Genomic DNA, 243,793 nt, shown 5'->3' on the forward strand with positions numbered 1-243,793 from the left:
CCGGGTCGTCACTAGAGAAGGAACCCCCGTCGATCGAAAGGTCAACCTTTTGGAGTAACGGGAAAGTCTCAGCTGGTGGAGAGACAGCAGTTGAAATTAGCCTGTTAATTAGGGATCGGAGACAAGGGATGCAACAACATCCACACAAGGTCAAAATGGCAGAGAAAACGGCAATGGAGACCAGGGCAGGGTGCGGTACTTTCCGAACATGTTCAACCAGTCGGTCCAAACCTCCGTGTTCACCCCACTGTGCTCCTTCATCTTCCCGTTCAAGGTCCGCAGGCCCTCAAGGGCCTGGGTCAGGCTTCCGCCGGCTGCAGTATTATTTGGAATAAACGTGCAACATTGCTCACCGAACATGGCGCAGACACCGCCCTCTTTTGAGAGGAGCATGTCAAGGGCCATTCGATTCTGGAAAGCCATGAGGGAAGTAGCGGCCAGTTGGGAGTGGACCGCCTTGAAACCCGCCTCGGACCAGTTTCCAAGCCTCTGCACGTTGTAATGGACGTAGTTAATCCTGTCAACATTTTTGTTAAGAGTACACCACCAACACAGGGCGGATTCAAAACCAGCTGCTATCTGATTCACCAGCTTATACTCATCCGGTACTCCTCTAGGAACACCAATGGCGTCTATGTAAATTGGATTAGCAACGCCCCGCCATTCGGCGTTTCGTTTTGTTCTCGGCCAGAACCCGGGCACCACGAACCTACTAAAAGATGTTAGATCATAAGATGACATTGGTATCAAACGAACAGGTAGCAACAGGGGTACCAAAGCGCAAATTCCAGAGCTGTTGAAAGGCAACCTATCATAAAGTTTGTTACTATTACACCAAAACCAAATATCACTACGAGCAATGGGCAAAAAAGGGGCAGTGACATTGGTCACGGACCCACACCATGGAGCAGGTAGGGCGCCGAGCTTCTCACCGTTACCAGGTAACCTAATGCATGTAAAATTACCCTTAGCTACATCAGACGAAAAAAGGGGTTTATATTTTGTCATAGAGGCAACAGGGTAAACCGTATCCCATTTAAAACAATCATGAGTGGGTGAAATGGATGAATGTAACATTAAAACAACAGCACACTTAGGAACTATATTTGCAGGTATGATTTTCAGAAGAGGTCTGGGACCCATGCATGCAATGCAACTGGTGTTAGCCATCTTCGCGGCCTGCTCAGCCATAAGAAGCCAGTTGTTGGTTTGACCGCTTATTCCTGTGGAGGCTACAAAATAGCTGTCTACATCAGTGAGGAGCACACTTGTGATTTTTGCTCCTGCTGACAGGGTGTGATTATTCGTGACGGGACGGTCTGCGATCGACATTGTTTTATTAATGCAAATAGCAATAGGAAAGTGAGGATCGATTCCAGAGGACCAGGCCCACAGTTGAAAACCCCAACAAGAAGTGTTAAACAAGGTGGCATTTGGAGGACGAATTCGACCATCAGGGAGTGTAAGAGTTAAAAGGAGGCTTGTGCCCTGATTCTTTAAAGTCACTCGTTTAGCAAAGAACACAGCCTCTTCACTGGAACCAGAGGGCCAATATTCTCGCATTTGTGTGGTGACAAGGGTGCCCCAGTCGGTGCTAACCGGGTGGCCAGTTAAATACCACCAATATCCGAGCTATTTATCCCCAGTAGTGGGGTGACCATTATGAAAACCTTTCAAACTCTTCATAGGTAAAATAATAGAAGAAGACGTATTAGGAGCCACAGTAAACATTAATGAGTTATTGTACGTCCAAGACAAAACCCATGGTACGCAAGTTGGAACGCGGACGGTTTCTGGATTACAAACAACATGATCAAAAGGGGACTTAGTGTTGCGCTTATATCTAGCAAGTTTTCCCCAAGAGCCATACTGATTAGAATTAGCGTTGGTAGTTGCCTGAGAGAAGAATGTTCGAGGCTCATGGTACTCTATCCATACAAATAAAATAACCCCCGAAAAAAATATAATGGTAACACAAACCAGCAAAAGCAACCAAAAGCACATGGTAGACTTTGCGCAGGCTACAGCCCGATTAAAGCACTCACCAAATGACTCTCTAATGCTCATGTTTTGGATCTCCTCAGAGTCAACACCCTGAGCTTCGGGTTGGTGTCTTGGAAATTGGCTTCTGCTAGCTTTCGTGTCAACCCTGGATCTTGGCACCAGGATCAGGCACTATTACCAGACTTTGCTCACCTTCCGTACTTAGGTTGGGTCTGCGGAGATCACCTTTTTACAATGAGATAAATGAATCCACGTGTTGCGTTCGGCTATTTTCAAAGCATTAGGTGTCGTGAGTAGCACCAAAAAGGGACCTTCCCACTTGGGTGAATGCCAATTCTTCCTCTTGATACTCTTGATCAAAACCCAGTCTCCCGGTACCACTTTGGGGTCTTCCTGCGGAGAAATGGGTTCATCATCAGTGTTATTGGTTAGATTCTTTTGACGTTCCAACATTTTTCTCATGTAATCAGCTAACGTGGCTTCCTCGGGGATCTCCCATATGTTCTTGAACTGAGGAAGCCTGTAAGGTCTTCCAAACATAGTTTCATAGGGAGTTAGCCCTGTTGTACTTGTAATATTTATGTACATTTTGACCAGGTCTAAACACTGAGTCCACGGTCGTTTCGTTTCTTCCATACCTTTCTTTAATCTGTTTTTTATCGTCTCGTTAGCTCTTTCAACGAGGCCAGCTGACTGCGGTCTGTACGAACAATGGTTCTTTACATTTATGTGGAACATTCTCCCAATGTTATGCACTATTTGATTTACAAAATGTGGACCATTGTCGCTGTAAATTGTTTCTGGAATACCGTACCTTGGAATGATGTCTTTGCATAAGGCCTTTGCCACTGTGAGTGCATCTGCATGTTTGGTAGGAAATATTTCTACCCATTTAGAAAATGCGTCTATTATGACCAATCAATATTCTTTCCCTTCACATTTATGTAATTGGATATAATCCATATGTATTGTCTGAAACGGGTACAATGGAGTCGGGAATTTCCCTCTCTGAGGCCTTAAATTGCCTTGTGGGTTATGTTTAGCACAGATCAAACACGCTCTGCAAAATCGTTGTGAAAAAGCTGCAAAGCCGTATGTCGTATAAATAGCCTCAACTTGTTTCACCATACCCCCCGCCGAGACATGGGTGACCCCATGACTCGAAATAGCAGCCCATTTGAACAAGTTACGAGACAAGACAGGTTTGCCCAAAGGTCACACAAAAAGACCATCGGTGTTTTTAGTTGCACCCCGCTTTTCCCAAGAGAGTCGTTCCTGGGAGGGGCTCTGAGACTGCATGTCAAGCAACACATCAGGGGAGATGTGTGACATCGAATCATGATCCGCGAGAGACGAGAGGACATGGAGCAGGCCTTCCGCAGCGGCCTTAGCGGATTTGTCAGCAAAAGCATTACCGAGAGAAACAGGATCAGAGCTCGCAGTGTAAGCAGCACACTTGCAAACCGCTACCTTTAAAGGTAGCTGGACAGCTGTTGGGTTGACAACATTTATCTGAAATCAATCTCGGAGACGGTAGGTCTTTCTTGGCTTAGCGTTTTCTCCTGCGCAGAAGGGCGCACCCCGGACACACGCAGCAAGTGTGGCTGAGATTCGCACTTTGCTCTGAGTTTAGCCGTGCCTTTATTGAGAGAGAAACAAAGGGGCAAGTGTACATGATCGAATAGGTTTCCAAACAGGAAGGACATTCCATAGTTATATCCCATTACCACAGAACAAAGGGGATACTCTTATGGACAGGGCAGTATGGACGTCTCATGACCATTAGCTTAACAAAGACGTAGGGAATACATCGCTAGGGAATACATCGCTGTGCCGTACTCATGACTTCATCTTAAATAAGACCTTTGTCTGCTTCAGCCATCCCATGACAATCTCATGATCTGTACATGTCTAGCTAACTGTGGGGCTTATTGTATAGCGCGGCTAATGACTCCAGTCATTAGCCGGCCATATGCCCCCAAGTCATTTTCACGAGGCCAGATGGTCACATACTGCGGAGAATCTTGCACACAAAAGTAGTTACATAGAATCCAATGATAAAAAGTATATCATTTCCAACATTCCCTCCTGTTTTTAACATTGGAATTCATGGGAAAACAAAACATAAACTAATAACTACATATGTGTATAAATGAGTATATGCTTACACAATATAGTATAGTACCATCAAAAAACATGAAAGTTTACATTCCAGAGTTTATCAGAACTACAGCTCTCCATTCGGCTTTGGCTGAGTTCGTCATAATGGAATGTTTTTTCCCTTTTTTTCTTTTGGATCATCAATAGGAAGAAAAATAGACAGGTAGGTGATTTGCGCAAGGTGGTCCCACTCATCTTGTTCACGCTGGACCAACATGATATTCTGGACAGCAAACGCTGATGTCAACATTTTAGTCATCATGTGACGAATACAAGGTATGATGCACGATGTAAAAATACAGAGAAATAACAGTATGGCAACTAAAACAATTGCAACCTTCAGGAGAAGTTGCCTCCAATCACCGTAAAACAGCCACCAAAAGGGATGGGCATCCTTGGCTGGAGCTTCATCTTGGGACATAGCCTTACGGAGGTTCCGCAGTCCTTGTAGCGCATATTCGATGTGGGTGTCATTTTCTCCTGGGATGTAGGTACAACAGGAAGTACCAACTATTTCACACACACCTCCTTTTTCGGCAGTCAGGAGGTCCAAAACCATTCGGGACTGTAGTGCCATTAGTCTCAGAGCCTGCAGCTCTGTCTGGTAACCTGTAAGGGCTTCAAGAGTAAAATTGGCAAAGCTCTTCAACGTGTAGTCCATGGTTTCTATTCTGAGAATAGTTTTAGCCACACCCGCCTGTGGAAAGAGTGTGAGCGCCACCTTTTGTCCTGTGCTCCAAAGCTTGTATTCATCTGGTACGTCTGAGCCCCAGACACTGTCGTAGGGACGGAAGGTGGGAGCCACAGCTGCACAGGTCTTTCGTTGATGATGTTCCTGAAAATGTGTCAGACTGAGGAACACAGTGTGATCTGACACATATACGGGGGCACATGTGCCATCCCATTGTCCGGGAAGGACTGCGTAGCCTCGGCGACCACAGAGCCACCATCCCCCTTCGATGATAGAATGGGGATTTTCGCCTCCTGCTAGGATTTGTCTGATTGCTACTGTGGTATTCATCGAGGTCTCGCCGGTACCTTCTAGAAGTGCGGTGGTGATGCAGCGCTTTGTATCTCCCACCTTTATTCCATCAACACGTCTTCGTCGGAAGCACAAGGGATGTGAGATGGCTTTACTCACTTCGAGAGTCACTGGAGCGGGTGTGACAACAGAACTTTTTGCCACTATTGTGAATGGCCTGGAGATGTTGTAACAGGGATGGGTGGCCAGTTGTGCATCGGTAATTCCTGACCGTTTCAGTCCTTCGAGGGGATTAAACCCAAAAGCCCTTAGTAATGCGAAACACCATCCATTTTTCTCTGGCATCGGTCGGGCATGTAGGACGGGCTGTTGACTTGATCGTGGCATTATGGAACATACGTAACATTCAGTTTGGTTGGATGCTTTGGCCAACATTGACACATACTGGTACCACATGTTGTCTGCATGTGGTATATCTGGGTTTATCGTTATATACTTTGTCAACAGTTCGGTCGTCATTCTCTTGATTCGGGTGGGAGTTCCCCTTTCCCCTTGGGGACCCTGGACACTCCATGTCATCGGCAAGCATGCTACAGCCACAGCACAGACAAGCACTCCTCTGAGTGCCATTTTCCGTTCAGTTCCGCAGAGCCACCTGAACCCCCAGGGAGCTAAATGGTCAGGATTCTTAGATCTTCACCGGTTTGAGACTGATGCCAAACTATAATTGACACCCCCTTTGTAGCCAGACTTCGTCCTGACCGGGGCCTAGGGGTCAAGCACTCTCTGCAGCTTACAGTGGCTGAGATGTATCCAGGTGGGTCTTTCTGCAATCTTGACAGCGGTGGGTGTGGCGAGTAGGACTTGGAATGGTCCCTCCCACCGGGGTGAAGACCACGTCTTTCTCTTGATTACTTTGATGAAAACCTAGTCGCCTGGTTTCGCTGAGTCATCCTGTGGGGATAAAGGAGTGGAGGGCAGTAAATTTGGATTTGAGACTTCTTTCATTTGCATGGTTTTGATCATGTAGTCAGCTAAAGTTAGCTCTTCTGTGGCTATGTCTAGATCGTGTGAGAACAGAGGGAGCCTGTATGCTCTGCCATGAATGATCTCATAAGGGGTTAAACCCTTGCTACAGGGCGTAATCCTCATATAGAGTTTTACCAAATCTAGACATTCGGGCCATGGTCTTCCTGTTTCTGCCATGCATTTGGTTAGTCTATTTTTAATTGTTCCATTGGTCCTTTCAACAAGGCCAGCGCTCGATGGATGATAGGAACAATGATTTTTTAATGTAATCTGCAAATGTTCAGCCATTTTGTTAATGACTGAATTGACAAAATGTGGCCCATTGTCGCTGTAAATGGTCTCTGGGATGCCATAGTTGGGAATGATGGTTTTGCAGATAGCCTTTGCTACTGTTATAGCATCTGCATTTTTTGCTGGGACTATTTCTGTCCACCTTGAAAAGGAATCGATTAGGACTAAACAGTATTTGTACAGTCCACACCTGTTTAGTTCTATGAAGTCCATATGCAACATTTGAAACGGGTATGTTGGTTCCGGGAATTTTCCTCTTTTTGGCCTTACGTTCCCTTGTGGATTATTTCTTATGCATACTTCACATGCTCTACAAAAAGGTTTTGAATACAAATTGAAACCATATGTTGTAAAGTGTTGTGATATTAGCTCCTGCATCCCCCCTGTCGACACATGAGTACTTCCATGTGTCGAAATCGCAGCTGCTTTAAAAAGGGATTTAGGGAGAACAGGCTTATCATTTACAACGTATATGTCTTTGTCTGTCAGTTGTGCACCTTTAGCTATCCACATTTTCTGTTCCTGTTTAGGGGCTAAATGTTGCATATCATGCAGAATCTGTGTATTTATTAGTTCCTCCTTATCTGACGGCAAGCTCAGAAATAGATCTGAGGTTCCATATTTGCCTGTAGCGGCTTCCTTTGCTATTTTATCTGCTAGGGCATTGCCCAGTGATACCAAGTCTTTCCTCCGTGTGTGTGCCTCGCATTTGCAAATTGCAAGCTTTGTGGGCAACATTACTGCCTGGAGGAGCTGGATTAGAAGTTGTGCATGTGTTATTTGTTTTCCTGTTGAAGTTATCATTCCACGCCTTTCCCATTGTTTTGCAAAATAAAAAACTGTTGAAAATGCATACTGGCTGTCTGTGTATACAGTCAGGTCTTGTCCATCTGCTAGAGTGCATGCTCTGGTCAGTGCAATGATTTCAGCTGCTTGAGCTGAGAAATACGAAGGAAGCGTTGCCGCTTCTATCACTGTATCTGGGTTTTCCACTACAGCATAACCTGTCTGCGTTTTTCCTATTGGTGTTCTTGAGCAAGATCCATCTACAAACCACATTTTACCTGAGGTGAGTGGTGTGTCTGACAGATCTGCTCTGGGCAGCTGCAGTTGTTCAGTTTCCTCTACACAATTATGAGGTATACCATCATTTGGTGTAGGGAGTAAAGTAGCTGGATTTAATATAGTGCAGCGTTTAATGGTTATGTGTGGCTGTGACAGCAACAGAGCTGTGTAGGACAAATGCCTGGCTGGAGACAGCATATTCATTTTACTTTGAAGGAGCAACACATCAACAGCATGTGGTACAAACAGGTCTGTGGGATGGAACAAGATAACATCTGCTGACGATTCTACTGCCATTGCGGCGGCACATATAGCCTGAACACATGGTGGCAAAGCTCTAGCTACAGGGTCAAGTCTTTTGGAATAGAAAGCTATTGGTAGCCATTTCATACCGTGTTGTTGAGTTAGCACTGATGTCATAAACCCATCTTTACAGTCCACTGTTTGCATAAACCTTTTGCTATAATCAGGTAGGATCAAATTTGTTGTTTGAACCAATGCCATTTTCAATTTTGTGAATGCTTCTTCTGCTTCTGGTGTCCATGTGATTTTATCTTTGAGTGCTAATAGCTGTCCATGAGCTACCTCTATCAGTGGTTGAGCCATTTCAGCATAGAATGGAACCCATGCTCTGCAGTAATTACATAGTCCTAAGAAAGACATAAGTTGTTTCTTTGTGACAGGTCGTGGTGTGTCTAATATAGCGTGTTTCCTGCCCTGTTGTACCGCTCTTCCCTTTGCTGAGAGTGTATGACCAAGATAATTTACTTCTGGTTTTACCCATTGTAACTTCTGTTTGCTGACTTTATTTCCTGTCTGGCCTAGGTGTTGCAGAAGGCGGAGGGAATCCTGTCTGCATGGTTCCTTTGTTTCTGAAGCAATTAAAATATCATCAACGTAGACCAGTACTTGGCTCTCAGATGAAGGTGTGAAACCAGCCATACAGTTCATGATAGCCTGTGTGAAAATGGTTGGGCTATCGGTAAAACCTTGTGGTAATCTGGTATAGGTGTACCCCTGACCCTTATAGGTGAATGCGAACCAATATTGAGAATCATCAGCAACAGGAATAGAGAAAAATGCATTACTTAAATCAATCACTGTAAAATGAGTCCTATTTGGCTGTAATGAATTTAGTAATGTGTGCGGATCAGGAACATTTGGTGCTCTGGTCTGCACTGCATCATTTACAGCTCTCAAATCCTGGATCATTCTCCACTTTGATGCCTCTGCTTTTTGAACTGGGAATATAGGTGTATTACATGGAGAGTCATTACATTTCCTAATTATTCCTGCTTTTAATAGGTCTTTAATGACTGGTTCAATGCCTATAGAAGCTTCAGGCTTCAGAGGATACTGTTTTACTCTGGGTCTGTAAGAAGATATCGGTTTAATTTCCACAGGTGGAATGGCTGTAATCAGACCAACATCTGTCGGGCCCATGGCCCACACAACAGGATCTACATTCTTCAAATCTTTTTCATCCTCTTCTGAAAATGCAATTGTTGCTGTCTGTCATTCTAGGGCATGGATTTTTGGGGTAGCTGTGAATAACATGCAAAATTTATGTCTATACATGTCACAGCTTGGGCTGTATTCGCAACTTGGAGCTTCCCATCCCATTTCACAAGGCTTATAATCAGTTGCTGTGACAGCTATTTTTAGCTTCGGACCAGTGTCTTTCCACTGAATATGTTCTGGTTTCAAAAGTGACACGTGGGGCATTGACCCTCCTCTATACATGGTTTTTAGATTTGTAGGTAAGATTACTGTGGCACCTGCGAATGATCTGTGATCAGAATATATATAGTCAATGGACACTGGAACGGAGGGCTGGTTTAGGAACTCCTCACTATATTCACTATCTGTACATGGTGAAACTTTCATTGTGACATGTAATTTGGTGTACTGCATTTCATCTTGTAAATCAGAAATAGTGGATTTTGCAAATTTGATCAGATCTGCAGTTTCTCGGTCACAGAGGGAGTGTGGGAAATCAAGTGAATAGTAAACGGCTTCATTATCCTCTGTGAGTAAGAGGTGTGGCACTCTGGCTGCTGTCATCCCATCTTTTAGTGGGAACACAGCTATGCCCAGGGCTGACATTAAGTCTCTTCCCAGGAGATTTACAGGACAGTGTGGTGAATAGACAACTGGTGCTGAAATCACGCTGCCTGTTTCTGGATCTTTAACCTTTAGTGGTAGGGTCATGTGTTCCAAGTATGTCTGACCATTAGCTGTTTTGACCCAAATTGACTGTTTTCCAGTGGTCAGGCCCTTAACTTTGTGTCTTAAAACTGATGTACAGGCGCCAGAATCACACAAAAAGGTTACTTTTTGTTCATTAACAATTAAATCTATTAATGGTTTTTCTTTTAAGTGACTCAATGATTCGACTGCTGTAAAAACATCCAAGAGATCATGCCTGTCTTCAACATTTAGTCATGCGCTCTGTTCTGGCCTCGGTCCTTTTTTCTTTTTAGGACATTCTTTGGCCCAGTGGCCTTTTTCTCCACAATACCAGCAGGCATTGGGGTCGCCAGACCAGCGGGGAGGATTTTTGGATGCTGATCCTCTACCTCTCCCCCTGAAATTTCCTCTGCGTCCACCTCGGCCTCGATAGGGCAGGTGGTTCTGATAGAAGAATTCTGATTCTTCCACGCAGTCCGAGTCTGCCCAGAAAACTCCAGCTGACCCTGTTGGAGTTTTAGGTTTCTTTACAATTTTAGCAGCATGTCTAGCCCATTGCATTACAGTGGAAACACTAGCTGTGTCTACCTCTACATTGTGTTTCCGAATCCATTCACTGATTTTGGATTCCATTCCATTTAAAAGGGCATTTTTTAATTGTTGTTGGTAGGGGCCTGCGTCTTGGTCGTCTGCGGGAATTCCACTGTGAACTCTAAATTCTTTTTCAAATCTCACCCTAAAGTCATCAACACAATCCTCACCCAATTTTTGTTTTATCCCTGCCAAACGTCCATAATCAGCTCTTCTCCTAAATGTTGTTCTACATCGGTCCCATAAAGCGTTTAATTGAGCCAAATATGGACCTCTTAATTCTCCATCATTTGGGTATTGGAATACTTCCCCTTGATTAGTTCTACCTGTGTAATCTCCCCTCACTCTTCCCCATAAACGAGGGATGGAGCACTGGAAAGCTTCTCCTGCCTCCCTACCATTTAATCTATATGAGTGTATTACTCCTTCCATGTCTCTGATCCAGGATTCTACATCCTCTTGTGGATCAGGGATTCCCTCAACAGCTTCTCTGCACTCTCTGTTTGACCAAGGTCGAAACACGTACATGTGTTGATTATTTGGTCCGTCGGCATTTGGATTAGGGACCTGAATCATGGGATAATTGCCCATTATCGGGTCGTCACCTTCCTCGTCTGAGTATTTGTCGCGTGTTAGTTCAGTCATTTTGTCTGGGACAGCCTGCGGCTGGACTGTCATTCGTCTTGTCTTTTGTCTAGTGTGCTGAGAAACCGGAGAATAGGGTGGGGGCACACTGGCTTCAGCTCTAGCTGCGGCCTGTAATTCCCTCGTGGGATATAGACTGGAATGCTCAGGTTGTGCTTGAACTGCTTCTCCATTCACTCCGTCAAGTCCTTGTGGTGCCACGTCATTTTGTCTCTGTCTTTGTCGTCCTTGTCCTTCATTGTCCTCTGGTTTGATAAAACAAATTGTACCAGTCATTTTATTTTGCTGTGCTTTTCGGTCCTCTCTAGCTTTTAGTCCAGCTATGCGTCGTTTTTCAGCCTCTTTTAACCATAACTTTGCACATCCCAATTCTTTTTCCTTTTCTTCTTTTTTCTTTCCTTTTTTCATAATCACACTAGCCTCAAGTTTGGCAACTACATTTTTCCACTGATCTACTTTAAGGTGACCAGTCACACCATACTTTTTGTTCCATTTTGTCAACCATTCGATACTGTCTGGAAAGTTATTTAACATATACTTTTCATCTCCTGATACCTTGTCAGTAACACTTTGACGGCCCCCCATTTTAATCAATTTGGTCCAACTGTCAAATCCTAGGGATTTCTAAAGTTGGAATGTTTCTTTAGTGGGATAACGACTTTCTGTGGTAATTCCTGCTTCGACCAGTTTACTGGTGAGGAATTCTTGCCTGTGCTTCCACAGAAATTCGTTATTTCTTCCCACTATGTTACATGCAGCACAATACCGAGTGATACGTGCTACCATTCACACCACGGAATTTTCTTAACACAACGAGGTGTATTTACGTCTACAAGTACATCTGTAGACCGAATTCCTATTATTTGGAATTCACAACAAGGACTCCGCCGCCCTTACCCGGGTACCCTTTTTCTGGGGACTGAAATACCCCAACCACGCGGCCAACGAAGAGATCTCACCAAGTCTCCGAGAGATTCCTCTTGAAGATTCCGTCAATCGTCACCGCCGAGAGGTGCTGAACTGGACTTCGCCGGCCTGGTGGATGAACGTCGCTCCCCAGGACTTTCTTCAGGCGTCCTTTGACCCCTGCCGTGCATGGATTCGGCGTCTTCAACACTCCTCGGATCAGCGAGCAGATTTTCAGGAAATCCCGGACGAGCCCCCAAAAATGTTCGGTTGACAACATTTATCTGAAATCAATCTCGGAGACGGTAGGTCTTTCTTGGCTTAGCGTTTTCTCCTGCGCAGAAGGGCGCACCCCAGACACACGCAGCAAGTGTGGCTGAGATTCGCACTTTGCTCTGAGTTTAGCCGTGCCTTTATTGAGAGAGAAACAAAGGGGCAAGTGTACATGATCGAATAGGTTTCCAAACAGGAAGGACATTCCATAGTTATATCCCATTACCACAGAACAAAGGGGATACTCTTATGGATGGGGCAGTATGGACGTCTCATGACCATTAGCTTAACAAAGACGTAGGGAATACATCGCTAGGGAATACATCGCTGTGCCGTACTCGTGACTTCATCTTAAATAAGACCTTTGTCTGCTTCAGCCATCCCATGACAATCTCATGATCTGTACATGTCTAGCTAACTGTGGGGCTTATTGTATAGCGCGGCTAATGACTCCAGTCATTAGCCGGCCATATGCCCCCAAGTCATTTTCACGAGGCCAGATGGTCACATACTGCAGAGAATCTTGCACACAAAAGTAGTTACATAGAATCCAATGATAAAAAGTATATCATTTCCAACAACAGCATCCAAAAGTTGAGTTAGTATTGCGGAATGGGAGACGGGCTTTCCTGTAGAAGTTATCATGCCACGGTTGCTCCACTGCTGAGCAAAAACATGCACTGTAGCAAAAGCATACTGACTATCAGTCCAGATAGTGACGGACTTGTTTGCAAACAATTTGCAGGCCCCAGTCAAAGCAATGAGCTCAGCGGCCTGTGCCGACATACTGGATGGCAGTTTGGCAGCCTACAAAACCTCGTCGGCAGTAACAATGGCATACCCAGTAAGGGTCACACCAGATTCATTTTTCTTAGAAGACCCATCAACAAAAACCACATGACCATCTGGCAGAGGCGTATCTTCCAAATCAGGCCGAGCCTTTGCAATCTGTTGGGCGGCCTCGACACAATCATGGAATTCGCCGTCGTCAGGAAGGGGAATGAGAGTGGCAGGATTGAGTGTCGTGCATCGTTCAACGATCAGATGCGGCTGAGACAGCAACGTAGCCATGCAAGAAAGATGACGCGCAGGCGACAGAAAGGTCATATTACCGTAATTGCCGGACTATAAGCCGCGACTTTTTTCCAAAATTTTGGACCCTGCGGCTTATAGTCAGGTGCGGCTTATATAAGATTTTTTTCGTGATTTTTGTGATGACTTGATCACTTTTACTCTTAACACTATTATATACAGTAAAAGCTACAAAACAAACTGACAAATAACTCGTTTTCAAATCAGACGAGTAAAAACTGGTCAAATATTTCTAAAAAAAGCTATTATTAAAAGTGAAGACAATTTGCAATTCTAGTAATGACACACGAATTTGATGCACAATTTGTCTTCGCGGGCCACATAGAATGATGTGGTGGGCCGTATCTGGCCCCCGGGCCTTGAGTTTGACACCTGTGCTCTAAACCCTTTCTCTTACTCTGCCATATCACTCAGAGATTACACAAAGCAGTGGCGCTGTTTGGACAATCTGCATTGTAATTGTACTAAGTTCATCTTGTTTTTCCTTTTTTTAATCACTTCACTGGTTTCTTTTAAATCAAACAAGTTGTTTGATAATAACTTGTTTGATATAAAAGAAACCAGTGAAGTAATCTGCATTGTATTAAAACCCAATCAATCAGCATTTAAATTCAATTCTTCTGACATTTTGCTCACCAAAAACAGGTTGTAATGAATGTGAACTTTTAATGCATTTTATTCAGAAGGTTACTTTGAACCTTAAACGGCGGCGCGGCGTACTTATGGATTTTTACGGCCTCCGGCCTCCAGGAGGCGCTCTAGCAAGAAGCAAGAGCGAGACAGGCGAAGAAGAGATAATGCGCCGAAGAAGACGCGCTAGTTTTTGTTTACATTTCGCGCATCACGCGATCAAGACGGACATTACTGAAAGGAAGCCTTTATACACAAACCGTCATCATGGGGGACAAAATAAATGCATATGATGCAGCTTTTAAGCCAAAGGCAGTCGATGTTGATGACATTATCTTGTGTCTACTCTGGAGCGTACTTATGGATTTTTACGGCCTCCGCTCTCCAGGGGGCGCTCTAGCAGAAAGCAAGAGCGAGACAGACGAAGAAGAGATAATGCGCCGAAGAAGACGCGATCGTCTCGCGCATCACGCACACACCCACATAAACACAAAGACAGGAAGCTTTTATACATAAACCGTCATTATGGGGGATAAAATAAATGAATATGATGCCGCTTTTAAGCTATACGTGTCGCTCGCTAGTTTAATATAATGTAGCACTTCGTGCATGAATAAGATTAGCATGAACAGAACCTCTTCACACTCGAAGAATTGCATAAAACCGACGACGAAAGAGACTGAGAAAGTGTGAGGCGAAGGATATCTAACGCCATTCCAATCGGACACTAAGGAGGAAGACTTGGTTTCAGTGCACAGGAGGAAGATGAAGACGGCTCTTTTTGTACTTTTACTGGTATGTTTTTTTTAACCAGCCCTGTTCGTGCTGTGCTACCGTGTTGCTGCTCTGTAACCGCCGCCATTACCGCCGCGTCTCAGTGACTTTGCTGTGTTAATTCCGTGTTGTTGTGGTATTACTGCCGCGTCACAGGCAGTGTTTGGAAAGAAATGTTAAGGTATGTTATTAAAGCTTTAAAAAAAACTTTCTGTGTCCAGTCTTTCTTTGCTAATAACTCGCGTGCACACTTCCGCGTTGCTGCGGTACTACTGCTGCGTCACAGGCAATGTTTAGAAAGACATGTTCAAGTATGTTATTAAAACGTTAAAAAGGCTTTCTATGTACTGTCTTTCTTTGTAAAAAACTCGTGTGCAAGTGCGGCTTATAGTCCGGTGCGGCTTATGTAAGAAAAAAAAAGAAATATCCCTGAATTTTAGCTAGTGCGGCTTATAATCCGGTGCGCCTTATAGTCCGGCAATTACGGTAGTTTGTAGCAGAAGAGCCGAGAGAGCATGAGGAACTTTCAGTGTTAAAGGATGAAACAACACAACACCAGCACTGCTCTCCACAGCCATGGAGGCTGCCACCACGGCCCTCACGCATGGTGGGAGAGCGCATGCAACACTGTCCAGTTTAGAGGAATAAAAAGCAATAGGACGCAATTTTGAGCCATGTGATTGGAGCAAAACAGAGGTCATGTAATGACCTTTGCAGTCAACAGTTTGGACAAATACCTTATCATAGTTGGGTAAGGCTAGAGTGGAGCTGGAGACCAAAGCCTGTTTGATCAAAACAAAAGCATCCTCAGCTTCAGGAGTCCATTTTAAGTGAGTGGACATTGAGATGTCTTCCACATACATCAATTTGGACAGTGGAGCAACAATTTGGGCATAATCAAGTATCCAGCTTCTACAATAACCTGTGAGACCCAAAAAAGACATCATTTGCTTCTTTGTTAGTGGCTTAGGAGCTTGTAAAATAGAGGCTTTTCTGCTGTCAATTATGGATCGACCTTGGGAACTTAGATTGTGGCCTAGATACTTAATTTCAGTGGACCACAGTTGAAGCTTGTTCTTGCTGATCTTGTGGCCTTCACTTGCCAAGTGATGCAGCACTGCAAGCGTGTCTTTCTGGCAAGAGGCAAAATCAGGAGATGCCATTAAAATGTCATCAACATAGAGCAAGATTTGACTTCCCATTGGCGGGACAAATTTAGCCATGCTGGCTGCCATCACCTGTGAGTAAATTGTCGGGCTTTCACAGTACCCTTGTGGTAACCTTGTAAAGGTGTACCTTGAGCCAGCATATGTAAATGCAAACCAAAACTGACTCTCTTTTGCAATAGGGACAGAGAAAAAAGCATTGCTAATGTCAATCACTGTGAAGATTTTCGCATCAGGTGTCATTGAATTCAACAAGGTATGCGGGTCAGGGACACAAGGTGCTCTCTGAATAACAGCATTGTTTACAGCTCGCCATTCTCCACCCCACTCACTCACTCACTCACTCACTCACTCACTCACTCACTCACTCACTCACTCACTCACTCACTCACTCACTCACTCACTCACTCACTCACTCACTCACTCAATCAACCAACCAACCAATTAATCAATCAATCAATCAACCAATCAATTTCACAGGTGTTAACTAATTTGTAATTATATTGCAAGCAATTCCTAATCCTACTTTACCTTTGTATAAGGCACAGGTGTCAAATTGTGCTTCATATCCATGTGTCAATACTCAAATTGCAAATTATCTTCCCTTTTAGTAATGTTGTAAGTTTAAATATTAGACCAGTTTGTATCCGTCTGATTTGAAAGCGAGTTACTCGTCAGCTTGTTTTGCAGCTCCCACAATATGAGGCGCTCACACATCTACTCGGGTATGACAGTCATACCGGCCCTCCAAAAGAAGCCATGACTACACCGCGGCCTGCGAACAAATGAGTTTGACACCCCTGGCACAAGGGATAGCCTTCTCATTGATCAATCGCGTATCTTAAATCATGCTTTTCCTCTTTTGAAGCGACTATGTACTTCAAACCCAAACGGCACTATTTTATAGGGAAAAAATTTGTCGAATGTATTCGTTGTCGACATAATACTGGTCGCAAATTTGCATGTAGAGCATTTTTAAGTTGTTGATCATAGACATCAGTTGAAGACCCTTTTAGGTCTGTGTCTAAAGTCTTCAAACAACTCATCTTGTTTTTGTTTAGTTCGGCCAATGTCTGTGTAATTTGCTCTACGTTGGAATTTTATTTTTATCCTGCCCAATAGTTGGTCAATTTGTATTTGTAATGGCACCTCATTATATTCCAATGGACGGCCCTGGAGATCAAAAGGACTCCAGGTGCCTTTAACGCTTGCCCAATGTTTGGTTAAGGATGCCATGAAAACCTGTTGTACTTCATCACCTCTAAAATTATAGGAAGCAATGAGTTGTTTAATTTGGGTACAAAGACGGAAAGGATGGTTCGCTTTGCCATGCCACAACATCTGTCTTTGTAATTTGATCATTTTTCTCATCTTCATTCATCACATTCTTAGCTGCGATTCCTAAGCGAGCTCGTGCTGACACTGTGTCATCATCTTCCTGTCTGTGCAACAGCAAGTTCTTTTTTATCTTTTCTTCGTCTTCCTTATCTTTCAACTTTCCTCTCATCTGGGAAAATGAGAATGTAATTTTGCTTTTTAATTTTTAATTTTAAGCCTTGCAAAATTGCTATGTCCTTACTGCACCGAGATAAACTGTTAAATATATCTTCAAAAACAAACAAAAACAATCTATGCTCCTGCAGAGACTCTTCAAAATGGGACCCAAATGTCAGATTACAAATCAAACCTCCTCCTTCTCTCTCACATTTTTCGATAGAACAGTCTACTTAGCTAGACACTGTCATATCATACTAAATAATGGCCTGCAAATTAAATATAATGTTGTTGCTGTGGTCCCTCAAAACATGTGACTAGAATTGGGACAATTACTAACCCCCATCAAGTGAGGAATTATCTCACTAAAGTCCTAGTCTGTTAACCTATCTGCATCAAGAAGACATTTGCAATGCAGGGGATTAGAAAATAATAATAACACCATTGATTTCCAATCATTAACCTAATTTTATCCAGTTCTACAATGTATGTTTTCTTATTTTTACATTCAACAATGCAAATCTGATAAACCATTGTCTAGCACACCGGTTTCGTGCACCAACTTAACGCAATTCCAACCTGTATAACGAACTGACACACAAAGACAAACATACATAGAAACAAACACACGGGCCCACAACATAGACATGACAATCTTCCCAGCTGGTAACAAGGGTGGGGGGAGCAACTGAAGTGCGGAGAGCCTCGCCGCCGCCACGTCACATAATGCAACCTCCCACCTCTGTCCAAAATATGCATTTGTCAAGATATTTTATATTTTCGGTGTCGACCCCTTCCATTAAATTCCAATCTTTGCATTTGAATTCATGTTGGGGTAGTGACCTTTGTTTGCTATTTTGATTCTCCCATGGTTCATTTGTTTAATTTTCGGAGTTGGCAATTTGAATGGCACCTACAGTGTCCTAAAGCCAATTTAATTCACAGGACAGTGGTAAAATATTCAATGAGTGGTAAGTCTCCTTTCCTCTGCTCTCACAAAATCACTGTTTACATAAAGGAGAGCTCAAATGAGATCACTCTCAGTCAAACCATACACACACACACACAATGCGCATTTTTATCGTCTCACAGGCAAGCAGGGGAGCCCGCCCTCCCGTGGATTTTAACAAACTCTTTAACCTTCCTATTGTGTAAGGAAAACTTATTTTTACCTTTTTCTAAAAGTAGATATAAAACCTATCTTTTCATGGATAAAGAAGCCAAACCAGCTAAACAAGGGTTAAGGAAAAACCACCACATATGGCAGCAAAAAACTAACACATTAGGAAGGTTAATTAGGAGGCCCCACGACACCTCAGCGGGATTGAACTGCTCCAAATACCTGTACTTCTTTAGAAAACAGAGGAGTCCGCCCTCCCGTGGAATTTAACTGACGTTTACGTCAGGGGACCCCACCATCCCATGCAGAATTTAACTGTTTCTAATTGCACTTGATAGGGTCTAGAATTGTCAAGGTTTTAGGCGGCCTCTTGCCACCGCACTTTCATTCCTTTTAACAGAATCAACATTCGTACTCACAGTCTGCTGGGCCTTTCCCTCGGATGTTCTCGTCAACCACTCCGGCGTCCAACCGACTGATCGAGACAGCCCCGTGAAAAGGGTTTCTCTATATGCCTTGGCCAAGGACTTGTCCTGCGTCGAAAAGTAAGCCGGAACCCGAAGTAGGTCTATTGAGATCCCGGACGAGCCCCCAAAAATCTGTCAGGTTCAAAATCAGCAAAAGGATCAGCAGACAAAACCAGTGAGGCAGAATGTTGAGTCTTTTCTCGCGAGGAGTGCATCCAGACTTACAGCAGTCCGACTACACTAAAGATCTGTCACACCCCTCGCTCTTTTTATTTGGAATGCCCTACCCACAATGTGAGACTTAGCCCCTGACAGGTGGGGGGGAAAGCATGGCTTAGTCTCATGAGAAACAAAAAAGAGCGCAAGGACAAAATGCTATGTGAAACAAGTACTCACAAGACGTCATGAGAAACAAAAGAGTGCAAGGACAAAATGCTATGTGAAACAAGTAGTCACAGACAAGACGTCGTGAGAAAATGCTATGTGAAACAAGTAGTCACAGACAGGACGCCATGAGAAAGGAGTGCAACGACAAAATGCCATGTGCAGACATCAACAAAATGGATTGAGCTATCAGCAACTTTCTTGGATTCCCAGAGGTGTAGAAGGTCAGGAAGCTCCAGACAGCATCGTTTGACTTGTTGTGGACTGGTGGACGTCTGCAAGGCGAAACAGCAAGCATTCTGCGCAATAATTTTATTAATAAGTACTCATTAGGGAACGCATGATAACATATATATACAATTTATCTAACACTTTGTTGGGATCTTCTCATGTTTCCATGTTTTCTGTAACAGTTGGTGTAATTTCATTGCTGAAAACTCTACATCTGCTTTTAATAATTAGGCTGTGATGGAGTCAATTCCTGCTGCCTTGCCATTCTGCAGTCTTTTCATTGCTTCTTTGATTTCACTTAGTGTTGGTTCATTTACCGTGATCTCTTCAGCTCTGTTGCTGAATTCACATTCGTCTTCTTCAATTATTGGGTTTTCCGGCTCTGTTCTATTCAACACTTCTTTGAAGTGTTCCGTCCATCTCATCTTTATCGCATCCCTTCCACTAACAAGGTTGCCATCCTTGTCTAGTAATGCTGTGCTCTGCCTGGGTCTCTTGTTGCACGGTGTCTTTGTTAGTCCATAATGTGTCTTCATTTGTTGTTTTCTTTCAGCAGCTTCAGCTTCACTTGCAATGTCCTCCATCCATTTCCTTTTGTCTGCTTTTATACTTCTCTTCACCTTTTTGTTCTTCTCCGCATACTTCCCTTTTAACTGGTTCTTGATTCTTTCGGAATGTGTTCCCAGGATCTTCTTATTTATTTCATCTCTTTGCTCTACGAGGCTCCATGATTCCTTGCTGATCCATGGTTTCTTCTTTTTCCGTGGTGTACCCAATACTGCCTCCGCTACTTCTGTGTATGCCCTCTCCATTACTTGGAAGTCACGCTCTACCTCTTCATCTCCTGTTCCTCCTCACTCTTCCTCTCCCAGTACTTGGTACCTGTTTCTTAGACTGATAGTGAAGGTCTTTAACATGTTTTCGTTCTTCAGTTTTGCAATGTCATACTTGATTCTGGTGTTTTTCCTTTCTTTTTGTCATCTCTTCAGTCTTAGCTTGATTGTTGTCCATACAGGATAGTGGTCACTTCCAATGTCTGCAGACCTGTGTACTCTTGTATCATTCACTGAGTTCCTAAATCGTTTATTGATGAGTGTCTGATCAATCTGATTCCTGCTCTTTCCATCTGGACATACCCATGTTGCTTTGTGTATGTCTTTATGTGGAAACAGCGTACCTGTTATGACTAGTTCATTCATGTCACACATTTGACACAGCCTTTCTCCGTTGTTATTCAGCCTTCCGAGTCCGTGCTTGCCCATGACCCTGCCGTAATCTTGGTGTCCATCTCCTACTTTGGCATTCATGTCTCCTGTTACAATCAACATGTCATGCTATCGAGTACATCTTCCAGTCTTGTGTAGAATTCGTCCGTTTCTTGCTCTTCTGCATCTTCTGTGGGTGCGTAAATATGTACAATCGTTAACTTAATGTGTTGGGAGTGGTACCTGGCTTGAATGATTCTTTCCTTCACTGGTTTCTCCTTTTGCCAGTTCCACTCTTCCTTGTCCTGTCCAGTGTGTTTCGCTGATACCCATTGAAGGAATGGGGTCAAAATACAAAAAGTCCTGCCTAGCTACAAAAACAGATGTGCTCAAACCTCATTGAATAAAGTACATAAGCAGAGAAGTATATTCACATATTAAATCAATAAAAGAAACATTTTAAGCATATAATTATACCTACACACCAAATCAATAAATAAGACATAACTAGACATTTTTGATAAGTGATAATGAGGAAGGTTTTTATAAACTTTATGATCTGATAGATATTTCTGAGCACTTTGAAATAACAAATGTCTTTTGATATATGGCCTAAATAGCTTAATGACCCTTAAGGAACTGTGTAATGCATGCCTGATGTTTTTCTCTAAATCACGGACACGGCCAGAGTCGTCTTGACCGTTCAGTACTTGATTGTATCTTATGTTTTGACTAATGCTAGATGCCAGTTTTTGATTACTACTGAACGCTCTGCACAGAGGGAAATATTTAGCCTAACAAAGAAAGAATGAGGTACGACAGTGTATGTCCAAGATTGGAGAAGAATGTCCACAGGAAGGTCACGTGGAGATAAAACCAGCAGGTGCCAGAGGGAGCCAGCCAAGGACTCGGCCAAAGATGATTGCCAAGGCCGAAAGACGGGATGGAAGACAACAGCCCCCACACACACCGAATCGCCCATAACCAGCACCCACTCCCATGGCGAACTTGTCCCACCCCAAAGACTCATCACCCATCAAACTCGGCCCACACTGGCATGTGCAGCTGATATAAGCTAACCAAAGAACCTTGAATGTTGCCTTTTCTGAATGGAGACTTTCCGCTCTTGAAGGGCCCACCGCTGTATTGTACTTTCCTGAAAACAGAGCTTTTTGAACAAGAATTGTGATTGAACTCAACCAACCTGTGTAAGTCTAATTTCTGGTTCAGTGTCTTAGCATTTTCCTAAATCTGAAGAAATCAAACGAGCACGCAGTAAGTAAATTGGATAACAGGCAATGAATGGCTTTTGCCGTTTGGCGCAGATAGCACGCTCCCTAAATTGTGGACAAAATCCAACACCATGATGTTCATTCCTCTGTTGGTCATTTCTCTTGCTGCTAGTGTGATGTTGCCGCTTACGAATCGTGTTCGTACATTCCAGTTTCCAATCTTCATAGTGTTTTTCGGGTGCAGCAGTGGTCTATTTGGCCCAAGGGCGTCCTGTTGGCTTTGGCCCCTGTGCGTCATCGTGTCTCTGGTTACAGGACTGGCTACAGCGTTCCCCTGATTTCGTGTGTGCGCTCTGCTTCTGGTTTCTGTTCCTAATAACAGGCCGCTTCATTAGGGAAAAATCATGGTCAAAGCTTAAATGAAAGGTGCCACACCCGCCCTCACTCCCACTTTCTGATTGGCTGTTTGATCTGTGACGTCATTCGGAGACTCAATTAGGTACACCGCCATTTTCAGGTGGACCTAATCACAGGCCACTTCATTAGAGAAAAATCAGGGTCAAAGCTTAAGTGAAGGTGAAAAGTGCCACACCCGCCTTCACCCCCACTTTTTGATTGGCTGTTTGATCTATGACGTCACTCGGACACTCAATTAGGTACACCGCCATTTTCAGGTGTTCCTAATAACAGGCCACTTACTTCGGGAAAAATCATGGTCAAAGCTTAAATGAAAGTGAAAAGTGCCACACCCGCTCTCACCCCCACTTTCTGATTGGCTGTTTGATTTGTAACGTCATTCAGACACTCTATTAGGGACACCCCCATTTTCGGGTTCGTTCGCGAAGATTCACGAGTGAGTGACAGACAGCCTTGCTGCTATGTCAGCCGACACACGTTATACCGACATTGAGGGTTTAATTTTGTATTTGTTGGATTGTAGTTGATGGTATTATTATACCGAATGTGTTTGAATAAAAGGTTGAAAAAAAAATCTGTTATGCCGACATTTGTAATTTTAGGGGACACCAACTCATATAACGTAAAACACATACATATTGTCATATGTTCTCTTGGAAGATTACCACCCACTTCAAGGACAGCGGGGACGCACGGAGCCTTTGGCAGGGTATTCAGACCATCAAGCCCGCGCCGCAGAGCTGTGAGGGTGACGTCCGTCTGCTCAACGATCTTAACCGCTTCTTTGCTCGCTTCGACGCTCAGAACAGCACTTGCCTGCTGAAGACCACACCCCCTCCACACGAGCAGCCCCTGTGCCTCTCTGCCGAAAGCGTGAGGAGGGCGCTTGCCGCTATTAACACCCGTAAGGCGGCGGGCCCTGACATCATCCCAGGTCGAGCGCTGCAGGACTGCGCTGGGGAGCTGACGGGTGTCTTCACGGACATCTTTAACATTTCCCTGCAGCAGGCTATCGTCCCTTCGTGTTTCAAGGCTGCCACCATCGTACCTGTGCCGAAGAAGCCTGCTCCGTTCTGCTTCAATGACTACCGCCCTGTGGCACTGACGCCCATCATCATGAAGTACTTTGAGCGGCTTGTCATGGAGCACATCAGATCCATTCTCCCCCCCACCATAGACCCCTTCCAGTTTGCGCACCGAGCCAAACGGTCCTCTGAGGATGCCATCTGCTCTGCCCTCCACTCGGCCCTCTCCCACCTGGAGAATTTTCAGAATTTGTGGCTGATCTAGTGACAAATGCAGATAATATAGTTATCATGGGTGATTTCAACATCCACATGAATTCACCGTCAGAACCACTGACTTCGGCATTTCAAACTTTAATCGATACGTGTGGTTTTACGCAAGCTGTACAAGCAGCAACGCATAAGAATGGAAATACCTTAGATCTGGTATTATCCCGGGGACTAGCAACCTCAAATATAGCAGTACTGCCATACACTACTGTTCTGTCTGATCATTTCTTAATAAAATTTGAAATTTTAGTTCCTTGTCAAAGACAAGAGAGCAATCGGAATTATAGCAGCCGTAATCTTAACTCCATGACTGCAACTGCGCTGTCTGAGTTACTGTCGCCGGCAACCGCCATGTTTCCCGCATACAGCGGCTCTATCGATAATCTTACAAATGAATTCAATGCGACATTATTAAAAGCCATCGACTCTGTGGCACCGCTACGTCTGAAAACTTGCCGTAGATGGCCAACTCCATGGTTCACAGATGAAACACGTACGTTTAAACAATTATGTAGAAAGCATGAGCGCAGATGGCGTTTAACCAAACTTGAGGTTTTCCATCAGGCATGGAAGGACAGCCTCCTGAAATATAAAGATGCGCTAATTTTAGCAAAAACTCGTTATTTTTCGCAAGTCATTAATCTTAATAAAAACAATCCTAAATACCTATTTGATACAGTGGCAAAGCTAACTGTGCGCCAGCCGACCCCCGATAGCTCCTTCCACTCAGCTGACGAGTTTATGAAATTTTTTGCTCAAAAGATTGAGTCCATTTGGGACGAGATCAAGAATACCATGCCAATCGCTCCGCTGGTTACTAGCGCTGGGGATCATGCAATAACCCTCTCAAATTTTGATAGCGTGTCCCTTGAAATGCTTACAAAATTGGTTAGTACGGCTAAACAAACAACATGTTTACTCGACCCGCTTCCAGCCAAACTACTTAAAGAATTATTTCCAATTTTAGGACCGTCCGTCTTAAATATAATCAATCTGTCTGTTTCCTCTGGGATAGTGCCAATAGCCTTTAAAACCGCTATTATTAAACCACTACTTAAGCGAGCAAATCTTGACCCGGACTGTCTCAGTAATTATAGGCCAGTTTCAAACCTCCCATTCATAGCAAAACTTCTCGAAAATGTAGTAGCGCAGCAGCTTATTGATTACATGGTCGCTAATAATCGATATGACTCCTTTCAGTCTGGTTTTAGAGCTAATCATTCTACAGAGACAGCACTTGCTAAAATGATCTCCTCATAGCTATGGATTCAAATACGTCGTCTGTATTGTTACTACTCGATCTTAGTGCTGCCTTTGACACTGTAGACTTTGATATTTTATTAGGGCGTCTTAAAAGTTGTGTTGGTATCTCAGGGTCAGCACTCAGCTGGTTCAATTCCTATCTATCAGGCAGGACGCACCGAGTGGTCCATGGTAATACGTCCTCTGAGCTTTATAATGTTACGTGTGGTGTTCCACAGGGATCGGTACTCGGACCGATTTTATTTAATATTTATATGATTCCGCTTGGGGACATAATACGTAAAGATAATATTAGCTTTCAATGCTACGCGGATGACACCCAATTATATATGCCGTTATCGATGACAGATCCACGGGACTGTTGTAATCTCGAGGCGTGCCTTGTGGAGATCAAGCAATGGATGTCTCTCAACTTCCTTCGTCTTAACCCAGATAAAACTGAGATGTTGATAATTGGTCCTACTCGTTATCAACACTTATTTAAGGAAACCACTATAACTATAGATAACCGGACTATCACTCAGAGTGATACGGTAACTAATCTCGGGGTAATATTTGACCAAACGCTCTCCTTTCAAAAACACATTAAGAATATAACCAGGATTGCGTTTTTTCACCTTCGTAATATTGCTAAGATTCGTCCTATCCTCTCGACCGGGGATGCGGAAACCATTATACATGCGTTCGTTACGTCGCGCCTGGACTACTGTAATGTATTATTCTCTGGTCTTCCTAAGTCCAGTATCAAAAGTCTACAGTTAGTGCAAAATGCCGCTGCGAGGATGCTCTCACGGTCAAGAAAATTTGATCACATTACCCCAATATTAGCCAAATTACATTGGCTCCCGGTCCATTTAAGATGTGACTTCAAGGTTCTTCTACTAACCTATAAATCACTGCATGGCTTAGCGCCTTCATATCTCGTCGACCTAGTCGTTCCTTATGTTCCGTCTCGTAACCTTCGTTCGCAAAACGCTAGTCTTTTAGTTATACCGGGGGCCAAGAAAATGTCTGCAGGGTCTAGAGCATTCTCTATTCGGGCTCCAGAGCTTTGGAATGCCCTACCAATGGATATTAGAACTACTACCTCAGTAGAAACATTTAAGACACGTTTAAAGACACATTTCTATGAGATGGCCTTTAACTAACTTGTGATGGCCGATTTGGCCGGAGTTTGTTTTGTTCTCTCTGCCCACCCCCTCCCCGGCTGGGGAGGGGGTTAGGTGGCTCAAAAGCTGATCGCGGCTAGCTGGATTCTCGGGGACCAATTCAAGATGAAGGAACTGCAGCTCAACCCCCTTGAAGACACGGCCAGGACAACCGAGGGCACCTCCGACATCCATTTTTTCATTGATTTTCATATTATGTATTACTTGTGCACTCTCTGCATCCATTATAACCTGGTGATCCTGAAAGGGGGATCCTTCCATCTGTGGTCCCTTCTCAAGGTTTCTCATTTTCCCCTGGCAGGGGTTTTTTGAGTTTTTCCTTGCCCTTTTGGGAGCTTATGATCAGGGGATGCTTTGAGAATAATTGTCAATTTTTGGCTATGTGAAGCCCTTTGAGACTGTTTGTGATTTAGGGCTATACAAATAAACTTGACTTGACTTGACTTGAAAAAAAGCTTGGGAAGAAGGCAGAATAGTCAACCTCTGTTGTGTAACTGATAGGAGGAAATTGCTGTGGTTTGAATATGTTGTGTTGGGATGCAAACATTTTTTCATAATGTGAATTGTACACAAAAGACAATTATGAGGAATTACATTTTCAACAAACAAATGCACTACTTGACAAGTGCACTTTAAACCTGTCTTCTTGGAAAATAACTCATTAGTTTTACCATCCAAATCGAGTGACTAAAGCAGCGAAGCATGTTCATTGATTGAAAATCACCAATGCTGTACAGTAAAACTGAGTTGTGCCACAAAATATCCAAGCTTTTTGGAGACTTACAGTGATGTGGCAGAATAGTGTGAAGGTGGTGGTTCCAACGGAGGACGTGGTTGTGATGCAGTCAGAATAACGGCGCACAGAACCGCTCTGCCACTCGCAGTGGCCATCCTGTCCCGCGGAGAGCACCTGACCTTCTCGGTTTTTCAGGTACGCGGGCCCCTTCATGCCATACCTACAGCACAGCATTTATTAAAAAGTAAAAAATAACTTTTATGTACGGTATTTAGGGTTTTTAAAGTGTTTTGCAAGGATTAACTGAATAATTAAAATATTTTACTGTTTAACCAGTGGCCATGATACTGAGCAGCATAGCATCTGTTTATTTTCTAATGTTGGACTACAGAAATCAGTAAGAATGATTAGAAATGTTTTCTTAAAGTGTATGAATACATTGTGCCAGGCAAACTTAATTTCTTACATATTGTATGGTATGGCCAACCCAGTAGCTGTATCAAACAGTACATTGGCGATTTGAGCCAAACTGTTCTGCTTGGTAAATGTGACAACAAAACAACCAAGTTGAAAACTTACAGTGCTTAAGTGTTATAAAATAAAGATTACCCAAAGCGAAACATACTCTCCCCGATTTTGCATAACGGCGCATCCCTTCATGCATTAGTTAGCCCTTAGATTGGAGAAAACGTGCATAAAAGAAGTGGTGTTTCAGTGAGTGGTTCTTTCTTTCCTTGGCAAATCGTAAATCTACATTCTGGTTTACATAGTTTACGCTAGGAAGGAGACGCAACACGTTCACTGACTGATCCGTTGATGCACGGGAAGGAAGGCAGTTCACCCATTGAATCTTTCGCAAACGGGAAAGTCAGGATTCGTTCCCTCACTGCTCAATTCTCGCAATGAACTGGATATGCAAATCACTCACTGACTCGTTTACCCACTGATCCGTTGGTAACGGGAAGTTACTGTTAACATAGTCATCTTAGGGCAGGATAACCGGTAAACTTGACGTTTGTTACGGAGGAAGAATCACACACGTCTTCGTCTTTGCTCAACTTTCCCTGGAAGAGGACGAGTTTTATTCAGAACACGCCCACATAGAAAATCGGCAGGGACCCTGTGATTCCCAAAACAAACAGCAGGAAACATAACACAATTATGAGAGCACAACAATTTCTATAACCTTAACAGTTACGTCATTTTCTTCTTCGTTATGTTTTATGGCGAGGTGGCACCAGCTTCAATGCGCATTACCGACACTTACTGGTTGAAGTCATATGAACTGAAAAAAGAACGAATCACTTTAGGAAGTTATTCGTTCACAGTCGTTCACTGAAAAGATTCGTTCTTTTGAACGAATCCTTCACTCACGAGACAGCACTATACCCACAGAATTCAGTGGACTGGCTGATTGGTAAGGAATATCTTGACCTAATTTGCGCTGAGTATGAGTGATGTAAGTGTATATTATGATGAATGCTTGTAGTTTCAGTGAATGCATGCCAAAATGCTATATTTGGTTTCCTCAACATGCGTTTAACTCGAACGTAACGGTGTTTGGCAAATTTAGCGCGTTGTCTCTCAAGAGTCGTATTGTGATAGCAAAGTAAGTTTAAAGAGTAGAGTAGCACAAACTGACAGATGGAAGTCATAGTGTCATATAAACAGCAATATCGTTTCAGTCTTTTGCCTCATATTCTGGGTTGGTTCCTGCCATAATGCTGGGGCGGAAGTGGCGTCAAATCATCGTCCAACTGCTAATGCGCATCCGTTATGAAAGGGTATATGTTTTACTTTTTGTTCATTTAGTTATTTTTTCCTTTAGAATTGAGTAATATTGTACTGTTCGAACATTTAAAAATAGTACAATACATGTCAATGTTACCTCTATTTCAATTTCATCTCGTCACTTCACAAGTGCTACAATTTGATTTGATATCTTACTATTATATTTACTTTGTCGCTACATACTTTTAAAACAGATGAAATGACCCACATTACCACAATTAAAATGAACTGAAGATGGTATTATGTCCGTCATGTATTATAAAAGAAAGTAAGAATATAACATTTGTCATCACGTTTCTCTAGGGGACAAAACATGTGCTCATCAGACCACAGGACATGGTTTTAGTAACCCATATCCATATCCTGAAGACAAGCAGACTAAGAATATGGGTTACTGAATGAATGCCAACATGTACTGTGGAATACTAAAGCAGAGCATGATCCCTTCCCTCCGTAAACTGGGCCACGGAGCAGTATTCCAACATGATAACGACCCCAAACACACCTCCAAGACGACCACTGCCTTCCGAAAGAAGCTGAGGGTGAAGGTGATAGACTGGCCGAGCATGTCCCCAGACCTAAACCCTATTGAACATCTGTGGGGCATCCTCAAAAGGGAGGTGGAGGAGCGCAAGGTCTCCAGCACCCACCAGTTCCGTGATGTCATCATGGAAGAGTGGAAGAGGATTCCAGCGGTGACCTGTAAAGCTCTAGTGAACTCCATGCCTATAAAGGTTACGGCTATGCTGGAAAAAAATGGTGGCCACAAAAAATATTGATATTTGGGTCCAATTTCGACATTTTAAAAGTGTACTCACTTTTGTTGCCAGCATTTTACACATTCATTGATGTATTTTGAGTTACTTTGATGTAACAATACATTTACTTTGCTATCCACGCTCTACAGCAGTGGTTCTTAACATTTTTCCCTGTTCGCACCCCATTCAATTCACCAACCAGTTCTCGCACCCCTAACCCTAAATAATTATTATAATATTAATTGGTTTACTTTGCAGCTATAAGGCTTAATTAGCATTATCCCTAATGCCAATTAACACAGTGACTTCTTGATTTCCAGAATTTTTTACTTTTTTCGGTTACCCGACCATTATCCCCGAAAAATTTTACATTTCCCCCAGGGTATCCTCGCACCCTCTGGGAAAAATTCTCGCACCCCTAGGGGCACCCCCGGTTAAGAACCACTGCTCTACAGTGAATAGGGATCAGAATCTTCCGCGGATCTGCGGATTTCCGTGTTTTTTTCCGTCAGGAGTATCATTTTCGTGAATTGTGTAGAACCGTTGACAATTTTCTTTTATATGGGGGGGGGGGGAGTTGAGCGACAACAGCCGCCTTATTTTCGGCAGCATTTTGGCGCTATTTTTGTCACATCATTTGCCTACTCATTTGCCTAATTAACAAAAGTTGCCAGGGAAATAGACAAGTTGAACGGGATCGGGAACTGCTTCAGATGGGCATGGCTTGAGAGCAGCGTCATCTTACAACTCGGAACACAGTCCGTAACCACCTGCCTGACGGAACATATCCGCAAATTAGATGTCCCGTTTTGTGCATTCTTTATCAAGATGTGATAAGCTATGGAGGTCACGGCGCTTCGAACATTAAGGAGCACATCAAAACCAAAAAACTCAAAGGTACGTTTTTACTTTTACAAGCATGTGGGTAACATGGTGTTACATGTAAGCTAATGTTAGGCTATTGTCATGACATCGTTAAAGAATAAATCTTCAATGATAGATAGATAGATAGATAGATAGATAGATAGATAGATAGATAGATAGATAGATAGATAGATAGATAGATAGATAGGTGCAAAAAATTAACAGTTTACATCAAAAGGAAAAACTTCAGAATTTATTGTGCCATTTTGATGTAACATATTCACCTTGGTAGCCCACCAAGTGTGAATATTTTTTTAACAAAACTGTTGAAATTGAGTGATGGAAGTAATGGTTTTGGGGTTGCTATACTGACAAAATCCAGGAATTTCCAGGGAGCTTTGCCCCCTGAGCCCCCTGCGGCCCCCAATGGGGGCCTGTCGGTCCTGTGGCCCCCAATAGGGGCCTGTGGCCCCTGGCCCCCTGCGGCCCCCAATGGGAGCCTGTGGCCCCTGGCCCACTGAGGCCCCCATTGAGGGGGCCTGCGACCCCAGGCCCACTGCAGCCCCCATTGAAGTCTCTTTTCTCCAGGATGTAATGAGTCCCTCTGTAGTTTGGCTCCTGATGCACAACCCACCTACAGTACAGACACAGAAGGTAAAATAAAATATAATACATGTTAACAAACAACCCCTTGAATCCAAAGTTGATATTTTGTCGCGGGTTGTCATACAGTATTGTCAAAAGGCAAGCGATGTCCTCTGCAAATTGCTATTCTTGAGGCCTTGCCACAGCATCTCTATCAGAACTCAGTAATTTTTCCCCCTTTTTGTTTAAATAAATCGCTGCCTGAGTCCTCCGTGAGGCGACATGGTGGCGCGATCAGTTAGCACGTCCACCTCACAGTGCAGAGGTTGCTGGTTTGATTCCGGCACCAGCCTTCCTGTGTGGAGTTAGCGTGTTCTCTACGTGCCCGGGTACTCTGGTTTCCTCCCAAATCACCAAAACATGCATGGATGGATGGATGGATGGAAAGATAAATGGAAAATAGAATAAAATACATCTTTGTTTGTACACATCACATTAAACACTCACACTTGCCTTTAGGTTTTGTCACAAAATTTAATATTTGTGCCTCTAATGTAGAAACTGTTAATGTCGTAATAAAATAAAAAATTAGGCTCAATTTTAAATTTTACTAGGTATCACAGAATTACAACCATTCAACACATGTTTGTTTGAAACATCTTCTAAATCAATGCAATGAATATTACAGGACTCTTTGAGTGGGCTGGATTGTACACATTACAAAATGTGTGTAAACAAGTGGGCTGGATTTTACACATTACAAAATGTGTGTAAACAAGTGGCTGAACTTTGATACGTTTATACTCACTCGATTGAGATTTAAGCAGGTGGAGTGATCATTCTGAATAGAGCAGCTGCAAGATCCCCACGCAAATCAACGTGTTGATTGTGGCGCAATGTTGTTGATAATTCTCACCGCCGTGCTTCTGCTCGCGGGCCTCTCGGCTCCTCTGACTGACTGTGACATGTTGACCCACCAGGTTCAAATCCAAAGTCGTGAACAGGTAATACGCTTCCCTGGTTGAGTCATATGATAAATTGCGTGCAACTAATGCTTCTGCTGTGTGCTACAGTTCTTTGGCACGTGGACGTTTGGTGCGGAAAGTAGTGACATTCCAGGACCGCAAATCCTTGGGAAGATGTTTGTGAGGAAGCTGTGGGGGAGAATCTACCCATCCAATCAGAGTGACCACTTCCATGCCTTTCAAGTCTTCAGAATGTACAATAATTATACAACTGGTGTTTGGGTTCTCATCTTGAATGACCTACATCAAATGTCAATCCGTTCTGTTGTGTTTTTGTAAAGGGGCGGCAGACATTGCTACAGTGTCACTTCTAAGTTGACCTTGGTCAACAACACTATCCACATGGGTGAGCGGTAAACGTTCACATCAGTCATTTTTTGGACTTTGCGCTAACAAAAAAGGACAAATGAATGTTGTTTCCTTTGTTTGTTTGCAACAGAGCGTCCCTTCTCTGCTACAGAGGTTCTCTTGAATACCAGCTGCCCTGACTGCATCCTATTTCTGTCCAACATTACCATTGGAGAACACACATACCGTTTCTTGCAGATTCTGAGTAAGACTTACAACATCTCTTGATGGACTGTTACATATACTCAAGAGCGACTTATGTGAAACTATTCACAAATTTCCAAAATTCAAAAATCCACGATGTAGTGAAACCGCGATAAACGAACCGCGATGTAGCAAGGAATTAGTGGAAATTGAACTGCAAATGATGACGTCAGTAGCATGACGCACACGCGGCGTTGTTAACATAAAGGACAAAGGATTCGATCACGGGAGTTAATGACTTGGAGTGACAGAGATTGTTTGATAAAATTGTTGTTTATAATTCTATGGGCCTGTGGAATAATTTGAACTGCAAATGACGACGTCAGCGGCGTGGCGCACACGCGGCGTTGTTTACATAAAGGACAAAGATTTTGATCGATGGATCTAATGATTTGGAGTGACACAGATAGTTTGATAATATTGTTGTTTACCGTATTTTTGGGACTATAAGTCGCATTTTTTTCATAGTTTGGGGGGGGGCGACATACTGAGAAGCGACATCTGTGAATTTTTTCACAAATTTTCAAAATTCAAAAAAAAAAAGTGAAACCGCGATGTAGCAAGGGATTATTGTAATTTGAATTTCAAGTGACGCCAGCGGCGCGGCGGTTGTTTATATAAAGGACAAAGATTCGATCACGGGATGACGAAGATGACGAAGGGCCCCACGTATGTACTACCGGCATTATTAGAAGGTTTGTTTGTAATTGACACGGAGGACGAAGAGTTTGAAGGATTTAACGATTTGGAGTGACACAGAAGGTTTGAAAAACTATTATGGCTTTTATGCACGCCCGGTCCTACTCTACGGAGCTCTCTTTCACCTCCGTGGATGGAAGTCGGGGGCCGGCGCTCGGCCGGGTGGCTGTCCGGGGACGGTGGATGGGGCTCGGACAGGGCTTTTACGCATGCCCGGTCCTACTCTACGAAGCTCTCTTTCACCTCCGTGGATGGAAGTTGGGGGCCGGCGCTCGGCCCGGTGGCTGTCCGGGGACGGTGGATGGGGTTCGCACATGGCTTTTACGCACGCCCGGTCCTATTCTATGGAGCTCTCCTCCACCTTCGTGGCTGTAAGTGCCACCTCCGGGGATGGAAGTCCACGCCGCCACACGCCTGGAAGTTTGTTTTGTTACATTAAGAGCCATTTACCAAACCTACGTCTTTCCTTGTACTTTGTTAACGCTACAATATATAGTTACATACTAGATCTGTGGAATAACGACGATGCTGACGTCAGGGCGCACGCGCGGGATTGTTGACAAAGGACGAGGAATTTGATCGATGGATTTAATGATTTGGAGTGACACAGATGGTTTGATAATATTATTGTTTATATAATAGTTATTTGATATCTAATTTATATATCGTTATATGGGCCTGTGGAATATTTTAAAGTGTAAGCGCCGTCAGCTGCGCGCACCCGGCCAGCATTGTTGACATAAAGGACGATCGATGGATTTAATGATTAAGAGTGACACAGATGGTTTGATAACATTATTGCTTGTATAATAGTTATTTGATATATAATTTATATATCGTTATATGGGCCTGTGGAATATTTTGAAGCGCAACCGCCGTCAGCGGCGCGCATTTATGTTGACTTAAAGGACGATCGATGGATTTAATGAATTGGAGTGACACAGATGGTTTTATAAACGTGTTATTTATGCAATAGTTATTTGAATAACTCTGAATGTTACGTCAGGCCCATTCTCAGCTCTTCGTTTGTGTTTATGTCACGTTAGCATACCTATCGTTTAGCCTGTTGTTGCTCGTTCATGTCTGTTATTGGTGTTGGATTTTGTTGAATAAATTTCCCTCAAAATGCGACTTTTACTCCAGAGCGACTTATATATGTTTTTTTTCACGTTATTGTGCATTTTATGGCTAATGCGATATTCCGGAGCGACTTTTAGTCTGAAAAATACGGTATTCCTGCCTAATTTGCATACCTTGATTCTACTGTGGCGTTTTCACATTTACACAGCAACTTGGTCAACGATACATTCCACAAATATGGCTGACATGCATGTTTATCTCGCTTAATCTGTAAAGAAAAATACTTATTTCCCTGTTTAAAGCTGTCAAAAGTACACCTCGTGGAGGAAATCTATTTAGTAACATGTATGAAAAGTGGTGAAAGTTCATGATGACTGCAGGCTTGTGTTTTTCCAGCCAAGAGACCAAGTTTGACGAGTGATGAGCTTGAAGAGTTTAAGCAGCAGGCGGCATGTTTGAACTTAAACGTACCCACCATCCTAGGCACACCCGGAAGTAAGAACATTTGACTTTTTCAGTCATATGATGTGGTTTTTCAAAAACAGACTGTGGAGGCATAGGACAGTGGTTTAACACTGACTCTTCAATTCATGATACAATAAAAAAAACAAAAACATTTTCTTTGTCAATATTTTGATCTTGAGGCCTGTAGTCACTATCTATGTGGCTAGCAATCTTAGCCATCTAGAAAAACAAAGCTTTAGCTTTCAAGAAGTCAGATATTACTAAAGTTTCAAATCATCACTATTAGTATGCACTTATCCCCTCTCTTTTAATTTGCCAGGTTGTTCAGATTCTCCAGACACAAAGATCATTAATTTCAACACGGGGCTCCTTCACGGCTTCCAAAGATTCAAGGAACTATTTCTTCTCATTTGATTGTTCTTTACCCTATATAATCTCAGCTCGGCCCAAGTGAGCCAATCAATCAGGAGGACGTGTTTTCCTGGTAATGTATTACTGTAGAGAGAATATTGTGAGTATTGAAATTTCCAACTGATCAAGCGTCACCCAAGATAGCATTTTACTGCGAATGCAACCACTGTCGGTCACCAGATTGAATGGCAATATGTAAACCTTTTTGACGGAGAAGTGCTCTGTGTCTTGTTTGCTTGAAGCAAATTGAAGGCACTCCGTCATCCACCCCCAAACAATCTATCCTTTTTGAAAAACTTCTCATCCTTCGTCCACAAATATACGGGTGGAAGATATACGATAAAAGTAAAGGGTGAATTAAAAATCGACATGCGTCCATAAAGGAAGATTGTGTGGCTTTTTTTTACAGATTTTTTTTTTTTTTTAAATGTTTTTGTCACACACGCACACACACACACACACACACACATACATACATACGCCGTCAATGCGGGAATCGAATTCATGGTGACAGGCGAGTGTTCCACTACACCAGGGGAGTCAAACTCAATTTTGTCACGGGCCGCATCGTAGTCATAGTTTCCTGCAGAGGGCCATGACTGTCAAAGCCTTGACTTATCTACAGTAAGAGTAAAAGCAGTAAAAACTTTTTTTAAAATATTTTAAAAAGATGAATGGTACTAATAATTCCCAGCAATTTTTTAAACGTGAAAACAATTTATAATTTTAGTATTGACACATGAAGTCGTTGCGCAATTTGTCTTTGCGGGCCACATGAAATGATGTGGCGGGCAGCATCTGGTCCCCGGGCCTTGAGTTTGGCACCTATGCACTACACCATAAGCAATCCCCAGGCTTTTTTTATTGTTTAAAGAAACATTCAAAACATGACGTCAGAACCCGTAGAATTTGATTGGGCAAAAAAAAAAAAAAACCTAGAAGGCATTTACTTATTTATTTATTTATTTATTTAATAAAAGTGAAGTGTACTAAACAGATGCATTCTGCTTTTTTTCTACTATTTTTTCACAGTTGGAATCAACACTAAACTTTAAGCTGGCAATGACCCTGATCTGTTTTGCAGTTTAATCAAGAATCAAGACTTTGCTTGCAGTGGCAAAATACTTGCCCCCAAAACATATGTTTGCCACAGCAAATGTTCACACTTCATTGATTTTAAATGGAAGTGTGCGTTTGTGGACTTGCTGTATGTGAGCTGATGAAAGCAGTAAATGCTTCCCGTGCTTTGTCACTGCTCGCCAGTGACAGTGGTACCCATTCAACCAGCCCAGAAGACGTTTCCTTTGCTTTGGAGCACTTTCCAGCAGTGTCCAATGCGAGACCAGCAGCAGGTCAGACACGTATATGTGCTTGTGAATGTAGGCGGACCAGTAATGCGGTTGTTCTCTACTATAGGTTTGATCAAAGACAAAAGGCTCTGATCCAACCATCACAATGCGGTGGTGTTTCGTCAGGTTGTACCATGCGTTTGCCATGATGCTGTGTATGTCGGCAGGGGAGGACTTTGACTGGATAAAAACTGAAAGAACATCTTTCTATTTTGGGACCTTTCCGACAGGTATGAGTCCAAAAAGATCGACCAAACTGTACTGCAGTAATCACTTCACTGGTTTCTTTTATATCAAACAAATTGTTTTAGGTTCTTTACCTGACGTGTTTCGGCGGTTTCTTCCGCCTTCATCAGAGTGTACTGCAGTAAATTGTATTTATTTATTGTGTTGTTTTGTGGTATTTCAATTGTTCACAAAACAACACAAAAACATCCTTTTAATTTTTCAGCCCCACCTTTGCAATCTAAGTTTGAGGTTGCATCATATCAAATCTGCTTTAACTTCATAGCATGTATGTGCAACAATGATTCGAGTCACTATTACTCAATCTTTCATTAGGGGCGCAAATAAAAGTGGTCAAATCCTGTGGAGTTGGCTAAATACAACAAACAAAAATATTGAAAGCACCACTGCAAGCCACAACAATACAATAAAACAGCATAATACATTGACAATTATTCCCTTTGATGAAAAATGATGCAAAAGAGTAATTCGAGTGACATTGATTTTCTCTTCAGGTTTCACCTGGGGAGCTGGTAGTTCTGCTTATCAGACTGAGGGAGCCTGGAATGTTGATGGCAAAGGAATGAGCATCTGGGATGCTTTTTCCCATAAAAAGGGAAAAATATTCCAAAATCAAACAGGAGATTCCTCATGTAATGGTATTTACAAATTTAAGGTGAGAAAACCCAAAGAGTTACACTGTTGCTCACCCTATGTTTACGTACGTCTATAGCAGTACAATTTTGTTCCTTCTTTGTGCTGATTGTAAATGTCGGAACAATGCCGTGTCATACAAGGAACAATGAAGCATCTAAATCAGGGGTGTCAAACTCATTTTTTTCGCGGGCCGCATTGTAGTCATAGGTTCTTTCCGAGGGCCATTATGACTGTCAACCCAAATAAATGTACGAGTACCTAATATTATATACAGTAAAAGCTACAAAACAAACTGACAAATGACTCATTTTCAAATCAGACGAGTAAAAACTGGTCAAATATTTGAAAAAAAAAGAATTATTAAAAGTGAAGACAATTTGCAATTCTAGTAATGACACACAAAATTGATAAACAATTTGTCTTCGCGGGCCACATAAAATGATGTGGCGGTCCGTATCTGGCCCCCGGGCCTTGAGTTTGACACCTGTGATCTATACGCTTCTAAATAGCGAGAAAATCTGAAAATAATTTCATCTCCAAAAAGGGGAGCATGCAAAAAAGTTTGTGGTCAGAGACAAATCGCCACAGTTTGATACACTTTGGAGCCCTTAAATCATTCCTTATTAAAACCCATACTCAAGTACAGAACATTACTTCTAATCTAAATTTGTATAATGGAGTATTTTTTAAATTTATTTTAGAGATCAGCATTTGACACCCATCTAACAAATGAATAAATAAATCAAAGTCAAAGTCAGCTTTATTGTCAATTTCTTCACATGCCAAAGACACACAAAGAAACTGAAATTTCGTTTCCCGCTATCCCACGGTGACAAGACATGGCACACAATAGACACTCAAGTAAACAACAGCGTGCTGAATAAATAATGAATAAATAACAACAAATAAATAAGAGGAGCAAAAAGGAGCAAGTGAGCGTACAGCAGACATTCCAGAAAATAGCGCAACAGTGCCGCACGCTACGCAGAAGGGGGTAGCGAGATCAGGGTCCTAACAGCCTGGAGAATGAAGCTGTTGGCGAGTCTGGTGGTGCGGGAGCGCAGGCTCCTGTACCTCTTCCCAAAGAGTGAGCCGGGTGACTCACATCACTCGCAATCAAGGTTGCCTTGCGGGCGAGATGGGAGGTGTAAATGTCCTTCAGGGAGGGGAGCGAAGCACCAATAATCTTACCAGCCGTATTCACTATGCGCTGCAGGGCCTTCAAGTTCTATTCAGTGCAGTTACCACCCCAGACAGCAATGCAACTGGTGAGGACGCTCTCAATGGTGCCACGGTAGAACGTAGACAGGACTGCCTGAGGAGCACATGCACGCCTGAGCTTCCGCAGGAAGTACAGGCGGCGCTGAGCTTTCTTCGCCAGTGACGCGGTGTTTGCAGACCAGGAGAGGTCCTCACTGATGTGCACCCCCAGGAACTTGGTGCAGCTCACCCTCTCCACCACAGCACCGTTGATGATCAGCGGCAGGTGTTTTGTGTGACCCTTCCGGAAGTCAACAACGATTTCCTTGGTCTTGTTTACGTTCAGCAGGAGGTTGTTGTCCCTGCACCACGTGGTCAGAAGGTCAATTTCCACCCTGTAGCGAGTCTCGTCGCCCTTCGTGATGAGACCCACCAGAGTCGTGTCGTCAGTAAACTTCACCATGCGGTTGTCGCTGTAGGTCGCAGTGCAGTCATGCGTCAGCAGGGTGAAGAGCAATGGACTGAGCACGCAGCCCTGGGGGGCCCCCGTGCTCAGCGTGATGCTGGCGGAGATTTTGTCGCCAACACGCACCACCTGAGGCCTCTGACAGAGGAAGTCCAGTAGCCAGTTGCAGAGGGAGGTACTGAGGCCCAGCTCGTCGAGTTTGCAGATGAGTCGCTGCGGCATAATGGTGTTGAAGGCAGAGCTGAAGTCCACAAACAGCAACCTCACATATGAGTCCTTTCTCTCCAGGTGGGTGAGGGCCGAGTGGAGGGCAGAGCAGATGGCATCCTCAGAGGACCGTTTGGCACGGTACGCAAACTGGAAAGGGTCAATGTTGGGGGGGAGAATGGATTTGATGTGCTCCATGACAAGCCTCTCAAAGCACTTCATGATGATGGGCGTGCCACGGGGCGGTAGTCATTGAAGCAGGACGGTGCAAGTTTCTTCGGCACAGGAACGATGGTGGCAGCCTTGAAACACGAGGGGACGATGGCCTGCGTTAAACGTTAAAGATGTCCGTGAAGACACCCGACAGCTCCCCAGCGCAGTCCTTCAGCGCTCGACCCGGGATGTTGTCAGGGCCCGCCGCCTTACGGGTGTCAATAGCGGCAAGCGCCCTCCTCACTCCGTCGGCAGAGAGGCGCAGGGGCTGCTCGTGTGGGGGGGGAGTGGTCTTCAGCGGGCAAGTGCTGTTCTGGGCGTCGAAGCGAGCAAAGAAGCGGTTAAGATCGTTCAGCAGACGGACGTTGCCCTCACAGCTCCTCGGCGCGGGTTTGTAATCCGTGATGGTCTGAATGCCCTGCCAAAGGCTACGTGCGTCCTTGCTGTCCTTGAAGTGGGTGGAGACCTTGCACGAGAACGCCTTTTTCGCTTCTTTGACGCCCCGGGACAGGTCGGCCCTCGCTGTCCTCAAGCCAGCCTCATCCCCCGCTCTGAAAGCCTTGTCCCTGGCCCTCAGCAGTCTGAGGACAGCCCCTGTCAGCCACGGCTTCCAGTTCGCGCGAGTGACGACGGATTTTGAGCAAGTCACATCATCGACGCACTTCGTGATGTAAGAGGAAACAGAGTCAGTATACTCCTCTATGTCCGTCCGATCGTTGTAGGTGGCCGCCTGCTTAAACAACTCCCAGTCAGTGGTGTCGAAGCAGTCACGAAGTGCATCGGAGGCACCCTCAGGCCACACCCGAACCCGCCTATTTTTAGGGTGTATGACTTAATTGTTGGACACGGGATCTGAACATCATTTCTATTTGTTTTACCACAGGCACATGCTAAGGTTTGGCACACATACGACAAGGGATGGAGGAGCAAACAGAAAGGTATGAAGGAAAGGAAAACAGATTCATGATGGTCAGATCATTGTCACTGCAAGGCATAAACAACCCATGGTCAATTAATTTTTTCACAAATTGATACTAAATACTTACTCTGTGAGTGTGTTCATTTATAAATTACAATAATAATTATAATTAAAGCATTGAAAATGGATTCCTCTCTTTGACAATGCAATGTTAATGGCTCAGCAAAACACTTTTCTGGTTTGCTGGAAAGTGATGGTTTGGGAGATAGATGGATTCCACCTGACAATATGTGCATTCAGGTTTAGTTGGCATCTCGCTGACAGCTGACTGGGGTGAACCAGTTGACACCAGCAACCAGGAAGACATTGAAGCGGCAGAGCGATACATCCAATTCTACCTGGGATGGTTTGCCACACCCATCTTCAATAGAGACTACCCTCAGATTATGAAAGAATACATTGGTTTGTCTTAATCACATATTACAATCTATTTACTGATACTACTACTACTACCACTACTACTACTAATAATAATAACTAATAATAATAATAATAATAATAATAATATTTTAAGTATTTATTTGACCTTTATACAATTAGGTTAAGTGTTTGGTCAGCGACAGACATTATTTACTTTCTTTCTTAGATAGTGTCAAGTGGCATGGTGGTACAAGATGGTGTAAAATTAGGTATTGAATTTGGCCCAGGCACATTGGCTATCCCAAAACATGTAGTAGTTCCAAAATTTCACCAGGAGGTGGTGTTAAAGCTTGACATGGGGTGACCTGATGGAAATTAACAAATCTAATAAATTAAATTGTTAGCAATTGGGAGGACACGACCTGTTCAAACACGTAGCAACGCACAATTTTGGAATATGAGTTTGCTATGCCGTAGTTTTAAGATGTAACAGCTTGGGCAATATCAATATTTCTGTTTAAGTTGGAGGAACCCATTATTATGTTAAGTACTATTATGGGTTGAGATTGATCTTTATTAGACAAGATATATGTGATTAATGTTGCAATGTTTTGTCCAACCTGTATTTAACATTGGTGTTCCATCCATACCTGAATATATTAAGTTGAGAGGAGACATTAAGGGCTAGTAGGGAAAGAACGAGCAAAACAGGAAACACCTGCATCCGGTGGCTGTAGGGCGCAGTGGTTACTGCTTGAAGCAGGGTTGCCAAGACAACCAAAGGTGCAGGGATTCTGACTTTTCATCTACATATTCCAATGAGGTAATGCCAGAAGCCTATAAATATGATGCCCGAATGCAGAGCGGGCGCTTCTTCCTGGTCAGGGCGTTAGCCGTGACGCTGCCCGGAGTAAAAGAACGAAGATGGATTTTTCATTCTTTTTGAGATTGAACCAAAATCTACTAAAATGAATTTTCAGAGTCTTTGAATTAGACTTGGTCAAATTTTAAGCTTCGAGGAAGGGCAGAGGAGACAGCCGCTCCGAGGGAAGAAAGGGGAAGTCGCCAATTTTACTTTTTAGGCTACGCTCCTCACGGCCGGAACCTTTCCTATTTTTTTAAACAGAATTTGGCTTTTGGAACAAAGGAGAGCTGATCACTCGACTTGTTCAACCAAATAGGTTTTTAGACCTTTAGTCTCCTCTTCTGTTTTGAGTGGGTGAGTCCTATTTTCTTTGTTTTTTCGACTTGTAATTCTTTTGCTTGCTTATTCATTAAATCTCTTCTTAAGCCTTAATTCGGTTATCGATTATTTCGTAGTAACTATGTTGAGCATGGTTTTATATGCAGTAATTACAACTTTAAAATGTTTTTATTCCCCTATCGTAGTCATTCTTTAAATCCGTTCAATTCTTTTTAAAGTGAAGACAGCTTTAATCCTTAACATCAGGAATTGTCAGATCTGGTTCGAAGTAGTTATCTTGAGCTCAGCTAGGGCGAGGGGGAGGGCGCTCTAGTAAATTAACGAATCCTTGAGGTCTTAACAAAGACATCTAAAAATATCCGTAACATAATAGCTTCAAACAGAAAAAAGGGGAGCCATCAATATGATGCGGTCACTTCGAAGTCTTGCCTCGAATTGAGTTACTCGGCTCGAGCTTCGGCTGACTTGAGAGGGATTGGCGTCGTAAAGAAATTAGATTGATTCTGGTAGAGTCAATTTAACTCGGGTGGTTAGATTACGGACAAATCCCCTTACCCCGACTGGTCCAAACCCATTACCGGGAAGCCGGTGCCACTTTGATAAAAAGTGCGCGTTTGACAATAGTGTTAAAAAAAAAAAAAGTTCCTCAGTCTTAAATCAGATGATTACTATTTATTTATGATAGATAGATGGCTAGATAGATAGATAGATAGATAGATAGATAGATAGATAGATAGATAGATAGATAGATAGATAGATAGATAGATAGATAGATAGATAGATAGATAGATAGAACCCGTGCAACACAACCCGCAAAATGGCCCCAAATATGCTAAATGGTCTCCAGTCTACCAAAATAGTTCCCTACATATTTATAGTATTCAGTTGAAAATAGGTTGACCATATCATTGTATTCTGTTTACACAAAGTCTCAATTTAATTGGTATTAGGGTTTGTATTTGAGAGTCTATTATTTAATTCCTTTTATTCAATCACTGTGGTGGGGTAAAGAGTAAAAAAACAAGCAAACATAAAAAGCTTTCTGTCCCTGTCCAAATACTATTGGAACTAAGTCCATATATCTTCCCACCATTAGGCAGGAAGATGTCAGGATCGGCTGGAAATGGAGCAGGACGACCAAGTGCAGCTTGGACCAGGGTTTATTGAAGAACGCAAACTAACAGACTCGGCAACTGACATGACTTAACAAAACCTAACAACGTGACTGACCAAAAAGACGTGAAACAAAAAGACAGTGTGACATTACCAATGACAGGAACACACAACAATGATCCGACGGGGAGTGAGGGGCAGACAGGACTTATATACACGACAGGTAACAAGCGGCAGGTGGGAATAATCAAACTAATCATGGGCACACAGGAGGGGAGGGGGGAGCACACAGACAGAAACCAAGACAACCGACACTTAGTGGAACAGCTGGGGATAAGGCGTGACAGAAGAGTGGCCAACAGGGCCTTGGAGCTTTGCGGCTGCCGGTATTCTCAGCACAGGAAAAGAGTTACATCAAGGGTACCTGTGACTTCCTGGGCCTCGGCCACTTCACAACTCGTTATGTCACCCAAAAAAGTTATCCATCAAGCATTGGAGCTACTTTGCAGATTGAGACCTGGCGGAGTTGGTTGACCCACAGTGGCCTGACCCTGGCTCTGAATGGCTCTATTCTGTGCCCTGGGGCTTCAGACGCTTGTTGAACTTTGTCAAGGTACACAAAATTTGCATTGAGCTGCATTGTAGATGCTTTAATGAATGTACGGCATTTTAACTCATTTTACTCAAATTTTAACAGTCTTTACAATTACACTGAATAAAGTAAGCCACTGTATCATTAGACAAAAACATTACCCAAAAAACGAAAAGTGAAATACTAAAGCCATGTTAAGGACACATGCTTCATACAGTTACATGAATACAAAAGGGTTGATCAATGTTTGCCATATTTGAAAATATTTCCTATAGACTCAGTACAGGAACCCAATGATCTACGTGACAGAAAACGGTGTATCAGAGAAGACACTGTGCACTGACCTCTGTGATGACTGGAGGATGCAGTACTACAAAGACTACATCAATGAGATGCTCAAAGGTGAGTCCACTATACCGAAGCAATTTAAAGTTACACAATATTTCTGTCAACTTTTTCTACTGATTTGTATTATAGCTGTCAAGGACGGGGTAAAGGGCTACACTGCCTGGTCCCTCCTGGATAACTTTGAGTAGAATGAAGGCTACTCCGAGAGATTTGGCCTCTACTAGTATGTAGACTTCAGGAACAAAAACAAACCACGGTACCCAAAGGCTTCAGTCCATTACTATAAACGCATTATCAGCTCTAATGGCTTTCCCAATCAGAGAGAGGTAAACTGCAATAGCACACTTAAGCACATTTAAGATCATTTCCGCTGGAGATCATGCAGCATTAAGTGAGATTTTGTGGTTCATACAGGTGGAGGGTTGGAAGAGGAAAGCAATAGAGACATGTTCTTCTAGTAACCAGCTCCTGGCAGCAGGTAAGCACAATACAGCACTTTTACAGCAGGGACTGATAAGCCAAATGGAACCAAACACAAGCTTGTTTCTTCACTATCTTATGGGGATTTTCTTTGCTTTGCCCCCCCAGCTAGAAGAAAATCCCAGGGAGGTTAGGCACATTCAGGAAAGCAAAAGACTTGGCCAGTTCATGATGAAGTTTCGGTACAAGTGTTGAAATCTCAGATCCACTCGATTCTCGCAGCAGAATTATTTGATTTGCTCACCACTCCATATAAAATATCATATTATATTTCAATATTAACATGAAACATGGATAGGAATGAGGATGAGGGCCAATGAAGAAAAAAAGGGAAGTGGGATCCTGATTTTATTCTCAGAACGTGAGAATTGTGACTTTAATCTCAGAATTCTGGCTTTAAAGTAAGAATTGTGACTTTAATGTAGAATCCTCACTTTCTTGCTTTCTGACATTAAAGTCGGAATTTTTCACTGGCCCTAATCCTCTTCCATAGAGTCATAATGATATTCAAAAAGCATTTGATAAATATACATATTTATTCCTGTTGAATGACTTTGTCTTTAAACATATTAAATACTAGTACATGCAATACAAAATCATACATTTTATAAACCAAAATATAAGATGTAAACAACGAATGGACCTTGAATTTTTCCAGTACTCCCAATGCTTAACTATACGCAGTACCAGTCAAATGTTTTGACATACTGTACCTTCTCATTCAATATCATGAGCAATTGTCAACGCTTTTTAATTAGCGAGTCAAAAGATTACAGATACTTAAGGTACATCTGCACCTGTTATGCAATTGAGTGTTATCAAAAAAGCTCATGTTCAGTTATGATTGACTCTCTGACAGAGGTATTGAAGAAAATTATATTCATTACTATGGTTGTAATTTGCTGTATTGCCACATCACTAAAGAGATCTTTCTCGTGTGAAGTCCACCTGATATAACCACATGTGCAGGTAATATGATTTAGTGAAATACAAAGAGCAACAATTAATTAAATTAAATTAAGTTAAATAGGAATCATGTTTGTTCATCTCATCCAATCTTTTTTAGTTAAGATGATAATTAAGAGGATTACATCAACTCGTACAAATTTCGCAGATGTTTCAGTCCCTCTCCTATGTGTTTCAGATCCACTGATAGGCCACATGGAGATGGTGACAGAGATTGTGGTTCCCACTGTGTGTACACTATGCATCCTCCTCAGTGCAGTCTTCCTCATGTTCTTGTTGCAAAGACGCTTGTGAGATAACCAGAACCTAATCATACCTCAGTGGTCATCTACAAATTAATCAGGTCAATCTGAGAGTGACAAGCTTCATTTACACGTACAAAGTCAATGGAATTTTTGAAATGGTGTTTCATGATATTTTAAATAAATGCTTCAGACTGTAAGGGGAATATCAAAATAGCCTCTACTTGTCATACTTTGGAAGAATGGATTACAGTTTGGTATTTGACTTTGATTTCCCCCCTTTGTCAAATTTCAAACCATGGGAAATAAAAGGCCGGCTCGGTGGCGCACTGGGTAGCAAATTTCACAGATGTTTCAGTCCCTCTCCTATGTGTTTCAGATCCACTGATAGGCCACATGGAGATGGTGACAGAGATTGTGGTTCCCACTGTGTGTACACTGTGCATCCTCCTCAGTGCATTCTTCCTCATGTTCTTGCTGCAAAGACGATTGTGAGATAATCAGACACCTAAACATACCTCAGTGGTCAGCTACAAATTAATCAAGTCAATCTGAGAGTGACAAGCTTCATTTACACGTACAAAGTCAATAGAATTTATTGAAATGGTGTTTCATGATATTTTAAATAAATGCTTCAGATTGTAAGCAGAATATCAGAAAAGCCTCTACTTGTCATACTTTGGAAGAATGGATTACGGTTTGGTATTTGACTTTGATTTTCTCCATTTGTCAAATTTCAAACCATGGGAAATAAAAGTGGTGAGATGTTGACGCCTGTGAATTATTGTGCCAAATCAATTTTAAAACATTTTGGCTATATGGTCACACAAGTTAAGCAAACCAAACAACTTGTTCAATGAATATCACAAATAAAGAGAGATGGATTAAAATAATGATACAACTACAAAGATAGTGAAAACAGTTAATTAAAACACACGATGTGACGTGATGATGTGATGAAATGTGCTTGATGTGGTGTGATATGATTGCTGTGGTGTGTTGTGATATGATATCATATAATTAATATAAATATAATTTGATGACACTATAGTTTGATTGTTTTTATTTGTCATGACCTGAAAGAACTGCCATCACTTATACAAAGCCTATAACGAATACCCGTACTGAACAAAACTATAAACACAGTACCTCTGTTTCTGCTTCATTCATGAGCAGAACTCGATGATCTACTTTTTCAATGGACACAAAATGCCTGCTTTTCCTCAAATATTAACAAAACTGTCTCGGGCCTAAATGTATGCTAGTAAGCTATTTTTCTTTGCCCAAAAAAACATTCACCTCAGAGGTATGGCATATAATGCTGAAGTTGCACACAGACCCCACTAAATAACTAAATTGTGCAGTTTAAAGTGGCCTTTTATTCTGGAGCACCTAAGGCACACGTGCAATGAACATGTAGTCAAATCAGCATCGTTTGCTGAAGCTTCTTGGGTTTAATATATATGTACAGTTTAGTTACAGACTTACAGTATAATGATAATCACGTGTGCAAAAAAATCCTATTAACACAAAGTCAGCAAATATTATTTGTAAATTAATGGCATAAAGGAGCGGGGGACTTTGACTGTGAAACTACATTTCCAAGTTAGCAAATGAACGAGGTATGTTAACATTCGTGCCGCTTTTTCCACATCCAACATGGCGGTGATGTCTACGTACGATTCCGCTTCTATACATATCTATGAAAAATATGTTTGTACCAGAAGTCGTTACCCGCAGTGTCCGTGTGTTCCTTTGCGTTACTCGCTGAATTCAGTGGACTGGCTGATTGGTAAGGAATTTCTTGACCTAATTTGCGCTGTGAATATGAGTGATGTAAGTGTATATTATGATGAATGCTTTTAGTTTCAGTGAATGCTTGCCAAAACGCTATATTTGGTTTCCTCAACATGCGTTTAACTCGAACGTAACGGTGTTTGACAAATTTAGCGTGTTGACTCTCAAGAGTCGTATTGTGATAACAAAGTAAGTTTGAACAGTAGAGCAGAACAAACTGACAGATGGAAGTCATAGTGTCTTATAAACAGCAATATAGTTTCAGTCTTTTGATTCGTATTCTGGGTTGGTTCCCGCCATAATGCTGGGGCGGAAGTGGTGTCAAATCATCGTCCAGCTACTACTGCGCATCCGTTATGAAAGGGTTTTTGTTTTATTTTTTGTTCATTTAGTAAAATTTTCATTAGAATTGAGTAATATTGTACTGTTCGAACATTGTTATCAATGTTATCTCTATTTCAATTTCATCTCTCGTCACTTCACAAGTGCTACAATTTAATGTGATATCTTACTATTATATTTACTTTGTAGCTACGTACTTCTTTTAAAACAGATGGAATGACCCACATTCCCATAATTAAATTAAACTGAAACTATTATGTCCGTCATGTATTACAAAAGGAAGCAAGAATATAACATTTGTCATCACGTTTCTCTGCATTGCAAAGAGCAACTAGGGGACAAAACATGTGCTCATTAATAATTTTTCCCGTGATGTCACGCACATCTGGAGACCACAATGTGGGAGGATCACGATTATTTTTTTGTCCATTGCATTTTGATTTTGAAGAGTTCCATAACTTGATTACACTTCCAAACCTAGAAACCTGCCAATTGTCCATTACAAATAAATACAGTATTAAAAATTTAACTCAAGGTTATTCGCTATATTCTTTGAACAATATTCAAACTAAAAATAAAATAGCTATTCAACTGTCTTTAGTGAGTCAATGACTTGAAATTACGTCTCATAGTGAATGCTGTATTAGTAAAACACTGCTGGTGTAAACCCAGACTCCAGTCATCATTGTGTGATTTTTTTTTTTTTTTTTCAACATTGGAAAACAGATGCAAATTACATTGCCTTTTTATCAGTTATTTTGTCAGCAAAAGTATCATTAAGCTAGTGTTCAGGTTTTTGGCCCTGCAGTGTGTAACAACTGGTCTTATTTAAATAAAACCACCCTCATACCAAGTTTCTCCACCCATGACTTGGCAGCTACCTTAGTGAAGATCCACCATTTTCCCTCGCAGGCGAGTGACTGACTACATAGAATCACTATTTATTTTGAAGTAAAAAGCTAAACAGACCTGCCATGTTGTTAGATGCTTAGATCGTCACACATCATTACAGTGCCTCCCAGCCAAAGAGGACTTCAGGAAAAAGTGGATTCATTTTATTTACAATGGAAACATCCGGCCTTTTGTCAGCAAAAATCTTGTCTGTGCCAGCCACTTTGCGTTTGACTGCTTTAGCAACCTCGATCAGTATAAAGCTGGACTGGCGATGAGACCGTTCATAAATGGATCAATAGCAACTGTCCGTGGGAAAGACACAGATGAGGGAACTGTAAGTATTTAAACAAATGTTTCTCTACTTCAGACATTTACCTTAGCTAAGACTTGACGTAAGGATTCATTTGTCAATGGTACCATATCATTTGTTCATGTTAATGCAGGTACAGTAGTTTGTAATGTGTGAGTGTAATTTCATCAATCTTGTGGTACTTTATATAATTAAATTGAGAAAATAGGTTTAATGTTATATAGACTCAATGGAGGAGAGTTCAGTTTAATGGAACACATGATTTGTATAGCCTAACAATACGTAGGACAAATTTCATCTTTTGTGGGGGAAAAAAAATTAGCTATATTTTTGTTTTGAATTTGTAGGTAGGATGTCGTGATTCCTACTATCTGATAATTATAGGGCCGATATTTATTGTGCATACCTAATACTAGTCATTTTTGGTTGACAAGCTTGGAACAAATCAATAAAATGCTTTGTGTGAATGAGTTCTGGAGATTGATAATTAGAGCCATGTTGACATGGAAAAAAGATTCAAAAATAGTTACTGTCGTTGTGTAGACTACCAAGTCTGCACTGGCGGCTGTGGTACGTCATGTGGCCTGCTAGACGGACGGTCACACGCAGAGTTGGCACGCAGCTGTCTATGCAAACACTCCAACGGAACTTCAAAAGTACAGGTTTGTTGACATGATGTTTGTGTGCTGAGATTGTTTATGTCTACGATCTACAATTTACTCTTTTTGTGAATTTGTCCAGACTAATGGAAACGTCAACAATCATTATAATCACCTGCATAACTACAAAGATAATCATGACCACAGAGGCAGCGTAAACTGCCAAGTTGCCAACAAGCCATAAAGTTGTGGTCTGCCATCACTCAAATGATTCCTTCTCAAAATGCATGAAGGCATACATAAAAAGAGCATATACACAAATATTGAATATCTAATGTGCTGTGAGAGCTCATCAGCGCTGCCGCAGGAAATTACCTAATGAGGAAAAGTAATGATTACAAATGTATCTTTGTTAATCCATGCCAGTGATATATTATTGACAGAAATAACAATTCCGAGCTCGTCTCAAACACAGAAGGTATAATAAACCTGTGGAATACGTTTATTGACAAAATCAGAACTTCACTTTATTGCACCATATGATATAGCCTAGATGTGCAAAATGTCCACATTGGTAACTGACCCAATCTCAGTCTCAGGGATAAGAAGAAATCCTTCACCTCTACCCTCTTTCAGCCACTCACGCGCACAGCCACAGACGGGTCAAAATTCCCACAAAATGCCGCACACCGTTACAAAATAAAATAATTCTTTAATGTCGAGGACGAAAGTATGCTCTTCGAACCATTAGAATAAATTAATCTATTCTTCCCTTTTTTTAGGCACCCTTCAACAGCTCACTTGAATCACCGTCCTGCATAGAAGCTAGAAGTAAACTACCTCGCTTAAAACTAGAGGAAGATGCGGAGCACGTATCAGAGGGCAGCTCTTCTATGGACATGAAAGACCCACTGGATCCCACCAATGAGGACCCTGGCATAGTTTTGAGTAAGCCAATCCAACGTGGGTTTACTATAATGTCACTATTTTGTTTCTTGATTCAAGCTCTAGCAGTTACTCTTTTTTTTATTATTGTTATTATTTTTTCACATTTCAAAACTTTGTTTTCATAGGCTTGTATCTTCTGGTCCTGTTCATAAGATAGCATCATATATTGTCCATGAAAGTTGCCTACTGGAGCTGTTTGAGGTGTGCCCTGTGTGTCGGCGGGTTGCTGATGTGAAGACAAGAAGCAGAGGCACATTCCTTTCTGTAAAACAGCAGTGCCCTCACTGTCAATATTCCTGACGATGGAACAGTCAATCAATAATTGGAGACACACCTGTGGGAAACCTCCAGCTTTCAGCTGCCGTGTATACTACAGGTTCATCTTTCTTCAAATTTAAAAAGGTAACGGATAAAGACTTTGACTGTGTTTGCAATCACTCCTTGAGTGATTTGTGAGTTTACCATTTTGTATTGCAGTTTTAAAATGCCGTGAGACATCACTATAAAGTACCGTAATTTTCGGACTATAAGTCGCTCCGGAGTATAAGTCGCACCAGCCATAAAATGCCCCAAAAAGTGAAAAAAAACATATATAAGTCGCTCCGGAGTATAAGTCGCATTTTGGGGGGCAATTTATTCGACAAAATCCCACACCAAAAACAGTCATGAATGAGCAACAACAGGCTAAACGATAGCAATAACAGGCTAAATGATAGGTATGCTAACATGACAAACACAAACAAAGAGCTGAGAACGGGCCTGACGTAACATATAGTTATTAAAGAGAACTATTACATAAATAACACGTTTATAAAACCATCGGTGTCACTTCAATTCATTAAATCCATCGATCGTTCTTTGTCAACAATGGGTGCGCGCGGCTGACGGTGCTTGCACTTCAAAATATTCCACAGGCCCTTATAACGATATATAAATTATATTTCAAATAACTATTATATAAGCAATATTATCAAACCATCTGTGCACTTTAAATCATTAAATTCACCGATCAAATTCCTCGTCCTTTGTCAACAACGCTGCGCGTGCGTCCTGACGTCAGCCTCGTCGTTATTCCACAGATCTACTATATAACTATATTGTAGCGTTAACAAAGTACAAGGAAAGACGTGGGTTTGGTAAACGGCTCTTTATTTAACAAAACAAACTTCCAAGCGTGTGGCGGCGTGGACTTCCAGCCACCAATGTGGAAGAGAGCTCCATACAATAGGACCGGACGTGCGTAAAAGCCATGTCCGAGCCCCATGCACCGTCCGCGGACAGCTACCCGGCTGAGCGCCGGCCCCCGACTTCGATCAACTGAAGTGAAAGAGAGCTCAGTAGAGTAGGACCGGGCGTCCGTAAAAACCATAATAGTTTTTCAAACCTTCTATGTCACTCCAAATCCTTAATTCCTTCAATCTCTGCGTCCTCCGTGTCACTTAGAAACAAAGCCGCTAATGATGCCGGTACGTTTGTCCTTTATGTAAACAACCGCTGCGCCGTGCCACTGACGTCACTTGAAATTCAAATTACAGTAATTCTTTGGTACATCACGGTTCTCCAAACGTTCTTTCTGCTGCTCGATTACTGTTTTCGGCTGCATATTTTACAACTTGAAGTTTGTTACCTGCAAAATATGAGTTTCTTTTTGGTGCCATTTTTCCTAAGCCCTTCCCATTTAGAGCGCCCTCATCCAGTTTCGTCTGAAAATGGGTTTTTTTCCAGATGTAGTTTTTTGTTTTGTTTATTTGGTTGTTTTACCAAAGTCAAAGTCTGCTTTATTGTCGATTTCTTCATATGCCAAGACACACAAAGAGATCGAAATTACGTTCCCACTATCCCACGGTGACAAGACATAGTACACAATATGCATACAAGTAAACAACACAAAAAAAACCCCAAGAAGGCACAAACAATGAATAAATAAGAGTGATGAATAAATAATAAATAAACAAATAACATAATAAACATAAGAGGAGCAAAAATGAAGCAAGTGTGCATACAGCAGACAGTGGAGTTGGATATGGCGCTTTAAAGTGTTAATTGCTTTATTTGATTTTTTTCTCTATTTTTTATGTTTTGAATATGTTCAAGATAAAGATATAAAAGCATGTGAAGTGATCAACTATACTAAAAATAACATGTTGAGTGGTCAACTATACTTGTAAGTGATGTGTTAATGATCAAGTAAAAATTTGTGAAAAAAAACATATATTTCACAAATTTTTACTTGATCATTAACACATCACTTAATATATATGTTTTTTTTCACAAATTTTTACTTGATCATTAACACATCACTTACTAGTATAGTATATGTATATATATATGTCGCTCTGAGTATAAGTCGCCCTCCCACCCAAACTATGAAAAAAAATGCGACTTATAGTCCGAAAATTACGGTAGTGAACAAACACTAGCGGTCTTTTTTTTTTTTTTTTACTTTTATTTATGCAAATAAGGCAGTTGAAAACTGATTCTCATTTGCAATGCCAACCTGGCTGCAGACATCTGAGTAACAAAAATAAAGCAAATACGTACAAGTAGGTTACATATTTAAATAATAAATCATATGCCAAATAAAGGTTTCATCAAAGCTAAAAACAGGATTATGCACAGTATCCCTCATTAAACTTTTAACGCACTTTGGAAGGAATGAGTTTTATTTAATACTTTACTAAGTGTTCCAGTCTTTAGTGGCAAAGAAATTGAAGACAATTAACTAAATGTTGTGTGGATTTTTGGAGGGAAGGGGTTATTAAAACTGCTGGAATGGACAGTGTGGGTGATGGTATGCATGGCGAGCAGAGATTGGAGATGCAGGATGATGGTTCCTTGAGTATTTTACAGCTAAACCTAAACAAATGAATGTGTTTTGAGTGAAAAGATTACCCGTTAACCAGGAAGTACAGTTAATGGTGCAAAGTGTTGTGAACCTTACAAAAGCAAATGGTGTTGTGGTATACTGCATGGTGTCTAGTTTTTGGAGAACGGTTTTGAAGCTGATCTACTGTGTATAGTACATCTTTGTAATCTAGGAATGGAAGGATGGTTTTATGTGCAATTTAGCAGAATGTGTTAGTGAGGATTTATTTTGGTAGAGAGCCTAATTTGCTTTTAACTTCCAAGAGAAGAGACCGTTTTTCTCAAAGGCAAGCCAACTGTCACACCAGATTCCTCAGTTTGTAGTATGTGACCAATTGAACAGCAGAGCCATCAAGAGGGGGGGAAAAATCTATGTATCTGTTTGTGGGAGGGTTCTGTTGAAGGTTATACATTTAGTTTTGCATAAGTGTGGACTGCAAAGAGATTTTTGAGTGTTAGTACAACTTGCCAGGAGCGCAGGCAGGGCAGTCTCGAGCAGTGGTTCTCAACCTGAGTTCGATCAAACCCTAGGGGTTTGGTGAGTCGGGCTCAGGGGTTCGGTAGAGCCTCCACTGCGGAGGGCGAAACACACCTGATTTATCGTGTAAATTCGTGATGACGTATATCTGAACTGGTCTCGCAAAGGCAATAGCAGAAGTCACACTGATTCGCAGGTGTGTAATTTGTTGTGAGTTCATGCATTGTGTTTGTTTTGTTCTTTGAACAAGGTGATCATGCACGGCTCATTTTGTGCACCAGTAAAAAACATCTACGTCTTGAATTTGAAAAAAAAAAGGTTTTTGTCTTCTAAAGAGGGGTTTGTTGAATGCATATATGAAACTGGTGGTGTTCGGTACCTCCAACAAGGTTAAGAACCACTGACATAGAGTAAACTGTTTAGTTTCTATTATTATTTTGAAAATACATTTGAAATCCCCAATTTCACTATGTCAAGAAAGTTTAAGATTACAAAATAAACATTCAAAATGATTTTTATAACAGAAATTGGTTAGCATATAGTCTTCTGAAAAACATTTTGGATTCCACTCAAATTTAAACATTGAAATGAATACTTTTCTACAACCTTGTAAATTGAGATTCACTTGCACATATAGTATACAGTATACGCAGATGTGTTGTATTTTCCGGGGTTAGTTTTTGTCATAGTTTGGCCGGGGGTGTAACTTATACTCTGGAGCAATTTATGTGTGAAATTATTAACACATTATTATATCATTTCACATGTTATTTTCACACTAAACCGCAAGAGGCTGCTCAAGGTCTGTGTTGATAATTGTGTTGATGTCTGACGTAAGCAACGTAGAAGAGGAAGCGCCGCATCTTCTTCCTCTGGAGTTAGCAGAGTTGTTCAAAAGTGACACAGAGGATGCACGTTCTCAGTTCGTTGTTTGTGTCAGGTAATGTTAGCATACCGTACAATTATTCAGCCTGTTGTTGCCTCTTCTATTTTTATTTTAAATTGCCTTTCAAGATGACATACCTATTCTTGCTGCTGGATTTTATCAAATAAATTTCCCCCAAAAGCGACTTATACTCCAGTGCGACATATGTATTTTCCTACTTTATGTATTTTATGGTTGGTGTGACTTGTACTCCGGAATTTATCGACTTGTAAACACGGTATTTATCGCCACAAAGACATTTGTGATCACAATTTTCATCTTGTCTAATGATGTTTTTGTTGTCTTCCTAAGACTCTATTTGGCAGCATTGCACTTCAATGAAAAGGCTGGTTTCTCCCAAGCAACTTCAGCTTTTAAGGAAGGTCAATGCACACCTGAATCAGGTAAAACAGAGCCAACCTTACCCAAGTTCAAGCTGTTTACATTTGGTGTGTGGGTCACTCCTTAAAAAATATCGAACTGCTGTCATAAAAATAAAATAAAGAATTATTAATGATTGTGTTCAAGTAGCCTTCATAGCACAGAGACAAATTGTCTATTTATACAATTCTTGTCAATAATTCAAACAATGAGTGAGAAATCTGCAGAACTGTGACACTACTGGGTTAATACATTTTCAAAACTGTTCAACTTTTCTGCTTTTCAGATAATGTTGAGAAACTGTTCGATCTCATTTTTAATATGGTGTGCCATGATCCTGCTCCATACTTGAATGAGATCCTACAGATCCGCATTCCAGAGGACTAGTCAGCCCTGTTTGATTGACCCGATGCACGGGAAGTAACCTAAGTCTCGTGGTTCAACCACGGACTGGTCTGAATCCCACATATTGTCCAAGGGCATTGGAGAATTCTGTAGCATCTGCAGAACCACACATGCAGGGATTACCAGCCTGATCTGCCAAACCAACAACAGCTTGCAAACCTCCTATAAGCAAGATATCTGGAACAGCTGTGATTAAAAAACTACAACTCAAAATGATAGTCATGTATGTATGTTTTCGTAGTGTGGCTTCCGTGAGAGCTTGGTTAATGTTTTGTATTGTAATTACCATAGTTGCGATGATAGTGTTTTGTGTTCTTCTACATTGGATTTGTACAATGTACGCATATATTTTACATGTGACCAAGTCCCAAGCTTTATATCCAGTCATTCTCTAAGTGTGGAACCAGTACTAGAAAGAACGGTACGCAGTAAAGGTGTCAAAATGAATCGATTAATCATTCTTCAAATTAATGAACGATTTTGATCAATGAGTCACCGTTGGACTTAAAATAGTAAAAATGTTCAGCCTCTCAACAGTAAATATTCTCTCCTTGCTGTAGAAAGCAGGATTGTGTTAATCGCGACACTTGCAAACATCTGCTTTTATGTTGGAAAAAACATTCGTCTAAATTTTATCTTATTTTCTGAAATGTTACAAACCACTCCAATAACTTAACGGGATTCAGGATATTTTATTTATACTATACATATACGTGTGTGTGTGTGACACACTGAAATACATACAGATACTGAAATACATACAGATAACACTGTGTATGCATCATTTCCACTCTTATCGCCCACCCCTAAATCCACAAACACATTACATGGATACTGTACCATTCTTATTGCCCGCCCCAACTCTTCCCACCCATACAGTATACAACACAAACACATAACATGGATGCTGTACCATTACCGTAATTTCCGGACTATAAGTCGCGTTTTTTTTCCAAAGTTTGGGTGGGGGGGGGGCGACTTATACTCAGGAGCGACTTATGTTTTTTTTTCACAAATTTTTACTTGATCATTAAGACATCACTTAAAAGTATAGTTGACCACTTCCCATGTTATTTTTAGTATAGTTGATCACTTAACATGCTTTTATATCTTTATCTTGAACATATTCAAAACATAAAAAATAGAGAAAACATCAAATAAAGCAATTAACACTTTAAAGCACCATATCCAAGTCCACTGTCTGTTTGCTCCTCTTATATTTATTATTATTATTTATTATTATTTGTTTATTTATCATTTATTCAACACTCTTATTTATTCATTGTTTATGCCTTCTTGGGTTTTTTTGTGTGGCTTGTATGCATATGTGTACTATCTCACCGAGGGATAGTGGGAACGTAATTTCAATCTCTTTGTGTGTCTTGGTATATGAAAAAAAAATTGACAATAAAGCAGACTTTGTCTTTGATAAAACAACCAAATAAACAAAACAAAAAACTACATCTGAAAAAACATTATATTTTCAGACGAAACTGGATGAGGGCGCTTAAAATTTCACCGTTGGCCGTGACTCATCAACTGGGTGGGCTTACGAAAAATGGCACCAAAAAGAAAGTCATATTTTGCAAGTTACAAACTTCAAATTGTAAAATATGCAGCTGAAAACAGTAATCGAGCAGCAGAAAGAAAGTTTGGAGAACCGTGATGTACCGATGGATTACTATTTCAAGTGACGTTAGTGGCACCGCGCGGCGCGACCCACGTAAGGACTACCGGCATCATTAGCGGTGATCATTTCTAAGTGACACGGAGGACAAAGAGTTTAAAGGAATTAAGGATTTGGAGTGACATAGAAGGTTTGAAAAACTATTATGGCTTTTACGCACGCCCGGTCCTACTCTACTGAGTCGGGGGCCGGCGCTCGGCCGAGTGGCTGTCCGCGAACGGTGCATGGGGCTCGGACACGGCCATTACGCACGCCCGGTCCTCTGCCATGGAGCTCTCGTGTCTGGAAGTCCACGCCGCCACACGCTTGGAAGTTTGTTTTGTGGAATAAAGAGCCGTTTACCAAACCCACGTCTATCCTTGTACTTTGTTAACGCTACAATATAGTTATATACTAGATCTGTGGAATAAAGACAAGGCTGACGTCAGGGCGCACGCGCGGCGATGTTGACAAAGGACGAGGAATTTGATCGATGGATTTAATGGATTTAAAGTGCACGGATGGTTTGATAATATTATTGCTCATATTATAGTTATTTGAAATATAGTTTATCTATCGTTATATGAGCCTGTGGAATATTTTGAAGTGCAAGCGCCCTCAGCCGCGCGCAGCCATTGTTGACAAAGAACGATCGATGGATTTAATGAATTGGAGTGACACCGATGGTTTTATAAACATGTTATTTATGTAATGGTTGTCCTAAATCACTCTATATGTTACGTCAGGCCCGTTCTCAGCTCCTCATTTGTGTTTGTCACGTTAGCATACCTATCATTTAACCTGTTGCTATCATATCGAATGAATGATGGATTTAATGAATTGGAGTGACACCGATGGTTTTATAAACATGTTATTCATGTAATAGTTGTCCTTAATCACTCTATATGTTACATCAGGCCCGTTCTCAGCTCTTTGTTTGTGTTTCTCACGTTAGTATACCTATTGTTTAGCCTGTTGTTGTTATCGTTTAGCCTGTTGTTGCTCGTTCATGACTGTTTTTGGTGTGAGGATTTGGCGAATAAATTACCCCCCAAAATGCGACTTATACTCCGGAGCGACTTATACATGTTTTTTTTTTTTCACTTTTTGGGGCATTTTATGACTGGTGCGACTTATACTCCGGAGCGACTTATAGTCCGGAAAATACGGTAAATCTTACATTGATAAATCTAAGAAAAACTAAAATTAGTTAATAAATAGTACATAAATAATAATAAATATAAGAGGAGCAAACAGACAGTGAACTTGGATACGGTGCTTTAAAGTGTCAATTGCTTTATTTGATGTTTTCTCTATTTGTTATGTTTTGAATATGTTCAAGATAAAGATATAAAAGCATATTAAGTGATCAACTATACTAAAAATAACATGGGAAGTGGTCAACTATACTTTTAAGTGATGTCTTAATGATCGAGTAAAAATTTGTGAAAAAAAACATATATAAGTCGCTCCTGAGTATAAATCGCCCCCCCACCCAAACTATGGAAAAAAACGCAACTTATAGTCCGGAAATTACGGTACTTTTTTAAAGCAATTTCATTTTAATTTTCTGATTTTATTCATTTATTTTTCAGTTATTTAGTTTTTAATGCTAACATCCTTGCTTGAAGAGCCATGAGAACTGCTCACTTTGTTGTATGTGTAATCTTAAAGAGAGTGCCATTTACAATAAGGTTTTTGTGGGGGTGGAAAATATTACTTTGACTAGAAAAAAAAATGTAGCTCACACACACTTTTCTACAGGGGGTAGACATCATGGTGAAAACACTTGGAAACGATAGCTTCGAGACTTTCTCTCCCCTCCCTCCGCCTCTGTCCCCGGGCCAGCCAGGAGACGCTTTTGGGAATGGTGAGAAGTAACATGCAAGCTCCCTTTCATGTGTATTCAATTTGTGACAATTATACAAAGAATAGATGCACCCTTGCCTAAGTGATAAATCCTCAATTTCTGTGTTGCTGTTGCAGATGAGGAAGCTGCCGAGGTGTCCAAGCTTGCTGAGGTTCCTGCGGCCAAAAGGAGAGTAGTTAGGAGACCACAGCCCAAGCTGGACTCCCAGAGGTTGTTGTTTCCCCTCATGTACTTGAAAGAACTTTAAAGTATAGCGTGTGCCAATGGCTGTGATAAGCCTGTGGCCATACCCCCCTTGCACGGCCCCGATACAGATCATGTTGAAGATTCCCCACAGTGATCATCAACGGTGATTTAACGAGGTCAGGAGCAAATATTAATATGAAAAGATATATCAAGAAGCAGCATTTGCCTTTTCAAATGACTTTTTTTTTAACAGTTCTAAGAAATCACAATGTCCCATCACTTGTGAGTTATTTTTAGAACTAGCCCACAGACTACCTATGTGGTCCTTGGGGGCACCGTGTTTGGAGCTTGATCTACAGTATTTCCAGTGGTTTGTGGTGTGAGGCCCACTAATTATCAAGTTAAAATAAATGAATAGATCGGTACGCCTATGCAACTGCCCAGTTGTTCTTTGACACGTTTTAAGGATCTTCGGAAAAGTAATGCAATAATTACGTTCTCTGGTAGTTTACTACTAGTTTACTAATTACATTTTTGAAAGACCACTTAAGTTGCCAAATACTTTTGTCTTTCAAATGATACGTTTTCGGCACGGTGTAACAGTGGTGAGCACGTCCACCTCACAGTAAGGAGGGTGTGGGTTCGATTCCACCTCTGACCCTCCCTCTGTGGAGTTTGCATGTTCTCCCCGTGCCCACATGGTTTTTCTCCAGGCACTCTGGGCTTCTCCCACAACCCAAAAACAAGCTTGGTAGGCCGATTGAGCACTCCAAATTGCCCGTGAGTTCAAGTGCGGATGGTTGTGTCGCATTTTGACTGCTGGGATAGGCTCCAGCACGCCCGCAACCCCTGTGGAGACAAGCAGTATAAAAAAAAAATAAAATTGATGGATGGATGGATGAAGTTATCTTTTTATAATAAATGTTTTTATAAAAAAGTTTTTTGTAGGACTTTTTTCTTCGGGCTCGAGATATTCCTACTACATAATTATGACATACTGCTTGGTCACAAAGGATTCATTGTTAAATGTTTTCTCATCAGGCTGATATCTGAAAAAGGACTTCCAGCTCTGCGTACACTTTTTGACAATGTCCATTTTAAAGGAAAAGGCCATGAGGTAAGACTAGACATAGCAGCTCTGAACAGAAAGGTTGTGAGCTTCATGATGCATGTGGTATTCCTCTATCCAGGTGGAGGATCTGCGACTGCTGATGCAGAAGATGGAGAACTGGGCTCACAGGTTGTACCCCAAACTTCAGTTTGAAGATTTCATGGACAGAGTGGAGAAGCTGGGCGCCAAGAAGGAGGTGCAGGTAGGACAGGTGGAGGAATGCTTGAACCATCTTGTTTCCTACACTTGCAGCATTTGTAGTTGGCTGATAAGTTGGTTCTCTGCAGACATGTCTCAAAAGGATACGGTTGGACATGCCACTGACACACAAAGATTTTACCGGTAAGCGCCTATAAGGATGCCCCTGTGTGAAACAGTCTTGGTTTCAGATAGCATTTTTCTGTTTTCAGGTGAAGATGATGCTCCGCTTGAACACGACATCTTGGAAGATTCCGATCCATTTAGCAGTCAGAGGTTCCCCAGCGATCCGCAGGGGCCAATCCACTCTACCCCAGGGCCTGCTGGTCCGCCTGCCCCCTCTCTCACAGAAGATCAGCGCCAACACATGGAGCTAAACAGACAGCGGGCCCTGGAGAGGAAGATGGCTCGCCAGCAGCAACTAATGGGTAAATATGTCTTGTACATTGATCCTAAAACAAATCAAGAAAAGATTAAAAAATAACAACCGTATTTTCAGCACCATAAGGCGTTTCGGGTTAAAAGGCGCAGACTCAATTGTGGGGTCTATTTTGTATTTAATCCACACATAGGGTGCACCGCATTATAGGGCGCATGCATGCCATGACTCAAGGTAAACAAAAAAAACGTCACGAGAGCAAGACAGTGAGTTCGGTTGTACTTTATTCTACTGTTTAACCATGTACTCTTCTGTACTCACATTATTATTAATTGATATTCATACGCAAATCGTCCAAGTTCTCATCTTCTGTATCCAAATTAAACAGTTGGGCAAGTTCACCATTAAACATGCTAAGTTTCTTCTCGTCGTCGTCACATATCTCTTCTGCAATGATCCTGGCTTTCCAGAAAGCTCTAATTGTGCCTTGTAAGCATGTCTCGTTGTCTATGGCATTTTAGACGTTCCTAATGCTGTTTGCTTTGCACAAACGATAGTATTAATTTATCAATAGCGGCGGAGGTATGTAATCTACGTGTTACGTACATCCTCTGATTGGTTTACCGCCCCGAGTTACGTTAAAAATAATATCCTCTGATTGGTTCATCGGGACTACATATTACGCCTGTATATTAGCTATCTGTGTAGTGGAAGCCACACAAAACAACTTTACAGATTTGCAAAAATGAGAGTATTTATTTATCAATGGCGGCGGAGGTACTCTACATGTTACGTACAGTCCTTATTGGTTTACCGCCACAATCTATGTAAAATGTAATGTCCTCTGATTGGTTCCTCGGGTCTTCATATTACACCTGTATATTACGGAAGTCACACAAAACAACTTTACAGATTTTAAAATTTGGACCACACAAAAGTCGCACCTTATTAAAAGGCACACCTTCGTTTTTTGAGAAAATTAAAGGCTTTTAAGTGCACCTTATGGTGTGGAAAATAGAGTAAGCCTAGCCTACATATGGTAAGTGTTAGAAGTCTACCAGTTTTAGGTCACAATTCTAAGTTGTTAAATTGTTTTCATATCTGAAAATTCTGGCATTCGAACAAGGTTGAAAATGAGACTACAGATTAAACAAATGTGAATAATGTGTCATGATGTTTATATGTGATCCTTCAGACTCTCAACCACTTGACTCATCATTGCAAGCAGGCGAGCCCTCGGTGAACACCGCAGAACATGCTGTCAACTATTCCCAAGGACAAGATTGTAACGAGGATGAGCCAGGAAGAAGCAGCCCCCCTCAGCTGTCAATCAAGGCCTCTGAGTCATTCTCTTTGTGCAAGAACGTTGTGACAGAGCCAACACCTCCAGCCAGCAACAGTAGTGAGGATGCAGATAAATGCTGAATAATGCTCAGTACTTTACTCAATTTAGCACATATATATATATATATATATATATATATATATAGATAGGTAGATTTTTTTTATATAACACTCATGACACTTTCAATCTATGCAGACAGACCATACATGTTGTAATTAAAAGTGATGTTTCATTATGTAAATCAGTTGTAATTACTTTAAAGATAACAATAAAAGCAAATATCTAGTTTCTATATTCAGAAGCGTGTAACTGAATTGTTAGATAAATTGTACATATATGTTATCATGCGTTCCCTAATGAGTACTTATTAATAAGATTACTGCGCAGAATGCTTGCTGTTTCGCCTTGCAGACGTCCACCAGTTCACAACAAGTCAAACGATGCTGTCTGGAGCTTCCTGACCTTCTACACCTCTGGGAATCCAAGAAAGCTGCTGATAGCTCAATCCATTTTGTTGATGTCTGGACATGGCATTTTGTCCTTGCACTCCTTTCTCATGGCGTCCTGTCTGTGACTACTTGTTTCACATAACATTTTGTCATGACGTCTTGTCTGTGACTACTTGTTTCACATAGCATTTTGTCCTTGCGCTCTTTTGTTTCTCATAACGTCTTGTGAGTACTTGTTTCACATAGCATTTTGTCCTTGCGCTCTTTTTTGTTTCTCATGAGACTAGGCCATGCTTTCCCCCCCACCTGTTAGGGGCTAGTCTCACATTGTGGGTAGGGCATCCCAAAATAAAAAGAGCGGGGGGTGTGACAGATCTTTAGTGTAGTCGGACTGCTGTAAGTCTGGATGCACTCCTCGCGAGAAAAGACTCAACATTCTGCCTCACTGGTTTTGTCTGCTGATCCTTTTGCTGATTTTGAACCTGACATGAATAAAATTAATTAATTAGTTGCAATATTGCACATAGTGCCACTGGTTAGCAATTTCAAATGACCAACTTTTTTTTTTTTATCCTGTCAAGTTTGTTTAGCTCAGTGATCTCAACCAGTGTCCTGTGGGAGCTCTTAAAGTGAGCCACAGGAAATGATCACTAAACAGTTAAAAAATATATATATGTACAACAAATAATGCATCTTTGCCTATCCAGCTATGCCAGCGACTTAGTGACAAAAAGAATAAACAATCTATTGGATGTTAGAAAGTATATAATTGACATGTGTACACACTTTTTGTGACCTTTTTATTTGGTAGTATCATGAGATTTTTCGCACTTAAAATATGTGCCTTGGTTCATTTAGGGTGAGAATCACTTAGCTAATCAAAGTCAAAAGTCAAAGTCTGCTTAATTGTCAACTTCTTCACATGCCAAGACACACAAAGAGATCGAAATTACGTTCCCACTATCCAGTAAACAACACAAGCAATGAATAAATAAGAGTGATGAATAATAAATAACAATAAATAAGTACAGGACGCTACGTAGAAGGGAGAAGAGAGTTCTTCTACTAACCTATAAATCACTGCATGGCTTAGCGCCTTCATATCTCGTCGACCTAGTCGTTCCTTATGTTCCATCTCGTAACCTTCGTTCGCAAAACACTAGTCTTTTAGTTACACCGAGGGCCAAGAAAATGTCTGCAGGGTCTAGAGCATTCTCTATTCGGGCTCCAGAGCTTTGGAATGCCCTACCAATGGATATTAGAACTACTACCTCAGTAGAAACATTTAAGACACGTTTAAAGACACATTTCTATGAGATGGCCTTTAACTAACTTGTAGTGGCCGATTTGGCCGGAGTTTGTTTTGTTCTCTCTGCTCTGTTTTGTTAGGTGGCTCAAAAGCTGATAGCGGCTAGCTGGATTCTCGGGGACCAATTCAAGATGAAGAAACTGCAGCTCAACCCCCTTGAAGACACTGCCAGGACAGTCGCGGGCACCTCCGACATCCATTTTTTCATTGATTTTCATATTATGTATTACTTGTGCCCTCTCTGCATCCATTACAACCTGGTGATCCTGAAAGGGGGATCCTACCATCTGTGGTCCCTTCTCAAGGTTTCTCATTTTCCCCTGGCAGGGTTTTTTTAAGTTTTTCCTTGCCCTTTTGGGAGCTTAAGATCAGGGGATGCTTTGAGAATAATTGTCAATTTTGGCTATGTGAAGCCCTTTGAGACTGTTTGTGATTTAGAGCTATACAAATAAACTTGACTTGACTTGACTTGACAAGAGAGTTCAGGATCCTAACAGCCTGGAGAATAAAGCTGCTGGTGAGTCTGGCGGTGCGGGAGCGCAGGCTCCTGTAACTCTTCCCAGAGTGCATAAGATCAAACAAAGAGTGAGCGGGGTGACTCACATCACTCACAATCGTGGTCACCTTGCGGGCGAGATGGGAGGCGTAAATGCCCTTCAGGGAGGGGAGTGAAGCACCAATAATCTTACCAGCCGTGTTCACTATGCGCTGCAGGGCCTTCATGTTGTATTCAGTGCAGCTATCACCCCAGACAGCGATACAACTGGAGAGGACACTCTCAATGGTGCCACGGTAGAATGTAGTCATGACGGCCGGCGGAGCACTTGCTCGCCTGAGTGTCCGCGGGAAGTACAGGCGGCGCTGAGCTTTCTTCGCCAGTGACGTGGCGTTGGCGAACCAGGAGAGGTCCTCACTGATGTGCACCCCCAGGAATTTGGTGGCGCTCACCCTGTCCACCACAGCACCGTCGATGGTCAGCGGCAGGTGTTGGATGTGACCCTTCCGGAAGTCAACAACAATTTCCTTGGTCTTGTTGACGTTCAGCAGGAGGTTGTTGTCCCTGCACCACGCGGTCATAAGGTCAACCTCCAACCTGTACTGAGTCTCGTCGCCCTTGGTGATGAGACCTACCAGAGTCATGTCGTCAGCAAACTTCACTATGCGGTTGTCGCTGTAGGACGCAGTGCAGTCATGCGTCAGCAGGGTGAAGAGCAGAGGACTGAGCACACAGCCTTGGGGGGCCCCCGTGCTCAGCGTGATGGTGGCGGAGATTTTGACGCCAACACGTACCACCTGAAGCCTCTGACAGAGGAAGTCCAGTAGCCAGTTGCAGAGGTAGGTACTGAGGCCCAGCTTGTCGAGTTTGCAGATGAGTTTTTGTGGCACAATGGTGTTGAAGGCAGAACTGAAGTCCACAAACAGCAATCTCACATACGAGTCCCTACTCTCTAGGTGGTAGAGGGCAGAGTGGAGGGCAGAGCAGATGGCATCCTCAGAGGACCGTTTGGCCCGGTACGCAAACTGGAAGGGGTCTATGGTGGGGGGGAGAATGGATCTGATGTGCTCCAAGACAAGCCGCTCAAAGCGCTTCATGATGATGGGCGTCAGTGCCACGGAGCGGTAGTCATTGAAGCAGGACAGAGCAGGCTTCTTCGGCACAGGTTCGTACCTGTGCCTTGAAACACGAAGGGACGATGGCCTGCTGCAGGGAAATGTTAAAGATGTCCGTGAAGACACCTGTCAGCTCCCCAGCGCAGTCCTCCAGCGCTCGACCTGGGATGTTGTCAGGGCCCGTCGCCTTACGGGTGTTGATAGCGGCAAGCGCCCTCCTCACGCTGTCGGCAGAGAGGCACAGGGGCTGCTCGTGTGGAGGGGGAGTGGTCTTCAGCGGGCAAGTGCTGTTCTGAGCGTCGAAGCGAGCATAGAAGCGGTTAAGATCGTTGAGCAAACGGACGTCGCCCTCACAGCTCTGCGGCGCGGGCTTGTAGTCCGTGATGGTCTGAATGCCCTGCCAAAGGCTCCGTGCATCCCTGCTGTCCTTGAAGTGGGCGGTAATCTTGGAAGAGAACGCCCTTTTCGCTTCCTTGATGCCCCGGGACAGGTCGGCCCTCACTGCCCTCAAGCCAGCCTCATACCCCGCTCTGAAGGCTTCGTACCTGGCCCTCAGCAGCCTGAGGACAGCCAGCGTCAGCCATGGCTTCCAGTTAGCCCGAGTGACAATGGACTTCGAGTGAGTCACATCATCAATGCACTTTGTGATGTAAGAGGAAACAGAGTCAGTATACTCCTCTATGTCTGTCCGATCGTTGCAAGTGGCCGCCCGCTTAAACATGTCCCAGTCAGTAGTGCCAAAGCAGTCGCGAAGCGCATCAGAGGCACCCTCAGGCCACACCCGTACCCGCTTGCGAACCGGCCTAGATGCCTTCACCCTTTGTCTGTATGCAGGCAAAAGCATAACAGTGAGATGGTCAGAAAGTCCAAGATGGGGGAGGGGGGCGGCCTTGAAAACTCCTTTATGTGTAGAGTAGACCAGGTCCAGGAAGCTGTCACCACGTGTTGGAAAATTAACATGCTGGTGAAGCCTTGGAAAAACAGACTTCAGGTTAGCATGATTAAAGTCCCCAGCGAAGATGGTGAAACCGTCAGGGTGCGCCGTCTGTTGTTCACTGACAGCCTGGTACAGTTCACTAAGAGCCGCGATCCTGTCGCCTTCGATGTTGGAAGGTATACTGCGACTAGCAGAATCGCAGTAAATTCCCTCGGCAGGTAAAAAGGACGGCACTTAATGACCACAAACTGGGTAGCAAGCATTATGCTGCATACTACTTGTACCCTAAAGAAAATTACCCAATTGACATATTTGAGCTGAGGTTAGGTGTACATACTTGTTTCCACACTAAAATATCACACATTAAGTAGTAAATATTTTCATTATTGTACATTCTTTTACCTTATTAATAAAAACACCTCAATGGTTAATTTATCTGTATCTAATACATATTGTACTACAAAACCTGGTCAATGTATCACGTATGTATAGGGTGACCACATTTTGATTTTCCAAAAAAGAGGACACTTGGCTTGGCCTCGAGATGACAGACATTCTTCTCCATCATGTGGTCATGGCTCTTACAACTAAGGAACTCAGTCAACGTTGTAGATTAACTTTGCAGATTTTTTGGTGTTTATGTCTCCATATAAGCTTTTGAGATCTCCGACCAGCACCTTTAATAGACGTTGAAATATGTTCGTGTGTCATCGCTGTCCTCAACTCTGACATAGTCAGGGGCAAACCAACTGCAGTTTTGGCTTGTTTAACCGATGATCGTAACGCACCTCTCTGTCCACTCAACAATAACAGTAAAACACAGACGAATGAATGGAATGTGATGTCGAATTGCTTGCTTATTCGACTCGTGTTTCATTCCCACCAGTTTGACACATCTCGGTAATGGAGCACCTCAACCCACATTAAATAATAGGAAAAAACACTATGCCTCTCATTTGTCGCGCAAAACTTCAGTCATATAAACGCAAGTGTAAACTACTAATTAAAGAAGGATATTCTCATCAATTTATCGAACCCTCCTGGACAGGATGTTAAAAAGTGGACATGTCCGACCGAGCAAAAGAGGTTTGGTCATTGACATGTGCATACTATAACTAAAAGTGGAGATATATTTAAAAAAACAAAAAAAAATGTAGGTTTTTTTTTTGTAAATCTAAAAAAAAAAAAAAAAAGTCTGAAAACAGTATTTATTTAGAGCCCATTACTATCTCGAGGCTATGGTTACACATTGCTGGGTCTATCAGTGAAAGCTCTCGAATCTCCTCCAAGAGTAAGTAGAGGTTTGGGCTTTTGCTTTGGCAAAACTCTTGCTCCTCTTTGGATAGTTTGGACTGCCGTGACGCCTTCCCTTGAGCCTGCTGGGACGCCTCTTCGGCTAAGCGCACCACTTCCTGAACCAGCTGGCTCCGGCTATGTGACTCTGTCTGGTGGAGTGTCACACTCCGGTGCGGCCTGTTGCTGACAACTTCAAGGTTGACACTGTCAGCGTGACAACGCGATGACTGTACAGAAATACGAACCTGAAAGAAAAAGAAAACTCAAGTTGGATTACGTCACATCTCACTTATTCCACTGGAAAACTAATCTCTAATTAGTAACTAATCTCGGAGTAATATTTGACCAACGCATTAAGAATATAACCAGGATTGCGTTTTTTCACCTTCGTAATATTGCTAAGATTCGTCCTATCCTCTCGACCGGGGATGCGGAAACCATTATACATGCGTTCGTTACGTCGCGCCTGGACTACTGTAATGTATTATTCTCTGGTCTTCCTAAGTCCAGTATCAAAAGTCTACAGTTAGTGCAAAATGCCGCTGCGAGGATGCTCTCACGGTCAAGAAAATTTGATCACATTACCCCAATATTAGCCAAATTACATTGGCTCCCGGTCCATTTAAGATGTGACTTCAAGGTTCTTCTACTAACCTATAAATCACTGCATGGCTTAGCGCCTTCATATCTCGTCGACCTAGTCGTTCCTTATGTTCCGTCTCGTAACCTTCGTTCGCAAAACGCTAGTCTTTTAGTTATACCGGGGGCCAAGAAAATGTCTGCAGGGTCTAGAGCATTCTCTATTCGGGCTCCAGAGCTTTGGAATGCCCTACCAATGGATATTAGAACTACTACCTCAGTAGAAACATTTAAGACACGTTTAAAGACACATTTCTATGAGATGGCCTTTAACTAACTTGTGATGGCCGATTTGGCCGGAGTTTGTTTTGTTCTCTCTGCCCACCCCCTCCCCGGCTGGGGAGGGGGTTAGGTGGCTCAAAAGCTGATCGCGGCTAGCTGGATTCTCGGGGACCAATTCAAGATGAAGGAACTGCAGCTCAACCCCCTTGAAGACACGGCCAGGACAACCGAGGGCACCTCCGACATCCATTTTTTCATTGATTTTCATATTATGTATTACTTGTGCACTCTCTGCATCCATTATAACCTGGTGATCCTGAAAGGGGGATCCTTCCATCTGTGGTCCCTTCTCAAGGTTTCTCATTTTCCCCTGGCAGGGGTTTTTTGAGTTTTTCCTTGCCCTTTTGGGAGCTTATGATCAGGGGATGCTTTGAGAATAATTGTCAATTTTTGGCTATGTGAAGCCCTTTGAGACTGTTTGTGATTTAGGGCTATACAAATAAACTTGACTTGACTTGACTTGAAAAAAAGCTTGGGAAGAAGGCAGAATAGTCAACCTCTGTTGTGTAACTGATAGGAGGAAATTGCTGTGGTTTGAATATGTTGTGTTGGGATGCAAACATTTTTTCATAATGTGAATTGTACACAAAAGACAATTATGAGGAATTACATTTTCAACAAACAAATGCACTACTTGACAAGTGCACTTTAAACCTGTCTTCTTGGAAAATAACTCATTAGTTTTACCATCCAAATCGAGTGACTAAAGCAGCGAAGCATGTTCATTGATTGAAAATCACCAATGCTGTACAGTAAAACTGAGTTGTGCCACAAAATATCCAAGCTTTTTGGAGACTTACAGTGATGTGGCAGAATAGTGTGAAGGTGGTGGTTCCAACGGAGGACGTGGTTGTGATGCAGTCAGAATAACGGCGCACAGAACCGCTCTGCCACTCGCAGTGGCCATCCTGTCCCGCGGAGAGCACCTGACCTTCTCGGTTTTTCAGGTACGCGGGCCCCTTCATGCCATACCTACAGCACAGCATTTATTAAAAAGTAAAAAATAACTTTTATGTACGGTATTTAGGGTTTTTAAAGTGTTTTGCAAGGATTAACTGAATAATTAAAATATTTTACTGTTTAACCAGTGGCCATGATACTGAGCAGCATAGCATCTGTTTATTTTCTAATGTTGGACTACAGAAATCAGTAAGAATGATTAGAAATGTTTTCTTAAAGTGTATGAATACATTGTGCCAGGCAAACTTAATTTCTTACATATTGTATGGTATGGCCAACCCAGTAGCTGTATCAAACAGTACATTGGCGATTTGAGCCAAACTGTTCTGCTTGGTAAATGTGACAACAAAACAACCAAGTTGAAAACTTACAGTGGCACAAACGCCAACACGCCATTGTCTCGGATGGCGTAAATGACAGCATTGGCCACACAGCACTGATCCTTGTGAGGGTCCCTTTCTTTGAAATACAGGCACTGAAATAACTCAGTGGAGACCTTCTGCACCTGTTGGGCTGCCTGCAAATGTCACGTGGCAATCAGTTCCCAGAGGTATACAACTAAATAGATTTAAGTACTATCTCATGAGGTAAATACCAATCATAGAAGCAAAACAAAAAAGAACTGACCCTAATTTTCTTGTTGATATGATGCGCCAACTCGTCTAGTTCCTTGCTACTTGCTAGCGCTTTAGCAGGACTCCGCCCACTCTCCACCTCAATGGCTGTTGCCAGAAGGCGGTGCACCACAATGTCGGCATAGCGACGAATGGGTGATGTGAAATGTGTGTAGCGATCCAGAGCCAAACCTGAAAAGTGTCATTTCGTCACAGGCAGTATGTTAGAATGACTAACTTAATGTGTCATTGCATTTCAAAAGGCAATGGTTACTTCAAATATACAGGACTGTCTCAGAAAATTTTAATATTGTGATAAAGTTCTTTATTTTCTGTAATGCAATTAAAAAAACAAAAATGTCATACATTCTGGATTCATTACAAATCAACTGAAATATTGCAAGCCTTTTATTATTTTAATATTGCTGATTATGTCTTAAACCTTAAGAAAACTCAAATATCCTATCTCAAAATATTAGAATATTTCCTCAGACCAAGTAAAAAAAAAAAAGATTTATAACAGCAAAACAAAATCAAACATTTGAAAATGTCCATTGATGCACTCAAGTATTTGGTTGGGAATCCTTTTGCATGGATTACTATATCAATGCGGCGTGGCATGGAAGCAATGGTATTGTGGTATTGCTGAGGTGTTATGGATGCCACGGATGCTTCAATAGCGGCCTTTAGCTCATTTGCATTGTTGGGTCTGGTGTCTTTCAGCTTCTTCTTCACAATACCCCACAAATTCTCTATGGGGTTCAGGTCAGGGGAATTGGCAGGCCAATCGAGGACAGTAATGCTATGGTCAGTACACCATTTACTGGTGGTTTTGGCACTGTGGGCAGGTGCCAGATCATGCTGGAAAATGAAATCATCATCTCCATAGAGCTTTTCAGCAGACGGAAGCATGTAGTGCTCTAAAATCTGCATTTACTCTGGACTTGATGAAACAGTGGACCAACACCAGCAGCTGACATGGCTCCCCAAACCATCGCTGACTGTGGGAACTTCACACTGGATTTCAAGCAACTTGGATTTTGCTCCTCTCCAGCTTTTCTTCAGACTCTGGCGCCTTGACTTCCAAATGAAATACAAAACTTGCTTTCATCTGAAAAGAGGACTTTGGACCACTCTGCAACTGTCCAGTGCTTCTTTTCCATAACCCAAGTGAGACGCTTCTTCCGTTGTCTTGAGTTCAGAAGTGGCTTGACCATGGGAATACGGCTATTGTAGCCCATTTCCCGGACACGTCTGTGAACAGTGGCATTTGATACATGCACTCCAGCTTCAGTCCACTGTCTTTGAAGCTCCCTCAAATTCTGGAAGCATCTCTTCTTCACAATGCTGTTAAGGCTGCGGTCTTCTCTCTTGGTTGTGCAGCGTTTCGTGCCACATTTCCCCCTTCCAACAGACTTTTTGTGGATGTGCTTTTAAAATGCACTCTGTGAACAGCTTGCTCTTTGAGAAATTTCTTTTTGTGTCTTACCCTCCTGATGGAGGGTGTCACTGATGGTCCTCTGGACAGCAGTCAGATCAGCAGTCTTCCCCATACTTGTGATTTAGTTTACTGAACCAAGCTGAGTGTTTTTCAAGGCTCAGGAAGCCCTTGCAGGTGTTTCGAGTTAAACGATTCAAGTGATTCGTTGAATACCCTACTAGTGTACTTATTCATGATATTCTAATATTTTGAGATAGGATATTTGAGTTTTCTTAAGCTGTATGCCATAATCAGCAATATTAAAATAATAAAAGGCTTGCAATATTTCAGTTGATTTGTAATGAATCCAGAATGTATGACATTTTTGTTTTTTTAATTGCATTACAGAAAATAAAGAATTTTATCACAATATTCTAATTTTCTGAGACAGTCCTGTAGTGTATTCTTTTGCATACCATAATGGTAGTACTGGTCTTGCGGAATGGCACCAGTCGAGAAATACATTGCCTGAGACATGGCTTGGGTGGCCATCATTCTGAGCAGCCTGTTAAGCAGTGAGTCCTGTGGATCCACAGCCTTGTCCAGAGAGTCAGCTAAAGCCTTATTGGACCTTCACAGAATAGGAGGGAAATATCAAAGAGCTACAATAAATAGCTCTGGACGTTGACGTCATGGAAATTTAAAATTTATGAATATTCTCATCATAACACCCACAACTGACACATGATAAGAAACACTATTGTATATGAGAAATTGTTTGACAAACCTGGTATTGATGGTGAAACCCTTGGACTTGGCACTTTCCACCAGTTGGCTGAAGAACTCCTGTCGTGGTGGCGGGTGATGGCGAAGTAGAGCCTGATGAGGAAAGACCTCCTGGATCATGCGCGCCACCCAGTGGTTGGCGTAGATCATGCACTCGGCTACTGTCTCATGGATCTCCAGGGGTTGGCGTGGGACCAGAGCTGTGATGTTTTTTTCATTGTCTAGCTGTGCGCGTACCTAGGACCAAAACATTGACATGAGAAAGTAATCAGACAAGGAAGTTCTCTATGTGCTTGTGGAGTGACTATTTATGTGTACTGCTTTCAAGTACCGTATTTGCCGGTGTATAAGTAGACTCGGTGTATAAGTCGACCCCCTAAAATTCGACGGAAATTTCCGATTTTATGATACATCCTTTGTATAAGTCGAGCTCAATTGTTGCATTATATTAAACTTCAAAATTCAATCTGAAATATGCGAAATTTATTGACGAAATGTGTTCACATTCGCGAGTTTGTAGCGAGCGATCTATACGCCATTTTAAATATTATTTACTTCATGACCCTGTGATATTACGCGCCGAGAGAGACTAACAACAATGAACACTCTTAGAAACTGGTTTATTTTTAGTTAAGAAACAACAAATTATAATTATAAAGTGATTGCCGGTACATAGAGTTCAAAATTTGTCTTCATCGTCGCTATTTCCGAAAAGCGTTTGGCGAATATTTTCTAAGTGCCAACGGCTCTTGCACCATAAAGAGTCCGCCTCGGCTGGTTCCCCATGTCGGCCAGAACAAGTGAAAATTCGGCCTCTTCCCCTGGAAGTCTGGCCAAGTTTGGCGAATATTTTCTAAGTGCCAACGACTCAACCGCCGTAAAGTGTCCGCCTCGGCTGGTTCCCCAGGTCGGCCACCACAAGTGAAAATTCGGCCTCTTCCCCTGGAAGTCTGGCCAAGTTTGGCAAATATTTTCAAAGTGCGAACGACTCAACCGCCGTAAAGTGTCCGCCTCGGCTGGTTCCCCGTGTCGGCCACCACAAGTGAAAATTCGGCCTCTTCCCCTGGAAGTCCGGCCAAGTTTGGCGAATATTTTCTAAGTGCCAACGACTCAACCGCCGTAAAGTGTCCGCCTCGGCTGGTTCCTACGGTCGGCCAGAACAAGTGAAAATTCGGCCTCTTCCCCTGGAAGTCCGGCCAAGTTTGGCGAATATTTTCTAAGTGCCAACGACTCAACCGCCGTAAAGTGTCCGCCTCGGCTGGTTCCTCCGGTCGGCCAGAACAAGTGAAAATTCGGCCTCTTCCCCTGGAAGTCTGGCCAAGTTTGGCGAATATTTTCTAAGTGCCAACGACATTCATTTAGACATGGCGATTGAATGTTTACGTACCGGTAGTTATTGTCGTTGCTTGACGCGCGATGACTCGCACATTCGCTCAATACCCAGTACTTCCCCCTAGCAGTCATCGTCGCTGCCTGGCTTTCGATGTCCGTTATTGAGGTGAGAATATTTGAAATTGTTGCTGAGGATGCGTGTTAATGCGACGAACGCTTTATAATGATTCAGTTTCTCGCTGTTTGATGAGCCTGACGGACGCACACCCACGCACAATGAGATGCATGAGAAACGGCCTTGGTTACCATCACATTTGAAGCGATGAATCGAAGTTAAATTTTATGACTCGGTGTATAAGTCGAGGTTGATTTTTTTTCGGTCGATTTTGGATCGAAAAAGGTCGACTAATACACCGGCAAATACGGTAAGTAGTAGTGAAAACTTTGCTCCTAAGTGCTTCACATTCAAAAATCATACCTCGACACCTTCCAGTTCCAACGCACCGCCTTGATCTCGCTGTGCCCGAAGATGTCGTGCGACATGGGTGAGCATCTCCAGAGCCTGCTTGAGCTGAGCTAATTTGGCGTCCTTCTCCGAGGAGATAAGTTGGGTCAGCTCTGGTACCTCGGCCTGTTCGCCATTGAGAAGGGCCTGCGCGAGCTCATAGTGGAGCTGGTAGGAAGAGCGGATGACGGTGCGACCGTACCACACTTTGTTGACGGCGAGGGTGTGCGCGTCCAGCTCCCACAGCACGCTCATTGCATACCTAGATTGTAAGATTGTAGAAGCATGTATTATCAAAGTCAAAGTCAAAGTCAGCTTTATTGTCAATTTCTCCACATGCCAAAGACACACAAAGAAACCGAAATTTCGTTCCCCCCTATCCCACGGTGACAAGACATGGCTCACAACAGACAAACAAGTAAACAAGTACAATAAAAGTGTGCTGAATAAATAATGAATAAATAACACAACAAATAAATAAATAAACAAGAGGAGCAAAAAAAAAAAAGGAGCAAGTGCGCGTACAGCAGACATTCCCGAAAATAGCGCAACAGTATTATATACATTATACTTCAAATTTGTGCAGTGAACTCTGGCTAAAATGCAAATTTTTAACTAATTGGTTTTGTTGGTGTTCAAAGTATTGAGGAAAGTCTGAATATGTAAGACTGTATCTCATCCACTCCCCCTCTCTCTGTCTCTTGAAATGTAATCTAACAACAAAAATGGAGCTTCACTGTAAATCAAGGTCAATTAAAAAAATCTTCACCAACCTGTCGACTCCTCCCAGCAGAGAGCAGAGATCTGCACTGAGAATTGCTGGTAACATGTCATACCTGCGGTCTGCAAGGTAGTAAGTTGTAGCCCTGAAACAAATATGAGGGATGTACATTTTGAGTTTTTATATATTTTTTTCTATATTGCCGTGGTCAGAGGCGGGTGGGGGTTTGTCATAGACTGCAGCTCAATAATAATAAATGTTATATTAGTTTTTCTTCTCGTGTACTATCGCCATCCTTCTGCTATCCACAGCCCACGGAGCAGCATTGCCATAATAGCGCTCTCTCGCAGATTGTAAGAAAACACAATGCGCAGGATTGCACCAGGCCCGTTAATTGCCACACATGGTGATTGAACACGACGCAACGACTGTTATAAACCCTGGCTTGCTGTGAGACCCGTGGCAAAACGGGACACAACTCAATAGAATCATGAGATGCCAGGCATAACGTGCTTCACTTCTCACCACAGAATGCCTTCCTCCGAGTTTTGATACCTCCTACGATGTGCTTTCAGGTTGTGATACATTCACCACGTTTCACTACAGCCAATTAGATTTCTCATTCCCATTGTGACTGCCATGGCAATTGTTTTGACAGTTTAACAATCTGTTAGGGTGCGAATCTCTAAGTGTCTGGCGATTTGATTCGATTCCGACTTTCAAGGTCACGATACGATTCAGAAACGATTTTTGATTCTGAAATTATTGTTGCATTTCAATGGTCTAAAATTTTTTTGTCAGAATTATGCCAGTGAAATGATGAAAATAAAATGCATGGAACAGACTTTTTATTTTTAAACAAGTCTTTCAGGTTCTGTAAATACAAATTGAGTAACAATCATAGCTGTGTGGAAGAATAAAGAACAAAGTGCATTCTGCTCATCCATCCATTTTTTATACCACGCTGGAGCCTATCCCAGCAGTCAAATAACCTTAATATCCTTAAATGCACAAAGTCAAACTTCACCTTCCAAAAGCAAGAAAGAACATCAGGCACTGCCTTAAGTAAAATAATCTTAACAATGTAAACTATTCAATAACAATTCAATACTGTGTCATTTTAAATACCATTGATATATTTTGAAGATTTCTGAACCATTAATGTAGCACCCAAATTATGGCTTTTAATGATGCTGGGGCGGGTTGAATGACGCGTTCCTTCTGTTTTGTGCTCGCGGACTGCATTCTGTCAGCGAGCAGGCTCCACGCTAGCGCCAGTAGCTCCGACTGCCTTGTCTATGGTGGGCGAGCGGGCAAGCTACAGTGGATGAGCGGGTGTGTATGCGGTAGTGAGCATAAATATAAGCATTTTAGAATCGATTTTATGGAATATAGAATCGATTCAGAATCGCCAGGACTAGAAATAGTCATTTTTTGTAGAATCGATTTTTTTGTCTGCTCCCCTACTGTCCGGGAATCCATGGCAAATTATGGCCTGTTTTGTTTGAAAAATGGTCTTACAACCGTATTATTTGGTCCACGGTAGCCTGAAATGAGGGTGCCATGTAGACCGGAAATATTGTTAGTTGTTGGTTAGCTTTAGTTAGGCCACTCAAGGAGATTGCTCTCCTTTTTTAGACTGATGCACCAGTAAATCAATAGGCACGGCACTCAGTGAAGTGAGGACTGTAATCAATCTTTGGATTAGCACCAAATTCATACAAACATTTCTTACAAACAATAATCAAGAAAAGAAAAAGGTCAAAGTAACATTATGATGAAAGCATATAGTATTTCCATGGATATACTAGTATAAGACTGTAATGAAGTATAACAACAAGTCCAGAGCTAAATGAGAATAGTGCACATAAGTAGTGCTCAGGCGTACATACATATGCAGTCAAAAAAGTGACACCTTTGCGGTTTGTCAAACTACTTCAAATTAAAATTTGTAATCTTATTCACATTTCAGTGCTTAAAGAGCAGCAATTTAAATGGAAAGGTACATACTACTATGTTTAGATTTACTCATTGCATTCTTTTTCGACTAGAGATGGGCACTTTACTAAATTTTGCTGATTTGTCATTCGTCCTTTGTCTGCAACGTGGGCACCCTTCCGTCATCGTCAGTCCGTCCCGCTGTCTTCATTATTTCAAAAGTGCTTCCACCATCGCTTCCCTCCATCTGTCAATCGTCACCCGGCCCGATCACCCCAAAAAAAATTCCCGACCCGGCAATTGTACCCATTTCTTGGGCTGTCTTAGAGCATAGCGCCAACCATCGTACTAAACGACATCAGAGAACATCAAGATTAATAGCCTCGTAGTGCTGCAAGTCATTCACACCAAAAGGGTGCCGGATTCACAAGCAGCTTTGTGCTTGTTGATGGTCCCGCAGCGAGCAGGACTTGGAGGATAACAAAAAGAAATATCAGTTGCGGTTGCTATGTCCTTTAAAGTTGCTTAGGAAACGAAGGTAGTAGTTTATTTCCCTCTGGTGCAGTGGTTCTTAACCTGGGTTCGATCGAGCCCGAGGGGTTCGGTGAGTCGGTCTCAGGGTTTCGGCAGAGCCTCCACTGCGGAGGTCTGAACACACCTGATTTATTGTGTAAATTCGTGATGATGCATATCTGAACTGGTCTTGCAAAGGCAACAGCAGAAATCACACTGATTTGCAGGTGTGTAATTTGTTGTGAGTTCATGCATTGTGTTGGTTTTGTTCTTTGAACAAGGTGATCATGCACGGCTCATTTTGTGCACCAGTAAAAAACATCTACGTCTTAAATTTGAAAAAAATAATTTCATTTTTCACTTAAAAGGACTTCGGTGAATGCGCATATGAAACTGGTGGGGTTCGGTAAATCCAACAAGGTTCAGAACCACTGCTCTGGTGGCTGGAGTGACACTCGCATAAACAAGGGAATCAAACTTGCGTGAGTAACGCCAGAGTTCATTTTGTGTCCCGGGTGAATGTAGCATAACAAACCCATGAGAGACAGGCTGGGCTTATTTTGTCAGTCATCAGTGAAATGGGCATCTGTCAGTGAGAGGTCTGTCGGCCCTTGACCTGGTTAAAGACGATTACACCCACTTCAGTCAGTTCTCAGTCCATCCTTTTTTAACTTTCTTGCCCCTAGGCCTTTGGCTGCAAAATGGGCGTCCGTCGGTGATGCATCGGGCCACCTCTGGCTGACACAAACATGAATTATTTGATTACTCTGTAGGAACAACTCAATCTCTTACCTTGCATGTGCCTCTAAGTCAGTTAGGGAGCCTTCAGCAACAAAGTGTGTAACATCAGCTATGTGGACACCGAGCTCCAGTAGCTTTCCTCCAGCAAGGCTGCGCACAGACAGCGTGTCATCGACATCCTCACAGCCCGCGGGGTCGATGCTAAACACCAGATGACTCTCTCTGAGGTCCCACCGTTCAGCCACCTGAGACGGATCCACCTTCCAGGGCTTCTCAGGAGAATTCACAGGCATTTCTCTTAGCTGGGGAGAAACAAACATTACATTGAAAAAAAAATCTAATAAAATAGAAATTAATTGTATTCTTCACCTCATAATTTGAACAAAATAATCTCTGACCTGTGCATCGGAAAAGGGAGGAACGTGGATGCAGTTTTCTATGAGGATGGTCTGTACTTCGGTCTCAAGCTCGCCAGCCCGACCCAGAACCCTCACACTATGTCCATTAGGATACAGTGATGTGCTTTCCCATGAGTCAATGCGTACCACCACTCTGTGGTCCTGGACAGAAGGGGACAGGAAGGTTATGTTTTGCTGATAAGCGCTTGAGGGTACAAAGTGACGACTGGAAGTTCATCTGCATGAATCTCTACTAGACTTAAGAACTAATTCTTTTTTGAATCACAGCAAGTTGTCCATTTCCTGAAGTGCCATCAAATTGCCACCATCATATTGGCAGCATGATGTTCTTTTTTCCCCATACTTAGCTATTTTTATGCCACAGGTAGGCACACCTTCCAAAACGTTTGTCAGAATGTTTTTTTCCAAATGTCATGGGGAGGATCTTGGCAAACGGGGAAGCTGTTCTTTTTTTTGTCAGCAGTGGTTTTTGCCTCGGAACTCTCCCATGGATGCCATTTTTGCCCGCTGTCTTTCTTAAGATTGTGTTGTGACCTTTAGTGATTCAATGAGACCAGCTGCGCTTTTGATGTCATTCTGGGTTATTTTGTAACCTCCTGGGTGAGTTGTCAATGCACACAAAGAGCAATTTTTGTTAGCTGACTACTCCCTGGAAAGTTTGTCACTGCTTTCTGTATTTGTGCTTTGACCGTGGCTTGCTAAACGCACCAAAAAAAAAGAGTGACCAGCAACACTGCTATCTTCTAAACTGTTCAGAGGTAAGGAAATCGGCAATCTGAAAAACACTGATCATCAACTGGCTGGTTAAATCCGGCCCATCTAACTGTTCAAGTCGGCCCGCGACTGGAGTTCAGAATTATGAGGATTAAAGAAAAGATATCTGTTTAAAGAAAAGCCTCACATATAAAGGCCTTCAGTTTTGTAATGAAATGGGAAAAATGTATACATCTTTATTTATATAGCGCTTACAACGGCTGCCAAACAAACATCAAACAACAATGTCATGCCAAAGTGTGATTTTTAACTTTTGAGGGTCTGACCCCCAAGGTTTGGTTAAACTCTGGCCCTCTGACAAATACAGTTGGTGACCCCCGTCATAAAATCTGGATTAATATTGCCCTCAGCATTTTGAGGTGGATCACAACCAGGGGTGTTGAAATAAATTATCTATCTATCTATCATGATAATTGTCCTTAATAAGCGCGACTACAATACTGATAAAAAATGGCCATAATTGCCGATCGATCGATCGACCTATCGATCAATCAATCTATCTATCTATCTATCTATCTATCTATCTATCTATCTATCTATCTATCTATCTATCTATCTATCTATCTATCTATCTATCTATCTATCTATCTACCGTAATTTCCGGACTATAAGTCGCGTTTTTTTTCATAGTTTGGGTGGGGGGGCGACTTATACTCAGGAGCGACTTATATATGTGTTTTTTTCACAAATTTTTACTTCATCATTAAGACATCACTTAAAAGTATAGTTGACCACTTCCCATGTTATTTTTAGTATAGTTGATCACTTAACATGCTTTTATATCTTTATCTTGAACATATTCAAAACATAAAAAATAGAGAAAACATCAAATAAAGCAATTAACACTTTAAAGCACCATATCCAAGTCCACTGTCTGTTTGCTCCTCTTATATTTATTATTATTATTTATTATTATTTGTTTATTTATCATTTATTCAACACTCTTATTTATTCATTGTTTATGCCTTCTTGGGTTTTTTTGTGTTGCTTGTATGGATATGTGTACTATCTCACCGAGGGATAGTGGGAACGTAATTTCAATCTCTTTGTGTGTCTTGGTATATGAAAAAAAAAAAATCGACAATAAAGCAGACTTTGTCTTTGATAAAACAACCAAATAAACAAAACAAAAAACTACATTTAAAAAAATATATATTTTCAGACGAAACTGGATGAGGGCGCTTTAAATTTCACCGTTGGCCGTGACTCATCAACTGGGTGGGCTTAAGAAAAATGGCACCAAAAAGAAAGTCATATTTTGCAAGTTACAAACTTCAAGTTGTAAAATATGCAGCTGAAAACAGTAATCGAGCAGCAGAAAGAAAGTTTGGAGAACCGTAATGTACCAATGGATTACTATTTCAAGTGACGTCAGTGGCACCGCGCGGCGCGACCCACGTAAGGACAACTCCGGCATCATTAGCGGTGATCATTTCTAAGTGACACGGAGGACAAAGAGTTTAAAGGAATTAAGGATTTGGAGTGACATAGAAGGTTTGAAAAACTATTATGGCTTTTACGCACGCCCGGTCCTACTCTACTGAGTCGGGGGCCGGCGCTCGGTCGAGTGGCTGTCCGCGAACGGTGCATGGGGCTCGGACATGACCATTACGCACGCCCGGTCCTCTGCCATGGAGCTATCGTCTCTGGAAGTCCACGCCGCCACACGCTTGGAAGTTTGTTTTGTGGAATAAAGAGCCGTTTACCAAACCTACGTCTATCCTTGTACTTTGTTAACGCTACAATATAGTTATATACTAGATCTGTGGAATAAAGACGAGGCTGACGTCAGGGCGCACGCGCGGCGATGTTGACAAAGGACGAGGAATTTGATCGATGGATTTAATGGATTTAAAGTGCACGGATGGTTTGATAATATTATTGCTTATATTATAGTTATTTAAAATATAGTTTATCTATCGTTATATGAGCCTGTGGAATATTGTGCAAGCGCCCTCAGCCACGCGCAGCCATTGTTGACAAAGAACGATTGATGGATTTAATGAATTGGGGTGACACCGATGGTTTTATAAACATGTTATTTATGTAATGGTTGTCCTAAATCACTCTATATGTTACGTCAGGCCCGTTCTCAGCTCCTCATTTGTGTTTGTCACGTTAGCATACCTATCGTTTAGCCTGTTGCTATCGTATCGAATGATCGATGGATTTAATGAATTGGAGTGACACCAATGGTTTTATAAACATGTTATTCATGTAATAGTTGTCCTTAATCACTCTATATGTTACATCAGGCCCGTTCTCAGCTCTTTGTTTGTGTTTGTCACGTTAGCATACCTATCGTTTAGCCTGTTGTTGCTATCGTTTAGCCTGTTGTTGCTCGTTCATGACTGTTTTTGGTGTGGGATTTTGTCGAATAAATTGCCCCCCAAAATGCGACTTATACTCCGGAGCGACTTATATATGTTTTTTTTCACTTTTGGGGCATTTTATGGGTGGTGCGACTTATACTCCGGAGCGACTTATAGTCCGGAAAATACGGTATCTATCCATCTATCTATCTATCTATCTATCTATCTATCTATCTATCTATCTATCCATCTATCCATCCATCCATCCATCCATCCATCCATCCATCCATCCATCCATCCATCCATCCATCCATCCATCCATCCATCCATCCATCCATCACAAAAAATAAGGATATCGGGAAAAGCAGCAATGTAAGGAATTGAATTAGCTGTTTAGGCTGAGTTTCTGACTACACCAGCATAAAAAATTTGAAGATTCACACCTCTCATCACAACTGACCTGTGTGTTACTGTCAGAAGTGAACTTTTGGAGGAATAAGCCATTTAATCGACAACAATAGCCGGAAGTTTTGCAAACACTATTAAAGGTTGCCTTTTGCTGCCTCTTCCGACAGCTATGTTTGAAGAATTGAATCAAACAAACAGATTTTGGGTTTTTAGTAACAAATCATTATTCTGGTATGTTCTGTTACTGTATAAAGTAAACCAGACCTGCAAGGCGTCAGCCTGTTGTGTGCTGATGCGGATCTTCGGGATGCGATGGTCCCAAGGCACAGTTAGGATGCGCTGAGAATTCCTGCTTTGGGACTGCGGGCTCTCCCTTGGAGGGAATGTTACAACATAGTCTCTCCAATTCCTCTGCAGGATCCCCACAACACTTCCTGCAAGTTTGATTATTCACACATCAGAATGAAAAGAGAAATAGAAGAAAAACTTGGTTGACTGTTTTCAAACTAAACAAAACGTGCAGTTTCAGATGAGAGGCCCTACCTGTAGGCATAGGTTTACTTTGGATGTCCTCTCCATTCTTCTCCTCCAATTGTCCTTCTGCCAGGGCACTAACCTTCCCTCTCCATTGGCTCTTTGGCAACAACTGCACCACAACCAAGTCGCCATGCACAGCCCTGTTACGATTCTTATTTCCATACACCAAAACCTCACTGCTGAGTTCTACAGCAGATGAAGGATGGGTGGGTCATAGGAGAGTAAATTACAAAGACAGTCAAGAAAATGTCTCACAAAAAAGAGAAAAAAAAATACAATGTTTCTCTATCTATCTTAGAATCAATCGTAAAACAAGGACAACTCTTTATTGCTGCAATACTGCACCTGTATTTTTATTGGTGAGACCTTCTGTTCTGACAGAAGCTTCTGTCTGTGCTCTGTGTTTGTTGACACTCAGAGTTCCCTGAAAACAATGAGGGGAATGTGTGATTGATGTTGATCTAAGAGAGATTTCTGTTAACAAAATGTCAAGTCAAGTCAAGTCAAGTTTATTTGTATAGCCCTAAATCACAAACAGTCTCAAAGGGCTTCACATAGCCAAAAATTGACAATTATTCTCAAAGCATCCCCTGATCTTAAGCTCCCAAAAGGGCAAGGAAAAATTCAAAACCCCTGCCAGGGGAAAATGAGAAACCTTGAGAAGGGACCACAGATGGAAGGATCCCCCTTTTAGGATCACCAGGTTGTAATGGGCAGAGAGAACAAAACAAACTCCGGCCGAATCGGCCACTACAAGTTAGTTAAAGGCCATCTCATAGAAATGTGTCTTTAGTCAAAGTCAAAGTCTCCTTTATTGTCAATTCCTCCGCATGTCAAGACACACAAAGAGATCGAAATTACGTTTCTCACTATCCCAGGGTGACAAAACAGAGTTCACAACGCACATACAAGTAAACAACACAGGAAAAATAAAACAAGAAGATGAACATATAAGAGTGATAGCACGCTAGCCGCTCCCGATGCACAGCAGAGTCCGGAAAGATGACAGTCAACCAGGCCACTGTGAACACGAGCACACAGCAGGCACGCACTGTCCGGTTCGTGGATCCTATCAGGCGAACGCAATCCATCTTGTCGTCCCGCGAACGAACGTACGCCAGGAGAATGGAAGGCACGGCTGGGCGAGCTGGGTTGGCCGCAAGCCTGGCCCGACGTCTTTGCGTTCGCCCCTCTTCCGCTGCCTCGCAGACCCGCTGCCGACGCATCCCAACAATGCTCCAGGACGGAGCAGTCCGAGCTCACGACGCAGTCCAACCGGGGGAGGAAGAGCAGGCCAGTCCGGCGTCGCTCCATGACGAAGCAGTCTGAGCGCCCTTAATCTCTCCGCACTAAAGTCCAGAACGCCATAAAACTCACTTCCGCCGATGTTGAGCAGAACATGCCCGCCGCACTAGTAGCACGACGTATCACACGAGACGAACACACACAAAAGTGCCGGACAAACACTCAGTAAACACTCACAAAACACCGAACGGGACAGAGAGTGGCCGCTGCGTGTGCACGCGCCGCCATCTTGAACCGTTAAACGTGTCTTAAATGTTTCTACTGAGGTAGTAGTTCTAATATCCACTGGTAGGGCATTCCAAAGCTCTGGAGCCCGAATAGAGAATGCTCTAGAACCTGCAGACATTTTCTTGGCCCTCTGTGTAACTAAAAGACTAGCGTTTTGCGAACGAAGGTTACGAGATGGAACATAAGGAACGACTAGATCGACGAGATATGAAGGTGCTAAGCCATGCAGTGATTTATAGGTTAGTAGAAGAACCTTGAAGTCACATCTTAAATGGACCGGGAGCCAATGTAAGTTGGCTAATATTGGGGTAATGTGATCAAATTTTCTTGACCGTGAGAGCAGCCTCGCAGCGGCATTTTGTACTAACTGTAGACTTTTGATACTGGACTTAGGAAGACCAGAGAATAATACATTAGAGTAGTCCAGGCGCGACGTGACGAACGCATGTATAATAGTTTCCGCATCCCGGTCGAGAGGATCGGACGAATCTTAGCAATATTACGAAGGTGAAAAAACGCAATCCTGGTTATATTCTTAATGTGTTTTTGAAAGGAGAGCGTTTGGTCAAATATTACCCCGAGATTAGTTACAGTATCACTCTGAGTGATAATACGGTTATCTATAGTTATAGTGGTTTCCTCAAATAAGTGTTGATAACGAGTAGGACCAATTATCAACATCTCAGTTTTATCTGGGTTAAGACGAAGGAAGTTGAGAGACATCCATTGCTTGATCTCCGCAAGGCACGCTTCGAGATTACAACAGTCCCGCGGATCTGTCATCGATAACGGCATATAGCAGCTTAGTGCTGACCCTGAGATACCAACACAACTTTTAAGACGCCCTAATAAAATATCGAAGTCTACAGTGTCAAAGGCAGCGCTAAGATCGAGTAGTAACAATACAGACGACGTATTTGAATCCATAGCTATGAGGAGATCATTAGTCACTTTAGCAAGTGCTGTCTCTGTGGAATGATTAGCTCTAAAACCAGACTGAAAAGAGTCATATCGATTATTAGCGACCATGTAATCAATAAGCTGCTGCGCTACTACTTTTTCAAGAAGTTTTGCTATGAATGGGAGGTTTGAAACTGGCCTATAATTACTGAGACAGTCCGGGTCAAGATTTGCTCACTTAAGTAGCGGTTTAATAATAGCGGTTTTAAAGGATTGATTATATTTAAGACGGCCAATCCAAAAATTGGAAATAATTCTTTAAGTAGTTTGGCTGGAAGTGGGTCGAGTAAACAAGTTGTTTGTTCAGCCGCACTAACCAATTTTGTAAGCATTTCAAGGGACACGCTTTTAAAATTTGAGAGGGTTATTGCATGGTCCCCAGCGCGAGTAACCGGCGGAGCGATTGGAATGATATTCTTGATCTTGTCCCTAATGGACTCAATCTTTTGAGCAAAACATTTCATAAACTCGTCAGCTGAGTGGAAGGAGCTATCGGGGGTCGGCTGGCGCAGAGTTAGCTTTGCCTCTGTATCAAATAGGTATTTAGGATTGTTTTTATTGAGATTAATGACTTGCGAAAAATAACGAGTTTTTGCTAAAATAAGCGCATCTTTATATTTCAGGAGGCTGTCCTTCCATGCCTGATGGAAAACCTCAAGTTTGGTTAAACGCCATCTGCGCTCATGCTTTCTACATAATTGTTTAAGCGTACGTGTTTCATCTGTGAACCACCAAGTCGATGGTTTTTAATAATGTCGCATTAAATTCATTTGTAAGATTATCAATAGAGCCGCTGTATGCGGGAAACATGGCGGTTGCCGGCGACAGTAACTCAGATAGCGCAGTTGCAGTCATGGAGTTAAAATTACGGCTGCTATAATTCTGACTGCTCTCTTGTCTTTGACAAGGAACTAAAATTTCAAATTTTATTAAGAAATGATCAGACAAAACATTAGTGTATGGCAGTACTGCTATATTTGAGGTTGCTAGTCCCCGGGATAATACCAGATCTAAGGTATTTCCATTCTTATGCGTTGCTGCCTGTACGGCTTGCGTAAAACCAAACGTATCGATTAAAGTCTGAAATGCCGAAGTCAGTGGTTCTGACGGTGAATTCATGTGGATGTTGAAATCACCCATGATAACTATATTATCTGCATTTGTCACTAGATCAGCCACAAATTCTGAAAATTCATCCAGGAAGCCAGAGTAAGCCCCGGGTGGACGGTAAATAACAGCAAGATAGAATGACGGTAAAGCAGTGGATCGCACAATGAGAACTTCAAATGTTTTAAATACGTGAATTGAGCGAGGCCTAAATCTAAGCTCAGAATTTGAGATGAGGGCGACACCCCCGCCCTTTTTTCGAGGGTGTATGGCTCGGATATGCAGAACCTGGATGGAGCTTGAAATAAAGGCACACCTAAATTTTGAAAAATGCACCAACACTCTTAATCTGTATTATAAATGGCCACAAGATTGTCAGACACAGGATATATTATCGAGATCGGGCTGTGACCGTGGCCAAGTAAATCATGAAATTTCAATCATTGGAGATTATACATCACTGTGTCAATGGAGTGAATATATTTACATTTTTGTGTTCAGTGCCACTGCCAAAATAAAAACAACCATTTTAAAAACAATCATATTCAAATTCCGGCAAATAGGGAGAAATAATGGGTAAGAACCATGGAGCCCTAAGTAGGACAACTTTGAGAACAGATTCATTCCTTCAAAACCATTTATAGGGCTTATAAGATCTATATATGCTCTATATAAGTCTTATATGGAGCATATATCAGTATACTCAACCCAATAAGATAAAAAAATATTTTGAAATATTACAATGTCTATTTTTAGATGACCTGTCTACGTTTAATGAGAACAAAACTTGTTATTCATCTCTTGTCTTGTTTATTGTGGAGGCACAAATCTCAGCCCGTTGAATCTTATCAAAATGTTCATGAGCTCAGTAACTCCCCTTCAACATAACACATAGGACAACGGTGGGGTGCAATTTTTCAACGCCCCAAGCTGATGACGTCAGACTCCACGGAGATAAGCTTGAAGGGGAAAACTTGTCATTTGGATTTAAAATATGCTGTCTCTTTTGGGACACCAAACTTGTACTTTTCACAGACCTTGTAAGTATAAAGTTGCTTAATCATTTTGAATTTAATTCTCAATATTACGGGGAGACAGTGCTTGAACCGAGCACTTGAGAAATTGCTCCTCCTTGTTCCAGCCACATGGGTGACAGCATTTCGGGAAAAACTGAGAGATATGTTGTATCAGCCAGCTAAGAGAATTACAATAATCCTTCTTAGAGCTCACAAAAAATGTTATTCGTGCATCAACTACCAGAGATATCATTTGTTTTGTTTTAAATTCCAACAAGTGAAGAGGCATTCTCCCTGACCCCTTGTAGAATAGGAAGATTAGATATTGGTCCATAATTGGCTGACAAATAGTCTGTCAATAAAGACACTAATCATGTTAATTACTGCAGTCATAAGTTTCTCCAAGGACACACTACTTGACTAAACTGACAGCAGGGGGTGATTCATTTTTGTCGCTTAACATTGAAATTTATGGTAATGTAAAATTGTCTTTCGTGAGCGCGGCACACGGATTGATAGCACTGTGATATTTTGTTGTCTTCGCTACTGTGCTGAAGATAAATTGATGGTTGTTTTATGGAAGTTGAGTAAATGAGTATTCTGTCTTTAAAGAGGGCCTTTCAGTAGGTTGTAAGACTGGCTGAGTAATTTTCAAACAAATAAGTAGAACGTTACTTCATTCCTAATTAATTATTTCTGACAAGAGTTTGGACATTGGGTAAATCAATAGCTGCTACAGGAAAGTTAGCTGTGGTGTCCACAACATCATTCTGTCTTTCATTCAATTTCTGAACTGCTTTTTCTCACGAGGGTTGCCTATTTCGGGCTGTTGGCGGAGTATACCCTGAACTGGTTGACAGACAATCGCAAGGCACAGAGACGAACAAAATTGAATGTGTTTCTAAAGCATCCATCAACTATCTGAGAAAACGTAACTGCAACCAAAAATGAAATAGTGCATTTACGACTACACTTTTTTTGTTTTTGTCTTACTAGACTTGATAACAATATTGACAATTCAAATTAAAAACTAAAGTGTAAAAAACAGGACGATAAAATAGAATAGTGAATTTGCATATGTAGACTGGATCTGTAGACTAATAATTGAATTTTTCAATGCTTTTATACAGATACCGTAATTTCCGGACTATAAGCCGTGACTTTTTTCCAAAATTTTGGACCCTGCGGCTTATAGTCAGGTGCGGATTATATAAGATTTTTTTCGTGATTTTTGTGATGACTTGATCACTTTTACTCTTAACACTATTATATACAGTAAAAGCTACAAAACAAACTGACAAATAACTCGTTTTCAAATCAGACGAGTAAAAACTGGTCAAATATTTTAAAAAAAGATATTAAAAGTGAAGACAATTTGCAATTCTAGTAATGACACACGAATTCGATGCACAATTTGTCTTCGCGGGCCACATAGAATGATGTGGCGGGCCGTATCTGGCCCCCGGGCCTTGAGTTTGACACCTGTGCTCCAAACCCTTTCTCTTACTCTGCCATATCACTCAGAGATTACACAAAGCAGTGGCGCTGTTTGGACCATCTGCATTGTATTAAAACCCAATCAATCAGCATTTAAATTCAATTCTTCTGACATTTTGCTCACCAAAAACAAGTTGTAATGAATGTGAACTTTTAATGCATTTTATTCAGAAGGTTACTTTGAACCTTAAACGGCGGCGCGGCGTACTTATGGATTTTTACGGCCTCTGGCCTCCAGGGGGCGCTCTAGCAGGAAGCAAGAGCGAGACAGGCGAATAAGAGATAATGCGCCGAAGAAGACGTGCTAGTTTGTGTTTACATTTCGCGCATCACGCGATCAAGACGGACATTACTGAAAGGAAGCCTTTATACACAAGCCGTCATCATGGGGGACAAAAGAAATGCATATGATGCCGCTTTTAAGACAAAGGCAGTCGATGTTGATGACATTATCTTGTGTCTACTCTGGAGCGTACTTATGGATTTTTACGGCCTCCGGTCTCCAGGGGGCGCTCTAGCAGGAAGCAAGAGCGAGACAGACGAAGAAGAGATAATGCGCCGAAGAAGACGTGATCGTCTCGCGCATCACGCACACAACCGCATTCACACAAAGACAGGAAGCTTTTATACACAAACCGTCATTATGGGGGATAAAAGAAATGCATATGATGCCGCTTTTAAGCTATACGTGTCGCTCGCTAGTTTAATGTAATTTAGAGCTTCGTGCATGAATAAGATTAGCCTCTTCACACTCGAAGAAATGCATAAAACCGACGACGAAAGAGAGAATGAGAAAGTGTGAGGTGAAGGATATCTAACGCTATTCCAATTGGACACCGTGTTGCTGCTGTGTTGCTGCTGTGTTACCGCCACGTCTCAGTGATTTTGCTGTGTTCCTTCCGTGTTGCTGCGGTAATACTGCCGCGTCACAGGCAGTGTTTGGAAAGAAATGTTAAGGTATGTTATTAAAGCTTTAAAAAAACTTTCTGTGTCCAGTCTTTCTTTGCTAATAACTCGCGTGCACACTTCCGCGTTGCTGCGGTACTACTGCTGCGTCACAGGCAATGTTTAGAAAGACATGTTCAAGTATGTTATTAAAACGTTAAAAAGGCTTTCTATGTACTGTCTTTCTTTGTAAAAAACTCAAGTGCACGTGCGACTTATAGTCCGGTGCGGCTTATATAAGAAAAAAAATGAAATATCCCTGAATTTTAGCTCGTGCGGCTTATAATCTGGTGCGGTTTATAGTCCGGCAATTATGGTAATTGGACCTTTAGAATGTCAATCCACCCATCAAGTGTGAAATTACACCATTAAATAATTATAGCTGGCTATAGCCAAAACCTTGTCTGTAAGCAAGCTAATCCTGTATTTTGTGATGTGATAATTGAAAGGATACCACCCTGCTTTCTCTGCCCATTACTTGGCAGCTGCCTGAAGACTCCAGATGTCCCTTGACAACAGGGAAGCGCTCTCACATCAAAGCCAAAATATAAAACAAATTCATTGTGAGCAAACCATTAGCTAACAGCAGCTAGGCTGGGAAGAGATTAAATGTTGTAAATTTTTAATGTGGGTGTGGAGGGATTGATTTTTGATGATTTGGCTGCTGCATGTGCCAAATGAACACATCTAAACACTCCTTTATTGACCAGTGTAATTTGTGTAAAGCATAATTTAAGGGTGTATTCAGACCGGAAAAGTTCTTTAGTCTGCTTGTTTGGTCCGGATCAAAAGCGAATTTAATTTTTTTCATTTGGTGCGGTTCCTATTCAGACTGTACATTTTGCAAGCGAAGTATATTTTGTAAACACACCCACGCTGGTGACGATCTGTGCTCCCATTGGACAGCAATGATAAGGGTGGTACACAGAGCAAAGAGCCGGAAATGGAGGAAAACATGGGAGTCCGACGCGCTGCATTCCTGCTCTGCATATTTGTGCTGTTGGTTCGGATCTACGCTGTTTGTATTCACACCTGAAGCGAACTGCACCAGAGTTCGTTTGGAAGCGAACCGAGACCACTTGAAAAAGTGGATCTTGGTCTGTTTCTTGAATCCGCACCAGGATTCGTTTGCGTGTATTCACACCTGCACAAAAGGTCCGGACCAGCCTTCCAATCAAACCCTGGTCCGTTTAAAGCTGACCAAACAGTCAAGTCTGAATACACTTAAAGAGGTCTGAGTTCGGTTCTTTTAAAAGGGTCCAGGTGTGAAAACACCCTAAGTTTCACTGATGAGGTGCTACCTCCCAGAATGAAAATACAAATTTGGCTTTTACTTCATCTTCTTTCTAGAATTGATTATAATGCTATCGATTACTCCATTGACTACTCGGGTAACCTAACAGTCCCCTGTTGGAACCAAGGGCCATGACTGCGACGTAGACGACTACTCAACTAGAATGTGGACTGTAAATGTCTGTGTCACTAGCATACAATGAAGACCATAAATGCCTCAGGGAAAAAAATATGTTTCAAGCATCCTTTGAAGGTCGACTTTTTGTCCTCAGCCCTAAACCCCTTTCTCGATCCCTGGGCACCAGGGAAACATTAACAACTACAACAACTATTCTACGTGACAATTTTTTTTTTCTGCTAACCTTATACTGCTCTTTGGATGATTTGGTTTAAAAAAAAAAAAAAAAAGGTTAAACTAGAGAAATTATGGTATGTCAAGATCAGAAATCAGAACGTTTGCGAGGATTCCTTTACTTGAAATCAATTTGATTCAATTAATTGCATTGATAGTGGCATTGGTGTTCCATTTCTATGAGTATATAATTGAAACAAATCAAATATGAAGATGCCAAAAAGCTTTAAAAAAAAAAAAAAAAAAAGACACTGCAGTTACCCAATTGCATCTCATTTATGTTCTGGACCAAACAAAGAGAAATAAATTAGTTTGGCACAATAATCTCAAGAGAAGATATGCCTTTAAAAACTCTTCTCCACCCATTTATAAGCCATAAAATATCATATACCGTATTTTTCGGACTAAAAGTCGCTCCGGATTATACATCGCATTAGCCATAAAATCCACAATAAAGTGAAAAAAAACATATATAAATCGCTCCGGAGTATAAATCGCATTTTGGGGGAAATTTATTCGACAAAATCCAACACCAAGAACAGACATGAACGAGCAACAACAGGCTAAACGATACGGTATGCTAACGTGACATAAACACAAACGAAGAGCTGAGAACGGGCCTGACGTAACATTGACAGTTATCCAAATAACTATAACATAAATAACACCTTTATCAAACCATCTGTGTCACTTCAAATCATTAAATCCATCGATCGTCCTTTATGACAACAATGCCGGCCGGGTGCGCGCCACTGACGGCGGTTGCACTTCAAAATATTCCACAGGCCCATATAATTATGAACAACAATTTTATCAAACAATCTCTGTCACTCCAAGTCATTAAATCCTGTGACCGAATCCTTTGTCCTTTATGTAAAACACTGCCGCGTATGCGCCGCAGTTCAGTAATCCCTTGCTACATCGCGGTTCATTTATCGCGTTTTCACTACATCGCGGATTTTTGAATTTTGAAAATTTGTGAAAAAATTCACACATAAATCGCTCCTGAGTATAAGTTGCCCCCCCACCCGAACTATGGAAAAATCCGCGACTTATGGTCCGAAAAATACGGTAGTAAATTAAAATGTTTTTTCATTAAAAAAAAAAAAAAAAAGCATCATCAAACTCCTGATACTTTAAGACGCACCAGGTAGGATCAAACACAAACAGAGAGGTTATACCTGAATATAGCGCCCAGACTTGATGCCAGCCTCCAGGACTTCAGCTGGTAGGTGGTCAGTAAACTCTTTTTCTGTGCACTCACTCTCCTTCTCTTGTAGAGCCTGGCGAATGGACCTGTACAATTCATGAGCTGTCCGCAGCTCTAACCAGAAGTTTTGTAAATATTCCTACAAAATAATGACAAAAATTGAAGAGGTCTGTTAGAGCAATACATTGATGCAAACGATGATAGTGTCTTTATAATGTTAATAAATTCAGTGGAACAGACTATAATTTTCTTTCATTGTAGTGTCTACATTCATAGTTTAAACTTTAAATATACCACAATGACCCCCCCTTAAACATTAATAATACTGTATGGCAAACCTACCTTGGAACATTATGCATAAAAACGGCTTGCATAGAATATCACTTAAAAAATGCACTAAACTGTGCATGTACATGCAAATACGGCGAATACCCTCATAACTTTCGCTAACAATACATGTTAAGATACTCCTTGACACACAAAGCTTGTCCCGCAGCCAAGGTGCATCACTTCAAGATACTTCCTCAACACCAATGTGGTCTACATTTTTATTAGACAAGGTTTTGGCATCACCTTATGGAATTTCAGGGTGTTTCAAAGAGCACGGAAAAGGCAAATAGGTGAGGTTTTCTACAAATAGTGGGTGGAAAAAGAATAGGTACATTTGCAAAAAGTTAGCAAATCATAAATGAAGAGGATTTCAGTCAAAGAAAATGTGTGTTTTGCAAAATACTGTATACAACATGAAACGTGGCAAACGCATTTTATTTATGTTGGCAATTTGCTTGGCTTATTGAAAGATGCAGTGGAAGAATTCCAATGACTCAGCATCAGCTATTGTCAATTGTCATCTACATAAAGGTTGCAATGTGATACTCAAAGGCTTCTGTGCATACTGTACACCGTACATGAGCTAGTCTACCTGTTAAAGTTAAAGCATGTCTACCATTCTCTGGGTGGTTGAATGTAGATTAGTTGTAGTTTATACTACCATATCAGAGTCCACAATCATTAGAAGGCAATGAAGGTATTGAACATAATATTAATGTCAGTATATGACACCCGTGATGTGCTTGGCCTGGTTGTGTTCAGTCCTGTACCTGTACAGAGAGGACATACACTCCAGACTGAAGGTTGCTGTATTGATTAATTATGTCCTGGTTCTCTGTGATCATCACAACAGCCATCATACCAGCTAGGTGGTTATAATACCAAACTGCTGCAGAGTACACACACCTGCATACACAAACAAACATGACGTAAAGAATGCTATAAATGTTCTATTTTTTCAAAATTATATGGGACTCGACAAAAAATTGCACACGTCGCTATTCTGCGCATTTCTCAATTTAGATCAGCACAAACCGCTAGCGTACTGGCTCTGACTTGAACAAAAAGGTCAAGTGTTTCATTAGACGCTCACCTGGTCTGCCACTGTTCTTGACTCTCCCCATTCTCCCGCTGACAGAAAGAAAACTCTTGAAATTCATTTGCAAACAGAACACAGTCATGCCGGGGGTCTTTCAGCAGGTTTCGCAGGCGGTTATATTGTCTGCTTAACGACATATCACAATGGAAATATGTCACACAGAAGCAACAATGGCTCAAGAATATTTTGTTTTTGAAAGCAACATTGTGGAAATATAAACTATGGTAATCTTTATCCGTCAAAATGTTTTCACTTGAGAAAAAAAAGTAGTATGGCTCATGTGATGGCAGAAGAATCTAAATAACTGATAACTAACAAAGGTTGGTGAGTGTGCTATTGCTCAATTGATGTTTAGTTGTTTTTTTAACACAAAATGATACCAAGTAAACAACAATAATTGGTTAATACACAGTAATAAGGAAAAATGTTTTATAATATACTTTAAAGAAAAATTACATTACATCTGATTATTTGATCAAACGATGATAGAATAGTACATTCTAAAACTATTTGATAGTTACAGCCCTTGGTGATAGCAATGTGCTCATTTGACTTCCATTGCCTTTGAGTAAAAATAACTAACCCCCCCTCCCTAGTTGAACCTCTGTTGTGTCACCAGTGAGTACATGAACTGTGTACTTTCCATCATCACTGCGTGAATGAGGTAACAAATTGTAAAATAAAATTAGACTGAGCGCTCAAAAGATGCAGCTCATTCACTACTTCGGGAAATATCTTCAGCCATCCTGAAAGTCGTGGAAGTGCCGCCATATGTAATTATGTCAGCTACCATTTACCATTTGTGTTTCTAATCATATGGAGTGATATGCAAGTGCTTCAGCGATGTTCTAGTTGATGAGTTGTTATAGAGTTGGATGTAAACTAACGGTGGCCACTGATACATTGCTCTCTTTCATGACTGATGATGATCAATGTATGCGACAAATGCTTTTTCCTCAAGATCATGCAATTATGGTAACCTGTCAAAAAGTATACCACTAATGTCATGGACTGTGCAATTTGGCATAAATCTATTTAAATTGCATTTCTTATGAAACATTTATTGTATTCGGCTAACAGACGAAACCGCTTCAGTAAAACTAAACTCACACATGTTGTGTTTTAATAGAGCCTTTGTTCAAAGGACTACACACTGTAATTTCGGACCTGTTATGACATCAGCATTAACTCACGCAGCTATGTCCAGCTAACACTGTCACAAGTAAAACTTCACCATATTAATGATGCAACATTTTAGAACAGCCCAGTAAGCAGAAACGTTCAACAAATTGCAATGAAACCAGTCATTTGGGACTCCTTACTTATTCATCAAGCTTGTCAACAGCAATCCTGGATGTTTGTGTCGGAGAGATGCATATCATGTCACTGGCTCATTCTCATTTAGCTTAATCAGCAGAGCTCAGATTTAATGAGGCTGACCGCTGTCAACTCTTGGACAAGGGCTGTGTATTGGCCCTATTGTACCGAACGTTTAAAAATACTAGATATTTGACCAAAGAGTAATTATTACAAATCTTCCCACAAAATGTTTCTTTCAACTAATCACTATTGCACCATCTTTTTCTCACATGATAATACATTTCCACTTTTCTCCTTGTGATCGAAACTGCTTGATCAAATTCAGAAAAACGGACAAGTGGTATAGAAAATGGATGGATGGATGATGTAAAATAGTTTCTATTCTATTCTGTATTTAGGTAACTGGGGGAGATGGCATCTAAAGTTAAAGTTAAAGTCCCAATGATTGTCACACACACAACTGGGTGCGGTGAAATTTGTCTCTGCATTTAACCCATCCCCGAAGGGAGCAGTGGGCAGCAGCGGTGCCGCGCCCGGGAATCATTTGGTGATCTAACCCCCCAATTCCAACCCTTAATGCTGAGTGCCAAGCAGGGAGGCAATGGGTCCCATTTTTATAGTCTTTGGTATGACCCGGCCAGGGTTTGAACCCACAACCTTCCAATCTCAGGGCGGACACTCTACTACTAGGCCACTGAGCTGTAGTTCTAATGGGGCAACTGGGCTTCAAAAATGATTCAACTTGAATAAAATAAAAGGACCACATTTGGTTGTCATGACAAACAAGTATTTACTACTAGGAGGAAAAAAAGAGCAAAGCAAAGACAACAATTGTATGTGGTGGGTTCTAAAAAAAGGTAGGCTACTTTATGCATTTCACCACTGCACACTTGTTATTACAGTTTGTAAAAAAACAAGCTGACATTGAATAGCTTTTGTGTAACCTCAGTGAAATCAAAACACTTGAGCTCTTTACAAACTATAAACAAAGGATGCACAATACTGAAAAAAACATGATTATTGTATAGCTATATAGGCATTACTGCAATATTTAGCACATATCTAAAAAGACATTTTTTATGTTATGAACTCATCACATCTCGTTCATGTGCCAAAATAAGCAATCTTTAAGTATTCTTAGCTAATTGATTGTAATTACCCTTGATAATGTTCAACTATGGATTGGTAATGTACATTTAGGTTTGCGTCTTACTGGTAAAATTCTGATACAAACATACAATTCCACAAAAAACGTATTGCATGTCTTTGCGATATGCATATTGGAGCGGGCAGTATCACAATATCAATATATAGTGTGTGTTACTATAAATACTATGAACAAAACAAAAGTTTACTGACCTGCGTCCTTTGCAGTGATGGACAGCTTGGCAGGCTGTCTGAGTGAGGATGATGCCCTGCAGCTCTCTAAATTCCAAGATCTCCTGGTAGTCCAACACCACGCCAACATCAGGCACGACATAGTGGGTCAAATCTCCAGGCAACACCTTACCATCTGACAAAGGTGAAGGGGAGTCAGAAGGGTAGGATTTTTGTTCCCTTTCTCAGCCACTTTATTATTTAGTATTATATTATAATAAATTCTTTAAATTATTGTCTCTGTGCAGTACTACAGCCATGTCCTGACGGAATTACGTATTTATTTACATTCTTTACGTGTTTCCTCAATACTAAAACATTACATCCAATATAAGAGCTATATGAAAAAGGATGCCCATAGAAACTTAATCATGTTTGTAAATGCAAGTATTATCATTGTATTCGTAGCTATTGCATGCATTTATTGTGGTTGTTTGCAATAACTGGACTGCAGAACGGTGTTTTGAATGCCGCTCCAACTTGTCTGTCTGGCTAACCCTTAGCATCGCATTGAATTCAGTTGTGATATACCAGTAGGCTGCCAGATAATACCTTGCACACCTATCCTGTGGAGCTAGAATATTAGTTTCTGTTTCGTTGTCCTACGTGCCTTTAATAAAAGCCCGTTGAATGTTAGATCAAGTTTACCGTTGTCACAGCTGGCAAGACAGAGAGAGCTGTAGCATGGAACTTGCTCCCTCAAGTAATGTTCGCGAACAACACGAACCTTTCTACCCCGACTACTCTTCAAATGGAGAGTTTTTTCAGTTTTAATCATTTTGTGAGGACAACATGGAGCCATATATGTACGTACACCTGGTTTTATCCGATAACTATTTTACAGAAACGCGAGAAATCAATTGGAAACATATTAGCTCAATTTTAAGGAAGCGCAAAGCAAGGCACATCAAATGACGCCACGACGCGACGTCAAAACGTATAGCTGCTTTCAAGTACTATTGGAAATTACGGAATTAATTTTCTTTGCATTAGGAAACTAATTCATTGGTAGGACAACAAATGCACGTTAAATGACAACAATAAAACAGCTTTCACTAGAGGTATATATTATATCGTATATATATATATATATATATATATATATATAAATATTTCTCAAAATGAAGAAAACATAATAAAGTCATGTAATTTTTGCTGGAAAGTTTTATTTTATTTGCAAATTGCAAGTGTAATTGTTATTTTTTTGTTAAAATGCAATTTAAACTTTCTGGAAATTTTCATTTCATTTTCAAATTGTATGTGTAATTGTTATTTTTTTGTTAAATTGTAATTTAAACTTTTTGTATCACTGGAATACTACATTACATTATTCCAGTAATTAAATAGAAAAGTTACAAACCTGCAACTATGGTAGGTGTTTCCCAACCTTTATTGAGCCAAGGCAGATTTTACAAAGAATATAGACCCATGGGCACACCACCAAACAAAACTGTCCCAAAAGCATGAAATTTAATATTGTTTAAGTTTTTTGTTTGTTTGTTTGTTTGTTTGTTTGTTTGTTTGTTTGTTTGTTTGTTTGTTTGTTTGTTTCGGCAAGTACATAAGCAACACACTTATTACAGCTTCATTTCGCATTGTGTTTTACATGACTTGTCAAAAAGGGAAACGGGTTGAAGCAATTCTGCATATCCAGTCCCAGCCTGATTACAACCAAGATTTCACTGCCAGACACACAATCTACATTACTACAGTACTACCTAACTATATACCACCATAACCATGAAAAAGGAGAAACAAAAAACCCCCCAAAATTTTACCAGTATAATATGGTTAGAATACAGCAATAACAAATAAACTGAGAGTTTGTATAACAAGTTTAAACAAAGTAAAACAGACATTTGACCAGGATAACAAATGGTTTGAATACATCAATGACTAGTTAACTGGAAGATTGATAAAAAATTATAGCAGTTTGATTTGAATACAGCAATGACAAGTTGATTGGGTTTTAACATATTTTAACAATTTGATTTGAATACAACTGTAACGATTTAATACATTTCAATAGAATTTGAGTCACAATCTCGCAGGCACCCCCGAGCACCGTCACTTATACCAGCCGGCACCCTCACCGACCGAACACAACTAATCGTCTCCCGCTCTGGCCTCCTGTAGCCCAACCACTTTCTTAGAGAATTTAGACATCTCATGGCGGAGCGTTGCCATCACCTCCCTGGCCTCTCTGCTCTCAGCCATCAGGTTGCTTTCCAAAGCTGGGCGCCAGACTTCATTCCTTTCAGTTTATTTTACAGGTGCAACCCCATGAAGGTCAACGTTGTGTGGAGAAGGTCTGGTCGATTGCACTGAGAACCTACTAAATTAGAAGATCTAAAACTTATGATACAGTTCAGAAGTGCCTGCTCCTGTCGCAAGGAGATCAACTCCCAGTGTGCCCTTATACACTCTGCAATTCAATATTCCACAATACCGCCTGTCCCCACGGGGGTCATGGGCGTGCTGGAGCCTATCCCAGCAGTCATCGGGCAGTAGGCAGAGGACACCAAGAACCGGTTGTCAGTCAATCGCAGGGCACACAGAGACGAACAACCATCCGCACTCGCACTCACACCTAGGGGCAATTTGGAGTGCTCAATCTGCTTACCAAGCATTTTTGGAATGTGGGAGGAAACCCACGCAGGCACGGGGAGAACATGCAAACTCTACACAGAGAGGTGTAATCGAACCCGCACCCTCCTAACTGTGAGGCGGACGTGCTAACCAGTGCCCCTACATTCCATAATATTATGTATGTAGTATTTTGGTATTAGCGTTGACAACTGTTGAAGAGTAACAACATTTGCACACTTCAGCAGCACAGGCACCAGCTATAATTTCTGTTCACTGGAAGCAAGTGTTAAAATATCAACAGTCCTCTGCGCCCAAGTCTCAGTTTGAATAGATTTTGTTTGTTAGGGGGCATATCAAGTATTTTTATTTTTCTTCTTCAAAGTAGAACTTCTGTAGGGTGCGTGTGCCCTTTGTTTTCATACTCACAGATAGAAAAAGACTGATTTCGACTGTTACACATTCACAAACATTTTCAATCACCATTGGCATACTCAGTATTGGTTCAAAAACAATGTTTTTGTTTTCAATATAGATTTCGACTCTATCACTATATGTTTTGTTGCTTCTACATCTGTCAACTTGTATTCATCGAGGTGGAGGTTTCATGACACATTTACAACAGAGTAAAACCTGGGCCTGTTTAGTTGAACAGAACGTTTATATATACTTGCAGGAATCAACTTATTCAGCTGTATGAATGGCAACAGGTGGGCACACTGGTTTACAGTACATTCTGCCATCAAATGGAAGAACATTTCATTGTTGCACCCGTCACTCCACGTCTAAATTGTATTTTGAAATCAAAAATGAATTTTCTGACAAATTAACTGAAATGAAGAAGTTTCTCACTGCATCAGTAGGATGATCTCGGGTAAATAGGTAGTAAATCTTGACATTTTAGTCTTAATGGGCACAAACACAGAACATGTCGACATAACATGATATATTAAATTATAAAGGTAAGGGTAAACCTTGATCAACCTCGACAGAAGCATTATTTATGAACAACGTGCTTTATATGTGAGTGTAACTTGCAGTTTTGTAAAAGTGCACTGCATTATACTCATACAGTGCTGTCTCATACCCAGGTATTATGAGTTAGTGAGCACTCTAGACAATCCAAAGTGAAACGAAACAGGAGTTGTTTCAACAATTGTGTCTAACAGAAGAAATACGACTCAGCCAAAGAGGCATTGCAATGCAAGTATCTCTTGCGGTTCTCAGTCGCAGTTTAGCAATAGCTATAGCCAAGGCTATAGAGATGTGGGTGACTCATCTTGCTACCTTTCTTACTCTTTGGCTGCACCAGGCGAAAGGCTGCAGCAGGAGCATCAGCACAGCCTGGGTACAAGTTCTCAACTACAAGCATCCAATTCAGACTTTGTCTTCTCCTCCAGGGAAATATATATATAGAATAGTAAAAAATGTTGACCATTCTCTAGTCAAGTTACGAAAAATAACTTTACAGAGGACGTGCCGTAAAGGTAAGCGCTGCATGTTTATGGGTAATTTTTCCCTTCACGGTTGTTTCATTTTCTTGCGTACGATGCTCGGGTTCGCACGAACTCCATCCTCTCTTTTACACACCGCGACAGAATAATTCTTTTCGGAAACCGTATGTCTATGACTTTATCTAAGTACAAAAGTTGAATTTGGCACGTGCGGATTTTTTTTCTTTTAGAATTCATCCATAATGTACAATGTAATATTACGTTTATATTATACTTATGTTTATGTATTTATATTTATTAGCCATATTATTATTATTATTATTATTATTATTATTATTATTATTATTATTATTATTATTATCTGTATTAGGCTAATTAAATATTAACTGAGTTAAAATATTTAAATATTTAAAAATCAAAACTTGATGGCTTCAGCAAAAACTTGGGTAAAGGAAAACAAGAAGCGGTACAATGTTAGGTTTACATGACATTCGTAAAACGTAACTTAAAGGCAAAGTGAGTCGTTACGATGATGTTATGATGGTGATAAGTCAAGTCAAGTCAAGTTTATTTGTATAGCCCTAAATCACAAGCCGTCTCAAAGGGCTTCACATAGACAAACCAAGCAAACCAAACCAAACCAAACCAAACCAAACCAAACCAAAACAAAACAAAACAAAACAAAACAAAACAAAACAAAACAAAACAAAACAAAACAAAAACAAGTCGGCCTATTCACGACTGGGGCAATTTTCCAGCAAGATACACTTTCCGGTAATGGTGATGTTTGATACTAATTAGACATGTCAGGATGATCATTGCTGTTTGTTGTTCTTGCATTGATTGTCTTGCAGCTTCACAACAGATAGACGGTCATTGATTCCCTTGAGGCAGAGAAGTCGCGCTTTACTACAGTACACAGGCTCTGAAATCACTAGTGTCACTAGATGGCGATCTTGAGCAAGACTGGCAGGCTGCGTCTTTCAGGTGGCATCTGTTTTTCCACCACTTGGCCTTTGAGTTCCGAGAAGGTTATATTCCCTGTGTCAAATAAATTGAACATTCTCAATATTTCCTCTCAGTGAGCTGAGACCCTGAGGAAAACATCCCGAGAGTAGTAAATAACACTGCGAGTGACAAAGCCTTGCGAGTACTTGACAGAAATCCCATTCAATTTCTGTTTTCTTTTCTTCCTCATCTTACAAATTCCATTTAGTGAGAAGCTCTGGTGAGTGTACTCTGCAGTATGTCAGAAACATTTGTCACAAATGTGCCCTTGCAATAACAGTAATGCAGTGTTTGACGACTCGGTTGCTCTTACTTTAATTAAATGTTATTCTTTTTTTAAGATGACGCTGCAGGAGTGGTTTGGTTTGCTGCTGTTGGTTGTAGTGGTGAAGCCACAGTTCATCTCACGGCTCAGTCCAGGAACACTATTGCCAGGAGTGTGTCTATAATACATTCGCACAACAATGTAATTCATATAAAATTCTATTGAATTCACTATGTTAGTAGTAAACACAAAGAATACTCAACGTTTGTTTACTTCTTCACTTTGCAGCAGGTGTAGTTTCAGGTTAAAAGAAGAGCATCATAGTGACCATCAACAATAATGTGTGCAAGGCAAATATTTTAGAAGGTAAAGACTACACTGCTCTTAATCCCGTTGTGCAATGCTGTAACACTTGCATTCAAAACAATAAAACTCCAGTGTCACTATTTGCATCATCTGTAGCTGTCAGTTAAGGTGGAGTGCTCTACTGTTTTCCCATTTTCCTTTGTATCAGTAGTTTCACCTAATACTGACAGATAGTTACAGGCCCTATAGATCAGGAGTTTCACTTAACACTTGTGATAGTTCCATACTGTAATTTATGAACTGAGTGAGGGTCATCAGGAATATGAATGACCCACCAAAATTTCTCGCTCAGGTTGAGTGTGTAATTTATTGGTTATATTTATTGTGAACTTGTTTTAACCGTTTCATAATATGCCTGTTATAATCTTAGAAATTGCTTCTAGAGTTAATGTAGATTTTGAATGAAACAATTTAAGATTAGAAAAGAATATTGTTATGGAGATCAACAAGCTTCCAGAAAATTGATTATACACGTTCAAATTTGTCTTTTCCCAGCAAAAATGTTATTGCACGACGCTTGTCTATTAAATGAGCCAATTAATTATTGTACAAGTATATGTGCTAAAACCAGAGGGTGATCATAATATTTAAAAGTGTGACTTGACATTCCCAAGTAGAGGGTTACAGTGAAAAAAATGACAATTGCGTTTATTTGTTGGTTTTGTACATGTTGGTAATATTTGTAAGTCAGCATTTTGACCTGTGACGAAGCACCCGCTATGTTTCCAGTCTGCTGAATCCTTTCAACTCGGAAGCCTCCATGTTCTGTCAAATCAATATATGTAATCAGTGTTGAAAAATGGGCTAGCACTGGCTGTTGTTTCTCAAGGACATGTTATAGTATACCGTATAGATCTTTCAGTGACTCCAGCTAGCACTCTTTGCGTGAATTCATAATTAATTCATCTAGTTGTGTCCTCTGTTTGTGTTCAAGTGTTTGCATTTTTACTAATATCAGGGAAACAAAAATTTACAATTAGCTGGTCATGCAAGGTAAAGCGTTAAGAAGTCTGAGCCCCAACCCTTGTACTCGAGATGAAGGAAAGGCTGGACATCAGTCATGAAATTCAAATAGCACACAAGGTGAGGGTAAAAGGGAGAGACCATTAAGGGCAGCAGCCCAGCGGCTCTCTTATTCATTCTGATACAAAGACAAAGTGGTGTAAATAGAAAGGCAACATGAAAGACTCTTGAGTGCTTCTTGCCTTGTGGGCGCTCTGAGTGGACTGGAAAGAGGGTGATGGACTTGACACATGAATACGCACCCCGGGGCAATTGACATGCACAAGACAGGCTGTCATTCTGTGCTGTTACTTATCAAGAATAAATTCACAGCATTATAAGCTATCAAGGGTTCAAGGGTTGTTATGTGTTGTGTAAAGTGCAGCACTTGCAGGAGAAATGCTCTCAAAGTAAAACCAGGTGTGTTGGTGCGGCTAAGTTTAAGATTTCTTGGCAAGAAAAATCACGAGTTTGCCTTTTGCTTGATTTATTGTTATGGAAAGTTTGTGCAGTGACTTATGATGGGTTAACTTCCCACAAATCTTTTACTGCTTTGCACATCCTTCTGACCTGGTGATAGATAACCTTGCTAAGGATCCAGCATGCCATTCCAATGGGCAGATTATATAAATTTTGTATTATTTTATATTTTATATTATAAAATGTATAGAAGTAAATTTTGATCAGATAAAACAGAAATGGATGGTTTACCATTCAATCACGCTGCTTACACATCAAGACATTCTCACATCCTTTGGACAATTTAGCCTGGACTCAGAGTGCAAGACCAAGTGCGCAATTCTGATGTAATGGGAGTATTTATTTTTTACTGTCTAATTCCATGTCAAATTCAAGTGGCACACACACACGTACACGCACGCACGCGCGCACACACACGCACACACACTCACACACGCACACACTTACTTATGGTTGTCCATTGATTCGATGATGACCATCTTTTATTTGTGATTCTGCTGATGTTTGAACAGTCCGATTCTGGACCCACAGGTGTGGTTACAGACCAGGCATGTGAAGGAGGGGCTGGGGGGAGCAGGGGTGGCCTGGCGAGCGTACCTCTTCGTACGCTTTGCTGCACAATGTGTGCGCTGTTCCTCCATATGATCCACTCCCTGTGAGGAATGGGAGCGCCAGAGGTCTCGGCAGGAAGCGAGTTCCTCCAGTGAAGAGGGATTGATCTGGCATCTCTTCAGGGTGGTCTTCATTTGGTCTTTGAATCTTCTGGAGGCATCTCACATGGAAGGTCTCCAGGCTTCTCAGATGGCAGCTATAAATAGTCCATGCCTCACATCCATACAGTAGTGCAGTGATGCATACTGCTATGTAGACTAGCACTTTGGTGTGGAGTTTGAGGTTGCTGTTCACAAAAATCCTTCTCCTTCGGCGACCAAAAGATGCTGATGCTTGCTTGAGGCGGTTTTGGATCTCGTCATCCATTGAGCAGGTGTCAGACATTATGCTCCCCAGGTATTTGAAGGTGGGCACCGTGTGCAGCTGTTGCTCTTCAATTTCAATTTGTCTATCAACGATGGCCTTTCTTTGGCTTTCTCCATTTTGGTCCTCTATGTCAAGTCAAATTTATTTATATAGCCTTTAATCACAGACAAGTCTCAAAGGGCTTCAAAAGGCCAAAGTTGACAATTATTCTCACCATCCCCTGATCTTGACTCCCAGGAGGGCAAGAAAAAAGTCACAAAAGCCCAAGTGGGGAAAAATGAGAAACCTTGAGAAGGGACCACAGATGGGAGGATCCCCGTTCCAGGATGACCAGCCTGCAATGGATGCAGAGTGGGCAACGTTGAACACACTATATAAAACAATCCAAAGAAGAAGTAAAGTAGATGTCCATGGTCAAAAATGAAGAGCTGCAGGAAGATGCCCTCAGTTGTCATGGCAGTGTCTGCGAGGGGGTAATCCGCCTCAGATCTCGTCCCGATTGGTTTATGTGGAATCCAGACAGCCATTTTCAGTTTGGGTGTCACTTAACACAGAGGATAAACTGCAGCCGAATCAGCCAGTATAGGTTAATTCAAGGCCATGGTATAAAAATGTATTTTTAATCATGTCTTGAATGCTTCTGCTGAGGTAGCAGCTCTGATGTTTATGGGTAGGGCATTCCAAAACTCTGGCGCCGGAATCGAGAATGCTCTTGACCCTGCGGAGTTCTTTTTGGCCCTTGGGGTCACTAAAAGACCAGTGTTTTGCGAACGACAGTTTCGGGACAGAACGTAAGGTAGAACTAGGTCGACGAGATAGGAAGATGCTAAGCATTGTAATGTTTTAAAGGTTAGTAAGAGAAACTTGAAGTCACATCTTAAGTGGACCGGGAGCCAATGCAAGTTGGCTAGTATCAGGGTAATATGATCAAGTTTTCTCGTCCTTGTGAGCAGTCTTGCTGCAGCGTTTTGTACTAACTGTAGACTTTTAAAACTAGACTTAGGAAGACCAGAGAACAAAACATTACAGTAACAAAGGAGCAACGTAACAACATGTATAACAATTTCCGCATCACAGGTTGAAAGAATCGGATGAATCTTAGCAAAATTACGGAGGTGAAAAAAACGCAGTTCTAGTTATGTTCTAAATGTGTTTTTGAAAGGAGAGAGTTTGGTCAAATATAACACCAAGATTCGTTACAGTGTCACTTTGGATCATAGTACATTTATCTGCATTTACAGTGGTTTTCTTAAATAGGTGGTGATAACGAGCAGGACCAATTATCATCATCTTGGTTTTATCTGGATTAAGAAGTAGGAAATTGAGAGACATCTACTGTTTAATCTCAGCAAGACACGCCTCAAGGTTACAACAATGCCGCAGATTTGTCATTGCTAACGTCATATATACGTAATTGGGTTATCTGCATAACAATGAAAACTCATGTTATATGTATGTACAATGTGCCCAAGCGGAATCATATAAATACTAAACAGTATAGGTCCAAGTACCGATCCCTGTGGGACACCACATTTAACATTAATGAGCTCAGAGGTTATGTTGCCATGGACTACATGATGAGTCCTCTCTGAGAGATACGAACTAAACCAAGAAAGTGCTGACCCCAAAATACTAACATTAAGGCAAGCTAATAATATGTTGTGATCGGCAGTGTCGAAGGCAGCACTAAGATCGAGTAATAATAGTACAGATGAGGTGTTGGAGTCCATAGCTAAGAGATCATTGGTCATTTTAGCAAGAGCTGTCTCAGTAGTGGTTAGCTCTAAAACCAGACTGAAAAGGTTCAAATCAATTGTTAGCAACCATATAATCATTAAGTTGCTGCACTACAATTTTTTCAAGAATTTTCGCAATGAATGGAAGATTTGAAACTGGCTTATAATTACTGAGTTTTGGTCGCTTAAGTACATAATGGTTGAATAATAGCGGTCTTAAAGACTGTTGGCACACTGCCCGAGGAGACGGAGAGATTATTTATATTTAAGATGGACGATCCTAAGATCTGAAATAGTTCTCTAAAGAGTTTGCCTTGAAGTGGGTGGAGTAAGTAAGTTGTGTTTTTAGCAGCGCTAACCAATTGTGTAAGGCAGGGGTCACCAACACAGTGCCCGCGGGCACCAGAACGCCCGTGAGGACCATGTGAGTCTTCCGCAGGGCTGTTCTAAAATTAGCTCAAATAGCGGCACTTATCAGTGAGCTGCATCTATTTATTTTATTTTATTTTATTTTATTTTTGTTATTCTTGTTCAAATCACACATGTGAACTGGAAATGACAATAAATAATAACACACAGTTAAGCTAAATTGAGCAAATTGGCTATTTCAGAAGTGTGTGTCAAACTGGTAGCCCTTTGCCTTAATCAGTACTCAGGAAGTAGCCGTCAGTTTAAGAAAGGTTGGTGACCCCTGGTGTAAGGCTTTCAAGGGATACGTTTTTAAAATCTGAGCGGGTTATTACTTGATTGTCAGCCTAATTTAGGTCTCGACCTGGTGTTTGGAACTGTCACCGTAATCTCATCCCTAATGGATTGAATCTTTCGAGCAAAAAATCTCATGAAATCGGCGGCTGAGTGGGGGTAGCTATCGAAGGTCAGCTGCTGTTGCGTTAACTTTGCTATCGTATCGAATGAGTATTTTGGATTGTTTTTATTGAGACCGGTAATTTGAGAGAAATAATTAGCTTTATCTGAAATGAGCACTTCTCTGTATTTCAGCAGGCTGTCACACAATGCCTGACTGAAGACCTCAAGTTTAGTTACACGCCATTTGCGCTCAAGCTTCCCGCATAATTGTTTAAGTGTACGAGTTTCAGCCGTGAACCACGGAGTAAGCCTCCTAGGACGAATTCTAAGACGTAAAGGCGCTACTGAATCGTGGGCATTTAAGAGCGCCACGTTGAAGTAATTTGTGATATTATTGATTGAGATGTGAAAAGTACCCATATGAATGAGTGGTTGGAATTGTCCGGCAAAATTTCCAGCTTCCAAGGTAGTGTCCAAGGTGTGTCAGAGTCAGGTTAGCAGCTGTGTAAAAGGGGGCAGGGCTCTGTGTTGAAATGTAAAAGGCAAAGTATTGTATATGTCACACCAGACAGGAGCGCAGACGTTGGCATGATTCTCATCATCGGTTTGCGGTAAGCCGAGTCAGCTATGTAAATGATTGGCTTCAGTGTGTTCTGGGTTTGGTGAGTACTCTCTCTATAAGGCACACTAATAAATAGCTCGACTTTTACACCTCTGATGAGACTGATTTATGGCAACTAAAAGGAGCTACAGATTCACTTTAACAAAGACCATTTAATCTCACTGTGGAGCATCAGTGACGTCCCCGTCTCTTTATCACTGGCTCTGCAGCTCTCCTCAAGCTGTTCTATTTGCCAGTTGGTATAAGTGCTGCCATTTTGGCTGCCACACACACCCACTGTGTTAACTGTTACATGTTTATTTTTCTGTGTGTGTCCACTGTAACACTAAACCACACGGGCCCATAAATCCATACATCCATCCGTCCGTCCGTCCGTCCGTCCGTCCATCCATCCATCCATCCATCCATCCATCCATCCATCCATCCATCCATCCATCCATCCATCCATCCATCCCCACGGGGGTCACGGGCAAGCTGGAGCCTATCCCAGCAGTCATCGGGCAGTTGGCGGGGGACACCCTGAACCGGTTGCCAGCCAATCGCAGGGCACACAGAAACAAACAACCATCCGCACTTGCACTCACACCTAGGGGCAATTTGGAGTGCTCAATCAGCCTACCAAGCATGTTTTTGGGATGTGGGAGGAAACCGGAGTGCCCGGAGAAAACCCACGCAGGCACGGGGAGAACATGCTAACTCCACAAAGGGAGGGCCGGAGGTGGAATCGAACCCGCACCCTCCTAACTGTGAGGCGGACGTGCTAACCAATACGCCACCTGCCCCATAAATCGACTTTATTAGAAAAATAAATAGGAGAATATGTTCTTCATTTATTTTAAAGTATTTTTTCTTCCAATGAAACTATTTTGGGGACGCAGTCTTGATTCTTGTGTGGTCTTGTAATTCCTGCTTCCTGGTGGGGTACAGCGATTTGGGCAGACACAGATACTAGTCAGCCCTATGCACCTCAGTTAAGTTCTTCTAAAAACACCAAAGAAAACAATAAAATGTGTTGAAATGCAGTTGTTTAAAATGTAATGGCCACACACTATATTATCATATATTCTGTTACAACATCTACCTTGGGAGTCAAATCAAACACCATTACCTCAGATGCTGGTGCAAGACAAGAAAGCTGTTGCGGTTAAACACTTTGTTACTTTTTTGACGTAATTGGCTTCAGACTATAACCTTGTGTGTTCTTCAGCGGTAAAAACACAAATTAAAACGAAGCACAAAATGATGTGAGATCATGAAATGTTTGCTAAATAGTGACCTTCTCGTCTCAAAGTCAGGTGTTAAGTGACTTTTTCTCCTTGGAGAAGTCCTTCAGATGGAGCTATCTACTTTGTAAACCAGCTTTGACAGGTTCCCTTATAGAACACCCTAAGAGTTGGAAGGATTATAGTGGATTATACTAAATCGAGTAGAGCACAGCATGACATGCTCATTGTAAACCGATTCCCTTCCTGTTCTGTTCGAAAGGGCCAGTAACTGACCAAGCAGTCACAGCTGCCAACACATCTAAAAAAGATACATTTTGTTCTTTACGTTAGGGCTTTCCAACCGAGTACACGGAACATTTAGTACATTTACAGTCCATAATTGCTGGTGTCCAGCGGAATCATTGTACCCCCAAAATCATCACTTTTCAGGAGACTGCAAAAATGGCATATTGGTTTTTCAACACTTTTGATTGGTCAATAATTTGTAGCATACTTGTTTGAACTGGTGAGCAGTGCAAATATTCAAGAAAAGTAAAAGTCTTTATATATAAAAGAACAGCACAGAACGTGGCCGCTCTGACAATGTGTCACTGAGCAGCTAGATCTTAAATACTGAGAAACGTCAGGCTGCTTATCTTCATAGAGTCACGGGCGTGCTGGAGCTTTTACTAGCAATCTCCAGGTGGTAGGCGGGGTATATCCTGAATTGGTGGCCAGCCAATCGCAGGGCAAGCGTTGACAAACAACTATTTCCACTCATTAAAGGTGACAAAGTTCAGATCCATTCATCACCCAACATAGAATCCTTCACAACACCTTGATGTGCGATAGGACAAAGATGACCTTCTAATGACGAAAAGTGCTGATTTGTGTGCTGCGGAGGAACAGAAGCACCTGCATGCACTTGGATATGATTTCATAAGCAATTATCTAAGGCAACTTCAGAGACCAATTTTTCTGTGTTTTTGCTTTAATGTTAGCAGCAGAGTGACAGCAAAATACTGATTATGAATGACATTCCACTGAGATTGTAAATACTTGTGACCTATGATACTCTTCAGGCAGTTAATAATGAAAAACATGAATTTATCAAAGATTTTCTGTCAGTTGTTGGATTACTTTTCCTTTTGAGAAGCTGTTCTTGAGAAACATACTGAGCTTGAAATAAATTGCAATTTAATGTGATGACATTTTTCTATTTCTGTTATAATTTTTTCCTGTATATGTTGCAAATCAAATATTGTACTTAAAATATGGTATGTTGGAAACAGTAGTAGGCTTTCAGTAAGATGAAAACTTGCCTCTAGCAAGTACATCCGAGGAATGCTTTTAGCATTGTTGCAAAGGCTTTCTCACATGGAAAAAATAAACCTAGCTCTGTTTCGCATAGCCCCTCACACAAACAGTAGCACACCAAAGCCGTTTTGTTTAACTGTTTTGTTCAACAATTGCCATCTCTGTAAATTTCAATTATCATCCAGTTTATCTGAAGGAATGTTGAAAGGTCTTTTCCGCAGCGGTGTGTGACTTCTTACAAATAGTGCTGATATATCTTATAATGTCCGCCAGCACACTCTGGGGGATAACAGCACTCACCGACAGCCTCTTGGCTCAACCCGTCTTACCATCTGTCAATACACTCAGTGGATCTGACTAGTATGAGAGCAAGTGAGCTTTAACGCATGATTCTGGGAGGGTGGGCAGGCAGAGCTGTGAGGATTTATCACCTTAGTTTTGATAACTTCGTTTTTCAGCTATAAAATACGGGTTTCAATTCCATTTTCTCAATAACAAAATGCGACTATGACAAAATCCTGGGCTAAGCTACTTTTTAGTTACAAGTTACATATCACTCAAATTCGCAAAGACTTATGTTTGGGCAACTTTCAGTGTGGTGGCTTGAGCAGCAACTACAGTAAATGTAGCAATTGAGAATCTCTAGTTACAATCAATTATTCTGATTTAACATCTCATAGTCACTCAATTTTATGGTATTTTATGGTATTATTGATATTTGTTCTGAAGCTGTTTAAGTCCTTTGCTAACAGACAATGAAGGAAATGAAAGGTGTCAAATTTTGCTGCTCACTCAAGTGAAATAAAAGCATCCAGTCTTATGCCATTAACAATAAGCCTGTATAATGTAAAACATGTATATGGTGCTAATTTGCTCTTTGAGGTATTCAAGTCATAGTAGAGCAGTGGGGAAGCACTTGCGACGGACTTGAAATAGCCATAAAAGAGGCAAAAAAATAATTCTCTTGTTCTACACTCAGTATAGTAGGGGAGAAAGTGAAATGAAGTTTTCAAAGTTGTTCAGCCATTGCGCTGCTGTTTTTTTTTTAATGTGACTGATTGTGATGCACTCATTGAAATCAAGCAAGTGAACAAAAAGAGCAAAACACAAAAGTTAGAGAAATTGTAATAACAGGGCTTAAGACTGTGACCAAATCGGTCGCATTTTTGAGCTGTTCAGAATTTCATCTGATTGTGTGCATACGTTTGAATGTTCCTGCCAACACAGACATTGTATTTAGACATTGCCATCAGGACATCAGTATGTGTTCTATGCTGGCGCATTGGCCCATCGTCAGTAAACAAGCTGGATGCATGTGTATTACTAATCCAAATGGCTACTCCTCCCAAGTTAAAATAACTAACAGAGTTCCTGTGTTTGATTTTGGCTCCGGAACAACCAAAGCCTGTGGTTTCCTACAGACCAAAAGGGCTCAGTAGGGCTCCTTCTACAGCTTGATTGCATCCATCACTCTCATTGCCACTATTTAGTACCAAAGGGTTTGGGGGTCACTTGAATGAGGAGTAGGACGACCAGGGCTCCTGTTAGCCGTGTCAACAATTGAAGCATGTAACATGGCTTACTGTGACTGCATGTTCGCTGCCTCTTCTAGGAAAGTCAAACATTTGGTGTAAGTTGGAGTTACAATTACTGACCAAAATTTCCCAGCTGACCCTTACAATCCATTGGGGTTCCCCAAAAGTCAAAGTCAAAGTCAGCTTTATTGTCAATTTCTCCACATGCCAAAGACACACAAAGAAACCGAAATTTCGTTCCCCCCTATCCCACGGTGACAAGACATGGCTCACAACAGACAAACAAGAAAACAAGTATAACAAAAGCGTGCTGAATAAATAATGAATAAATAACACAACAATAAATAAATAAATAAGAGGAGCAGAAAAAAAAGGAGCAAGTGCGCGTACAGCAGACATTCCCAAAAATAGCGCAACAGTGCCACACGCTACGCAGAAGGAGGTAGCGAGTTCAGGGCCCTAACAGCCTGGAGAAAGAAGCTGTTGGCAAGTCTGGTGGTGCGGGAGCGCAGGCTCCTGTACCTCTTCCCAGAGGGCAGAAGGTCAAACAAAGAGTGAGCCGGGTGACTCACATCTCTGGCAATCAAGGTTGCCATCGCGGCTATTCAAGGATGAAACAAGCGGCAGTGGAGTAGAAGAGCTGTCTCTAAAACGAAAGGATCTTTTTGACTTTCATTCCAATTTCCTCTCTTGTTTTTGCAAAGCACTTTGGATCTCGCTGATTTGGGAGAATTTGTGACAGCTTTCCCAGGCACAGCATAATCTATACAAGTCTTGGTGCCTTTGCCAGCATACTCCTGTGATGACTGAAGTTTATATCATTTGTTGGGCATGGTACCAAGACATGTCTGAGTGCCAATGTGTGGATTACACTATAGTGAAAACAAAGGTCACCTTCTTTTGTAAAATGTGAAAACCAAAATATCTCTCAAACAAGGAAATGAAGCTAACTGACAGTGAAAATAAACAAAAAAACAAAACAAAAAATTAAATATAATGTAAGTGGTGCATAGTGAAACAGAAGGAAATAGGATTCAATTTATTGGCAGAAAGCTTTGATTTAGCATCATTTAGAATCTGACACAACCACAGTAAGGGTGGATGATGGATGGATGGATGGATGGATGGATGGATGGATGGATGGATGGATGGATGGATGGATGGATGGATGGATGGATGGATGGATTTGGGTGGATGGATTTGGGTGGATGGATAGATGCCAACTAAAACTGATTAAATATTTTGAAAAGAGTAACACATGCAATTTATGCTTTTCAGCTCATGAAGGATCACATTTAAAGAAATCTGCCCCAGAATCTGATTCTTTGTTTAGATTTATGATTATGTTTTTTTCATATGAAACAGTACCTGCTCTGAAGTCAAATTGTCACCACTGTAATTTTTATTCAATGTAATGTAAATGCTCTCAGCAACGTTTTAATAATCTTAACGGTCTTATAAGTGTGAAAATAAGCTAACCACAGTCAAAGTAATGCTAAGGCAAATTTTTCTCAACATTCTCATAACCATATTAGTGAATGAGGGTGCCATCACAGATGCACATTAGACATCTAATTCATGACCATGTCTAAAAGAAGAACTACTAATGTAATGTCTAAGGCTAAAATATCAAATGATTACCTTTGATTGCAAAAGTCAACAATTGGAATTAATTGCCAGAAAAAAACCCAAAGGACCCCATAAAAAGCAAAACATAAGTAAGCCGATTTAATGTCGCAAAACTCTGTCGCAAAAGTGACTTTTTTTCGTATTAGACTTCAATGGCATTTAAAAAATGGTTATCTTCCAAATTGTACAATATTTAGGGCTTTCGATTTTTAACATTTTATTTTAGTAACTTGCATGCAGTTGTTGTGTCATGTAACGTCGTATTTGAAATCAGTCAATCAAATTTTTATGTATATAAAGCGTACGTATTTAATAAATGCACAATTGTGTGATTGAGTTAATTTTTCTGGAAGGTGTAAACGTGCTCGTTTTTTTGCCACCGATTTTAGAGTTTGTGGCACCAGCACATTTCCCCTTGAAAAGCAGAGATTCACAGTATAGAATGTGTAGAATACATAATGAGCCTTGATGAACATCTTATATCCTATTCTTTGTTGAATCATGCATGTGTAATGAGAAGTGAAATGCCCCTTGAAAATAGCCTTGTTTGGTGTATGAGTTTGTTAAATACTACCAAGGTACTTTGTTTACACTATCTCTTATTATACACATTTGTTCTAACACTCCTCGCCAAGGAACATCAATTTTCACTCAGTTTTGATCTGGCTCTAATTTGCAAAGTTATTATTGCTGCAGGAAATTTCAAGTATTATTTTTAGGCACAGTCAAATTGTTCATGGATATATCGTGTACGTGGTCACAAAATCCATACGGTCAGATACAGACTAAATTGATCCTTAAATGCCCTGTGCTTAATCAGCACTGTACTTAGGCCTTTAATCAATATCAAAGTGGGTGGAAGGTCCAGCCTGCCTGACAAATTACAGCGGGTAACTTATGTGAGTTGCGCAAAGGCTTTAGAAATAGCTCACAGGCTACAGCACCTTGACTGCCTGACAGAATTCACTCATGAATTACGCAGCTGACATAGCGGGTCTCTCGGGAGAAAAGTGCCGACTGAGGTGTCGAGAGTTTGCATCAGTTGTTTGTTCTTAAAGAACTTCAGAAAAGCTCAATGTCTTTGCCTCCTTATGTGTGACTGCTCTTTAAGACATAAATGCCATTCAAATCAGGCATGTGGCTTCAGATTTAAATAAAATGGCCTGACAAAGAAAGCAGGACTTTTGATGCGATGAACCGTACCGGTTTCACACTCTTATGTCCTGACTTTCTTCCAGAGATTTCATCACTTTAATGAAGTTTTGAATGTCATTAGAGTTTTGGTGCGAACTGCAGTGACGAGATGCACCCTGTTTGATCATCCTACTGCCTGTCGTTGCTCACTTCAGCCCCCTGTGTTTACCTTCCGCAATAGAATTTGGTCGCACTATCAGCGAGTAAGCAAGGAAAATGGGGCACCCATTGTTTCAGAAACCAGTCAGGCCACATCAACTATTTATGCTCTGCAGACGGCAACCCAATTCAAGATTTGTTTGAAAGGGAAAGTAACCCGCAGTCATTAGTTGGTTTGTACTCATTACGCAGCATTGTCCATGCCGTATGTGCGCCATTCATTAACACTGCAAAATTTTGGAAAGCGTGGTGGATTTTAAGTAATGCGCTAACCTCAATAAAACATCAGGCCAGGAAAATCAGGACAATCATGAAAATTCTCTGCTTCCTACTCATAGTGGACAGATTTGGTGGAATGAGATGGAAAATGTAATAGTTTCTTTTAGGTTGCGATTGTCATAAATTTTTTCATGTAGAAAGTCAACGAATAAGAAGAGATGTATGGCTATTTTACAAAACTTTATTTATTTATTTTTTTTTTGGGGGGGGGGGTAAAACAATGCTTTAATGATAATGTCGATTTGAGCAGAATAATGTTCCATCCAGGAGTTGTCATTGTGGGGGTCTACGTGTAGCTCAGCTTCCCACAGCCTACTGTTTTTCCTTAGCCCATAAACTAGATTATGAACCACATTCAAAGGATTCATCCTGGACCTTTGAATGGTTTGCAGGCAGAGAAAGAACAGTGGAAGAAGCTCTCACAACCTTAAGTGCCCCATTTTTTAGGTAGAACATGACATGATCGGTGATTCTTATGGTGAGCTCTTATTTTGGGGCAGCCATCAGTTTGTGTGTCTTGTGGCAGTTGATGTCAACACGAGGGTCTTTACCATTATTAGTGCACGGTGGTGCACTGGTTACCACGTCCGCCTCACAATTCAGACGCTTTTGGTTTGATTCTACCTCCCATCGTCCCTGTGTGGAGTTTGCATGTTCCCCGTGCCTGCTTGGGTTTTCTGTGGGTACTCTGGTTTCCTCCCACATCCCAAAAACATGCATGGTCGCCTGATTGGTTTTAGGTGGCATGATGCTACACACGTGATTCCGCAAAATAAATTGTTTGTGTTTTTCTTAGGCAGCCCCATGCGTTATTTTTTTCTTCCTTGTCACCGTAGATATGTTCATGTATTTTTTGGTGACCCTGTTTTGCAAATTTGATAAGCGCTAATAATTGAAAGCTATTGGCAGTGAAATGCAAGAACCCCTTAAGCAACAAAAGTACGACATCTTAATTGTAGAAGGGATTAAGCTGATCAATTTATTGACAGGCTCAATGACTATTAATTCCATCATTCCAGCCTCGGCTTGATTACCTGTCTTTGACTATTGATCCAGGTAAGATAAAAGGAAGTGAATGGGCAGGTCAGGCTGATTTCGAGGGTTGGTGCACAATGGAGGAAAAAACTCTTTTTTTACTGTATATGTGTCACTGCGGTTATGATTTACTAACTACTTTAATAACTTCTTGGACTTTAATAACTTCATGGACACTGCCTGATTGTAGAGTTTTGAATTATAAGGTCCACACACGAACAAACATATGACCAACATATTACTTCAAAATTCTGACTAGCTATATTAGGCATATGGACGATATAGGTAGTACAAGCGTTAGGTGCAGCATGGTGTCAAAGGATGGTTAGCAATCTTCTCTTGAAACTGTTACCAATTCCAAAATGCCCAGAGCTAAGCTTAAAACCACAGCCTACAGGCATAAATGTACTACAAAGACAGCACTGCCATATTATAGTAACTCTTTAAGTTTAGCTTAAAGCTGCACAAAATTTAACATGAGCAGTCAGTCTCCTTCAACTTCAACAACATTTGTGTTATCAAGATAAATACAAATTAAATAAAGTTTATTCACTTGATATAGGCTAGTCACTCCCCTTGTGATTGTGTTGACAAGCTATACCTGTTTGACAGAAGTGTTGGTTAATTTAGAATTTGCCTCTCCAAAGACTTGAAGTAGGGTAATATGTCTTTGATGAATCATTTGATATATTAATCAATTCTCTTGTATCTTTTGTGTCTGAAGCTAAAACACAATGTGTTCTCTGCTTGAGCATGATGACCTATTTTTTTAATAGCTTTAAAATATTGTTTGCTTCTGATTTTCTTTGCCTTTACCTGAACTCACTCACAGGAAACTTTGCATCATAATTTTGGGTCTACCAAAGAGCCCAGAGAGACAGCTTGCACTGTCAGCAAAATGGTGTTCTCCATCATTATGGAGCCACATAGAGCCCACGGGGGAGTGAACTGGTCAATGAAGCTTTCAGTTCCTTAATAAAGCTCTGAGTTTAGATGGCTTTGCTAGGCTCTGGCAGGTAGACATTTCATTAAGATCTTAGTGGCTCTTTGGTAGCACATTGTAGGAAAAACCTGGGGTTAGTATTGTTAATGAAACCGGGGTGGTGGTTTAACATTCATTAAAGGTTCGGGATCAGATTCAGCTAGTGCATGTTCTTATATTTATTTATTTATTTATTTATTTATTTATTTATTCATTTATTGTGTGTATATTGGGTTACCAGTTGGGACGACTACCTTTACATTACATTATGCCTCTTGCAATTTGATATTTGATGTGTTGGATATGTTTTAACATTAATGAGAAAAGGAACCGTACAAAATGCCAGTTCTGACCAAGCAAAACAGCTTGAAAAAGGGCATCCTGGTCACTTCCAAACGAAAATTATCTTGCATACTTGAATGAAGGGATAAAAATAAAGAATTATAAAATAAAAACATATTGCGTGGCACCTTTAAAATGAGTTAAACTACTATATCATATATATATATATATATCATTGGATTGTTTTCAAGGGAAAGAAGGGGAAATTCCATCACTTTACCACATTTTAACGGAAGATTAGGTAGCGCAGCTTAGCGGCCAATGTTAATATTTAAAACTTAATATACCATAACAATCAAACTGAACCAATTTTGGATTCATTTAATTGTATTGTTGTCATACACTTGACCATTTGCATTGGCTAATTATCACTTGTGACTAGACTTGAGTGTGGGTTCAAAGCTATGCCCATGACACAAGAAAGGGAGGACCATAAGAAGTCAAGCCGTAACATTCATAGATTGTTACAGCAAGTCATAACATATCACTTCATCTTCTATGCTCAGTTTGTCAGACTTCCCATTATTTTTCTTTTCTGTATTACCGCTCATGGGAGCAGTCAAACAGCTGTCGAGTGTCAGCACGAGTGGGAGCAGCCAGTGCATAGTATGTGAATTCATCACCTTCATGATTTTCTGGGGCTTTCATAGTGTCTACAAAAAATGGAGCAATGAGTGGGTGCTATCTCTTGTTCTGCTGTCAGATGTCACAGCTACTGTCAACAAGATCAGACATGTACATTATGAGTAAATTATTTGAAAGGTATTTGTTTTTTTATTTCCGATTGCATAGCCATGATATGGTACAGCTCCCTTTACTGATTAACAAACACTTTTATATAAAGTAGTGCAGTTGTTGCTTCTCACAGAGCTATATTTGCTATTTTGTATTGTCAGAAATGATCATGTGCCTGCAGTATAAAGTGAGATATGAGCTCACAAACAGTACCAGTGAGACGGTTTCTTTGAATTGCTTCTCATTGTTTCCGCCTAATTGACCATAAAGTGAATATGCAAATTAAAATTCTATACACACACACACACACACACACACACACACACACACACACACACACACACACACACACACACACACACACACACACACACACACACACACACACACACACACACACACACACACACACACACACACACAGACATACATTATCTTAGAATTATAAATGCATTAAATTACAAAAGTCCACAGGTATATAAGTATGGCTATACTGAAAACAAAACAATGAAGGAATCCCTCCTTTGGAACGATTTCGCCATTCACTATTCTCCGAAGACTGCAAATGTTACAAATGTGTCTGTAGGAATTCATTCATTGGTTATACCAGCCAGTTGTGGTTTCATAAAAAAAAAAAAAAAAAAAAAATGCACATTAATACCAACCTTGCCCAACAAACTCATAATTTAGGCAGGGACAAATCAAAGTCAACATTTAGTTGAGATCAATTTACTGTCTTCTTCAAGAGCATTTCCTTGCTTTTGTACAATCTCATAGTCTACTATACTTCATGCTCTGATTTGCTAATAGTCATTCGGCGTGATCAGTTCACCAACAGACAATGGCATTTCATTTCGCACACTGCCCATCAGGGTTTTCTTGTTCCCTGTGGAAATTTTTATTTGTTTGTGGAAGACAATGAGCCAAATGGCTTTATTTATTGTTGCTAAATCCTGGTAATTTCAGTTCAATATCAGCAGTGTTGAAAATAGTTGGATGGACATACTACACACACACACACACACACACACACACACACACACACACACACACACACACACACACACACACACCTGCACACACACACACACACACACACACACGCACACACACACACACACACACACACACCTGCACACACACACACACACACACACACACACACACACACACACACACACACACACACACACATTTCACCAACAAATAGAAACATTATTTAAAGCTATACAGTGGTCTAGAGATCTCATATGTATTTTATTGTTCCAGTTTCCCTGTAAGTTCTTTTCCCCCTCCTTTTAAATCCTAAATTTGTTAATGATTTGATTACTGCTGTCAGAATTTGTATTTGTCCCACCGTACCTACAAAAGGTTTTCTTAACTGATTTTAATGTTCTTCTTCCCAAAGGGTAGTGGAAGGAGGACAATGGGGGTTGGATGTGCCTCCCCCCAAATGTTGCTGTCGCTCAGACTGTTGAGTTTGATCTTTCTGGTGACCGCCCTGAACCCAGATGATCCCAACGTGTGCAGCCACTGGGAGAGGTTAGGTTCTTGAACTCAATCTACAATATACTGGACAAAATGAAATAATGTCACTTACAATAATGCAGTGAACTAATGGATCCCTGTTACAAATCAAGGCTGACAGTTTTGTCAGTAATCAAGCAAAAAAGGTTTACTCCTGAGGACAGACTGAGACTGTAAATTCAGAATGGCGTTAATGTGACCGCTTGAGTGACCTCACCACTCAGTGCTAGAGCGTGAAATCCCAGCGCCAGTTCTGATGAGGGTAACCCTGAGTTGAGTGAGTCAACTCAATCGTGTACCTTTTGGACCTGCCATTCCTAAATAATGCAACCGATTTTAGTATACCATCTTGAGGTTTGAAGTTCCTCTGTTTGTCCTGCTTATGACAGTTAACATGTTTTTTGGAATGTAAAAAAATACATTCTGGTCAAAATACCATATGAAGATTGAGTCTCCAAAGGTTTGCGCTGAGGTCTTGTAAGATTTGATATTTAAGATCCAACTTATCAATTGCTGTCTTACATTTGTCACGAAGTGTTCTAATGCAGGTTCTGCTTTTTACATTTGTTCCATTCAATAGAAATAAATGAACTATACATACATTGAAAGAAACATATATTTTTACTGCATGAAAATAAAGTCCATTAAAAATTCTTGAAAATGCTCAGAATACTACAGCCAGAGTCACATTTCAGGGGAATGCCACACATTATTATACAGGAGTGAAAAAAATCACATAATTTGATTGATGAATTTTGGTGACTTTCACACTGCAGCAATCTGCGGTTAATTTTCAGTAAAAACTCACAATTTGTGGTGCAGAAATCTGTGAATTAAACATGGCAACACTATTTTTTTTAGAGGAGAAAGGAGCTGTCACTGCTAAAGCCTACTAACGTTCTGCATGTACTCTTCCTCTAGTTACGCAGTGACCGTCCAAGAGTCTTATGCTCATCCTTTTGACCAGGTCTACTATACTCGCTGCACTGACATTCTCAACTGGTTCAAATGCACAAGACACAGGTAATAACATTTTGTGGAAGTCTTTACTTTTTCAGACTGTTGCAATGTGATTGATTATGTTGTCTATTAATTAGTCTATCTTACATGAATATGATTCAGGAATGTATACAGGAAATGTTTGTGATGTGTAACCTTTCAAATAAGAAAATATTGACTTCTGCTTAGTGTAAAAATGTAAATCAGGAATACATCCTATCTCATTTTTCTGTCAGCATTAGCATGGATTATCAAGGCACCTAATCATTTTATGTTATGTTTTCGTAAAGCACTTACACTACAGTAGTACTGCAACTGTGACACGCAGACATTCACTGCAGTCTACCCAACACTTGGCAGTTCATCTCTGTCTGATGTGGTCATTTTCATGAAGGACTGTCAGTGTATTGGCTTTAATGATCACATTAAGCTTTATAGCCACCAGTTAAGCTCCTTCAGCTAAGAGCTGAGTCATTGAACTTAAGAGGGAAAAAAGTCAGAAAACATCGTCCTTGAGCGTGGAGGAGAGATTCACATTTTAGTTACTTTCATCTTTTCTAAAGATGTATGATTGTATCTTGTTTTTACGAGATTTTTAAAGAGACTTCATGCTTAATACTATCATAGCATTTGATTAGCTACATCAAAAATTTGTTAAATTAAATTGCACTATTTTGATAAGAGCATGAGCAAATTTGAAAGAAACAAGGACGTCTTTATGGCATGTGATGTCCCTCACACACACACCCACGCACGCACGCACGCACGCACGCACGCACGCACGCACGCACGCACGCACGCACGCACGCACACACACACACACACACACACACACACACACACACACACACACACGCACACGCACATATACTTATCTTGTACCACCAAACAATTACAGGATGAATTTGTTTGCAGTATAAATTGGTGGCTTGGCAGGTAGGTGGAGTCCTGAAGCCCTACCAGACTGTGCAGAGTATGAGTGATTATGCGACATGTAACAGTGACAAGCTAGAGATTTGGGAAAGCTTTACTTCCTGGTGCCTCAAGATATGTGTGGCGATTCAGTTTTTCATGTTGCCTCCACTGCAATTATTAGCATAGTATCAAGCAGCCCTGGAATTTTTATTATTACAAGTTATAAAAAAAAATTCAATATGTATATGTAACTAGTGTAGTGACCAGTGTTGGGCAAATTACTTCCTAAATGTAATTAGTTACTACATTTACTAGTTACCTTCTCAAAAGTAATTGAAATAATTGAAGTACTCATTCATAAGTGTAACTAGTTAGTAGGAAAAGTAATGATTGCATTACCTTTTCAAAAAAGTAGATTTCAGATTTTTGAACAGTTGTCAATACAGTTGCATAGAGTAGAACAGCATAGACCAGTACTTTATTTAACTTAATATTTACATTTTGAAGAACAATGTAAAATAAGCAAAAAATGAAAAGTAAATTGCCACACAACTTCCAGACAATTGATCACATCGGCCGGACATGCCCACTGCACACTTACAGCACGGAGTGCCGACAATTCGGTATATGGTAATGTAAACAATGTTGCGTCTTCGTAAAGTCCAACAGCTGAAAAACAAACGAAGAAAATAGTACAAACATACCAGGTACACCAAGTTCCTCACTCAAAGTCCTTCAAGTATGCACCTCTTTTGTTTTGCCCTGGTATAGGTACAAAGAAGCACAGCTAGGGATGAGCACAGACGGTGACGATGATCATTTCCTCCATTTTATATTATATTTTCCCCAAACAAGAAGGCCTGTTGTTGCATTGCGCACTATGTTATGTGACACATTTCCAAAGCTGATTGGCTGACGCGAGGCATAGCGAGTCAAAAATTAGTCCTCGAAGAGGCGGGATGTGTGTTTTTGTGTTGTGCATTGACGTGTCGCAAGCAGCATAAATAACGTGCCACATTTTACTGTTAACAACAGCGTTCTAACAATTAAGTACAATGAAGTACCGTATTGGCCCGAATATAAGACGGTGTTTTGTGCATTGAAATAAGACTGAAAAAGTGAGGGTCGTCTTACATTTGGGGTCTAGACATTATACTCATTCACAACGCTAGATGGCGCCAGATATCTTTAAAGTGAATGCTGAACTTAACTCCCCAGGTCAAAGTGAACCCCTGTCACGAAGAATAAAAATAAAAATAGCTGTAGCAGTTTGCATTATTTTATTGCAATGTTTTTCCTTACTCAGATTTGTTTCAAGACTACAGTTACAGTTAGACTTCACTTTGATGGTTAATGGAGTTATTGCAATTTTTATCGCAGTAGATTGGTTTATTTACATTTCAAAAACCAGAAGGCATTCATTTACAAATGTGATTGCACTTTAGATTACATAATTAAATGTTCAGATATTAAGATGTGATAGACAGTTTTTGCATGATTTGAATGAGGCAAAAGAACATGCTTTTTCTCTCGAATATATTGTTATAATCATTTGTTTCAGATGTACTGTAATTATTTTCTGTATGAAAATTAAATTTGTTGTTCAAAAAGTCTTTTTCCAAATTTGAGTCTTGAAAAAGAGGGGGTCGTCTTATAATCAGGGTCGTCTTATATTCAGGCCGATACGGGAATTGAGTAGATCACCCGTTACTGGAAAACTATAATGGCGTTAGTAACGCCGTTACTTCTAACACGGTTATTCCTAACACTGCTAGTGACTAAGAGAAATTAAACATGAAGCAAGGCGCTGTTCTCACTGTTCTTCCTGTGGGAAATAAATGTGACTGACTTTGGGGCAATTGATTGCATGTGAGTTTCAAAATGCTTGTTAGCAATACCGAGCGTCTTGCATGTTTGGCATATTTGGTGAGTAGAAATCAGTTGTGTATATCACTAATATTTTCATACAAAAACAACTATCAAAATGTCAATGTTGTTAACCAACTACCACACAGACGGATTGTGTGTGTTCATATCTTATCCAGGATCAGCTACAAGACAGCCTACAGAAGAGGTGTGAGAACCATGTACAGGCGACGCTCTCAGTGCTGCCCGGGTTTCTATGAAAGTGGAGAACTGTGTGTTCGTAAGTTCTGGCCATTTTCTATTTATTGCATTTACATGATATGAATTATATTTACATTGTGCAAATTGTATGGGAATGCATGTTTTTTTTTTACAACTAATGGGAAACACAATATTTCACTACTTATCCACCTTGTTCAAAGAACAAAACCAACACAATGCATGAACTTTACAACAAATTATACACCTGCAAATCAGTGTGACTTCTCCTGTTGCCTTTGCGAGACCAGTTCAGATATGCGTTATCACAAATTTACAAAAAAAATTAGGTATGTTCGGACCGCCACAGTCCAACTCACCGAACCCCTAGGGTTTGATCGAAACTAGGTTATGAGCCACTAACCTAGGGAGACTGACTCACCAGGTGAGTGCCACAATAATATCCTTATCCTCCTAGCCCGCTAAATTTGCAGAATTTACGCACTCACACATGCACACACACACACACATACACACACACACACACACGCACACGCGCACACGTTTGGACTGAACAAAACATAGGCACATGCACCCCCATGTGTGCGTGCATGCGTGCGTGTGTGCGTGCGTGCGTGTGTGCTTGTGTGCGTGCGTGCGTGTGTGTGTGTGTGTGTGTGTGTGTGTGTGTGTATATATATATATATATACCGTATTTGCCGGTGTATAAGTCGACTCGGTGTATAAGTCGACCCCCTAAAATTCGACGGAAATTTACGATTTTATGATATATCCTTTACATAAGTCGAGCTCAATTGTTGCATTATATTAAACTTCAAAATTCAATCAGAAATATGCGAAATTTATTGACGAAATGTGTTCAAATTCCGGGAGGCCGTGCGCATGCGCAGTGGCCGGAAATAGCTCCAGCCGAGCGGATCGGCTGTTTATAAGCACCGCGGAGGAGATCGCGGAGCCTCATTCAGCTTCCAGCGGCCGGCGAGCTCGCGCACGCCGCCCGACACCACCGGGAGGCCGTGCGCACGCGCCAAGTGGCCGGAAATAGCTCCCGCCGAGCGGATCGGCTCTTTATAAGCACCGGAAGGAGATCACGGAGCCTCATTCGACTTCCAGCGGCCGGCGAGCTCGCGCACGCCGCCCGGCACATCCGCGAGGCTGTGCGCACGCGCCAGGTGGCCGAAAATAGCTCCCGCCGAGCGGATCGGCTGTTTATAAGCACCGCGGAGGAGATCGCGGAGCCTCATTCGACTTCCAGCGGTCGGCGAGCTCGCGCACGCCGCCCGGCACATCCGGGAGGCCGTGCGCACGCGCCAAGTGGCCGAAAATAGCTCCCGCCGAGCGGATCGGCACTTTATAAGCACCGCGGATGAAATCGCGGAGCCTCATTCGACTTCCAGCGGCCGGCGAGCTCGCGCACGCCGCCCGGCACATCCGGGAGGCCGTCCGCACGCGCCAAGTGGCCGAAAATAGCTCCCGGCGAGCGGATCGGCTGTTTATAAGCACCGCGGAGGAGATCGCGGAGCCTCATTCGACTTCCAGCGGCCGGCGAGCTCGCGCACGCCGCCCGGCACCACCGGGAGGCCGGAAATACCTCCAAGCCGAGCGGATCGGCACTTTAAAAGCACCGCGGAGGAGATCGCGGAGCCTCATTCGACTTCCAGCGGCCAGCGCACTCGCGCACGCCGCCTGGCACCACCGGGAGGCCGTGCGCACGCGCCAAGTGGCCGGAAATAGCTCCCGCCGAGCGGATCGGCTCTTTATAAGCACCGGGAGGAGATCGCGGAGCCTCATTCGACTTCCAGCGGCCGGCGAGCTCGCGCACGCTGCCCGGCACATCCGGGAGGCTGTGCGCACGCGCCAAGTGGCCGAAAATAGCTCCCGCCGAGCGTATCGGCTGTTTATAAGCACCGCGGAGGAGATCGCGGAGCCTCATTCGACTTCCAGCGGTCGGCGAGCTCGCGCACGCCGCCCGGCACATCCAGGAGGCCGTGCGCACGCGCCAAGTGGCCGAAAATAGCTTTTGAAGCGATGAATACGAAGTTAAATTTTATGACTCGGTGTATAAGTCGAGGTCGATTTTTTTCGGTGGATTTTGGATCGAAAAAGGTCGACCAATACACCGGCAAATACGGTATATATATACTACCGTTCAAAAGGTTTGGGGTCACATTTCCTTATTTATTCCGATTTATAATGAGGAGCGATTTATATGTGAATTTTTTCAAAAATTTTCCAAAAAAAGAAGTGAAACCGTGATAAACGAACCGCGATGTAGCAAGGGATTACTGTAATTTGAATTTCAAGTGACGTCAGCAGCGCGCCGCGGCGGTTGTTTACAGAAAGGACAAAGATTGATCACGGGATGACGAAGATGACAAAGGGTCCCACGTACTACCGGCATCATTAGCGGCTTTGTTTCTAAGTGACACGGAGGACGAAGAGTTTGAAAGATTTAATGATTTGGAGTGACACAGAAGGTTTGAAAAACTATTATGGGTTTTACGCACACCCGGTCCTGCTCTACGGAGCTCTCCTTCACCTCCGTGGATAAAAGTCAGGGGCGGGCGCTCGGCCGGGTGGCTGTCAGGGGACGGTGGATGGGGCTCGGTCATGACTTTTACGCACGCCCGGTCCTATTCTATGGATCTCTCTTCCACCTCCGTGGCTGGACGTCCACGCCGCCACACGCCTGGAAGTTTGTTTTGTTAAATAAAGAGCCGTTTACCAAACCCACGTCTTTCCTTGTACTTTGTTAACGCTACAATATAATTACGTATATACTAGATCTGTGGAATAACGACGAGGCTGACGTCAGGGCGCACGCGCAGCGTTGTTGACAAAGGACGAGGAATTTGATCGATAGATTTAATGATTTAGAGTGCACAGATGGTTTGATAATATTATTGCTTATATAATAGTTATTTGATATCTAATTTGTATATCGTTATATGGGCCCGTGGAATATTTTGAAGCGCAAGCACAGTCAGTGGCGCGCACCCATTGTTGACAAAGGACGATCGATGGATTTAATGAATTGGAGTGACACAGATGGTTTTATAAACATGTTATTTATGTAATAGTTTTTTTTTAATAACTCTGAATGTTACGTCAGGCCCGTTCTCAGCTCTTCGTTTGTGTTTGTCGCATTAGCATACCTATCGTTTAGCCTGTTGTTGCTCGTTCATGACTGTTCTTGGTGTTGGATTTTGTCGAATAAATTTCCCCCCAAAATGCGACTTGTACTCCGGAGCGACTTATATATGGTTTTTTTTTCACGTTATTGTGCATTTTATGGCTAATGCCACTTATATTCCGAGCGACTTTTAGTCCGAAAATTACGGTACATGAAACAGTCATCTTTTCACATGCACCCAGCAGTTATCCACAGTCTTACTGCTTTTAGAGTTGAGACTGCCACATCAGCTTTATGTCAGCCAATTTCTACTAAGACTGTCCACTCACATCTTAGCAGCGGAAAACAAAGTCTCTAAACGAATCTTTAGATGGAAGTGTCAGAAAGTTCTGAAAATTCAACAATCAAGATTCAAGATTCAAGAGTTTTTTATTCGCCATGTTTGAGCGTGCCAAACAAGGAATTTGACTTCGGTAAATCACAGCCTCTGTTCAACATTTAGGTGACTAACAACAACACTCAGGAAATGTGAAAAATGAAAGATATTCTCAAACATCCCCTGATCTTAAACTGATCTTAACTCCCAAGAGGGCAAGGAAAAACTCAAAACTCCAGCTAGGGGAAATGAGAAACCTTGAGAAGAGACCACAGATGGGAGGGTCCCTCTTCTAGGATGACCAGGCAGCAATGGATGCAGAGAGGACACATAGTACCAACAGTGTAGACAAAAAAGGTGTGGAAAGCGGGATGTTATTGCACAGTAATGACTCTGAGACTCTAAGAGTGGTGTGAGTTCATCAGAGCGACAGCCTGGGGGAAGAAGCTGTCTCTGTGTCTGCTGGTTTTAGTGTACAGAGCTCTATAACGGCGTCCGGAGGGGAGTAGTTCAAACAGGCTGCAACCTGGGTGCGAAGGTTCTGTTGAGATGTTACTTGCACGTTTCCTGGTCCTGGACAGGTACAAGTCTTGGATAGATGGGAGGTCCAATTATCTTTTCTGCAGTCCTTATTGTCCGTTGCAGTCTGTGCTTGTCTTGTTTGGAGGCCGATCCAAACCAGACAGTGATGGAGGTGCAGAGGACAGACTGGATGATGGCAGTGTAGAAGGTCTTCAGCAGCTCCCACGGCAGGTTGAACTTCTTGAGCTGTCTCAGGAAGTACAGCCTCTGCTGGGCCTTCTTCCAGACAGAGTCTATGTGGCCGGTCCTTTTCAGGTCCCGAGAGATTGTGGTTCCCAGGAACTTGAAGGTGTCTGATGAGAGAATAGTATTACTACGGATAGTGAGGGGTGAAAGTGGTGAAGGGCCTCGCCTGAAGTCCACTGTCATCTCCACGGTCTTGAGCGGGTTCAGGTCCAGGTGGTTTTGGCTGCACCAGTGGACCAGCCGCTCCACCTCCTGTCTGTACGCAGTCTCATCACCGTTCTGGATCAGTCCGATGAGAGTGGTGTCGTCTGCATACTTCAGGAGCTTCACAGAAGTGTCACTTGCGGAGTAATCGTTGGTGTAGAGGGAGAAGAGCAGTGGGGAGAGGACGCACCCCTGAGGGGCTCCAGTATTGGTGGTCAGGGTGTCAGATGTGATGCTCCCCAGCCTCACACGCTGTCTCCTGTTGGTCAGGAAGCTGGTGATCCACTGACAGGTGGAGGCAGGCACCGCGAGCTGGATGAGCTTCTGTTGGAGGATGTCAGGAGCGATGGTGTTGAACGCCGAGCTGAAGTCCACAAACAGGATCCTGGCGTACTTTCCTGGGGTGTCCAGGTGTTGCAGGATGTAGTGCAGTCCCATGTTGACCGCAATCAAAGGCTTTTTAAAAACATATGTTGTAATAATAACGCCTTATCATCAAATGGGGCCATTAAAGCATTGTCTTTCATGCGTTTCTAATCAAATATTTATTCCATCCAATTGAACATAAACACAAAACTACCTTTGAGAGGCAAAACATTCTGTTAGTCTGCATGAAGCCAATTGAGTCAAAGAAAGCTTCTGAAGATGACTAAATAAACGGATAACTTTTTGCTATAATACGTAGGTTTTACTAAGTAATTTATTCTCTCTTTGGAGCCTTTTCCCTAAAGATTTCAAAACCAACACAAGATGACTGAGATGGCTGCGGTCAAAAGATACCTTTTCACCTACTGTTGGTATCACACCTGCAATGAAATTATTCAACTGTATTTAAATTAGTGATATACAAAATGGATGAATGGATGGATAGATTATTTTTTTCAAGAAAAATCCAGAAATAATTTAATCGTTGTTTTAAGATTAATCTATTCTACTTTTTTTCTAATCTCCTCTATTTATTTCATACTTATGTACTTTTCCCAAATCCCAAATGAAATCAATTATCCACCCTAGATGGGAAATTCTATAGCACAGCACTGCTTTTTTATAAGTGAATGGGTTGCCCTGGGGGCAGTCGATGCTAAAGAGAAGTACATTGTGTGTTTTTATTCAGCAACAGTTTGTAAACAACCTAATTCGATTCTCCTGTAGGATCTGGACAAATAACCCGCAAGTCTATTGTGCAGCATTGCCTCCGCCATCCACCACCTGACAAGCACGTGCCCTACTCCTGGTTTGAATGCGACTCGTGGCCTTGTTACGTACAAAGGATGTCTTTTAGCTTTGCTAACATTAACAAATTAGGACAGGTTCTTTGTTGTGCCACATTCTCAACATGAGCAAATTGAAAGGTCCCTCTCTTCTAGAGAAAGTAAGCTGCTCGAGGCTCAAATCAAAAGTGACGGGCTTTCATAGCGGTTTTGTAGAATTGTTTTTGATTTACTTCGTATCAAACATTTTACTGTGGATAGATACCATTTCTTGCTCAGGTTTCATTCAGTCATTCGTTAGTTCATTCATCCATGCATAAACTATCTACTACAGTATACATATAATATATATATATATATATATATATATATATATGTGTATATATATACATATATATATATATACATATATGTATATATATATATATATATATATATATATATATATATACATATATATATACACGCACACACACACACACACACACACACACACACACACACACACACACATATATATAAATATATAAGCCTTTCATTATCTTAATATTGCTGATTATGGCTTACATCTTAAGAAAACTCAAAAATCCTATCTCAAAAAATTTGAATACTTCCTCAGACCAAGTAAAAAAAAAGATTAATAACAGCAAAACAAAATCAAACATTAGAAAATATCCATTAATGCACTCAGTACTTGGTTAGGAATCTTTTTGCCCGGATTACTGCATCAATGCAGCGTGGCATGGAGGCAATCAGCCTGTGGCATTGCTGAGGTGTTATGGATGCCCAGGATGCTTCAATTAGCGGTCTTCATTTGCACTGTTGGCTCTGGTGTCTTTCAGCTTCTTCTTCACAATACCCCACAAATTCTCTATGGGGTTCAGATCAGGGGAATTGGCAGGCCAATCGAGGACAGTAATGCCATGGTCAATACACCATTTACTGGTGGTTTTGGCACTGTGGGCAGGTGCCAGATCATGCTGGAAAATGAGATCGTCATCTCCATAAAGCTTTTTGCAGACGGAAGCATGTAGTGCTCTAAAATCTGCATCTACTCTGGACTTGATGAAACACAGTGGACCAACGCCAGCAGCTGACATGGTTCCCCAAACCATCGCTGACTGTGGGAACTTCACACTGGATTTCAAGCTACTTGGATTTTATATATGTATAAACTTACAAAGAATGCAACGATCTACTATTTTAATCACATGTACATTCTAACAGTGAGAGACAGAATCCCAAAGAAAATTCCAGAAATTCACATCATATGAATTTATAAAAATTGATAACCGTCTGATGAGGAAAAACAAGTATTTGAACCCCTGGAAAAACAGCATGTTAATATTTTGTAGAAAAGACATTATTGGCCAGCACAGATGTCCAGACCTGAATCCAATTGAAAATCTTTGGAGGGAGCTTAAAATTCAAGTTGCCAGGCGACAACCTCGGAACCTGAATGATTTGGAGGCTGTCTGCAGGGAGGAGTGGGCCAACATCCCTGCCGAAATGTGCACAAAGCTTGTCACCAACTATAAAAACCGTTTGACATCTGTGCTGGCCAATAATGGCTTTTCTACAAAATATTAACATGCTGTTTGTCCAGGGGTTCAAATACTTGGTTTTCCTCATCAGACGGTTATCAATTTTTATAAATTCATGATGTGAATTTCTGGAATTTTCTTTGGGATTCCGTCTTTCACTGTTAGAATGTACATATGATTAAAATTATAGATCGTTGCATTCTTTGCAAGTGGGCAAACCTGCAAAATCAGCAAGGGGTCAAATACTTATTTCTCCCACTGTATATATAATACATTTATACGAATAAATAATACATTTATAATAAATATATACCGTAATTTTCGGACTAAAAGTCGCTCCGGAATATAGGTCGCATTCGCCATAAAAAACATATATAAGTCACTCCGGAGTATAAGTCGCATTTTGGGGGGGAAATTATTCGACAAAATCCAACACCAAAAACAGACATGAACGAGCAACAACAGGCTAAACGATAGGTATGTTAACGCGACATAAACACAAACGAAGAGCTGAGAACGGGCCTGACGTAACATTGACAGTCATCTAAATAACTATCAACAATGGGTGCGCACCGCTGACGGCGCTTCAACTTCAAAATATTGCACAGGCCCATATAACGATATATAAATTAGATATCAAATAACTATTATATAAGCAATAATATTATCAAACCATCTGTACACTCTAAATCATTAAATCCATCGATCAAATTCCTCGTCCTTTGTCAACAACACCGCGGGTGCGCCCTGACGTCAGCCTCGTCGTTATTCCACAGTTCTAGTATATGTTAGGTTACGGATTCTAGTTATTGATCTGACTCCAAATTGCGATCAACACTTAACACATAAATTGCTATGTCCTAATCCACACACTGGCGCACCTAACAATTTTGCGAGTTCGTTCTGTCAAAGAGAAGACCAGTAGATCAATTAGACCAAATTTACCAATTATTTATTCCTGACAAAGCGCACTAATACAGGCCTGGGTCCCGGGTCCCTCACACTAAAACTCGTGCGTTTTTGTGACCACCAAAGACGACACATTCTTCCGGGTTGCCCAGTTTTAAAGAAACACAATATGAATATTAAAGCACGCAAAATATTGTGAGATGATTGGTCGATGGCCATCTCCTCCCCAGTCCAGGTGTCGCTGAGGTCAGACGGTTGGGTTTTCCCCTCGAAGGCCGGTCTCATAGACGTGCTGTTGTTCTCGTTCCTCACCGACCTTGAGATGGTCTCCTCCGGTACTCCCTATCCGGGCCTATTCCACAACACTTCGAAGAAAACAAGTTCATGCAGTTTGCCTGCACATTCCTCGGCCCCCACCAATCCACACGAGCACTCCAATACTAGATATTAATATGATTATAAGTTTAACACAACCTTAAAAATATGTTTGCAAACTCCCAAAAGCACATTTCCCTTTATTCCCTCTCATGACCTCATTTATGAGGTCATCACCCGTTACCCTAGCAAACAGCCACCAGCGCGGTGTCGATCCTTCCTTCCCCCTGCGGCTCATGTTGAGTCAACAGGGTATATTGCCCCATCGGTGGCAACGGGCCAACGGTTTTCTCGATCAACCGGACAGTGAGTGATCTAATACATGGAATACAACAACAACCGCATAACATCATAATTGTAGTGAAAATAGCCACAGCAACAAGCACAGACATGATGAGCCCTTTCCAGTTTCCAAACGCTTTCATCCAATCAGACCAAATATCGGTGTGTACACCTGAATGATCTTTCATCTTTTTGTTCAGCGTCCTTAGTCCTTCCAACGCCCTGGTCAGTCGGCCCCCTGGTGCCGTGTTGTTTGGGATAAAAGTACAACATGCATCACCAAACATTCCACATACACCATGTTCCTTAGCCAATAGCATGTCCAACGCAATTCTATTTTGGAACGCCATTAACGACGTTGCAGCCAATTGTTCATGAACTGCGGCGAATGATTCAGCTGTATAATTACCCAGTCGTTGGACATTGTAATGAACGTAATTAATACGGTCTACATTTTTATTGGGGGTGATCCACAGGAAGATACTTTCGAATCCCGAGGCCACTTGATTAGCGAGTTTATACTCATCTGGTACACCCCGGGGCACTCCTATAGCGTCAATATATGTTGGATCGTCGTCGTTCAACCACAGGGGCAAAACGTCTCTTTTGGCTCGCTTCAGGAGCTCCGCCAGTGGGAACTCCAGGTCCCAATTGAGATTCTGTATTTCAATGGGGACAACCACCACAGGCATTATCAAAGACACGAGGGCACAGATACCTGATGCGTTCCTCGGCAAGCGATCATATAATTTGTTATCACCGCACCACAACCAGATGTCTGCACGAGAGAGAGGAGAGGTTACATTCAGTGACAAATTGACTTTGCACCATGTGGGATCTATTGTCCCAATACTTGTGCCGGTTCCCTTTAACTTTAAACATGTCATATTTTGTTGAGTCACATGGTTGTCAAAAATGGGCTTTCTTTTTTCCAAGCCTACGACTGGGAAAATATCCTCATAAATCAAACAATTACCACTAGTACTGGGCTGGGTCAACACCTGTAAGATACAAGATGATTCTACTGCCGCTGGTACAATTTTTAACACTACTCTTGCCTTAAGACAGACCACAAAATCTTCACCAGTAGTATTAGCAGCTTGTTCTGCCATCAAACGCCAATTATTATTTATAGCAGTGACTCCCGTGGTGATCCTAAACCAATCATCTACGCTCCTGACTGCTTTTGCGAGGATTCGAGGGTTTGTCGAGGGACTCAAGGATATTTCTTGTTCGGCATCCTCACCTTGACATAGGAACACCTGCCAATACGGGTATCCATACATATATATGTTTAACTGGAAACCCCAGCATCCAATTGTGCGGCTTCCCAAATGTAAATCGTGCGAAGTATTAACCCACAAGGTGATGCCTGTCTGTGTTTTGTCCCCTTTTATCATTTGCTGATGTTGTTTCGCTTGAACACTAGTCCCCCATGATTTATACCAATCTTTGGTGTCCCATACCAAATTTTTCCAACCCCTGTTTACCAACTCGTTGGTCAAATACCAATCATAATCCCGATAATCTTGTCCTCTAATCTGCCCGTTTACCAAACTATCAAACGGTATGGTAATTTGTACTGTCACATTTTTAGGGATGCAAACCTGGATCCCCCATTTGAATGATTGAACCGGTTCGCAGAGTCCATGGTGTGTCTGAGTGACCCCAGTCACCACTTGTCTTTTGGACCGGATGTTTAAGACACATTGTAATATGCTGTGGGGCACCCTGTTCCATTACAGTACCACAACGGTTCCTTGATTGGGGCGGGGTTTTTCAATTTATCGTTCAACCTCCCTTGACTTACCTTCACCGCCATCTGCGTCATCTGAGTGGATAATTGTATGCCGTGACTCTCCAATGCCCTCTCAACCGAGAACAAACCAAACTCATTCCCTGAGCATTGAGAATAAAACAACCACATTTCTCCATATGTTAACTTCTTTTGTCCATGACATGAAGCAACAACAAACTGTCCATCTTCTTTACATTGGTAAATACATGTCCCTTCTCTATCGGGTGGGGCTAAATCCAATACTTTCTTTACTTGTTGAATTTGGTTCCTCCACACCCTTCTCTGGTACTTTTCCAATTTGTCATGTAATGTTTGGTTGGTCTCTGTCCAATTAGACAACGTGACATACATTTGCCAATTTTTGCTGTCACATCTCTGTCTCAAACCTTCCTGTTCCTCTCGTGAGAGCTCTTCTGTTGTGTTCACCTCAGCTTCATAGACTACTTTTCCTCTGCATCGGTATTGACTGTTGGTGGGTGAATTTTGAATTTGGGATGTTTTCTGCTGGATGGTCTCATCAATTGTCATCAATGCCCACACAAAAAGACAACTCACACATAGCACTCCTTCTAAAAATAATTCTGAAAATTCCCAAAAACCTTTCCTTTTCCGTATTGTTCCTTCTGTCCCCCCCCCTTTTGGCCGGGTCCGGGACACGGCCAAACAGGAATACCTTCATCCTGACGGAACAAACTCTGGGGCCGGACAGAGTTGTGAGTAGTGATACCACCGGCGTCCTTTGAAGTCGAGCTGGGCCGCGTGAGACGTCCTGGCCAAGACACGAAAGGGGCCCTTCCACCGGGGGTCCGTCCACTTTCTGGAGATGACTCGGACGTACACGTACGGCGTGAGCTGTTTCTCCGCCGACACGCCTTCCTCCGCCGCGGCCGCAGCGGATTTCTCTCCAATCTGTGCAGAAACACTGGACACCAAAGCAGACAAATAGGACCAGTATGCTGCATGAGACAAATTTGGTACCATAACATCCTCTGGTGGGACGAGCGTCGTTGCTGGTCCCGGCATTAGACGACCCGTCATCAATTCAAATGGTGCAAATCCAGTGCGCCTGTTAACGGATTGCCGCACAGACAACAAGGCAAGCGGGAGCGCTTGGAGCCAATTCATTGTCGTTTGAGCCATAATTTTGGCTAATTTCTCCTTTAGTGTTCGATTCATACGTTCAACTCCGCCCTGACTCTGAGGATGGTAGACACAGCCGAATCGATGCTTCAACCCCAAAATTGATTCTACCTTGGCCAAGGCTTTGTTGTTAAAGTGTGTACCATTGTCAGAGCGGATCAGGGCCGGGAAACCATGCGTGGGGATGTAATGGGTGATCAAAGCCTTGATCACAGCAGTAGAATCTTCTTTCGAGCACGGATATGCCTCAGGCCAGCCTGAGTAAGCGTCAACCATCACAAGCAAAAAGCGTTTCCCATTCACTCTTGTACTCATGTCGGTAAAATCAATGATCACCTCTGCCCCCGGCCACGGGGCCGGCTGAAACAGGCCGGGCTTTGGCTTCAACGTAGGGCGTGCATTGAACGTCTGGCAGGACTCACAATCCGCAACGAAATTCCAGACCACGTCCGAGAGTCTGGGATGCCACCAACTCCGGAGATGGATCATCATGGCATGGTGGCCCACATGGGAAGGTGTGTGTGCTTGTGCCAGGACCTCCGCCATTAGCCTTCCTTCCGTAAGAGCGGGCTGGCCTTTGGGTCCTACCCACAAGCCATCTGATCGTTTGACAGCCTTTGCTGCCAGCCAGACTGATTTTTGTTGCGGGGACGTGGCATCCTGGGCGGCACATAGATCAGCATGTGAAAGCGACAGAGGCAAACAGGAGTCGGGGTGTTCCCTGTCCACAATCACTGGACCGTGGGACACCATCATGTCCGCTGCCCTGCCGTACCCGGCCGTCTGTTTGGCCAATTCATCAGCCGCTTGGTTTCCCCTGGCCACTAGGGTGTCAGCTTTAGAGTGACCAGGCACTTTGACAACGGCCACCTCGCTTGGGTATTTCAACGCCTCAAACAGCTGCAACATCAAGTCCTTGTGTGCAATCTCCGGGCCTCTGGCCATTGTGAACCCGTTCTGTAGCCACCCTACCAGATCGATTAAGGCCGCCGACACCGCATAGGCAGAGTCAGAATAGATGGTCACGGCTTCCCCCTTACACTGCCGCAAGGCTAACACCAAGGCAAAGACTTCTGCCGCCTGGGCTGATGGGCGGGTGGTGAGCTTCATCACTTTAAGAGGCTGGAAGGAACCATCCCTCTACTCGACCGCAGCCGCGGCCGCATGGAGGGAGCCCTCTTTGTCTCTCCAACAGCAGCCATCAGTGAACACCACCCGACCGTGCCCGAGCGGAGTGGAATAGAGGTCAGGTCGGACTTTTGTCACTGTCTGGACCTTTAATGCACACTCATGTGGACCCACCAACAATTGATCCGCCATGTTCACTCCGGAATGGACATAGTTGACATTTGGAGCAGTCAATATTTTCAACAACCGTGTTTGTCGCAGCGAAGTCAACGTGAATGCCGCTGACGCGACAAATGAGGATACCGCATGATCAGTTAACACATAGATGGGATGTCCCATGACCGTGTGGGCTGTTTTGAGCAAGATCTTCGCCAGACCAGCAGCATATCTGGAACAGTCGGGTTGTCGTTGCTCAATGTTGTCCAAGGGGACGCTGCAATACATCAGCACTGCACGTCCATGCTGCATTTTCTGGTACAGAGCTCCATTCACAACTTTTCCTGAAACGGAGACATCTAAATAGAAGGGCAGGGTGTAATCAGGAGTGGCCAAAGCCGTAGCAGAGGCCAGCTCCTGCACCAGTGACACAAAGACCTCGGCAGCCTCCGGTGTCCAAACCAGGCAAGCCTTGAGATTCCTGGCCCCCTGTTCGCGGATCAGGGCTCGGAGGACACCGGTTTTGTCGGCAAAGCAGGGTATGTGGTGTCTGCTATAGCCGCATAACCCCAGGAATGATAGCATCTCCTGGACAGTGGCGGGCCGTGGATGACGGAGAATGGAGTTTCTATGCTCAGGCGACATGGCGAGGCCACTAGGGGTCAACACTCGACCTAGAAAAGTGACCTGTTGGCGACAGCATTGCAGTTTCTTCCTTGACACCTTGAACCCTTTCTCTCCTAACCACAACAACACTTTCTTTGTTCCTGCAAGACACGCCTGCTCGTCTTTTGCTGCAATCAACAGATCATCAACATACTGCAACAACAAAGTGCCATCCGGCATTTGGCATGGTTCAAGGAGTTCCTTGAGGACCTGATTGAACAAACCTGGCGAGTTTTTGAATCCCTGCGGCATGCGAGTGTATTGCAGTTTCACTCCATTGTAGGTGAATGCGAACACGTGCCGCACTGAGGGGTAAAGCGGAAGGCAGAAGAAGGCATTGGCCAAATCAATCACTGTGAACCACTGGTAGGCAGGGTTCAATGACGCTAGGATCCGGTGCGGGTCCGGCACGGGAAGAACAGGAGTGATGGTGACATCATTTACTGCTCTCAGATCATGTGCCATGCGCCATGTTTTCCCATCTGCTTTCCGCACTGGCCTCAGCGGGGTATTCCATTCGGAACACGACACTTCCAACACCCCTGCGTCCCAGAGGCCACACAGAGTGTCTTCCATGCCTTGGTCCGCCTCTTTCGGCCAACGATATTGAGGCCGTTTGATAGGCTGCATCTCATCCATTTGGAGATCAATAGGGGCCACCGAATGACAAAACCCGACATCAAATGGACCCTGGGACCACAGTGTGTCGGGCAAGGCCGCCAGCATTACTTGAGCGTCCTCATGATCAGTTAACTCCCTACCGTGTGTGCGGGACACCAACATCATTTCCAGCAATCCTGTGTCTACCATGGTTTGTTTAATTTGGTATGCATTCTGAGACTCAGACCAGTACAAATTAGGAATGTGAGTTTTCCGCCAATCGGTCTGTTGCAACAACTGCTTGACCATTGAGCCCAATTGTCTGGCCTCGTGTCCTGGGGCAAGAGCCAGCGAAATGTGTGGCACCCCTTTCTCTGTCATTTTGAACCACTGCATTTGTTCATATGCCGATTCAGTTGCCGCTGCGACTCCCTCTTTACCAATCAAAATGCATGATGAAGTTAAATCCCACATGTGCCCTTCAATTTCTTCAAACAAATCCCGATATACATCATCACTTTTTCGATCATAATATAGAGTGCAATGCAAAGGATCAACAGGTGGGTGGTATGGCGCCAGTGAGCAGATCCAAGGCTTCCACAGTAGGTAGGTCGAGAACACACCGCCACCAGCAGGGGTCTCTGGCTCCAGCCTGGCCCAGTAGATGGTTGCAGTTTCTGCTTCTGCCGGTAGGGGCGCCATCAGCCACTGACCATGTTGTTGTAGCTGCTGTGAGCACTGGATGCTGATTCCATCTGGAAATTGAATAATCACTCCCTCTGGCCCACACAGAATTCTGGCTTGAACGGCTGACAGCAAGTCCCTTCCCATCAAATTGATCGGAGTGTCTGTGGAATGGCTGTATTTGTGCCACAGTCTACACCCTGTCCGGGTGATCACAGTTTCAAGTGGTTTGGTGAAAGGCAGAGTACGTGGTTGTCCCGAGAAGCCGACTAAAGTCGTTGTTTTCTTTGACAGTGAGGATACAGGAAGGGCAGTGTTTATTGATGAATAAGTTGCTCCCGTGTCCACCAGCATCTTCACAGGTTTTCCTTCCACTGTCACATGAAGCATTGGCTCCGCCGGGCCACTGCTTTCCTGGCTCCCCGGGCAGCCCTATTCAAATTGTCCACACCAGAGATCATCATGTTGGTAGTACTGACCTCCGTGCGTTTGTGGCTGTTGCCAGGGCCGTCCACCGGATGGAGCTGTTCCTGCCTGTTGCATCGGCGCCCCGGGTTGGTATGGCGGGCCTCCGGCTGGGCGGGTGGCTCCGCGCGGTCGATACTGTGGACATTCTTTTGCCCAGTGATCGGTTTCGCCGCAGATGAAACATGCGTTTGTTGAATGGGGCTTGTATGTTGCCCTCCCCGGGTAAGCAGGTGCACTCCCTCCCCGGCCTCTGTATCCGCCCCGGAACTGGCCCCTTCCGCGCCCCACCACCTGAGGAGCCTGTGACATTTGCATTTCCTTTTTCTGTGATTTAGACTGTTTAGCTTCACCATGCATTTTTGCCAACTGTAATTTCAACAACTGTTTAGATAATGCGTCTGTCTCGTTTTCAACTTTAGCTTGTGACTCAGTGAACATTCTGCAGTGATGCAAAAGATGACGTTTAAATCGTTCTTCGGCACAAACCAGAATGTCAGGATCTGACATTAGCTGCTTCTTCACATCTGGCAGAAGTCCATCCAGCAGCGCCGTTCGGAAGAGCACCTCTGCCTCGTGCGTGAGAGCCGGATGTCGACCTGTGGTTTCAATCCAACTCTCCACACATGTTACATAATGTTGTGCAGGTGACATTTTCACATCATAAGGAAACATAGTGGGGGCCAGATCGGTGGGTTGTGGGAAAGTCAATTTAATGTTTTCAAACAGGGGCGCTGCTACTTGTGGCAAGGGCACCTCCCTCCCCAGTCTCGCTGTGCCTGCTGCTTCCTCAATTGCCTGCAGTTGCACCAGGGAGCATGCTCCTGCCAACATCTGGCGCATGTCACCGAGTGTACAGCTCTGCCCACTCATCAGAGCCAAAAATTTGTTCAGCCACACCTTGCCTCCTCTGTGAAGTGGGGGCATCTTTTCCATCATCGCGGTCACATCACGGAGCACCATGGGCTCGTAGTGCTGACCGCCCGATGTGGTCACCAGCGGACACATCAATTCATTTTTCTGCACCTCGGCCTGTGTCATCTGTCCCTGACCACTCCGCAAATTATATTTTCTCCGTGTCTCTCTCTCTCCCTGTCTGCACTTCTTTCTACTGTCCTGATTCGCGCACTCCAACATTTTTCTCTGTTGCATCACAACATCATCTTCTTCCTCACCCTCGCTGCTTTCCCACTGTGGACGCTCTTGCTCTCTTCGCGCGCTCTTCGCGTCTTCTCGTCTCCCTTTCTCCGTTGCCCATTTTAACATCTGCGTTTCCTGTCTACGCTGCTCATCGGCTTGATCAATTTTCTTTTTTAGCGCCTCATTCTCGGCCGTAAGTCTATGCCAGCTTTCTCCTTTCGTCACATTGGACGGTTGAGGGCTAGGACCGGGGGTGGAGGTGTCCGCGCGGGATGTGTCCCCCTCCCGGGCACGTCGCCTCTCTTTATTTACTGCTTGTTCAATCAACTGTACAATACTCTGATCCGCCCTTTCGCCTTGGCCCTCGACATCCACTACCATCCTGCCACCCAGCGTCACCACCGGAGCCATTACTCTGGGGTCGCCGTACGGCGGCGGTCCAACATAGCTCACTCCGAGGGTGGGGGCACTCGGGTGTGCCACATCATGCAAAGATGGATAAATGCCCTTGTATTCATTTCTTTCCTCGTCTATTTTCACCGCTTTCTCTACCTCCTCTGCTTTTCTCACATTAACAACACTTTCTACGGGCAGTTTCTTCTGAGTGGCAAAAATGGCTGTTGCAGCTGTCGCAAAATTGTGCAAGGAGCGTCGCTCTTCCTCATTCTCCCTAATGTGCTTCTCGAGCACCTTCCGCTTACGCCAGCCGGCGCCTTTTTTCTCGTCCTCTAAGGCGAGCTTTCTTTTCAGCACCCCAGTCTCTTTTTGCTGCAACTGCCGTGCCAGGCGTTCCATGTCCCAAGCTGTTGGAAAGCCCCTAAACAATTTGTCACCTTCCAATTTCGCGAAGACTTTTCGGTGTCTCATTCGCTCCTTCGCCACTCTCTTTCGGTCAATGCCACTCACAATTTGCGCTTCCACATCAGCATACATTCTTTCAATCTCACTCCACTCATTCCTCTCAGCACACACACTGCTCTCATCACACAAACTCCCCTCATCACACAAACTCCCCCCAATTTGGTTGTTCATTTTGGATATTTTAGTGGTCTGATCTCTCACAGAAGGAACTGTTACCACCGGATATTTTTTGAGGAGGCCTCACTTCCCCTCGGGGATCTCTTTATTAACCCCAGCTATCTGAATACGATCGTCACCGCACCCTTGTCCGCCACGACGAAGCACTAGGTCCCTGACCTATCTATCCGTAGTACGCGTAAGTCCCTGACTTTACCGTACACGTTACACACGTAAGTTCCAAACTCATTCACCGTATGTATCTTCACTTCATGCACACCTTATTTGATCTGAACGACAGTCTCCTCTTAAATTTCCTCTTTCAATTTGCAGAATTTCGACTTATAGTAACAGGTATTCTGCTTACCTTATCGGTGATGAGCTCAGGGTTGAGGAGACGTCGTACCAGCTCAACGTTGTGCGCTTATTCCCAACGGTTCGCCGACCGAGAGACAATGTCCCTGACACTGTCCGGTGTCCTGGATGAAGACCACGAGTTGTCAATTACCCTTCTCTTGACATCACGTCCGCGGTCACCAAGAAATTGTTAGGTTACGGATTCTAGTTATTGATCTGACTCCAAATTGCGATCAACACTTAACACATAAATTGCTATGTCCTAATCCACACACTGGCGCACCTAACAATTTTGCGAGTTCGTTCTGTCAAAGAGAAGACCAGTAGATCAATTAGACCAAATTTACCAATTATTTAGTCCTGACAAAGCGCACTAATACAGGCCTGGGTCCCGGGTCCCTCACACTAAAACTCGTGCGTTTTTGTGACCACAAAGACGACACATTCTTCCGGGTTGCCCAGTTTTAAAGAAACACAATATGAATATTAAAGCACGCAAAATATTGTGAGATGATTGGTCGATGGCCATCTCCTCCCCAGTCCAGGTGTCGCTGAGGTCAGACGGTTGGGTTTTCCCCTCGAAGGCCGGTCTCATAGACGTGCTGTTGTTCTCGTTCCTCACCGACCTTGAGATGGTCTCCTCCGGTACTCCCTATCCGGGCCTATTCCACAACACTTCGAAGAAAACAAGTTCATGCAGTTTGCCTGCACATTCCTAGGCCCCCACCAATCCACACGAGCACTCCAATACTAGATATTAATATGATTATAAGTTTAACACAACCTTAAAAATATGTTTGCAAACTCCCAAAAGCACATTTCCCTTTATATATAACTATATTGTAGCGTTAACAAAGTACAAGGAAAGACGTGGGTTTGGTAAACATCTCTTTATTTTACAAAACAAACTTCCAGGTGTGTGGCGGCGTGGACTTCCAGCTACGGAGGTGGAAGAGAGATCCATAGAATAGGACCGGGCGCGCATAAAAGCCATGACCGAGCTCCATCCACCGTGCCCGGACAGCCACCCGGCTGAGGGCCGGCCCACGACTTCCATCCACGGAGGTGAAAGCTCCGTGGAGTAGGACCGGGCGTGCGTAAAAGCCATAATAGTTTTTCAAACCTTCTGTGTCACTCCAAATCCTTAAATCCTAAAAACTCTTCGTCCTCCGTGTCACTTAGAAACAAAGCCGCTAATGATGCCGGTAGTACGTGGGGCCCTTCATAATCTTTGTCATCCTGTGATCAATCTTTGTCCTTTTTGTAAACAAATGCCGCGCCGCGCCGCGTCACGTCACGCTGCTGACGTCACTTGAAATTCAAATTATAGTAATCCCTTGCTAAATCGCGGTTCGTTTATCGCGGTTTCCCTTTTTTTTTGTGAAAATTTTTGAAAAAAAAACATATACCGTATTTGCCGGTGTATTAGTCGACCTTTTTCGATCCAAAATCGACCGAAAAAAATCGACCTCGACTTATACACCGAGTCATAAAATTTAACTTCGTATTCATCGCTTCAAATGTGATGGTAACCAAGGCCGTTTCTCATGCATCTCATTGTGCGTGGGTGTGTGTCCGTCAGGCTCATCAAACAGTGAGAAACTGAATCATTATAAAGTGTTCGTCGCATTAACACGCATCCTCAGCAACAATTTCAAATATTCTCACCTCAATAACGGACATCGAAAGCCAGGCAGCGACGATGACTGCTAGGGGGAAGTACTGGGTATTTAGCGAATGTGCGAGTCATCGCGCGTCAAGCAACGACAATAACTACCGGTACGTAAACATTCAATCGCCATGTCTAAATGAATGTCGTTGGCACTTAGAAAATATTCGCCAAACTTGGCCAGACTTCCAGGGGAAGAGGCCGAATTTTCACTTGTTCTGGCCGACCGGAGGAACCAGCCGAGGCGGACACTTTACGGCGGTTGAGTCGTTGGCACTTCGAAAATATTCGCCAAACTTGGCCGGACTTCCAGGGGAAGAGGCCGAATTTTCACTTGTTCTGGCCGACCGGAGGAACCAGCCGAGGCGGACACTTTACGGCGGTTGAGTCGTTCGCACTTTGAAAATATTTGCCAAACTTGGCCAGATTTCCAGGGGAAGAGGCCGAATTTTCACTTGTGGTGGCTGACATGAGGAACCAGCCGAGGCGGACACTTTACGGCGGTTGAGTCGTTGGCACTTAGAAAATATTCGCCAAACTTGGCCAGACTTCCAGGGGAAGAGGCCGAATTTTCACTTGTTCGGGCCGACATGGGGAACCAGCCGAGGCGGACTCTTTATGGCGCAAGAGCCGTTGGCCAAACGCTCTCGATGGGACAGAAAACGACCTTATCTGGGAAGAGGAGGAGGAAACTGAGGATAGAGAAGACCAAGAAGATGCCCTTTATGACGACAAATTAAACGAAAACGAATGGAACGAGCTTTTCGGAAATAGCGACGATGAAGACGAATTTTGAACTCTATGTACCGGCAATCACTTTATAATTATAATTTGTTGTTTCTTAACTAAAAATAAACCAGTTTCTAAGAGTGTTCATTGTTGTTAGTCTCTCTCGGCGCGTAATATCACAGGGTCATGAAGTAAATAATATTTAAAATGGCGTATAGATCGCTCGCTACAAACTCGCGAATTTGAACACATTTCGTCAATAAATTTCGCATATTTCTGATTGAATTTTGAAGTTTAATATAATGCAACAATTGACCTCGACTTATACAAAGGATATATCATAAAATCGTAAATTTCCGTCGAATTTTAGGGGGTCGACTTATACACTGAGTCGACTTATACACCGGCAAATACGGTAAGTCGCTCCTTATTATAAGTCGCCCCTCCACCCAAATTATGTATGAAAAAAACGCGACTTAAAGTCCGAAAATTACGGTAAATACGAAGAAACAAAATGATACGACTGGCATAAAAACAAGTATAAACAACATAAAAATAAAACTCACCATTACGTTGAATTAGTGGGAGCACTGAGCTTGTTTCTCAGAGTCGGTCCTATCTAGGCGTAATCGGAGACAATGACACCCGAAGTGGTTAAGGTTTGTCTTTTAATGCAGGATGCTTGGTCTCCATGTGCCAAAGCAGTTTTGAAGGCTTCATTGCCTCGTTAGCTAAGCCTGTCGCCACATATTATGCAGAGTGGGCTTGGTGCGTCAGAGTCACCTGTGGCGATAAAGTTAAAGTCAAGTTAAAGTCCCAATGATTGTCACACACACATCTGGGTGTGGTGAAATTTGTCCTCTGCATTTAACCCATCCCCGTGTGATTTTGATCCATCCCCTGGGGGAGAGAGGAGCAGTGAGCAGCAGCGGTGCCATGCTCGGGAATCATTTGGTGATCCATGTTTTAAGTAAGACTCCAGAAATGTTCTTTTAAATGCAGCTTTCCTTTTCTTAGAAGTCGTAGCCTCTTCTTCTTCCGTCTCCTCAGTGGGCTTTTTTCCCTTTCCAAACATCTCGACTGAGGTAACATGTCATGTGACCGAGACGAGCGTCTTGACCTGAACCGACTGATGTAATTGGGAGAGAATCACCAATTTTTTTTATATTTTTCAAAATAAATGTTTACTCATTTTTGCTAGCTTTGCGGGCTCGACTGGGGAAACATGTCATGTGACCGGGATGAGCAACTTGACCTGAATTAATTGATCGTCAATAAAAAAAAATATTTTTTTTTTCTGTGCGGCTTGGCGGCCCAGTATCAGGTGACCCACGGACCGGTACCGGTCCCCAGGTCGGGGGTTGGGGACCCCTGCAATAAAGTGTTTAAAAGTATAATAAAATGTTTAAAATTCAAATGATAAAAGTCTTGTGCAGATGCCCTCGCACTGGGCTGCGGGGGCGCGTCAGCCAGTCAGCACGGCAAGAGCGGAGCGGAGCCGTGACATGTTTACAGTTTAAAATGTTTAGATGTTTAAAAATATAATAAAGTGTTTTAAAATAAAATTATAAATGTCTTGTGCGGATGCCCTCGCGCTAGGCTTCAGGGGCGCGTCAGCCGGTCAGCACCGCAAGAGCAGAGTGGAGCCGTGACACCTTTACACTTTAAAATGTTTAAAAAAGTCTTTTAAATATAATAAAATATTTAAAAGTACAATACAGTGTATAAAAATAAAATTAAAAAAGTCTTGTGCGGATGCCCTCGCGCTGGTCCGCGGGGGTGCGTCAACCGGCCAGCACACATGAGCAGCGGAGCATTTGATTGTATAATAATTGCAAAAAAAATAAAAGGTTACTACTATATGGATTTCGCCTATCACGGGTTCTTTTTGGAATGTAACCCCTGCGAAAAACGAGGATTCACTTTACCGTATTTTCCGGACTATAAGTCGCTCCGGAGTATAAGTCGCACCAGCCATAAAATGCCCCAAAAGTGAAAAAAAACATATATAAGTCGCTCCGGAGTATAAGTCGCATTTTGGGGGGCAATTTATTCGACAAAATCCCACATGAACGAGCAACAACAGGCTAAACGATAGCAACAACAGGCTAAACGATAGGTATGCTAACGTGACAAACACAAACAAAGAGCTGAGAACGGGCCTGATGTAACATATAGAGTGATTAAGGACAACTATTACATGAATAACATGTTTATAAAACCATTGGTGTCACTCCAATTCATTAAATCCATCGATCATTCGATACGATAGCAACAGGCTAAACGATAGGTATGCTAACGTGACAAACACAAATGAGGAGCTGAGAACGGGCCTGACATAACATATAGAGTGATTTAGGACAACCATTACATAAATAAGATGTTTATAAAACCATCGGTGTCACCCCAATTCATTAAATCCATCGATCGTTCTTTGTCAACAATGGCTGCGCGTGGCTGAGGGCGCTTGCACTTCAAAATATTCCACAGGCTCATATAACGATAGATAAACTATATTTCAAATAACTATAATATAAGCAATAATATTATCAAACCATCCGTGCACTTTAAATCCATTAAATCCATCGATCAAATTCCTCGTCCTTTGTCAACATCGCCGCGCGTGCGCCCTGACGTCAGCCTCGTCTTTATTCCACAGATCTAGTATATAACTATATTGTAGCATTAACAAAGTACAAGGATAGACGTAGGTTTGGTAAACGGCTCTTTATTGCACAAAACAAACTTCCAAGCGTGTGGCGGCGTGGACTTCCAGAGACGATAGCTCCATGGCAGAGGACCGGGCGTGCGTAATGGTCATGTCCGAGCCCCATGCACCGTTCGCGGACAGCCACTCGACCGAGCGCCGGCCCCCGACTCAGTGGAGTAGGACCGGGCGTGCGTAAAAGCCATAATAGTTTTTCAAACCTTCTATGTCACTCCAAATCCTTAATTCCTTTAAACTCTTTGTCCTCCGTGTCACTTAGAAATGATCACCGCTAATGATGCCGGTCGTCCTTACGTGGGTCGCGCCGCGCGGTGCCACTGACGTCACTTGAAATAGTAATCCATTGGTACATCACGGTTCTCCAAACTTTCTTTCTGCTGCTCGATTACTGTTTTCAGCTGCATATTTTACAACTTGAAGTTTGTAACTTGCAAAATATGACTTTCTTTTTGGTGCCATTTTTCTTAAGCCCACCCAGTTGATGAGTCACGGCCAACGGTGAAATTTAAAGCGCCCTCATCCAGTTTCGTCTGAAAATATATATTTTTTTAAATGTAGTTTTTTGTTTTGTTTATTTGGTTGTTTTATCAAAGACAAAGTCTGCTTTATTGTCGATTTTTTTTTTCATATACCAAGACACACAAAGAGATTGAAATTACGTTCCCACTATCCCTCGGTGAGATAGTACACATATCCATACAAGCAACACAAAAAAAACCAAGAAGGCATAAACAATGAATAAATAAGAGTGTTGAATAAATGATAAATAAACAAATAATAATAATAAATAATAATAAATATAAGAGGAGCAAACAGACAGTGGACTTGGATATGGTGCTTTAAAGTGTTAATTGCTTTATTTGATGTTTTCTCTATTTTTTATGTTTTGAATATGTTCAAGATAAAGATATAAAAGCATTTTAAGTGATCAACTATACTAAAAATAACATGGGAAGTGGTCAACTATACTTTTAAGTGATGTCTTAATAATCAAGTAAAAATTTGTGAAAAAAAAAACATATATAAGTCGCTCCTGAGTATAAGTCGCCCCCCCACCCAAACTATGAAAAAAAACGCGACTTATAGTCCGGAAATTACGGTACACGTGAGGGCGTATGAGCGCTCTCAAGAAAAATAAATAATGACCAGTTTTGTAGCTCAATCAGTACCATCTCAGATCTGTTCAGTGTTCACTGGGGCGCCCTTATTGTCACTTGATGTCAATTTGCTGCTGAGAGTCGTGTCGGGTTGGGGTTCTTTTGTTCGTTCATCGTGTGTACGTTAGTGCGTGCGTGCATGTGTGTCAGAAGAGCAGCCGTCTCCTCTCACCCCGCCCCTCCCTCCAAGAGGCAAGAGGGCGGCGGCCGGCGGGGAACAGCAGCGGCCGGGGAGGAAATTCAAAGGGAGCGGGACGAGGGATTCCAAGGCCACAAAACTGCTTCCATATAAATTGTATTTTCATTCATAAAAACAATAATACCTATCCAAATGTGAAAAATTTACACACACGAAATTAAAAAAGATAAAAAACAGACAGTGCACGCACTACGTTATGGTCGCATTCATTACCTGCACACATACGTGATGTGGGTTAGGGTTAGGGTTAGGGTTACCCGAACGCCCCAGTAACCCTAAACCTAACCCTCAATGTTAAGTTAAGGTTTTTTGACGGACCGGATGGTGTTTGCAAAAAGTTTTTTTTTGGGGGGAGCCGCGATGGAAAAGTGCAAAAGTAGCCAGGACTGCCTCTGTCCGGGGGCACGGGGGCAGCTGTAACAATGCGCGTCACTTACATTGGGACTATCACAAAGACAGTGAAAACAGTAAACTGAAACACAAATTCAGTAGGAAAACAGTCACAGTGGAAAGATAAAGAATAAAAATGGGTCTTTGAATGTATTTAAAAAATGGACAGTGCCTAATATTCACGGGGAGTGTCTAGTACAGTGGTTCTTAACCTTGTTGGAGGTACCGAACCCCACTAGTTTCATATGCGCCTTCACCGAAACCCTCGTTAGTGAAAAATTATTTTTTTTGAATTCAAGACATAAATGTTTTTTACTAATGCACAAAATGAGCTGTGCATGAACATCACCTTGTTCAAAGAACAAAACCAACACAATGCCTGAACTCGCAACAAATTACATACTGGCAAATCAGAAGCTACACGATAAAACAGGTTTTTTCGGACCTCCTCAGTGGGGGCTCTGTCGAACCCCTGAGACCGACTCACCGAACCCCTAGGGTTCGATCGAACCCAGGTTAAGAACCACTCGTCTAGTATGAGGACCTGAGAAACCGGGCAGGTGTGTGTGAGTAACAGTTTATGTTCAGCTATTTTGATATTGAAATTAAAAGAGAAAACTGTCAAGTTAGAAGCAAAAAGGCCTCCAGCATCTATATAGCTTAAAAGAAATGTCTTGAGTATTGCGGCTACCAAATCCATCAAAATGTTCTGAAGCCATGGTGGGCTAAGCAGGGGAAAACAGTTGTAATACTCACACTCAATGATGCAATGTCCACACGATCATGCCCATTTAGGCACTTTATTGCTCTCTCCATTCCGATCCACTAATAGTTGATTTGCGGCGGAGAGCAAAAAGATCCAAAGTGAAGATAAGTGTGCAATGTGCGTTGTGCGTATGTGCGGGGTTAGTGCGGTACACAAAAGTGTAGCCTTCCCTGTGCTTACCCCACGCCAAACCGAACAGCAGCATAGGTGTCAGGTAAGGCAAATTAAGGCCCAGCTCCGTACCCATGTCCATCAGTAACCAATAAAATAAGATCAGAAAATAAAATAAACCAACACCTGAAAAGTTTAAACCATGGTGAAAAGCAAAAAAATAAGAACATATTTATGGTTTCTACCTTGAGGATGGTGGTTTATTTTTTTAAAATGTATTTTTCTTGTCTTTTATTGAGTCTCTATGGCCTATTAATCATAGTTGTAACTAGTTGTAAAACTGGGTCAGATTGTGAAAAGTGTCAGTCCCAAAATGATGAATGAATAATCTTACAGAGCCATTTGTTTTTTTGTGTGTCTGTTTTATATTTTGATATGAAAAAAACTACAGTGCATTTGGAAAGTATTAATGGTGCTTCACTTTTAACACATTTTGTTTTGTTACAGCTGTATTCCTAAAATGCAATTCATGAATTCTTCCTCAAAATGCTACTGGGATCTATCCTTACACCACTGCTCTTTTGTACATTAAACATCAACATTAATTTACTAAATCAATATTTCCATGTCTACATTTTTGCAGTTGACTGAATTTTATATACCCTCGGTTCTACTCCATCTCACGCCCTCACTCATCTAATGAGTGCCTTTGATTCACTGCAATTATCTCCATAAACACATAGTAGTCCTAAATACAGAACGACATCATCTTCCACCATCAGAGACCCAGAATTCCTCATTAAAATAGTGCTCAAATGATCTCTCATATATAATCATCAGCCTTGACAGCAATTTCACATTCAAAACTCATATTCCACTGTTAACCCGAAAACAAAAAATATAATTATACTTCTAATCACAGACTATTTGTTGCCCTCAAACAGGAAAATCATTGCATAGTTGAAATTTATGTCTGTTCTTGACTACAGAGAAATCTTGTGTTGTTACGCAGCCCCGTCAAAACTTCAGCAGTTAGACCTTGTTTATCACAGTGCATTACATTTAATCACAGATGACTCATTTTGCACTCATCATTGTTCCGTCTTTCAAAAAGGTTGGTTGCACATGTTGTGGTGCAGGGGTGGAAGGGAGAGGTACTACTTTTAAGGCTGATACGGTTGCAGCTGGATTACTAGTGCCGGTTGCACTAGTGCTGGTTGAAACCTTACTGGACCTCACCGACACACAGCTCTTGTCTATGGCTCCAAGAAGCAGAGTTTTCTGCGGCTACACCACGGTAAACTGCTTCAACCAGCAGGCTGAACTAGACAAGGGTCGTCAGGGGGCCAAAGACCCCCCTGGTAAGAGCTTGGAGAGGAGATAGGCACCACCAACCTTATTTGCCTAACGAAATGTCATGTTGGACAGTCAGGTATCTACATGCCGGATCGGTCGAGGTCCGGAAAACCATCATTAACGACCGTGCTGCCCACTGTCTTGCCCCAGGGTGGGGGCGACAAGTTTGCTACTGGGACAAGAATGACACCAACACACAACCTCCCGAAGCATGACACCATGATTGGGACATGGAATGTCCGTACACTGTATGCCTGTGGGAAAATCAGAGAGCTGACTTATGAACTAGAGAGATACAGATGGAACATCCTGGGACTGGCCGAGGTCAGGTGGACCGGCTGTGGTGAAACTACTACAGAAAAAGGCCACAAGATATGGTATAGTGGAAAAGATTCTCAACACCAGCATGGAGTGGGCTTTATTTTCAACAAAAACAAAATCAACTCAGTTATCAGCTGCACGCCTATATCCACCAGGCTCATCATACGAACACTGGGGAGGAACAGCAAGAGGGTTTGGAGTTGGCGAAACAAATGACAGAGGTCTGAGACTTCTAGACTTTGCGAGAACCCATGAGCTCACCATAGCCAACACACTGTTCCCACACAAAACCTCACGCAGAACAACTTGGCATGCACCAATTGGAAAGACACACAATCACACCACAAAGGTTCAAGTCGAGCATCAACAAGGCCCAAACCAGAACATTTCCTGGGGCGGACATCGGAAGTGACCACGATATGGTAGTGATGACACTCAGACTTAAACTGAAGACACAAAAGAAACACGGTAACCCACGCATCAGATTTAACATAGACAAACTGAAAGACCCACAAGTCGCTAAAGTATTCGAGGCAAACATAGAGGGTAAATTCGCAACACTTAACCTGCTTCAAGACATAGACACACTGACAAACAAGATGGAGGAGGCATTCACAGAAGCAGCAAAAGAAGTACTGGGGAAAGACAGGAATAAAAACAAATCGTGGGCCACGGACGATATCTTAGATCTCTGCAACCTTAGAAGAACCTTCAAGAAAACCAAGAAGGATGACCCAAAAGCAGCGGAACAGTATATTATTGTGAACAAAAACATCAGGAAGAGGATGAGGGAAGCCAAAGAGAGGTGGATTACAGAGCACTGTAACAGCATAGATGTAGGCATATGACAGGGTAATAGTAAAGCAGCATTCAGTACACTAAAGAAACTGACAAGGACACAACAACCCACAGCCACAATAATCGAAGATAAAGATGGTTCTCTATTCACTGAAAAAGCAGCAGTAACCAAGAGATGGATAGAGTACTGTCAGGATCTATACAACTTTGAAATAAAACCAGACCCCAACATACTCACCAATGCCTCAAAGTCCCGCAGGGAATGTCAAGATGTGCCTATACTCCAAGCCGAAGTGGAGGAGGCAGTGAGGAGCCCGAAAACCGGAAAATCACCAGGCATCGACAACATCCCAGCGGAGCTTTGGAAACACGGAGGGCATGAGATAATAAAAGCGATGACACTCATCTGCCAAAGGATCTGGGAAACACACCAGTGGCCCAGAAAGTGGACACAGTCTTTAATTACCTCCATTCTCAAGAAAGGGAACTCAAGACAATGCCAGAACCATCGAACCATCAGCCTCATCTGTCATGCAAGCAAAGTGTTGCTGCGGATCATTTTGAACAAGTTGAGGAGCAAGGCGGAGGAAATCATTGCAGAGGAACAAGCAGGATTCAGACCAAGGAGGAGCACCACCGAACAAATCTTTAACATCAGACTACTCATTGAGGAACACCTTCAGCACCTACACGACCTATATCACAACTTCATTGACTTTAAAAAAGCCTTTGATCGTGTTTAGCATGAGGGCTTATGGCATGTTCTCAGGAACTACAATCTTAACAATAACCTCATACAGGTCATACAATCACTCTACACCCACTCAAGCAACGCAGTTCTCATTAATAACACCTTAGGAGAACCTTTTAAAACAACAGTAGGTGTCCGCCAGGCTGTCTCCACCCCAATCTTATTTAACATCTTCCTGGAGAACATCATGGAAGAATTCCTGCAAGATTTCCACACCTCCATTTCCATCGGAGGAAGACCCATCTCCAACCTCCGCTTCGCAGATGACATCGACCTGATAGAGAAAAGTGAAGGTGAACTCCAGGAACTCACCACCAGACTGGAACAGGTTGCGAGACGATACGGAATGGAGATAAGCGAAGAAAAAAAGCACGATATTAGCTAACAATAGCTACAACCATGCAACACCAACCATGGCAAAACCCTGGAAAAAATGAAGGACTTCAAATACCTCAGGTCCCTTGTGAGTGAGGATGGCAGCTCAACAAAAGAAATAAAAACAAGAATTGGCATGGCAACATCAGCCATGACGAGACTGGCCAGAATATGGAGAAGCAACACCATCCGTTTCCCGGTGAAGGTCAGACTCTACAACTCTCTCATACTATCCACACTACTGTATGGTTGTGAGCGCTGGACATTCACCGCAGACACTGAATGTAGGATACAGGCCTTCGAAAACAAGTTCTACAGGAGGATGCTACACATGTCTTACAAAGAACACCGGACAAATGACTATGTTAGACAGCTAGTCACCCACCACCTATGCTGGGCAACAAGAACCTGTACTGACAATGGCAAAACGTTGCAAACTGGCCTGGTTTGGCCATGTCACAAGACACACTTGGCTGTCAAAGACCATCCTACAGGGGACAGTAGAGGGGAAGCGAAGAAGAGGCAGACCGAGAAAATCCTGGATGGACAACATTAAGGAATGGACAGGCTGCAGCTTCCAAAACCTGTTACGAACAGCAGAAGAACGGGAGCGCTGGAAATCCCTGACGGCCCAAGCATCCACCATGGCACCCCTACGGCCCCCTAGGCCATGGGATGAGTGAGTGAGGGTTGCACATCTTTACAGTTGAGAAGAAATATCCATCTCATGTTATTTATCTCAAAAGCACTGCTGCTGAAATTTATATTCTAAAGGGTATCTTTAGTCATTAGCAATATTAAATTTTTTCTATTCTACGAATATGGCGTAATCAAATCCCTGAAATTTATTTAAAAAAAAAACAACTCATGTAGGAAATAAATTCAAGATTCAAGAGTTTTTATTCGCCATGTTTGAGCGTGCCAAACAAGGAATTGTCACGTGCTGGTGCCACGCCCCCCCTGTCAGTGGAATCACCGTCACCTGCCACGGGTTCATGGACAGCGCTATATCAGCGCCGACAGCGCAGAACCGAGTGCCAGTCTGTCCCTTGATGCTGCTTCGCTCATCAATCCCGGAGAGAATTGACTCGCTTGACTACTCGAAACCCTCGCAGAATCGTTGTCCTCTCCAGCCCGATCGCCGCTCCAGCGCCAGCTGTTCCCATCCTCCCCTTCAAATAAAGTCCGTCGTTACGCACTTGGCTGTACTGTCCGATCCTTAACAGGAATTTGACTTCGGTAAATCACAGCCTCTGTTCAACATTTAGGTGACTAACACAACACTAAGGACATGTGAAAAATGGCAGATATTCTCAAACATCCCCTGATCTTAAACTCCCAAGAGCGCAAGGAAAAACTCAAAACTCCAGCTAGGGGAAATGAGAAACCTTGAGAAGAGACCACAGATGGGAGGGTCCCTCTTCTAGGATGACCGGGCTGCAATGGATGCAGAGAGGACACATAGTACAAACAGTGTAGACAATTTAAAAAAGGTGTGGTTTTTAGTAAGTGTGACAAGGAAATGCTGGGATCATCCATGTTGCTTAGTTTGTGGCCCGGATCAAGCAGCTGCGTGACGTCACCAAGTTGATAGCATCTTGGCTGGCTCCAATCTCGTCCCCAGCGTTGGTGTTTTAGATTTATTTTATAACAATCTTATAAGCAGCAAAAAAGTTGATATTTAAATCGGGTGTGCCCCCCTGCCCCCCTCGCTAGCTCCAACACTCACTTGTTTGACAGTTGATCTGGTGCGGGTCCGCGGAGATATTTTTTATCATGCCGTCAATGTAGGCCATTTCCAGGGATGGATGGTGGGCAACATACTCCTCAAGTTTGTCTTTTGATGTGATACACCTCAGGCGTTCCATTTTTCCCATAAGTAGCTCATGTTCTTGGCAGCAAAAACACTCTTCATCTGTTTTTTGCTGCACACAGTTTCTACATTTGCACCAAACAGCAGACGACATTTTTGATCTCCCATCACGCACTTGGTACAAAATATCGTCCTCCGAGCTGTCACTAGAGTAATTATGTATCTTCATCACTTAGTGATAATGAAGAATATGTTGCCTTATCTGGCTCGTACATATGTCCTCTAGCCCAGGGGTGGGCAAACTTTTTGACTTGCGGGCCGAATTGGGTTCTAAATTTAGACCGGGGGCCGAACCAGGAGCAGATGGATGTAGTGTTTGTGTGAAGTAATATAAACGACCTGTAAAGGTCATTGCATAAAAGGTTTTGGCCTTGAGTAGGTAGTAAAGCATGGGTATTCAAAAAAAACAAATGCATTTATTAACAGCATTAAAAAAAAAAAACATCCCTAAAAAACTGTTATCAGTGATTCTCATAAAATACGACACTGTTATTAAGAATAACAGTCTCCATCACTTCAGTGCCTGCAGGTCAGATTAATGAAAGATGTTTATCTTATGAGATCACATCAAACGGCAAACATTCTGACCAAATATATCATCTTGAAGAATCGGTGAAAGCATACATCCAAATAAAGTAATCAAAACGGCAACACGGTGAGGGGTATTTGAAAATCAGAGCAGAGTTTTAACTCACAAACACCTGGTAACAGAGGTGAGGAAACGGGAAACACTTCCTTAAAGTAAGCCTTAAGAACTTTACAGGTTAACATTAGTCACAAACAGGTGGTGCATCAATGTCCTTGAGTATCCTGCATTGTTTGAAAATGAGAATGGTCGCTAGTTTCAATCCCTGCTATTTGTACAGATGATATTCAAAATCCATTTTTTTACAACAAACTTGAAAGCCTCCCCTTCATTTTCAGTGGGAACAGTGTTGTTGGTCTCCCTTTTTTTTGCTAGTGTGTCATAGTCTGGAGTAAAATTTGTTGTGGCAATTCTTAGGAGAGATCCGAGGTGTTGGTCCGTTTACCTAGATCTGTGACGGGTTGATGTTGATGTTCATGTGGCTGAACGTCACGTCGCATACGTCGAGCCAAATTGGCCACTCTTTTTAAACACTCGGCACTCAGTGTCCACCTTGCTTTTCCTTGGGCGACTCTTTTTAATGGAAGGATTCCAGGGGAAGGTTTGTGGGTGGCTTTAGCGTAAAACTGTATCCGAAAGCTCGGCGCGCAAATTACAAGAATGCTGTCACAGCCCACGCTCTAAATTCGGCACTGATACAAATAGAGCGCGAGTGCGCCATTTCCATACTACTGAGTACGTACACGCACTTGCGAGTGTTCAACGAGCTTTCTAACACGGCTTCGGTAGTAAATGAGCAGGCGAGTGGTTCCCCATCTACTGGGGAAACGCAGTCATTGCAGGCAAAATGACCCCAAAAAAAAGTGTAGTAATACAATTTATTTAGGGTTGGCGGGCCGGATTAAACGGTCCCGTGGGCCGGATGTGGCCCGCGGGCCGTAGTTTGCCCATACCAGCTCTAGCCCCAATCTCTTCCTTACTTGACAACATAATGCTTTTTTACAAGTCGAGTTTCAACATTGACAAGCCAGTATATATAGGCCTGATTGGGGCGCCCCAAAACGGAATCAACTTGGTGACGTCATATCCGGGGTGCCATATTTCTTCCCCAGGCAGCAAAAGTGCCGGTCAAACGGCAATGTTTCAGGCTATATATCTCATGTCCCTAAGAGGTGTTGTGTTATTTCTTTTTTGATATTGTACATTTACTTTATACTAAACTTTATACTTTATACTACTTTATTCCAAAACAGTGTCTGCATTATACAGGGTGACCAAAGGTACCCTTTAAGCAGAACATCTTTTTTTGTACCTAAAAAGACCATAATTAAATAGGGGACCTTGTGACATTCTTAAGTATTAGTTTGTATCATTTTTTTGGTTTAGATATTTCAGATATTCCTAATCAGCGATATGCCAATTTTGGCTGCTGTTGCCGACCACTCATTTAGAGTAATCAATTAACCTAATATGTATGTTTTTGGAATGTGGGAGCAAGAGGTACCAGGATACAACCCATGCAAACATGGGGAGAACATGCGCACAGGTTTGCTGGAGCCCAGATAGGAACCCACGACCTTTGAACTGAGGCAGACATGCTAACCAATCGGCTACCATGCCTGTGAATGCTTTTTTACAATTCGATATAAGTAGCTACAACAGCAAAAATCCCCCCCCCCCCAAAAAAATGTGCTATATAGTCCTTACAGCAAATTTTGTGATGCATTTTGAGATACAATGATACATTTTTGAGATACAACATAAAATGTGGAAAAGGTTAAGTTGTAATAATACATTTTTTTTAAATACTGTAAAATTTTGACGAAAGAGGAGACTATTCCCTTAGCCTTAACTCGTGTGCTTATTCAAATATTCTAAATGTCTTATTGGCACCACAGTCCTATCTCTTCTTAATGTCTCTAACTCACTAAATCCATGTTCATTGATAATATAATTTTCAGTGAAGTCCGTGTTGACGTGTTCATGCTTTTAAATCAAATTGAAGCCTTTTGTTAATATCTGCTCTGCTCAACTGCACAACCTCATACTGAAAAAAGACAACTTATATATTTTCACCTTTGAGTAACGTTGTGTGGTTTCCACTTATTTTCTACAGTGATGTGGTAGTTTTTGTTTGTTCTGCTTTGGAATGTATTCTGACTGATACATTCTGATTATGATCTTTTTAATATCCTCATATACTCTTGATGAAATAACCCAAGTGATTTCGAGTGCATACAGGATATATCCGTAAAAAAGTAACTGATTTGATCACCAAAAGTACAAACACATTTTTGAAATGCAGATAAAACAATCGTTTAATTTTGATGCAGCAATCACCATCTAATGACATCTGTCACTGGTGTAGTTAAAGTAGGTAATCTTGGTCTTAATTACCTCAGAGTATTATAATTGATTGTAATTAAAACGTTTCTTCTATTTTCATGTCAGCATTGTGTACTGAGGAGTGTGCCCATGGTCGGTGTGTCTCTCCTGACACCTGCCAATGTGAGCCAGGCTGGGGAGGTCTGGACTGCTCAAGCGGTGAGTTCAAATCTAATTTTTGCTACAGATGTAGCTACATTGTGTGCCATTCGCCACAACACTGTGTAAGGTCACGGAAAACTGTATGAGGGAAGTGAGGTGTGTGTTGGATACCTTACATGCAAATGCAAGTGGCGTTATTATTTTACACAGAATGACTGTCAAAAAGTTTCAAAAAAATGACCAGTTAAATTTGAGAAGCATTATTGAATTTATCAACTTCAATCTAGGTTCTCGCATAGAAGGAGAAAAGAAAATGAAGTACAGAATTCTCAGAAATTACCTAAAATTACCTTTTGAGCAAAGCATGTTTCGGATTTGGAAAAAATTGGTCCAGGAGAATTGTCTTTTTAGATGTTTGATTTGAAGAGCAGCTATTTTTATAGGCTGAGATTTTTCTTTTTTTTAAAGTAAAAATTACATTTTACGAATGACAATCGTTCTGCTGTGTTTCATTGGATTATCAGTCTCATTATTTTCTCGAGAACTCCGCAAACTCTCTCACAGCCTACACTGCAACCTGTTTGTCTGTGGCCCTATTGACACATCATCAGTCACCCAGCCACCCACATTGTTTACCTTCCTTTATTGCTGCCAGGGATTAAGGGACTGATGCATGTCTAAAAGGGTTAGGTAAATTTGCCACCTCCTGTAGGCTGAGCAAAGGCAAAAGATGAAGTATCGACTCTCAGTTTGAAGATAGGCGTGAATCAGACTGAAAAGAATTCCTAGCATTTTAGGATTAGGTGACTGTCGATTGTGTTAGTTATTTTCTACCTGTCAACTCAATTGTTTCTTAATGGTCCTCTGCCATCAAAATCTCAATTTTTCCAAATGTTTTATGCATAACATAGGTCAAAATGAATCCGTGACATGATTTAAATGCCAGCAACAAAAAAATGAAAGGCTTGAAAAACTTAGATTTTGGAATCCTTTTAACAGATTTGACCCTCGTTATTCAAATACCTTTTGTAAAAAGATTTAAAAAAAAAAAAAAACTTTGCTTCAGCTGCCACCATTAAAGGAATTGAAGAATAAATGGCTTCAATTTTTTTTAGAGAAGTACCACAGCATTTTAGAACCAGAATTGTGCTATGTTTGAGCAAATTTTGTGGATGATGGCTTCGTCAACGTAAGGCACAGGAGCACATTCTGGTCAATCCTTCATTGAGTGCTTTTGTTGTGAGTTTACAGGGTATTACCATGGAGGAGGATTTAAAAAAGAATCTGAGTGTGTGTTTGTGTGTGCGTAGGTCTTTTTGTATGTGCACGTGGATGCAGGGGTATGTGTGTGTTCATGTGGGTGCGTTTACATGCATGGAGGGAAGGTGTGGCTTCATGTATACTGTATTTATTGTGACTTCCATTGTCTATTTTCACGTCTGTAAGGCATTGTGCTTAAACAAATTTCACCCCAAAAATCCAATATGCTAACCTTACCCCCAGTTCACACTGAGTGTGGTACATACGCAGAGTGATGTCCGTAAGAATACAATTCACAACTGTGATATGTGAGCTGCCCGTGTAAAAAAAAAATGCATTCCATTAGACCATAAGAACACAGAAAAGTTGAAATCACGCGATAACAACCGTATATATGGTGATACTTGCCTTTCGTTGACATTGTTACGTGTTTTGGACATTAATTCCAGGACTTTGACTCTTCTACCATTAGTAAGCATGTTTTGTGTTTAAATAGTGTTGTTTTGTCATGTTTAATTGATTTTGAGTTTGTTTTTAGATGCCCAACTCTTGTCAAATGTAGTTGGCATTCTTCCCAAGACAACGCACATATATAGCGATTATCCTCAGTTGAGCGTGGGAGATGTTTTGACGCACTCGTTGCTCAGACCGTCAATTGTCCTAGCTGTTTTCCTTTCCAAGTGTATTACAGGTTGCTTCATACCCAAAGGATTACTTAATGATCAAACAAGGGCCCGAATTGTGAAGCTTATTAGCTTTTCTACAGACGTGCAAGTGTCCTGAACATCCAAATAACTGAGTGTCCAAGTGACAGAGTAACCAAGTGGCCACTTTTGGCCATCTGCTGCAAGTGCAACAACAAGTAAAGGTGTAGCAAAATGAGTTCGCAGCACAACTTTTAAATATACTGGATCTACCTAGCATTCTGACACCTGACTTCCTGTCTGGCTTGTGTAATTTCTTCAGCTTCATGAAAATCCATATGCAGAATCCCGAAAAAATAGAAACCTCGCAAAAGCCTTCCAGAACTTCGGATCTCGATGCGCACCGCCGCTGATGCGAATTGACATGTAGACCCAAATGCTTTCTTTTCCTTGTGACGTAACTACTGAGCAGGCATGTGCACTCATAGGAGGCAGGTGAGGCAGTGCCTGACCTTGTCACCAGGGGCGGTAAAGGGCTCAACATGGTTTCCTCAGCTGTCACGATAAGTTGTTAAAAAATGAATAATATAATATCTGTCCTGTGGTCTATGCTTTTATTGCAATTTTGATGTGTTTCCTATACATTTGGATCATTTTCATAGTCAAAATAGTAGCTGTATTTTTTGTTCAAATAACAACGGGAGACGAGAATCATGAAGGCTGAGGCAGTGACAGGTAGTGCCTCTCAGGGCGTGCGTGTGCACCACTCACACACTGTACTGAGCGCGTGTAAACGGCGCGTGCTTGCAGTCAGCGGGAAAATACGGGCCTTGAGGCAGCCAGTGCTTTTGCCTCAAAGATGGGGCGATAGTGAGCCTGCGGCTAATAGTTCACAACACGAGTAAATGCGAGAGTAAATTAAGAAGAAAAAAAAGAAAACAAAAACAACCAACAACATTCGGTGCTAACGTGTTGCTATTTGGCTTTATTTTCCCTGAAAATGGAGGCTATAATCTCGAAGATAAGAATTTTTTCAAAACTTGACTTTTAGTCAAAGCAAGAAATCATAAGTAAGGGAAGACCAACGCCAGATTTGCGAGGATTAATTCAAGCTACGGGCCTCCCGGGACGGACTACAACACGTTTGTTTCAAAAGGATTGGTACACTAAAAAATACTTCATTTACAAGTAAAGGTAAGAATACTGCAGTGGTGTGTTTAAATATACAGTGGTGTGTTTAAAATGTTATTAAATTTAATCAAGAATGGGATAACAACCATATATGCTTGTAAATCTGACTTGTGAGTCAGTGCCTTAGCATCGTACAGTACGTTTGTAAATCTGACTCTGAGTCAGTACCTCACCAACCCCAACCCTCACCGCACGTCACTGCTACTGAGGCTGTTCCACATCCGTTTCAGTGTGAACTGAGCGTTAGAGTGGATGGATAAAAGCAGAGACTTTTATGATTTTCATTCATTTGAGTAGTTTGGACCAGAATGTGCATTGAATTAAATCTGGCATCTCAATGTGTTACAAGCAGAACACTAGCATCAATCTGGTTGTTGCTGGACAAACAGCAGCTGTTCTAATTCTAGCCCAGTGAAATGAGGCGAATGAGTGGATAGGATGGGAATTCTGTAGCTTGGCAACAAAAGTGAGTACTACCTCTGTTCTTGCTGTTCAGTACAAATTAGCTAGAACAAAAATAAGTGGACATTAGTCATGAATACAAGTAAAGCAATTTTGGTAACACACATGGCATAGGGCATATTTTAAAATAAAATATTTATCATAAAATAAAATATGGGTGCATCTAATAAAGGAAAAGCAAATAAAATAAAATATGAGCACATTTGATCCTTCTGCTTATCAGTTTTGAGATGTTAAACTTTGGCTGCAAGACATCTTAAAGCAACGATGCTTATGCCTCAATATTCACATGAGGTTAAGAAAAGCTTTTAAACGGAAGACAGGCCAAAGAGACCCTGCTGTGGTTGACAGATGTAAGAGCGCTGTGTTGGATTCAACGTGTGTCACTGTATGGGTTTTTTTCAGCATTCACAAATTTAGAGGCGCGCATTTAAGCATGTGTTTCTTACATGTCGTCGGTCACCTTCAGTTTTTTGTGTTATCTGCTTAAGCTTATGGGACAGGGTTCATGAGATGTGCAAAGTAAATAATTTATACAGGTCTTAAAGGTTAAGTTCTCTGTAAAATTGAGATGGACATGTGCTGGAAAAAGTGGAAAAGTAGGCCCAAGTAAGACGTGACATGTTTCTTGAGGAGATGAATTTTCAATCCGCATTTGTGCATAAGCGGCGACTCTGCAGTCCAGAATGAGATGGGAAGGTCATCCTTCCACCAGGAGACGAGGGGAACAAAGTCTCAAGCTCCTACAGGCAATCATCGTAGGAAAGAATGAACTAAGCCGCTGGTTTGAGCTGATAGGCTGCTGTTGGCTAAATAGGAGACAAAGACCTCTGGGAACAGACTGCAGCGTGGCCTTTCATGGAGATTTTTTATGCATTACAAAAAGGTACTAGGGTTCACTCACACAGTTCCTTCTGTGTTTGTATCTGTAAACTGTTGCTGAAGGACTAGCTGATTTGTTCAAGTTTACAACACAAATGATGTCATGATGTCCAAGACTTAGCACTGACACGAATGAATTAAGTTAAACTGAGCAGTGCGACAAGCAAACACTGGTGAAATTAATTATGAGATAGGAGATATCTGGTGCCTTTGTAGTCTTTGCTTTCTTGATAAGATAAGAGCACATGTCCTCTCAAACCTTCTACAAGGACACGTGAAAACCACGACTGATCATAAAACAATCACAACTCCAACAATATTTTCAACATTTTGGTCCAACATTGACTGTCAAGAATTAGGACAACGTCCGCAAAACATTGTAGAATTAGTTTAACAACTAATCAGCTTTGAATCAATTTTGGTGACTGTTTGAGTCAATATGAGATCCTTCGAACCCCCAAGAATGATAATGGCACCTCATTCTGTATTCCTCTTTCTCCATGAAGCACGAAGCAGACTGCTAAATGACAAAAAGATACACAAACAAGCATAAAAAGAAAGTTCATTGAATTGTTTTCAATGTGTTCAATGGAAGTAGTTCAGCATCGCTGGAGGTCTATACTGTACTTAGTGGAATCATACTTATAATTGATCATTGCAGCATAGCTAAAACAAGTATGAAACTAAAGATAATGCAGGCTATGACAAAGGTGGTGAAGCAGTTTTTCCTTAACGTCTTGTTCACCTTAAATGTACATGTTTTGTAATTCAACACACTTTTCAATGCAAAAAATACTAGATTTCTTAGAAGACATTTTAAAACTGAGTCATGCTTGAACAACAGGCCAATGGCTTCTCCCAACATTGAAGGGTTGAGCTGAGAACTTAGTAATCAATGTTTCACTTTTATGCTGACGTAAAGCGTTCATACTACGTGAGGAGGCAGAAGAATGTGGGGCAACTTATTCATTTAACTCAGTCCCCTCCTGCACCCCTGTTGAGATTTGTATTGATCACTGTGATCTGATCTCTGAACTCTGAGTACAATTGGGCGTGACGGGGCATTTGCGCCTCTGTGGGATGAAACATAGCCTGTTCCCAGTTACTTGTATAGTGCAACTCTTTGCATGAAAATCAGGTTCACAGCAGTCGGAGTGCATACCGTCATTGCGGGAACAGAAATAGACTAGCGTGGGTCTATGTATGACACAGGTGTCAAACTCAAGGCCCGGGGGCCAGATACGGCCCGCCACATCATTTTATGTGTCCCGCGAAGACAAATTGTGCATCAAATTCGTGTCATTACTAGAATTGCAAATTGTCTTCACTTTTAATAATATATATTTTTTTAAATATTTGACGATTTTTTACTCATCTGATTTGAAAACGAGTTATTTGTCAGTTTGTTTTGTAGCTTTTACTGTATATATGAGGTGCTCATACATTTATTTGTCATAATGGCCCTCCGAAAGAAGCTATGACGACAATGCAGTCCGCGAAAAAAATGAGTTTGACACCCCTGAATCAGTAAAATGCAAGACCTCCCTTTGCAGATGATATAGTCGACTGATTCATGTGACGTGGGCAATTATGCCCATGACCCTGCGTCAATGTGTGCCCAGCCCACAATACTGCCAGGGGGCGCTATTAAAATATTTTTCAGATGATAATGACTAGTAATATAATAATAATAATTGATATATTGAAATAATCTATGAATAATTGAAATAAAAACAGATAATTCATTCAATGAATTGATTTCTGCAATGATGTCTACAATATCTGCCTTGATTAAATACACCAAAGTTGTGTTACATTATCTGCACTATCATTTGGACCTACTTTCACGAACTCTAAAATCAAGTCTATTTTTTGTAACCAAATTTGAATATGACAAAGTTCAATCCCATCCTTCAATGAGCCTCATACTGTATTTTATCACAGGCTACATTCAGTGTGTGCTTTGCAGGCAGATGCTGTGCAAAGGATAGACATGATCATAGTAGCTTTGCAACCTCAGATGTTTATTCTAGCAACTCATTGATGTCCTCAGTGAATATCCAACCCTAACCCTTGACTAAATATACTGTCCAACCCAAACACGTTTTACACACAGCACTTCTGCCAGGTCCAACTAGTGGCTGTAGCTGTGTCAGTGTACCTCTTTAGTTTTGTCAATCAATTCACCAGAAAGGTTTTAGATAAAAATTCACCACAGCCCCGTAGGAGAGGGTTAGGGTTAGCTCGGGTTGGCTCCATTAAGCTTATAAAATATTTAGTTTGTGAGCAAACTTGATGATTTCATAAAATGTGTTCAGTTACAGTTGGCATGCATACACACACATCCTAACTAGAAGGAAGAAATTTTGCCCAGTGCGTTTTTGCATGCATGCTCACAACGTACACTGAGAAGGTTCTACCTGCTTATATCAATGCATATAGTATACTATATTCTTATAGTGAGTCGGTGTTTGAGTGTGAAACTGGACCACACTTCCAGAGAACTAACCACTGATGATAATCCTTCTCTTCTTTCCATTGTTTGTTCATCAGTAAAAATGAAAACAGAAAAAATTAACACTTGCCAGTCACACCGTTGGCATCTTGGAAAAAGAAGGACCACAGAAATCACACACACAAAGAAATAACTCCAAAATCAGCACTGTAGGGATATTGTGAGATTTCGCTGGATTAATTTAACGACTGAATTACCACTCTTTAAGATACTCAACCCTGATAAAAACAAAAAACACAACTCTACAAAAAATGCAAAATAACATATGCCCGTAGTGGATGTATGTCATCACTGTTTGGATTATAGGAGTTGAAGGTATCATAGAGTTAAAACTTTCCAGTTTTCAGGCTTTTCTTCTAATATGCAATATTTATTACAATATTACAAGTGAAAATGGAGGGTATCCTTGACCACAAGGTAAGTAAGTTTTAACAGCAAGTTGTTGTCTGATAATACACATAAACAGTTTGACAACACACACACACACACACACACACACACATACACACACACACACACACACACACATTAATTAAGATTGTTTGGCCGCAGAATACATAGTGGCTTTTAATTCATGCTTCATATCCCCAGAGGACAAACATATTTCACATTTAATCAAGTAGGGTCAAGTCATCAAGTTATCAGCATTGATTAAAACAAACATTCTTTCATGCAATTTTCTTTGAATGTTTGATAGATTTGGGCTCGGCATCCAAATAGGGGCCCCTGATGTTGTGGGAAATGTATGAAACATATTTTTCCCTTTTTTCAAATGTCATAGTTGAAAAAGAATTCATTTGAAAAAACACTAAGAGTGGTTTTGTCCAAGCCCATTGATGAATTCAATAAATAAGAGGTGTTTCGATACTTTAATCCACGTAGTAGTTGGAGATACATAATCTACATGTTTTCCAAAGTATATAATTTTGTGCTTGCGGCTCGGTGGCGCACTGGTTAGCACGTCGGCCTCACAGTTGGGAGGGTGCGGGTACGATTCCACCTCCGGCCCTCCCTGTGTGGAGTTTGCATGTTCTCCCCGGGCCCGCGTGGGTTTTCTCCGGGCACTCCGGTTTCCTCCCACATTCCAAAAACATGCTTGGTAGGCCGATTGAAGACTCCAAATTGTCCCTAGGTGTGAGTGTGAGTGCGATTGGTTGTCTGTCTCTGTGTGCCCTGCGATTGGCTGGCAACCACTTCAGGGTGTCCCCCGCCTACTGCCCGATGACGGCTGGGTTAGGCTCCAGCACGCCCGCGACCCCCGTGGGGACTAAGCGGTTCAGAAAATGGATGGATGGATGGATAATTTTGTGCTTACATTGCTTTTAAAAGCACAAGGACTTTATCAGCAGTCATTTTGGTCTTTTATAACCTATGAAACCGTTTTCCAACCCCAGAAATGTCTGTGTTTATGTTGTGAATGAATATGTCAGAGAAAGAATTGTAAATTCAGTATGAGTAAGTTAGCTGTGTGTGTGTGTGTGTGTGTGTTGTGTGTGTTGTGTGTATGTGTGTGTGAGAAAGAAAGAGATTTATGTCAATGTCTTATTTAAATGTTTTTAGTTAAACTGCACATTGGAGACTGGTCAAACGCAATTTCAAACTTCTGTGGTAACCCTGTTACATAGGATTTTTGACAATAAAGTAAACTTGAACTTGAACTTGAACTTGAACTAATTGTCTGTAATTTTGAGATTGATGTGTGCCTCAGTTGTTGTAGTGTTGGTAAAATAATCCTCCTGCAAATTCACTTTTATGGTTTAGTCAAGTGGATGACTCCTCTTCAGTGATGTGATGGGAGTCTGACCTCTCACCCAAGCCAAATGGAGCCTTCAGCAAAACTCAGATTTAAGGCTCACTTTGCATAAAACAAGATCATTAAAATATAATTAGCGTACATGAAAGCAAGGTGGGACATTTTCCAACAAATCCAAGTCAGTCAAAACTCATTGAGTAGAGTCTTGCTAGGTCTTATGCAACATTGGACAGTAAATATGTTGACAAAGTCTAATTACAGCGATTATACAGGCTTGAACCCTGGGAAAAGGGCAGTGCAAGGAAAGTCCCATTAGTTGTGGATGAGTGAAATTTCCCTCAGTGTGGTCTCCATCAAAGAAAAACCATCTTGATCAGCAAGATGCGCAAAGGCACATAGGCACTGGCCAGTCAGTGTTCCTCTCAAGTGACATGCTGTGAGCTGTAAACTGTTTCATCCATGTGGCCAACCCATGCCCTCATCGACCTGTGTCCCAAACGACCTGAAATATGCTGCCACTAACTACAATTATTAATTGAAAATAGGAAATCAATGGTTGTGAATTAAACACAAACGCGCACATAGGTTTATGGGTCATTCGTTGGCTAACAACTCAACTAGTTTGACATAGTTTTAAAGGGCAAAAAACCTGAGCGTAAATTACAAGCAATTCATGTCCTCTTTTTATTACTGTGACATTATCTGGAAGCTACTATACTGCACATACATGATGATCTACATTACTTGGCGTAGTACTTACCATGCTGTGGTTTCTTTTTGACAATATTACGTATTTAATCATTTGTCAAGGGACTTTATGGCATTCTAAAAATTGAAAAAAGTTTTACACGTCCAAGTATGTAAACTTGAATGAAGTGTTGTGCACTACAGGGAAATAAATCGGTGCTGTTAAAAATATAAATGGATCGACCATCCAGCTTTATATTGGCACTACTGTTCTCCCTATGTTAAACCCTTCATATAAATCTGTTAAGTTATACTGCTTTCAGGTAATACGTTGTAATTTTAATGTAGTTTAGTCATATAACATTTTCTTTTCCATCCCACTAATATCTGGATGATTACATGACCAAATAATGTTCCTTTATTTTTAAAAATCCCATAGGAGAGCTACACTTAATATAAAGGTTGCGTATTTTAGTTTACGGAACCAGCAAAAGCCTTTTGTTTGTTATAAATATAAAATTGTCGTATTTAACAATGTATATATTTTGCCTCTGTTGCCAGTAAAAGCCAAACTGACACAACACATGTTTCTTACTACATGTTCTACTCTGCGTTTGCTTCACCTCTTGTTAAACCTCAAAGTGACAGAGATTTCACGGAATTAAAAATGGATGAAATGAGCGAGAGGCTGCCAGAGATACTGTGGTGTATTTATGTGTGTGCGTGCGTATGTGTGTATGTGTGTGTGCGCGCGTGCCTGTTTGTTCTGATTGGTTCCTTCATTAGGAGGTTGCATGACATTAAATTTTAACCCAGCATGGTGTTTGTTGGCTGACAGTTGCATCGATCATTTACCTCTTGCCCGAGTTAACTGATCGCCAAGCCAAACGACAGATGACAGAACAGCTTCATGAGCGTTTATTCATTCATGCAATAAGCCATAACAGTTCAGAGTACGAGTCTCCGGTCAGTATCTGTCTGCCATGCTACATGATGCTCATATTTTTAAGAATTGGCAGGGGTGTTTTTTTTTTTTTTTTTAATGGTTTCTGGAGTAATGGTTTTATTATACCAAATAAGAACATAAACAAAAAGGCAGCACCAAATAAAGGCTGAAGTAAAATCATTGCAGAAATAGTAAATAATTTGTTGAAATAACCCAATTCCGGAATTCAAGTGTTAACACAGAACCATAGGCAGATGTAAAAATCTGAATAAATAAAAATAACTGTAATATCCTAAATGTTGTATATCTACATATAAACTCTGCTTAACTCTAATAACGAATTAGGAGAGCATAATAACAATCATGTCATTGTTGCACGTCACATGTAATTTAAAAATAGACTGACAACAACGTAAAAATAAATTGAATAAATGTATTTAGTGTGCAATGTTAAGTGGGAAAGGTAATTGCTTGTGCCAGCATCTAATGTAATTGCTGGGAACATATTGTAAAAAAACAAGAGAAAAAAACAACACACACACAGTTGATACAGAGTTAATATTTGAATGCTGGCTCAACAGAGCTCTCACAAAGCAGATTGAATGCTCTCTGCATGGTCTTTTCTCCATTGTTTGATGTTCTAGTTTGTATTTTCTGTACTTGGTTTGAAGAGTCTTATTTGGTCTAATTTGGTTGAATTTTGATTTATTCATTTGATTTACTTGAATGACGTTTCCTTTTGAATAAACTTATGCACAGTCGCTCTCCCTTTTTGTTATGGCCTTTGAGTCCAGATCTAATGAGGTCATTAAAATGAGGTCATTAATTCGTGGCTCATCCTTAGAAAGCTTGCATTTTTCCAGTATGCCAGGCAATGGCTGATGTGACTAAAGTGTTCAACAGTTCCTGGATGATAACAGTGGAAAGTTGAGTCTCGGATGAACTCGCTAAGAATAATAATCGGTTTAGGTGTCATGTCATGTGAAACCACTGAGTAAAAAGACAATTCATGGGCGCTAGAAAATAGTATATTCATTTTGCAGCATAGATATGATAGGCCCAAAGTGATCATTTTTCACTGGACTCCAAATCCTATGCTCCCATGTAAGTCACTGCCCTCAAACCATGTTCTGCTGAGGATCATGCTCATAATTCATAGAATCACTCCATGCATTCTGTTTAAATTAATCTCAGGGCATACTGATATCGTTCTTGTTTAGCATTTTCCTGAAAGAAAAACAACTCAACCAAATGAGTGCCACCTGATAATGGCTAATGAATGAGCTGACATTTGCATAATTTCTTCTTGTGTCAGGAGTAAGTTGCGCAATGAAACCCTTTTTGTCACAAATAACTGGAAAGAAAAGATAGAGGAGCATTTTAATTTCTTGTGATTTTGTAATCAAGTTTATAAACATTGCACTCATGACCTCATCCCTTTCGTTCTCTAAGTACAACTAAGTCAAGTCACAGTGAGGCAAGTGATCCGACAACAGGACAATATGACAGGAAAAGTGGTTAGAACTATTAAAAATTAATTACATTTGTCTGGAGATTTGCCGTCATCTGTGTCATGGGAATTCACAAAACTTGAGTGGAGGACTCTTCTTGGCAGTTGAAGCTGCCTTTGGTCCAAAGTCTTCTTCATTTCTAAATTTCAGGTTTGTTTGTTTCTGGTGGGTGAGTTGTCTGGGGATGCTGACATTGTGAGGTTTTGTTCTTTATTGTTGTTATAATAACGTCAGATCAGGCACCTGATAATACACTATACAGGACTGTCTCAGAAAATTAGAATATTGTGATAAAGTTCTTTATTTTCTGTAATGCAATTAAAAACCCAAAAATGTCATACATTCTGGATTCATTACAAATCAACTGAAATATTGCAAGCCTTTTATTATTTTAATATTGCTGATTTTAGTGAATTAGACGATTCAAGTGATTAGTTGAACACCCTACTAGTATAATTTTTCATGATATTCTAATATTTTGAGACAGGATATTTGAGTTTTCTTAAGATGTATGCCATAATCAGCAATATTAAAATAATAAAAGGCTTGCAATATTTCAGTTGATTTGTAATGAATCCAGAATGTATGACATTTTTGTTTTTTTAATTGCATTGTAGAAAATAAAGAGCTTTATCACAATATTCTAATTTTCTGAGACAGTCCTGTATGTAGGAATTATATTAAGTAATCCAGTGAGTTGCCAAGGCTGTGATAGTAGCATTCACTTAGTAGAGCTGGACAGCTTCACCAAGAGGTGAAGGCAGCTTGCAGCGGAGCTCAGGATGATGGCCACTATGGAAACAAAACACTGTGTGGTCTTCTTTTGATATGAAGAGCTGTAAATGCAACATTGCCCTAAAGCCTTCTTGTGATGGTTTCAAATCACCTTGACGTGTGTGTTTTAGTCTCAGGGGATGAGGAAAAAAAGTCCCCCAAAGTCCCAATGATCATCGTCACACACACATCTGGGTGTGGTGAAATTTGTCCTCTACATTTAACCCATCCCCATGTGATTTTGATCCATCCCCTGGGGGAGAGGGGAGCAGTGAGCAGCAGCGGTGCCGCGCTCGGGAATCATTTGGTGATCTAACCCCCCAATTCCAACCCTTAATGCTGAGTGCCAAGCAGGGAGGCAATGGGTCCCATTTTTATAGTCTTTGGTATGACCCGGCCGGGGTTATGGAAAGTGTGGCACTTAGAGGTATTATGGGGCCAAGCTATTGTTAGGTTAACGAGATTCATCTTGTATTCTTGTGTACGTAACAATTTTTTTTATTTTCCTTTTTTAAGACAATATGGTAATGTTTTGAATTTACCTGACTGGTTTTGGCGTGCTCTGCCATAACAGTGTCACATGATCAACCTATCATGGATTGAGAAAATTCAACTAGCGGTTTTGGCAAAGGCCCAGTTAAGACGTGCCTGTGCCTTCCCTTTTCTGCTCTTCCTTTGAGGGTTCTTCTTATAACCCTTGTCTTCTAGTGGTTGATGGTAGTCAAAGGGCAGGTTATTGGTCTGTGCAGGTAAGATCTCTGTTGACCTCAATATTGAGGCTTCCATCCTTCTCTCCCCGTAATTTTCAGTGATGTTGCTTTCCACAGTAATAATGTGTTCAGTAAACATACTTTCAATGAATGAATGAATGAATGAATGAATGAATGAATGAACTAACGGGCCTGGACATGTACTAGCTTAAGAAAGGGAACACGTCTGGCACTGCAGGATTTGAGTTCCTGGCAACAATTTTTTTTTTTTTTTTTTTTACCAGGTAAGCAAATTGACAACATTTTCTCATTTACAATGGTGACATAGTGTGTTACTGATGGTAGTGTTTGTTACTATGGTCCCAGCTCTCTGCAGGTCATCCACTAGGTCACCCCGTGTGGTTCTGGTATTTTTGTTCATGGTTCTTGTGATCATTTTGACCCCATGGAGTGAGATCTTGCGTAGAGCCCCAGATCGAGGTCATTATTGACCAAATACTTATTTTCCACCATAATTTGAAAATAAATTTTGTCTCTCATAGTTCAAGTGTACCTACGATGAAAATTATAGGCATCTCTCATCTTTCAGGTGGGAGAACTTGTACAATTGGTGGCTGAATAGATACTTTTTTGCCCCATATATTTTTCACCTTTGTTGCTATCCCATTTGGCTGCACATATTGCACATGCCAGAAGTCAAAGTCAAAGTCAAAGTCAAAGTCAGCTTTATTGTCAATTTCTCCACATGCCAAAGACACACAAAGAAACCGAAATTTCGTTCCCCCCTATCCCACAGTGACAAGACATGGCTCACAACAGACAAACAAGTAAACAAGTATAACAAAAGCGTGCTGAATAAATAATGAATAAATAACACAACAATAAATAAATAAATAAATAAATAAGAGGAGCAGGAGAAAAAAAAGGAGCAAGTGCGCGTACAGCAGACATTCCCGAAAATAGCGCAACAGTGCCGCACGCTACGCAGAAGGGGGTAGCGAGTTCAGGGCCCTAACAGCCTGGAGAAAGAAGCTGTTGGCGAGTCTGGTGGTGCGGGAGCGCAGGCTCCTGTACCTCTTCCCAGAGGGCAGAAGGTCAAACAAAGAGTGAGCCGGGTGACTCACATCTCTGGCAATCGAGGTTGCCTTGCGGGCGAGATGGGAGGTGTAAATGTCCTTCAGGGAGGGGAGCGAAGCACCAATAATCTTACCAGCCGTATTCACTATGCGCTGCAGGGCCTTCAAGTTCTGTTCAGTGCAGTTACCACCCCAGACAGCGATGCAACTGGTGAGGACGCTCTCAATGGTGCCACGGTAGAATGTAGACAGGACTGCCTGAGGAGCACATGCACGCCTGAGCTTCCGCAGGAAGTACAGGCGGCGCTGAGCTTTCTTTGCCAGTGACGAGGTGTTAGCGGACCAGGAGAGGTCCTCACTGATGTGCACCCCCAGGAACTTGGTGCAGCTCACCCTCTCCACCACAGCACCGTCGATGATCAGCGGCAGGTGTGTTGTGTGCCCCTTCCGGAAGTCAACAATGATTTCCTTGGTCTTATTGACGTTCAGCAGGAGGTTGTTGTCCCTGCACCACGTGGTCAGAAGGTCAACTTCCGACCTGTACCGAGTCTCGTCGCCCTTCGTGATGAGACCCACCAGAGTCGTGTCGTCAGCAAACTTCACTATGCGGTTGTCAGCAGGGTGAAGCCCTGGGGGGCCCCCGTGCTCAGCGTGATGCTGGCGGAGAACAAATCACCGTACTGACGGGACAGACTTACTGAATAAGGCTTGCCAAAGGGTATTATTCTGTTCTTAATTTACTTGGGAAAAAAAGTTCTGCTTAGTGCCAGCAAACTCCTCTTGATCAAAATCATTAGTCATTTGATTTTGACTCATTGCTACTGAATAATTGAGGCTTTGTATTTGACGATGCTTGCTCCTGAGCTAAGTGTAATAAAGAGTATTCCCCTCACTGAGAAGGAGACAGAAGATGATAAAAAAAAAAGAAGCTCGGAGAAATAGTTGTGTAAAAAATGGGAGGAAATAGAGAATTGTATGATGCTGCTTCTTTTCCAGTTTATTCTGCGCTCTGTCCAAATATTCAATATAATACGTACAATGCTGCTCATCCCTATTTGGTGTGTTTCAGCACAGTTCCATGAGATCTTTGGCTAAGGTGCTTGGCGTTCAAACTCTCTGTGTGTTAACTCCCTTCTGAGGAGTGCTGCTTTGCCTATATGTTGTATAGCAGGAAAGTAATTGACAACCTTTTCGTACCACAGATTATTCAACATTGTGCAGTAAGATTTTTAATACTTAATATCTCCACTAGTCAAGACCTACAAATTCTGATTCATACCAGCCTCAAATGAATTTGAATTTAAATGAGATATGCTAAAGAGAAGATGCCTATTAAAGTGTTATACCTACATTTGTCCTATTTATTACAACATAATCAATGCTAATTTTATTTTATAGCAAAAACGCAGCAGCTGAACTTATTAAAACAAGATTGCTCAGGTTCCAGACAAATTTTATGGGAGAATCAAGGTGGTATTCACATTCATCTAAATCTCTCAAGGTTGCAGGATTCCTCAAGAGTAAAGAAAACCCAATAAACAAGCGTTGCAGACTTAAAAGTGTTTTCGACTAGTTTTGATTGTTCAATTCCAAAAAAAACTCATTGGTCAATACCCATCCATCCATCCATCCATCCATCCATCCATCCATCCATCCATCCATCCATCCATCCATCCATCCATCCATCCATCCATCCATCCATCCATCCATCCATTTTTTGAACCGCTTATAGCCACATGGGTCACAGGCATGTTTGAGATTATACCAGGGGTCTTTGAGCGATAGGTGGGGTACACCCTGAACCGCTCACATAGACTTAGTTAAACAAGCATTCACACTCACAATCACAATTATGGAGAATTTGGAGTGGTCAATTGTCCTACCATGCATGTTTTTTTGGGAATTTGGGAGGAAACCGGAGAACCCGGCAAAAATCCACACAGGCACAAGGAGAACATGCAAACAGGAAGGCCAGAGCCAATATTGAACCCTGCACCTTCAAACTGTGAGGCCAACGTGCTAACCAGTGTTCCACTGTCCAAAGGTTAGACTCCAGAACCTTGATTGAGGCGCATGTTATTTTTTATGTCTTCATTTTGCCACGATTTGTTCCATTTGGCTCAGAACATTTACTGTTCCTAAGCTCATGAACACAAAGAATGGGAGAATTAGCTATGTGATGAACATACTGTTGCGTTTTGTTCAAGATGGAAAACAAAGATGTGGAGTAACAGTTGGTTCTTTATTTGTGATATCTTGGGTTGTTTTACGGCAGTCAGTACACATGGCACTTCAGCAGATGAAAAAACAACGTCATAGTTCCGGTCAAAAGGTGTTATTGTGTCCACAAGCAGGAATAAGGAAGAGAAGGGAGGAAGAAAGAAAGAAGGAAAAAAGTCCTTATTAGATAGACATCTGTTCTGTTATCACCTGAATGTCTTGTTATCTACTGAATATTTTGTATCTATTTGTCATGAAGTTACTGAGCTGGGCCTTATATGTTATGGAAAATTACCACCTCTGTGTGCTGTGTCTGTGCTCTGATGGAGCAACTATGTTTGTATAAATTAATAAGAGTATTTACACATTGATTGACATGATAAATTAACAGGAATATTTACACATTGATTGACAGGAGTGATTTATTTACACATTGATTGAAATGAAAAGTATAAAACTATAAAAAGTATATAAGTTCGTATAAACTACAAAAAATATGTACATATTGCTTTTGCTCTCTCTTCAATACATAAAAAGCTTTCAGGGTCTTTTCAGTTTTGTATCCCCGCTCGGTAAGAGCATAATGTGGCCAAATGGTTCTTCTGTGTTTCGAAGCAAGGTTTCAAACCAGTTGTGTGTGATTAATCTTCTGAGAGCAGTGAGTTGTGAACATTTCAGAAAAGGCTTCAATGTCTTTAGACCAAGCATTATTCTCACTGAAGCACTAACCCAGAGACTAACTATAGTTTTAAAAGTTCATCGAGTGCTGAGTATGAATATCTAGAAGGTAAAGAGAAAAACATTATCAGAACCTGAAGTAGCATGTGTGATTAAAAACTAAGACTGTCTGCATTATAAAATCACATCTTCAATCTGTTCTATCCTATTAATTTACGGTACTTTCATGTTTTTTGTCTCACCAGTAGTACCGTAATTTTCGGACTATAAGTCGCACCGGAGTATAAGTTGCACCAGCCATAAAATGCACAATACAGTGAAAAAAAACATACACAAGTCACACCGGAGTATAAGTCGCACTTTTGGGGCAAATTTATTTGTCAAAATCCAACACCAAGAACAGACATGAACCAGCAACAACAGGCTAAACGATACGGTGTGCTAACGTGACATATACACAAACGAGGAGCTGAGAACAGGCCTGAGTAACATTCAGAGTTATTCAAAAGAGTATTACATAAATAACACGTTTATCAAACCATCTGTGTCACTCCAATTCATTAAATCCATCAATCTTCCTTTATGTAAACAATGCCGCGTATGTGCCACATATGCGCCGCTGACGTCGGACTCGTAAGTTGCATTTCTAATTATTCCACAGACCCATATAACGATATATAAAGTATATTTCAAATAACTGTCACATAACAACAATATTATCAAACCATCTGTGTCACTCCTAATCATTACATCCATCGATCCAATTCCTCGTCCTTTATGTCAACAAGGTGTGCGCCGCACAGATCTAGTATACAACTATATTGTAGCGTTACCAGGAAACACGTGGGTTTGGTAAACGGCTCTTTATTTAACAAAACAAGAGTTCAACGAGCCAACAACTACTGAACTGTAATGGTAAAAACATATACAAGTTGCTACACGAAATAAAATATATCAAATAACTATAACATAAATAAGTTTTTCAGACCTTGTGTCACTCCAAATCATTAAATCCTTCAAATGTGGGGCCCTTCGTCATCTTCGTCATCCCGTGATAGAATCCTTTGTCCTTATGTAAACAACCGCCGCGCTGCTGACGTCACTTGCAGGTCAAATGACAGTAATCCCTTGCTACATCGCGGTTCGTTTATCGCGGTTTCACTACATCACGGATTTTTGAATTTTGAAAATTTGCGAAAAAATTCACATATAAGTCGCTCCTGAGTATAAGTCGCCCCCCCACCCAAACTATGAAAAAAAACGCGACTCATAGTCCGAAAATTACGGTATTTGCGTTGAAGATATGCAACACAAGAGGTGGCAAAAACATGGCTGAATAACCAACTGATTTCCTTTTAGTTATTTTACATTTTTCAAAATGGTTGATTATCGTGATATCGCTAGTCACACTTTAAAATAACAAATAGGGTAGACACAATTGACTATCTGATGTTTGTATGTAGGTGTGCATGCGTGCAATTGTGTAAACAAACATCAGCAGCTTAGTTGATTGAACTGCTAAGAGTCTCGCATACATTTTATGAGAACTACACTTTTTGCATGGAGCGGCTACAAAAAATTATTCTACACCACTCAGAATAGTAATGTGTATACTGTATTACAGTTTTTCTCTATTGGTTTGGCATTTCTTGAAACAGAAATTACATTCTCAAAACTCTAAGATCATTTGGCATAACATTCTTACAGTTCAGCACAACACTACAGCTAACCTGCAAAAGTACATCTCTCCCAAAACTGTTCACCCATGCTTCAGACCTGATTCCTTTCCCATGTAAACAGTCAGTGCCACCCAAATGGCAAAGATTCTTCTCAATTGCCTTGGCTCATTTCAGCACTCTTTAGTATGTTTTGCAAAACTAAACTGGATGGTCCAGCAAAACACCATGGTTCACCAGCAAAAGCTCATATCTCTCCAAAAACAGTTCACCCATGTGTCAAAATGCGGTTTCTTTCTCATTCAAATAGTCAGTGCCCCCAAAATGCATCATCCTTTTGGCATTGTGTGAGCACTACAAGTCAAAATATTAACATGTTTTGTCACTACCTAACAGAATACAATAGTGTATAAAACTGAAGGAAAAGAAGTTACACAGCAAGATCTCAAGTGGCCTCAAAGCTTTGACATCACACACAAAATACAGTCATACCAACCATGTTTATTCACTCAAATACCATAATTTCCGGACTATAAGCCGTGACTTTTTTCCAAACTTTTGGACCCTGCGGCTTATAGTCAGATGCGGCTTATATAAGATTTTTTTCGTGATTTTTGTGATGACTTGATCACTTTTACTCTTAACACTATTATATACAGTAAAAGCTACAAAACAAACTGACATATAACTCGTTTTCAAATCAGACGAGTAAAAACTGGTCAAATATTTAAAAAAAAAGATATTATTAAAAGTGAAGACAATTTGCAATTCTAGTAATGACACACGAATTTGATGCACAATTTGTCTTCGCGAGCCACATAGAATGATGTGGCGGGCCGTATCTGGCCCCCGGGCCTTGAGTTTGACACCTGTGCTCTAAACCCTTTCTCTTACTCTGCCATGTCACTCAGAGATTACACAAAGCAGTCGCGCTGTTTGGACCATCTGCATTGTATTAAAACCCAATCAATCAGCATTTAAATTCAATTCTTCTGACATTTTGCTCACCAAAAACAAGTTGTAATGAAGGTGAACTTTTAATGCATTTTATTCAGAAGGTTACTTTGAACCTTAAACGGCGGCGCGGCGTACTTATGGATTTTTACGGCCTCCAAGAGCAAGAGCGAGGTAGTCAAAGAATAGATAATGCGCCAAAGAAGACGTGTTAGTTCGTGTTTACATTTCGCGCATCACGCAGAACGCGATCAAGACGGACATTACGGAAAGGAAGCCTTTATACACAAACCATCATCATGGGGGCCAAAAGAAATGCATATGATGCCGCTTTTAACCCAAAGGAAGTCGATGTTGCTGACATTATCTTGTGTCTACTCTGGAGCGTACTTATGGATTTTTACGGCCTCCGGTCTCCAGGGGGAGCTCTAGCAGGAAGCAAGAGCGAGACAGACGAAGAAGAGATAATGCGCCGAAGAAGACGCGCTAGTTTGTGTTTTGATCGTCTCTCGCATCACGCACACACCCGCATTCACACAAAGACAGGAAGCTTTTATACACAAACCGTCATTATGGGGGACAAAAGAAATGCATATGATGCCGCTTTTAAGCTATACGTGTCGCTCGCTAGTTTAATGTAATTTAGCGCTTCGTGCATGAATAAGATTAGCATGAACAGACCCTCTTCACACTCGAAGAAATGCATAAAAGCGACGACGAAAGAGAGACTGAGAAAGTGTGAGGCCACTCGGACACTAAGGAGGAAGACTTTGATGGTTTCAGTGCACAGGAGGAAGATGAAGACGGCTCTTTTTTTACTTTTACTGGTATGTTTTTTTAAACCAGCCCTGTTAGTGCTGTGCTCCCGTGTTGCTGCTGTGTTACCGCCGCGTCTCATTGACTTTGCTGTTACTTCCGTGTTACTGCGGTATTACTGCCGCGTCACAGGCAGTGTTTGGAAAGAAATGTTAAGGTATGTTATTAAAGCTTTAAAAAAACTTTCTGTGTCCAGTCTTTCTTTGCTAATAACTCGCGTGCACACTTCCACGTTGCTGCGGTACTACTGCTGCGTCACAGGCAATGTTTAGAAAGTATGTTATTAAAAAGGCTTTCTATGTGCTGTCTTTCTTTGTAAAAAAACTTGTGTGCACGTGCGGCTTATAGTCCGGTGCGGCTTATGTAAGAAAAAAACTAAAATATCCCTGAATTTTAGCTGGTGCGGTTTATAATCCGGTGCGGTTTATAGTCCGGCAATTATGGTACTTTGAAGTATGTAACTTTCATGCAGAATAGTATTGTCGAAGGAAAAGAAAAATATACACAGCACACATATACTGCAATATCAAGACATAAACAAAAAACAAGCAAATTAATGTGGCCTACAGTGCACTGTAAATAAATCTGCAGTTTACAGAAAACACTATAGCAACTCTTTACTGGTCGCTGTCCTCCCCCTCCTGCTCACCCGCCTGCTCCCCCTCCGCCGCCCCTCACTTATGATCACTGTCATGGCCATCCTCGCCCTCCTGTACTGCAGGGGGTATTTGACAGAAAGGAGAGGGAAATACTGAACATTTACTGCACTGAAATGTTAGTATGTATTACAGTAGTACTTGCTAGTACGTATTACGGTAGGCTACTGTACTGCTGCAATTTTTAGCTAAAATATTAATGTCAGATACAGTAAAACAAATACTTGGGAATCTGAAATCAGGTAAAGGGGGAACAGAAGCCAAAAAAGTTAAGGAACCACTGCTTACAGTATCTACAGTTAAGGTTATGACAATAAACAAGCACTAACTGACTTACTTCTACAAACTGGTACCGTAGCTCTTTCACTCTATCAGAGTTCCTTTCAAAGGGTAACCTATAAATTTGTTTCATGGTCATGTGATGCTTCTTCAATTTCCAGTCTATTGTGGAGATGCTTATGGAGTTGGTATTTTGGAAAATGGCATTTTCTTCAATGATGGCAGTGCGGATCTGTCTCAATGTGACAGATCTCTTGTTCTTGGTGATCACTAAGAAGTTTTCGTCTGCCACCCATGCAAGGTTGTCCTTCAATCCTAGATATAGAAATCAAAGGACAACTCTATATTATGTACAGTACCATTCGTATTTGTATGCTTTGAGTTTTTCTTACAGAATGAGTAACCAATGTATTGGGTTTTTTTTTGTTTCGATTGTTTGTCAATTTGGGTGTCACTCGCTGCCCGTATTTTGTGTATTTGCGTTGTGCTTGTGTCAGAGATTTGCTCACTCTCACTTATTTTGCAAGAACCACACGGGAGACAAGTAAGTCCTTTTAGACACCTGCAGGCGGAGAGTTCACTCGTTGAAGGAATGAAGTCTAAACTCTCCTTCCTGCAAGGGCATATTTATTAAGAGAAACAGAGTGGGGGTAAGAGTAGGCTGAATAGGAAGCCCTTGTCTTCTAGTCAAAACATATCATATTTACGACCTTGTGTAGGATGGGACAAGCTATCTTATTTATTACCGGTTGCATTCCAACATAATCATACGATAAGGATAATCTGAAAAACCCTAACAGCTTGGTTTTGGCTTAGAGCTGGACTTCATTTATTGCCAACCTCCTCTCAAACCCAGTTGTTACTCTCTTCTTCGTCCCGAGACGAATGCGAGTCAGTGGTAACAGATTCGTACGTATATCATATACGTACGTATGTTTGTTTGTAACGGCAATTTTTTAATTTAGCTTGAAATTATCCATTCCTTCGGGATTATTTTCTTGAGCTCCTCACCTATACGTCTCAAATCCTCCAGTATTTGATTTATACATGAAAGCATGCATTTATTGCCCCAAAGCGTTTTTTAATTATTGTTAATATTCACAGGCTTTTTTTGATTGAGACCACAAATATTGATGAATGTTCAGTAATAAATAATGTGTTGATTTCCCCACTACTTTGTGTTTCTCTAGCCTGTGAAAGTGACTTCTGGGGTCCCCGCTGCACTAATCGCTGTCAGTGTCGGAACGGGGCCAAATGTAACCCAATCACGGGAGCCTGCGTCTGCACAGATGGCTACCAGGGCTGGCGTTGCGAGGAGCCGTGTGAGCACAACTTCTATGGCAAGGACTGTCTGCTCGAGTGCCAATGCCTAAACGGTGCAACATGCCACCACGAAAGTGGCGAGTGCTTCTGTGGACCCGGATACACTGGGGCATTGTAGGTTGCTCGTCATTGTTGTGAATGCCTTTAACAGGATTCTGCTTGATTTGACTTGCTGTACATTCAGAAAGTATTCTGACTCCTTTCACTTTATCGTATTTAGTAATATACTAAATTATTCAATTGTTTTCTGTGTTGTGGACTCTGTACTGAATCACTAATCAATAGTACGTATAACATATTACAATTTTTACAGGTAATTCATACTACTCTGCCTCGTGTGTTGCTATCCTAACAACTGTGTTTGCATCTGCGTGATATATTTATTCACTAAATATCAATATGAAATGACCAGTCTAAAATTAATCACTTTACAATACTGTATTTCAAAATTCAATTTTTACATTTCACATCTAACATACTAGTTTGTAAAATGTAGCAATGTTCTTTGGGTCCAGTTGCGAGGACCCTTGTCCACCAGGGAAGCATGGCCTCCTGTGCGAGCAGCGCTGTCCCTGTCAGAATGGCGGAACGTGCCATCATGTGACTGGCGCATGCTCCTGTCCTGCTGGTTGGGTGGTATGATGAATTTTGCACCCTTTGTTTTAGACAAAAATTCCGCATTAACCAGTGTAAGGTTTTGTCTTCCTTTCTCAGGGTCCTGTGTGCGCACAGCCGTGTCAGTTTGGCTCATTCGGCATCAATTGCTCCCTGGAGTGCACGTGTCGTAATGGAGGCCTGTGTGATCACATCAGCGGCCAGTGCCAATGCACTTCTGGCTACATTGGAGAAAGGTACAGGACATTAACAGACAAAAAGATGACGTATGTTAAAAGATGATCTAACATTTAGTACAAATTACTTTTGGGAATAACATAAATCCACTACACACATTGACAAAGTTTAATTAGTATTTTCTTTTCTTTGAAGTTATTTGTAAGGAACTCCGACATGTTATCGTGAAAAGTGACATGACAACATCAGTACATTGACATACATTCAATTGCACAGAATTTGTACTTGTGTCTATCAAGGGATTCACGGCAACGTGAAGTGGGGAGTCTCCTGTGTCATATTGTCTCTTTGTCACTGTCATTCTGTCACTTCCGCATTCCTCCTCCACAAGCTGTCACAACACCTGCAACAACGGTGCAAGTTTTAAGTTTAAAAAGACTTACCGTATTCGGCCGAATATAAGATGACCCTTATTATAAGACAACCCCCTTTTCAAGACTGAAGTTTGAAAAAAGACTCTTTAAACACCAAATTTAATTTTTATACAGAAAATAATTACATTTGAAAAAATGATTATAACAATATATTCGAGAGAAAACGCATGTTATTTTGTCTCATTCAAATCATGCAAAAACTGTCTATCATATCTTAATGTCTGAACATTTAAATATGTAAACTAAAGTGCAATCACATTTGTAAATGAATGGCTTCTGGTTTTTGAAATGTAAATAAACCAATCTACTGTGATAAAACAACAAAATTGCAATAACTCCATTAACCATCAAAGTGAAGTCTAACTGTAACTGTAGTCTTGAAACAAATCTGAAAAATGAAAAACATTGCAATAAAATAATGCAAACTGCTACTGCTATTGTTGGAGAGCCTGAGGATCGTATAGGGGGTTGGCTTGGAGCTGTCAATCAAACGGCACGCACACGAAGCAAACCGCGATCGGACAAACGGCACAACAGTGGACAGTAGCAACAATGAAATGTACCTACTCACTTTGTGTCAAAGACGCACACAATCACAGCAACATACTCAGTCAATACCAGCAACCTTTAATTTACCAGTGCGCACAAGTGAATGGGTATAATGTCTAGACCAGTGGTTCTTAACCTGGGTTCGATCGAACCCTAGGGGTTCGGTGAGTCGGTCTCAGGGGTTCGACAGAGCTTCCACTGAGGAGGTCCGAACAAACCTGATTTATTGTGTAAATACTGATTTACCAGTATGTAATTTGTTGTGAGTTCATGCATTGTGTTGGTTTTGTTCTTTGATGATGATGATGTTCATACATGGCTCATTTTGTGCACCAGTAAAAAAAATATATGTCTAGAATTTAACAAAAAAAAATAATTCACGAACGAGGGGTTCGGTGAATGCGCATATGAAACTGGTGGGGTTTGGTACCTCCAACAAGGTTAAGAACCACTGGTCTAGACCCCGAATGTAAGACGACCCCCACTTTTTCGGTCTTATTTCAATGCAAAAAACATCGTCTTATATTCGGGCCAATACGGTACTTCTGCAAGGATCTCACTCTGCATTGTAGCCTAAGGTAGAATCAAATCCAGTCCATCATTGCAATGTTGTACAAGATGTTATACGGTGGGCATTCTAAAGCTGTTCCCTCTGGGGCAAACTGGTTTTTTTTTTTCATTTTTGTAGTAATAAACATTTACATTTAGCTCAGTGGCCTAGTAGTGAGTGTCCGCCCCGAGACTGGAAGGGTGTGGGTTCAAACCCCGGCCGGGTCATACCAAAGACTATAAAAATGGGACCCATTGCCTCCCTGCTTGGCACTCAGCATTAAGGGTTGGAATTGGGGGGTTAGATCACCAAATGATTCCCGAGCGCGGCACCGCTGCTGCTCACTGCTCCCCTCTCCCCCAGGGGATGGATCAAAATCACATGGGGATGGGTTAAATGCAGAGGACAAATTTCACCACACCCAGATGTGTGTGTGACGATGATCATTGGGGACTTTTAAAATGTGTTACTCTCCTTTTTTAATAAAGCCATAAAAAAGTAATAATAATGAAACAAGAAGTTGAATACTCCCCAAAAAAACAAGGTTGTTAGACTGCACTTGACCCAATAGGAACAATTACACAGACGTACAAAAAAACACTTCCGGCCAGCCACAGACCGTCCTTTTTTTAACTTTCCCTTCCTTCGTCCTTCATCCGCAAAAAGGGTGTCGTCTGGGATGGAATTCCCACCTGTTTGTTTGTTTGTTTGTTTGTTTGTTTGTTTGTTTGTTTGTTTGTTTGTTTGTTTGTTTTTAGGCTGTTTATTGGGTCTATCATGTCTCACATTTGACGAGTGGTGTGTGTGTGAGGCGGGGGGACTATAAAACCAAAGTTAAACGTTTATTGTCAACATCATTATAGGATATTATTTACACACAATTAGATTCATCATCTCATCACTATTCATCCTTCACACAGCCACTGGAAACAGAAATGTAATTCAGTCCAAATGCAGGCAGACAAGAGCTGAGACATTCACAACACTGCATTAAATGTGTCGACTTCAGGCAAAATGCTATACCACTTTTGTCTATTTGGCGCCGCGATAACCAATGAAAACTAGAAGTTGTCTAATAGGCCTTTAAAAGCAGTAGGATTCTATTTGTCATACACTAACCTATTATATATAGATTTGTTGATTGGCTTTTTACCAGCATTTATTTAATGCAGCTTTAAGCTGACCCTTAATACACAGTCACTATTATTCTTAGTGTCACATTATTATGCATTGGTACCATGTAACCCTGTGGTATGTGTCGCATGCAGAGAAGGAAAACTCTTGTTAAAAAAAATAACTGATGCCTTGCAGCAACATCTCCTTAGATCATTGGCTTCACAAGTTAACCTTGAGGAAAAATCTAGAGCTTGAGTCCTATAGGCAGTTTGGGGTTGCCTGCCATTCCGCTCTGGCAACTCCTGCGATGTCGATAGTTCCAAACTGTATGGGCCCGGCATTCCCCTTGGGCCAACCATCACAATGGAGAGGGGAGGGAGGTCGTGCTAACTAGGCAACCGGTGGTCCTCCATATCCCCCATGCTCTAGCCTGCACCTGGAGAGGACACTAGAGTTTTGCTTCACACCATTGAACCAACACGGGAAGCAGCAGTCTACCAGTTATAATGCTTGATTGGCGTAGCGCATGGCGCCAGGGGTTGCTTCTGATGGTGGGAAAGATATTCACATCTCATTGGAGAGCGACTACCCGCCCAAACTGGGCAGCCCCTGGCCAATACCCTGCTGTCCCTCCATGGTCTGCCTTCTTCATTGGATGCATGGGGTTTAGGTGACAGATGACAAGCAGACCGCAACATCTGCACCAGCCAAAAAAACAAAAAGTATGAGACCATGTTGGAACAACTGGCTTGTTGGAACGTCCTCACAATCCAACGGACTCTGAGTCCCTTTCGAGTTCACCTTGCTGAAGATGGTTGAAAGGATGGGAACAACTGCTTACTCTCTGTCTGCACACCTCTGCTGGTCCATTCACTCTCGTTAGTGCCTGACTTCTACACCTGAGGCAAAAGATGGATTTTATACCAATTTGTTGGACGTTCTTCCAGACGAAGCCCCAACACAGAAAGTCCTGGCGGCATCCTCACCCCAAACACTGGCACCAGCTCGACATGATCATCACCAGGCGCACAAGCCTCAAACAGATGCTTCTCGCCCGCATCTACCATAGCGCACACTGCTGTTCACTGAGATGCTGCAAGATCCGCCTGACACCAAAGCAACTCTATCGTGCCAAGCCACTTGAGAAGCCGCGCATTGACACTACCAAGGTGCATTATGGAGCAAAGCTTGAAGAATTTCTTTGAAGGTGCCATTTCTGCCGACCACCAATGTTGCATAGCCTAAGAAACTTGGAGCCCTCTGTGTCACGGCGCGTCTCGTTTTGTTTCCTTGTGTATATGTTGTCATGGTTTCGGTCCGCGTCTTTTCCCCCAATAAACCCTGGTCCAAGCTGCATTTGGTCACCCGGCTCCATTCCATTCGTGACACTCTGCCTGTTCCACCACCAGCTGAAGGGGTGTGAAGACAAGTTCACACACTAGGCCATTAAAAAAAGAGAGCCAAGCGATAAGAGAACATACAAAGAGACCCCACTGCAACCAGCCACATCTGCTTCATGTGCAGTAGAGACTTCCGCTCTCGTGTTGGTCTCACAGGCCACATACGATGCAGTTCAAACCGCATCACCACAAACTTACATTGTCAACTCTGAATGAAGGAGGCCTGAAATAAAAATATGCGTTGATTATACACATCCTAAGATAGAGTAATAATCAAATGGGACCTTCTCCCAGCTGATGAGTTAATGTCTTTACCTAATTTATTGTATTCATACATGTATTTGCCTTGGTGAGAAAGTTTAATACATTTATCCATTAATTAATATTGTTATGATGCCATAAATTGCCTCAAAGTGGAGATTACCCATACTCTGACTTTAAGATGGAGCCTGCCCATATTCTCCAGGGGGCACATTTGCATGCAGTCTTGAGACTGCTATAATATGATGCAATATAGGAACCAGGAATAGTCATCAATTCATTTATTAGTCAAAGTCAAAGTCAAGTCAAAGTCAAAGTCAGCTTTATTGTCAAGTCAAGTCAAGTCAAGTTTATTTGTATAGCCCTAAATCACAAACAGTCTCAAAGGGCTTCACATAGCCAAAAATTGACAATTATTCTCAAAGCATCCCCTGATCATAAGCTCCCAAAAGGGCAAGGAAAAACTCAAAAAACCCCTGCCAGGGGAAAATGAGAAACCTTGAGAAGGGACCACAGATGGAAGGATCCCCCTTTCAGGATCACCAGGTTATAATGGATGCAGAGAGTGCACAAGTAATACATAATATGAAAATCAATGAAAAAATGGATGTCGGAGGTGCCCTCGGTTGTCCTGGCCGTGTCTTCAAGGGGGTTGAGCTGCAGTTCCTTCATCTTGAATTGGTCCCCGAGAATCCAGCTAGCCGCGATCAGCTTTTGAGCCACCTAAAGCCCCAGCCGGGGAGGGGGTGGGCAGAGAGAACAAAACAAACTCCGGCCAAATCGGCCATCACAAGTTAGTTAAAGGCCATCTCATAGAAATGTGTCTTTAAACGTGTCTTAAATGTTTCTACTGAGGTAGTAGTTCTAATATCCATTGGTAGGGCATTCCAAAGCTCTGGAGCCCGAATAGAGAATGCTCTAGACCCTGCAGACATTTTCTTGGCCCTCGGTATAACTAAAAGACTAGCGTTTTGCGAACGAAGGTTACGAGACGGAACATAAGGAACGACTAGGTCGACGAGATATGAAGGCGCTAAGCCATGCAGTGATTTATAGGTTAGTAGAAGAACCTTGAAGTCACATCTTAAATGGACCGGGAGCCAATGTAATTTGGCTAATATTGGGGTAATGTGATCAAATTTTCTTGACCGTGAGAGCATCCTCGCAGCGGCATTTTGCACTAACTGTAGACTTTTGATACTGGACTTAGGAAGACCAGAGAATAATACATTACAGTAGTCCAGGCGCGACGTAACGAACGCATGTATAATGGTTTCCGCATCCCCGGTCGAGAGGATAGGACGAATCTTAGCAATATTACGAAGGTGAAAAAACGCAATCCTGGTTATATTCTTAATGTGTTTTTGAAAGGAGAGCGTTTGGTCAAATATTACCCCGAGATTAGTTACCGTATCACTCTGAGTGATAGTCCGGTTATCTATAGTTATAGTGGTTTCCTTAAATAAGTGTTGATAACGAGTAGGACTAATTATCAACATCTCAGTTTTATCTGGGTTAAGACGAAGGAAGTTGAGAGACATCCATTGCTTGATCTCCGCAAGGCACGCCTCGAGATTACAACAGTCCCGTGGATCTGTCATCGATAACGGCATATATAATTGGGTGTCATCCGCGTAGCATTGAAAGCTAATATTATATTTACGTATTATGTCCCCAAGCGGAATCATATAAATATTAAATAAAATCGGTCCGAGTACCGATCCCTGTGGAACACCACACGTAACATTATAAAGCTCAGAGGACGTATTACCATGGACCACTCGGTGCGTCCTGCCTGATAGATAGGAATTGAACCAGCTGAGTGCTGACCCTGAGATACCAACACAACTTTTAAGACGCCCTAATAAAATATCAAAGTCTACAGTGTCAAAGGCAGCACTAAGATCGAGTAGTAACAATACAGACGACGTATTTGAATCCATAGCTATGAGGAGATCATTAGTCACTTTAGCAAGTGCTGTCTCTGTAGAATGATTAGCTCTAAAACCAGACTGAAAGGAGTCATATCGATTATTAGCGACCATGTAATCAATAAGCTGCTGCGCTACTACTTTTTCGAGAAGTTTTGCTATGAATGGGAGGTTTGAAACTGGCCTATAATTACTGAGACAGTCCGGGTCAAGATTTGCTCGCTTAAGTAGTGGTTTAATAATAGCGGTTTTAAAGGCTATTGGCACTATCCCAGAGGAAACAGACAGATTGATTATATTTAAGACGGACGGTCCTAAAATTGGAAATAATTCTTTAAGTAGTTTGGCTGGAAGCGGGTCGAGTAAACATGTTGTTTGTTTAGCCGTAATAACCAATTTTGTAAGCATTTCAAGGGACACGCTATCAAAATTTGAGAGGGTTATTGCATGATCCCCAGCGCTAGTAACCAGCGGAGCGATTGGCATGGTATTCTTGATCTCGTCCCTAATGGACTCAATCTTTTGAGCAAAAAATTTCATAAACTCGTCAGCTGAGTGGAAGGAGCTTTATTGTCAATTTCTCCACATGCCAAAGACACACAAAGAAACCGAAATTTCGTTCCCCCCTATCCCACGGTGACAAGACATGGCTCACAACAGACAAACAAGTAAACAAGTATAACAAAAGCGTGCTGAATAAATAATGAATAAATAACACAACAATAAATAAATAAATAAGAGGAGCAGAAAAAAAAGGAGCAAGTGCGCGTACAGCAGACATTCCCGAAAATAGCGCAACAGTGCCACACGCTACGCAGAAGGGGGTAGCGAGTTCAGGGCCCTAACAGCCTGGAGAAAGAAGCTGTTGGCAAGTCTGGTGGTGCGGGAGCGCAGGCTCCTTATTAGTACTTGGTGTTTGAGAAAAGCATTTCTCAGCATTCCCTTTGTTGAATGATTTTACTTTTTTTTTTAGTAACTCGTATATTGATATCAAGAGTTTACTGTTCTTCCATCATCTCACTAACTGAAAGAGCCATTTTGAAGCTTCATATCTCCCTCTGTTGTCCTCACCATCTTTTTTCACTCTTTCCACCGTTACTCTCATATTACATCCATTTATTTCAGGCCAGACAGGTAAATTAAACCACACGGAATAATTCCCTGAGTGAGTTCTCTTCCACCCTGTCCACGTTGTAATGGAATTAGCAAAGATAAGGGTTTCAAGTAAGTTAACGTGATGTGAACATGATACTCAACAGATATCCTTACTAAGACAATTTAATTGAGTGATTTGTCTATTTCTCAGTGGTTTCAAATAGCAAACGTGTGGAGCATGTAACTTGGCTTTCAATTAGCATAAGCAATGTTCTATCAGGATGGTATGATGGGGCACTGCTTAGCACATCCACGTCACAGTTCAGAGCTTCAGGGTTCGATTCCAGCTCTGCATGTTCTCCCCATGCTTGCATGGGTTTCTCTTGGGTACTCTGGTTCCCTTCCACATTCCAAAGATAATATGGTAGGTTGATTGACCACTCCAAATTGTCTATAGGTATTATTGTGAGTGAGAATGGTTGTTTGTCAAGATGTGCCCTATATAGGTAACCTACCACTCCAAGAACGCTGTTATAGGCTCCAGCACACACGTGAGATTTAAAACGATTTACTCGCAACGACCTGCTGTGTCTTCAAGAGTAAATTAAAAATGGAATGTTTCACAATTAATCAGAAGTCATAAACATTAATGGGGGTAGTTTTTATCTTATTTTCTCTCTCGTTTGTGTCCCATTAACTCTTTCAAGGATGTTGTGTTGTTTTTTATTTCATGTGAAGAGCGGATCAATTAACTCAGGCTAAACAGTTAACAAAGGGGAACAAAACCACACATCTCGTGCTTTATCTGGTTCCACAAGAAAATGTGGCAGTTTGTGGACCCATTCCTCCACAAATTCGGTTGATTGTTGTGCATTACTGCACAAGCAAGCACACGTACTCCATATAAAGTCAAAACTTTGTACAATGAGGTCGTACAATAAGAAGTTACTAACATCAGGGGTGTGTTGGCCTTTAGGAAAATGTCAGTAAATCTCTTACTAACACCCAGTCTAACCATCCTCCATGCTCTGAGTGCAAGTCACCAAACTCCCTAAAGTAAAGGCCTAAAAGTTAAAATTTTAGTAATGTTATAGTATTAACAAAGGTCACAACATTGTGACCCTAATAAACAAATCATACATATTTTATACATACAGTATGTATATATATTTATGTATATATATATATAATATTTAGACCTGTATTTTGTGAAATAGATTTGTCTGATCCATGTAATTCACTAGCCAGAGTTCACTCATGCACCTTCCTGTCCATAGAGTCACTTTGTAAGCTCTGACCTTGAGTGCTGCTGACGTTGCCAGCATATTGTGTGTCCCTTCGGCTTTAAAACTATTTGAATGTGGTTAATCGTACAATTTATGAGAGCTAAAAGAAACTTGGTAAATGTGGATGAAACCTTGACCCCCTCCTTATGAAATACATTTCAAAGTAAGATTAGCATCATATTTAAGTTTCAACTAAACGCCGGGGGAGCAATATGCGCATTATCTTCATTTTGATCTCATGTCTGTCAAGTAGGTCCATTGGCTGGCCTCTGTACAGTGTCACTCCACCAGTGGACTACAAATGAAATTTATTTGATACAATTTTGCTGCATGAATTACAAAATATGTAATTCGTGGTCTCACTTCTGTGTGGAGTTTGCATATTCTCCAGGTGCTCCCGCAATCCAAAAACATGTATAAATTGACCACCTTAACATGCCCATAGGTGTGAATGAGAATTGTCTGTGTGCCCTGCTGTGAATGAGAATTGTCTTTGTGTGCCCTGTGATTGACAAGTGAGTCCATGGTATACCACACACCTCTTTCCCAAAGTCAACGCAGACACGCTCTAGGTCACTTATGAATGACCCTATGAATAAGTGACTACTACTTATTCTACTTATGAATAACTAGAATATTTTTTGTCTGCTCTTTGACCAATTTAGTGTCCCTTAATTTATGTGACCACAGGTGCGAGGATGAATGTCCAGTCAGCACTTACGGGCCTCAGTGTGCCCATAAATGCGACTGCAAGAATGGGGCGGAATGCTACCACATCAACGGAGCCTGTCTTTGCAATGAGGGATTCAAGGGTCCAAGCTGCCAAGACCGCTTCTGTCCAGCTGGAATATATGGACTCCTCTGTGACAAGGAGTGCCCCTGCAAAATGGCAAACACACTCAGGTGATGAAAAAGTCAAGTCAAGGCTCCCAATACACCTAAATCTCGATTTTGCTTGCTTCAAATCCTACGTGACTTTCTGCCCAACGCGGTTTGGTCATGGACTCCAATGTTTTTCATCATTAGTACATTTTCAAGTAGTATTTTAAATGGATTATATAAGGACTGCACAAAGCTAAATTACTAGCGTGTAAACCTTAGCGCTAGCGATTTGATAAATTTCCGTGACCTATTTAAAGACTTAAATTAACGTAACAAAGGACCCCTTTGGCTGCCTAAAAACATTTCTATTCTATTCTGTGCCTTTCTAAAAAAAACAAGACTTTCTATACAACACGCTTTCGGGGTTAATGCAATTTAGGTGTATATACTATACAATTGTTTATGAAGCTTTTTAAATGCAGCAACTGTTTTTTACAGGCGTTCCTACCAGGAGTGTTGAAAAAAATTGTATTGTAAACGTAGTCCAGAATGTAGTGATTCAATCTAATATTCTGTGATGAACAGCAAGTCATCTCAATTCAACAGTTTCTGTAGATAATAGGAAAGCCATTATGATAAGGAAAAAAAAGAAATTTGATGAACAGGGTGACAAAGCCTCCAGGGAACTTTGTGCTTTCAGTGATGCTGTATCAGGAATAACTTGTTCAAGGACACTGACAGGACTGAAGGGAAACTGAGAGCCAGAAATTTGATTGGCTGAGTTACTGTATGTTAACCAAAACAACATTATATAAAGAAGAAAAAATGCATTATTGATATGTTATAAAAGGAATATCTCACAAATAATCAAAGTTTTTATTACCATAGTATAGCTCTACAATTTGTAATGTGTTTTTATTTCTTTCCTTCTGTTCTTGCGTCTAGCTGCCACCCATTGTCAGGCGAATGCGCATGTGCTGCAGGATGGACTGGACTGTTCTGCAACGAGACTTGTCCGGCAGGTTACTACGGTGAAGGCTGCAAAGAAGTGTGTGACTGTGCTAATGGAGCCGACTGTCACGGCGTCACTGGAACATGCATGTGTGCTCCAGGATATATAGTAAGTGCAGAGGTTTAAAAGAAATACTACATTCATAAGGAGCTCACTCTAAAGGCCCCATACAGTACCAGTCAAACATTTGGACACGTCCTATCATGCAATATGCTACGTATATCGTGCGGGCAGCGTGGAATCGAGTCCCGGTCAGTGGCAGTGTTCGGGTGGGTGTGATTGGTTGTTTGTGCCCTGTAACTGGCTGCCGACCAAATCAGGGTGTAGCCCCCCCCCCCCCCCCCCCCCCCCCCCCCCCGCAACCCTGAACAGGGTAAGTGGTGTTGAAAATGGATGGATGGAAATAAATAGATTTCCTTCCCTCGAGAGCTGTTTTTTTGCGCACTCAGCAAGGCAACAACCAGGTTCCCAGTGGGTGATGGACTCTATGTTCGCTCCTTGTCAGCTATTCAATTTTTTTGATGAAGGTGCAAGTGTGAAGGAGAGTGGCTATTTTTGTTGCATGCTTGTTTTTGTCATTTCCAGCCATCAATTGAAGACCACCGTTTTTCATCCAAAGCCACAATTATATGTAGTATACTATGTTATTTTTATTTCCGTCTAAATGCCGATTTTAACTAAAACAGTAAAAAGAATCGTCCTTCCAAAAATTGCTCCTGCTGGTGTTGGCAAGCCTTGCCTTTCCCATCAGTGGTGGCCGCTGCCCATACAAAGCAGTTGTTGGTTGAGATCAAATTTAACTGCAGTTATTTGTGCTATGCACTCCCTTGAACACGTTTTAATACCAGAATCATGTTTTATGGTTTAAATGTTTTCCTTTTAGGTTAAGCGGTTCCAAAGATGAATGAATTAATGTTTTGTTTTTGTCAACAAAGCTGACAATGTGTGGGCACAGGATGAAAGTCATTTCTTCATCAAGCACCAATCACCACAATCCAAACCTTCGATTGTGGTTCAATATACTTCACTACTGCTTGCTTTCAAAGAAGTCGCGAAACCTCAGTTAGTTGAATATAGGTCTTTCAATACATTACAGTAATATATTATATATCAGGGGTCTCAAACTCCAGTCCTCGGGGGCCGCATAATTGAATCAGGGATGTTTAACGAGGGAAACTTAGAAAACATGTAGGAATGCGGCCCCCGAGGACTGGAGTTTGAGACCCCTGTTATATATTATACAGTGAATTGAGTAAAGCAGTACATCACAGTGTTGAACCCAGCGTTTACATGTTCTGTCGTGCTCAAAAGCTGTTTAGTACAGGTACTCTTACATCCCCCAGCATTGCAAAAATGTGTACGTTACAGTTTGTGCCATGTTATTGACTGGTGATCATGCCAAAGTGAGGTCCTCAACTCACTCCAATGTCAGAGGGGATAACTTTAAGCTTCTCTGGGACCATGAGTAGGATAGATGAATGATAGAAAATGAATAAATCAATGACTGTATCCTGCTGCGTAAGCTTCCACATATTTGCCCTCTTCACTGCTGATTTTCATTTTTGCAGGGGGAGGACTGCTCTATTGTCTGTCCTGCAGGCGTGTATGGGACCAACTGCACATCGTCGTGTTTCTGTCACAATGAGATATCATGCTCACACGTCGATGGCTCATGCATCTGCGGAGAAGGTCGGTAGCCTTTTTTTGTGGTCATTATTGTCCCTTCTTTACATCTTGATGCTTACCAGAGGGTTAAATACCAGATGCCACCATGAACAAATCTTGATGGATAACTGATTTTAGTTATCACATTTTATTTTATTATAGAAAGAAACAAAAGCAGAATGTTATAAAATGAACGCACACGTGTGGGGTATTTCTGATTTTTTTTTGATGGTCTAGTAAAAGTTAAGGGGGGGAAAACACCAACATTTTAAGGTTAGGCATACATTTAATTTCCTACCGAACAATAAATTAATAGTCTGTTACTTCATCCAGATTTTAACCTCATGTCATGTGGCATTTATTAAATTAGGAGATTATTTGGTCTCGCGTAAATAATATCCATCCATCCTTCCCATTATCTGTCGCAGGCGTGCTGGAATATTTAAAGATAAAGTTGTGAAAGTAATTTTAGTACAATTGTCTCTTCATAACAATAAGATCAGGAAAACAAGTGTCTGGTTTGTGGCTTTGGATGGCAATGGAGCAGAAAAGAGAATGCAGCCAATGAGACAAAAGCTTACAAACCCCTGCCAGATATTTGTCAACATTCAGAAACAATACTACTGTATACTCATAGATTAAATATTGTTTGTTTGTGTTCTAATAATCGACAGGTGTCATATGTTAAATAAAGTTACTTTAAGGACTTGGGCTTTGGAACCCGAGGGTGACAGTTCAATCCCACTGAAAAGAAAAAAATGGCAAATGGCTCTCAGGGGTGCTGAGTTTCTCCTTGAGTTGTTATGAGTATAAATGTTAATTATTGACACTACTCGAATGTTTATCAATCTCTCTTAAAGATTCAGATGCCAAACAGTGTTAGGTAACTAATAGTTTGGGTTCTGTGTCCAGGTTGGCAGGGAGTTGACTGCTCCATCCCATGCTCCAGTGGAAACTGGGGTCTAACCTGCAATCAGATCTGTCAGTGCGAAAACGGGGCAGCCTGTGACCCTGTTAATGGAACATGCACCTGCTCTCCAGGCTGGAGGGATGCATTGTGTGACATACCGTGTCATGTTAGTGATCATGGAATCCTGAATCTTTTTTTTTTCCTTCTTTTTTTAAACACTCTAGTGAAGTCAAATTATCATCCATTTGCTTCCTGGCTTCTAGGAGGGATCATATGGCCTGGGCTGCAAAGAGAGATGTGACTGTGCGAATGCTGATGGGTGTGATCCAATAACTGGTGCCTGTCGTTGTGTCGCAGGTTGGACAGGTAAGAGACATAAAATATACTATAAGTTTATAGTCACCAGTCTAGTGAAGACTGGAGTACCGTATTTTCCGGACTATAAGCCTCTACCTTTTGCACAAGCTTTGAACCCTGTGGCTTATACTCCAGTGCGGTTTACCTATGGATTTTTCATAATTTGTATGATATTGTATGATTTGTGCATATACTCTAATATAAGGAAATTAAAAATTAAAATACCTGCGGCTTATAGTCCAGTACGGTTTATTCATGAACAAAAGAGAATTTTCTCCTAATTTTAGCTGGTGCAGTTTATACTCGGGTGCGTTTTATAGTCTAGAAATTATGGTAATTCCGGACGGATTGGATGATTAGAACAGGCTTAAGCAAGCTAACCTGATGGCGCTGGCTTTTGGACCAACTGAGAGCTTTATGTTGATATTTTGGATCCGTTGGAGCGCTACTTACATTTTGTGCACTAACAACCCACAGGTTTGGCAATCTCAAGATACACAAGGGCCATTTATAATGGAATGTGAACACTTACACACAGAAAAATTGATTTCACCCAAAAAGACCTGCAGTGTGAATTTGGTAGAAATGTTAATTGGCAGCTGTGTTGTACTGTATGAATCACAAATAGTGCACTATCCATCTATTCATCAATCTTTACCGCTTGATCTTCTCTGGGTCCCAAGGGCGACCCAGTCCTGCTGAAAGTTAAGTTGGCAATGAGGAGTTTTTTCAGTCCAACAGAGCGATGTTACTCCATATATTGCCAAGATTACCCCTGAAATACTTGAAACTTGAGGTCCTCCCCCAAGTGAAGGAGTTCAAATATCGTGGGGTCTTGTTCACTCGTAAGCAGAAGAATAGAGATCGACAGATGGACCATCTGCAGTGATTCTGACTCTGTATCAGTTTGTTGCAGTGAAGGAAAATCTCTGTTTACCTGTTCTTTTAGGCTCCCACCCTCATCTGTGAGCCATGACAGAAACAACAAGAGTGCCTAAAATAAAATTTGCCCAAACAAGTAATTGCAGAAGACTTAAACAGCATTTTTTATCTACCTCCTCGTTTTGATCAGTGTCTGGTTCACCTTTTGTCATCTGCCATTTTTCAATTCACGCTGGGTTTTCAGGACAACACTGTCACATATCAGATGGAGCAGGGCAACCAAATGCAGCTTGGACCATTGAAGGGAACAAACTAACAGAACCGGCAAACTGACATAACTTAACAAAACAACAAGAGGACTGACCGACAGGGACGTGAAACAAAAGACGTGAAGACGTTACAACAACAATGATCCGACAACGGAGTGAGGGGCAGACAGGACTTAAATACAAAACACAAAACACGAGACAGGTGACTATGGTGACATTGATTGAGGTAACACAGGAGGGGAAGGGCAACGCGAACAGAAACCATGGTAACATAAGACACAATACAGCAACCGAGGATGAGTCGTGACAAACACAGTCCGACTGCTTTGCAATGATGGTATAGCTTGAAGAGTTTATCAATTGAGTCATTATAATGGCTGCTGACACTTCACTCTCATATTCGCTCATATTCTATGTCAAAGGAAGTCTCTAATGAGCCTCTGATATGCCAAGTTACAGAGGAGAGATGAGGAAATTCTCCATTTACACGCTTGCCTTGTCCTGCTGTGTGGCACATGTGTGTGTGTGTGTGTGTGTGTGTGTGTGTGTGTGTGTGTGCGCGCGCGCGCGCGTGTGTGTGTGCATGTGGGTGCGAGCGCGCGTGTGTGTGTGTGTCGTTGTGTGTGTGTGCGTGCGTGCGTGCGTGCGTGCATGTGAGCGCCTGCATGTGTATGAGAGTGTGTAAATATGAATTTATGCACTGTGAGTCTCATGGGTACTGCAGCCTCCAGACTGTCCCCCGTCAACACTGGCAACTCTGATCCATTCTTTAAGACTCTCTCATAGGACACAAGTGTAAAACTGATGAAAGATGGAGACATGAGAATGAGTAAAAGGCAAAGAGCTGAAGCTGATTTTGAGGATTCTGGGATTTTTCCTTAATTTATAGGACATTTATAACAGACAGTAATAACCTATATGAGCAACAACGGTTTGTTGGTTTGTCTGAAGATAAGGATAGTAGTTTGTTCAATATTTTGTTCTAAATGAGGTAGGCCAACCTCATGTGCACACAACAGCTGTGACGCATAGGGACCAGGACAGAGAACTCGCAACTTGATTAAATCCTGGAATTTGAAAACAGTAGCTCAAGGAAGGTAGCCACCCTTTTAGGAATTCTGGGAGGGGGCGTCGGAGCTACTGAGTACTCCCATAGCGTCCTGTAAGGTAAAAACAACAAAAAACAAAATCTTTGGACTCACCTCTGGGATCACATTCCCAAGTTTACAGCATGACAAGTGTGCTGATAGTTTGTTCTTGGTCATTTTAGGTAAATTTCTTAATCAAAATCCTACCATTATATCTCTATGACAGACCAATTCCATCTAAAGTCTTTTAAAGCTGTTTTTTTTTCTTTTTACTTCAAATTCATTCGAGTCTCTGTGTGTGCGTGTGTTCACGCATGTCTTTCACAGGTGTCCATTGTGACAGTGTGTGTCATGAGGGCTACTGGGGTCCCAACTGTTCTTACAGCTGCACCTGTGAGAATGGAGGCTCATGCTCCCCTGAGGAAGGCACATGTGTGTGTGCTCCCGGTTACCGTGGCACCAACTGCAAACGAAGTAAGAAAGCCAAATACACTCCCACACGTAAAAGACTGAACTGTAAAAAATATGTTTTTACTCTGTCCAGAGCGGGACCAATTAGACTCATTTTAGAGTAAAATGTAGTCTACAAAATTGACTGTATCCCAATACATAACTTCTCCACAGTATCCCAATACATAACATCTTGACTCCCCATCACCTATGGAAACACAATCCTGGCGTACCTAGGATAGCAGCAGAAAAAATCCTTGCCATGGACAAAATATATCAGAAAAAGCTGACAAGTATCCAGACTTTTGGTATAGTGTATGCTTCATGGGTCTGGCACATGTCAGGCGTAACAACTCTGTACCCCAAGTCCTTGTTTTATCAGAGAAACTTGCTGGAACTTCCTTTGGTATCTGTGTATATCAAATACACAAATCACAAGACTGGTTCAGGTATACGTAATGCAGTCAGGAGTGAGACTATTTCTACATTGGGGAAAACAAACAGCCTTAAGCTTTTAGTTAGTTAAGCTAAAATCTTGCTCTGAATATAAACTAAAGTGACAACGTACTAGGAATGTCAAACTTAATTTTGACGCCGGCTATTTTGTAGTTACAGCCTCCCTTTTGTTTAATCATCTCATTATATTATTGCATGTACACAACAAATTGATGGATTACTACTTCTGAAATCAGAAATCAAGGATAGGACAGAGAACACAAACTCCAGCCGAATCGGCCAACACAGGTTAATTAAAAGCCATAGCATAAAAATGTGTCTTTAATGGTGTCTTAAATGTTTCTATTCAGGTAGCACTTCGGTAGGGCATTCCAAAGCTCTGGAGCCCAAATAGAGAATGCTCTAGACCAGTGGTTCTTAACCTGGGTTTGATCGAACCCTAGGGGTTCGGTGAGTCGGTCTCAGGGGTTCGGCAGAGCCTCCACTGTGGAGGTCTGAAGACCCCTGATTTAGCATGTAAATTGGTGATGACGCTTATCTGAAACTGGTCTCGCAAAGGCAACAGCAGAAGTCACACAGTCATTTGCAGGTGTGTAATTTGTTGTGAGTTCGTACATTGTGTTGGTTTTGTTCTTTGAACAAGGTGATGTTCGTGCATGGCTCATTTTGTGCACCAGTAAAAAACATCGATGTCTTGATTTGAAAATAATAATTGTATTTTTCACTAAAGAGGGGTTCGGTGAATGTGCATATGAAACTGGTGGGGTTCGGTACCTCCAACAAGGTTAAGAACCACTGCTCTAGATCCTGCGGACTTCTTTTTGGCCCTCGGGGTGACTAAAAGACGAGCGTTTTGCGAACAAACCTTACGGGATTGAACGTAAGGTTGACGACATACAAAGGCGCTAAGCCATGGAGTGTGTTTTAGGTTAATAAAAGAACCTTCAAGTCACATCTTAAATGGACTGGACAATGTTAGTTGACTAATATTGGGGGAATGTGATCAAATTTTCTCGTCCATGTGAGCAGTCTCGCCGCAGCATTTTGTACCAACTGTAGACTTTTAATACTGGATTTAGGAAGACCAGAGAACGAGATTACGTTACAGTAATCAAGGCGCGACGTAATCAACATGTTTGAAACTATTATTTAATGTTCTAATGATAACATATGCACTTATACAGTTTATTATACATTAAATGCTGATGCAAGATGGCGGCGCGTGCACACGCAGCGGCCACTCTCTGTCCCGTCAGTACGGTGATTTGTTCGTCTAATGAGTGTTCGTCCGACAGTCTTGTGTGTTCGTCTCGTCGTGCTTTATCGTGCTACAAGTACAGCAGGCAGGTTCTGCTTGACATCGGCAGAAGTGGGTTTTGCGGCGTTCTGGACTTTGAAGCGTCGACATTAAAGGCGCTCGGACTGCTACGTCCTGAAACGTCGCCGACCTCACCCGCTATTCCTCCCCCGGTTGGGAGCCGTCGGAAACGGTGTGCGAGGAGGCAGAAGAGGGGCAAGCGCGGAGGCGTCCGGGCCAGGCTGGCGGCCAACCCAGCGCGACCGGCGGTGCCCTCCATTCTTCTGGCGAATATTCGATCGCTGGACAACAAAATGGATTACGTTCGCCTGCTGAGGTCTACGAACCGGACGGTGCGGAACTGCTGTGTACTCGTGTTCACCGAGACCTGGTTGAGTGACAACATTCCGGACTCTGCCGTGCATCTGGAGCGGCTAGCGTGCTATCGGGCGGACCGTGCCATTGTACGAGGGGTAAAGTCGCGAGGAGGTGGAATATGCGTCTACATCCGAGAAGAATGGTGCCGGGACTCTGTGGTGGTATGTAAGCACTGCTCGCCGCTTGTGGAGTTTGTGATCATTAAGTGCCGTCCTTTTTATCTGCCGAGTTGCGGTATACATCCCGCCTTCCAACATCGAAGGAGACAGGATCGCGGCGCTTGGTGAACTGTACCAGGCTGTCAGTGAACAGCAAACAGCGCACCCTGACGGTTTCACCATCTTCGCTGGAGACTTCAATCATGCCAACCTGAAGTCTGTTTTCCCGAGGCTTCACCAGCATGTTCCTTTTCCGACACGTGGAGACAGCTTCTTGGACCTAGTCTACTCGGCGCAAAAGGGAGCTTTCAAAGCCACCCCCCTCCCCCATCTGGGGCTTTCTGACCATCTCACCGTTTTGCTTTTGCCCGCATACAGACAATTGGTAAAGGCATCCAGGCCGGTTCGGAGGCGGGTTCGAGTGTGGCCTGAGGGTGCCTCCGATGCACTTCGTGACTGCTTCGACACCACTGACTGGGACTTGTTTAAGCAGGCAGCCACCTGCAACGATTGGACGGACATAGAGGAGTATACTGACTCTGTTACCTCTTACATCACGAAGTGCATCGATGATGTGACTTGCTCGAAATCCGTCGTCACTCGCGCGAACTGGAAGCCGTGGCTGACGGGGGCTGTCCTCAGACTGTTGAGGGCCAGGGACAAGGCTTTCAGAGCGGGGGATGAGGCTGGCTTGAGGACAGCGAGGGCCGACCTGTCCCGAGGCATCAAAGAAGCGAAGAAGGCGTTCTCGTGCAAGGTCTCCACCCACTTCAAGGACAGCAAGGACGCACGTAGCCTTTGGCGGGGCATTCAGACCATCACGGACTACAAGCCCGCACCGAGGAGCTGTGAGGGCGACGTCCGTCTGCTGAACGATCTGAACCGCTTCTTTGCTCGCTTCGACGCCCAGAACAGCACTTGCCCGCTGAAGACCACTCCCCCCCCCACACGAGCAGCCCCTGCGCCTCTCTGCCGACGGTGTGAGGAGGGCGCTTGCCGCTATTGACACCCGTAAGGCGGCGGGCCCTGACAACATCCCGGGTCGAGCGCTGAAGGACTGCGCTGGGGAGCTGTCGGGTGTCTTCACGGACATCTTTAACGTTTCCCTGCAGCAGGCCATCGTCCCCTCGTGTTTCAAGGCTGCCACCATCGTTCCTGTGCCGAAGAAACCTGCACCGTCCTGCTTCAATGACTACCGCCCTGTGGCACTGACGCCCATCATCATGAAGTGCTTTGAGCGGCTGGTCATGGAGCACATCAAGTCCGTTCTCCCCCCCACCATTGACCCTTTCCAGTTTGCGTACCGTGCCAAGCGGTCCTCTGAGGATGCCATCTGCTCTGCCCTGCATGTGCTCCTCAGGCAGTCCTGTCTACATTCTACCGTGGCACCATTGAGAGCGTCCTCACCAGTTGCATCGCTGTCTGGGGTGGTAACTGCACTGAACAGAACTTGAAGGCCCTGCAGCGCATAGTGAATACGGCTAGTAAGATTATTGGTGCTTCGCTCCCCTCCCTGAAGGACATTTACACCTCCCATCTCGCCCGCAAGGCAACCTCGATTGGCAGAGATGTGAGTCACCCGGCTCACTCTTTGTTTGACCTTCTGCCCTCTGGGAAGAGGTACAGGAGCCTGCGCTCCCGCACCACCAGACTCGCCAACAGCTTCTTTCTCCAGGCTATTAGGGCCCTGAACTCGCTACCCCCTTCTGCGTAGCGTGTGGCACTGTTGCGCTATTTTCGGGAATGTCTGCTGTACGCGCACTTGCTCCTTTTTTTTCTGCTCCTCTTATTTATTTATTTATTGTCTTATTTATTTATTCATTATTTATTCAGCACGCTTTTGTTGTACTTGTTTACTTGTTTGTCTGTTGTGAGCCATGTCTTGTCACCGTGGGATAGGGGGGAACGAAATTTCGGTTTCTTTGTGTGTCTTTGGCATGTGGAGAAATTGACAATAAAGCTGACTTTGACTTTGATTTATCAATACACAAAAAATGTATCTATGTTAAAAATGAGAGGGTGACACTACTCGGATTTTCACCTATCGTAGGTGGTCTTGGAATCAATTATCTGCGATAAACGAGGGATTACTGTCAACCCTAACAATTGCTTACTTGCTTGACTTTAAAAAATGTCAATTTGTCTAACGATGCAATACATAGGAAAAAAAGGGCATCTGCCTTAATAACAACTTGAAATTAGAAGTTGAAGTCCCAATGATTGTCACACACACAACTGGGTGCGGTGAAATTTGTCTCTGCATTGAGGTTGTGTCACAAGTGTGCCTCACATCCATAGGTGCTGGACAAGGTTTGCTTCCAGATTAGTCCTCTGGCTCTTTGGTCAGCAAAAACTTCAAATCTGTCCATGGTTGGGAATAGATGCAGTTTCAATATAATTTGACGTCAAAATCGGGTGTGCTGAAGTCATTACCTTTGATTTAAAGTCTGTCTCAAGCTTGAAAACAGGTACTCGAAAAAGTGGATAGAACAAACCTCTATCTGATATCGTATGTACATAGTTCATGACTTTCCATTTCTAAATGCAGTGCACACGCCAGCTTTCTTTTTTTTCTTCTTGCCTTGGTGGAATCAATTCAACAGCTCTTGGTTCAAAGTTTTAGTCAATTGTCTTAATTAGGAGCGTGAGAGAAATGGTAGAAAGTCTCCATGGCCTGGCTTTCTACCTAGGCTAACGTCAATTAAAACAAATTGCAGCTTTTAGCAAGACTATTGCGGGAGGATCCGTGGTGGAAGGCAAACTAAGCAAAAGTAATGCTACCAACAGACACAAATGTCGGGAATTACATTTATTACATGTTTTTGCAAAGACAACAGTGTATTTTAATGTAAAAAAAAATTTAGTTTCCGCCAACAGAATGCAGCTCTCCATGACAGACACTCTTTTCTAACAAAATGTGTGTGTTACGTGCAGCATGTTCACCTGGATTCTATGGCCATCGTTGTAGCCAGTCGTGTCCTCAGTGCATCCACAGTGATGGGCCTTGTCACCACGTCACTGGCCATTGCGAATGTTTGTCTGGTTTCTTCGGTACCCTCTGCAACCAAGGTAAGTTGACACTTCCCTAAATTGGGATGTATTCTTCTGACATTGAGAAACATGACATTGACATTGAAAAACAGACTGCTCTGAAATTCAATTGTTTTGTACTGTATGGAGGATTTCACACAGCTGTTTTGACATGAACCCAAATGAAAAAAATAAAACAGCTGAAAATACTATGCCTAGTGTGGGACCAAAAGAAGAAAGTACAAATAAGATCAATGCAAGCCCAAGAGCTCAGTTCAGAAACAAAACAAGACAAATCATTGCCATGTACACTTAGATTCTCGGTCAGGGGTGGCACCTCCCACCTTTACCAAATGTCTTGCCATACTAGTTGCCACCCTTCTATCAAAATTGGAACCTTTGCGATTTGAATGTGATTCATTGTTGAACTAATCACCTCTATTTTAAACTGTCCAAAAAAAAATTGCCACAGCAGTGTGAATGAGGAACCTTGTCAGCCATAGTAAAACAATGTTCATAGCATGCAACTACCTGGAGGTGGTGCATAGTCAGGATGGGAAAGCATTTGTACTGTATTCCCTGGAATCTTACAGTTCTGTCACGTTCTGCTGTATTTGGTGTGCGTTTTGTCCCATTTTGCCATGTTTTGTAATGGTTGTCATGGCAAGCCAGGAACATGGTAGTGTGATGGATTACTGGCCCAGCATGACATTGTATGTTGCATTATACTGTACTCTGACATGTATGGTCTGGGAGGAGGTAGATATTCTTCTTATTTTGGACATTGAACAAATATATAAATGCAATACTATTCTTTTTATTACCCTTTTTCGTAAGTGACCTTTTTCATAAGACCTACTGTTTTGGAGGGTACCGTAATTTTCAGACTATAAGACGCACCAGACTATAGGCCGCACCAGCTAAAATTCGGGGATATATATATTTTTTGTTATATAAACCACACCGGACTATAAGCCGCACGTGCGCACGAGTTATTTACAAAGAAAGACAATACACAGAAAGCCTTTTTAAAGTTTTAATAACATACTTTAACATGTCTTTCTAAACAATACCTGTGACACAGCAGTAGTACCGCAGCAACACGGAAGTGTGCACGTGAGTTATTTACAAAGAAAGACGGTACACAGAAAGCCTTTTTAAAGTTTTAAGAACATACCTTAACAATTCTTTTCAAACATTGCCTGTGACGCGGCAGTAATACCGCAGCAACACGGAAGTAACACAGCACTAATAGGGCTGGATTAAGAAAAAAACATACCTGTAAAAGTCACTGAGACGCGGCGATAACACAGCAGCAACACGGGAGCACAGCACTAACAGGGCTGGTTAAAGTAAAAGTAAAAAAAAAGAGCTTCATCGCACTATTTGCCTGGCGGATGGACATGCGATCAACACACCACTTTTCTCCCCAGTGACCGTGTCACATATCCCTCCGCCCAGCAAAGCAGTGCCGCACAACAGCGGTCCACAGCCTTTTTACGAGTGTATAAAAGTGATCAAGTCATCACAAATATCACGGAAAAAATCCTATATAAGCCGCACCAGACTATAAGGGTTCAAAATTTGAGAAAAAAGTCTGAAATTTACGGTAATCTTCTGAAATAATTTGTTGGGGTAGGAAATCATTCTAATTTTGTTTATAAGAAAAAACTCAGTTACAATTCACATCTTCTAATGGAAATATGCATAAAACTTGTCAGACGTATAATGTTATGAAAGCAGTGAATTTGCGTCTGCATTTTTGGCATTACTCCATATATATAACATTATGATGTGTATATAATTTTATAGTAAAGTGTGTGTGTGTAACTGTCAAAGTATTGTATATGCATTTTCTCTCTCCATGGTCCTTTTATTTTGTGAGGGAGGTGCATATGTATGCATAGATAAAGGGCCCTGAGATAACGTCCCTTCTGAAACAGAGCCGCATAAATTGACCTTAGCATTGTTTGAACGGAAAGACGTTTTTCTCCTTCCTTGCTCCTCCATGTAATGTCAGTAAAATGACTGATCAAAATGCAAGCAGCAGAAAATCATAGTGCATGTTGGAAAAGGCTAGACAGATTCTTGCTGATGTTTACCTGACATGACATCAATAAATGGTAGACAACGCATTCATGATTTCAAAACAAGTTGTTAATGGCAGCCATTACTGCAATGGTGTACTGTGACTGACATTACGCAGACACTGAGCTGTCTTGAGAGGTTTGCACTGAGAATAAACTGAAGCTTCTGTTTTATGCCCAAATGGCTGTATCGATATAAACGTACAGTATAATAAGAAGACTGTAGAATGCAACACAAACACAAATCTGTGGTCATAGTAACAAAATGATTGAAAAACTAGAGAATGCAATTTTTGAAGAAATTGCGTGTCAAGGTGAGAAGACTGAATGAAAACTTGTGGAATGTTATGGAAGATTAGTAGACATAAGCTGAAAAGTTTAAAGGGAGAACGTTTGAATCAGTCAAGAAATGTAAAAATTAGAAGAGAAACACTGATTGAGTCCAAATATTTGTGGGTCTTGTAATGGGGAGAATGTAGAATTTTTGGTAAGGTAATTCTTGGAATCAGTAGATGAACAGTATAAAGTTGGAACGGGTTGAATTGGTCTAAAAATGTAGAAATTAGAAGGGAAAAACTGAGTGAATCCAAATACTTGTGGGTTCCTTCAATGGAGAGAATGTAGAATATTTGGTAAGGGAGAATTGTTGGAATCAGCAGACATAAGCTGAATAGTTGAAAGTTGGAATAGTTAGAATAGGTCAAAAATTGTAGAAATTAAAAAGGAAAAAACAAAATTTTGTAAAATTTTGCAGAAAATTTAAAGATGAAAATGTTGAAATTTTGAAGCGTGGCGTGGTGATTTTGGGAATGTTGAAAATCCTACCCAATTTGAATTGAATAAGATGAATGATGTGAATTTCAAATAGGAACAATGGACATGTGAAATGTTGAATGTGCCATTAAGAATAAATGGGGCAAATCTGGCTGTGAATTTTAGGACAACCGTAAATTTAATCGCCCTTCACGTGAATATTTGGAATATGTTGAAATTGGAATGGCGTGAATCGGATGAATTATGTCGAAGTAGTAGCGCGTCAAAAAAGTGTGAGGAATTAAATGGAAGAAGAAGAACAAGAAGAAAGTGAATGGGGTAGAATAACATGTGTAAGCAATAAAGTACACAATAAAGTAAACTTTGTGAATATTTGGAAAACCGTCAATTTTTCAAATGAAGAAAAATGTAGTCGCCCCTCACGTGAATATTTGCAAAATGTTGAAATTGGAATGGTGTGAATCGGATGAATTACTATGTAGAAGTTGTAGCGCGTCAAAAAAGTGTGAGTAGTAAAATAGAAGAAGAAGAAAGTGAATGGTGTAGAATAACGTGTTAACAATAAAGTACACAATAAAGTACAGGAATAACGCGAGTTATTCGCCTTCACGCAATAAAAGGAACCTGTTTTTTAAAAGGAACAAGTTTTCATTCTAACACTACAGCACGTTAAAATGAAATGTAACATTTTTTTGTAATACACAAAATAATCATGATGACTAAATGACTAAACCATCATTTAAATTGATTATCACATTATTCCACTGAAGGGGAGAAAAAATGCAGTGTGCTGGTGCTCTCTTGTTTTCATAGCAATCAAATTGTTGTGCCTACCAGAGGGGAAATAGCTCGAGACCCTCATCGGTTGTAATCTTTCCTGTGGCATACATCAGGAAGGTGATGTGGTTTTCCCATGTCCTGCCTGCTAACACAAGCAATCTGTTCTGGTAATACAAAGTGAATTGTGTCAGCATCTTATTTGGCAGGTTGAACTACCTTAACTGCAGGATGTGCTGCTCAGTATTCTCAGCCTTGTAAAATGCAATGGGGAAAAAAACAATCAGCTTGGTAAACTCTTCAGACTTGAATTAACCTGTAAAGATATGGCTATAGTATCTGAAAAATAAAATATGGTTCACAGATGTTTCATTGGTTATCAATCATCACATGAAAGTGTAAAGCGGCTGGGTGACACCCAAACTGAAAGTGGAAAACTAGGAGGAGATCTGTGGTGAACCACCTCCTCGCAACACTGCCATGACGACTGCAGGGCATCTTCCTGCAGTTCTTCATTTGACTATGGACATATACAATACTTTTTCTTTGGATTGTTTTATATAGTGTGTTCAATGTTGCCCTCTCTGCATCCATTGCAGCCTGGTCGACCTGGAAGGGGGATCCTCCCATCTGTGGTCCCTTCTCAAGGTTTCTCATTTTTCCCCAGTTGGGCTTTTGTGAGTTTTTCCTTGCCCTCCTGGGAGTCAAGGTCAGGGGATATTGAGAATAATTATCAACTGTGGCCATGTGAAGCCTTTTGAGACATGTTTGTGATTAAGGGCTATATAAATAAAAATGACTTGACTAATGCTAATAGTCCAGCCAGCCATATTGGTAACCAACATACCATTTCAACACCTACAAGGCTTACCAGGCAGATTCGTCAGAATATCACCAGGGAGTGTTATTTTGGCAAGGAACTGTTTTTTCAAAGTAGCAAAAATAGCAAATTTAGAGAAAGTTGTGGGGTATGTTTTGTTATCTATATGACACTGTAGCTTGTTTTGGAGGTGGTTCTCTCACCCCAAGACCAATATCCTGAAGTCAAAATGTTTAGTCACAGTGTTTCTGTATAGCGATTCAATGAAAGTTTGAGAGGTTTAAATGTTGTATTGATTTTCGTTTTGTCTTAGCTCTTCACATGATTCGTTGATATTGCGGTGAAACATTTGAGTCCCGAGGAGTGGCCAAATTTGGTACATTGGCCAAAAGGTGGTTCACCGACTCCTGACTAATAATGTCAAAGAATTACGCAGCATCATACCTGGTTAGAATACGTACCTTCCTTGCAGTTCTAAGGCTGGGATTCCCAAATGGAGCTTCTCAAAGTCAAAGTCAAAGTCAGCTTTATTGTCAATTCCTTCACATGCCAAAGACACATAAAGAAACCGAAATTTCGTTCCCCGCTATCCCACGGTGACAAGACATGACACACAATAGACAATCAAGTAAACAACAGCGTGCTGAATAAATAATGAATAAATAACACAACAAATAAATAAGAGGAGCAAAAAGGAGCAAGTGAGCGTACAGCAGACATTCCAGAAAATAGCGCAAAAGTGCAGCACGCTACGCAGAAGCGTTCTACACTGCGGTGTAAAGTTTGCTCTTTTCCTGTTGACCATGAGAATATTTAAATATTCTTGTTACATATTCCATCCATTACACACGTTCCATTTGGGGCGAATACATTTGATCACATTCTTGATATGCTGTATATGTAGCACGATTCATATTTCTGTGGGTTAAACTGATCTTAACTCATCAATGAAGGCCGTCAAAGGTTCATTGCCAAGTTGAATTCTAAATGGAGATGCTGGAGAAGTGAGCTGTAAAATATTCATTAGCATTAAACATGAAGGCAGTCTGTCCTACATTAGTTATTCTGCTGCATCTTTGAAGCAATCCATAGATAACTTAGAAGCCCCGATAAAGTCGATGTCCGGTGTTAGCGCCAATCCATCCTCACTCACTGCAACTCTCACACATCAGACCTTCACCGCCAGCATATGAGAGGACTGGGATTTATTTTAATTCGAATGAGTTTTATTGACTCTCTATAGAACATGCGTTAAAATTAGTATGCAATTCAAGATCTTTTTTTATTCCATTTTCAATGTATGTTTTTATTCTATAGTCTTCACAATAATATGTTACATTATAATGTGTTGAGAGGCAGCACAGTGGAGCACTGGTTAGCACATCTGCCTCACAGTTCAGAGGGTACGGGTTCAATTCCACCTCCGGCCCTCCCTGTGTGGAGTTTGCGTGTTCTCCCTGGGCCTGCGTGGTTTTCTCCGGTCACACCGGTTTCCTCCCACATCCCAAAAACATGCTTGGTAGGCCGATTGAGCACTCCAAATTGTCCCTAGGTGTGAGTACGAGTGCGAATTGTTGTTCGTCTCTGTGTGCCTGCGATTGGTTGGCAACCGGTTCAGGGTGTCCCCTGCCGACTGCTGATGACTACTGGGATAGGCTCCAGCACGCCCACGACCCCCGAGGGGACAAGCGGTACAGAAAATGGATGGATGGATGGATGGATGGATGGATGGATGGATGGATAGATGGATGGATGGATGGATGGATGGATGGATGGATGGATGGATGGATGGATGGATGGATGGATGGATGGATGGATGGATGGATGGATGGATGGATGATGTGTAGGTGTGAGTGTGTGCGCGGATGGTTGTTCATCTTTCTGTGCCCTGCGATCAGTTCAGGGTGTCCCCCGCTTACTGCCCGATGACTGCTCCAGCACTCCCACAACCCCCATAAGGAAAAGCTGTAAGAAAATTGGATGGATGGATGGAGAATTCATTACATAAAACCTCTCGAAACGCGTCATGTTTGCGTATGTTGATGACTGGTGAAAAGAAATAGACGCGACAGGAAACTTCAGCTGCTGACAGGCTGCTCGGTTCTCTAAAAACAGACACGGAGAAGCTAATCCCTGTGATATGTTGAAGTAGTCATAAATAGAGATGTCCATGTAAATTTTGGCGCCAATTGATAGCTGTTTTTGGACATTTAAAGTGATAGTCTTTACAATGATTTCCAATGGGAAAATTGTGATCGCTTCCTTCCGTGACGTAGTCAAGCTGATGTATCAAATCAAGCAAACTCCACCCGAAAAATGGGCACCATTCAGTGTACTGCCCACCATACCAAAATACCTTTAAATCTCTTCAAAGTTTTTTTTCAGGGTGGAATTGTAGCACTGACCATTTTTTAGTACATTTCTATCACATGCGTGCCAATTTTGGCTCGCTTTACCCTCCCTTTAATCTGGGTTCTAATAGTTTACCTTTGTATATTTGTGCCTTACTCAGGTGCCTAGCTTTTTGTCAAAACTCAAACAAGAGACAATTGGGACTACATTATTGTTGATTCCAATACCTACTATTCACTTTTACAACATTCAGAATCCACGTTCAAAATTCCAAGTTACTGCAAGGAACCAACGAGGCACAAAGACCTTGTACTTAGTTAACTGTCTGACCTTCTTCATCTTCATTGCATGCCTCATAAATCTGTCCTTCACATTAATTGCAAAACTTCTTTGTGAGTCCTTCAACCTTATGTGTGAGTGTGAGTGTGTGTGTGTGTGTGTGTGTGTGTGTGTGTGTGTGTGTGTGTGTGTGTGTGTGTGTGTGTGTGTGTGTGTGTGTGTGTGTGTGTGTGTGTGTGTGTGTGTGTGTGTGTGTGTGCGCGCACGTGCGTGTGCATGTTTGAAAAATTTCGGACATTATTTGTATTAGCCAATGTTGTATAATTAACATCTCTCTTAATTTTGTTTTGATTAAAAAAACAGATAATTCCCTAAATGTTTTGTTTGCTCAGTGCTTTATCACAATATGAGATAATACATTGATTAAAACAGAAAATATTTAAAAATAAATAATTCATATTCCACAATCTTAAAGTCGCTTATAATATTCAATGGCCAATGCTTTGCATACTATATGAAAGATGTGAATGTTTCATTTTTTTTATGAATAAAATGAATCCTTTTTGGGCAATTATGTGTCAACAGTATGTTCCAGTGGAAAATATGGTAAACACTGCGCCGAGACGTGCCTGTGCACAAACAATAGCACTTGTAATCCCATCGATGGCTCGTGTCAGTGCTACCCTGGATGGATTGGAGAGGACTGCTCCAAACGTAAGACATGAATGATAATACTCTACATAAGCAATATCAACTATTCAATATTAGATGTTTTTACTTGCACATCCAGTCATCTCTGTGACATATTTGTGTGTCTTGCTGGCAGCCTGTCCTCAGGGCTCGTGGGGTCCCGACTGCATTCACATATGTAACTGTCACAATGATGCCCAGTGTAACCCCACAGATGGAGAGTGTGACTGCAGCCCTGGATGGACAGGACTCTTCTGTACTCAGCGTATGTCTCTGTCTCTCTCTGACACTTCAGCTACCTGTAAATCATGTAAACTACATCAACCTTCAATCCAAAAGGATATATCGCTGCTCTAACTGTAATTACAGGTTTAAAACTTGTTTTTAATACAAGATCGGCAATGTCAGCGTCCACCTGTGATGAATACATAGGCACACTGTGGTATTACATTTTGAGATTCAGTCGCCATCTAGTGGTTGATTGATAAAGCTACATGGCTAACGCACAGCCTCACATTGTTAGCCCTCTAGGCGAACAGTAATTGCAAATCAGTTCGGAACTCCGAGCTTCCTGATGGAGTATGTTCTCCTCATGCTTGTGGGGGTATTTACGCATATTCTGGCTTGCTCCCACATTCCAAAAACATACAAGTTGCGTTACCTAAAATAGGATGAACAGATTTGGGTTTCTGAGAAAGAGGACACCTTTTTTTGGAGGGGGGCGCGGTCATATTTGTTTTTTGTTTTTTTTGGGGGGGGAGGTCATTTGTGTCATATGTTATAACACAAATGACATGGTGTCTGTATAGCAATTCCATTTATTGGCCCGAATAACACAAAACAACATCTATACAATAACAAAAACATATTTACACTAACAAAAACATATGTTTTTGTGTACACTGACATTTTTAGTTTTACAGCGCTATACTCAGTAAAAAAAGACAAAATAAATACGGCCATCCGTGCAGCATTTGAAGAATAAATCCTCTTCAGTCCTCCTCTTGTGGGATGCGTTGGCACCTTTGCCACAGACACATAAATGCCTGCCTTGCATGTCAAGCACTCAGCTTCATAAGGATCACGACCCTGGCGAACGCACTGGATTTTTTTTATTCAACTCCTCCGTGAACGTGCATTTTAGTTTCGGCATTGCTTGAAAACACTCGGTGTAGACTGGAATTGTGTAAAATGTTTGAGGCAGTCCAACAAAATCCCGGACAATTTTGAAATCTCCCCGGACATTTTGGGGGTGGGGGGCTCAAAAGTAGGACATGTCCGGAAAACAGAGGACGTCTGGTCACCCTATCTAAATTCTCCCTACGTGCATATGAGTGTAAAATGGTTGTTGTCAATGTCCGGTCCAGGGTCTCACCCACTTCTCGCCAAAGTCAGATGGAAAAGGCTCCAGCACAGCCAAAACCAGAAATGGGCAAACTACGGCCCGCGGGCCACATCCGGCCCACGGGGCCGTTCAATCCGGCCCGCCAAACCTGAATAAATTGTGTTATTGAACTTTTTTTGGGGTCATTTTCCCTGCAATTAGTATGTTTCTCCAATAGATGGGGAAGCGCCCGCCCGCGCATTTACTCCCGGAAGCCGTGTCAGAAAGCTCGGTCCACACTCACAAGTGCGCGTACTAAGTAGTACGGACCCGGCGCACTCCGCGCTCTATTTCCATCAGTGCCGAATTTCGAGTGTGGGCAGTGACGTCAGCATTCTCGTAATTCGCGTGCTGAGTTTCAGATACAGTTTTACGTTAATGCCACCCACAAACCTTCCCCTGGAATCCTTCCACTAAAATGAGTGGCCCGAGAAAAAGAAAGGTGGATACTGAGTGCCGAGTGTTTAAAAAAAAAGAGAGGACAATTTGACTCGACCTACGTGTGTGAGCAGACGTTCCGCCACATGAACGTCAACAAAGCCCGTCACAGCTCTAGGTTAACGGACCGACACCTCGGCTCTATCCTAAGAATTACCACAACAAATTTTACTCCAGACCATGATGCACTAGCAAAAAAGGGAGACCAACAATACTGTTGATTTCTTTATTACTTTATTTAGAAGTATTCTTTCACTGATTCTTCAAGATGATGTATTTGGTCAGAATGTTTGCTGTTTGATGTGATTTCCCCTCATTAGATAAACATATTTCATAAACCTGACCTGCAGGCGCTGAAGTGATGGAAACTATTATTCATAATAACAGTGTCGTATTTAATGAGAATCACTGATAGTAGTTTTGGGGTGAAATATTGTTTTAATGCTGTTAATAAATGCATTTGTTTTCAAAAAGCTTTTTTTGAATATCCATTCTTTACTACCTACTAAAAGTACAAACCTTTTATGCAATGACCTTTACATGTCATTTCTATTACTTCACACAAACACTACATCCATCTGCTCCTGGTTCGGCCCCCCGATCAAAATTTAGAACCAAATTCGGCCCGCCAGTCAAAAAGTTTGCCCACCCCTGGCCAAGACCCTGAGTCGAAGCAGTATAGCAAATGGATTGATGTAGCAATATCAATTTGAAAAATACAGTTGTGCTTGATTAAACATGTCCAATAGTTATTTAATAGTAATCACCATTATTACATTGAAAATAAGTCTTTTTTTTTTTTTTTTTTTTTTTTTTGTAATTACAAACCTCAAAACTGAATTAGTAAAAGTGGGTTAAAATCTTAGAAATTATTTCATATTTGCCAGTTTGGAGCAAGTATAAAGTGGCTTAAGTGGTTTGTGTGTCTAACATACATATGTGGGTTTTTTTTTGTTTGCTTGTTTGTTTTGTTTCCGATCCTTCCTCAGGCTGCCCAACGGGTTTCTACGGTACTCAGTGTGCTGAAGTTTGCCGCTGTCAGAACGGGGCTGACTGTGACCACATCAGTGGGCAGTGTTCGTGCAGGACGGGCTTTATTGGCGAAAGCTGTGAACTCAGTGAGTGGTGCTTCCATTGTTTCATTTGCCCAACCTGTGAGCCAGGTAAAACCTTTTTTTTCTGTGTGCAGAGTGTCCCGCTGGGACTTTTGGTTACGGCTGCCAGCAGCTATGTGAGTGTATGAACAACGCCACATGTGACTACGTGACAGGAACCTGCTATTGTAGCATTGGATTCAAAGGCATCCGGTGCGATCAAGGTGATCCTTCTCCTGTGTTAAGATACGCGGGTTCACATTGATTATCAGACTGTGTGAATAAATCAAATTTACAGGGATCTTCAAATGTTGTATTAACTACATTTTGAGAGGAGCAGAGGGGTAACTAGAGCTTTATTATTTGGTTTCCAACATGACCGCGAGCCTCGTGAGGATAAGTGGTTCAGAAAATGGATGGATAACCCAAGCATGGGATAGTCCCTTGAATCATTAATTGAATGTATTATAATGATTAAAACAAGGAAATAAAAGCAGCATAATGAAAAGCAAGCTAGTGAAAACAGGCTACTTTCCAGTCCAGATTTAAATCCATGGACAATTTAATCAGCTCTCAGATGTTCAGCAAGGTCATTCATTCCCCAGTTGAAGAACACAGACTCATCCATTGGTTTAGTTCTGGTTCTGGAAACGCTCAATAAGCCTGCACCCGATGACCCAAGTGGTCCGGAAGTCTCATAGGAAACAAAGTTTTTGGGCCCAGGACCATTTAGAGCTTTGTATATCAAGAAGCATTTGAGTTGCCCTGTTTGACATGTTTATTAATTTTACTTTTCAGCAGCCCTTGTGATGGAGGAGCTGAACCCTTACACCAAGATCAGCCCTGCCCTTGCATCGGAGCGTCAATCAGCGGGCGCCATCCTGGGCATCATCTTTCTGTTGCTGCTCATCATGGCCATGCTGTCTCTGGTGGTTTGGTTGCGCTACCGACAAAGGGAGAAAGGCCAGCATGTCCCCAACGTCACCTATACACCCGCCCTGCACATCAACTCCACCGACTATTCCCTCTCTGGTAAGCTCTTTCTCGTTCTCTCTCTCTCTCGCTCTCTTTAAAAAGAAGATTAGTGTGTGCCTCACAGCTACAGAGTTGACCCTATGCTTCTTTGCAACCCTGGCAAAGCATCATTTAGTCGGATACTAGTTGCTGTTGGCACTGCACCTGAGATGAATGAGATAATCTGATCCTTCCTTTGCAGCGTCCACCATCATCAAATAAGGCAACATCGTTAAGGTGTCACTTAACTTCTTTCTGAGCCAGATACCAGACTTTTACCTCTGATTGTCATGTTCATCAGATGTGTGTACTGTCAAAAAGATGATGTGTAGAGATGTCATGTGGCGACAATAGGGTGTGCTGGCCTGCTCGCTTCTTCAGAGTCATCACCTTGTAACAGCTCCATAGGCCACTGCTTCTCCAACCCTAGCTACCGCACACTGGGCCCCTACACCTACGCTGCCCACTACACCAAACCAGACAAGAGGCGCTCCACCAAGGTGGGCCAACATGACTTCTCACATAGGAAACATACCATGTCTTTCTCGGTTTAGTAGCATGTCAGAACAAACTACACAAGGTGTGCTGAGTCAAACCATTTGGGATCACGGGGTAGACTTATTTTCATAGCATTGACTCATGTAAGAACGTCTGGACCAATCTGCATTCTGTTTTGCAGTATTTACTAAAGTTTCAAGAGATAAGGGGAACTCAACTTTTAAAATGTTGCCAACATGGTCATTATCTAAGGACGTAAAAACAGAGGCCCTAATTTCATTGTCTGTCACTGCCACAAATATACGTATAGATCAGGGGTGTCAAACTCATTTTTTTTCACGGGCCGCATTGTAGTCATAGCTTCTTTCGGAGGGCCATTATGACTGTCAACCCAAGTAAATGTATGAGCACCTCATATTATATACAGTAAAAGCTACAAAACAAACTGACAAATAACTCATTTTCAAATCAGACAAGTAAAAACTGGTAAAATATATATTAAAAAAAGATATTATTAAAAGTGAAGACAATTTGCAATTCTAGTAGTGACACGGATTTGATGCACAATTTGTCTTCGCAGGCCACATAAAATGATGTGGTGGGCCGTATCTGGCCCCCAGGCCTTGAGTTTGACACCTGTGGTATAGATGAATTGTTATAAATTTGCCGTCAGTCGTGGGACCTTAAATGTCATATGGGCTAGTCAAAGTCCTGCTTCAGACAAAGGTACTGACAAAATGAAAAGAAACAAAGCCATTTAGCAAGAAAACATGCCGTAGCACCACTTTATTTGCCATATAAAATGATGTGGCAAATAAAGTGGAGCTACTTTGACTTTAACACCTTAAGTCTGTGCTGTGCGCCTCTTTTACGCTTCCTCTGTGCGTGATCCGATTCTGTGTGGTATGCAGCGCAAATGTGCAGCTGTGCGAGTTGAATTTGCCGTTTAATATTGACAATGAGTTGAGTTGAATTTGCCTTTTAATAATGATAATGATGTCAATGCTCTAACTCCTCCCCTGTTGCTGTAATAAGGCTTTCCTTTTATTGCCCAGATGAAGGCCAAACGACGACACAGGAACAGTGCTCCGGAGTGGGGCGCCTATTGTAACCTCAGTGAGTTGGGTCAGTCACCTCTTTTGCTGCATCAAGCAATGATGACTCAAACTTTTTCATACATGAAGGTCCACTCAAATGCTTCACAAGAATTAAAATCACCACCTCCCTCAACCTCTCTATGGAAACTCGCCTAAGAAAAACACACACACACTTCAGATGAAATGCATACATGAGCACACCCCTCTGCCTTGCTTTAATTGTCTGGCAATTGGTTTTTGCTACCATATAGGTGTGTACTGCATTGACCGGCGTTACAGTTACCAAGTGGAGCCACTCTACAGAGGTACATTGTGAGGAGGACCTCAAGTTGTGATCTCATCACCTCAGACTCCTCAGCCAATCCACTCATTTGTACACTTTCCCTAGCAAAAGATTGCCTGTCCTGCATTTTAAACCTCCTCACTTGTGTCTTGATATTGGAGCACTGAATGTCACACAACACTGTGTTTGAACTCTGTTGTCATACAAAAAATAATACAAGATCTTACAAAACAGTAAGTGTGGGTTAAGTTGTGAATAGAATAGAATAGAATAGAATAGAATAGAATAGAATAGAATAGAATAGAATAGAATAGAATAGAATAGAATAGAATAGAATAGAATAGAATAGAATAGAATAGAATAGGCTCAAAACTCCCCCTGACCCTGGATGGGATAAGCAGGAGAAAACGGATGCAGTGATGGAGTTTGGAGTGTCCATCACAAATGATCAATAATATTGGCTATATTATGTGAATGTTATTGTGTTTATAATTTTACACATAATACTGGCAAGGTGAACTACAAAGGTGAAGCATGGAAATCCCCAATGTCCTCAACCTAAACTTGTACCTGAATGTTTCTTTACACCGCTGACATGTTGTGTATGAGCTTGTCCTTATGAATGTCTTTGTCTGCAGGTTGCAACTAATTCCTCTCCTCTGTGTGCCACCCACATCTCTCCTCCACTGAAAGTTATCATTGTGTGCTGTTTTTCCTTTAAGCTTCACAAAATGCCTGTTCTTTCACCACTTCTGATATTGAGCTTGTGTGCATATGATGTCTGGAATTTACATGTGACAAAACTTTTTTATGATCATGTTTAATAGGCTTCCCATGGGCTCACCACCTGTGGGAGGGGCCGAAGGGGTCGGGTGCAATGTGAGCTGGGCGGCAGCCAAAGGCAGGGACCTTGGCGGTCTGATCCCCGGCTGCAGAAGCTGGCTCTTGGGACATGGAATGTCACCTCTCTGGCTGGAAAGGAGCCCGAGCTGGTGTGCGAGGCAGAAAGATTCCGACTAGATATAGTCGGACTAGCCTCCACACACAGTTTGGGTTCCGGTACAAGCCCTCTCGAGAGGGGCTGGACTCTCTTCCACTCTGGAGTTGCCCACGGTGAGAGGCGTCGAGCAGGTGTGGGTATACTTATTGCCCCCCGGCTGGGCGCCTGCACATTGGGGTTCACCCCGGTGAACGAGAGGGTAGCCTCCCTCCGCCTTCGGGTGGGGGGACGGGTCCTGACTGTTGTTTGTGTCTATGCACCAAACAGCAGCTCAGAGTACCCACCCTTCTTGGGGTCCCTGGAGGAAGTGCTGGAGAGCGCTCCTTCTGGGGACTCTATCGTTCTACTGGGTGACTTCAATGCTCACGTGGGCAATGACAGTGAGACCTGGAAGGGCGTGATTGGGAGGAACGGCCCCCCTGATCTGAACCCGAGCGGTGTTCTATTGTTGGACTTCTGTGCTCGACACGGATTTTCAATAATGAACACCATGTTCAAACATAAGGGTGTCCATGTGTGCACTTGGCACCAGGACACCCTAGGCCGCAGTTCGATGATCGACTTTGTAGTCGTGTCATCGGATTTGCGGCCGCATGTTTTGGACACTCGGGTGAAGAGAGGGGCGGAGCTGTCAACTGATCACCACCTGGTGGTGGGTTGGCTCCGATGGTGGGGGAAGATGCCGGTCCGACCTGGCAGACCCAAACGCTCTGTGAGGGTCTGCTGGGAACGTCTGGCAGAATCTCCTGTCAGGAAGAGCTTCAACTCCCACCTCCGGCAGAGCTTTTCCCACGTCCCGGGGGAGGCGGGGGACATTGAGTCTGAGTGGACCATGTTCCGCGCCTCCATTGTTGAGGCGGCCGACCGGAGCTGTGGCCGTAAGGTCGTTGGTGCCTGTCGTGGCGGCAATCCCCGAACCCGCTGGTGGACACCGGCGGTAAGGGATGCCGTCAAGCTGAAGAAGGAGTCCTATCGGGCCGTTTTGGCCTGCGGGACTCCGGAGGCAGCTGACAGGTACCGGATGGCCAAGCGGAACGCGGCTTCGGCGGTTGCTGAGGCAAAAACCCGGGCGTGGGAGGAGTTCGGTGAGGCCATGGAGAATGACTTTCGGACGGCTTCGAGGAAATTCTGGTCCACCATCCGGCGTCTCAGGAGGGGGAAGCAGTGCAACGTCAACACTGTTTACAGTGGGGATGGCGTGCTGCTGACCTCGACTCGGGACGTCGTGAGTCGGTGGGGAGAATACTTCGAAGACCTCCTCAATTCCACCTACACGCCTTCCATTGAGGAAGCAGGGCCTGGAGACTCTGAGGCGGATTCTCCAATCTCTGGGGTCGAAGTCACTGAGGTAGTCAAAAAACTCCTCGGTGGCAAGGCCCCGGGGGTGGATGAGATCCGCCCGGAGTTCTTAAAGGCTCTGGATGTTGTGGGGCTGTCATGGCTGACACGCCTCTACAACGTTGCGTGGACATCGGGGACAGTGCCTCTGGATTGGCAGACTGGGGTGGTGGTCCCCCTCTTTAAGAAGGGGGACCGGAGGGTGTGTTCCAATTACAGGGGAATCACACTCCTCAGCCTCCCTGGTAAGGTCTATTCAGGGGTGTTGGAGAGGAGGGTCCGTCGGGAGGTCGAACCTCGGATTCAGGAGGAGCAGTGTGGCTTTCGTCCTGGCCGTGGAACAGTGGACCAGCTCTACACCCTCGGCAGGATCCTCGAGGGTGCATGGGAGTTCGCCCAACCAGTCCACATGTGTTTTGTGGACTTGGAGAAGGCGTTCGACCGTGTCCCTCGGGAGGTTCTGTGGAGGGTGCTTCGGGAGTACGGGGTGCCGAGCCAACTGATAAGGGCGGTTCGGTCCCTGTATCACCGATGCCAGAGTCTGGTCCGCATTTCCGGCAGTAAGACGGATTCATTCCCAGTGAGGGTTGGACTCCGCCAAGGCTGCCCTTTGTCACCGATTCTGTTCATAATTTTTATGGACAGAATTTCTAGGCGCAGCCGAGGCGTTGAGGGGGTCCGGTTTGGGGACCTCAGCATCGCGTCTCTGCTTTTTGCAGATGACGTGGTGCTGTTGGCTTCTTCAGGCCGTGATCTCCAGCTCTCGCTGGAACGATTCGCAGCCGAGTGTGAAGCGGTCGGGATGAGGGTCAGCACCTCCAAATCCGAGTCCATGGTCCTCGATCGGAAAAGGGTGGAATGCCCTCTCCGGATCGGGGATGAGATCCTGCCCCAAGTGGAGGAGTTCAAGTATCTTGGAGTCTTGTTCACGAGTGAGGGGAGGATGGAGCGTGAGATCGACAGGCGGATCGGTGCAGCGTCGGCAGTAATGCGGACCCTGTACCGGTCCGTTGTGGTGAAGAGAGAGCTGAGCCAAAAGGCAAAGCTCTCAATTTACCGGTCGATTTACGCTCCTACCCTCACCTATGGTCACGAGCTATGGGTCGTGACCGAAAGAACGAGATCTCGGATACAAGCGGCCGAAATGAGTTTTCTCCGCAGGATGTCCGGGCTCTCCCTTAGAGATAGGGTGAGAAGCTCGGTCATCCGGGAGAGACTCGGAGTAGAGTCGCTACTCCTCCACGTTGAGAGGAGCCAGATGAGGTGGCTCGGGCATCTTATCAGGATGCCTCCTGGACGCCTCCCTGGGGAGGTGTTCCGGGCATGTCCCACCGGTAGGAGACCCCGGGGACGACCCAGGACGCGCTGGAGAGACTATGTCTCTCAGCTGGCCTGGGAACGCCTTGGGATCCCCCGGGATGAGCTGGATGAAGTGGCTGGGGAGAGGGAAGTCTGGGAGTCCCTCCTAAAGCTGCTGCCCCCGCGACCCGACCCCGGATAAGCGGAAGAAGATGGATGGATGGATGGATGTTTAATAGGATGATAACGATAAAGAATACTTCTGCTGACAATTGGCAATAAACATTTTCTTTTGTGCTTGTTGCTCACTTAGACTACATGAAGAGCTCCATGTCCAGCACTTGCTCCCTCAACAGTGAAAACCCGTACGCCACCATCAACGACCCACCTGGTTTGGTGTGCAAACACTCAGAGAGCAGCTACGTGGAGATGAAATCACCAGCTCACCACCAACAAGTGGCACACTGCTGTGCAGCTACCATCATCACCACTTCCAGTACCAATGTGCCTTCCAAGAATGTCTACAACATGGGTATGTTTGACTTGAATTTGGACTTCTACACTCTTAAAACTGTTGGGTTAAAAGTAACCCAAATGGGGTGAAATACTAACCTAGCGTTGGGTCCAAACGGGATGAGCCAATGCTGGGTTACTTATCCCCAGTGCCTAAGTTTGAAGATTTGACCCAGCATGCCCGGGGTCAAAACTACCTAAATTCATAAATTAAAGCTAAGGCTGGACGTTATATCGTTATCATATAGAAATTGAGATCAGGAACAGAATTCGCGTTATTACCATGGTCTGTGAAGGCATTCACAAACCAGGAATTTTTTGTTGTACAACCATGCAACATTAAACATTAAAAAGTTAGGATAAATAATAAGAATATCTAAAATGACTATAAGCCAGTGGTTCTTAACCTGGGTTCGATCGAACCCTAGGGGTTCGGTGAGTCGGCTTCAGGGGTTCTGGTATGAACCTTGTTAGTAACTAGCATGCATCTTCATTGTTGAGGCCGACAGTTTTGTCAAAGATAATCCAGTGTGTGTTAATTGTGACAGACAAAGGTGGCGAGAGAAAAAAAAAAACTCTATACAGGATAGTTTTGAATGACAATAACAATTCATTGATGAAAAACAAACAAGTTACTCCCCTGTGGCTGTGTTGTTAGCACGCAAATGACAGCTTTGGTCTTTTGATCTCCCAGAGCCCACCATCAGTATCATCCCAGGAGCTGGAGGCGTGGTGGTACCTAGTTACCCGCAGAGCCCCTATGACCTGCCCAGGAACAGCCACATCCCCAGCCACTATGACCTGCTACCTGTGCGGCCCACCCCCTCTCAGAGCCATAGCCCCCCTCTGGTGGAAAGCCCCACTGGTTCACTGCTGTAGAACACCCTCCACACGCTGGAAACCTGGCCATCCCTGCCTGCCTTTTGTGAACTGGATAGAATTCACTGTGACGTACTCAGAAACTGCGAAGAAGCTGTTTGTTTTTGTAGTTTTCAGTAAGTGCTGAACAGAAAAACGGAAAGAACCGATCTGAGGTGCAGTGTCTACTACATTACACTGCTATTTTATCTTTTATCATTGTAAATATATTCGACTTTAGGTGTTTGGTGCCATGATCCTTTTGTGTTTTCACTGTATACCCCTAACCAACAACAAAACTCATTAGAGGTATTTATATACTTGTGTACAGCAGTGTTCTTTTTGTGGTATGCAGATGTTTTTCACACATTCAAAGGTGGACAGGACCCATTTGAACACACCCTTATGTGTGTCAGCAAATTTGGCTGATTCAGCTTGTCCAGTACTCTTTTAAGTGATCACTGAAACATCATTACCGTATTTTCCGGACTATAAGTCGCTCCGGAGTATAAGTCGCACCAGCCATAAAATGCCCCAAAAAGTAAAAAAAAAACATATATAAGTCGCTCCGGAGTATAAGTCGCATTTTGGGGCAATTTAATTAGTCATGAACGAGCAACAACAGGCTAAACGATAGCAACAACAGGCTAAACGATAGGTATGCTAACGTGACAAACACAAACAAAGAGCTGAGAACGGGCCTGACGTAACATATAGAGTGATTAAGGACAACTATTACATGAATAACATGTTTATAAAACCATCAGTGTCACTCCAATTCATTAAATAGCAACAACAGGCTAAACGATAGGTATGCTAACGTGACAAACTCAAACAAAGAGCTGAGAACGGGCCTGACGTAACATATAGAGTGATTAAGGACAACTATTACATGAATAACATGTTTATAAAACCAACGGTGTCACTCCAATTCATTAAATAGCAACAACAGGCTAAACGATAGGTATGCTAACGTGACAAACACAAACAAAGAGCTGAGAACGGGCCTGACGTAACATATAGAGTGATTAAGGACAACTATTACATGAATAACATGTTTATAAAACCATCGGTGTCACTCCAATTCATTAAATCCATCGATCGTTCTTTGTCAACAATGGGTGCGCACGGCTGAGGGCACTTGCACTTCAAAATATTCCACAGGATCATATAACGATAGATAAACTATATTTCAAATAACTATAATACAAGCCAATAATATTATCAAACCATCCGTGCACTTTAATTCCATTAAATCCATCGATCAAATTCCTTGTCCTTTGTCAACATCGCCGCGCGCGCGCCCTGACGTCAGCCTCGTCTTTATTCCACAGATCTACTATATAACTATATTGTAGCGTTAACAAAGTACAAGAATAGACGTGGGTTTGGTAAACGGCTCTTTATTAAACAAACCAAACTTCCAAGCGTGTGGCGGCGTGGACTTCCAGACAGACCGGGCGTGCGTAATGGCCATGTCCGAGCCCCGCGCACCGTTCGCGGACAGCCACTCGGCCGAGCGCCGGCCCCCGACTCAGTATAGTAGGCCCGGGCGTGCGTAAAAGCCATAATAGTTTTTCAAACCTTCTATGTCACTCCAAATCCTTAATTCCTTCAAACTCTTTGTCCTCCGTGTCACTTAGAAATGAGCACCGCTAATGATGCCTGTAGTCCTTATGTGGGCACGTTTGTATGTAAACAACCGCCGCGCCGCGTCGTGCTACTGACGTCACTTGAAATAGTAATCCATTGGTACATCACGGTTCTCCAAACTTTCTTTCTGCTGCTCGATTACTGTTTTCAGCTGCATATTTTACAACTTGAAGTTTGTAACCTGCAAAATATGAGTTTCTTTTTGGTGCCATTTTTCTTAAGCCCACCCAGTTGATGAGTCACGGCCAACGGTGAAATTTAGAGCGCCCTCATCCAGTTTCGTCTGAAAATATAATTTTTTTGGGTTGTTTTATCAAAGTCAAAGTCTGCTTTATCGTCGATTTTTTTTTTTATATACTAAGACACACAAAGAGATTGAAATTACGTTTCCACTATCCCTCGGTGAGATAGTACACATATGCATACAAGCAACACAAAAAAAAAACCCAAGAAGGCACAAACAATGAATAAATAAGAGTGTTGAATAAATGATAAATAAACAAATAATAATAAATAATAATAATAAATATAAGAGGAGCAAAAATGGAGCAAGTGTACATACAGCAGACAGTGGACTTGGATATGGTGCTTTAAAGTGTTAACTGCTTTATTTGATGTTTTCTCTATTTTTTATGTTTTGAATATGTTCAAGATAAAGATATAAAAGCATGTGAAGTGATCAACTATACTAAAAATAACATGGGAAGTGGTCAACTATACTTGTAAGTGATGTCTTAATGATCAAGTAAAGATTTGTGAAAAAAAACATATATAAGTCGCTCCTGAGTATAAGTCGCCCCCCCACCCAAACTATGAAAAAAAACCGCGACTTATAGTCCGGAAATTACGGTAAAACAGATTAACAAAGCATCAATACACTTTTTCTTTTTTTTTTTTTTTTACATTATTTCTACTTTCTTTCTTTTTTGTGGTTACTGTAGAAAAAAGTGATGTATTGGTTTTACATTTTGTCCACTTGTAATTATTTTGTTGTTGCATCAGGGTGAATACACATGCATGCCAAAGATTATTAGAACAATATAATTACACTAGTTGGAGCAAAGTTAGTCATCTGTCAATCCACATAAACTGTTGTGCCAACATAGCCGTTTGAAAGTGAGAGGATTTGAAATAAGAATTGGTTGAGACTCATTTATTCAAGCAACTTAGTCATTTGGTCCAACAGATGGCATTTTGTGCCAAGGTTAACTTGTATTTACTATCAACATTATCTATATTGTACCGCTGAATTTAGTATAACACTGGGGTACAATTACAAAAAAATTGTTGACATAAATAAGAGTTAGATTGATTAAAATAGGCATGCTGATTCCAAAACTGCAGTCAGTTCTTCTTTCTTCATGTCAGTTTTTCTCTCTACAGCATATCCTCCAGATAAACAAAATTGTACATTTTAGCTGTAGCAAGACTGTGATAAGATCTGATTACAATTGGACTTAACAGCTACCTGTTAATCTTTTTGTGCAATTACAAATGCATGCGGTGAGAGGTGCATGCAGCTCCCAATAGAAACAAAAAAAAAAGATAGCATGGTCAGAATTAAGAGCATTTGTGCTGGATTTTCTCTTAATTCGTAACCATGTGAAAAACGTAAGTTATATATTGTGTAATGCAATTATTTTAATTTTGAACTCATAACTAGATGTAAATCTTAAGTGTTTTATTTACACAGCCACATGCACATATATTACATGTGTACTTTTTAAGAAAACAAGGCTCAAGCTCAAACACTTGATGTGAGAGAAAAACTGATATCAGTTTTGGACTCTGCACCCAAAAACAAAGCAACACAAATTGTGCTCCCCAGTGAAACTGATAAATACTGTATGTATGCGTCCCTACACACAGAAATCAGTACTGTGAAACTATGTCAAAGTACAACTTCACTCAGCAATAAGATGACATTCAGACAATCAGATTTATTTCCCGCTCAACTCACTTCCTGTTATTGTTCCAAATGGATCCACTTTATATACCTTTTTTCTATCACCATTTCAAATAGAAATTTTCTTTACTGCTCATGTTACCAATCAATAAATGTTCAGGGAGTAGTAGTCATATGCACTAATAGGTTAGTGAACTCTCGAGTGAAAAGACAAAGCATCTAGGTTTATGACTGGTGCGCTTTATTAAGATGAAATGATAACTTAAGATATAGACACAATTGTACAATTTTATCAGTCTGTACAAAACATAAAACCATTCATTCTGAGCCGCCACTCACGTTTAACACCTCATAGTAATTGAAATGACATCATTTCACTCTTACATTGGAATTACAGTCAGTTTATGAATTTCAAAACATATAAAAATGACAAATAAAAAAAGACACAAAACAATGGATTATTATTTTGGAATAATTTTTTGATCATGAAAGGAATCACCTCAACTCATGAAACTGCCAGCTTGCGAGTGTGGAGTAGCTTGGTTGGCAGCGCCGTCTGTTCGAGGAAACGCCATTGGTACTGCCAGCCAAGCTACCACACTGGAACCAACCAATGATCTAGCCATACTCTGCCTCTACACACACATACATACACAGAGTGCAGTTAGTGCATATATGCCTGCCAAATCATCACAAAGCTGAATAAACACTGCAGTGTTGGACTGAAACTTAGCTTGTCGTCCTAGCATGCTAAGCTGATTCGATGGACATCGGATGTTTGCAACAGAAGGCGGGAGTGTGGAGGGGGAGTCCCACCAAAAGCCATGCATTGTGTTCAAGTCATAGGCAGCTTGGTGTCAAGTAGGCTTTATGTGACAGGGAAAATATGTTGAGGGGGCAGACCACTTGTGTGTGTAGGAGGAAGGGTGTTGCAAAGGTGACTGGTGAAATAGGCACTAGAAAAAACAGCCAACCACATGGATGAATCCACCATATCTTTTCCTCTTAATGTCATGAACTTAATGATGCTCAAAATCATTTATCGCTATTCACTATTTTTGATCAAGCAATTAAGGATAAAGCTTTTGAGACTCAGATGTTGTGTTACCTATAAAAAAAATATACAAGTTGAGTTTTGAAAACTGCACTTGTTTACTAAAGCTAGTAAAAAAAAAAAAACTAAGGTCAACCAAACAAGTCCAACAGTGTTGTCTTAGCTTTGTGGTCACATGCGTGTTTTAGCATTGAGAACCACAGAAAGATGTCACAAGCCTCCATCAGTGTGATTTGAATTCTTTCAACTAGTGTAACCAGCGAAAACATGTGAACAGCCGCATGCTAGTTCCTGCATAGTTGTCAATTGTGTGACAGATGTAAGCCCTGTTCCTCAATTCGGAACAGAAGTTCCCAACCTCACAAGAATGAGTGCGTCTGTGAAGGAGGGCAAACAAATGAACACGGCAAGCTTTCAAGGTGGCACACGTCCAAGGCGATAGCAAAGCCCAGGGTGTCTCTTGACTAATAAAACATGCAGCACTGCATATGGCCATCTTTTCAAAACATGCAAAGCTGCCCCTAACCTGCTTCCTTTTGTAAACAAGATGGTAACGACGTGTGAGGAGGCCGCACGTTTGTGGCGAGCTTGCTGTCCTCTCCACAGCATAACGAGGACTGACGGCTCTAAATTTCACTTAGCGTCATGTTCACAGCAATGGGATCAAAGGTCATGAGACTCCTGCATGTGGTTTCCTAAACAGTACATTGCATTAAGTGGCAAAGAGGGGAGTCTACATTGACAGGAGCTCATCTACTTTCATGTGCTTTATATTCATATGTTGATATTTGATGCAATACAGAAAAAGATCAGGAAAAAATGTGGAAGAATCGAAACGGACAAAGAATAAAGACATAAGAGGAAGGAAACAAATCACATTCATATTTTAAGACATTTTTGTGACATGTAAGCGCAACAACTGGAATGAAATCTAAAGTGATATGAAATGCCTGCTGCCTTCTGTCCTTACGAGCCTAAAGACAGAGCGGCTCAGCTTGAGGGGGGGAGGGGGGCGCTGTAACTCTCTATACTGAAACATTAACTGGAGGGATGTGGGCAAAAGGGCAGCAGGGGTTGGGACAGGGGAGAGAGATCGGTTAAAAGTAGTGGCGAGTTCAGGTCACAGCCCTGGAGCCTTGAAGGGACTATGGAGAATGAAAGAAGGGGGACAGGATTGGGGTCTTGGAGGCAAGGGTGGGACGAGCCAGGGATAAGCTAGATGTTCTGGCAGCACTGCATCTTTGGTTTGTTCTCAGTGGGCTGCACTTGGATGTTGACCACATTGTTGCTGGGGGACATGTCGCTTTCCTGGCGCTCTGACATCTGCTTTTGGGACACGATGCGGTAGATCTCTGTAGGGGGACCAGAGGGTAAATGCCTAATTTTGTGACATCTACTCGTTGATTTTTTTTAACTTTCAGTCAGACAATGAGGTTCTATTTTTACCAAAATAAAGAACATCATTGTTTGACTCAAAGTAAACAAAAATCAATTGAACACAAGAAGACAAGATTAACTAATTTGATTTTATGATATCACAAGTTATTGCACAAAAAAGTCGATTTCCCTGTGCCGCTGTTTATAAGAAATTACAGACACTGGAATCTGTAAGTCAATTTGAACCTTGAGTCAAACTGCGTCTAAACAGGGCCAAGATTAGCCACACAGATTTGAGAACTTTCCTCTCCTTCACGATTGCAAAAAATTGTAGTCCAACTGCAAATCTTCCACTTTCAGGGTCAGTTAGTGTACTGGCCACGCATCCTAACACTTTTTTTCCATATACAGTTTATGCAGTGGAAACTCCAGTTCTGGAAAGCTGGATATGCAAATGAAACTCACGTCTCTCATAACTTTTTTAATGCTTAACTCTAAAAAAATCCATTGTACAAAAGTAAAAACAAAATATCCTGCATTAACTTTTGATTCATTTATGCATTAAATTTTGTTTAACTCAACTGAAAATAGTCATACACTCTGAAGCGAACAATAATTTTTTTTGAAGAGCGGTATCTTAGTGTCCCTAATCGTATTTTAGACTCAAGATATTTTCATTTTTTTCTAATATTGACCTATAAAGGTGTGTGTGTTGTGATACATATGACACTTTGGAAAATAAATCCATCTAATGCTGAAACTAAAGCTTGAATTCATAAATATTTGTAAATAATGTAATTATTTGTATTATTGGAAAAAAAAACAGAGACAAAAAACAAAATTCGATGCAGATTCAGAGTCATTACATAATATTTATCTCAACGGTTCTTGCTTCTGATTAAAAACATATCATTCAAAAATTGTCGACATTTATCTCAACAGTTCTTGCCTCTCTAATCAGTGGCCTAGTAGTAGAGTGTCCGCCCTGAGACTGGAAGGTTGTGGGTTCAAACCCCGGCCGGGTCATACCAAAGACTATAAAAATGGGACCCATTGCCTCCCTGCTTGGCACTCAGCATTAAGGGTTGGAATTGGGGGGTTAGATCACCAAATGATTCCCGAGCGCGGCACCGCTGCTGCTCACTGCTCCCCTCTCCCCCAGGGGATGGATCAAAATCACATGGGGATGGGTTAAATGCAGAGGAAAAATTTCACCACACCCAGATGTGTGTGTGACGAAGATCATTAGGACTTTGACTTTAAAAATGTGTCCTTCAAAAATTGTTGACAGGTGACAAATCCATGAAAATCCTCATCTTTTGTAATCAAATTAAACAGTTGGGCAAGTCCGCCATTAAACATGCCAAGTTCCCTCTCGTCATTGTCTCGTCATTGTCACGTTGCTCTTCTGCAATAATCTTGGCTTTCCAGAAAGCTCTAATTGTGCCTCGTAAGCATGTCTCTTTGTCTATGCCAATTTAGAGGGTCCTAATGCTGTTTGCTATGTACAAACAATAGTATTTATTTATCAATGGCGGCGGAGGTACGTACGCTACGTGTTACATACAATCCTCTGATTGTTTTTTTCGCCCCGACTACATACAACATAATACCCTCTGATTGGGTCATCAGGTCTACATATTACACCTGTATATTAAGATTGTTTTTTTTGCCCCGACTACATACAACATAATGTCCTCTGATTGGTTCATCAGGTCCACATATTACACCTGTATATTAAGGAAGCCACACAAAACAACTTCACAGATTTTGGAATTCGGGCCACATAAAAGGCGTACCTTCGTTTTTTGAGAAAATTAAAGGCTTTTAAGTGTGCCTTATGGTGCAGAAAATACTCAAGTCTCTCTAACCGTGCTGAATCATCATTACATCTGTGATTTAGTGTTCTGATGGATTTACAAACACATCAGTGATACAATACACACCTGTGAGAATAGTCTGGAAGGCAGTCTCAACATTGGTGGAATCCAGCGCCGATGTCTCCAGAAAAGATAAACCGTTTTTCTCTGCAGGACAAAATCAAAAATGTTACTTAACGCTGAAATTTGAGTCAGTACATGGCACGACCTTGACTTGCTCAAACACAAATGTATTGATTGCACAACAAGTACAAACCAGTAATTCTGTGAGATGCTTCATGTAGTAAAAGAAAAAAAAAAAATGTTTTCTTTCTGTGAATGTGTGCATTGTGTTAAGTCAGTGTTGGGGTGCACTTGTGATTAACTACCGTATTTGCCGGTGTATAAGTCGACTCGGTGTATAAGTCGACCCCCTAAAATTTGACGGAAATTTACGATTTTATGATATATCCTTTGTATAAGTCGAACTCAATTGTTGCATTATATTAAACTTCGAAATTCAATCAAAAATATGCGAAATTTATTGACGAAATGTGTTCAAATTCGCGAGTGTGTAACGAGCGATCTATACGCCATTTTAAATATTATTTACTTCATGACCCTGTGATATTACGCGCCGAGAGAGACCAACAACAATGAACACTCTTAGAAACTGGTTTATTTTTAGTTAAGAAACAACAAATTATAATTGTAAAGTGATTGCCGGTACATAGAGTTCAAAATTCGCCTTCATCGTCGCTATTTCCGAAAAGCTCGTTCCATTCGTTTTCGTTTAGTTTGTCGTCATAAAGGGCATCTTCTTGGTCTTCTCTATCCTCAGTTTCCTCCTCCTCTTCCCAGATAAGGTCGTCTTCTGTCCCATCGAGAGCGTTTGGGGAATATTTTCTAAGTGCCAACGGCTCTTGCGCCATAAAGAGTCCGCCTCGGCTGGTTCCCCGGCCACCACAAGTGAAAATTCGGCCTCTTCCCCTGGAAGTCTGGCCAAATTTGGCAAATATTTTCAAAGTGCAAACGACTCAACCGCCGTAAAGTGTCCGCCTCGGCTGGTTCCCCGTGTCGGCCACCACAAGTGAAAATTCGGCCTCTTCCCCTGGAAGTCCGGCCAAGTTTGGCGAATATTTTCTAAGTGCCAACGACTCAACCGCCGTAAAGTGTCTGCCTCGGCTGGTTCCTCCGGTCGGCCAGAACAAGTGAAAATTCGGCCTCTTTCCCTGGAAGTCTGGCCAAGTTTGGCGAATATTTTCTAAGTGCCAACGACATTCATTTAGACATGGCGATTGAATGTTTACATACCGGTAGTTATTGTCGTTGCTTGACGCGCGATGACTCGCACATTCGCTAAATACCCAGTACTTCGCCCTAGCAGTCATCGTCGCTGCCTGGCTTTTGATGTCCGTTATTGAGGTGAGAATATTTGAAATTGTTGCTGAGGATGCGTGTTAATGCGACGAACGCTTTATAATGATTCAGTTTCTCGCTGTTTGATGAGCCTGACGGACACACACCCACGCACAATGAGATGCATGAGAAACGGCCTTGGTTACCATCACATTTGAAGCGATGAATACGAAGTTAAATTTTATGACTCTGTGTATAAGTCGAGGTCGATTTTTTTCGGTCGATTTTGGATCGAAAAAGGTCGACTAATACACCGGCAAATACGGTATGTGGTATGAAAAAAAACCTCATTTTTTAGACATTTTAATTGGGCTGAATTTCTACACAATTAGAAAAGAAGCACTGACAAGAGATGATGACACACACTGAAAGTGCCCACGGTGGATATTCATGTGCTCGCATGTTCACAATCGGATGGGAATAAATAGACTAAATTGACGACACGAGGCAAGCAGAGTGGGATTCGAACAGCATTCGACCCGCTCTAGCTACTACACCAGGGCCCCTCTGTAGTTTGACATCTCTTGTATTTCATTCAAATTGTTCTTGTGTTTCTGAAACCTAATTACAAACATATCCAACAACATTCCACACTCTTAGCCTGTCTGTGCCAACTGAAAAAAAGCAGTAGGTTAAAAGTGCACCTCGGATAGCTCATTTCGAGGTACTGATAGAAAAAGGAGCAATATTGTGAAGTCCAATAAATATTTGGTGTTTCCATCTTTGTGTCATTTGTTTTAATGAAAGTTGATTAATAAAGAAGTGGAATGTATTTTCAGTCAAGCAGTGGAAACACAATTGATGTGGTGTCCGTCTCTCCTGCTTGACAGAAACTACTTTTTTATACTGTTAAATTACATTTTGGTAGTCTTAACTGTAAATTTACATGTGGGATGAAAATTCAATGGTATTTTTTCTTTTTTTAACTACATTAAGATACCGTTCGAACGCAAAAATTTACAGCAATCCAGTTTTATGTTGTTAAATTACACTTATGTCCTTGTTAACTGACCGATTAAACTATTAACGACTTCCTATAGATGAATATTTAACAGTATTTTACTGTTATGAAAAACAGCAGGATAGTGTTGTAAATTCACCGTAAACATACAGAAATTTCGATAGTGTACTACACGTTTGTACATACGATATCTGCATACATTTCCTCAATACTGGTACTGAAACGATACCATGGCAGAATCTTAAAACTGGATTAACAGCTCACACATGTAGTCATTCAAACAATTACTAGAATACTTTTGATCAACTGTGTATTTTTAAACACTTTCTACAAACTTCAGAACAATTAAAGTAAAAAATGTGTTTAAACACTGCGAATAATTTTCAGATGGAGTACAAAGGTCTTAGTGCACCAAAGGATTTCTTTATTTTAGACAGCATAAAATCTCACTGAATGTGTAACATTTGACATCCCAACCACTAGATTGGAGGATGGCAGCCTAGTGACCAAATGAACCATTGATTGTAATGATATAAAATAGCAAAGTGAGTTCATCCCAACATTCTTTTGATCTGTGTCAGCTTTTAGAGATTGGTAAAAAGCCCACATTGTTTACATATATCCATCCATCCATTTTCTGAACCGCTTAGTCCCCACGGGGGTCGCGGGCGTGCTGGAGCCTATCCCAGCCGTCATCGGGCAGTAGGCGGGGGACACCCTGAACTGGTTGCCAGCCAATCGCAGGTCACACAGAGACAGACAACCAATCGCACTCACACTCACACCTAGTGACAATTTGGAGTCTTCAATCGGCCTACCAAGCATGTTTTTGGAATGTGGGAGGAAACCGGAGTGCCCGGAGAAAACCCACACGGGCCCGGGGAGAACATGCAAACTCCACACAGGGAGGGCCGGAGGTGGAATCGAACCCACACCCTCCTAACTGTGAGGCAGACGTGCTACCCAGTGCGCCACCGAGCCGCACTGGGTAGCACTGTTTATATATATTTGTAGTTAAATATTTAATGCAGCGATGAGGGTTTTTTCCTGTCTGAATTTGAAGGGTCTTACTGTGAATGCACTTTGTGTCAATCACGCGTGACTTCAATGTTTACTTTGCAGTACGTTCCTCTATGTTTGAACCGCATAAGACAGACATAAGTCAATCATACGCTACAAGTCTGCTACATGGATGGCATGAGTGATCCAACTACATTTGCTTCAAACACAAAATATAGTTTTGGCATTCAAGTTTGCGATCGCTTGATAATTCAAGACTCACCCAGCCATATAATTGTTTTTAAAAGAGGACTGAACAGAACAGTATTCATAATTCTACATGTACCACTGGATGATCAATGTGCAGTCCCCATTGCTAAAAAGCCAGGCTATGCTTCAGTAAATGGAGGAGATCGAGAGAGCCGGCCCGAAATGTGCACACAACGTAGCAAATCGTGCAATTTAAGTTAGACGGCCATTACGTCAACGCTGCAAAGTACAGAAGTAGACTCTGATATTTGTTCAATTATTTATACGGGAAGGAATTAACCTTCATGCATCACAGACGGGCTGTGCTGTGCGCCAGTAGCGGGCCGGCAAGCCGCACCCACTAAGCAAAGGAGTCTGGAGAGCATGCCATTCACCACGGCTCTGCCTTGGTTCAACACTGAAAGTCCAATCAAAAGAAGACGTTTTTTTTTCTTTTTCTTCTTTCCAGCATTTGGAAATTATCCTATCACGTCATTTTTGCCCCCTAAAATTCACAATACGGAACCGGTACTGGTACTTAGGTGCAACACGAGGATGAGTAGCTGTTCTTTGTGATGAAAGTGAGCAAAACATCAAATAGGAGTTGCCCCACTGATGGACAACTGCAATCCATCCTGAAAATCCCTACAACACAGAATCTTATAATACATTTTGGATTCACATCTATATTCAAAAATATTTCATTTTCATCAGTTCAATATAATTGACCCATTATCTTAAATGTGCTTTGACTTTTACCACCGTTTAACACCCTTGCAATGCGCTATGAGTCCATATTGCACTCAAGTTTTGACGTGGATGTATTTGCTGTAATGACACATCATTCAGCAAAAAAATCAATGAGTCTTGAACTTGTGAAAAATGCAGTCGTTTTGCTTAAAGATACACTGAGCTGAAACAATCAAGCTGGCAGAGTCCATACAACTGAAGTGCATCGTTTCCACACTAAATATTCCTACAAGGACAAAATCGTGAACATTTTAAGTTGCTGACCCTATTCTTAATTATTAAAAAGTTGGATGAAAAATGTCAACCTATTTATTGGGTGAGGACACAGCATAGGTTACCGTATGTGATGGGTAGAACATACAAAAAGCACGTACAAGTCAACTGCAAAATTAATCAAAGTGAACTTTGATTTACCTGCAAAAGCCCGGGCCTCATCAGTTGGAACGGCCCGGAGGTGACGCAGATCGCTCTTGTTGCCCACAAGCATGATCACGATGTTGCTGTCAGCGTGATCTCTCAGCTCCTTCAGCCAGCGCTCCACATTCTCGTAAGTTAGATGCTTGGCAATGTCATAGACCAGGAGAGCGCCCACTGCACCGCGGTAGTACCTGCAGTGTCCATTTAGAATCAATTTTCATCAGAGTCAATTCATCCTTACAAAGCTAGTGATTTACAGCCATTTGGTAATCGGAGTTCAGCAAGTTAGCTTTTGTCATTGGCAATGCAACTGATTGGAAATCATTTGTGAAACAGTTATTGCTGAGGCTTAGTTGAGATCAAGTACAGGAAGGGAGAAAAGGAGAACATGCACATCAAGATTTCCCATCTTGAGATTACTGCCTTCAAACTGTTCCAGCCACATACTATAGTATATAATACACTCATGTCTTAAAAGTTAATTCATATCTAGGAGTACTCTATACAACAAACCTGTGGCCAATTGGCATTATAGTGATCCCTCGCAACTTTGCAGTTTGTTTATTGCAGCTTCACTGCATCGCGGATTTTTTACAGCCCAAAACAAGTTGTTATAATAAGAGTTCTAAAAACAGATTTGCAGTGTTGCACTTTGTTATACTAAAAGACTTCTGAAAACATATTTACAGTATTGTACCTTGTTGTAAAAAGTTGTTATAATAATGAAAGAGTCCTAAAATCATATTTACAGTTTGTGTACTTTAGCTACATCTACATATACAGCTACAAAATGCGCATAGCGCTGCTATGGTAACTTGTAACCACTAGAGGTCCCTGTTTAACCAAGGTTAACAACAGAACGTCACATCTACATGTTACACTTACACACACGTATAATATTTATATTTTCAATATTCATACAATATTTTCCTGTATGTTCTTTATACTATTAATGTATTACTTACATGTTTGAAACTATTATTTAATGTTCTAATAACATATGCACTTAAATGGTTTTATATACATTTGACACAAAAAATGTACAGATGAGAGGGTGACCCTACTTCGCGGATTTCACTTATCGCGGAGTGGTTTTGGAACAAATTATCCGCAATAAACGAGGGATTACTGTACTACACTTGTGCATACTTGATGTTCTTGTATTACCATGATAAAATGCAAGCTATTGTGTTTGAGGTCTGAATATTGGCTTGGTCAGACTAAAAAATGTATTCTATCCTCTGTTGGAAGTCCTTTGTTTGTTTGGGCAGTGGGTTGTGGGTTAATAGATAACTACAATGGTGAAATTGGGTTGCAGCTTTAACTCTTCTGACTCAAATGTTTTTTGTAGTCTACAGGAAAAAAATGAATTTGCCTCACTATTCCATTACTTGAGGAGGAGAGTATATGTCACGAGTATATGTTGCAATTATTTGCACGTTTGACTTGCACAAAGCAAAGCATGAAAAGAAACACAGAGGTCCCTAATTGAACGTTAAAGCATGACAGCTGAGCCAGTATGTTTCAGTTGCAAGGTGGAACCACAATTTCAACAAGCCTGATTCAGATCATTTAAAAAAAAAAAAAGAAACATCAGTAATTGACTGTGATTATAGCTCTTAAAGGAACCATAATGTTTTGGGCAAATAGGAATGTTTCCATAACCAATCTGAATTTTGTGCACCATAACAGGCTCATACCAGGTGGCTTTCCCAGTTCCTGTTGCTTCCTTTTGTCAGTACTCACGCTGAAGTGATGGCTCGATAGCGCTCCTGGCCAGCTGTATCCCAGATCTGGGCCTTCACTGTTTTTCCATCCACCTGAATGCTGCGCGTGGCGAATTCGACTCCAATGGTGCTCTTACTTTCCAGGTTGAACTCATTGCGAGTGAAACGTGATAGCAGGTTACTCTTTCCCACACCAGAGTCACCAATAAGGACCACTACAATTCAGAAAATATATATTAATGTTCCATACACGCATCCATTGTAAAAAGTTGTCATGTCCCGATTTGATATTCTGTATCGGTATTGGCTTTTGATCCAGCTCTTTTGTATCAGACAGAATTGGATCATGTTTCATGTGTTTTTGCAGCGTCTACGTGCTTTACGGTATCCGTAAATCATATGAATCTGCAGTTTGAGTTGAATTTTGCTACACCCTTAAAAAGGCTGTGTTAAAAACAGCCCAATTTGGGTTAAACATTCCTGGGTTGTTTTGCACAAGAAAACCCAACTAACTGACCCAACTTCCTGGGTCCGTTCAATTTGAACCAAGCAATTTTAAGGCTTAAGATCCAAAAGATTAAAATATATTTTGTTCTTTCCAAATGACCTGACAGTTTAGGTTTGTTAAAAACAGCTAAAAATGATTGTTCAATGTGTTGTAAGTGTAGAAAAGGTTGAAGTAAAATTAAAAAAAATGTGTGTGTGTGGGGGGGGGGGGTCAGTATTGAATTGGTATTGGAAAGAGCACGTCTTTAAAAATCGGATCGGAAGCCAAAAAATCTTGATGATTGTGACATCACTAGAAAAAGCATAGCAGGCACGGTCAGGCACACCTGAAATCTAATGAGCTCTGTCAAAGATTAAGCCTTTATGAACATACAAAGGCTCAGTTATGGCAGAGAAGTACACAAACTACATAGTGGCAATATTACTACATCAACTCTTGTAGCTGAACATTACAACATTTATAGTAATAACTTTGAAATATAGAAACAAAATGATACCGTAACATTAGACCCCACTTGGTAATAGCCAGTTCTTGAAAGTTAAAAAGTTAAAAGTTAAAGTCCCAATGATCGTCACACACACATCTGGGTGTGGTGAAATTTGTCCTCTGCATTTAACCCATCCCCATGTGATTTTGATCCATCCCCTGTGGGGAGAGGGGAGCAGTAAGCAGCAGCGGTGCCGCGCTCGGGAATCATTTGGTGATCTAAGCCCCCAATTCCAACCCTTAATGCTGAGTGCCAAGCAGGGAGGCAATGGGTCCCATTTTTATAGTCTTTGGTATGACCCGGCCGGGGTTTGAACCTACAACCTTCCAGTCTCAGGGCGGACACTCTCTATCACTAGGCCACTGAGCTGGTCAATATCTGAATAAACATATAGTTATCTGGAAAATTGGTAATAATTAAAATTAGTTTTCTTCAAATTGACTTTAGATATACTACAATATTATATACTACAGTACTACATTTCATGAGCTTGTGCAGATGGTCCTATGTGGAGCCAGCGAAAGTAGTTTTATTCGTAAATAAAATAGATACACTAAAATTGATATACTAACCATCACCAGTCTTGGCTTACATTTGACACAAGGAACACTTTTAAGACATTGCTCAATGTGGTTCATGAGGGTATCTAATTGTTTACGTGTCACGGATATAATGTCAATTTTAATTAATATGGGGTTTCTAAGCAATGTACATTACAAATGGAAAGACGTAATGTTTACACCCGCTATCCAGCCACAACAAAACGCAACATAGCCCAATTATACTTCATTACCTGTTGCCTTGCAATTATTTGTTATACATTTGGTTAATTCGCAAGATGCTCAAAAATGTTAATAAAAAATCCCTTCCTTGCGTTTTGATGACCTACTTGAAATCAAGGTAAATGCCGTACCAAACTGTTCCGTGTTTAAAGTAGAATACGTATACGATGCGTTTAACCTACACGTTAAATATTTGCTTTCGATATTATTGGTATCAGCAAATAAAGCGTGTGGACTGGCTCCTCGTGGCAATCCCATGAAGATAATGTGACTGATAACGGTAAACGTTAGGCGTGTCCGCTAGTCCGCACCCAACACTGTCAAAAGGCCTGGCTCCTTATGGTCACAAATCGCTTTTCAAACTTTTCTTTTTCTTTTAACGACAGTTATATTTGGATATTGACGCGTTCGTTTCGTGTAAATTAAGTAAAGTTGCTGACATTATCCGAGAAGCTTGACGAAAAGCAATCACAAGCACAAAGGTAGTGGCGGCTAAGTTTAGCTTGACAGCTAACATAAGCAAGGGGCAAGATAATGACAATAAAGTAATTTTACCTTTGAACAAATAATCATATTCGTCATCTCTGGTGCCCATACTGACCAATATTTAGTCCAAGATCGAGCTTGTTTTAAGTAAAAGAAACGATCTAGTTTGATTTACTCCCCCCAATGGGAATCTGTTTGGAAGCCCTACTTCCGTAATTTCTTCTTCTTTTGCATGTTCGCACACCAAGAGCTCTCTTGCGCCTAGTGGCCAAAAACAAGAACTGACAAAGTGTCGTTTGCGCGGGCGGTACTTCATATTGGCAATGTGCATTGCTTGAATGCTTAGAGAAACTTATATGTACGTTTTGCTGAGGAACATAACACTTCCGGACGCAACTGTCATTGTTTTCAGATTCTTCCAACCCAAACGTGTGAAGTTTTGTGCTGATCTGCAAATGACATCAATTAATTGTATTTGAGGATCACAATGGCTTGATCCTTCAAAAATTTCTTCAGCAAAATTTTACAGTGAACTCAATCTTACAAATATAATATATTTATAAAATTGTAATATTTTTATATCTTAATCCATTGTGAAATATATTAAACTCATCTTTAAGTTGTTAGATCAGGGACTAGTAAATTTGTTTTGGATATGTGAAGCCCTTTGAGACTGCTTGTGATTTAGGGCTATATAAATAAACTTGACTTGACTTAATTGTTAGATCAGGGACTAGTTGTTTTTGAAACCATAGCATATGATAGGATCCAGGTTAGTGGTGCCCGACATAAAATAATGAAGCCTGAAACCGAATGGTTGTTTGCCAATTAGAGGACATCAAGAATGACAAATGGTGAGCAGCAGAGTGGCACAGCGGGAGCGTGCTGGGCCCATAACCCAGAGGTCAATGGATAGAAACCATCCTCTGCTATTTGGACCTTGTGGCGTTTGTAAGACTTTGGACCTTCATTTAAGGGTGTTTTCACACCTGGACCCTTTTAAAAGAACCGAACTCAGACCTCTTTAAGTGGACCAAAAAGTGGACGAAGAGGAAACGAACTCAGTTCTTTTTGTGTTCACATTGTGAGTGTGTTTCAAAGAGGACCGAGTTCTCTTTCTGGTTCAGTTCAGCCTTGATGGGGCCTCAGTCCTCTTTCTGTTCATACTAGGTCCTAGAGCTCTCACACTCCCACTGCACTCTGGGTAGTTTTTGATATTCCCTGACTCCCGACTTCTTCGCATTTTATCTCGAGTAGCTAAATACTTTAGTTTTTTCACTTTTATTCTGCATTGTATAGAAGTTCTATCAAAACCGGCTGCTTTCATTCTCAGAAAATTCTTGAAATACTTTCGCATTACGGTGGGTCGTAGATAGTTGTGATTTAATGCTGTCGTCGTTCCAAATTTCCAAAAGACATTCCGTTTAGTCTTCTCCCAGAACTATGCCGCGTCCAGGTGCCGTGGCAGAACTTTGAACGGCACATGCTTCTCTACGTTTACTATGAGAACCACGGTCACGACAATGACTTGCTGCTGCCATACTTTGGATTCTCTGTTCTGTACAGTTTTGTTTGTGCGCCTGCAGTCACGTGACCAATCTACGGCAAGCCAAGGAGGTTACAAAACGGTGCAAAAAGGCGAAGTGAACCCAGTGCGCATTGTGTTCACAATGCACATATTAGATGAACCGTACCGTTGACTTTTTAGCGAACCGTACTGAGACCACCTCCTGAGGTGGTCTCAGTACGGTTCGTTTTAAAGGGGTCTGAGTACGGTTGGCGCGTTCACATATGCGCAAAAAATGCTGAGTCATCGATCTGAGTTCGCTTCGAGGGCTGAAAGGGACCTAAGTCATGCTTTTGAGAAGAAATGTTGCGCGGATAATATTTTCCACACATTGGCTGTGCTGCATGGAGGTTGACCCATCCTCAATGCATACAGATTGCGAGGCATGTATGTGCCTTCTTTCACCATTCTCAGTCCAAATACACAATGTCGTTTCCTATTACAGTGATCCCTTGCTACTTCGCGTTTCGCTACATCGTGCTTCACTACATCGCGGAGTTTTTTTTCCAAATTAGAAAATCATTTAAAAGTCCAAATAAAACTTCTAAATTGAGGATACGTGTCTAACCTTCAGGACAATGTAGTATTGCTCCAAATGTTCGTTTACATTCCTTTAGAAGTCTGTTTTCGCGTGTTAACATGATCGCGAATTAGCATCTTACCGCTAACTCGTTAGCCTGCCCAGTACTTCTTGTTGGTGACTGTACTTAGTGAATTTCACTTACTGTAAATGGGTACTCCAGGTTAGACCTGGCAGGCAAAGGTTGATATTTTGCAAAGACCTTCGAAGTGTCCTCATACTTTACGCAGCTGCACTGGCAGGAGTTGGGCAAGAAGGACACACCTGAATTGATGCATAAGGGGCAGTGGTGGGATTTGAACCCACGACTCAGGAGAGACTGGAGCCTAAATCCAGCGCCTTAGACCGCTCGGCCACACTACCGACCTTCTGCAGTTTCTACATTGACATTTGTTGACAATTCTATTAAGACGTGAACTTGGACGATAAATAGTTGGTTTCTTCACCAGCATCCAGGTTAGTGCTGCCCGACGGAGCTTTGTTCATAATGTAATTTACCGAAAGGCTTCTCTGACACGGGCTTGTTCGGGGCAACCGCGCTGCAACTGCCGATCCAGTCCATAACCTTGGGCTACAAGCAGAAGAAGGCCAGGTTCGTTCCTGAGTTAAAAGAATCCTCAGATCCTACTGTGAGAATTACACTTGTGGTGCTATCGGCAGGCTTCAACATCGGAAAATAATTGGCAAGGTGCAAGAAGGGAGAGCGGGGCTTGGCTGGGGAGAGCCTCCACGACTCTCGTTCAAGGCTACAAAGAGGGAACGAAAAGCTATGGTTGTCGATGAGGTGTCAAAATCATACCAGGAGCAGTCCACCATCAAGGCCGTGTCACAGGGTCGCTAAGGGAGATGGAGACCAAGACCATCAGGAGAGCTCTCAGCTGGGCTTACCTGTGGAAGATGCCGCAAGCCAGACTCAGCTTTCTGATAAGGGCAACTTAGCCACAGAAAGCTCCGCCAGTGATTTGGCAAGGAAGGGAGCTGTCCCCTGTGCAGCGCGCCTAACGCCAGCCTACAGCACCTACTGTTAGGCTGAAAAACAGCACTGACACAGGCACGCTACAGATGGCGGCACTACCCAGTCCTGACGAAGCTGGCCAAAGTTCTCGAGACCAACAGAAAAGAGGTCAACAACCAGTCTGCAGCCAAACAGCTCCCTGTCAGGTTTGTGAGAGCAGGGGAGAGCAACGGAGACACCAACCGACGAGGCAGTTTGCCGATTTCGGCCCTCAAGTTCCAGTCCCAGGCAAGGGACTGGAACATGAGGGCCGACAACTGAAGTTCCCCCGTGAAATCACCACCACTCCACGTCAATTACGTTTCACATGGAATATGTGTGCCTCCTTTCACCGGTCTCCTCATGAGAGACTGAAGCCTTAATTCAGTGCTTTAAACCGCTCAGCCACACTACCTAGAATCCTCAACTTCAATTTAAAATGCAAAAGCCATTGTAATATAAACACCAAGGATCAGGAACAACAGCTTTTTTCAATCTTCGTTGAACTTAAGGGTGGGTCGTTGCACGTACAAATAGACTTCTCATCTCATCTGCATCCGGGACAATTGCTCGCTAAGAAGCATTTCGAAGATCTGGAGTGGCCTTGCCAGTCTTGAGACTTCAACCCCAGAGAAAATCGGTGGAGGGAAATGAAAGCCTGTGTTGCCCAGTGACAGCCCCAAAAGTCTAGAAGTATGGAGGAATGGCCCAAAATACTACATACCCTGTGTGCAAACCTACAAATAACGATTGACCTCTGTCATTGCTCAAAAAGTTCATTTTACAAAGTCTTGAATTGAACTTGTATTATTGACCAAATACTCATTTTCTACCATAATTTACAAATAAAATCCTACAATGTGATTTCTGGGATTTTTTTCACATTCTCTCTCACAGTTGAAGTGTAGCTACCTATGATAAAAATTACAGAACTCTCTTATCACATTAAGTTGGAGAACTTGCATAACCAGTTGCTGGCTAAATAATTTTCTACCCATTTGTATATACTGCTGGAGAAGATAATTGCAAGACTTAGTCATGTGACAAGCCTGGGTCTCCCCTAAATGATGGAGACATGCACAAAGTCGGTCATTATTGTTAAAAGGGAATATTTTAGGGTCGAAAAAACTTGTCTAAATATTTTGTCCAATTGCTACCAAATTTGAACCGCAGGTGTCAGGTTCAAAATCAGTAAAAAGGATCAGCAGACAAAACCAGTGAGGCAGAATGTTGAGTCTTTTCTCGCGAGGAGTGCATCCAGACTTACAGCAGTCCGACTACACTAAAAATCTGTTTTACACTCCTCGCTCTTTTTATTTGGAAATGCCCTACCCACAGTGTGAGACGATTAGCCTTTAAGGGGGGGGGAAAGAGATTGTGGCTTCGTCTCGTAAGAAAAGAAACAAAAAGTAACGCACAAAGTGTTGCGTGCAGATATGGCTATATCAGCAAAAAAGTTTAAGCGATATTCCCAGAGATAAAAAGAGAAAGTGACGTTCTTTAAGGAAGATCAGAAGGTTCATGACGCATCGTTTGACGTGTTGTTTTCACGATCTGTTCTGGTGGACGCTGAGCTGTCAGCAGCATCTTGTTTGACACAACCGTCATCTCGCCCCTGACCCAGCCGTAATCCTTCTGTTCTGTTGTACAAGATAAGAATAAGCAAGGAAAAGCAGCAAGCATACTGAACAGTAACATTGTGAATAAGTACTCATTAGAGAACGCATGATAACATATATATACAATTTTTCTAACAGCAGGGATGGTTACTAACTGTCCGTCCATCCATCCATCCATCCATCCATCCATCCATCCATCCATCCATCCATCCATCCATCCATCCATCCA

General features: G+C 42.0%; 8 protein-coding genes, 1 non-coding gene and 1 pseudogene across 21 annotated transcripts; 5 read left to right on the plus strand and 5 right to left on the minus strand.

The window, feature by feature from the left end:
* Window positions 1-4,556: 4,556 nt before the first annotated feature.
* On the minus strand, window positions 4,557-28,193 carry LOC148400162 (uncharacterized; annotated as a pseudogene). Its single transcript, XR_015857766.1, has 3 exons — window positions 27,740-28,193; window positions 26,860-27,031; window positions 4,557-6,100 (listed from the first exon to the last, which is right to left on the minus strand). The product of XR_015857766.1 is annotated as an uncharacterized LOC148400162 (transcript).
* Window positions 28,194-31,605: 3,412 nt separating this feature from the next.
* On the plus strand, window positions 31,606-35,427 carry LOC148400163 (uncharacterized). Its single transcript, XM_088372127.1, has 6 exons — window positions 31,606-31,813; window positions 31,883-32,028; window positions 32,116-32,180; window positions 32,274-32,387; window positions 34,562-34,660; window positions 34,950-35,427. Exons 1-6 carry the CDS (start codon window positions 31,706-31,708, stop codon window positions 35,042-35,044), a joined length of 627 nt encoding a protein of 208 aa, XP_088228253.1. The 5' UTR covers window positions 31,606-31,705; the 3' UTR covers window positions 35,045-35,427.
* Window positions 35,428-35,579: 152 nt separating this feature from the next.
* On the plus strand, window positions 35,580-46,413 carry LOC148400164 (lactase-like protein). Of its 4 annotated transcripts, XM_088372124.1 has the most exons (13): window positions 35,580-36,393; window positions 36,458-36,620; window positions 37,131-37,291; window positions 39,227-39,286; window positions 40,242-40,296; window positions 40,578-40,739; window positions 41,824-41,916; window positions 42,998-43,627; window positions 43,882-44,008; window positions 44,084-44,280; window positions 44,369-44,432; window positions 45,579-45,743; window positions 46,022-46,413. In XM_088372124.1, the coding sequence occupies exons 2-7, from the start codon at window positions 36,497-36,499 to the stop codon at window positions 41,892-41,894; spliced, it is 633 nt and encodes a 210-aa protein (XP_088228250.1). In that variant the 5' UTR covers window positions 35,580-36,393; window positions 36,458-36,496; the 3' UTR covers window positions 41,895-41,916; window positions 42,998-43,627; window positions 43,882-44,008; window positions 44,084-44,280; window positions 44,369-44,432; window positions 45,579-45,743; window positions 46,022-46,413. The 4 variants fall into 4 exon arrangements, with proteins under 4 accessions (XP_088228250.1, XP_088228249.1, XP_088228252.1 ...); XM_088372123.1 differs by having other exon boundaries at window positions 45,579-46,413; XM_088372126.1 differs by lacking the exon at window positions 41,824-41,916 and having other exon boundaries at window positions 43,524-43,627; window positions 45,579-46,413.
* A 901-nt stretch (window positions 46,414-47,314) lies between these two features.
* tipin (timeless interacting protein) lies at window positions 47,315-63,223 on the plus strand. 6 transcript variants are annotated; one of them, XM_088370653.1, is made up of 9 exons: window positions 50,691-50,934; window positions 55,113-55,204; window positions 59,017-59,122; window positions 59,239-59,332; window positions 60,350-60,425; window positions 60,499-60,630; window positions 60,707-60,761; window positions 60,830-61,045; window positions 62,192-63,223. In XM_088370653.1, exons 2-9 carry the CDS (start codon window positions 55,139-55,141, stop codon window positions 62,419-62,421), a joined length of 975 nt encoding a protein of 324 aa, XP_088226779.1. In that variant the 5' UTR covers window positions 50,691-50,934; window positions 55,113-55,138; the 3' UTR covers window positions 62,422-63,223. The 6 variants fall into 6 exon arrangements, with proteins under 6 accessions (XP_088226782.1, XP_088226779.1, XP_088226780.1 ...); XM_088370654.1 differs by having other exon boundaries at window positions 60,499-60,621; XM_088370656.1 differs by lacking the exons at window positions 50,691-50,934; window positions 55,113-55,204 and adding an exon at window positions 47,315-47,434.
* Window positions 63,224-67,841: 4,618 nt separating this feature from the next.
* dis3l (DIS3 like exosome 3'-5' exoribonuclease) lies at window positions 67,842-97,822 on the minus strand. 3 transcript variants are annotated; one of them, XM_088370652.1, is made up of 19 exons: window positions 97,532-97,822; window positions 96,866-97,019; window positions 94,181-94,312; window positions 93,858-93,993; window positions 92,729-92,896; window positions 83,190-83,268; window positions 82,851-83,030; window positions 82,572-82,741; window positions 78,793-78,954; window positions 78,629-78,696; window positions 78,446-78,544; window positions 75,255-75,347; window positions 74,455-74,743; window positions 72,646-72,881; window positions 72,335-72,489; window positions 70,452-70,630; window positions 70,196-70,341; window positions 69,665-69,836; window positions 67,842-68,188 (listed from the first exon to the last, which is right to left on the minus strand). In XM_088370652.1, exons 1-19 carry the CDS (start codon window positions 97,683-97,685, stop codon window positions 67,856-67,858), a joined length of 3,105 nt encoding a protein of 1,034 aa, XP_088226778.1. In that variant the 5' UTR covers window positions 97,686-97,822; the 3' UTR covers window positions 67,842-67,855. The 3 variants fall into 3 exon arrangements, with proteins under 3 accessions (XP_088226778.1, XP_088226776.1, XP_088226775.1); XM_088370650.1 differs by having other exon boundaries at window positions 78,446-78,696; window positions 94,181-94,309; window positions 97,532-97,821; XM_088370649.1 differs by having other exon boundaries at window positions 78,446-78,696; window positions 97,532-97,821.
* Window positions 97,823-100,786: 2,964 nt separating this feature from the next.
* LOC148400167 (multiple epidermal growth factor-like domains protein 11) lies at window positions 100,787-226,185 on the plus strand. Of its 2 annotated transcripts, none has more exons than XM_088372289.1 (25): window positions 100,787-100,956; window positions 120,008-120,141; window positions 121,048-121,149; window positions 124,086-124,186; window positions 158,339-158,431; window positions 181,255-181,501; window positions 181,903-182,023; window positions 182,102-182,238; window positions 191,492-191,704; window positions 192,569-192,743; window positions 194,204-194,324; window positions 195,213-195,376; window positions 195,474-195,576; window positions 198,134-198,280; window positions 203,480-203,614; window positions 211,250-211,378; window positions 211,491-211,619; window positions 214,166-214,294; window positions 214,366-214,494; window positions 215,069-215,302; window positions 215,639-215,784; window positions 216,838-216,907; window positions 217,131-217,184; window positions 221,113-221,331; window positions 222,007-226,185. In XM_088372289.1, exons 2-25 carry the CDS (start codon window positions 120,026-120,028, stop codon window positions 222,189-222,191), a joined length of 3,399 nt encoding a protein of 1,132 aa, XP_088228415.1. In that variant the 5' UTR covers window positions 100,787-100,956; window positions 120,008-120,025; the 3' UTR covers window positions 222,192-226,185. The 2 variants fall into 2 exon arrangements, with proteins under 2 accessions (XP_088228415.1, XP_088228416.1); XM_088372290.1 differs by having other exon boundaries at window positions 215,072-215,302.
* LOC148400168 (syncytin-A-like) lies at window positions 132,288-133,984 on the minus strand. Its single transcript, XM_088372128.1, has one exon. The coding sequence runs from the start codon at window positions 133,812-133,814 to the stop codon at window positions 132,831-132,833; it is 984 nt and encodes a 327-aa protein (XP_088228254.1). The 5' UTR covers window positions 133,815-133,984; the 3' UTR covers window positions 132,288-132,830.
* LOC148400169 (uncharacterized) lies at window positions 199,682-202,535 on the plus strand. The gene is made up of 2 exons (XM_088372291.1): window positions 199,682-200,548; window positions 200,617-202,535. The coding sequence occupies exons 1-2, from the start codon at window positions 200,506-200,508 to the stop codon at window positions 201,549-201,551; spliced, it is 978 nt and encodes a 325-aa protein (XP_088228417.1). The 5' UTR covers window positions 199,682-200,505; the 3' UTR covers window positions 201,552-202,535.
* On the minus strand, window positions 225,950-239,045 carry LOC148400170 (ras-related protein Rab-11A). The gene is made up of 5 exons (XM_088372292.1): window positions 238,874-239,045; window positions 236,561-236,756; window positions 234,812-235,005; window positions 230,107-230,187; window positions 225,950-228,135 (listed from the first exon to the last, which is right to left on the minus strand). Exons 1-5 carry the CDS (start codon window positions 238,911-238,913, stop codon window positions 227,999-228,001), a joined length of 648 nt encoding a protein of 215 aa, XP_088228418.1. The 5' UTR covers window positions 238,914-239,045; the 3' UTR covers window positions 225,950-227,998.
* A 2,187-nt stretch (window positions 239,046-241,232) lies between these two features.
* trnal-uag (transfer RNA leucine (anticodon UAG)) lies at window positions 241,233-241,314 on the minus strand. Its single transcript has one exon. It is a non-coding gene; the product is annotated as a tRNA-Leu (tRNA).
* Window positions 241,315-243,793: the final 2,479 nt, after the last annotated feature.

This window comes from Syngnathus floridae, chromosome 3 (genome assembly GCF_059516105.1).
Source record: "Syngnathus floridae isolate MCC-2025c chromosome 3, RoL_Sflo_1.0, whole genome shotgun sequence".
NCBI classification, from domain to species: domain Eukaryota; kingdom Metazoa; phylum Chordata; class Actinopteri; order Syngnathiformes; family Syngnathidae; genus Syngnathus; species Syngnathus floridae.

Coding starts and splice junctions, on each gene's coding strand:
- dis3l (XM_088370649.1), bottom strand. CDS start 97,685: ATGGCTCCATGTTGTCCTCACAAAATGATTAAAACTGAAAAAACTCTC. Junction 93,994..94,180: donor CAAGAACAGTGGCAGACCAG/GTGAGCGTCTAA, acceptor TTGTGTATGCAG/GTGTGTGTACTCTGCAGCAG. Junction 78,697..78,792: donor CTCCCTTTTCCGATGCACAG/GTCAGAGATTAT, acceptor GTTTCTCCCCAG/CTAAGAGAAATGCCTGTGAA.
- LOC148400164 (XM_088372123.1), top strand. CDS start 36,497: ATGCGGTGGTGTTTCGTCAGGTTGTACCATGCGTTTGCCATGATGCTG. Junction 37,292..39,226: donor ATGGTATTTACAAATTTAAG/GTGAGAAAACCC, acceptor CTTTCTCTCCAG/GTGGGTGAGGGCCGAGTGGA. Junction 40,297..40,577: donor ATGGAGGAGCAAACAGAAAG/GTATGAAGGAAA, acceptor ATGTGCATTCAG/GTTTAGTTGGCATCTCGCTG.
- LOC148400169 (XM_088372291.1), top strand. CDS start 200,506: ATGCGTCTACATCCGAGAAGAATGGTGCCGGGACTCTGTGGTG. Junction 200,549..200,616: donor GGTGCCGGGACTCTGTGGTG/GTATGTAAGCAC, acceptor TTATCTGCCGAG/TTGCGGTATACATCCCGCCT.
- LOC148400170 (XM_088372292.1), bottom strand. CDS start 238,913: ATGGGCACCAGAGATGACGAATATGATTATTTGTTCAAAG. Junction 235,006..236,560: donor TATCGAGCCATCACTTCAGC/GTGAGTACTGAC, acceptor TGGACACTGCAG/GTACTACCGCGGTGCAGTGG. Junction 230,188..234,811: donor TGAGGCCCGGGCTTTTGCAG/GTAAATCAAAGT, acceptor TTTGTCCTGCAG/AGAAAAACGGTTTATCTTTT.
- tipin (XM_088370653.1), top strand. CDS start 55,139: ATGAAAAGGCTGGTTTCTCCCAAGCAACTTCAGCTTTTAAGGAAGGTC. Junction 59,123..59,238: donor AGGAGACGCTTTTGGGAATG/GTGAGAAGTAAC, acceptor TTGCTGTTGCAG/ATGAGGAAGCTGCCGAGGTG. Junction 60,631..60,706: donor AGGAGGTGCAGGTAGGACAG/GTGGAGGAATGC, acceptor GGTTCTCTGCAG/ACATGTCTCAAAAGGATACG.
- LOC148400168 (XM_088372128.1), bottom strand. CDS start 133,814: ATGACATGTTTAAAGTTAAAGGGAACCGGCACAAGTATTGGGACAATA.
- LOC148400163 (XM_088372127.1), top strand. CDS start 31,706: ATGTTGTTGATAATTCTCACCGCCGTGCTTCTGCTCGCGGGCCTCTCG. Junction 31,814..31,882: donor AAATCCAAAGTCGTGAACAG/GTAATACGCTTC, acceptor TGTGTGCTACAG/TTCTTTGGCACGTGGACGTT. Junction 34,661..34,949: donor CATCCTAGGCACACCCGGAA/GTAAGAACATTT, acceptor TTAATTTGCCAG/GTTGTTCAGATTCTCCAGAC.
- LOC148400167 (XM_088372289.1), top strand. CDS start 120,026: ATGGGGGTTGGATGTGCCTCCCCCCAAATGTTGCTGTCGCTCAGACTG. Junction 192,744..194,203: donor TGTGTGCTCCAGGATATATA/GTAAGTGCAGAG, acceptor TCATTTTTGCAG/GGGGAGGACTGCTCTATTGT. Junction 194,325..195,212: donor CTCATGCATCTGCGGAGAAG/GTCGGTAGCCTT, acceptor TTCTGTGTCCAG/GTTGGCAGGGAGTTGACTGC.